The sequence below is a fragment of the Vidua chalybeata genome, chromosome 2 (genome assembly GCF_026979565.1).
Source record: "Vidua chalybeata isolate OUT-0048 chromosome 2, bVidCha1 merged haplotype, whole genome shotgun sequence".
NCBI classification, from domain to species: Eukaryota; Metazoa; Chordata; class Aves; order Passeriformes; family Viduidae; genus Vidua; species Vidua chalybeata.
In genome coordinates, this window is record NC_071531.1 from 64,026,976 (window position 1) to 64,300,598 (window position 273,623).

Sequence of the window (273,623 nt, forward strand, 5' to 3'; positions counted from 1 at the left end):
AGGCGAGAGTGTTGAGAAAAGCACATTGTTCTGCCACAAATCTATTTGCCCATTCCCACTGAAGTGAATAGCCCTTCATTCCAGGGGGAATTTGTGCTGTCACTTCAAATGTTATGCATATAAGTTAATTTCACACTGCTTCGGGACTTTGTTTTCAAACTACCAAAAGGGTTAAGAAATGAGAAGGAAACACTTGCCAAACTTCCCGGTCTAAACTAAGGGTAAGGGTTTTGTGGGTTTTTTGGGGTGGTTTTTTTTGGTGTGTTTTTTTGTTTGTTTTTGTTTGTTTGTTTGTTTGTTTGGTTTTTTGTTTTGTTTTGTTTTGTTTTGTTTTCATGGGGGGAAGGGCAGGTGGGTGGACAATGGCCAGAAAGAGAGGGAAATAGGGACTGGAAATAAAATACAGTCTTTTGTATTTCTACAGCTCAAAGATGTTTTTAAACAGGACTGCTGCCAACTGTGGAAAAGCATCTTTTTATGGAAAAAATATGCCAGTGACAATGGATTTACAAGAACTGAGCCAGTGTGTCCTATATGCATTTATTCCATATTATGCAAAATTAATTGTTTGGAGCATCATGCCTTCAGGAGTGTTCTAAGCATTGGGAAGCCAAATTTAGGCCTGATATCATGAAGTCAAATTTCCTTTTGTACCAGAAAGTCCCCAGGATGCCTGATTACAACAGTGTTGAATCTGGCACTGGAAGATGTTACCTACAGACTGGGCACAGTTCTGCTTAAATATGACAAATTGCATTTGCTTCCTCAGCCTGCATGTATCAATGTACATAATTTGGTACTAGACCTTCAAAACCTTTTTTTTTTTAAATAGACTTAATGATTTTTGTTGTTTTGGAATGAGAAGGAATAAAAACATAGCAGATGGCAATTTGAATATACTTGTCACAAACAGGATTTTAAGGTTGCACTCTCAATTACACTATGGCCCCATTATATTTCCTACGCATCCTAGGAATGCCTTAAACTTGGTGTAAATGTAATTATGAAATGTAATTTGTTTCGACTGCTAACTATAAAATGGGATTTATCTGTATAGGACTCATCTATACAGGGAAATGGAATAATTACACCAAATTAAAATATCTACCTGGGATGTTACATCAGCAAAACCATAGCAGTATAAATTATTCTGTTACAATTATGCTCATTAGTTTTCCCGGGTAAAAAGGCTCTTATCATAAATAAAAATGGGTCTCTAATGATTAATGCAGTATTATATTTATCCAGGTTTATTGGCATGGGGGAATACATTGGTTACCATGGAATCAAAAGGTAGAATCTAACAGCAGAGTAAAGGACCAGGCATCAAAAGTATCAGCAGAGTGAGAAACCCTCTTTTAAACAAAAAGGTTTGCCATATGAACATGACTGTGAACCTTTGGACAGCATCCTGTGTACCATCTGAGCGACTCCACATCCCTACTGCAAATTGGAATGAGTACAGTTTTGAACTAGCTGAGGAGTAGACTGATAAAATTACATTTCATAAAACTTGAAGTCCTTTCAGTTATGTTGGTTTTCACAGCAAAATGTTGAGGAATGTCCAACATCCATCATAGCCAGCAATTTGCTTGTAGTAATTCTTTGCCTGAATTCTGTTTTGTTTCACAGTTACAAATTAATGAGGCCAGTTAATTGGCAAGCAGTGTGGCTGAAGATGGAATGAACACTCTATTGTGAGCATCTGATAAACTTAGCCATACATATCTTTGAGAGAAATTGCTCTTCGTGTCCACTGTTGAAAGAAATTAGCATATATTTCGGGGAATATGTGGTACTTATGTGAAACCCGCTAGCCACAGATATTTCAGCAGCAAGTATTGTATTTATAGCTATTCAGTATTTTCCTTGAGGTTTTGCAAGGATAGTGCATCTGAAATGAAAAAGCACACCTAGACTGTAAAGAGGCAAGACTCTCAAGACACTTCTTTTAAGGTTCTGTATTTTGCTGTTGAAAATCAGATCTGGGGATACAACCATTGACACCACACCCACAAAACTCACAATCAGCACCGAGACGCAGCAAAAAAACCTGCATTTCTTAGAAAAGTCACCTTTAGTTTAGTGACCTGGTTACAGACTGCTCTAATTCTCAGACAGCCCTTAGCTGGACTCCTGGGACCTAGGGCAGAGGTATGAATTCCCTCTTCACCTCGGGCGGTCACTTTGCCTCGACAATACTCGGAGCATTGGTGTCCGCCCGTAGCTGGGGCACTATCGCTCCCTGCGGGGCAGCTCTGCCCTCGTCGGTGGCAGCGTTTCCCAGAGCAAAGCTATGTGCTGTGCCACAGCCAAGAAATCCCTGCAGGCATTAGCGTGACAGAAACGCTGCCTGCTGCCCCCGAACCCCTACCGGCCCCTCTGCGCGGGCTGCACAGGGCCGTATTTGGTATTCCTCGGTGAGCTCTGCACAGGGCTCGCTCTGCTCCTAGATGGTTTCAGACCTTCGGATCCTGCCATCTCGCGGGCTCGGCACCGCCTCGGAGCCGTGCGCTCCACGCTCCCCGAGTGCCGTCCAGACGCCGGCCCAAGCCGCGTCGGGAGGTGCCGCGGTAGCGGTGCCTTTGCCCAGCCCCTCACTGCCCGGCACACACTGCGCGCCCCGCACGGGGCTCTGCCAAGGGCAGCGCAAGCGACGCGAGGACAGCCCCGGGAAAGTTTATTGTTGGCAAAACCAGTGGGCACGGGCTGCGGCCAGCGGCCCCAGCGCGGGGTTCCAGCCCAACGGCCAGGCGCCCCCGCCGAGGAGGAACCGGCTCGGCTCCCCGCGGCCGTCCGGGAGCGGTCCCCGGCGGACATCCCGGCTCTCGGGAATGCCCTCGCCCGGCAGAGAGAGGGCTGCGGCCGGTCCCCTGCCGCTCCCCGTCCGGGACAAGCGCTGCTAGCCGATCCCCAGCCCGCGGGGCAGTGGCCGCCCAGGCCACCCCGGCCCGGCGGCGGGGAGCGGGGTCGGCAGGAGCCTGAGGGGCGGCGGCGAGAGCGGGGCGCGGGTGCAGAGTTCGGCCGAGCGGGCGCCCCCGATCGCGCTCAGGCGGTGGCGGGAGGGGCGGGGCGGGATGTACCAACAGTCCCCCGGGGGAGGACGCCGTAACGCCCCCTCCCACCAGCCTCCTGCACCCACGGGAACCCCCCCAATGCGCGGAGCGCGTCTGCGACTCCCACAGAGCGGGGCAGGAAAGGCGGGGGCGAGGCGACTGGCCCCGGGGTGGGGGAGAGGTGGTGGGGGTCGCGGTGGAGGCGCCTGGCACACGCGTCCCGCCTTCCCCCAGCCCCCCTCCCTGCGGCGGGTGGTGCGGCCCGCTCTGAGAGGGCGGGAGCGGCGCGCCCCGCCCCGCTCAGTGACACAGGCTCCGTGTGGGGAGGCGCGGGCAGCGGGACCGGGAGGGACTGACGGCGCGTCGTAGCGGCGGCGACTGCGAATCGAGCCCGGAGCATGGCAGGGGCTGGAGCCACTGCGGAGGCTGCTGCTGGTTTTCCTCCTTCGCCGCCTTCTTTCGCCCGCCGGGAACTTTTCTTAGCGGCTGGTGGTGGTGCCTCCCCCCGGTGGTGGCAGAGGCGGCGGCGGCTGTTGCGTTCGGCGGTGCCTCCCGGGCCGGGGCTGGGGCTCCTGGGGCTGGTTTTCTCTCGTTTCTGCTGCAGTAAGTGGAACTTTTACCCTTGGCGGACGGGTGAGGGGGTGGGTGGAGGAAGAGGAGGAGAGAAACCCGAGCCCCGGCAGCGCCGGGGGACGGCCGAGTTGAGGGAAACTTTGTGTGGCGCCCGGCGGCGGGGAGGGGTGGCGGGGGCCGCCGGCCGCCCTGCGCGGGGGGAACCGGGCGGGACGTGGCCGGGATGGTGGAGGAGGGAGGGATGCGAGGCGGGTCCGAACGGGAGCCCGCAACGCGGAGACCTATGGACTTTTTTCTCCGACAACATCTGCTGCGACTGCCGTTGGGAGAGCGGGTGTCCCGGGAGGCCAAGTTTCCCTGGTAGTCGGGCTGGGGTGGCCGCGATCCGGGTGGGGCAACAGGGGGAAGTTTATTCTTCGTGGCTGGGGCTTCCCCCGGCGGACGGCAGGTTATCTGCTGTAATTCCCGTCCTGAGCGGCAGAATTTCGCTTGTTTGCGGGAATTCACGGGCACTTCCCCCCCCCCCCCCCCCCCCTTCTCTTTTCCCAGCCTGTAGGAAGGACAGAAGGATCTTGGTGTTTTATCCGGGTGTGCCTGGGGGGAGGAATAGTACGCGCTTTGCCTCAGGCGGTGTGGGCTCGTGTCGTTGTTCCCTCTCAGTGAGAGCAAAACCCGTGCTGGTTTCGGTGTTGGGTCGCTCGCCGCTGCTGCTGAGGTGGGATCGTGTGCTTGCTCTACATCACCCGCATCCTGAGCAGCTGCTGCCAGGAGCACTGCGGTGCGGGGCCCCGCCGGGCTTGGCGTGACCGCCCGCAGGAAAATGCCATCACCTACCCCCCTTCCCGTTCATCTTCCTGTGAGGAACAAACAAGCGGCGTACCAGTTGGAAACTGAGCAGGAATTTATTTATTTATTCATATATGTTGTACTGCATGCGGTGTAGTGTGTATAGTGTAATTTTTTTTACAGCAGTGGAAGATGAGAGGAGACAAAAGTAAGCTTGGACAAGAGCAAATCGAAAGCCCTCATGCTGCTGTTGTATTCCCAATGCAGTAATGAATAGTTGGCAAGGATATTTTATTATAGGAGACGCTGTGTCCCTTCCTTCTTTAATGAAGGAAGAACAAGTTAAAGGAGGTAGTCTCTGGAGGTTCATGTGATTAAAAATACCCAGGAACGAGCAAGCCATGCCGCCGTAAAACACTTGTGTAGCATCTGAGAAATGCTTTCTCAGGGAGGGAGTTGAGGCGCTGTAGGATTGTGCTCGTGCATGTAATAGTCTCCCCCCTCTGGCAATGATATAGCTTTCAAAAAAGATGATTGTTACTAAGTTTGTAAATATTGAGAAGGCATCACGTTTCAAACTTAAAGGCTTGAAGACTTCGTTTTCATATGGTTGGCAAACTTTTTGCACTAGCACTTTTCTCCCCTCCCTTTGTTCAGGGTTATTTCTGCTGTTTTGCAATTAAAAAAAGTGAAGTTGCAGACTTGACATAACCTTGACAAGTTATTTTTACATCTAAATGTGACGTTAATAGTAACAATGAAGCTAAGAGCATCCGTGCCTAGTGTCATACAGCGACTCAACCATTTTAGGCTTGATGAGTGTAATTCGGGTTGTCAGTCTTCCCAGATTCTTTTTTTTTGCATAAGTGAGCTTGACTGATAACATTTCAGAACGTCTGCCAGAAGTAGCAATGTTGTGTTGAAATAATTTTGTTCTTTGAGCACAAAGTTTTGAAGTATAGTCTGTGGATAAAAAGGAAAACTTGAAAAACTGCTACAGACTTTTGGACTTGGAGGTAATCAGCAGGGGAAGTGATTTTTTTTGTCAGTATCTTAGATTTTAGTTTTCTTTTCACCTTCAAATTTCCCACAGTTGTTTTCATTGTTTCTGTAACTATAACATGTGACTGTGAAGGAAAAATATTATTACTGTGGCTCTTAAGAGTGCTTCTAAATATATTTTGAGCATGTTTGCATATTGATGGTGCCCAAAACTGCTTATTACTTTTGGTTGCCTTTTGTCTTGCTACTCAGCCAATTCTGATAATGCTAGCAAAAGGAAGATTTGTAAATGGTACCGCAAAAGATCCCAACCTTAGTAGAATAAAGTCGCTACAAAACCAAATCAATTTTTATCCAGTCATTTTAATTGACAGTTAGAAATGATGATTTATTTGAGCTATAATTCCTCAGAGAAATATTGCCAAAAACTTCTCAACACAACAAAAAACTGAAGCGGGAAAGAGAAAATGTATCAGGAATCTGAAATAACAGCAGCTTTTCTATTTTGGAGTAAATATAGACCTGCTTTAATAAATGCTGCTTCTTTTACGAAAGCAAGACTACTGGCTTCAGGATATATGTACAAGTACTTCTTCCGCTTCCCTGTCAAACAGTACACGATGCAACGAAGTGCGTACTAAAGTTACATGATCAAACCAGCGTAACCTTGAACTAGGGGACATGTATGGCATCCATAAGAATCATCATCATAACCTTTAATCTGTGAAGTAACTTATTTTGAATTGCAGCAAATGCTTTTCAGCTGTGCTGTAAAGGAGGACCTGTGTGCTACTAAATAACGAATTCCTCATAATTCCTGTGCCTCATTTGTTCACTGTGTGCACAGTGAAAAATTTTTCGAATTTTTTTTTTAATGTAAGCATGAATTAAAAATAAGCAGAACTGTAAAGTGAGGTGAATAGAAGGATGTTCAAGATGCATTTTTCAGGTATTTTGTTGAAGAAATATTTTTTTTTTCCAATTTAAATTTCTGGTTATGTTAAGCATCTCAGTAAGGCTAGACAAAGAAGTATACATATGTCTTCTAAGATCCCCATGAATTTTTTTTTTTTTTCTTACAGGAGCCTGGAATACAGAACTCCAGACTGGTAGTAGAGCTGGAAGGATTGGGTTATAAAGGTGTAGATGATATAAGAGTGCAGTGTACCATATACAAAAATAATAAATGAAAACAAAATCCCCAAGTAATTATTGATGAGAACAATCTGACTAGAAACATTTTTACTATTTTTTCAGGTGAACTCATGGCAAATTAGAATGTCAAGCAAAGCAGGTTACCAACTTAGAAGTGGGAAGGTGTAGTAGAGTGATCAGAAGGACGACAGAATGTGGTTTTTCCTCATTTTTATGTTAATAGTTTAGAAATCCATGTCTAAATATGTGTTTATTTTTTCAAAATGGTATGGAAATAAATGCCCATTTGAACAGGTGTTTGTTGAAGCAGTACAACAGCAGTGAAAGAAGGAATAGGAATGACGTAGAAGTATTTGAAAAGTTGGAATGAAATAATGGTGAACCATGTAGTAGGTTGGGCAGTGTATGAAGCTGCTGTGTAAGGAAACAGAGCAGCTGCACTGGTAAGAACAACAGACAGGAGAGTTTAAATCTGAATTGTTTGATAATTAACAAAATTTTTTTTTAAAGTTGCCAGAAGTTTGTCCAGTCTGTACTTGAGGATAACTCATTGGAATATTATACTTTTGAAAGAATTCTTAGCTGTTTCATTGTGGTAAGTTTGTAATTTTCAATGTTACTGTTACACTGTGGTGCTTTTGGTGTGCAAGAACTCCCATATATATGGAAATGAAGAAGTACAATGTTATTTGAGTTAGGGTCTGAACACTTTGAGTATCATAAAAGAATTGTGGTGGTTGTTTAGCCACTTGTGCTGCATGAAAATTGAACATTAACTTGATTTAAACAGTGCTTCTCTCTTGCCTTCTTAAACAATTTTATGTCATGGGATGTACATACTGTTTGATAGTGAAAAAAAGGTAGCTCTAGCAGGATTTACTTTTTGTGAGATTAGAGAGTTAAATATCCTGTTTAGAAATATGGTCAAATCTAGGTTGTTTTCTTTCTGATCCCTTTTATGTAGTATTGCTGACAGGCTTGATATTGAGAAACAAAGGAAACAAATTGTAGCAGGAGAAGCAAAAATATGTAAACCATATTGACCACCTGTACCAGTTGATTACCCTTCAGGTGCTGGTAGTAGAGATTTTAAGGCAGGCACAATCTGATGTAAATTGCATCTGATGTGAGAATGGAAAAGGAGTTGGGAGTGTGTTGCTTCAGAAAGCAGTGTGTGGGGCTAGTGAGTGGGGCATTTGTGGAGCTCAAAGGAAAAACAAGTTGGAAACTCTAGAATCAAAAGTCCAAATTTTAATCTGTAGAAACCAAATCCAGAGTGAATGAAATGAAGGTAAGAGAAAAATAAAACTTGGTACACAGAAGATAATCTTGCTAAGTGCCAGATACCTGCAGTGCTGTTGGTAAATGTCCTTTTTTAGTGCTGGTTATCTGTTGAAGAACAATAAACTTTGCATCTGGTGTTACACCAGCCTGTTGCTGTGGAGGTGGCCTGCCCTGCTGCTGTGTGACTGAATTCAGCTTTGTCCAAACAGCTCTTTATCAGAAAGTATGGCTGCAGACTGCTTGGATATGTGTGCAAAGTGAGAGTGCTGAAATGTGTGTGTTATCTGCTTGCTCTGGAGCCCCTGTACACTGCCTCTTAAAGGTGGCTCTGTGATGACAGATTACTTTGCTATTTGTGTTTGTACTTCTTGTTTCCAGCTTTGGATGAATGTGTTGTATTGGATGAGGATTATTAAACGTTGGTTGGTTGGGTTTTTTTACCCTGATGATGTCTGTTTTGATTGGTATGCGGATTGTTATGCAGAAGTTTCTGACAGGAATTTTCTAAGGCAACTGATAGCAAATCTGGTCACTCACTTCCAACTAAGTGAAAAGCAGGTATAGGTGCAATTATTTAATTATTATTACTTTGTTATGCCACATGTTCTTGGGTTTTGTGGTTGTTAAAGGTGGTGGTATAGATGGTCTTTAAAGGTGCCTTTAACCAAAACTCTTTTGTGTTTCTATGGTTTGTTTTTGGTGGCTTAGCCTGTCTAAAACAAGATTTTTAAGCAGTACTTATTTGGAGGGTAGTTGTATTCCATGCCTTAGAGTTCATAGGTGTCTGAAATGTAGTAATGTATTTTTATTGAGAGGATGGAGATGATGAATTTTTGATGAGGCATGAAATAGGTTGATCAAGCCTTCTTCTTAAAGGTAAAGGGATCATTAGTATTATTCTTTATTCCTGGTTATAAAGCAGAAGGATTGCCTAGAAAATAGTATAAACTATGGTGAGTATGGGGAGAAATCACAAGAAAAGCTACGGAAGAAAAGGTGGGACTAGCAGAATGTGGGAAAAATGCTAGGAAATATATGAGAAGCAAATAAACAGTGACTTGTGCAGTAAAGGCTGTGGTCAGGGGAAATAATTACTGTGTTTCTGTCTCTGTTGTGGGGAGAGATAATAAAGCCGTTGGGTGAAAGCTTGTCTTACTCTGCTGGATGTCCTGGGTGGTGAAGGTGTAAAACAGTGCGTTAAAAGGAGGTGGAGGTGTGTATGAGTGAGGCTCCTGAGGGGGCTCATGGACAATATTTGCATTAATTTGATTCTAGAAAAGCTGGCCCATGGTTGCTTACTACATAAGCTCATGATGAAGAGCTTTGAGGTGTAGCACAACTTCCAAGTCATGGTGAAAACACCAAACCCACTTTTTTGGTGTTATCCAATACATGAATGCTTCAGGAGTTATTTTTCAGGTAATTAACTTTCAGACTTTGGACTGTTTCAAATGTGAACCCAAAAATTGGTCTTTTTGTCCTTAAGTTAGCAATAGAAGAAAATTAGCAGCAGAAATGAAAAAACAATGTCTTAAAGCTTCTGTTGATGTCCTCTATCCTTTTACCTTGGTTTTTCCAAGTGCATGGGAAGGTAAAGGTAAGTAAAGTTTAGTGTGTTATCAAGAAGGTCACTTTTAATTTAGGTATTGAAAAGCAAACAAGCTTCCAGACAATCCTCTTTTATCATAGCTGCATACTTTTGTTCAGTATTTCTGCTGCTTTTCAGTTGTTTTTCAAGTACTGTGCAGGAGCAAAAGCAATTTTAATTTTTTAATCGTGTAAAATGTCATCCATCTTATTCTCAGTGTGAAGGCTAGTTGAGTGTAACTCTTAAGTTGACAGGGATACTAAGATTATCTGCAGCAGTAGACAGCTCTTGCCCATTTCCCTTCCCTGACCCCCTTCCCACATCAGATTTTCATTATCTGGCATTTAAGATAATGCTATACGTCTACAGGGATTCATTGTTTTCTCCTTTTCTATTAGTCAAGGCTTGTATAACATGATAGCTCCTAAACTAGTTCTGGGATTAGTTTGTACAGAGCAGAATGTTTTCTGAAAGTGGCTGTTGTTTTGAATACTTGGCAGGTGCTAGTGCTATCAGTGTAATGCAGTGGCATGTGCAAAATTTGGAGTCATTCAAATGGCAATCTCCTGCTAAAGGTGGATAAAGACTAGTCAAGCAGGTCTCCATAGCTGATATATATACAGATGAGTGGAAAAAACCAACTGAGCTAGCTTGATGAATTTATTGGTTACTTTTGGATTTGTTATTTTTATTAGGCCCTCAGTTAGAAGATTACAGATTAGTGTTGGATTTAACTTTTTCATACTCCTGTATTGTGTGGGCATTCTTTGCCCACTTCTGTTGCTTTTTTTTACTTGAAATACCACCCATGCTGCATGTGGTGTATTTGTATAAACTGAAAACTAAATATTGCTGGGACAAGCATAACCAAAATCAGCCTATTGGATGAAGAGGTGCTGGAAAAAGGATATGAAGAAGTTGACATGTTCAAGATGGGTAACTTAATTTCTTTTCAGTGTATATAATCTGGTAGAAAAATAGTAACTTTAGTCAAGTATAAATTAAATTACATCAAATACCAAGTAACTTCTTCATAGCAACAGATTAATTTAGGGAGCAAGACTTCTGACTCATAACTTGGGGTAATTTCTTTCCCCCAATTCTTTTAATTTCTCCAAAATTAACTGTTGACCATTGCCACAATGAACAACTAACTCTGCTAGGGTTGATTGCTAACAGTTGGAGAAGGGAGGTCAAGAGCTGTTAAGCTTAATATAATTTTTTGATATATTTGTAAAGATTGGTAATTGCATTATAAAAACCCACTTCTCAGCCCTTCACCAGTGCTGCTGTTCCTGTGTTTTAAACACTTCAATGCCCTTTTGATTTCAACAGCTAAACTTTCTTGTAACAGAGGTAATGTTATTATGACTTTATTAACGCACTGTACCATTTAAAAAGACACTGTAGTTCTAAAGTAATCAACTATGAGAAATTGATGGTTGTGACCATACTGTTAATCACTTTTTGGGAGATTTAAATGCATCCTATTGAAAGTTTCAATGGGTTACTGGTAGCTGGGGTAGCATAAAATAATCTGCCTCTGGTATCTAGCAAATGTAATATAGCCATTTATCCAGGATAGGGTGTATAGGAGGAAGCATACTAAGCTCTGTGTAGCTGTTTGAGTTATTCCAGGTAGTTCAGGCTTCTGCATGTGGTTTATATGGTCCGCTTCCAATCTTTAAGGTCCCTTCCAACCCAAACCATTCTGTGATTCTCTCTGTATAACACAACTGTAAAGTTCAACAGCTGCAAAAAAAAAAAGGTTTTTTACTGTAACTGGATTATTACAATTGATGTATCAGTGTTTCCATCTGAATATTTAATGATTTATGCTACCTCCTAATAAATCAGAATGTAATATTTTGTGGAGAAACAGATTTGTGTAGGCTTCGTGGAAAATATTTAAGTGATTTTGCAGTGTTCCACCTTACAGAAAGAGGTGAGGACTGTGTGACTCTATAGAACTGTCAGTGAAAGTTCTTTTTGTGATGAACTTCCAGAGCTAGTCTACAGCTGTGTATTCTGAGTCTCAAGAGACATGGCTTAGGTATAATAAGTTGATGTGCCTACAAATAGGTGTAAAACTGAAGTGAAGTGTGGAAGAGCAGTTATGGTGGTGTCTCCACAGTCTGAGACTGCTGTGACAAGAGGTCGTGAATTGATTGCTGTAAGTACATGGGACAAAACACTGGACAAAGGAAGAACAGGGAGTGTTATTAACCTTAAGGGGCTTTTAATAGGATTTCCTAATATTTCCTTGTAGCTAAACTGGTGAGATATGTTTTGGGAAGTGGATTATGAGATGGGTGAAAATTTGTGTGCTGCTGAACTCAGAAGGTTCTGATCAGCTGTATGGAGTCCATCTGGAGGCTTGTCACTGGTGGCACCAGTGCAGGGGCAGTTCGTCTGCATTCTGACCTCTCTTCCAGGTTTTAAGGCACTTAAAGCAAGTTTGTGGATACTGTGGATGACTGTGAGGGTCAATTCATCTGCTGGAGACTGGGGCTAATTGAGTGGGATGTCCACAGGTCAGAAATAACTGTTGGAAACCTTGTGAAATTTAAAAGCAAGTCTCTCTTGGGAGGGATGACATCATGCAGCAGCAGAGATGTCGTGCAGACTGGTGACAAGTACCTATACAGGAAAGATCATAAGGGTCCTTGTGGGGCAGTATGTGCCTTTGTGGTGCAAAAGGCAAAGAGCACACTGGGCATGCTCAGCCAGTTGAAAGAAGCAATCTGGACCTCTACTATTTGAAGCTTGTGAGACTACATCAAAAGTATGGTGCAGAGTTTTGTGCTCCCAAATATGAGGCAGGTGCTGAGGTGAAAGGCCACTAAGTTAAGGAGTCACCACATGATGTATGAAGAGGGCTGGAGAAGTGAGTTTGTTCAGCTTTGAGAAATGTCTGAAGTGGGGCATCCTAATTGCTGCTGGCACTGTTTAATAGGCAATGAGAGGGAAAGGATATGAGGCAGCAGACACAAGCTTCAACAAGGGAAATCACTATAATGTGTTAGCAATATGTTTTCCCACACAGAGAATGAAGCACTGAAATAGGTTGTAGAATCTGTCCCTGAAAATATTCAGAACCTGACTATGGTATGACCCCTGAGCAATATGATCTGACTTCAAAGTTGACCCTGCTTTCAGTTGGGGATGGGATTGGATAACCTCCAGAAGTCCCTTTCAGTCTAAATGAACCTCATAGTGTGCATGGGCAGGCATGAACTAGTATACTATAGTTGCTAGCCCTGGAAGGAAAGTAGAAGTTGGAAGTCTTCTATTTAGATTAAAATGTCAAAGTCAAGTCTGAAACAAGTTTTTCCTATAAATCAATTTGACTGCTAAAAACTTACTTTAAAATTGGATCCCATTGTTACTCCCTAATATAAGTTATGTCTGTTAGAGAATTTGTTAAATAAATGTCTGGCTATATCTTTTCTCTTACTTCAATAAGTAGCCTGTAAGACCAATCCCATACAGCACAGACCTGGGTGACAGTGTGAGACATACTAAAAATGTAGCTTAGCAATAAATTGAGCGGCTATTAAACAGCATTCCCTAGGCTTACTGTCATGATGCAGTTCCTGGACAAAAAGAGGTTAACTTTCTGGAATGACCTGCAGGGAGCTGGCCTTAAGAGCTAAAAAAAAAGCTGGCAGTGTCAGCAATGCAGGGGGCAGCAGGCATCCCATAACTTTGTAATGTAATTGGTAATTCATCAGATTTTTTTTATGGACAACTGAGATTTGCTGCTCTTGACAAAATAAGTTTGTTCTATATTTCATTGTATGACCACAGTTGTTCAATATTGGCAGATAACACTAAAACTTTACAGGTAATTGAAAATGTGAAGTTAATATTTAGCTGTCCTTCTGAAGTTGTTTAAGACTTTGCAGCATTACATAGTGCAAAGTACAGCCTCCCTTTTTACATAGTGCAAAGTACAACCTCCCTTCTCTTCCTGCAGACCTCAGTTCTCCCCAGAGTAGGAGATGTGTGGAAAGACAACATACAAAAAGTGAAGGAGTGGTTTGCTTGAGGCAGTCAGGGCTTTCCTGGGGATTGAAGGTCTTGTTCCTTCCTCTAGGAGGACGTCACACATGCATCAGTGTTCCTGGCCAGTTTTTAATGGCTTCCTGGTTTCAGTGTAGGAAGTACATTGCGGGGGGCACGGAATGCTGCATGTTTACAACTGTTACTGGATGCTTAGAATTTCAGGTACTAGTTACTAATTTCACAGAAAAGCCAAAAGAGAAGCTCCCCAGAACCCAAAATCCTGATAAGAGTGTTTATTTAAAGCAATTCAGAAACTTTGCTTGTACAGAAGTGTTTGGTAGTTATGTGGACCATTTACTCTCATACCGCTAAATGCAGAGGGCAGTCTCTGATTCTGCTGTGTCCCTTTCTCCAGTTAAAGTTGAAGCGATGTTCAGTTCTTTGTAACTTGAACTTTTACTTTATTGTTCCTATGTAAAAGTAATATTCTTTCTGTAGTAAAGACAAAGATGGTAATACAACAGTATTTTATTTGCCTTGTTTTTCCCAAAATGGCTGAAATGCCCCAGATTGTTGGTTTTGTGGCAATTTTTTTTTTGTTGTTTAAGTTATCCCAAGTCAGGAGGTTTGTGCTTAAAACTTCTTGTTTAGGTTAGGAGTTTCATAGACCTTGCTTTTCAGTATGGCACACCTTTAAATGTTGATAGTTTTGACTTGTCAAAATCAGCCAGCATTTCTGGTGGTGTCTGTCAGAGTTAATTGGGGTTTTTTGTTAATTTTTTAAACTGCATTGTGTTTATACTAGATGAACTAAGACAAAGGAAAACAACCTGTATACTTTGACTTCATTGGCTTCATTCATCTGAACTGAGCTGTTCAGAAATCCTCCTTTCCACCCCCACCTTTGAGTAGGTAAAATATGGTGTAGTTCTAGGACGTGTAGCATGAATGTGATCACATTTTTGTTAGACCTTATGTCTGAACATAAAGTCAAACAGTAATTGTGAATTTCAGAAATTGACAGATAATTGGCTCTCTGAGTTGACTAAGTTTGCCTTGATAATGAATGTAGAGGTCTGAGGAGTCTGAGAAGTGTGGTGTAGTATCGGAAGAGCAGAAAATATATACGTATGGAAAACTAAGTTACTGAGTAACAAAATAATTAAGTACCGATATTGCACTGCACAAGGCAGTAAATACAGACACAGAAATATGGTAATTCTTGATTTATATCTTCATTGCTTCTCTTAGAAGTCAACAGCTGGGTTGACTGTCATTTCAGCATGTGTGCTGTGGAGTCTTACAATTAATATGTAAATTCTGGCTGACCATTGCAGCTTTCCTGTGCTGTCTGGTGTAAATACTGTGAAATGCATGAAAGATCAGGTATTAATTAATTGGACTTCTCTACTCACTGAACTTTCCTTGAGGAACAAGGACTACTGAACCAGAGGCAGGGTCTGTCTAAGGAAGTGAGGTGGAGGGTTCTTTTACAAAAGCATTACTAGCTTATGAGGGGGGTTTTAAACGATATATGTTGAGATGGCCTTTGATTTTTCTCTAATCTGAAGAGAAGCAAAGATGCAAGGAGCAATCAACAAGTGTCCAAGGGGGATATGATGGAAATTGTTTTTATCCCTTCTATTGTGAAGGCAGCACAAATGAGCGCAGTTGCAGACTTAGCATCTTATTGGGATTGCAGCAATGTTGTGGAGTAGTTTGCATGACTGGAGTCATGCAATTAGCTCAATTTGTACCTTTCAGGAAAGGCAGGCTGGCAAGGTGAGGAAGAGTGTGTAGAATGCTTGGAGCTAGATTGGCATGGCTAAACAGAGAGCTGGAATTCAGGAAAAGGAGAGTTCATGAGCTTTGCAAGAAGGGGCAGGAGGATGTGATGTTTGCAGGTGAAATATTAGAAGAGCCAAAACCCAACTGTGGCTTAATCTGGTTACTACTGGAAAAGAAAGTAAAAAAATTATTTTTACAAATACATGAGCAACAAAAGGAGAGCTAAGGAAAATCTCCATCCTTTTTTGAGTGTGGGGTGAGACAATGACAAAGGGAGGTACATAATGAATTTTTTGCCTCAGTATTTAATGTTTAGACTAGTTATTCTCTGGGTACTCAGACCTCTGAGCTTGGAAGACAGGGATGGGGAACAGGATGAAGCCCCCATAATCCAAGGATAAATGGTCAGTGACTGCTGTGCCACTTAGACACACATAAATCTATGGGGCCAGATGGCATCCACCCAAGAATACTGAGAAAGCTGTCAGAAATGCTCACCTAGCCACTTTGAATAATTTACCAGCAGTTCTAGTTCACTGGAAATTAGCAAATGTGTCCAGCTACAAGAAGGACTGGAAGGAGGATTGAGGAGACTACAAGCCTGTCAGCTTGACCTCAGTGCCAGGGCTGGTTATGGGGCAAATCATACTGAGTGCCATCACTCAGCATGTGTAGATGTGGCACTTAGGGACTTTGTTTAGTGGTGAACTTGGCAGTTAGCTTAATGGTTGGAATCACTGATCTTAAAGGTCTTTTCCAGCCTAGACTGTTCTGTGATTTTTAAGTCTCACACCTGGTCTGAGATAACTCCATTCAACAGCACAGGCTGTGGTCCAAGGGACTGGAAGGCAGCTGGGCAGACACAGGTATAGAGAGACCTGGTGAACTACAAATTGAGCAGTATCAGCAGTTTGTCCTCACAGCAAGGAAAGGAGACCTCATCCTGGGCTCTGCTAAGCCTACCAGCAGATTGAAGGAAGGGATATCCTTTACCTCTCTTCATCACTGGAGCACTGTGTCCGGTTTGTGGCTCATGGTACTGGGGGGGACACTGAGCTACCAGAGCAAGCCCAGAAGTGGGTCACTGTGTTGACTGGAGCACAGGGTGTGCAAGCAGAGGCTGCACAAGCTGGGCCTGATCAGCCTGGAGAAGGGAAAGCTGTAGGAAAGGAGCCCTTATTTGCTGCCTGATGAGAATGTATCAAGAACACAGATCAACACTTTCTTCAGAGATGCCCCACAAAAGGGAATAGGATCAAATTGGAGTCTGGGAGATCCTGAGCCAATGTAAGGAAGTAAAACTTACCTGTGAGGGGGAAGGTGCCCAAAATATTTGAGGAATCAATGTCCTGTGGTGATATCCCAAACTTGACTGGATGAATCTTCAAGCAGCCTGATATAACTGGACCTACTTTGAACAGGACTGAGCAGGCTCTTGAGGTCCCTTGCCTCTTTACCTACACAAAATCATTATTCTCAACATCAATATTAGAGATTGTTTGACTTTGCCATTATGAAGAAATGTGCCTAGGAGTTCACTTGTGTTTGTGGTAATTGCTAGGTGAACTGGTTGGAAATGATCACTATAGCTTACATCTCTGTTTGAAGTGACCTTTTGAACTTTGGAGATATCACAGGATTTCTGTGGAAGTTTGGTTGGTTAGGTTTTTCTCTCCCCTCTACAGGCTGGTACTGCTGAATAGTGATTCCTGTGACTTGAGTCTGAAGGCTTCAGTCTGACAAATGAAGTCAGAGTGATTAAGTCAAGAATATCTTAACAATGCTTATCATTGAGACTCTGGGATAGACATTAGCTTTCTGGGTAATCTAGCAGGATGCTATTTATAGTTACCCTCATGGTTAGGATGGCAGCTTATGTAAATACCACTGTGCAGCAGAAAAGTGACTTGCTACTTCATAATGAAAGACAACAAACAGCAGTGACAAGAATCATATACTGAACACTTTGTATTGTATTTTTGGGTTCTGATTGAGTTGCCTTTTTTTTTTCCTGTTAGTTTGTGAAATGGCAAGTTTATTATATGATAGCATTGAAACAACAGCCATTTAACTAAAAGGGAAAGCTGGTTTTTGGACTGGGTTGGCATCAGGAGCACCAACCCATGTTTTTGTAAGTTTTGTGGCTAGGTGTAACAGAATATGCTGCTATGTCATTGGTAACTTCCACGTTTTGAAATGAAGCAGAAGTGATGGACAGTAACTCCTCAGACTTCTGTAATATTTAGTGCTCAATTCCTCTTCTCCTCAAAAAAAAAAAAAAAAAAAAAAGAAACTCCAAAAAAAGGTGGATATTGTAATAGCATTAAATTGCTTTTCAAAATAAGGAGTAGAGAGGTCTGAGGTCTGGAAGGAAGTGGCAGGGTACCACTGACCAGACCATTTAGCAGTCAGCATAGTCTGGGAAGTTTTTCTGGCAGAATTTGTGTGGTGGAAGCTATAGTTGTAGGTGGTGCTGGAGGATAGTAGAATCTTGTCTATTGCATTTCCTGGAGTATGAGGTGCCCTCATACTATAATTATGTATAACTGCTAGTTACTCATAGCAAATTGGAATAAAGATGACTTACAGAGTTTAGAAGTACCTTAAGAAACTGAGGGATTGAACAGTTAAGCAAGCTGAAGTGCAGATGGTTGTTCAGTGATGCCCATGATGCATCCTTTGTGGGGGAGAGTATTAAACTTTGTGTATGAATTATTATAAATATTAAATATTTGTATTCATTGCAAAGAAGGCCTTGAATATGTGATGGTCAGTTGTGTGAGCTTTGCCAGAGGTCTGGTTTGAAGGAGCTGCCTGTACGAGGTTTGAACTAGGCAGTGGACTGTTGGGAAGCATGTCCTCTGTCATGATGTTGTATTGGCATCCTCTTTGAAGTGCAGTTATGCCAGCTTCGAAATTTCTTAGCTCTGAAGGGTGTACTAGAATTGAAACCTTCTAAGAATAAACTGATGTCCAGAAAGTATTGATTTTTGTGTAATGTGTGACATTGTCTGTATCATGAGAGGCAGTTTATATGTAAAAGTTAGAAAAGCTGAAGCACTAGCTGACTAAAACTATGTGAATAGGTGTTCCTGTAGTATCTCCTGAATGGAATTTCTTTCAGCACCTTGAACTCACAGCCCTGCAAAAAATGAAGAGATTGAGCTTTTAAATTAAATTTTAAGCAAGCAACATTAGAGTTATGTCTAAGAATAAGGTTATAACTTGACTTATTATTGAACATGCTCAGAATGAGTTACTTTTCTCAAAGCTGAAGGCTGTCATTTCTCCCAAATCTTACTTGTTGCTGAGAATAAGACTTGTTTGTAAGGAGTGATTTGAGGATGCCACAGTGACTCAGCTGAGGACAACCTGAGGCTAACAGAGATTTCGTGGGGAGTTAAATATACAGCTTTGAAGAGTTAAAAGCTTTTAACAAAACACATGACAAAAGATTAATATCTGCTTGTGGATCATAATAAAAAAAATAAGTCATAGAGGAGACTGGTCACTTGCTGTGAGCTGGCTGTCCTTCTGATGAAGAGAGCAACCTTTACTGAAAAAAGTAACTGAAGGATACAAATAGAAGGAAATGAGAAATACATTCAATAAGAAAGTAGCTGTTTATTTTAACAACTTGCTATGTTCAAGTTAAACCGAATGCAAGCTGACCTGAGGGTGAAAAAAGTATCTGAAAGCGCTCTAAGTAATTATGTGTTGGCAGAAAGCACTGGTGCTCATATATGTAATTCAAGTTCTACTTACTGAGCATTAAAAATGAAATTATTCTGCCATTCTAGATACCGTCAGTGTTAAATTCTATTTTGTGTTTTCCCTATTTCGTTCATGTATAACTGGGTTGGTTTCTTGATTTGCAAAGCAAGTGGAGGATAGTATTAAACACAGTTGAAGAAACAACAGGTTTCTAGGAAGAGGACTGTGAATGAGACTTGTAAAAACAGTGTATTCTGAAGTCTTCTCACAGTAGCAAGGTCTGGGTGAGCCCAATGGTCATACTAGAGCAAGTGGTATAAGTGTATGGGATGGAATGTTGCAAATAAGTTCCTGGAATGAGAGCTTGTCATTAACTCCTTCAGTATGTGTGTCATATTGGCTAACAAGAATTTTAAGGAAGACTGGATTATTACTTTAGTAAAATTGTCTGTTAATCTTGTAATAAGAAGCCAATCCTTGATCAAATGCAGGATCAGCTTAGGTTAGTTTGGGAGTTTGGTTGTTTTTTTGGGGTTTTTTTTTTTTTTTTTTTTTTTTTTTTTTTTGGTGTTTGTTTTTTTTTTTTTTTTTTTTCATTACTAAATATCAAACCTTTCTAAAGGGTGTGGATGTTTGTCATTTTGGCCAGGGTGTTCATTTGAGGAATTCATGTTCTGTAGCATCAAAGGTTTTCTTTGTTTCAATGAGTTTGGTTCCTTGAGGTTTTTTTACTTCTGTTTTTGTTATTTTTTTTACTGCTTTACTGGTTTATCTTCTTCCTAATCTTCACAGGCATTCTCTTTTTACAGTGTAAGTACTTTTCAGACCTTATTGGGTTACCTTTTATGAGAATAATAATGAGTTCTTCCAGTCCTTTCATGTAGGTCATGTTTTCTGGGCCTTTGAGCACACTTTGCTTTCAGACTCTCTAGATGGTTAATACATGATGTGTGCTGTTCAAGCTGAACAACTCCAGATGGAGCCTCATTGATATTGGCTAGAGTATATAGTTCTATATTAGCATATTCTATAGTGTCACTTTCAATTCTTGATATGTAATCACCATGCACTTGCTGTAGCTTTCAGAACATAGTTTGCTCTCTAACCAGTTATTTAACATCCTTGATGTGTTACTTAGACCTGTTCCTGCTGGCAGCTAGTCTAAGTTGGACCTACTGCAGCTTGAAGGTATTTTTCTGCCTGACTGGGAAAGGTTTGTTAAGCATAGCTTCATTTGTTTCTCTGTATATCATGCATTAGTCATCAGCCCCATCAAGATTCAGATGTACAACTCTCCTTTTGACCTCCAGTTTTCTGTTAAATATTTTGGTTATGTGTTTAAACTAGATGCCACATAGGAGGACTTCAGCCTTTCCCACCAGATCAGTTTGTCAGAACTATTGACTCATCTTGTGTGTTTCAAAAGATTTCTAAGATTATCTGGAACTCTTTAACAAACTTTCCAGTAAGATGTTTGGGTTACATTAAGGACTGCTTGTTTCAATCTCTTCTGTGTATTTATACCTATTGTTCTGATACTTAGGGATTTGAATTTATTTAAATGAGGTTGTGAAACATTTTGTGGTGGTTAGGCAGTAGTGGTGTGTATATGGATATCTTTTGAACTACTTGTTTACTCTTATTACTAGTTTTTTGAGGGAGGGGGCTTGAAATGAGATGTCTTCCTCCAGTCCTGCTTTTGAGCCTGGCCCATTTATTGGAAAAAGTACCTCATTGTCCTGCTTATTTTGTTTTTAAAGGAGATGGGATTGGAAGATATGATGAAACTGAGTTGGAAATATTCATTACAGAAGAACTTTCAGCCACTTGTTGAACTTACTTATTAGTTCAACATGTTTTATAAACATCTGAAAGTTTAGTGTCAGGATAAATATGTATGTCTTAATTTGCTGTGTGTTAATATGTATAAAAGATTATAACGCAAGAACATGTTAAAATGGACATTGATGTTAATATGGTCTAAGTCAAAATTCCACATGAAGTTTTAAAGTTCATGGGACTTTGTAAACATTCTTAGTGAGTAGTTTGATTTAAAGTTTCAACCTTATAAAATTGGCTTTCTAAGAGTGTCCTTCCCAACTCTATTTGAATCATGAGCCTAACATTCCTTTTTAACTTCCTCTAGTGTGTTAGATTATCCTGCTGCTTGATACTAAAGGTCTGTACAGCATAGTGGGAAGCAGAGTATGTAGAGGCACAATTGCTGTCTTACATGGCATTAACCAGAACAGAAGCACTGGTTTGCATGTGAAAACGATATTCTGAAATAAGAATGGTGGGTAACAGCCAAGTCTGACTTCAAGGGCAGAGTTTTTCTAAAGCTCCAACTCCTGACTGTATGAGTTGGGCTCAAGCTAATGTTAAATTCTAACTACTTTTTCTTTGACTTTGTGTTGCACTGGAGTAAAGTGTCACTTTGAAATCTGTTTCTTTGCTATCTGTGTTGCAAATGTCAGTCTTGTAGATAATTGTTTATTGTGGAGCTCAAGAGGTTTGCATGCTTTGTCATCTTTGACTCCTTTGTGCTAGGATGACAGTTCTTTATCCAGTATTGCATTACCTGGCCTTTTAACAGGCAGTGTGAGTTCTCCCTCTGGGCTCTGGATGCTATCTTATGAATGGTAGCTGTAGCTCTCCCAACAATTATTTCTATTCCTTGCTCCCTCTATGTAGATACACATGTTGATTCAGCAACTAGAGGGAGATAACTGACAGTGTCTTCCATCAGCTGTGGGAAGGAAGGAGCAGAGTAAGACAAACCTCCTGGCTGAATGGTGTGATATCTTAGGAGCAGCCAGATGGTGGTTCATAGTGTTTCAGAATTCTGCAGAACATCCTGTGATAGCACTTAACTGAGAGTCCATCTGTCTGGAGCTTGATGTTAGTAAAACCCTTCAGCAACAGCTAACTTTTGAGACAACACTGAAATTGAGACTGACCTCTTCATGCAGTTCTCGTTGCCAAGTCTCTTTGAATTTTAGGTTGCTTGGAAAAGATACAACTTTGTGCAACTTTATAACTTTAAACTAGAAATTATATTCCCCTTTCTATGTTTTCTGTAAGAAGTCAGGCTATAGTCACCTAGAGGAGAGCTGCTTATGCCATAAACCAAGTCAAGACTGGAACTTTGTTTTGGGCCTTTTGCAGGCGTAGGAAGTTAACATTCAGAAGTTAACCATTTCCAGGTGGTGGATTTGCATGAGCTACATCATAATGTTTTTAGTTTACTGTTGGTATTAGGTAAAGTTATTTAAAAGATAGAATCCCTTGAACTTCAGTAAAATGAAAAAGCAACCTGAGAGAGCCTGAGAATTTCAGTAGTCTTGACTTCAGACTATTGAATTGCTATGCCTCATTTCACTGAAACTTTTTACATTCTGGTAGGCTTTTGTATACCTATTATACTGTGTGCTAAACACTGAACAAGGTTTTAAGTTTTGCTCTCTGAGATGGAAGTAATACATCCCTGGCTTTCTTCTTTAAAAAAATAAGGCAAGTTCTGTACAAAAAAAAAAAAAAAAAAAGGAACTTGAGCTGAGTCCTGTAAATGCAACGCTTATAGAAGCTAATCTTGTGCTGTTGTTGATCTCAGCTCACTTGCCCCCAAAAAACTGATTCATGGTCCACTTCAAGCAAGGATTGTGACAAAGCAGATCCTTAGATGAGAGTAACACTAGGTTATAATACTTTCTCTTTGATTTAAGTGCAGTTTTTTCCTAAGTACTTGCTTAGCACTTCTAATTCAAGCTAGTGCTGAGGCATTTTGTACTGCTTAATCTTGAATCTTTTCCATTCCTTGGTTCTGATCTTTTTTTGACACAGTAATTTGATCGTGCCCTGGTGCTCAAAAGATATACTGACTTCTTCCCAGTCATTTAGGCATATATTTTTATAAAGCCTCAAGTTGAGGTTTCAGCTTGTTTTCTGCAGTGTCTTAAAGTGATTTGTTTTTCCAGTTAAACATATCTGAAAATGCTACTAGATTGGTGGAGCTGTGCTCATTGCCTGTGTTGCATTGACACTTGTGATTGACTGAGTTAATTCAGAAGGTTAAATCAGGAAGAGAACAAGTGAATTTTTGTAGGTAGGGGTCTTTTAGGTACCTGATGATTGCTGATGCAGGAGGAGGAGGACTGCAAGAGTAAGCTTTCTGATGTCAGCTGAAATTAAACTGGCCAAACAATAATGCTTAGCCTGACTTTAAGAGCGTTCTATGGGAAGTTCTACTGACATAGCAACTTGCTGTCAGCAAAATGGGATGTTCTTGTTGTTTTGCTCCATTCTTGATTGGAACTCAGAAGAGTTCCCTGCCACTAGTTTGTGCTAAGGCCACGTATACCCATGAGCTGAATAACTTGCTGATAGAGGGGAAAAAAATCAGTTTTATTATCTTCTGTAGTTTGGCTTTGTCTTGTGGAAATAGTTGGCAGGTTGTGGGAAATTAGTGGCTAGAAAGGGTCAGTATGGACACACTGTCTTGCCAGAAGTGTGCTGTTAAGTGGTTAACAAAATGTATTGCTTTCATAATTAGACTTGCGCATGGCTGCTTCATATAGAAAATCTAAATCTGCTGTTTATTGCAACAAATAACAAACCTGTAAATGTGAAAAGTATTCTGTCATTCCATATCATTAATACTTTGTTGTGTTATGAAGGTTGTCATATAATTCCTCAGTATCTTTTTTTTCAGTTAGTGGTAGAAGTTTAATTCAGAATTGATATTGAAAAGATTATCATGGTCAGTATTTGATAGCCCCTAGTTCTATGGCTTTTAATGCTGCAAGTGAGCCTTAGGGATCTTTTTGGTTTGTTTACTCTTTAAACATTCTGTCAAGTTACATGAGTAGAGATGCTGCCTTGCTGTTTCAGGTGAGATTCTTGACTTTATTGCCAAGCATGGCATTAGATCACTGTGCTCAAAAATCAGTTAGTGTATAGGGACTTAGCTGAAATTGAATCATGTTAAAGTGCTTGAGATGGCAATCTCATCAAGCTGCATGTGAAACAGTACAGGAGAATTTTATGTATTCCAAGGGAGCAAAAAGGAAAGGGAAGGCAGATTTCTAAAAACTTGGGCAAATACAAGCAAAATGTAAGAAAACCTCATGATGCTGTGTTTACCTTGAGAAGTTATAAAACATCTTGATTACTAAGTAAATACAAAGTGTATCCAAAAGTTTTCTTGAGAATGACAGGCTTCAATATTGTGAACATGAGGCAGAGGTGGTCAGATTTCAAGAGGAGGAGGGCCAGGCTTCATTAAAACAGTAAATGTATGTCCTATGTTCCAGTACTTTTCATCAATTAAGGACCTGAATAGTGTGGTCTTGAAGTGTCTTGTTCTTCAGAACCTTGTGCATTATAAGCCTCTAATGTTTTTAGAGGCTAAATGTCTTATTTTGGGGGAGACATGTAGCTTGTTATTCAACTACAATCTGTGAGCAGAATGCTGACTCTTGAGTGGAAGTCTTTATGTCAAAGGAAATACTTATCTTAACCATCCTGAGCACTGGAGAGCCCTGAATATCTGCATAGTAATTAGCTTGCTAGTTTGAACTATTAGCTTGATTGCTCTGCAGCTACAGCTAGTTAAATAATAATTGGATGGAGATTAAAACAAGACATACTGTTCCAAATTAAATATGTGGCATTTCAGATTTAAGCTATTTCTAGCACTTTAAACACTTTGGAGCCTCTATATTGTTGTATGAGCTGTATGTAAGTTAAATGATTTGTGTAGTTGATTTTTTTTTTTTTTTTTTTTTTTTTTTTTTTTTTTTTTTTTTTTGTCTTTGGAGTCTGAACATGTGTCAGTAGGTGAGATAAATGTAAAAATGTAAAATTTGGAGTTGTGATATGTTAGCTCTACCTCCCTTGCTGGAGAAGGGGAAGGAAAAAGATCTCACTGATCAACATTCTATAGCTGCAAGTCTGTTTATGTCTAAATGTATATGGGTCCTACTCAGTTCAGTCTGTAAATCTTGAAAATAGCAGCAATGAAAAAGTTTGACTTCTGAAAATATTCCTGTAATTCATGTGAGAACACAATGTTCTCATGGCAGAAATGAGCTGTTAGAAGTATTCCTTGGTGGGAAAATAGTTGATTAAATGTACAATGGTCATCTTCATGTAGCTAAAGCCTCCAATTACTGGGAGCAGAGTTGTCAAAAAAAAAAAGGTAAAATGAAGCAAAAGAGCTCATGTGTTCAGGTAACTGGGATGTTTTTTCAGTTCAATTTGTTACCTTCCCCAGAAGTCTGAGCAGTTTTTGTGAGTTCACTTGTGGATTTTTTCTGTACTAAGTTGTTTGGGGTTATACAAAGCTAATCGCTATGATAAAGTTTGATATAGGTTAAGATTCAATAGATTTAACTGTTGCAAAAAGCTGATTCCTGAATGGAAGTGTGTTTTATTTTGCTTAAATTGCATTACAGAATATGTATATCCTGTACATTCTGAAATACATTTTGCAAATGCAACTTGTGAGCCTTATTTATAAGGTAGAAAGCAATAGTCAAATACTTTTTAAGGAACATTCCACCTTATGGTTTAAATGTCAAGTGGATGATGTCAAGCAATGGCAAGTGGAGATGAAGTTTGGGCAGAACTCTGTGCACGCCAGTTTGCAAATAGTTGCCCTCTTTCCAATGTCTGTCACAATAATGTGTTAGATAAGAGGCATGAGGAGAATAGACAGAATGTTCTTGCACTACTTGTCATGGCAGATATTCCCTATTTGAAACATGTAATGTTTTTTTGTTTTTTTGTTTTTTTTTTTTTTTGCTTTTGTTACTTTTTGTCCCCTTACCAGCCCCACTTTGCTATTGAGGTATCATCAATATTAATCAAGATTTCTAGCTTAGTTTGACTTATTTGTGTAGCTTAAGGTATTGATGTTAGTCAGTAGTTTTATACTGAAAAAGTCGATAGCTGAATCACTTTTTTGGGTGACTTCATTGACTCAGAAATGGTTTGAACAATGAAAAATCAATCAATGGGAAGTGGAAAGCTTTTAGAAATGGACATGTAGATAAAGGCTTTTAAGGACTTCTTTCCTGAACACATGGCTTGCCTGTTGTTTGAGCTTGGTGAGTGAAAAGGCAGCTCATGTCTCAAGTTAAATGACTTCTTCATGCTTGAGAATGCATGAGAATGGGGCTAATAAAATTTTTACTTGACTTTTGCTTCATCGGTGAACTTCCTCAGTAACAGCTTGAGTACTGACTTGGTATCTGAAGAGAGAATCAGAGCATTTGGAACAGCTCTGTTAAAATCTGAGCACAGGAAAAAGAAATACATTGTGGACTAAGACTTTGGTTCTTTATCAGGTTAGTTTGCTCTGAGAGAACTAATGAGTGAAGTTGCTGGAGCATCTTATTGGCAAAAGAAATTATGAACCCGTGGTATATTGAACTGCTTTGAACCTAGTGGATTTCCTTATTTTAAAGGAGGGTGGTGTAAAATGCTGAGCTCAGAATGTAGTTGCTACTGTGGAAGACATTTTAGCTATTAAACAGAAATACATTGAATCCTAAGCAAGCACTTGACTATGGCTACTCTTGCATATTTACTGTCTGAGACAAGATCTTGTGTGAAGACACCCCACTACACTGGAGCAGAAAGATTGCATCTGTATGATGGTAAAGGTCTTCATTAGGACGTAGGGTAGGAAAGTTCAAGTTGATGTCTTTGAGTGACTGTCACTGTAAATGTGGAGTGGTTTGTAGGATTTTGATAGGGGCTTTTCTGTTTTTTTTTTTTAATTGTTGCTTTGCTTTTGAAGTATTTACTGGTCTGTTAAGTGCTAGAAATTTCACTTATTTCTACTTATAAAAGATATGACTTAATAAAGATTGTTTAAGGAGAAACACATAAGTGCAGTAGTTGAATTTAAGTTTTTGCTTGATGCTCTATATTAGTAATCAGACTGATAAAAAGTACCATGTCTTGTTTTTTTGGTAAATCTGAATTCACTGAATGTTCATATCTAGTTAAATTCCCAAAGGACTGTTAGACCAGTTATACAATTGTCAGGTCATTTTTATATGAAGTTGTGTATTAGTGGTAGTATTTTCTGAAAAATTATTCATCTGTGCCTAGGTTTGATGTTTTTGCTTGAAATGTGTTTCTGTAGTATTTCCATACTGTTGTGAATCAGTTAATCAGAAAAAAAAGCAGGAATTCTCTTCTAAAAAGGTAAGCTAATTATGGAAGAAGCTTACTGTGAAAACCAAGCAATGTAACTTTCTTATGTAGCAACTAACAATTGCTTTGTTTTTAGGTGCCTTAGCTGGACCAGTTGTTGATCCACATGTGACAGCAGTTTGGGGGAAGAAGGTTGCACTGAAATGCATAATTGATGTAAACGAAACAATAACACAAGTTTCTTGGGAGAAGATATATGGTAAAAGTTCAGAGACTATTGCTGTTCATCACCCTGAATATGGAATATCTGTTCAAGGAGAATACCAAGGAAGAGTGGCATTTAAAAACTACTCACTTACTGATGCAACAATCATCTTAAAAAATGTAAGCTTTTCTGATGCAGGAGAATATGTTTGCAAGGCAGTTACATTCCCACTTGGAAATACACAGTCTTCAACAACCGTAACTGTATTAGGTAAGTCAGCTTCTTTTTGAAACGAAAATTCTGCAAAATTACTAATAAGTTGAATTTTACCATTTAACCCAAAGAAAATGCAAAGTATGTGCTTGCTGGTATTTCATTAGAGGACTGTAATTTTTACTAATGTCATAGAGGAGACTTCTTTTGGGTCTTGCTTCTTTAGAACTTATTTGACTCTCTAGTTATTAAAAAGAAATAACCAGTTCCTATTTAGGCATTATACTGAAAACAAACATTCAGTTTGTGTTAGTACAGGGTTTTAGAGCTTTGACAGACAATGCTGATACCAGGGACTTGTGTGTATGTGCTGGGAAGCTGCTGAACTTGGCTTTAGCTAGTGCCTTGGCTAAATTCCCTCAGTACTGGGTAGTCACTGGTCTTCAGAAGAAGCAGGTGTCTCTAAACCTTGTTGATAACTGGTTGTCTCAGTGAAATAGTCCATCATCTGTAATGAGGTTAGAGTTCCCAGTGAGGCTCGATGCCCATGCCTGGAAACATTCAGATGGGACTCTGCAGCAGCCTGCTGTAGTTGAAGACATCCCTGCTTATTGCAAGGGGATTGGACTGGATGACCTTCAACAAGTCCCTTCCAACACAATTCTATGATTTTATAAATGTGCTGCTGACATGATAATTTAATATAGCTGCTTGGGTCTGGTAATGCAAACTGTTCTTTGCACAGTGTAAATGTAAAGCAAAACTATCTAGATGACTGCTAGGAGTTGTGGGAAGAGCCAATTTAAGCTCTTGACTGTTTGTGGATAGTCATAATTTTGAAACTTTTATAGACTTGAGGGTTTGTTTACACTAATTTTGTCCCTATTGTTGAGGCTGATTATTGATGTCATAAGGAATTGGTGCTGAAGTGCAAATAACTCAGGTGTTACTGTAATGTAAAGTAAAATGATTAGCCTGCAACTTGAAAGCCTGTTATTAAGTTGCCCTCTTCTTACAATAGTATTCCTCTTGTACTAGTCTGTATCTCTTGCTAGGAGTAAAATGATATTTTCTGTAGCTGAGGTGGTCATCAATGACTATTTCTGTAAGCTGATGTGTTTTTTTAGGATTATCTCTTGGTCTTTGATACCAGCTTTTCATAGTAGTAGAATATTCAATGGGATTAATCAGATGGCTATAGCACAGTATGTAAACTGGTTTTCACCACAAGGTGGGGCAAAATAAGTGCATCAAAGCAACTGGCTTAATCCAATTTGAAACCGGTAACTTTACCAAAATTCTGTGTGATGCACATAGCATGTGGTCTTACAGTTCTCTTTTTCACCTGACTTCCATCTGTACTGTAAATTGCTTTGTGTGCAGTTATTGTAGCAGTCTCTTGACTTCAGGTTTCAGCTATTGTGCTTTACCAATAAGCAGTGGGAATTTCTTACTACCTCCCCTCACCTTTTCTAGTCAGTTTCTCTAAGATCGGGTTTTTTGCAGGTACACACATTAACATTACAATACATTAGTTATTGTGTCCTTTTTTCACTCATAATATCAGGTTTCTGGAGGAACTTAGAAAGCACATGTATGTCTCATGTGCTTATTATTCTACATTTGGAAAAGTGGAAAGACCACAACTTACTTCATTAGATATACCTTATGAAAAGTTGCACTTGAAATAGGCAAAGAAGTATTAGTCAAGCATACAATGGTTCTGATCATAGCTTTTTTCATCATTGATGTAGATGGTTGCCAATTGCTGTAAGTCTCTCAGGACTCTCTAAATAGCAAAACCCAGCTGTTATTTGCAAAGATGCTTTACCATTCTAGTTATCAGAAGCTTCGCTTTCGTGTATCACTAGGTCGCCAACCCCCTGTTGGACTTAAGTTCTTTTATCTTAGCTGTGTCTTTTCTGTCCTTTTAGAAACTTCTTGCTACACTGACTTGTAGGCTTAAACAGTCAAAATACTGGGGAAGTAATGATTTTCAGAATATGCTTGTAAATGAATAACTTGTGAACTTTGCTGGCCTGAGTTCAGCAATTCCAAGCTCGTCAGAATCTTAAGGCATGCAATTGCTGTAATTTAAATCTTGATGCAACTTAAAATCATCTTCAATGATACATTGACTGTATTCTTCCACTGATCTAAAAAACTCTCCCTTACATAAGGAAAAAGTTCCTGTCCTAAGGCTGAGGCTGTTTCCAGTTGAAACAGGATTGCCTTTTTTCCTAGTCCCTGTCTGTTCTTATTTAGCAGAGAATTAGTTTCCTTCCCCTGTGTAGTGGACATACTTAGTCATGTACTAGATGCTTGTACACTGTTAAGTGGAGACATTGAAGAGAAATGGAAGAAAGAAATAACTGCAAGATAAAATGCCCTTTGGTTTGCCACAGTGCACTGGTTACTTAAGACCATATTTAAAACCTCTCTTATGCGCCCCAAGTTTAACAGATGAGCCATGTTTGGTGACTTTGCCCACTCCCAGTTTGCTTTGTTTAGTGCTTCATGTTGTCTTAGGGAAATGCACTGTAAAAGATGAGTTTAAGACAGTGGAAATACAAAAATGCTTTTAGGGTCAAACAGATATATTGAACTTTCCTGAAACTTTGGTTTGTCAAACTTACCTTGTTAAACTTGTGCGAAAAATGGCAAATAATTTTTCTGTCAAGCTGTTGGTTTTCCCAAGATGCTGACCAAATGAGGTAAACTGGTATCTCTGGGCAGAAGAAAGGGCTTGTTGCTGAGTAGCTTGCAGAGCTGACATAATTTTTAGGTTACTAACTTGAGTGCTGCCCATGACTGTTTTAAATACTTGGTTTGATTTAAATCTGTCTTGTTAAGTTGGATTTCTCATCATGAGTATTGATAACGTAGGTCTTGTTCTTCTGCAGCCTAGCTCTTACCAATGCCAGAAGTGAGGAATGAGTTGTACGAGGAGCATCAAAGGCATAGGTCTGTCACCATGAATTAGATCCCAGACACTCTAATGCAGAAAGTCTTCCAATTAGGAATTAAAAGATTATGTATGTCAAGCAGTATAGATATTGGATACTACGGAATACTCTGGGCCAAGAAAAAATATCAAATAGATGGCAAATTAGTGAACTGACTGGCCTTAAACAAGCAAACCGCCCCTCCCCCCGCAACTACTAAAACAAGAAAACCTTACTAAGTTAATTATTAAGTATTAATTAGCAATCAGGATAAAGTACACAAAAAGATAAAGCTTCTGGTTTTGAGGTGAGAGAAAATAAAAACTTTAAATACTGTTTTGGAAAGAAGTGAATAAAGTACATGTCAGTTGTGATGGAGATGACAATTCCCAGTGTCATACCCATGTCAAGGAATTAGTGAATTTAATGTTAGGAGGAGATAATCCTCTTTGTGTTGTAATCATGCCAACATCATCCAGACCTCCTGTGCCCAGTGCGCACTGAAAAATAGTTTTAAAAACTAACAGAAGCAATTGAGAAGGCATATGAAGTACAGGAAAACCAAGAAGCAGCTTTTTGGCCTCAAAAGTTAATGCAGTAGGATTTAAGGCTCATGACTGGGTGCTATATTATGTTCTTTTTCTGTAAAAAAGTATAAGGACCAGAGCAGTGAGAGATTTCTGATATGTCCATGTTGAATGTAAGGTGAAGGTAGAATAAGCTGGGTTAAATTAGGTGGTGGTCATGAGTCAGTAAAAGGGCAAGCTCAGATGGGCAAACTAGTTAAGACCTTTTGAACAACTGCACATCTCTTTTCCATGCTTCAGCCATCCTGTCTTTAATATTCAAGTATAATTCACGCCATAATGTTGCTTGAGATGGAACTTACACACTGCAGAAGTAGGTCTTGCTTTTGGATCTTAGAGGGTTGGTAGCTTCCTTTTCCACACAAAGCATTGTCCTCACCATCTCTTTCATTTGTCCTGAATAGAGCACAGCGTTTCTACTGAGTGGGTGTAGCAGCTTCTCTAATGTTCTCCCAGCTGCCTCTTGTGTCCTCCACCACCACTGTGGGCAGAGAAAGTCAGTGAAAAGCACATTCATGTGGCGCACTGAATGCTCCTGGGATAAGAAGACTGTGTATAGAAATTACACTTTCAGAAAAAACAAAAAACTACCACCAAAAAAAATATTCCAAAGCACATTGCTTTCAATTTAGTCTCTTTTCCAAATTGAAAATGGTTTTGCACTATTTTGCGCTGTAAGAGATAAGATGCTGATGACCCCTTGTAATTAAGGATTCATTCACCAGATACTTCTTAATCCATGACTGAAACATCTAGAAAGGCCATAGAGTAAGTATCTGGGCTTCTGCTTGTTTTGTTTCAGTTGCTGAGACAGAGTAGTCCTGAATGATAAACTATAGAAATAAGTATCCTAACAGCAGTCGCTTTCTATTTTTCAGTATGTGGCTGTTTAGTTTTCTTGCAGTTGGTATGTAGTACAAGAATCACAATTTGTGGAAGATGTGACAGTAGAAGCCTAAACATCTCTGATGAATAAAAAAACATAAAGCATGGAAACATGTAGGACTGGGAATAAGTATATTTTGTGATGTTGAGTAGTTTTGAATAGTTCACCTTTGTGTCTAGTTGACAAGTGTAAAACCAAATATTACACAGTGAACTCAAACTGACAAATCTCTGGTATCATTTGAGAAAGTAGGTTTTTAAAATTAGTCTATCGTGCTTTCTAGTTACTTGAAGACTTTTTCTAAAAGTACAGTACTAAGTAGTCTGCTTTGGGTCTGGACATCTCTGCAACTTAGAGTTCTTGTTTACTTATGTATCCCTTCACCAAAGAGGTGAAGGAAAAATTACGCCGTTGCATACTTTTTTTTTTTTAAAGAAAAATCAAAAGAATAGAACATATCAAACTTTTATTTCCAGCTAAAATTATTGGAGTCTACAGTTTTGGCATGAAATGCTAATGATAGCTGCTAATTTAATTTATTTTACTGTTATGGAGATCTTGGGAGAGGAGGAATACAGCAAAAATTAGAATTTTCATGCATGTAAGATTCTAAATATAAATTTGGGTGTTTACTTCTGCATTTTAGTAATACTACAGACACTATTGAAGAAGTCTCTACCAGTGATTTGGGGAGAACAGGGCACTAGTGTTCATGTTAAATCAGGAAAACAAAATTGTAGGTCAAATAACAAAGCTGTGTAATGTCAAGTTCTCCATATGAGGTTTTAAAGGCTTTTTTTGCAGATGGAACAATGCCTCATATGTACATCAGTTCAGATATCCAAGCTTACTGCACAAAGCTCTAACTGTTGCAGAGCAGGGAATCAGATTTTGAAAGAACCTGTATTAGAAATGCTTCAGATCTAGAAGAGTGAGTGTGCAACTTGGCAGAAAAAACCTGCTATTGGCTTATTTTCGGTAGGGTTACTAAAAATCTCCATGAGCTAACTTTTCTCCTTCTGATACTGAAAGGCACAGAATTTGCTAGACTTGGCTCTGCTTTGTGATTAGTGAGGGCTGATCCACTGAGGTGGATTCTGAAGCATTATGGTGAGTAGCAATGATCTGCCTTCAGAGGACTCCAGTGGCCAGATTTGAGCAAAAGACCAGGATTGTGGAACAGGCTGGTGCACTATTGCAAATGTGTCCCTTACAGAATTGGTGACACAAATGGGCCATTCGAAAACAGACCAGCCACAGTTTGTATCTGAAGCACCAGGTAGTTTTTCTGACTTGGGCTGCAGCTGGTGGGTGGCTTGTACAGGGCCAAAACAGATTTGCTAAACCAGAAAGAAATTTTTTGGAAGCTATTTACTCTGTGGCCCTCACCAGTAGACTTGTCCATGAGGAGCTCAACTTCCTTTTAGAAAGAAGTATGTTCCCCAAGTTTTTAAAATTTTAGGGTGAGCAGTGGCTTTACAAGGAGGTCACATCCTTCCACATGCAGATTTCTTTAGTTTTAGACTTAGTATTGAGCTCCATATAGGCAAAATATATATAGGCAAAATTTTACTTCTATATAAAATAATGAATTTTATTTTGTTATTGAAATTTTATTTATATATATATTGCTTTGTATATTGAAAACTTAGATAAATTTTATATACAATTGTGTATTTCTGTGTACTTATAAGACCCTTTGTTCAGTGTGTGGTGTGTATATATAATAAAGATGCAGCATGGAAGTCATTTCTATAATAGTGATCAAGAAAAGCTTAAACTCTTAATGTTGGGTGTTAGAACACTGAAGTAGATTTCATTCTATACTGATAGTATAGATTAATTCTTGAATGATTGAAAATGCAACAGAATCTAAGCTTTTTGAAAAAAATACCTGCAGTGTCGTTTCAACCTAATACCTTAAGTTTACTGTTGTCAGACACTGCAACTGGCACGCTGCAATTGGTGTTTTGGGCCTAACCACTCTGGAATTCCCTGTTAGTGAATTAAATGTAGTGAATGAATAACACTGAACTTGAATGGGCAGACAAAGGGGGGCAGTGTCAGCAGGCCAAAGCCTTGTAGAGCTGTCATCTCTTGAGATATGCGTGCTCTTCTAGGATGTCTGATTAACATGAGCGTTTGCAAATGGATTAGATCTTGTTTCACTTTTAAGCAGTGACGCTTTCAAAGAAGTGGAGTTCTTGTTTAAATCTCCTTTTTTCCCCCTCCTTAGTTGAACCTGTTGTGAGCTTAACGAAAGGACCAAACACTCTAATAGATGGTGCAAATAGGACAGTAGCAGCCACTTGCACAGCAGCCACTGGAAAACCTGCTGCGCAAATTGACTGGGAAGGAGGCCTTGGTGAAATGGAATCCACTTCTACTTTGTTTCCAAATGAAACTGTGACAGTTGTAAGCCACTATGTGATTGTCCCTACACGATTTGCAAGAGGAAGACGCATAACTTGCGTGGTGAGGCACCCTGCCTTTGAAAAAGAGATGCGATACCCTTATGTGTTGGACATACAGTGTAAGTATTCTGTGAGGTAATTACTCCTGGTATGTATCTTGCAACTTCCCCCTTAATTAGTGTACACCTTCCACAGGAAGGAGATGAGCACTTTGTACTTCAGCAAAATGGAAACTGTATAGAAAAGCTGTGATAAGAGGCAGGCCAGCCAGGAGTAAAAGCCTAGGGTCTCTGTATTGAAAATAAAGTCATGAAGCTAGAATATATTTCTACTGTTTTGGATATTGAATCATGGGTAAACATGAGGATTGATCCATAAGCTGTTTATAGTGTCTTACAATTTCAGCAGTATTAAAAAGAATACTAATGAAGATTCACGTATGAGATGCTAAGTTGAAAATAGGTCTTGTGGTGGTCAGTAAGTTATTTTTAGATTGTTCACCAAGCTTTGTCAACTAGCGCAAGAAAACAAGAACATAATACATACATGCCTAGTGTTTGTTATTCAGCTTCAGATTGCTCATATAATTCAAACCTGCCCCAGGCTTCTTTAAATAATGTATGGCTTTTAAAAGCATATCAAATACAAATCAAGGTGATTTACAATGTTGCTTAATTAAAACCAGTTAAGATAAATAAGCTTTAAGCTTGTGGTCCCTCTTTGTTAGACAGTACATATATGAACAAAACCAACTATTTTCATGTTGTTCCTTTGGTGTCCTGTCTTGTCTGTGTGCTGCTTTAAAGCTCCTAAATCACAGAAGTCTGTCAATTCAAGTAGAACAAATGTAGTGGCTGGAAAAAGCAGACTTGGCTGTTTTGATTTTGGCTTGGTTTTGTTCTGTTTGGTAAAGAATCACTTATTTTGGCATAAAGTAGTGATTAATACTGCTTTATCTTATTTGATCTTGAAACAAAGTTCTAGATTGTAGGGCCATTGATATAGAAATAAAACTGAAGAGGATTTGTATTGTCTCAAACACTGAATAAAATAATTGTTTCCTATTGAAAATGAAGTGAGGGTGGAAGTTGGTCTTAATATTTTCATCTGAGATTTGTCTTAATGCATGATTCAGGATTTCTAACAAGGTTGTATTGTAAGGTACACAGCAGTAAGTGAGAAGCAGTGTGTGCTCTTCAGTCTTCCCTGACACTTAGTAACTTTTGCAACTGCTTCTCCATCTCAGCTCCAGAGCTTATCCCAAACCATACTGGTTTGTCTGTTCCTTGGGTTTGAAATACTTTTCCAAGGCCTCTTTGAAATAATCTTCTGGCTTTTTAGAGCCATAACATAATTGTTCATTTTGGTGCCAATGGATAATTTAATCTTTATAGTTGGCATCTGTGAACTTCTTGGTGATTTCTTAATTACCTGGTTTCTCCCAAGGTTGTTTCTGATCCTTTGCTGTATCTTTTTAATGAGAAGTAGTTCTAAGCTACCATTCCTCACTTCCCAAAAACATGAAACTGATTATTTTTTTCTTAAGTCCTCTAACTTCCTCAGGGTGCTGTGTGGTTGCTGAAAACACTGGGAAAGTTGCACCAATGAAAACAATTTGTTCACTGTTGCATATTAACGTTGTAGTTTGGAACTGTATCAGTATGTTCTCTGTATATTTTGGTGGTGGTCTTTAAATTAAAAACAAAAAGGCAACCAACAACTAAAACACACCAAAAAAAAATACAACCCAGGAAAAAAATACCTTTCTGTTCTATCGATCTTAAAAGTGATTCACTTTTAATGTAAAAATTGTGATTGTTCATAGGTTGTTCATCTTTTTTTGTCAGATTCCCCAGAAGTTTCAGTAACTGGCTATGATGGAAACTGGTTCATTGGAAGAGGAAATGTTCAGCTCAAATGTAATGCTGATGCAAATCCATTACCTATGGAATTTATGTGGACCAGGTAAATATTTATGTAAAGGGACTTGCCACATGATTCAAGTGGTATAATCACTTTGCTTGCAGTAAATGCATGTTTTGAAAAAAAAGAGTATATGACTTGTATTGGTCATATTGGTTTTATCTAGCTTTTTAAAAGGAGAATACAAGATGTGTGTTTGTATGAATACAGGTGAGTGGATATCTTGTAAATTTATCTGCCTAAACAGTTTGTCGTTACTCTCAGGGTAAAGTCTCTTTAGTTACTCAAGGTGGACTGAGCTCTGTGTGTTGCAGCATATAGAGCAAAGACCAATAACTCTAATAAGGATCCAACTATTATTTACATATGCCTCTAATGAAACATTTAAAAGCTTACATATCATCCACATTTCATAAATCTGTGGACTCCCATCCCAGGATTAGCTCAAAATCACCATGATGAGAAATTTCAGCACATAAAAATTCCTGTGTTTAAAAAAAAGCCCCTAACAGCAGTATACTTGCTTCTTCAGATACACTAGGTTCTCAGTTCTCTCATTTGAATTTGAAACATACGTAAGAACTAATCAATACTACCAATGTTCACAATTCTAGAAGAAATAAACCTATTTAAATACATTTAAAGCCATTCAAGCTTCAGAGATCACTGTTAGATTTCCTAAACTTAAAATGGAAGGGAAATCCATGTAAAAAAAGGGTAGCTTGAGCTTGGAAAAATAAGTACTGTGTTGAACTGGGTGCTGTTTGACTGGCATCAGATTACAATAGGTTGTAGAACTACCTTAGCAACCAATTTTATCTCTTGGAATCCTCGATGGCATTGTATTTACTGGGATAGTGATATTTTCATGGTTAGTAATATTTGTAAATGTTGCATGTATGAGAATTTTATGAGGATAGAACTTTCAAACCAATTGACTGTTTTTTAATGTTTCTTGATATAAATGCTTCTGGGTACTAAGAATTATGAAGTATGTGCCTGATGACTTTTATCAGCTTTATGTGGCTGGAGCAATTCTGGGCAATAATCACAGCAAAGGACTAGGAATGTTGTCTTGAACCACAATTTTTATAGATTGCATTTAGTGTTAACTATGAAATGTTTGTATCTTTTCCTTTGAGTACCTGTTTTAAAGTGATGGGTGCCTTTTTGTTCAATACTACTCTAAAAAATCATGCTTGCTAAATGCCTTCAAGATACTGTCATCTAGTGATCTAGTTTGAATATTGATTTAGGCTTGCTTGGCTGTTAATAGGTACTTAGATAAATCAAAATGGGCTTCAATGGCATGGAATTACACAGTTCTTTAATGGGTGGTTGGCAACTCTGTTAGAATAGTTCCAGGGCCTTTGCCCTTTCCCCTTTCTCTCTTTTTAACAGCTGTTTACACAGTTGTTACTGCAGTCTCAGGCAGAATTGTACAGGGAAATGATAGACTTAGAAAAGTCAGTTGATTAAAAAATTAATTTTTTTAACCAGTTGTTTCCCCAACTGTATCACCAAGTACCACATTGCATTTCGGTGCTGTAATTTAGACAGAAAAGTGATGGGAGATAAGAAAAGGCATCTCAGGAGAGGAGAAACAGCTTGAATTCTTGCTCAGAAGTCCTACTCAAAGTGTCCTCTAAATTAAGCATGTATGGACAAAAATATTTACTGGATGCAAATGAAAAGGCAGCTAATCCTGACAGCAAAAGTGCTTCTTAGTTAGACTGTTAGTTTTCAGAGCTTGGGTTGTCTTGTTCCTCCAAGTTCTTTTGAGATGCTGTTTTCTTAGCTGTAGTAGTGTGTAGTAATGATTTTAGACAACTTGCTAGTTCCAGCAGATCTGGCATTTAAAGGATTTGGCCCAGAAATTAAATACTAAGTAAATCTTCAGTGTACACTGAAAATATTGAAGGAAAGCCCACTAGAAGTGTCAGAGCACAGTGAAAAAATAATTCTATCGATTTTTGGCAATATTATTTTAAACTACTTCTGTTTAAACTAGTGGTTTAAATATATACATTTGGAATATAACTGTTCTTTTAGGTTGGATGGACAATGGCCTGAAGGATTGTTGGCTGTTAACAATACTCTGCAGTTCAGCAGCCCTTTGACTTATAACTACACTGGGACTTATATCTGTAAGGTGACGAATGCCCTTGGTCAGAAAAGTGATCAGAAGACTATCTATATATTAGGTAAGTCTTACTTCTTAGCAAAGACGGTATGTTAACTTGGAACATTTTTTTGTCAGTGATTGAATTAGCAAACTAAAGAGCCAGTTGTTGCATGAAATATATGAAAAATACATGCTTTTTCTGTGAAAAGCCGTTAAAAGTGTGGATTTAAAAGGTACAGCACAATTTGGGATTAAACTGACTCTTAAATAGCAACATATAGTGGAAATTCTTATGGTTAAGGTGCTTCTGAGATGATTCTTTTCTCTTGTTAGTTAAACTAATGTTTTTTTGCAGTATTAACCTGTGTTTGACAAGACATATTGACTACAATAACAGTACCTTGTCTGTAATAAATTGAGAAAACAGATGTTAGTGGAAGGAGAACAACTACATTTAGAAAAGCTAAAGATAGAGCAACTTTAAGGAAGTTAGGGTTATGTTCTGAATGTGTGCGTTTTACACCAGTTACTTGTGTCATTTTCTTGGGGTGCAGATACCCAGTAATCATCAAATTAAATACCTCATGCAGAATTCTTGCTGATCTACTTAGTACCATACAGTGAATTTCTGTGTCTGTGTAGCACTACTGCTGTTAGAACACACATCCTTGTATCATTAACACAATGTAATTAATGTTTTGCTGTGACACCTTTTTTTGTGAACGAGCACTATGACTTACAGTAAGCGTGAATACTTCTATACAAGTGTGGAAAAGCTGTTTGGATTTCCATAAGGGATTAAGTAAATTAGCTTGATCAATAAATGCTAGTATTATAGGTGTTTTTAAGGAAGATACTAGACATGAAAATTAAAACTTCATTCTGTTGTATTGTGTTGCTGCTTTTCAGTAAGTTCTTGGCATTAGTTATTTCATTAAGGAAATTAAGTGTCAAACCACATGTTGGCCTGTTAGAGAATACAGAGATAGTGGATACAAACATAGGTAACTTCTTTGTTAAAACTCCATATGAACACTTAAGAGTTAAAATGAGAATGATAATTTGAGACTAAAACTTTAAGTACAAGATGTTTGAAACCACATCAGTCAATTCACTTTTGACAGTTTTCTGCATCTTTAGAATGAATGATAATGTTGGAGTCAGTGATATAACTACACTGTGGAAAGCTAGTAAGTCCTAATTAACTGTCTAGTCAATGAGCTAGTTAACTGGAAACTTATAAATAGTTTGAGACAGTTGAATTACTTGTAAATAACTTAATAGTTAGAATTTTATATAATTTAAAAGACTTCAAGTGCTGCCAATTGTTATGAAAGTTATTTCTGTGAGAGTAACTTTTGGATGTTTTGATTCTAAGGCTGCTTCTATGGAGAAGACTTCATGGCTGCATAGCAGTGTCAAAATAATTACCAAAACTGGCACATTGTAAGAAATATCAATTAAAAAAATTAGAAAACCAACATTAAATAGGATGAAACATTTGACTAGAATATAATTTTCAAATACGCTTGCTCAGAAAATAACAATGCTGTTTCTAGCTCTGTTCTCAGTCCTATTCTAACTCTAAGGAGTGCGGGGAAATTTTTTCAAGTCCACTATTATTCAAGTTGTCAGATCTATAAATGTTATGTGCAGTAAATAGACCTCATGCTTTTTACCATGACTGTCATGCATGAAAATTAAAGGCTGTCATTCAAATTACATTTTCAACTTACAGACTAAAACAGGCCAACCAGGAAATCATAGATAATATTTCCTAAAACTAATCAAGTTTTTGAAGAACAGGCTAGTTGGGCAGTGGTGATGGTTTATGTTCTAGCCTAATGCAAATGTTACAGAGTTTAAACCAGCTCAATGCAGCGATAGTTAAGCTGCAGCAGTTGGCCTTTGCTGTGAACTGATGGACACTGTTTATATGTGTGCTGCTTTTCAGCTGTTCTCAGCAACATGGTTGTACTGTAGCAATTTAACTGCAATTAGCAAACCTTTGCTGTTTTCAGGGAGTAACAAAACTGAGCCTCACTTAGTGCAGAATCATAGAGGGTCATGGTTCTACCAGTTAGGTGCACCAGTAACAATAAAGGTTTTAGCTGACAGTAAATTTCAGTCTTTAAATGTTATGTTGATCATGCTGACAAAATGATTAAAAGCACTGTGTATAAACTTTTTGTATATGGGAGACTTGATAAAAACAGGAGAGGTGAAGCAATTATTAGTGTAACACCTGTATTGTTTTCAGAAACAATACTAAATATTCTAACTCTTAAGAATAACATTTCAGAGTGATTGATTCTTTAAATAACTGAAATGCCCTTAAATGATACAGGATGGGCAAGTGACTAATAATCAATCTACTTACCACCTGTAATATTTGACTTAACTCACCAGGTAATGGTAAACAGGGCAGTGATGTACTGTAGAGCAATAAGCTGAAATAATAAATTGGCTTATTTTTCTGTCTTTGCTCTTAGCCACTGTATAAAACTTGGCATAAAATGTGAACTGAAACTTGGAAGTTAACAGACAAAGCTGTATGATCACACCGTCTTTCAAATTTTAATTATGAAGCTGTCAGAAAAGATTTATGAAGTTAATGTTTCTGAACAGTCACCGTGCTCAGAGTTGTTAAGCTTTTTAACTGCTACGAAAAAAACCTATTAAGTTGAAATGTGTTGTAGGTTTGGAATATAAGCTGAGCAAAAAATGGTTTTGGTCCTGATATTCATTATTTAAAAAGTCAAAGCTGTATTTTTAATAAGTTCTGTTGTGCTCCTAAATTTTGTTAATATTCTTGAAGTGAAATACAGAAATGAAAGAGAAGTAGTTGACCGGAGCTAAATAGTAACTTCAGCTTCAGGAGATTCCACATCTTTATAGGAATAGAGAAATACTCAAATGGTTTTTGAAGCATGATACTTCTTTTTATATTGCATTTAAGGCACAGCTATCTTTGCTATTTTTATTAATTTGATGATCTAAAGTTAAACTTTTTCCATAGCTGTCTAGCAAAAGTAAGACATGCTCCTCATGGAGTTCAAGCATTGAAGTAAGTTTTCCAAAATGTGCTGTCAGTTTGATATATAAAGCACTTCCTTAAACGATATTGATTTACTGAGTTTTCTTGCACAAGGAATTGAATTTTGTTTTCTTGACTCTGTGTTCTTTGACCTTCATGCTGTTTACTGATGCTTTCTCCCCTTGCAAGGGAGAGGTGACCTGTGAGGCTTGCATTAAGGTTGGAACATACTTCTTCTGTCATGACAGCCTTTGGAAGAGATTACTTTTGTTAAAACTAGAGCCAGCCTTTGTTAGGCAGCAATCCTATAAAGGTGTTTTTTGTAAGCACAGGGGTCACCTTCTTGTAGAGTGGACATTGTGAGGATTAACATAGCAGAGACTGATCATTGGTTTTAAGTTTTGCTGCTTCATGTATAAACCTCTGTTCTGAGAGTGCCTTGTGAATACAGACACTCTTTTATTTTCTAAATTACATATGGGAAGGGATGTTGACAAATTGTTCTTTAGCAAAGGGCTTTTGCTCCCTGGTCTATCAGGCTTTGAGTTTTCAGTGGTCTTCCTGAATATTCTTCCATGCCAGAGGTTACATTAATAAGTTTCTCTTGTGTCCCAAAAAAAAAAAAAAAAAAAAAAAAAAACCAAAATCTTTTATTTGGTGCATGAAAATCCCAGCTAGAAACCTCAAAAGCACACTGAACTTTGAAAGTGGATGATTGATTGAAACTGTTGGTACCAATATTAGTATTATGCTGCCAGAATAGAGGTTGGGGAACACACACTGAAAACAATGCTAGGGAAAATGTTTAGCTCCCGTGTGGAACCTTTGTAGGCAAGACACTGTGGGGAGAGTGTTATGCAGTGTCCTCACTGATTACTTGACATTAGAGTAGCAGTGGTTGTAGAAAGGAAGAAAGAATGATAAATTTCCAAATTGTTTTCTCTCAGACACTGAGTCTTCTTCCATGGAAAACTGACTTTCCCTGCTGTCATAAAGGAGTTGCTACATAAGCTTTTCAGCAGTTGAAAGAAAGAGCTAATTTTTAAGACCTAGCTGCACAGAATTATTATTCAATCTTTAAGGATAATTTAGCAGCAACAGTAGTCAAGACACAAAAGTCAAGACACAGTAGTATGTATGTATCTGTGCAAACATACAAGTAGTACATACACTGGCAGATACTTGCCACTCAATAAAATGGCATGCGCAAAGAGACATCTTGTAATTTGTTCAAAGCCAACTCACCTTTGGATTAGAAGTAATTGATAGTAGGTCCTTGTCTTGTAGGAGGCAAAAAAGGGGACATCTTGAATAGTGTGGGATTGTTTTTTGCAAATAGAGAGAACTATTTTTGGCCACGCTGTTATGGGTTTTGGAGCCAGACAGACTTTGACTGTCTATACTAACAGACAACAACTCTCCAAGGAACCTTTCCCTCCAAAACTTTGTTTCTGTAATGCTTAAATGACAAATTTTAACCCAAGTAAATTGTAGCAGTATTGAATTATCTTACCTATTGTAGAGCTAGTCACTTTACCTCTCAAATACTTCATAGTGAGCTAAATCCAAAATGGTTTATTGTTTAAGAGGTTTGTGTTCTCTTGTTGATTTTTTTACAATGATAAGCTGATAATAACAATGCAGGATTTAAACCTAAGACTTTGACAATAGTGGTCTAGTTTTTAAGGATGATTCATCCATCTCTTTCTACTTTCATCTCTCTGACACTTGGCTTATTGTTGGCTTTGAATTGGCACCAGAAACAGAGGTGAGTTGCAGACATTGAAGGATGTGGTACTGCAGGAGGACTGAAGCAGGGAGATGTAGTGTTCGAAACGCAAAACATGTTATGTTAGTAGGGGTTAGTTGGCACTAAACTTAATGGTAGAAACTCCTCTGCCCAAGACAGGTTGTTGGTATTTTAAGAGCTGAGAGATCTATATCAAGAATAGCCATTTAAGGGAAAAACAAAAATATCTAGTTGACACTGTTGAAAGTTGGTACTGACTTTGATGGGAAACATCTGGAAAACAATTAAGAGTGTGAAAACTGAGCAGGGCACAGGAGCTGTGGTCCTTTAATTTGAGGTGGTATCAGACCTTCATTTGATGTCACGAGCAAATCTTCCTTTTATTGGCAGAAAACTGTGTCAAAGGCTTTGAAACCAGCTAGGAAAACTTGGCTTCTTTATGCATGGAAGAAGCCAATTACCTGCTATATTCATACCAGAAAATTGGGGTTTGCTTTCTTCAATTATGTCTCTTATTTTAATGGGGGTGGCAGCTATGTAAAAGTAGAAGAAATTTTGTTTGGGTCTTCCTTTGTCCTCATTATTACAAGGTACGTGTAATAAGGATTTGAAAAGGCCCCAGGACATAGTAAGAGACAAAAATTGAAATAAAGATGTATTTAAACTAAACCCAAGTATTTTCCAGAATTTCTGCTACTTTCACCTCCCTGGCCCAAGTGGATATTTTAATATGTTATGCTTTGTGCAATAACAGAAGCCTATGTCAGTGAAAGAAACAAGAGCTGTTAAACATTGGGTCCAAGGTAAAATGTTAAAGGAGGTCATCAGTAGGAAATTGTTGCTTTTGAATAAAGTGCCATATGAAACAAAATTTAAATGATGACTGTAATGTTTTGTGGAAGGTATTAAGAACTCAGACATGTATCAGTGATTACGTGAAATACTACAATTTAAGAACTTGCTGAAATGAAATAATATCATCCTTCATAGCCACAGATAAGAGTGGCATTTTCTTGATTTGGAGTTGGCATTTGAGTTGTGATTTGCAAGCAAAATGTTATGAGGTAAGCATAAAACTTTAACATTCCTCATCTTAAAGTTGTTCTCTATTTGGGAAAGTTGCTTGGTACAGGAAGTAAAAAAAAATAGTTTTTCATTTAGAAAGCTCTAGGTGACATCAGAAGTGAACTCACATATTCTTAGTTGTAATTGGCCTTATAAACAAGAAGGGACAGTTTTAATTTTGTCATTCTTCATCAATAAAAGGCACCAAAACAAATAAATCTTAGAGCTATCATAGTTATGTATTGCAGGAATATATATAAACAAATGCTCAATTGATCCTGTGTTTGCAATTGGTTTAATATGTTAATTAGTGCTTGTTGGTAATGCAGCTGGACAGCCTGACAACTGGTGGATGAATGGGAAATTTTGAAGGGAAAAACTCTTTGTAAAACACTGAATTTCTAATGTATTAATAAGATTGTAATTGCCACTGTGCTTATTTCACATATGCAATGGTAAAATCTGCCAGGATGCAAATACAACATCCTTGTGGATGTGGAGAGATAGGACTTAAGACCTCAGTATCAGAGGCAAAACAATTACAAAACCAAATAATTAAAGCCAAACAAGTATATATAGCCTGGAAGGATTTTGCTGGTACTGTTTGAAATTGTGTTTTAAGGTCATAAATCTTGTGTCTTAAGCAAATACCTTTTCAAGGAAGGGGGAATTGAACTTCATGACCTAGGGATGTGTGGGATGTAGAACCCTGGTAAACTTGGATTCTTTAATCTCTGTTTCTTTGTTAAATTACCAAACTCACTTTAAGTCAATTTTTACTAAAATCATAATCTGAATCCTCTTATTAATTTTGGTAGTGTATCTTTCTTGTTTAGTTTCCTGTCTTCTGTCAAATTAATTCCATTTATGCATAGTTCCTGAACGAACCATCACTTTTTACGTAGTTAAGGAATATAATTATGCCCTTTGAAAATCTGTGTAAAACTTTACTTATGTCATCCTTAAAATGTTGCATTCAGCAGCAAGGTATGTAGTAATCATGACAAATGTGAAAATTCTGTCTAATATGAGAAAATTGCATGTTTGTCTCTGAGTAGTAAGATTAAAAATCATATTTATGGCTATTTAATTGTGATTTGTCAAATAACAGAAAGCTTGACAGATTTAGTTCCATCTGGTTCTCTCTTTGTGGTGGTAAATTTAGGACGCTTCTAATGTGGCAGTAGTACTGCTTTCATGGATCTTGCTTATGGGCATTTAACTAAATAACATGATATAATGAGCTACTTGGCTGTCCATGCAGTATTCTCTCTGAAAGGTTCAAGCTATAATAACATGTTTAAAATTGCTTTTTTTGATTTTAAAATAGCTAGCTTGCAATGGGCAAGGCAAAAAGTAACCTCGTTTCAGCGTGGCATAGAAATAAGTGGAATTGTTTATAATATTGTGAATGACTGATATAATCTCAGTGTCATCAGCCTATCACTTGGAACCTTGCCTGCAATACAGATGCATACATCTCCAGTAGACCTAAAGAGCAAAGGAAAAAGCTGCATGCTGGGGAAGCTTGATATCTGGCAGTCTCTTGGTTACATGCATAACCTGACACGAAATCAGTTTATATTTTATATTGAGGAATGAATAAGGAAATTTCTTTGTGCATGAAGGATCAAATGGCATATAGAAGGAATGCATAGACATAATTTTTGGTTCAAATGTTTCAATTTTTTATTGTTTTCAAAACCTGAAGGCTCCTTGCTCAACATAAATATTACTTTGAGATTAATACATGTCATTTTTAACTATGCTTCTTTCACTAATCCTAAAGTGAGGCTGAGTAAGTTTTATTAATGAAACAAATGGTTTTGGAGAGAATAGCTTAAAAATCAGTAGTTCACGTGACTGAGCACACAACTCATAGTTTTTCATTCTTATATTCAGTGCCCTGAATTGTTTCTGAAGAGGGAATTTAATCTGGAATAATTGACTCTGTGGCATGATGAATTAATTTGATCCAGAATTCACTATGGCTGGATGGAAAGTTAGAAGACTGCTTGAGTTTTTCCTTCTTGGAGGAGATAAATAATGATGAACAGTCAACATCTGAGTGGAAAAATTCCATCTCCTTACTTTGAGGAGGGCAAACTGTGTACCTGAAGGTTATTTTTATTTTGTTCACTCTTTGTATTTTCTGTCCTGCTGCAGCTTAACTCAAAACCATGTGTAAGGAAGCTAGTTCAAAGCTTGTGAGTAATTTAAGACTTCTATAGTGCCATGAACTTGAGAATGAAAAACTATTCTTGTAGAACATACCCATCAACTTTGCTTTCTTATAAACCTTTAACTGATTTAGCTTGCATTGACATTCTGTGCCTTTTCTGTGTCTTGTCTACTTCTTTGCTCTTTCCATTAGATCCTCCTACTACTACCACTCGACTGCCCACGGTTCCCTGGCATCCTTCGACTGATGGCACTACAGGTTTAGCAACAGAACCTAGAATAATAAATTTCCCAACATCAACCTTGCCAACAAAGCAGGACGACACTTGGGGTATCGTCGTTGGTTGTGTGGTGGGTGGGGTTCTTTTGCTGTTACTTCTTGGTACTCTGGTTGGAGCTGTCTACTATAAGAGAAGAAAGACATTCCGCGGTGACTACTTTGCTAAGAGCTACATTCCACCATCAGATATGCAAAAAGAGTCCCAAATAGATGTTCTTCAGTCAGATGATATGGGTTCTTACCCTGGCAGTATAAAAAAAGAAACAAAGCACCCAATGAACTTAATATCTAAAGATTATTTAGAAGACCCTGGAAAACCTGAGTTGAACAATGTAGACAATACTAACAGGTACCAGGATCGTTATGAAAGACCAATGGATTACCATGAAGGTGGAACATTTGGAATGAGTTTTATGCATGGTGAATTTTATGAGGATGATGACTTTGTTTCTCACTTAGATGGTGCAGTAATATCTCGGAGGGAGTGGTATGTGTAGTAACCACTGAAAACTAAACATGTACCTGCAGTTTGCTTCATTGGTTGGTCACTTTCAGATTGTTTATACTTACACAAGAGAAGGAATAAACTTCTTGAAACTTTTTTTTTTTGACGGTTTTTATATTGTGACTTGACACAGTGGAAATGCTGAATCTGGGGAAAATGTATTTGAGCTGCTTTTTTTTCCCAATGCTGTACTACTGTTTAAGATTTGAATTTTAATGCAGAGTGCTTATATTGGTCTGTGTCAGAGTTAAAAAAAAAAGGCTAAATTAAAGTTGCCATTCAATATTGTTTAAGAATAAAAAGTGGCTGTCTTGGCTCTCTGATTTAAAAAATAAGTTTACCCAAGGCAATGCTCAAATATAATCTTTGGGGGCTTGGAATTAATCCAATCTAGGTACCATCCACAGTAAACTTAATGCTTCTATATAGCAAATACTTTACCAGTTAAAATGAGTTACAGCAGAATTAAAGCTTTATTTTCTAGGGTTTTTTCTTCATAAAAATGAATACCTCTTAGCATTTTAATGAGCCTTCTTGTAACTATATACTTAAAAGTTAAGTCATTGCACTGAAACTAACTTATGAACAACATTTTGAGGAGTAACTGTAAACAGGTCAAAGGCTTGTATTTGAATAAGATGAAAAGTTATTTTTTTATAGTCATTGATTTCTAAAGCTTACTCTAGGGTCTGTATATATACATACAGTGAGATGTTTTGTTAGGCCTGTAATTGGCAGGATGTCAAAAGTCATTAATGCATACAAGATGCTCTTTGCAAGTTCACAGGGTGCAATTTTTGAGACCTGTTCTGGAGGTTTTATGGGAATCTTACCATTGAATTTAAAAGCTGGTTAATTGGACATAACTAAGGAGAAAGCACCCATATAGATTCCAAAGCTGGAGGCTAATGTGAATGTGCTTATTTTCCCAGGTGCCAAAAAGCATTAGATTTTCTATGACCAGAAGTTAAAGCAGCGGTTTTACGCTGCTTCTGACTAAGTTAATACCTGCTTTGAAGAGGGTAACCAGAGTTTCAGATTATTAGTAGGGAAATGAACATTTGCACTGCTACTTCAGGTATTGAATATGCATTCTTCAGTGGTGCAACTAAAGAGTCTATGAAACAGGAATTCAGATGATCTGTGCAGTCTCTGTAACACAGTGGATTTGTTTTCCCTGCAAATAATCCATACTGATTTTAAAATGACATTGTATCCATTATACATAGGAAATCTTGTCTGACATGTGAAATAGTTCTACTTTATCTTGAGCATATTCACCAAACTAAATCTGCAAATTATGTGAGGAGGAATGAAACAACTTTAGATGAATTACAGAACAACAATAAATTCATAAGTAGAATACTAAATCTTTTGAAGTGCCATCTTTAAGTGTTTAACTTGAGGAAATTGAAGCTGATAAGGCTATTAGTATTTGAAACCTGAAAAGAGAGAAGTCTGCTACCTTTGATGTGAAATAGGCTGATAATTACAGCTGCTCCATGAGCATTGAGGCTGGAAGTTCTTTTCTATCCCCATGGTGTTTGGTAGCTTACAGCATTTAGAGCTTCCCAAAAATAGTTATATTGAGTGTTGTAGACAATACACTGTGATTGCATATGACTGCATGTCTTTAAAAAAGATTAAGACAACAGCTTTATTTGAAATCCAAATGGAAAAGCATCCCTAGACAACTTAAGTTTGGGTTTGGATTAATGGAGTACTGATACATGATTGACTGAAGTCTCAAAAACAATAGCAAGTTATATTGTGGTTATCTGTAGTTTGAGTGCAAGCACAAGAAAAGGAGTGAAATTTCTAGCAGAGGGTTCTGATCCAAATTATCTCTGGAATAAAGAGATTATACCTCTCTTCAAATAAAAACTTGATATATCATCTTTAAAAGATGGTTTTACTTGGAAATAAAGATAACCATAAACCAGTTTTCCACATGGGATATCTTGCTTTTGTCTCTGTGGATTTTTTGCTTTGATTTTTAATATATGTGTGTGTATATATATATATATATATATATATATATATGTATGTATATATAAAATTCCTATGGGTTGAGTAGTTGAAATGTTCTGGAGTTAAAGTTATTAATAGGGATAGGGCTTACACGCGTTGCAATGTTTTGTACAATATGTCTACTGTAAAAAGAATTGATTGTACGTACAAATGGCTGTTGTGTGAATAAACTTTTTCTTACATTCTGGAACATAGGTATTGTTCAAAAATGTTTCACAGGTATGTTTTTAAAAATTGGAGGTGGAAAAGCACAATAAATCCAGAAGCTGGATAGAATGAACTAAGGTGTTTAACTGTTTGAGATGGGCTGTTTAGTATTCCCCTAAGAGCATAAGCTTATAAAACAAGTGTCTTCAGAAACTTTTAAGAAGATTAAGAGAATGATAAATGGAGGTGTTATGGAGGTGTTTGCTGTCCAAAACATTTCTTTTCAAGCTCAGCTGATAAACTAATTAGGAATTGCATACTTCAAGATAGTCTTGGTTTTTTGTTCTATTGTCTTTGTTTGCTTTAACCATATTTCTTGGAGTTAATCAATTCCTATCTATTTCTGACCATCTGGTGGTTAAAATGCTTTGTAGGTGGCACCATACATGTTAGGTGCTCTCTGGCTTGTGCAGCTTGGCATGGTGGTCTGGGTTTATGATCATTCTGCTGGTTAGACTGATGTTTTGCCAAAGCAATTCAAAACCAAATAAGTGTGCCCTGTGGTAATTGCATTTAAGTTTCTGTGTGTCACTGTGCTGGGATATTACTATTTTTCCTGGTGTTGATAAGCAAATGGGTGTTTGTCATCTCACCCAAAACCAGACTCAGTGGGTGGACATTGATTGAAAGCATAATACTTTATGATGTCTTAACATTATAGCAGAATTTACTAGAAGAAAATGCACCATGAAGTAAGGATGAAGCAGTCAAGGAACTCTTCTGATATAATCACAAGACCAAAGCATCTTCAAGAATTCTGGACCTAAGATTGTATATTAGTTGAGATTTTTCTCACCTCAAGAAGAGGGCACCTAGTATAAACTAAACTTAAGCCAGTTAAAATGCGGTGGTTAGGTGACCCTTCCACTGATTCATGTGCCCGTTTTTCAGGAGAAGTTATGAATTATGCTTGTGTCGTAGTTTAAGCCCAGCTTGCAGCCAAGCACACACAACTGCTTGCTCTCCCCACCCCCATCTCCTCCCACCCCAGTGGAATGGGGAGGAGAATCAAAAATAAAACTTGTATGTTGAGATAAGGAACAGTTTAATAATTGAAAACAAAGTAAAATATAATAATAGTAATGGATAATGAAAGGGAGGGGGAAACAAACAAGTGATGCACAGTACTTCTTTCTGGGTAATTTCCCCAGTTTATATACTTGGCATGGCGTTGCCATGTTCCAAAGGGCACCCTTTGGCCACTTCAGGTGATCTTTCCCAAATATGCTCCCTCCCAGTTTTCTTTTGTGCAGCTCCTCACTGTCAGAGCTTGAGGGGGATAAGCACAACTTAGCAAAAACCAAAACATTGGTGGGTTATCAGCACTATTCTCATGCTGAATCCAAACCACTGTACAAGCTCCTGAGAAGAAGTTAACTCTATCCCAGCCAAAGCCAGGACAGTTTATGGTGTCCAGGCTGGTATCTGATGGACACCTGGAGCTTATGCCAGGAAAGCTATTATATAAACCAAAGGTGGTACATTGCATACATTTTTGAGGAGCTAAGTAACTTCTGCAAGTTGTTACTCTAGGACTTTATTCCTTAACATTAAGGAAGTCACAAAAAAAGAAGCTTATTTCAGTTTTTTTCGAGTTACTTAAATATACTTTGTGAGTGCAATCCCAGGGGAATATTCATGTCAGATTTTGATAAGCAGTGAGGGGACAAGAAGTGCAAGTGTTGTATTTTGGGATTCTTTTTTTTTTTAATTGAAGTATTTTGCTGAGCTTTCCAGCATACAGGCAGAACAACATTAGAAATCCGAGGAATTGATAAATCATATTGCATAGTTTCAGGGTTTTTATCTGTAAACATACAACTTTCCTTTGGTAAGAGATTAAATAGTGAATGGTTGTGTTGCATTTGTATAATAATAAAGTGGACTGCTTTAGGAACACATTTCAGGTATAGAACTGGGTTAATTTTCAGTTTCTTCACTGTTAAATTTTCTGTTTGAATACTCAGTGTAAATGAGAGCATTATTTAACATATGCTGCTAAATTTTGTAGGTAAGTGTTTAGTGCAGCTGACGTGAATTATTCCCATTGTGAAACTTTTTGTTGAGCCTGTTGGCACAAGTTTAAAGCACTGATGATTTTAAATTAAAGTATACTAGCAGCTTTTTCAGTTTTGAGACTTAAAAATTGATTTCTAATCATAGTAAAAGGAGTGGCCTTTAAAGACTGACATGTTAATTTAGTATGAGAGTTGTTCAGCATTGGATTTGACAATGCTAAGGTCAAAAGAAAAATGCTGTAAAAGGAAAAAAACCACAGCTTTTTCTCTCCTCTTATTAAAATTTATTTTGAAAATTACTTTCTTGTAGCTTGAAGTGTGAAGTCCTAAAGATGATAGGTGGTCTTAGGGTTTGCTAGTATTTAGTGTTTGTTTGCATATTCATTGCTCCTAGTAGTTAGTATATGGGGGTTTTTTACCCTGATTTTAAATGTTTGTTTTTCAATTTTTTCAAACTTAAGTGTCTTTAAAGAAGGATTGTCAATAAACCATAGTTGCCCAGGTTTTTGTATTAACACCTTGTTATCTTATTTAAGTGCAAGTCATATGTTTTGTAATGTCATCTGGCCTTGAAATTGAGAATGAAAGCATGCTGCTAGTACTTAATAAAAGTAGTCCATAAAATTTCTTAAAGCAAAACTTTTGATTTCATGTACTCTCTTAATTCCCCCAGTTTTTTAGTTGGGTAAGTTGAAGCAATACTGCAGACGTGCTAGTGCAAGGCAAAGCTTTCTGTTTGGCAGTGGAAGGAAGAAGCATTTCTCAGAACAACACTGAAGTAGCTTATCTGAATATTGAAAGTATATGAACTTCTTAAAGTTGTAATCTGTGCTATCACATTGCAGATGTGCCCTTTAAGCAGACATCTTCTGTTGCTGTAGCAGGGGCTGTGATTGGAGCAGTCCTTGCTCTTTTTATCATTACCATGTTTGTGACAGTGCTGCTGACCCCAAGGAAGAAAAGGCCAGCCTATCTTGACAAAGTGTGAGTATGTGTTGGACTTTTTTTTTAAATTCAGTTCAAAGCGATATGCAGGAAGCATTTGTTCTGTACAGAAATTTTAGCAGCTATTCAGCTTTTGTAATTTTAGGGCTCTATTTTCAGAGTACATAAATGTGAAATCACACATTTCTGAAAAAGAAATTAAGAAGGTAAGAATTACTTTGGAAGTAATATAACACTTTATCTCTTGAGAAGTTTGGGGTTTTTTGAAAGAAAACTACTCATGGATATAACTGGAGGGCAAAAAAGGGTTCCCTCTTGACTAGTGCCAGTGACTGCTAGTTTGTTGTAACTGCAAGTAAATTGGCCATGCTTTGCAAATGTGAAGGCCCCCTAAAATTAATCCTGAAATGTTTGTAAAATTAAGCAAGCTCCCACAGATACATGCTTAGAAATTGCTGATTTTTTGTGCTTTCTGGAATGTTGGTTGTTTCTTCAAGTCTTTGGCACAGACATGCAGTTTACTTTATTCAATGTGATCAAACAAAAAAGAAGGAAACAAAAACATCTGAAAATATGTTGTCAGTAAAAGTGGATGATGTCTATATTCTGTTTGGATAAAAAAGTGCATAAAAAAGTAACAGGGGCTTATAGAATATTTGTAAATATCGGTCTTCTTACACCCCACATACAGTTTCTTACATCCTATGTACAGTTGACAGTAAAACTTAATCAGAAATGTTGCTCATGTAGTTAAAGAGAACTAAAATATAATAACTAAGAGCCTTTAGAATAAAATAAGTTTTCTCATTTGCATTGAGCTAGCAAGATGAGTCAAGAGTCTTCTTTTGAGCAACTTTTAACATGGTTAGAAATGCTGTTTCATGTTTGTTTCTCTTAAATTCTGTATCTGAAGCTCATTTATATGAATGATCTTAAATATTTAAATTTATTTATAACCACTTGCTTTCACTGAGAAAGATAAAATAGAAAAAGTCTTGCATGTAAGAATTGCTAGTAAGGCTTTCTCAAAGGCTTTTTAAGGGAATGCCATAATTTAAACAGTTGTTCAAGCTGTATCTCATAACTTAGAAACTGTTAGATACCAGTAGTTTCTAATCCTCCTTAGCTGCAGTGTATGGGGGGGAAATTCAGTCTGCTTAATGCAGGATGCAATAAATAATAAATTCCGGGTAGTGCTTTTCTACAAAAAGTGTGTGACAGAATAATAGCCAGTGGTAGACATATTCCATTACAATATATCACATCTGAGTCATTGCTGACTGAAAGGTTTGTCCCCAGGTACTGAGTGTTGGGTGATTTGGCAGTTAATATCTGACCATTCAATTGGACTTAACAAACATGTTGTGTCATATTTCATTCCCTCTGTACTACAGGATTGATCTTCCACCCATGCACAAACCAGCCTCATTTGGGGAGAGAACATTGTCAGTGCCACAGAAAGAATCTATGCTTCAGGTGAGTAAGTGTTTATATGCATCTTAAATTGACTTAAGGAAAGTGTTAACTGCTTATGTTAACTTGGTCTGATTTTGCTTTCCTGGAAATATATGGAGCCTTTCAATGGTTTCACAACCAAGCTGTTTCCCTACATGTGTGATATCCGAATCTCTTATCTGTAATGTTAGTCATCCTTAGAGGTCAGGAAACTTGGAGACAGATCATCTTGTATTTCTAACTGCCTTTGACAGGCACAGCCTTCCTTTTGAATTAGAAAAACCTATAGTTGATGTTGGAACCCAAGGTGTCCCTCAGACACTCTTGGATGTTCCAGGTCTAGGTCAGAAGCATCTGAGACTCTGGCAGGCAGCCGGAAACCCTTGTGGTTTTGAATTTGACCTATAGAACAATTTACCAACCTTGCAGGAAGAACAAGAAATCACAAAAGTTTAGATATTATAATAGAAGTAGTCACAAAGTGAAAAGAAGGATTTTTGGGAGTGGTACAGGGGGGTTTTAGGCTTTGTACAGAGGGGTCTGAGTTTTGTACATGGGGGTCAGAAGTTCCAGGATGGAGGGATTTGGGTCTGCCCTGTCTTCCTTCTTTCTCCTTCCTATCCTCTATGTACTTAGTGATGTTAGCACTCACAGATTAGTTTAGAGTAGAAAATCACTGTTCAATATAAGTGATAAGCATTAGGGGGAAAACTATAAACATTTAATACGTAATGTGTGATATAAAAGATAGCATCAGCCCCTTGGGTGGGGGAGACAAAAAGAGACGCATAGGGAGAAGGAGTCAGAGAGAATGTCAGGGAGTGTGTGTGCCTTGAGATAACATGCAATGAATTACCTTGAGATCAGACGACTGAAGACTACTGAGTCTTTCTTTGAAGGCCTGGGTTGGAGGAGAGACTTTACCACCTCCCGGGGTCACCCCAATCTAGGGGTGAACCTCGTCACTTGGCGTCCCTGGGTGGGCTGTGGCAAGAAGCCAATCTACCGGATGACCTCCAACTTCCACCCAGGAAACAAACACGCTCCAAAGACTCCAAAGAAAGAAAGAGCGGAGAGCTCAAAACAAAACAACCTGACCTTCACCAAAATAAATCATCTTGAGAGCAGCCCAGAGAGAAGAAAAACCAGAAGCGTGCCCAGGTTTTCTCGCCTGTGATCTGCTGAACAGTAATCAGGATCATCTCCAGACCAACCTTGCACTGATTCAGCTTTTAGTAAGAACAGTCGAAATTAAGAACATGGTGGTGGGGGGATACTCCCAGGAGCAAATCCAAATTTTGTCAGCCTTACAAGCGGTAGCATCCACACATCCTGTGGAGATGGCTCCAAAAGAGCTAAAGGCCCTATTGTTATGAGTGCAATGTAATTACCCACACACAGAGACGCATCTCTTGTTTGAATCAAATTTCTGGCAAGAGATCAACAGGCATTTGCATTACCTAGCTACAAAAAGAGATAAGAATGCCACAAAACTTTTGCCTTTGGCGAGAATAATGCTAGAGTAATTTTCACAATGCGGCAAGGGGTCTGTCATTTTACACCAGACAGCTAAGGCTCCTGCAGGAGAACAATGAGGAGAATTGCCCAGCCAGCAACACAGGGCAGCTCTCTTCAACACAGATCCAGGGGAAGCAGAACTGCCTCCTGTGGAAAAGCAAGGGGACGATTTTCCACCACGTCAAGTTGAAATTCTGTGGTAAGAGAATATACATAGCTTTATAAAGCAGTCTTCATAAGAGGGAAAAATTGTTCTTGGTAAACTTAAAAAGTGACCTTATCAAAAGCTCCCTTGCCAGTAACAACTGCCATTCTTTTGAGTTATTAATGGTTGAGGGGTGGGAATAGATTGGAATTTGGGCTTTGACATGGCTAATCTACCAAAGTATGAGTTTGGTTCTCGTTGAAGATCAGTACATCACTTCTAAATATTTGCAATTGTAATTTCTAATTTTATCTTTTCTGCTTGCATTTACCAGCATCAAAAGACCCATACCAATTTCATGACAGTTGAATTTTTAGTGTGCTTTCTGGGGTAGCTTCTTGTCATCTAAAGTAATGCTGTCCAAGCAAGACAGCAATAGGCAAAAAACTTTATTACCAGCATTTAATGTTTTTGTGGGTGTAGTCTGATCTAACCAATTTGTAGAAGTCACACTGGAAAGCTGATTCTAGCAAATAAAACAGTTCAAGTCAGTGGGGAGCAAGGAAGGGTAGGGCTACATTCTTCCTTGCAGCATAATTTTGAGGTGGATTGGAGTGCTTGGGAAACTCCAGCTGAATTCAGGCTTCTCTTTCACTAGGCATTATAGAGGAGACCTTTTCTTGAGAAGCTGCTTAAGCTAATATAATTGATTATTACACTTCATATAATAGACCAGTCAGTTATAGATCCTGGCCGTGGCCCCTAAAGTGTCTTGTGTGTGTGTGTTTATATTAAATTAATCAGTCAGATTTTTTAGATTCCTGCTTACATTGAATAAAACTTCCATCACCTATCAGTATTTGTAAGAATTAGATTATAATTGTTTTTAATAAAATTTTTGTTCCATCCTCAGTACATACAATAAATAATGTGATTCTAACCACTGAAGTGCTGAATCATAACACTGAGCTAATTAAAACAATCATTTGTTTATAAGAAATATTATTTTTCCAATACTATGGTGTATCTTCCCAGCTTTAAGGACCTTTTAAAAGTCCTTTCTCATAGAGGGGAAAAAAATCTTCACCTACCTTTAAGAAGGATTTTGATGGGGTTCTTAATAACGTTGAAAATATTCTTGTAGATTTTCTTTGTGATTGATGGTTACTAAAGCTCACCAAATATCAGTTGCTGATAAAAGCTTGCCTTATGTCATAAACGTTACAATGGGTAATACTTGTGTATATTGTTGCTGAGTGAAGCAGGAAACTACTCTGAGATCCACTGCTCTAGTAGTAGTGGATCTAGTAGTAGCAGCCTGATGATTGTAACATTGTGAAGGTAGAAAACATTTAGTTGGCATAAAGAATAATAGGTTTTCATCTTCTTACCTTAAAGGTGGTATAGCACCAAAGATGACACAAAAGAACCAGTGCTTTTCTCTGCTTAGTGGACATCATAGCTATTTCTTCTGTTACTACAGTACTCAACAATTGCAGTTTTTGAGGAATCATTCTTCTGCTAATATTTCTGCCCAAAGGATTTGAAAAATATTCTCTTCCATATAGAATCAAAAGATATGGTTTATTGTGGTATTTGTGCATCTGCAGTGCTGTGAGATGGCAAAATGACAACGCTAGGAAATGCAATTATTTGTCCTTTACGGAGCAACTTATAAAGGAGGTAAACATAAGAGAAAGTGTACCTTATTGCTTTCCTCTTCAGAACTTTGCTGGCTTTGAATTTTTTCTAGGTTGTGCTTACTATGGCTTCTGTTAATAGATGCTAAAGAACTTAGACTGAAGCTGGCTGTAGTCCTGGAATGTTTAATTAAATGTTTTATGAAAATGTATTTTGTAAATAGAGAAAAAAATCGTAAAGAGACTGAATTGAATATCTGTTTCCCTCAAGTTGGATAAACAGAGTTTTAAGTTGTATTGGGAGGAGAAAGATTCCCCTTCAGGTTAGGTGTTGACTAGACTTTATATAAGAAATGGATGTTGGCACAGCACTGTTAGTGTACCTGTCTTTTTCTCTCTCTGGAACTCCAGAACTGAAAAGACCTGGAGCCAAAGGCTGTCTTCCTAGCTGATACTGCCTCTAATCAGTATGTACTCTGTTATGCTTTAACTAATTTTATGCATATCTGACTCAGCAGATGGTATTAAAATGAAGGGAAAATATCTGGACCTGTGATAGTACTGGATAGCCAGTGTCTTTCATGGATACTTCTTGAGACTTGGAAACTTTTGGTTTACTTAAAATATACGTTCTCATTTACATGCTAGTGTTAATAATGAGCTACCAGTATGTACAATTACTTTGTGAGTGAGTACTCATAATTTCTCTGTACTGGTATTTGACAATACCAATTCATGTATTCTTGTGAGTCACTTAAAAACTGAGAAAAACTGCCTCTTGTATGGCCCTAAAAGAGTGAGGCAAAAGTCCAAAACATAGGAATACTATGGAAAAAAATTACATTATAGCTTTATTTACTATGAAGACTGTAAGTTCATCTTTGTCATCTCTTTTGTCAACAGCACTGTTACTTTTGTCCAGGTGTTCTTTTAATAATCATTGTCATGGAAATGCTGTTCTATTGCTCAGAACTATCTATTACATGTAATGTGAAAGAGTGGTGAGCAGCCTGAAGGTTACACCTTTGGTGAGAGAGGAATCTCTGCTTGGCAATGTGGTTTTTGAGGCAAATCAGGAAGAAGTTGAGCAATGGAGGAATTCCAGTGGCTTAAAGAGGATTTTTTCTATTGCATAATATTTTAAAAAGGAGTGTAAGAGGGTGCACTAATTCTGGCAGTCCTTGGAATCATTAGAGTTAGCTTCACTGTTTCAAACAATATATTACTAAGAAGCAAAAATTTCTTTACTTTCCTCTAAACATACTTGTGATGGGCAGTCTTTGACAATGTGAAAGAACTGAAGTTATTATTACCTTGGCAGGTGCTTTTGAGGAAAGAGAAAAAACATGTTTTGCACAATGCAGTGCAGCATTCAGAGTTGTTGAAGGATTCAGAATTTAACAAGGCTCTTCTGTAGAAACAGGAGTAAGAGTGGATAAGGGAAATGCAGCCCAGTAGGTATGTCTGGCCATGAGAAGACTGACTTGAGACTTGCAGCTTGGAAAAATGCTTCACTATTTAGCCAAGCAAAGTTCTTTAACTGTAGTATTTGTATTACTGATCAAAACAGGAAAGAAAAAGATGAAGTTGTCTTAGCACCATTAAAAGCATCAAATACCATTTATCAAATGTTGATGTTTCTGAATTAAATTTGAAAACATCAGCCACTGAACTCTTAAACCTAGTATAATACTGATTCATTTATAGATTATGGCTCTCTTGCACTCTTCTAGTTCTTTTCTAATGCTTTTCATACAGGTGGGAATATCTCTTCCTTGATGAAAAAGGAAGCAGTATTGTTATCATTTGCCTTAAATCAAAGAAAGACCTGTTTCGACAAACAAGATTGAATGAATGAATGATGCACAAAATATGCATCAATAAAATCATCTGCATTGATAAAGGATCTTGCAATAGGAAAAAAAAATACCAGATAGGGCTTAGAATGAGGCACAAGCTTTTTTTGGTAGTGGATGCCTTTGTAATGGAATTTCTAAATAGGAAAGGATCAGAAAAGGTAAGATGAAATTTTTAGTAAGATAATTGGTTCTTAATAAAGAACTGTTTGAGAAAGAGAATTCTTAGAGTGAAACTGAGGTTTTATGAAACTCTGCAAAATGTAATGGTAAGAGTACAAAGTTCTGTTAGGAATCCAAGCACAGGACCCCAGATTGTTTCTATGCAGGAAGACACAGACTATGTAGCTCAGCACCAGTTTTGTTTGACAGAATCCAATTATTTTGGTTGTCACTTTGTCCATGACTGTAAAAGGTATAATTGCACTATCTAGCAAAAGTGTTGTCTTTTCATGCCATGTGAAATTATTTCCTTTGACTTAACAGTTTTAATTGGATAACCAACTGGAACTTGCTGTTCTGGTTTCCAGTGTCTCTAGATCATACCCACATCCACTGTTGGTAGAATTTCTCAAGCAAGCAGACTTTTTGTTGTTTTTTTGTTTTGTTTTTTGTTTAAAGAACATTAGCTTTTGGTGGAGATGAGACTATTGTGTTCCCCATGTGTGTTTTGCTTCCTTGTGTGGTGAATTCATGCTCTCAGTTCAGGTATGAAAGAGCAATGCTGCCTGCTAAGTGGTAAATTACTTTTTCTCAGAAATACAGACTGCTTTTTAGGACTTGAGAAGCAAAAGCATGGAGACTTTAAGGGCAGGAGGGGACACTTTGAAATGGAATTACAATACAAAAAGTTTGACCAACTAAAGTTGGAAAAATAGACCTGTGAAGATGGTGAAAAATAACTGTTGGAGGAGTGGAGAAGATTAGGAAATATTAGATGATTTTTAAAGTAATTTTACAATGCATTTGGGGGTTGTATTAAAACTTAACTCAAAATTGCTTCAAAAATTAAGCTAAACAGATGTGGAAAGGTAAGAAGTTAAGGGGAAGGAGAAGAAAGTAAGAACGAAATATTACTGAGGTTGGGTTCTCTTCAAAGTAATTTTTGAAGGTAAGAATATGGAATGTATGACTGCTGCAAATGTTGCCTACCTGTATGAATACTTGTTGTGGAGGGACTTCTGCACAAAGATCAGCAACCTAGCCTACTTTGTGTTGTTGCTACCACTGAGAGACTGTTGAGAAAGGAAGGAATTGCAAAACAAAAAATACATACAACTGTGCAAAGATGTTGCTTTAGCCTATTGTGGTCTTATACTAATTGTGGCATAGAGGAAGAACTTAACTAGGAGTGATGATACCACAGTACAAACTGTACCCTTAATCATAATTATTAGGTGGCATTACTTGGTGTGAGGCCATTACCTCAGACAGTTGGTGATTAACTGCATGTTTGGAAACAGCCCATTTCACAAATGATGTTTTTCTATCATAATGGTGAAGAAAAAAATAAATTTGAAAGAAGGGAGATTTCAATGCTTCTGCATGAAGTAACTTCTCATCCACCAACATTCCCGAGTCCTTCTCCTCAGGGCTGCTCTCAATTACTTCTCTGCCCAGCCTGTGTATGTGTTTATGATTGCCCTAACCCAGGTGCAGAACTTTTCTCTCGGCCTTATTGAACTTCAAAAGGTTCACACAGAGCCACCTCTCAAGCCTGCTGAGGGTAACTTGATCCCACTGTCATGTTGCCAAAAAGATGTTAAACAGTGCTGGTCCTGATATGGACCCCTGAGGACTGACAATTGTCACTGGTCATTGCTTGGATTTTGAGCCACTGATGAGCCATCTCTTTGAGTGTGACCATCCAGTCAGTTTTTTATCCACTGAGTGGTTCACCCATCAAATCCATGTCTCCTCAGTTTAGAGATAAGGATGTCATGTGAGACAGCATCAAATGCTTTGCACAAGTCCAGGTAGGTGACATCAGTTGCTCTTCCTATTTCCACCAACACCATGATGATGGTCACCAACCATCTCCTTATTTTCCATACGCTTTAGCATGGTTTCTGTTCCTTCATCTTGCTGGGCACTGAAGTGCGACTGACCTGTGGTTCCTCAGGTCATCTTCTGGTTTTAGACATGGGTGTCTTATTTCCCCTTTCCCAGTCAGTGGGAACCACAGTCCTGCCACTACTTCTAATACAGGATGGATAGTGGGTTAGTCACTTCCTGTGAAAGTGTCTTCAGAACTTGCAAATGTATCTCATCAGGTCCCATGAACTTGTTCACCTCCAGATTCCTTAGATGATCTTGAACCTCATCTCTTACAGTGGGCATTTTGCCTGGGGTGGAACTAATTTTCTTTGCAGTAGCTGGTATGGGGTCATGTTTGGGATTTGTGCTGAAAATAGTGTTGATAACTCAGGAAAGTTTTTTATTACTGGACAGCATTGGGACCTATTCTGCTTCTTGTACTGCCCTGCCAGCAGATGGACTTGGGATGTACACAGGAGATGGGGAGGGAGACAAGATATTGGGAGAGGGAACACAGCTGGGGCAGATGACCCTGACTGATCCTCATCTTTTTTCCACCAGCCATTGGATTGTAAGAAGGATTCTAAATGATAACCAGTTAAGACACTTCCTAAGGCAGAGTGTATTTTGGGATGACTGGTGTTTTTGTTTTTTTTTTGTATTAACCAAAACTGTTCTGCAGTTTTGAATCTTGAATTGTTTCCCCTGTAACTTTTCTTCTTTCAGAAAGAACATTTTGCTTTGCAGAGCCAGTACAGAGAGAGAGATGCTGGAAACTTGCAGCACATGGTAAATAATAAGATGGCTTGAATTCCTGATTGAAGCTTTGATTTCATCTCATTCCATAAAGTAAACTTATAATGTTGGTTTTCATGAACAAAAAAAATATCTGTCCATCCTGGTCAATAACTGTTGGATTGTGTGAGTTAAGTGAAAAGAGTACCATTTTAATATCCTATAGTATTTGGATGACTAATTTAAATACTTAAACACTCCAGCTTTCATTTCTTGGTGAGTAACATAAAGCAGAGGAGTATTGACAGATATTTTTGTAGTTGGTGATTTGCTTTTTAGATTTATTGAGCTTTAGAGTCCAACTTCATTTGAAGCAAACATTTGAGGTTAACTCTGTCTGTTGGTGGAATTTTTAAGTTCCTGTTTCTTTATTCATAGAGTTGTCCTGGAGATCATGTATCTTTGATTTTGCGTAAAGCTTTACCAAGAATAGGAATTGCAGTTTCTATACATGAACTGTGAAACTTATTACTTCTTGTGTGTGTTTAGAAAGCTGTGAATGGAAGGCAACTTACTTGTGAGGCTGAAGAGCCACAGGAGCAAGAGGGTCTTCAGCCTATGTATCCTGTTTATCAGCAAACTTACTACAAAAATTGGAGCAACAGATACCCACAAAACTCAGGACCTGGAAGAGCCTACATCAATCCAAGAGAGCATTATGTATGATTCTGTACCCAGATGTCTTTAACAAGGGTTTTATTACCTGTTGACTCCATGGCCCGCATGTCTTTTTGGCTTTCATGTGTGAAAAAAATGTATGGAGAATTTTGTATAGGTAAACCATATGGAATTTAAAACTTTCCTCTAGTATTTGGTATGTCTGTGTTTTTGTAGTAATATTGATCTGCCAAATGAGGAGAGCCACTTAGCTTTGTTAACCTTCACATATAACCTGTATTAATTGGTTGCCACATGCCAAAATGTAGTTAAGCTTTTTCACTGGCTATGTCTGGGAGCATTCTCTCTGGATATTTTTACAATAACTTTACCCATATAAAAGTGAATAAATATGAGCAAGACAACTGAATCCCTTGTGACATTAGCAGTCTCAGGCTGAGCCATCTTAGAAAACATGGGATATAATTTTGACTGGCCTTAGCTATTGATTTCTCAATCAGCTCTACCTCTCTCAGTCAAATGAACAACTAGACTACCTCTCAAATACTGACTGGCTGGTCCATAAACTACACTGTTTGTCTTCCCACCTTATTAAAAGTGAAGGAATTGCCTTACATCAAAAGCTTTTTCTTGTCTATTCATTCTGCCTGTTGCTGGCTTTGGTTTTACAGTTAGGTCTGCATGAAACTTAGTTGAAGGAGGTAGATGAGTAGGCAGACAGAACTTTCTGTAAGTGTCTTTTGTGAAGCTACATCTTACCCTTAAACTGCTATTTAGCTGTTTTCCCAAGTATGACTCCTATTTTAGATACTGCAGTTTATTTTCCTTGGTAATAGATACATTCCTTGTTTTTTTTCTGTTTCCAACAAAACTGCCTGTAATGTTTTCTTATGTCTTAGCAAGAAAAGAAAAGTCAACTTCAAATGCTTATCAGCACTGTCCTTTAATCTTAACCAGTAGTGTGAAGTAACTGGAGAATGTCCTGACATTACCAGTGCTAACAGTATCCCACATGAATCTTTTGTGTCTGTGGTAATGCTTAAAAAATGTGCTCAGGATCTTTCTAGAAAAATAAGTTTTCCTGTGAACTAAAAAAGTAAATATTTAGCAAGTAAAAAATATGTATATAATGTGTTAGTGCTGAAATGAGCTCATAGGACAATCTTAAAATATTTTAAGACAGTAGAAAAATGGGTTGTGTCTAAAATTTGCCAGAGAAACTTAAAAGACTTGACTGTTCTCTAAGTACGTATGCACATAAGTACAGAATGATGATTTTCGGTCAGATGACATGAAGGACAAAGTGTTAAGAATGCCTGGTGTCATGCTGAACTACCTGTTGTACAGATCTGAACATTACTTCTGGGATATTAGTGTATTTCTCTGCAGAGGTTTGGATTTTTTTATAGAGGCAAGAGTCAAGCTGTAGAAGCAGCAGAATTGAAAGCTAGCATAGGTGAGTGTGCTGCAGGCAGGGGGCCATTGTTAAACCTGTATTCAACCTCCATTCGTCTCCATCACAGTACAAGTTTATGAGATCCCTGTCCACAGTAGGGCCAGGTAAATTAAGTGCTTCTACTTTGTTACAGGTAGCAGCTAGAAGATTATGGCTTGGGTGCCTGTATTCTGGACCCTGTAGAAGTAGGTATTAGCTGTTCTCTTGCTAAGCAGCTTTCTGTTAAATGATGTGGTTGACATTAACAGCTGAAGGAGTGGCAAAAAGAAAGGTTGGACAGAACCTGCTTCTTGAGAGCTATCTTTGAAGCATTGGCACCTTGCTTTTCTCTTACGAACTGGGCACATTCATGTAAATTGAGCAACTGTTTTCAATTTTAAAGTTTCCTGCTGTATTTGAGACCTAAAAAAGGGCTTGTGTCCCCCCAAAACTGGTTTTCCATAATGTTAATTTAAGTAGCTACCTCTTTACATGAGCATTGCCTCGCCTATCCTTACATTACTGCAGCTCCAAAAAGCATCAGCTGTCAGAACATTGAAAGAAAACAGTGTCGCGGCCAAATGAATGACAGACCATGGAGATGAGCTATACTGCTTAAGGTAATTTGATCAATATTGCTGAGCAAAACTTGATACCAAAAATATTTGAATGGATATTATAGAATGGTTCAAAACTATTGCTGTGGCAGTGCTTCCTCTGCATTCATTAGTACACTATGGTGTTGAGCAGGTGATCATTTCAACCCCTTTTGCAAAAAAACAACCTCTTCTACTGCTTTTTATAATTATTTGCAGATACTTTCTTTTTTAATTTTTTTTGGGGGGGGGAAGTTAAAACTTTGGGAGAAAGAAGAATGCTATCAACAAAGCTATAATTGTTTTTTTTTAATTTGTAAAAATAGCTTAAAAATGTAATCTGACTGTACTGTCCAAGTTACATATCAACAAACTACAGAAAGCTTGATTTGCAAACTACCTATCAAGATGTAGTTTGCCCTAACGTCATTAGGGAAGTACATTATCACCTACAGGTTTACTACCTGTGAGAAATAGTTTCTTTGTAATCTGTTCAGGGACATTTAGTGTATTAGGTTTTTGAAATGTTACTTTTAGTTTTAAGCGTGGATGGATTTGGGGGGAAGGGATTTGGCATAGAATTCTCAGAAAAGAATAGAAAAAATGTCTGCTAATTAGGCTTTCTCACTGAAAGGATTGCATATATAGAAGTTTGATCTGCTTTTTTAAGATGTAGAAAATGTCCTTTTTTGTTTTTTGTACATTTTCAAATGCTTATATTTGTAATTTGATTGGAATAAAAATATTCAAAATATAAAATTTTCTTCTGTTGTTTAGATTTAAGATTGCTTAAAATGCAAAGACTTGTAAAATGCATCCACTTTTTTGGTGTTATGTTTCTTCTGTGGTTGTATATGCAGAACATGTTTTTTTTTCCTAACACTACCACTTTGGGATATTGTGGTGTTGCATGCTGAAATCCTTTCAACTTTCATCTTACATAACAGGAAGTATGTAGTACTGTGTGAAAATCCAGCACTGAGGTGAACTGAACACCCAGAATCACTGGTGAGGGAGGTAGGGAAGGAGGGAAAGATTAGTAATTCACCTCTCTAGCACTGGTAAATATAAATTGACTTCTGCCCAAGTATCTCTAAATTCTACAAGGTAATCTAATTATAAAAAGTATAAGATTTAATGTTTGGAGTATGTTCAAAATGATTGTGGATACAATACAAATAAAAATGAAGAAACTGTACTACTAAAAGTAAGGAAACACTTAACAAAATATTATTAAAGGACTCCCATTGTTCAGTCACAAATGATCTAATGTATTGTGTGTTGAGCTCAAGGAAAGCACAACAAAAATGAGTGATAGTTTATGAAGAGTGAAGGGAGGCTTTTCACCTTCTGACTTGTGTACTTTGCCTTCTTTCTGGCAATGTTACTGCTCTTTTGTCCTCTGAGGGATGCAAGTTCAGGTGCTATGTTGCTATATAGGTGATTAAAATTTATTGCAATAACTTTTTAATGCCACAGACCTGAAAGCACTCTATCTGAACCACTGTGTTGTGTGAAGGCTAAGTGAGTGCTGTACCAACATGTAGTTGCAGAGCGGGCAAAATTGTTTTGACTACTTGGGCCACTTCAGAGGTTGCTGACAAGAACAGGTAAAGCTCCAGGTGAAAAAAGAAATGTCTGTGTAGTTTCCTCCTTGACCACCCTGAGGGAGGTGGCCTGGGGTTTTTTGTCCACTGGTGGTACATGTCCAGAGTACTGGGAGACTGGGTTTGACTTTCTGACAGAAGGTAAACATGTCATATTTCTGCATTTATTAAAAGGTATGACATGATTCTTGGTGAATAGCTTAATGTCTTTAGCTGAATTATATTGCAAATGTGCAAAAAATACATTGTGAATCTTAGTAGCAATTATTCAAACAATGTGAGAAGCCCAAGTAGGATGTTAGGCATTTTAATCTGCACTGACAACCCCACAGTGAAATTTTTCTATACTTGTTTTATGATCCTAGTTTTGATTTTATGCTATATCTAAAACTAGATCCTTCAATTGTCACTGAAAATAAATTTATTTATTTAAAAGCCTACAAGTCAAACTGTGACTCTTCTATCCCTTTGTGGGCCTAGTAATCAAGACTGTAAATCAGAATTTATTTTGAGACTAAATTGGAAATCAAGCAGACTTCAGCTTCCTCATCAACTGAGATAAATTTGCATATCTGTGCAGGGCTACACACAGAATGCATAGAGTGTGCTAAATATATTAAAACATCATTTCAATTTGACTGAGTTTAGCCACAGATTTATTATATTCTAGTCTGAAATGTGCTAGGTTAAATTAGACTTATCTAACAGAAATTTATAGGAAATAACTTCTCTAATACTGATTGTCAGAGAAAGAAGTTTAAGATATGCTATAAAAGATTCCATTGTCTTTTTTTCCTTTTCTCAATGTTAGATTTTATTTGTTTATTACTGTTTTGCATCTATGAATTATTACTTCTAATAGTGTTGCCACACTAGATCCTGTTCCTAGGAAGGTGTGCCTGCACGTTCAGTTTCCCTGACACTTGATCTTGCCTGTCCTATTAAGAAGTCTTATCGTCCTTTGTATGACTTCAGATATTCTGTGCTTGAACAGCTCCATTCCTTGACAGGAAAATATTTTGGGCCAGGATTGTTTACCCAGTTCAGCTTATAACAAACTCCAGAAAATTACTCTTTCCCTGCTGATATGTGGCTGTGTGCAGTAGGAGGTTGTGTGCAGTGCAGCAGTGTACCCACAGAAGATGCCTCAGCCCTGCCAGTTGCCTCCCCGCTGGTCAGCAGAGCAGCAGACAATTGTCTAGGTGGGGTCTTTACTGTCACCATAGTGTTTTGTAGTCACAAGAAAAATAATTCAGAGATATACATAACTTTTCTGAACTGCTGTCATAATTTGGGAATAAGTGTTTTGAGGCACTGTTTGTGGCAAAAGCTTAATTCATTGTCAAGTAGAGCAGTTGGATTTCTGTCTTATGTTTGACTAACCTGGCTCTTTGAAGACCAGACTTCAGCCACTGATGTGATTGCTACTATTAAGCATAAAAACTGAAGGAGACTGACTTTAATCCCACAATTAACAAAGTTCTTTGCTTCTTTGACATGAATTGAGAGGTAAGAGAGAAATGGCTGTGGGCAAGTAAAATGTCTTTGTATTAGCTTTAAAATTCAGATTGATGGGTAGCATAAAATGTAGATTGGTGTATCCAGCTAGGCTAAGCAAATGGACAAAACGCTTAAGGTGTGGCCAGAGGAATGAACACACTTTCAGAGTGCAGTGCTTTAGTAATGCTTGTGACATTTCAGTGTGTTGCTTACTTTCATCTGGATCAATATCCTGTGGCCATATAAATACTGCTAATGACCCTGTATTAGTGGCAAAAAAAACAAATATTGAGCAAGGCAAAATGTCTTACCTGTTTGGATGTGTTTTAAATAAGTTTTAAATCTGACTACTAGAAGATTGGTTCTTAAAAATCCCACTAGCTTTAAAAAAAAAGTCAAGCCATCTGCTTTACACTTCCCGCTACCCTGAATTCTTCCTGGGTGGACTTCACACCTTAAGTCATGTGGCACAGATGTATCTACTGCATATAAAAAAATTGACTGGTCTCTAATTTTCTAGGATTGGTGTGGCCATTCCCAAGGTTTGTGTGGACAGAAATTCGGTTTTCCAGAATTTCTCAATGTGGGATTGTTACTTGATCAGCCAGCAAAGCCCCTGGTGTCCTCTGACTTTGTACACTAAATGGTATAAACCGCAATTTGCAAGTTCTCCTTCTTGCCTCTGTTCATTCATAATGTGTTTCATTCAGTCCCATTGAGGATTAGTAATGAAAGTATTCCACATTAAAAAGTTGTCAGGCATCTTAAAAATGCCTGCTTGTTTCTATTAATTTGGTAGGTTGTCTGTCTCCTATCTCTTCTCTCTACCTCTGCTCCTTCTGTGTCCTTAGGGTTTTTCTTTGTTCAGTCATCTCATATCTCTCTTTTTTCCAGCTAGGAGAGGTAGCAGTCTCTTCCCTAGCCTCTTCCATTCTTTTTCTATTATTGGCTAAATTATTTCTCACTAATACACGTAGTCAGGGCTTTATTAAAAAAAAAAAAAAAAAAAAAAAACCAAAAAAAAAAAAAAACCTAATGCCATTCTAAGATGGAGAGTTAGTTCTATTTTGTTCCATATTTGTTTCTTACCTTTCTGCTCTGGCTTCTTGGGATAGTGTTAGTTAATTTTCAACTCTACATGGAAATGGTTGAGATTCAGTGTCGCTGAATTCTTTTTCTCCTCTTTCATGTTCTGTAACAGCTTGAGGGATGTGGTGTGTCTGTGTTTAACTCCAAGAAATTTTCAAAGTGGAAAATGGGTAACTTGTTAACATCAGGTATTCTCGTTACAGCTGGACAAATTAGGATGATATGACATTGCAGATGGTTGAATCACCTGACTTTCAGGTGACACGTGATGTAGAATAAGCAAGAAAAATGGCAAACATGGAATGGAGCTTGGAGGAAACAGTTACTGCTTATACAGGAAGGTGACATTTAGACTACTTGCCTATTGCCTTCTTGAAACAGGATAGCTGGTGATAATAAAGCATAATATAGTATAATGATAACATAATAGTAGGGCTAGGAATCAGCAAACAAACAGGAAAATATTGTTCTCTATCAAACCAGCAACTCTGTTTTCTGAAACAATTTAAATGAACCAAAAGTAACCTCTGTCTAGAAGGCTCCTCAGTTTCGGATGTTTCCTAATAGCAGGAAGAATCTGGTTAATCTGGATGTTAATGCTACTTAGCTGATTGTTGCAGGTTATAGTAAGTTATCCCAAAGCCAGTTTGGAGACAAACTGAGAGATTTAGAATTGTCACTTTCAAACATGTTACTGTGAAATCACATCCAAGTTTCACCATCTGCTTAACATGGGATTTGTATACACAGCCACATAGCTGTGCCCTAGTCTGTCCAAAGATTCACCTAGCAAGCCAAACAGAATTTCTAGTGTCACTGATCATACTCAAGTGCATGATTTGCACAGCAAGTGTAATTGACCCCATGTGTATCTATGTGAAATGAAATGCCCAGTGGATACTTGTATCTAAAAGCATTGATTATACAGTAAGTAGTTTGAGTCACTGTATTGGGAAATAATTCAGTCTTTTTAATTGAAGAAAATCTAATTAACTAAGAAAATCTATTCTTTTAAAGAATGCTGAGGGAGGGGGGTGGAAGAAGCTGCTGTCAACCCCAGAATACAAAGTCTCAGCTGAAAGTAGGAAACAACTTCAACTACAACTGAATAGCCACAGGAAGTAGCGGCATTGGCTTCTCTTGTAATGGAAGCTTCAGCTTTCAGTAAGTTTTCCTCTTGAAAGAATACTGCAAGATAGAAGATGAATCAGAGCTTTGCAAGCCTTTGCTTGGAAAAGCCATCAGCTTTTTGTGTCTAAAGATAAAGCTGGGTATGCACGATGGAGATGCCTGAATGCTGCACATGCTCACAGCACCTTTGACTTTCCATCCCACTTGCCCTATCTGTGAGGCTGCCCGAGAACCACAGCAGAAGCGCTTCTGCTGCAATTCAGCTTCCCTTGACATCAGCAGTTGGATTTAACTCTGGACTGCTTTCTGCCTCCCCTTGCCCTGTCCCCTCTGCTGACACCTCTAGCAATATTTTGGGATTTTTTTTTTTTTTTTAATTCCTAATGTTCTAGAGGTAAAGGAGCTGATGTTGGTGAGCTTCTGAGGTGGTGACTTAGACAAACTATGGCAGACTATGGTATGATTATGTACCAGCAGGCTAAAGGATGCCCTGAAATGTTAGGAGCTGCTTTGGACCTACTCCCGCACCATTTAACAAGTACTGTCTGAAACAATCCTGACATGCATTAAAAAGAAGAGCTTCCCTAGGAAATCCCACAGAGTCATAGAGGTGGTAGTGCTTTTCTTCTGCTGTTAATGTTTGATTACAGCTCACAGCATAATGTTCATAGGCAGATGGCATCTTAATTTGATCACATACCATTCATGTCTTCCAGTTCCTGAGCAGACATTTGGTAAAGAGAGGAAAAAAACCCACTGAGGTGATATGCAAGTAAACTTGAATCTAAAATGAGCACGTTAAGGGCTATGCTTACGCAGTTTCTATGGGAGCTCACTGATAGTTTAGAAAAAAGTCAGACAAGCTGGGCATTTATCATTATGTGCCAAGCTATAGAGATGCCAAACCTTGCAAAAAAATGGAAAGAAAGTTTTTTAAATTACATTGAATTTCCCCTAACTCCAGCTGGCCAAGTTGCTGCTTATGGAAATAAAAATATTTCATTGATATCACACAGTAATACTTAAAAAAAAAAAAAAAAAGATTCAGGGAGATAAGCAGAAGAAAATTCTTGTGAGGTTCCTACACACAATATGTATTTGATGAGATGCATGTTGATTGATGCAGTTCAGGAAACCGTCTGTTCCCTGTCACAAACTCCATCTTGGCATTTCTTACAAGTTTAATTGTATCAATAATAGCACACTCCAACAGCAAATGTTTGCTGGCTTTATAACTGTGATTTTGGAATTCTCTAGGAAATCTAAGTATTTTTCATATTTCTTCTGAAGCCTATCTACTACTCCCTCTTACAAAGATAGGTTTGCTGCTCCTCTGCATTTAACTAAGCATTGCTTTGTTTACTTGGAGATGAACATTTAATTTTTAAATATAAGGTCACTGTTGCCCATGCTTGACAGACAGAACTAAACAGTTCTAAACGAGACCCCTCTATTTGGGGCTTTTGATTAACCTGTCCCCTTCCCATTGTGACTTGGAATCGGAAGTCTTTTACTGAGCTTTGTATTTTCTGTAAGTCTGTGCATTTAGCACATGTATTTGTTTTGAATTACAGTTAATTTAGACTTACACACCTGACATTTTTGAAGATTAAACTGAAAAGAAGGGGGGAAAAAACACACATCAAAAAAATTACCAAAATTGATAAAAATTACCAAACTGGATGCTGGTATATGCTACCACCCAAGTGCAAAAAGACCATTTTAAGGGCTGCCACTGAAGTCCCACTTGTTTACTGGAGCACTAAACAAATAAGACTGAAGGGAATACTGATTGTTGAGGACTACTGTGCATCTGGATAGCACTCACCCTATCTCAAGATAGCTTCTTTTGTATTAAGAGCTTGTCTCTCACCCTGATTAGCAACAGGAAATAATTAAAATATAATCAGGCTCTCTTCATTAGAAATGTTCTTGAATACTTTGAAAACTGTCAGATAACTGTCTTCAAAACTGAATGTTCCTATAAATAAAGTAGAAGAATAATGTTGTGTCTCTGATATTTTTTAATGCATCTTTGGCTCTAATACCAAGATAAGCATACACTGGTTTTGTAAATGCAGAAGACTAAAGCATTTTGTATATTTACACAGAGTCAGGCTAGCAGGGACAGCTCTTCCATAAGGCTGAAATTCCAGAAAGTTGCCATTTCAAGTCAGCTGGTGAGGGGATAAAGATGGAGTTCAACCTAGGTGTAAAATGTATTTAGCTCTGAGCCATTGGTGCATAACTACAGGTAAGCTGCTTGTCCTGCTGTTTGGATTTCCCCTGCCTTGGGCGAGTGCCCAAACAGAAGTCTTTTCTTAGCTAAAAAGTATCAAAGGTACCTTTTTGTATGTTTCCCTCTACGAATTGCTCTGCTGTTATTGAAATGCTTCTTGTTCAAAAAATATATTCAGTGAACACGTGGGGTTGCCTGTAATAGGTTTTATGTATCTTCAATTAAAACAATAAATGTCAGGACAAAGTGATTGTGCTTCCCCTTGGACCTGTACAGTTGTTTACCAAAGAAAGGTGGTAGTTACTGCCAGGTAGGTGGTCAGTGCTGCTGCCCTCATTAGGTCTGTTATTGCCTGGAGTAATTATTCTGCAGCTTAACATTTGTGAAGTCAGCTGGAAGATACAGAGGAATATAAAATGATGTGACCCTCATGATACAATGCTGCTGTGCCCCTTCAAGTGAATTTTCTCTTTTGAAACAAAGATTTTTCCTGTTTTTTCCTATTTGAGAGAGAACTGTATGTACAGTGACATTGCTTAGTCGAAACTGAAACACTTCTTTGTTTCCCAAATTGCAAACCTTGGAAAAAACAAAGATGGAAGTTCTAATTTGAGCTGATACCAAAATTTTTCAAGAGAACCTACACTTCCATTCAGCTTTTGTGAAATCTGAAGATGCATGGTTTTACTGTGAAGTGAAACCTAGTTGCATTCTGCAGTCTTCTGCAAATTCTGCGTATCAGATTACAAGGAAAAAAATATCCTGCAACACAAGTAAGTTTTAGGTTTATTTCTGTGCTGTATCAAGTTTGTGTTCTTCATCGGTATCCTCCATCACTCATGCCTTTGCCCTTAATAGCTGTCTCTCAGAAATTTATTCAGCTATAATACTTCCTAATAATTAAGGAGTTTTTTTCCAAATTTTTCCATGGTTTTTTTTCTGGTAAATGAAAGTTACAGTCTAGTCAGAGAATAGATCTCCCTTTAATTACATATCTGTTGGTAATGCCACTTCTCCCTGTTCGTGTGAGTGCACCTTGGGATAAAAGAGTGAACTGAGGAAGGAAAATCCTTCTCCATCAGGATGAGACACCTTCAGCAGCTGTAAAAGGTACTACAAGGGACTCTTTGTGCCCAGAAATGTGCTCCTTGGTGTGGTGTGGTCTGTCACAGGTATAGAAGCTGTGAGACAGCACAGTGGCTCTGTCTGAAGCTGATGGCTTAGCAGGTGATTTCGGTTAGTGTGTCACCAGTGTGAGCCACACTGAATGTGCCCTGTGCACACCACACATCCCTGCTGAATGCCAGGATGAGCTGTCAGCCCTGGCAGGCTGCTCCTGTCCCTTTGAAGCTGAACCATATGGAGTGTGAGTGCAATTAAGGCACTACTGCTTTTGCAGTTGCTTGCAGTTCCAAATGACTAAAGATGCCCTGAGTGCCTAAGGAATTGCTTAAAATATAATGATTATCATCTTAGTGAACACAGGAGAAACTGGTGGGATGCTTTTCTCAGATAGAATCATATATGGTGCCAGAATAGCCTCCTGATACTGAACTGATGGTGTGAACTTACAAATGAGGAGAAGGTTTTCTGAAAAGAAAGTGTCCTACTTTAGCTTCAACTGCACACTTGCTTCATTTTGGAAGTCTGGGATTTTTTTGTCACCCATAGTCACTACAAGAGACTTGCCAATTTCTGTCTTGTATTGGAAGGGCCAAGATAGACAGAGTACTCCACAAGGAGCTTCACAGAGAGTGGAATTGGCCTTTTCCTTTGGCCTGCTAACCAGGGCACGCTGCTGCAAGGTGGAGTTCACCAGTGCACCCAAATGTCTTCCTGCAGAGGCCAACACTTGCTCTGTGCTTTCCCAGTTCCTGCATTTCTTATTTTATGGATCAACCTGAGCTTCTGTAGCTGAGGAACTGAATCCTGCTGTACACCTGATTTGATACACATGTGCTGTGCGTAATACTTTTGATGGGTAGTGGTCACTGAACTTCAAAATTGATAAAAATGTTGACTCTCCTAAAAAGGGAAAATTTTCTTTGTGTGTTTGGTCACACTGTGGGTTTGTGGTTTACTTGTCACACTGCTGGCAGAATGGTTCACTCTTTGCTGCCACGGTAATGAATCAAAGGTTTTCAGCAACACAGCAGTTGTGGTAGGTGTAGGTGCACTACAAGCTTGGTCTCTTATAGTGCCTTTAATATCACTTAAATATCTCCAGAGAATTGCTCTGGAGATTGTATTTCAATGCAGTAAAAATATTGTATTTCAAAACAATAAAAATAAATCATTGTTTATAGATAGAAAAAGGAGCAATGGTGTCATTTATTGCCCTATTTCTTAATAATTCTGTTTTAAGGACAGAATCACTTAGCAAATTATCACGTAGCTTGGCTTATTGCAACACATAGCTTCATAACTGGGATAGCTTCTAGTAAATATATGTATTGAAGAGTATAACTGGTCTTTTACCTTTCTCACACGTCTTGGCTAATTAATTTGTAACTTAGACATTGTACCCAACTTTTCCCAGTGTTCAGGAAGCTTATTGTGCAGGCTTATTAAACTCCTTGTACAATAAAATCATCTTTCACAGTACTATCCCTGAATCTCCCTGATTATTGTGCTCAGATCTGGAAGGTGGAGGTACCTGAAAGGCAAAGCAGCCTGATCCAGTGAATTCTGCTGTCCTGTGATTTCCTTGCCTATTGGAAAAACTTGGATATTATCTGGTTTAAGTCACTGGTGGATTTTGCTCTCAGAGTCACTGCAACACCAAGATTCAGGGTTTATTGAAAAGGAAGTCCAAGAGTTATGAGTGGAAAAGGAATGGCTCACTATTTCTCAGAATAAAGACTGATGTACCTCTTGGAAAGCCTAGCTAAAAAAAAAAAAAAAAAAAAAAAAAAAAAAAAAAAAAAAAAAAACCACACCCAAATACCAATGTGGTATATGCACGGGCCAGGTCCCAGGAAACAACCCCTGAAAGCAGCATAATGGAGTTGGGGAACAAACTGCAAATTATTTGGCTTCATAAATAACTATGTCATGGGGGAGGAACCGTCCACTACAAGAGTGTAAAATTTTAAACTATTTTTTATTCTTTTTTTAACTGTTGATCCATTCTGCAGTTTCTGAAAACACAAGTTTTGACCAGCAAGGAAAGAGTAAAAGGTGCAGTTTGCTACTTTGGGTGAGTGGCTCAGTCTAAAGAGATGTGTTCATCCCAATTGTAATGCTAGCTGTGGAAGATGGCTGTTCCCAGACTTTACTAAGAGCGCCTGAAAGTGACAGTGCAAACAAGCTTCTGAATGATGTGATGAACAGGGAAAGAGGGACAAGGATTAGTTTTAAATTGCTAGTTAAACATCCAAGCAGGTTTATGTTGGAAACTCACTTAGGTAACTTTTACGAACCGTGGAGACAAAAGCTGTCTGAACTGACAGCAACAAATGAAACCATGGCTGCTGAATTGCCCAAGCTATAAAAGAAATCAGAGAGAACATGGGCTACTTGTTGCTTTGGGTGTAACAGATGTTGCACTATGTAGCTCTCCAGCCTTACAAAGTGCTTACTGTGACTTTGAAATTTTTTGTGTAGTTCCAGATATTTAATCTGTAGAAATCCTAAGTAAGTAGTAGCTGTGCTTCCCAGGGAGCAGAAATGCTTTCATCTCTTTGGTTTAGATGATGGGTAGATCAAAAGCCTAGAGAGTGAACTGCTTCCCTGTTGTTAAATGCTTGAGCTCTGAGACATTGGTGTCTGGGGGAGGTATGTGAGAAATGTCCCAGTAAATCTGCTGGTACATATGGAGTACTTAAGAACTTAAAACTAAGACTAGAAGGATCTCTCAGGCTGTGAAAGTAAGCTTCCCTACTTTCAATTCTAGTTACTTGTATATTCACTTTCACCGACTGGCATTGCTTCATTTGTAAATCTGTTGTTTTGTGGAAGGCTGTTTAAACATGTGATAGCTCTGCTGGCTGGGACATTCTGATTTCCATCTTACAGGTGTATTTGGTAAATCCATGCTATTTCCTCTTACAATGAATTGTCTTCAGTTTGAATTGTTCCTTCCTGGTCTTATGGCCTCTCTAGCCAGCAGCTGTATTTCTCCCTTGCCCTTCAAGGGGCTGGGTTAAGGAAGTTCAGTTCTCTGTTGGCAATGCCAGACTATTGCATGTAACCCCTTAAAAGACAAATAGTTTGTGAGCCTTTGGCTGGCCTGCTTTGTTGTGAGCACTTGTAACTTTAGTTTTAAAATCTCATACCAGATACCCCATCAAATCCATGCTTTAGTTAGTGTTATTTATTAAAATGCAGAAAAGGGTGGGGTTTTTTTTCCCCCATCCAGACACATGGGAAACAGTATGAGGTTCTTTAGCTGCATGGGGTTCCTTTGCCACATATGGTGGCATTGTAAGTGTTCCCAGTGGCTGACAGAGTAATTAACCTGGCTTTAAATATTTGAAATGTTATATTTGGAGGAGGAGGATACACAGTATGAACAATGAGGCATTAGGATGAAATTAATTCCATCAGAGTGGCCAGGAAGTCCTGCAGAGCAGAGCTGTAGTGCACTTGAAATCCTACCAATTAGTGCCCTGAGCTCTCTGGTCCTTGTTCATGTCGCTGCCTGGTAATCTGCTGGTTCAGTAGAGCACCTTAAATCAGGCATAGCTGGAGCTGTAATTGCCTGTTTGCCCCCATCCAACATTCTTCTGTGGCCTGCAGGGCACCTGCTACTCGGGCCTTACTCAGTGGTTTGTGCTACTTTTAAAGCCTGGATGGTTTTGTATTTGGAATAGATCAGAGTTCTTTCCATGTAGACACTTTGTTCACCAGCAGTGGGGATGGGAAGCTGGTGGTTCTATCAGCAATGGTGTCTTTGGAGGAGACTCCAAGAGAATGCAGCAGGATCTGAAACAATGCTGTTTAACTCACTTAGAAGGCCCTGCCGTTAACAGTGCATGGGGGGTCTAAATAACCTTCAAACCCCCAGCATCTTTCACAGTAGATGTACATCCAGTGAAGATCCAGGGGTTAGCCAGTGCTTCCAGGCACTTTGAGGTTCCTGTGGCTCCCCTTGGCAGGGGCAGGAGACAAGCCGCAAGGAGCACTCTTGAAATGGGAAGGTTTCTTCTGGTGGGGATCTGTGATTTTGTACAAATAATGGCATGTTTGCTATACAGGCAAGAGGATTTAACCACCCTCATTAAGCTACTTGGTGGGCAGAAAGCAAAGCTTTTATCCCTGATCCAGTTAATTTTTCAAAACAGAAAATCTTCAGTAGGGGATGTTCAGAGCCAGACTAGAACAGAGTAGCCATTATTAATCCTGAAGTTTAGCATACAATGGAGTTGTATGGAGAATTAAAATTTGGGATTGGCTTTTTTGATTCCATAGTATGTATTCTCATATTACTTATTAATTCTTCTGAGGTTTTGTGTCTTCTTACAAAATAGTAATAGGTCCCCAATTTATTGAAGTAATGAGGAGGTATTTGCAACTTTTGACTTTTTCAACATCAATAACTCTTTACAACCCAGGTAGAGTCGTGGTAATTCTGATTTTGCTATGTGAGTTTAATGCTTTGTGGCAGCTTTTGATGTCTGCTAAGCCTCTATTGTTATGCAACTCAGAGGAATTAAGTGCTGGAAAAGTTATTAGATGTCTTGGGTGTGTTTCACCAAATGTACAGACTGTCTTAGGATCTTCCAACATAGAAAACAGTCTAAAGTCTAGGTGCTATTTCTTGTTATTACTGCAAAGTATTAGATGCCGGGGGCATGGTCAAACCAAACAATGGGAACATTTTAAAGCAAGTCCTCCTGTAAAGGGGCAAGAAATAAATGGCCCTTCCCCAGTAGTTCAGCTGCTTAGATGAGGATGGAACCCGATATGTTCTGTCCCTTGCTGTTGGCTGGCTTTCTCACATGTCTGAAATAATGAGTCAACACTAATGAGCTGCAAGCCTCTAGCAGAGGGCCAGCGAGTCACTGGGCAGTGCTCAGGCTGCCAAGCACTGAAGCACAGCACAAGTTGGATAAGCAGCTCCCGTCTCGTAGGATTTGCAGCCTGAGCGCTCTTGCTGCTGGTGTAGCTGAAATTTGAGGGTTTGTGGGTTTCTTCTCTTTCTGAAACTAAACTTCACAAATCAATGTTGCCATGGAGAAGCGCCTCCTCATCATCAAGGGCAGATGATGAACTAATTAATTGCAGAAATCTGACTGCAATAGTGATAATACCCCTGGGATATAAAACAGTTAGCATTAAATTCAAATAGCCATTTTCAGGGAAGCAGTACTTCCTTCAACATAATGTAGTGCTGGTTAATCAACTATGATATGAAAATATAGGCACTGATGGATGCATAACCAAGAATGTGGATGTTCAGTTAGTTATGAGTGAATAGATACATCTGATTTATGCCTTCATTTCTACAGATACAGGTATAGGAAAATGAAGAAAATATTCTCTTATGCACATTTGGAGCACACACTGAAAATACATTTTTTTTCCTTTCTTTGACATTTTATTATTGATAAAAACATTATATTCTGATGCAAGGAACTTTCTGATTGCTGTGGGATTTCTACATAACTGTTCTCCCTCTCTTTTTTTCTTGCTTACCCATTTGGTTTTTGCCTAGGAAAGTCCTAAGCCTTGTCTCTGCTGTCTTAAGCTGCTTGCTGAAGAGCATTATTAAGGAGCAGAGTGTAACAGGTTTAAATAGAAGTGTTATTTTAAATCTTGCTAGCATGAAGTAATTGATCCATTTCATATAAAAGGCACATTAAGATGTCAAACAGCTGGAGAAAGAGGTAAAATATCAAGTTGCTTGCAATTCGATAAGGAATTTTTAGTTGCTATGGAAAGCAGGTTAAGCATGGGAGGGAACCTGCCTTTGCAATGGCTATGGGACGAGTAACGTGAAAGATGCCACAAACAGCATATGGGCTGGTGTGTCAGATGGGAGCTGGGGTGTCCTTTCAGTGTACTCTGCAGCTCAGAACATGCAGGCTCCTCAGTCACTGCAGAAAAGGGCAGAGAGCATTTCTTTACCTAATGTTCAGAAATGCCTCTGAAGTGAAGACTGAGGCTTTTTCAGAAGAATGCAGGGACGCATCCTTTCTGGATATAAATCTGAAGTGGCACATGTCATCTTTGTCCTGGTCTGGTTATATCCCTTGCACGTCTCCTTCTCAGTAAGCAAAGTCGATCTGTAAGTACAGTGGCAAATCTGGAAAACCAACATTGGGACCTTTTACTTAATAATAAAGAAAGTTTCAACTAATCAAAAGGTCCACAAGAAATCCTTCACAGTGCCATGGTATGTTGAGTAGGATGCTTGTAAGGCTCTTTAAAATGTTAGGTAAATTGAGAATTTGCCCAGAGTGTCTAAAGATGCATTTCTGCAGCTGCTTTAGTGTTTGAGCTTCACTTTCGGCTCTAAAGGCGGATTTGTCAATGCCTAATGAGGTCTGTCTGAGCTCCAGCTGTGTGCCTGGCCTGTCCCAGTTCTCTGGTGGCTCTAAGTAGGAAAGCAGTGCACTAATGAGGGGGCTTGGCTGTGTTTCTTGCTCCCCTTCTGCAATTAGGGGCTGCCTGGCCAGGCAAGGAGGGGAGCTGGGTGCTGTGGGTTGGTGTTGGCTAAAGGCACATGGAGAAGGGTGACCTTGGAATGCAGGGAGGAGGGTGTCCTCCTGACTAGCACATCTGTGCCTTGGTTAGACTATCGATTTTGGAGGAGTACGTTCAGCAGGGAGGGCAGGGCTGTTGTGTGGACACTGGGAGACTGCAGCTGTGAGCCCAGGAGGGAATGCATGAGGACTGGCTGACATCAGGTGGCAAACCTGTTCATGTGTCTGCAGCAGGAGGAGTTGGCTGTTGTTGCAGTAAAGCTACTGGGCTGGAATAACGAATGTTTTGAGCTGCTGAGGTAAATGGTGCTTTCTCAGGACCAACTGTTATACCAGTGTTTGGAAAACTAGTCCATTTGTAGTGAAGGAAGGCTAAGAGAGCTGGCATTTGCAGCACACCTCCCTACTTGGAGATAATCTTACTTCTAAAAAAATGCTTTTACATTAAAAAAAAAAGAACAGTAGATGCCTTTCTCATAGTTGTCTGCTCATTTTGCCCAGTTATTGCAGTAGGGCTGAAGGGAAGTGTATTTGCACAGGCTTCCTCTTCCTTATCCTCTGTAGCAATGAACTCGTACATTAATGTATCCCTTCCTGGAATAACTCTGAGAAGGGTAGTGCTTGTAAACGAATGGAAAAACTAGTAGCATTGAAACACTTTGAGGGTATTCTGGTCACAAACAACATTTGAATGCAGATGAGTAAATAACAGAACAAGAAATTTATGAGAGGCTGCTGCTTGTGGTTAAGGAACAGTGAAAAGTCAAATTAGCATAGAAATGGATATGCATAGATTAGAGGAATGAAGGAAACTAAAGTTGCACCTGTACTAAACTGAACTGGTAGGATAGAGTGTTTCTATTGACTGTGAAATAAATAAATAGGAGTTCCAGCCAAGGTCATGTTGGAAAGCACTTACCTAGAGGCTAATACAGCCTTTGTGCTGCCAGAACAGCTCTGTTGGATTCAAAGCTGGGAATTAGATGCCCGAGGTGAGCTGCCTATAGAGAATAGCGATAGAAATGCTGAATTCAAAAGTCATACAGTGCCACATGATAAAACAGTAACAAAGGCAGGTAACAGTCACTGCAGTTGTCTTGTCTGATTAGACTGAGGGGTTTGCATCATACTGAGTTCCAGAAGCTAAAACGAGTTCATCACTGTCTTGCTGCACACCAGAGTGATCTCCTGAAGACCTACTCTCTCCTATCCTGTGTCACACCATGCTTCAAAGCAGTCCAAGCAGCTAGCAGACTTATAAAAACCTTCTTCAGGAACTGAAAGTCCTCCAGAATGTTTAGATCTGGCCTTCCATCATATATGTTTTCCAAAGACTGTTCTCTGCACAGAGTACATTTGTACCAGCAGGTAAGGAAAGCTGAAGAGAGTCCTGGGCTACTTTGCATTAGCAGAAAGATATTCATTAGAGGAACAGGTGATGTCATTAAGATGTTAATGTACAGATGTAGTGGGGTTTCTTTTCCCTGTTAACAGGTGATTTCCTTTGGTTCTTGACTTAATTTTCATTGTCAAGTATCATCTTTAATTCACTTATAATCGACTTCTCCTCACCCCTTTTCATGAAAAGCAAAAAAAGCTTTTTTGATGGAGAAGATAAAGTTACTTAGGTAGAGTGTGAATAAGCTTGATTCTGAAGCACTGAGGTATTTGTCTCTGTGATCAGGTGATGGCTTTTCAGTTGTGATGTTCACCTAGGAGAATATCTGTCCTGTTTCAAAATTCTGCATATTTATGAGAAGATACCCCATTTCACTTGATTGTGTGATACAGAAGTTGCTATTTTTTTATTTTAAAAATGCTGGAGTTTCTTCTAATTTAGAATTTCTAACACATGAAGTGCCATTGCAATCTACTCCATGGTAATACTCAAGATGTAGATGTATTCTCCAGTGTTTTTATTTCATTTAAATTGCTTAGGCCAAAGGAACTGTGGAGTAAATGTTGCTGAGCAAGAACTTTGCCCATGGAGCTTTCTGGTTGCTCAGCTTACTTGCCTTGCTTCACCTACAGCAAAGACCAACCTCTGAGACACCTTTTTACTAAGCAGGTTCATCTCTCCCTGTACTAAGCAGCTCACCAATATTTGCTCATCCTCCTGCTTTGCCTGCTCCCTCACACTGCCTCTCCATGTTCTGACTTGCCACAACACAAAACAGTAGTTTAAACTCAACTGTGTAGCGACTGATTTTTGAAAGAGGCTGTACCAGTCTCCCAGCTGCTTCCTTGCACTAGGTGTTAAATCCATCATTCATCTTGTCTGCCTGTCAGGAAACTGACATCTGAGTTCACTCCAATCTAATCATGGGTAGTTTAGGGAGGTGTTATTTTTCTGGCTGGATCAAAAGTTTGCACTGCAGCCACCTGACTGTTCAATCCAGTCAGTGGAAAGCAGGGTGAATATTTAGGCACCAAGAGGCACATTTGGGTAGCCAGACCATCCCTTTGGCTGTAGCCTCCTGTTTGGATGGATTAGGCATGTTCAGTGTAAAAGTTTTAACCACTAAAATTTAACACCTTTTATTCACCTAAAACTGAAAAGATATAAAGAGTAAAATTTCAGTAGTGTAAATCCAGAGACTTTATTGCTGCTTCTTGATAAAGACCAGACACAAATTAATTAACCTGGTTGAAATTATTTGCCCTCATAATCTTTCTTCCAGGGTGACCAGTAATTACTGAAAAGAAGAAATAGAGGAGGATCTTGAGCACATTAATCTATGTGAACTGCTAGAAATTGAAAATACTCCATACTTTGAGAGGGCTAAAAGTGGAGGTGCTTCTCAAAGTAAACCAACTTCACTGATTGATAGTTCATGTTCATGTTGCTGCTCCCAAGGTAAGAATCTGGCCAGGATGTGCAATGCCTTGTATCAAGTGCAGTCAGAAGAGACTGCACAATGCACAGATAGGTGGAAATAGGAAGAGAAATTAATTTTCCATGTGCAGTTCTGAACCCTTTCAGATGTTCTGTTGCATTTTCTCATAGGGGTAGCAGAAAAGTTAAGCATGTGTCAGTGGCTGAGATTTATTCTCCATAAAAATATTAAAGCTCACTGGAAATTACAGTAAAGTTGTTTAGAGGCCAATGATGTCATGAGGTGATGTTCTCTGATGCCTGGTTTTTAGGTTTGAACATAAAGTTGTTACCTGTAAGTTTGATTTAAAATCTCCTTCCTTATCAAGGAAACAAATCTCTCAACTTGATTTGTTTAGGCTTGAATCTGTAACAGTTATTATCTCTCCTTAAGCTTAGCAGAATGATCTCTGAGCTCAAGGCAGCCTGGTGTGTGGCTCATGTTGTACAGGAAATGAGTGCTGCCCATGGCAGCAGTGCAGTATTTTAGAAATGTGAACATGCAACCAGGCACATTAAAGAGCCACTTTTGTCAGCAGCTCTAAAATACAAGTTAACCAATGCAGGCCTTGCACAAATCACTGGCAGATAGAAAATCTGTCCTCCAATAAGTTTTCTCCTGTGAACTTTTTCTTTCATAATAAATTAATCTTAGTGAATGGCACACTTGCAGTCTCTCCTACTGAATTATTTATTCACTTCCAGCGCTTAGCTGCTCATTTGAAATCCTGTGCTGTCATGTATGCATCATGGAAACTGTTCAGTCTGAGGAACTGCTCAGGCTGCCCACATCCAGTTTAGCTTTCCTTAGAAAGAGGATGTTTTGGAAGAGAAGGTCTTCCTTCTTCCCATCTCCTTTGGCACTCAGGAGAAAAACAAGAAAAAAATTTGATGTGGAGAACTGATGGATTTGGGCTCAGAATGGAAATAACAACTGTACAAGTGTTGGATCCTGCAAAAACCCGAGGAACAGAAAAATCTGTGTGTGTCACTGTTCTCATGGTGTAGTTGTGATGGCTGCATAGAAAAGCCAAGGAAGAAGCATCTGTGAAAGATAAAATCCAACACATGAAAACTCAGTTTGATGTCAGACTTGAAATTATGGCTTGGGATCTGGCTGATTTTTCTGGTAAATGAGTAGCAGGAAAACCTTTCAGGATAAAATTGATGCTGCTGAGAATTCTGCTGTCCAGTGTTCTGTCACTGTGAGCTTCTTCCAGCAGTTTTTGGACTGAGGTCTGAACCTACTTACTGGTTCTCTGCTTTTTTAGGACTTGAAATAGGTCCATTTAGTGTCATCCTGGGTGTTTTTTTGGCTCTTTTAAACCCTATATTAACAGCCCAAGTGTGCGTTCTAGAATCTGCCACTTGTGCAGACTAACATGATGTATTTTCCCTGCACATCAAGCATGTCCATTTTGTTTCCTTTCCCTAGATCAACATGTGGGAAAGAGGGACAAATTTTCCATAGTGTATAGATGTGTCCCAGAGACTGTTGAGTGTCTCAAATAAGATGTTCAGACTCTCACAGGAGTGATGCTGGTATGTGAGGCCCTCAAGAAGATGATCTCCTGAGTAATGTGTCATAATCTGTGCTCCTGTGTTTTGCAGCAGGGTAGGTCCAGGATTGATCTGCACCTTTTTTCATCACCCTGCTGTTGAGTTTTGTACCACCACCAAGGACTGGAGTAAAAACAGAGCTTAAATGACATTGTTTGAAGGATGGGGAGGGGAAGAAAAAAGCACCAAACTCTGTGTTCTAACTGGTTTTGTGCTATCAATTGAGCAGGAGTGATGATTGACAGTGATTAAATCTTGTGTGCTCAGGATAATGGCCTGGGGAGGCTGATCTGCAGACAGATAATGTTGTGAATTGTGCAGGTAGCCCTGGCTTGTCATAGTATCACAGGGTGCCAGGAATGCTTGTAGATTAAGTCAACATCATGTGAGCTGGCAAACAGCAAATTCTGTATGAGCGTGAGCTAAAATAATTAATAATCAATACTGTTGAAAAATTAGATTTCACAGAATTTCTACAGGATTTTTTTAAGGTTTCCTGCCTTGTTAGGGAAGGTGATGCCATCAATTAAACTTCACTGGCACTCTGAAGGTACTGCTGGTATGCTGGGCTTGCAAACAAAGATTTGTTTGTGAAGATGCTGGCTTAAACCCCATTTGAATTCTTCTGGAAAGACAGTAGGGTGATATATTTTTCTTTGCAATAAATTATTCCCCAGTAGAAATGGAAATTAATAAAAAGTATTCTGGCATGAAAGCATTCTAAAATAGATTTGCCTTGCCAAATTATAGGTGAAACATGACTTCAAACAGGGCTAGAAGCTGGAATATTTACTCTTGGATGCTACTCAGCAGCCAACAAGCAGTGTGTTGTCCTTAAAAGAAGGCAGGGCTCCTGGCTAGCCTGAGTGTGCCTGGCTCCAGAGTGTGCCCAAAGCTAGAGGCTGCTGCCTCTCCCCAAACACCACAGCTTCCACCAGTGTAAAATGTCACTCCAATCTCCTCACAGGCTCTGTTGGGCAGACCTTCCACAGGTAATAAAATCCAGAGATTGCATTAATCTCCATTGTGAAGCTGATCAAGAGAAAATTGCAGCACGGGGGAACTTGCCAAAAATTGCCCATCATGGAACACATACACGTAGTTGCCTGTGTGGTTGCAAAGTCTATTGGATCTGGACACTTAAAGACACTGCTTGGAAAACTCTTGCTCATTCTGGAATAGATTTTCCTGTAAAAACTTTATATTAATATTTTGGGAGAAAGGTAAGTTTTTCAGTTAGTGTAAATAACGATAAGGAAATCATAAAAGGTAATTGCAAAGCCCAGGCACGTGTTACAAGGGATGAATCATTGTGTCTGGCTTCTTAAAAGTTATTGTATTAATACTCAGTGTGTATTGACATAATGTCCAGGAAGTTTTCCAGCAGTGTTTTATCTCTAGCATTTTTAGACCAATAACACAAAATTAGAAATGGTAAAGCTTTTTCTCTAATGGCCACTGCTGATGGGCTCAAAAAGGATTCCAGTCAACAATTTTATTCAGAAGCCATTGTCTCTAGTTGTAAGATGCTGATTAGTTATAATATGCTGCCAACAATTGATGAGTCATGCCCATAGATCAAGAGGTTTGAACAACAAACCTAAATATAGCAGATACAAAAAAACTGGAGAGTCTGAAGTCTATAACCAAGGGCATTGCTAGCACAGCTTTTGGAATACATGGGGGAATATAATAAAAATTATTTGCAATACAAAAATGTCAGTAAAAACCTGTTGTTTCTTACAAGGATTGATCTGACAAATAACTCAGAAACTTCTAATTCAAACACTGGTCCCAGAGTGCTTATTGCACATGAAGTTTAATTTTTGCTGCAGATTATCTGATTGGATTCTTCAAAATCTGTTGTCACATTCCCCTTTCCCTTTTCTATTTCATTTCTTCCATTTGTAGAAGTGGGCATTGAAGGTCTCTTCCTGAGACTTTTCAACCTCAGAGCACCTATCATGAAATGTGGTGTAGAGCCCTGAGCAAGTTGTAGGAGGACTCGTTGAATTTGGTTTTGGCTTTGTTTAGGTGTTCAGGAGGACTGCATGTGGACAGCAGCTCTCTAGAAGAGCAGAGCCCAGGGATACAGATGGCTCAGCCCTTGTGGGGCACAGGGAGGTGATGGAGTCTGTGGATGGATCTGTCAAACACCACCCGAAAGCCTCTTGGGACAGAAGAATAAAGGAGTGGCAGCTGCAAAAATTCAAGTAAGAAGCCTGGAAGAAATAAAATCCAAATGTAATTTGGTTAAAAGAAGAGAAGCAGGTGTGCTGCTGGTCCATCTGCTAAATATAGAGGAGAGGGAGAGCCTAGAAAGACTTTAACTGGTGATAATGGCATATTTGTGGGTGTAAGAGGCTGGAACATGGAAACACATGACTTCTCTAACAAAACAAGTATTTACCAGCCTGTCCCAACATTAGAGGGATCTACATATGTAAAAGTGCTGCATCTATTCACTTTGCTTTATCTACTGATAAATTAAATGAAGGGCTTGTGTGGATCCAGGTGATGTCTTTGATGCCAGTGCAGGGAGAAAATATTTAGAATTTATATCTGAAACTGCCTTGGAAAGTAAAACTGTTTCCAAACAGTGGCCTCACATTTTTGCTTACATGGGTGTAAGGGAAATAAATGTGTGGCTGAGAAAAGGCTTTGCTGTGAGCATGTGTTAACTCAGATTATCTAGCAGGGGCCCAGGGTGTGTGCAACTTGTCTCAGAGGGCTCAAAGAAGCCTCTCTGCCCTAAGAAAATAAGCCAAAAAAAGTGTTTGATGGAGCAGCTATTCTTTTAGAAGAAAGGATTGCATCCCTTTCTGCTTCATTTAGAGAGTGGGACTTGCCTGAATGCCAGCCTCCATTTCTACTGCTGGAGAATGGTGTTTCTGTGCTTTTCTTCCCACAGCTGTAGCAGAACTTCAGTAGGATCCCAGATGAATGAAAAGGCTGAAGTAAGCCTGTCTCCAGAAAGAGTGTGCATGTGCACTGGCTGCTGCACTGGAGCCTGACTTGTGAGGCTGAGGAGCTCCGGAGGTTTGGAATGCCACAAACTGGCTGGTGCTCAGAGGCTGCTGCTCCTAAAGGCAGTGCTAATTCTCTGAAGAGCCTGTGGCCCAGGACAGATCATGGCTGATGTATTGAAAAATTGCTACATGTTACTGTAACCAGCAGGTGAAGCAGGTCCGTGGGCGCTAAGGCAATGGGAGGTTTCCTTGCTCAGCCCACTGGTTACCTGCCAAGTGGGTTGATGGTTTATTGTAGTTATTTCATGGCATGTTGATCAAACAACTGCATTACATGAGAGGGATGAGGAATGATGGCAAATTTTACAAAATCAGTTTAGATCATTCAGGAATTGCTTTGGACGTCATATGAAGTTAAAGTTTCAAAGAGCTTGGGTGTGGAAAGTGTGGTCATTTCAGCACTAGAGCTATACTGGAGGGAGAGGAAACATGCTCATTGCATATCCACAAGCCTCAGTAGGTCAGGAACACATTTGTTTGATGTAGATGATATTTAGCTTTGTAGACTGAAGAAATATGAGTAATGAAATATTTTCTTTGAATGGTATGTTGAACACACATGTTGCCTCATATAAAGAAAAAAGGAAGATGTTAAGACAATAAGACAAACATTAATCATAATTTTCTTTCTTGGGTCACTCTGAAGTAGCTGTCTTATTCATTGCTTCATCTCTGCTAGAGGCCAATGAATTGGAATTACAGTACTTTTATAGCTGCATCTGCTGAGACCACTTTGGAAATGTTAGTTCATTAGCAGGAAGCCACTCTAAAATGCTCCACCTTGTTTGTCTCCAGCTCAGCACAACCAGTGAGCAGAGAAAGGACAAATTTTTCTCTTGGATAAAGTGAAAAAAAGGATTGCTTTGAGTTTTGTGCACGTGGGTCATGGAGGATGGACTCAGGCCATCATGGCATGTGGTGAATTGCAAATTAGTTCCAAATAGTCCTGGAGGGTGACTGCTGTGAGTGTGTGGGAGGATCCACATTGCTCAGCTGGAAACTTAAGATCAAACTGTTGTTTGCATTTTCCAGCTGGGCTGTTTACACTAATAATGTCTTTTTTTAGTATTGCAACATGTGTGCTTCCCTCATTATTTTCCTCTGCCACCTCTGTGAATCAGGTATGACTTGTATAAAAATGAAAGGAGAAACAACTCGGAAAGTACTCAAAGGCTCTCAAAGTCCAAGAAGGGATGGAAGCAGATGCTCAAATGTGACTAATCCTGCTTTTTGTCCTTTGTCAGCAATGGATGTTTTCAGCCTGGTGCTGCTTCTGAGTCTGAAGCACAGGAAATAAACACAGTGTGGGCATAATGCCATACCAACCAAGGAAGATTTTTTGCTTAAATGCAGCCCTTTGAGGGTTCCCAGGTTGAGACTGTAGGTGGTTTCAATTACTTGAAATTTGCAATTGGCAATTTCAAGGCATTTTCTCAACTTCTGGATCCAGAATTCACATTAATGCATGTAAACCAGGCATGTGGACAGCCAGGTGTTCTCTGACTCCCTGGAAAGATTAGCTTCTACAGAAGACCATGGGAACAGTGTTTTACGAGAGGATCAGCCAGTTTTAGTTGAGTTGAAAATATTTCCAACTCCTGCCTGCCATTCTTTGGAGGAAAGTAAATTGTAACAAATATCTCAAGGACAATGAATGAATGCCAGTACTTGCTAGTCCAGATTTCTTGTGCCATTATCCCAATGTGACATTGGCACATCTTCTGGATATGGGTGTTCTCTGCAAGAAATGAGAACTCTCTCTCCTGCATTCATGTGAGTTCATGGGCTTAAATCACAGATCATGCTGGAAGGCAGTTCTGCAGACAAGGATCTGCAGCAGGGTGCTCCTCTGCCCAGCACTGGCAAAGCTGCATCTGGAGAGAGGTGTCCAGTGCTGGGCCAGTAGAAGAGAGACAGTGACATACTAGAGAGAGTTCAGATGAAAAAAGGCTGTGAAAGAGCTTTGACTTATCAGCCAGAAGAAAAAGCTTGGGTAGATCTCATCAATGTGCATAAGTATCTGATAGGGAGTGAAGAAGACAGCGGCAGACTATCCTCAATAATATTTAGCAGCAGGACAAGAAGAATTGGGCACAAATGAAACAGAAAATTCAGTCAGAAACCACTGTTTTACAGTGTGGGTGGTCCAGAGATGTTTTGGAGTCATGATTCTTGGAGATATTCAAAGCCTGACTGCATGCAGTCCTTTGCAATCCACTCCAGCTGACCCTGCCTGAGCAAGGGTTGAACTAAAGGATCTCAAGAGTCTCATTCCCACCTGAACAATTCTATGAAAACACAGTTGGATTGTGTGACATGGAAGCTTGAATGAGGACAGCTTTATTTAAGTATAAATTGGATTAAGGTGAGTAGGTTTAGCTCAAAGCAGAGCAACCATTCTGGTTTTGTATGTAACAGTAAATCTCACAGTCTTCAGTCTTCTACAAGCTGCTCTCTGTGTGGTGCCTGGCATAATGAGGATGTAGCACTGCAGACACTGCTGACATAGAAGGGTATGTTCTTCAGCGGCTTTCTTCTTTTCTTCTATGTCTCAGAAGAGAGCTGTAGGCAATTACTTGCTTTCACAAGTTGGACTTTTCTGGATTTCAACAAGTATTCCACTGTGCAGGCTCTTCAATATGTATTAAGACACTGTTTTGCCTGAAAATGTGGCTCTTTTTTTCTCTGCCAGAAGGTGGTAACATCTGCTTCTCTAAACTATGTTATACTTGAAAAAAAATCTATTTAATTTGGTTTACACTGTCAGAACTTGACTGACTTTTTCACAGCCTTGTAGATTAAGATCCACTATATTTAGTTGCTGTGAAAGCTGCTTAGTCTAGGCAAATGAGAAGAAAACCTGCGAGTACTTTGCAGACTTTAGATATTGCCCAGGTATTCAGGAGGGGAAAGTAGACCAGCAGCTTCCCCTCCCACCTACTTGGAGATGGACATTGAGGGGATGCAGGATAAGAGACATAGGCTTGTTTTGTGCCCTCCTAAAGCTGCAGTTTGTTTTCTCATGGTATATTTCAGCAGAATTGATGAAAATTTTGACTAAAATTTGGTGCCAAACTTGTGTAAAGTGAGGCCACTACAAGATGAAAACTTACATGGATGAAACCTCATCACAATGAGTACAAATTATAAACACATCAACAAACGTTAAAGATCTTGTATCCAGCAGAAAAGAAAAAGCATAACTGGCTGACTAACAGGTGCAATAGGTGCACAGACAGGAGAAGCATACATGTGACTGACCTGTACTGGGTATTTGTAGTCCAGCTACTGTGGACAAGATGCATGATTTCCACCTTTCCAGCTGCTCACATCATGATCTCCATCCCTGTCAGCCTGATCCATACTCGTAACAGTCAAAGCAAACCCAATGACCATATGGAGCAAAGGCTGCAAATTAAAGAACCTGGTGCATTTGCATCAATTTATAGCTGGATCTCTATGGTTGGATTTGGGGTGTTTCTTCCTAAATAATTTTAGTTACCTCCAAACATTTTCTTTGCCTATGAATGGATGTAATTGGTTGTACGGGACTGGAAGCAACTCAGGCAAATTCCCTCTACCTTTCAGTGGCTGCAGCTGTGCTGAGCTCCAGAACACCAAGACCTGAGTCATGATGCTTTGAGAAGACTGGGATATCTTGGTTATTATAGCCCTGTAACCTGCTTAATTCCTAAGGGCTGACTCTTGTTAGGCTCTTCCTGATTTTGTCTTAGCCATCCTAGTGCTTTAGGTCTTTTTTGTTTAGCAGCAACATTTCTTTATAATTTTTTAATGACAAGGAAGTTGTTAACTAATTTGTTGTGCTCTTGCTTAATTTTGTATAAGCATGTGAAATTAGCTTAATTTTGTATAGGCCATTATAAGAAGCAGTTATTCTAATTTAACATTTATTACCATAGCATAAATTAACATGGGATAATGTAGGTGTGTTAGGACAGTAGAGGCCACCAGAGAATCAGAGGATGTGGTGCAAAGGAGTAGAGACGTGGGGTGACATTGGAGGGGGCAAAGGATGATATTGGAAGCCCTAAGGCTATTGACAGCCCGACTATTCTCAGTTTAAAAACTGCCCAACCATGCTCAGTTAAAAAATTGTAGAGCTTGACAAAGCCAGTTTTAGTCATAATAAAGAGAAAAGGAAGAGGCGTTCAATTTATGGAGAGAATTTCTCAGCTATAGCAAATCTGGATGTTGCACATCAGTGAAGAAAGATTTAAGTTTAGAACTGTCCTAGAAAATGTATTAAATTACTCAAATGGGCGCCCTGAAGGGAGAAGAAAGAAGCCATTGATGGCATAATCCTCAGCAAAGAAGAGGAAAAAACCCCATCATGAACATCCTACCAAAGGACTGGGAATACTAACAAAGTGTTTCAACCCCGGTCCCCTGTCCTTCCCCATGAGCTGATCTCTGAGACTGATTTATGTCACACTTGAAAGCCAGAGGGGCAGGGTAAGGGAGAGCCGAGCAGAACATCAGGGAACACTCCTGTACAGCAATCTTTGACTGCACTACTGAGCTGTGCATTGTGTTGTTTAGATAATTGGGATTCCAAAGGTTAGTGTCATTGCAACTGCACTGTAATAACAGTTTATTGTATTTTAGTTAGGCTGTTAAGATTTTAATTAGTCTAACATAGAATTCCTGGCTTCCCAAATGAAGCATTTCCCCTTTTGCCCATAATAAGACTTTCAGTGTAATAACTTGTTGCATGGGTACTACAGGGATTGAAGAATGATGAGTGTGTTCACAGAGAACAAAGGACTGTACTGACACTGTGAAAAAAATCACAGAGAGAAGCAGACAAAGCCAGAATGATCCTCTTCCCAATGACTAATGATAGAATACTTGTACTGTATTACTTATGTTATTTTAGCAATCTCCTGAGAAACCCAGTGGGAGGTGTTCCTGGTGATGTATAAAAGAAGCCCCCCCAAAAAAAATAACAGCTGTCTGAAATAATTCCCCTGTGTTAGGTAAAGCAGGGATATGATGATGGGAAAAAAACTGTTCAGCTGAGATAGCTTGGTAGTTCATGCCAATTTCTGCTCTTAGTTTAGCTCACAGTTGATTGGCTTCATTTGCAGAGAGTGGAAGCACTGGATGTTCCTAGGTTAGTCTTGCTAAGTTGTTGGTTTTTTTCCAGATGGGCAATTTCAGCCATGTGGTGGAATTGGGAGTTGACATGAAGTTGACATCAACTAGAACCAGACACAAATTTAGGCAAAGCCAGCTGACTTATTAGGTGCAAAACTGTAATAAGGCAGTAAGAAGATGTGAAGGAGACTCAATCCAGCACCGTCCATGCGGATTCTGACCTCCTTGAGAAATATTCCAGCTCCAGAGCAGGCATCTTTCACATTAAAGCACTTAAGTAAATAGCTTCCAGTAGCCATGATATTTTAGTGTGATTTAGTGTGATTTAGGTCATACACCTGTGCCTTTACCTGATGCTGGTACCTGAAATTACTGAGTAAAAGATTATGTCAAATAATTTATAGCTACATATTGTGACTATTCCTAATCATCAAACAAAGCCTGATGTGTTTTTTGGATATAATAGAAGGCCTTAGACTTCTTGAAAAAAGATACTTTTATGCTTTAGAGCTTTACTGGCTTTTACTGAGACACCTAAGAGAAACTGAGAAATTGTTACTTAAGGCTATAGATGGTGAAATGTTGCTTGTTTACCCTGCAAATATTTGGAAATGAAATATTCCTTTTATTCTCAATATATCATCATTAATATGGGGAGTGTTTTATCCATAGGGTAGAAACCTTAAAAATAAAACACACTGCCCCCAAACAAAAACCCCAAAAACAGCAACCCCCAATCCACAACCATGGCAAAAGTAAATGACTGCAGACTAATGACAATGTGTTTGAGGCAAATGGAAAAGGTAAATCTGGGAGGGTAACTTGCATGCTTGGGTACTTTCTTGCTGTTTGTAGTAAAAAAATATGTTTCATATAATATCTCTAAAAAATCTTAGGATTTTTAAAAAATATTAAACTGAAAATAAGATTTTTTCCCCCTTTTGGTAATAAGGAGGAAGAAAGCTTTTTTCCACGTGTTTAATAATTTAAGTTTCTTTTGAAAGAAATTTAAGGGAAAAATTGCTAAATTATTTGATTTGTCCTAATTTGCATTTTCTGCATTACCACCAGGGAAAAATTGTCCATGTTTCCAGCAAGAGGAGCCATGTCAGCAGCGCAGTGGTGTTCGCAGCTCCAAGCTTTCACTGAACGGTGGCAGCACTGAGGGCACAGCAGACAGCTAGGAGCCCGCTGCCAGCTGGGGAGACAAATGAGCCCAGGAAATAGCACAGAAACTTTGCGTGGTGCTTCCACGACGTGGGAGGAGGAGGAACTGGGATGGTTCATGAGCTGTGCTGGCCTGGCAGGCTCAGCCTGGGGTGTCAGTGGTCACTCTTGAGCGGGGCAGTGGGCAGGGCATCAAGTGCCTGAGCTCTGCCCTTGCAAACGCACCGTGAGCATTTGCGGTGACCCTTGGTGGCTTGCCTTCAGGACGTGGGGCAGGCTGAGGGTAGGAGGGGCTTCAGGCAGTGTCCCTGGGCTTGTGCCAATGTATCCTCTGCAGCCAGGGGCCCTTAGCACACGGGGAGTGGAGATGGAGGAGGAAGGACTGGTGCAGCATCTCCAAGTTCTCAGCTGGGTGTGTTGCTCTGGGTGGCTAGTGGGTTGTCCTGGTTTAGGGCAATTTTGGGAGAAAAACCACTAAAGGGGTTTCCTCTAGAAAAACAAATTCAAGTGGCTCCTCTCCCAGCTGGTTTAGGAAAAATATTTCCTTGGAGAAAAGTGGAAATAACTTTCTTTAACAGGCAAAGCATTCATCAGCACAAAAAAAAAAAAAAAAAGAACAATATTAAACAATAAAACCCCTTGCTGCTCTGAAGAAAAGACAAACTCATGAAGTCCCCTTCATGGGATGCAGCTCAGCTCACCCAGTCTGTTATCAGTCCCTCCAGTGATGGAAATGCCACGGCCCAGGCCGTGGTGGGCCACAGATGTGAGCTGCCAGTGCTCTTCTGGGCTTTCAGTCCAGAGCAGGTTTAAACAGTTCCAAGAAAAAGAAAAAACTACAGCCCGGGGAATTTCTCAGCCTCAGTTAGCTAAAAAATAACTAAAAGCAAAGGAGAGCTCTGTCCTGCTGTCTGTTCGTGCTGCAGACAACATGGCCCAGGAGCAGGATGTGAGGGAGCAAGTGCAGTTTCTGATAACAAATTGCGTGCTTATTCTCTCCCCACTTCACTCTCGGAACAAGTCTTAAAGGTGGAAAACTTATTATCCAGCATAAAGAGAACAGATGACTGGGGATACAAGCATCACATAGCCGGCCCGGGACAGGGTACAGGGCTGAGCTCCTCCTGGCTGCAGTGACACCCTCTAAGCTTGAGGCAGGGCAGGGAGACCCCAGGAGCATCACTTCTCCCAGGGTGGGAGATGCCAGTGTCCCCAGGAAGGATGGGGGCAACCCCGTATGCTGAATGTGCAAAAGGAAGCAACTCTGGATCAAATACTCCATTGGCATGGCTGGGGCAATCAACAGTGGTCGGTACAAAACCTGGCAGAGACCCTTGAGCTGCAACAGAGCTCTGCATTGTGCAGCATCCTGCTTGCTGGAGAGACCTGAGCTCCACCATCACAGCAGAGACAGCACTTCAGGCTCTATTCTTGAAGCAGGAGGACTACTGGAATACAGGATTTTCCTCTTTGCTTACAAAGCAGGCACAAGGGAATTGATCTGATCTAGCAGCAGGAGCTGGTACTTTCTTGCGCAGAACACCCAAAATCTTTGTTCAGTGTGTGTGGAAGAGGGTCAGAGAGACCTGCTTCACTGAGTGGTAACAAAAAAAGGAAAATATTGATTTCCTTTTACCGTATACTGAACTCCACAACACATGCATTGTGGGTTTTATCTGTTTGTTTTTCCCCCTCATGCAGAGATGGACTCCCAGGTTGAAGCTGTGGCATAAGTACAGGCTGCTCTTCCCCTATGAAATGAGGTGTTAACCTCAAAGTCTGGGGTGAGGTGATTCACAGTGTCTCTTCCTCATGAACTATCTTTAATCTAGAAAAGAACTTTTGCCTTCCAGTGATGCAGCTGTTTCACTTTCCCAAGTTGACAGCACTGCTGATCAAGTGTGTTGTTTGGTGCCATAGGAACACAGTTTAAGAGAAAAGTGAGTTTATAAATTATTATTAATCCCTTGGCATCCACAGGTGCAGGTGGGTGGTAATTTGGTCTCCTTCACTGCATGAATTATTCACAGATTTGTTAGAATTTCCAGGTAGACATTACATGATTCTTCTGTACCCAGGTGAGATGATTGGAACAAACATAAAAAAGCATGAAACAAAAAAGCATGCCTCTGCTCCAGAATGAAAAGCCAATGCATGTTATCAAAATTATTTGGGGGGTTATATTTTAGAGCTTTGGGTCATGGTGATTTGTCTAATGAATTTGAGGAAAGGGAAGGTGTTTAACATGATGGAGAAATACTTATAAAAAAATAAAGGAAAATTTAATAGGAATTAATTAATTTAGTACTACGTGGAAGCTGGTCTGACATAGATATATATTCCTCCTGCAGACAGTTTGTTGGAGAGAGTCTATTTTAGAGGGAGGTGGTTAAGCATAACTTATGGCATTAAGTCTCCAGCCTTGGAGGTATGATTGATTTATTTGGAAATTATGAGTGATCATGTCCTAATGATGTTTTGAAAGCCATGAGATGAAGTGTATTCCACTTTGTGGATGACCCTTGGCTCTGAATTCCAAGAGATGACAGTTACTGGGCACATCAGTGAGGGGATAGAGGAGAAACTGGCACACTGTGCCACTGTAATCACTATGAAACTGTGTCATCTGTTTGATTTTAGCAGCAGACTCTCCAAGAGGAAACTGTAACTAGGGGGTGGGTGCGAACAGATAAACAGAAGTGCTTTGATTGTTCTTTATGGAAGTAGCTCTGATGTATTTATACCTCCTGGCCTTTTGCTGAGTTTCTAGATCATGTGAAGTAACTGGTTTGATCTGAGTCCATTTTTTGTGATTGATTTCTTCTGGTAGTTTGGTTATCTGCAGTCCAATTCCTGTGCCCCCACTAATACTGTTGTGTTGTAAGAGAATCCACTTAGCTTAGCAGCTCTGTGACTACTCCTCTTTCCCACCTCATTTTTTGAGGTAAAGATGCCAAGTAAGCAATAGTCATGATTCTTGCAGACTTCTGAGGATATGTTCGATCAGAAGTATCCTTGAAGACAGGGATTTCCTTTGAAAATTGTTGCTGAACAGAGATCAAACATATACCTTAGAACTCCATCCCAGTATCATGACAACCCATGGGAAAAACATTTGGGAAGTCTTCACTCTTGGAAGTCATCTCTTTCCAACACAAAGAGATAGCATTAATGAATCAGCTTGCCAAAATACTGAGAGTCCTTTTCAAGGGTGAGGCTAAGAGATTTTAAATTTAATTTATAGTGGAAGATCTGATTTCAGGTTATGCAGACCTTCTGTGTCTTCACTTGCACTAACTGCAATGAAGAGGCAATAGTCGATAGGGGAAGTATAGAAATATTATCTGTAAAGATGTTGGCTGGCAGATCTCCTCTTACTCTGCAACAAAAGTGCTATATCCAGAGCTGGACATCACACTTTCAGGAAGAGAAGAATCAATCGGGGGGAGCCTTGAGGAGGAAACTGAGAGGGCAAGGTCTAGAAAACTTGTGGTCACTCAAAAACACCTCAAAGAATAGACTGACAGGGCACACAAGACTAGTCTTCAAATGCATAAAAAGATATTGCAATGTATATGAAAGTTATTTCCTTAATGGACAGGATATTCTGCAGCACAGAAGGTTCAGAAGGGACTTTAGTAAAGCTTGCTAATGATAAAGACAGCAAAGCCTAAGCAAAAGTGGCATGCAGTGGCATGGCTGTGGAGTCTACATTAATGAATGTTAAAAATAAGCCAGCAAAGAGACTGTCTGGAATAGCTATAATTAATAGGTGTTGTTATCTCTGCCTTGCTGCCTTTATTCCCTTCTTAAAACATTATATGATATTTCTCTGTTACATAGAATGTATTTTTCTCTTAAAATGTTTTTAGTGGATTATGTGTATTAAATTACAGTCATTCATCAGTAAATTGCCCTTCCATGTTCTGTTATTAATGGTATTATGCAGCTCTAATGTGAAGGCCATAATGCATACTGGGAGCTTTATCAGGCCATGAAAGCCTGTAGGAAGTCCTCATTCTAACAAGCTACAGCTTGAATAATAACCAGGTGGAAAGCATGAGATGGAATATAGAAATTTTTGCAGAAGGCTAAGTTTTCCTTAAAAAGCTGTGACCTGAAAGATGTCTTTTGAGTCCAGATTTCAATATGCTCTTTGAGGAACTTCAAGTAAGGCTGGAGATGGCAAGTTTTACCAGGTTTCTTTATGGTTAGCAATGGATTAGAGCTTAAAAATCTTAGGAAATTTGTGTTCAGAAGTTATCTGTTGAGAGAGATGAGAGAAAGGAGAACAATGCAACACAGCCATATGGGCTTTGTTCTTACACATGGTTTGATTCTGTGGGGGACATCATTCTCCCAGCCTGTCAAAGCTCAGCAAATGGCAAAAAGTTCTGATGGAATGGATATTCCTTTTATGAGCAGACAATGCCCAAAGGAAAATTCTCCACAGAGAACAGACAGCAGACAAACAGAACTGCAGTTCTAAGCATTTCTGATATCTCTTAAGGATATAGGTCTCTTTTATAGTATCTTAATTATAAAAGCTTTGCTTTTAGGATTGCTCTTAATTGAATACACTTGTTTAATGTATTCCTGGTGTGGGTTTCCCAACTGCAGCTGTGTTCCCTGCAGGCTGAAAATAATTTAAGTTTTTTTTATTACATGCTTAACATTTTGTACACCAATGCATGTATCAACTGTTTGATTTGAATCCATCAAATGGAGATATCAAATGCACTTGGTGATCCTTGTGGGTCCCTTCTAACTAAATATTTTATGATTTCATCTTCCGTGTAGAAAGATTGCTAACAAGAATGCCCACTTAAAATCTGGGCTCACAGCTCCTGCTTTTAAATGCTCTTTCACTGCTTGAGATTCAAGCTCAGAAAGATGGGGGTGAAGACTGAGACCACATTTAACAGGAGGTATTTTCCTAATTTGCAAACCCTTGCAGTGGTGCTGAAACAGTCCTTACAGGAGAGTAAAGAAATGTAGTCTGCATTGGAGACAAACACTGCAGCTAGAATCAAATGCCCACGATGTCTTCCCTTGGCAGTGCTTCCTCTGCGCTGGCACAGGTGTCTGATGAACAAATGTCTCTGATCCTGGGGGGGGAAATTTCCATCCCATCTGGTACAGCTCCACAACCATAGCTGTCAAACAGGGCAAAGAGGTTGCTTAGCATGAATGACTTTGCCCATGGAGCTTTCTTGTTGCACAATTCACTTGTCATGCTGCACCTTCGGCAAAGACCAAACTCTGGAAGAGGTTTTTACGAAGTTGTCTGTGGAGGAAAGAAAAAGTGTGGTTTTGAGCAAATGCTATAAGATGGAGAGTCATGTCTTCTTGTTTTGATCCCACTGCCTGGCCAGTTTAGTGGCTGTATGCAGTTCACCAGAATACACTCCATCTCAGCAGGGGAAATAGAATAATACTACTTGTCAATACATTGCCGATAAAATAAGTGTCTCTCACGGTCAGTCATGATACTGAAGCCTTGGATGAAAGTCTTTTCTTTTTGCTTTAAACATGGTGAAGGGAACAGAAGATCGAAAAAATTAAGTTGTTTTGATTGCAGCAGAGTTGTCTGGTTTTATTGCTTTGATATTTTACACAAATTGACCAAAAGGGAAATGAAAATTGACTGCTGTTTTCTAATGGGCTCAGTAAATATGCAATAAGTTTTTTGAAGCTTAAGATTTTGGGTAATGAATGCACCTAGAAGTCTTGGAGTTTGTCATGTTTGTGTGATTTATCTTCTCTCCAACTCCACAATGAAATACAGTAAAAAAAAAATTAAAAATTGATAATTCAGTGCTGCTTCAGAAGCTTTTCCTTTAGCTCTGAACAGGGTACTAATTGCAGAGATTTGACAGCTCTTGGGTATTCATTACATGTACTTGCCCTTACTTTAGATATTTAATTTAGTTGCAAAAGAATTCTTTGTGAATTAGTAATTGCAATAATTGCCATTAATACCTGGCAAGGTAGTTGGCCTTTGACATTACACCAGGGGGAAAAAATGATAGTAAGATAGCTCTTGCCTGAAGACTTAGAAAGCTGGAGAACAACATTAGAAACAGGTTGGGGGCTGATGGGGGGTGTGATGAGGAACAGAATACCAGAAACAAGGCATCATGACAGGCATCTTGGGGTGTTTGCAGCTGGGATTTATGCAACAGGCTTATGCAATTTGGTTGTATTTCTTTACAGAAGAAGAAGAAGACAAGGTGTCAGATGGAAAAGAAATAATAGAGATGATGAGGAAGACGAAAGCAGGAGAGTGTGAAATGATGGACAGTTGGGACTATTTTGGAAGCAGAAAAAAGCCATGTGCTGAGAGCAATACCAGTGGTAGCTCATATGACAGGAGAGCAGAAAGTGTTTTTCCTTGGCTAGGCAGCCCTTCTCAGCTGGAATAAGTAATCTCCACTAAGATGTAATGATCCTACAGTGGAATGGAATGGGTGGGCTTCCCAAAGCAGTCAAACAGGAAGAATTACAAGACACTGAGACTTGGTAACTGTGAGACTTGGTAACGTGTAACTGTGGTAACTGTTACCCCATAACCTCCTCATATTTTGTCTTCCTTTTTTCCTGAGGCTAGCTCTTCCCCTGCTTCTCCCCTAATGCTGCCTAAAACACCAGTGCTATTGAGAAGCCAACTCCAGAACATGGCATACAGCTCTTCAGTATAGGGAGAGGTGTGTGCCAAAGGCTGATGCTGCTGTGCCCTGCAGGTTCTGCTGCACCTATGGTTGGGCACAATTGGGTGTGAGGGCACCTGAGCCAGAGGGACTGGAGATGTAGGCCAGGGTTCACTGGGGCTCTTGGGAGCTGCGTGCTCACGCCTGTGGCTCTGCCAGTCTCCAGCCTTCTCAGGCAAGAACTGACTGCCACAACCTTTGAGTCAGCAGGTGCAGCTTCTCTCTTGGGACATGTGTTTGCTGTGGTCTGGTTCTAACCAAGGATCAAGGTTGTTCCCCCTTCTTGCCCACCTTGCTTGTCTTGTGTGATGGTTAACAAAGCAGACAGAATACAGAGAAGAGGGTCATAAAGGACTGCAAATTAGGCCTTGTTTGTAGTTCAGCCCTTCCCTGTCCTCACTGGTGCTGTGTGAGTGCTGTGGCCACCAGAGGCTGGAGAGGTCATCCTGTATCTGGCAGCACCTGGCAGCAGGACACCCTGGCTCTGGCCTCAAAAATCATGTCCAGACTGATGCAGCCAATGGCTAATCAGGGCATAGTGATCCCTGGTCTAGCTAATGAACTGCTGAAAGTAATTTTTTTCGCTTCATTAGAAAGGAGAAGCATCTTTCCTCACTTCTTGGTGGAACTGGAAAAGTGTAGTATCTAATTTTTCTTCTGCCTGAAAGAATTTAAATCCTATTCTATTCTTTAAAACAAGGGGATGCATCTCATTCATAGAAGTTAAAACTTTTCTTATTCACTCAATGAGGAAAAAAATTAAGCTCTGCCTGCTCCAAACTGTCAAAGCATGCAAGAGCAGCATATAGATTGCGGGTACCATTAGAAAGCATTAGTGTCTAATTGCTTCAATGTGGACCACAAGGGAAGATGAAAGTTACCTATTCCTGTGTTATTTCAATCAAAATTAATAAATGTGTGTTCCTTTGTAGACAATTACAAAATGTTGGAGTATTTCTGTAGTAAATTCTTACTGGAGAATCTCAGACACAATTATTTCCTCACTGATACAAGGGGAATAAAAATCAATTTCCACACTCCTCCAGTTTTTAAAACTGGATTTTTTTTTTTAACTTGGGCTGCTAAAGCCTTTGTATATCTTTTTTCACTTGCAATATAGTCATTTGAATATGTGACCTCCAAGTTCTGTACAGAAGTTGTAGCTTGAAAGTAGCCATAGCAATCCAAGGGATGGCAAGACCAGGCTATGGATAGAGCAAGTGGAAATTATTAACTGACTTTTAAATCCAAAGTGGTGGCCTTTGTGTGACTGTTGAGGTTGTGAACAATGGAAAGTCAATGGCTTTGATTTTAAAAAGGATGCAATTCCTCAATAAAACACAGCAATGTGCCCCTCTTTGATGTTCTGGAACACAGCAAGTGTTTAATATGATTTTCTTCCACCTGAACAAATACTGCCAATTTGTTCTTAGTCACTTATAATTTTTTCCTACATATTTTTTCTTTCTTTGCTTCTACCTCACTCTACTATATGTCAAGCATTCCTTGATGAAAAGGGGTACTTATTGAAAAAAGAAATCTGATCAGGAACATAAGCCCTTAAAAATGAGACTTGATGCAGTGAGAGAAAGTTGTAGCAGATCAGAGCAATGGCCTGTGTAATTGCCAAGTCAATCAAGCCATGAAGCAGAAGGCAAAAGCTTTGATTTCTACTGTTCCCATTCACAAGTACATGCTCAGCTGTCACTGCCTACAGTTCCTACCCTTAAAATCTCTTGAGCTGCCTTTCTGCTGCTGATTCGTACTCACAGAAATAAATTTGCAGTAAGAGCATTAATGTATGTTTTGAAATCACACTCATTAAATTATTTTTCAGAAAAAGAAACAAGATTTAAAGGAGGAAAATTTTCTTTCCCAGACATCTGACAAGAGACACCTTGTGTGACTTTGTAGGCTTTGATATTTAATTATTAGAAGAGGTACATTTTGTTTTCTTTTCATTATTTTTTCCCACAGAGACATTCAATCTTATCAGTTGATTTCTCTAGGTTATCAAGGACATGTTTAGATAGAGGGCAGTTTTTGAAGCAAATCTGCATACAAAATGTTCTGCTGCTGTCTGATCTTTAACAGTCAAATAAACTTGGTGTACAGGATATATCTTCACCTTTAGATTAATTCCTTTTGCTTATTTTGATTTTTTTTTTAATTTCTTGTGAAAGGAAAACATGATAAGTTAGACAGTGTTCCAGAATTAGCTCAATGCAGCAGAAAAAGAATAATTGCTACTTGACTCCCGTGGTCTGTTTTATCCCCAGCTTAGTTTTTAAGGAGTGATGTAAAAAGCCTTTAACATTGGCACATTTTGTGGTAATAAATCATCTCCTGAGCAACCTCACAGAGTAGGCACAAAGACTTAATACATAAACTTAATTTCATATTAATGACTTTATAGCTTTTTGCCCCAGACAATAACCAGGGAAAGGTTAATATTACAAAACTCTTTGGTTCACTCTCAGAAAAAAAATAAAGGTTTTGGCAGTTAGCCTAGGACCTTGCTAAACAATCTGAGAGGAAAAAGATTACTTTCCTTCGCTGCCTTCTCAAGGCGTGGGGTGGAGTGAGTGCAGTTCAAATGAGCCTGGGAAGCAGGAGATGTCTCTTGTTTGGACCAGACTGGACTAAGGCAGGCAGCCTGCAGGAAGTGCTGCCTCCTGGACAGGGTTTTGCCCATTAGATGAAATCACACAGCAAAAGGTTGAGGTTGGAAGGCTCCTCTAGAGACCATTTAGCTTTTCTCCCCTGCTCAAGAGGTGTCAGCCAGAGCAGGTTGTCCAGGACTGGGACTCTAAGGACAGTGACTCCACAGCTTCTCTGGGCATCACATTCCAGTCCTTGACCACCCTCACTGTAAAGAGATTTTATTTTTTCTATTCAAGTATAATCTCCTGCATTTCAGTTTGTACTCATTGCCTCTTGTTGACAAATAATGACAAACTTCTTCCATGTTCTGACACATCTGCTGACATTAATTTTATTTTCTTTTTAGGTCCTAATTTTTCTCTTTTCTATTTACACTCCTACCCTTTTATTTGACTGTTGGGTTTATTGATTCAACTTGTTCTTTGAGGCTGCCATCATGTAACTTTAAAATTCCTTTGTTTTCCTGGGAATTTCTTCTCCTGTGAGGTAAAGGGTAACAGAAACTGTAAAATATACTTTTTCCATGTACAAGCAGCAGAACTAAAGGTCTGGACCCTGCAATGAGTTGGTAACATGGAAAAAATAGCAGCCTTGGTCCTACTTACCAAAGCTGCTTTTTTGCCAGTGTATTGCTGCTTTCCTTGTTTTGTTTTCTTTTCCTTTAGAATTTGTCTCACAGTTCCTCCTATGGTTTGATCTTTGTTGCATCCTGGATTTTGGGTTCAGATTTGGGGTTCTGGTCTTTGTTAGCTTACTGGTTCCATGTATCCTCGTGCATCCTTTGTGTTATCCCCCCCATGGAAGTTAGCCCCAGGCTGCCGGCCATTGGGCTTTCTCCCCTGACACTCCTGTGACCACTCCCCTGTCCAGTCCTTGGCAGTTCCGTGCTCGTCACCTCATTCTCACGGTCCCACTGGCCCTGAACCCCCATGTCTACCCCCATTGTGTCCCCATTGGCTGTTGTAGCAACGTCACCGCCATGGCATCTGTGTTCATTGGGCAGAGAGCTCCCGTCCTCCCCTGTCCCACCCCTATATCCCCCGTGGCACCCCAGCCTTGGGGCCAGATTTGTCAAAGAAAGGCTGGGAGTGGCTGCAGCTCCTCCATTGCGGCTCCTGCAACCAATAAAGCGTCCAGCCGTGATGCAGACGGGTTTGGACAATTCCCTGCCTCTTCATTTCCTTCCCTCACGCCGACGACAAAACGTGGCCAGCCCACCCCAGGGTGCAGCCACAGAAGCGCCCAGAAGTAGCAGCGGCATCGACCCTGACGAGGAGCCAAGGCGCCAAGCCGCGTTCTCGGGAGCCAGTCGGGGTGGGAAAAGCGACGTGCCGCTGGAAGCGGCAACCAACGTCGGGGCCACGGCCAGCAGAGTCGTAGCGGAGGCCGAGAGCCACCAGAGAGCACCCAGGAGCCACACGTAGAAAGCACTGCAGCCTCGAAGCCGCGCCACTGCCGAGACCAGCGAGCGCCGCTGCCAAGACGAGCGAGTGCGATCCATGAGGAAACCCACCACCACCGCAGAGTCGCGGTCTGTGGAAAAAATGCTCCGTGCAGGACTGAAAACGGGAAAAGAGCCCCCAAAGTAAGTCAGTGACATCTCCGCCACCCACGGGGAAAAACACCGTGTTTTCCGTGTGGGACTGGAAGCATAACCATTCGCGGCCATGGAAAGCCGAAGAACGGACACTTCCCAGGAAAGAAAACCCTGGTAGAAGCTTTTATTTGCGAAGATTTCGGTGTGGTGAGTACCTAGCAGCGGGAGGGTACCCGGGCTATACTCTTCATCACTTGGGTGGGCTTTGCCGCGCTTCCGAGGGTATGGAACATGCAGCGCGCAGCATGAGTGGCGGACACCAGGGTCTTTTGTGTTTTTTTTGTTTTTTTCCCCTTTTTTCTGCACCAGGGGTGAGATTGTGGGTAGAAATAGCATGGGGACTGTGCTATCCACCCAACAAAGGGAATTCTATACCCAAGTTAAGGGGATTTTATCGGTGAAGGGCCCCTACCCCAAAAGTTCGGTCAAACAGTTTCTACGATGGCTGTGTTTCTCCTTCCCACGCTTAACGGCGGAGGATGTCCACAAGGCAGAGTTTTGGGAGCGTGTAGGGGCCAGGCTAGCAGAGGGAATCGACAGAGATCCCTCCATAAAAAGCTGGTTCCCCAAGCTCCATTTATTAATATCGGAGGTTGTAAAAACAGAGTCCATGTGGAACGCAAACCGGGAAGGAAAAAAAGCCATCAAGAAAATCCGTTGCTTTCCCTGAAACCGCTTCCCCATCCTCCTCTCCTACCCCTTCTTCCCCTAACCCAGGTGGATGTGGGGGGGTACCCCATTGATATGAGATGCAGGGCAGCTCCACAAACATGGGCCGAGCTCCTGGGTCCCCCGAGCCGCCCCGGAATCCCCGCGTTAGCGAAACTAGCCACTTCACTGAGGAATTGACCCCAAACCCCTTTCCCAATCCCTTTTTCCCGGTCCCAGTTCCGGCGCTACCCCACACAGTTCAGTTTCCCTGAACCCTTTTCTTTGTTCCCCTGAGGAAGTCGCCGCCACGTGGTTTGGGTCTTTGTCTTCCCAAAATGGAGGGCAGCCACATGGCAGGGCTTTCCCTTCCCACAATCCCTTTGTCCCCGCCTTTGACCCTACCCCCTCCTGCTTCCCTGTGGGCGTGGGCACCGCCTACTCAAGGCATCGGGTTGCCACCCCACCCCCTGTTCCCCCTCAGGTGGGCGTTCCCTCCTTCTACATCCTGCTGCAAAATCAGCCCCCCCCTCCCCCGACAGGGAGGGTTCTCTCACCTCTGCACCATTGTCCCAGGGAGAAGATTCTCCCTGCCCTGTCTGCCCTGTCCCTTGCACCCCACCCCCACGTCCTCCTGCTCTTTGGATACCCAGAGGGGGGAGAGGGGGAGGGAGGGGAGGGGACGGGGCCCAGTCTACGAAGTTGAGCAGTTGCTCTGCACTCCAGCCTCCTACGCCAGGGGAGGGGAGAACCCTGATGGGCACCCCTTCCCTGTGAATCAGTGAAAGAGGTCTGCAAGACGTTTCGTGAATTCAGCAGAGCAAGCCCTTTCTTTAAGAGCATTCTAAAAGCAACTTTAACATCGAGAACCGTAGTGCCAGCAGACCTTAAGCGTCTGTTTAGCTGCCTGCTTCTCCCATCGGAATACAGCCTGTGGGAGAGGAGGTGGAAAAAACTGGCAGCAGACCTGCTTCCCAAAATCCGAGAAGGGCCTTACAGCCTGGATTTTGCAGAAGAGCCAATCACCCTAGACCATCTTGTGCGTGAGGGAGAATGGAGTGAAGGGCAACTACAGGCTTGGGGAATTCCAACAGCCGTGCTGGACATGTCCAGGGGTACAGCAGAGCGTGCATTCCTGGGCATGCCCACCAAGGATCCGGTGGTACCCTGTACTGCAATTAAAAAGTGTTGCAGAGCCTTTTCTAGATTTCGTAGACAGAGTCCAGGCAGCGGTTGAGAGATGGGTAGAGAGACCTGAAAACCGAGACGGACTGGTCCTAGAAGTGGTGCACATGAACGCTAATGCAATGTGCAAAAGAATCATCCTATCACTGCCGGCCTCACCACCACCGACCCTCGACCAGATCATCGAGGAGTGCACCCTGAAAGCGCACCTGATGGAGGAGGAGGCCCCAAAGAGACCAAGAGACAAGCTGGTCGCATCAGCTGCTGCTCCTCCAAGGAACCCAGCTCCAAGGCGATTTCCATCCACACGCCGGTGCTTCCACTGCCATCAGGAAGGACACTTTCAGGATCGCTGCCCACTTCTAAAGACTGCACCACCCAGGACTGTGGGAAGAGGGTGGGGGGATGGAAACCCCACCATTCCAAAAAACTAGGAAATGAACACGCACTTGCCTTGCGTGTTGATAAAAATGAGGCAAGTCGTGGTGCCGTGAGAGGAGCCATGATTCTCCATCTGCAAGCAGCTGCCTCTCAACCACTGACATCAGGGAGCCTTATCGGCTCTGACTCACTAGTCCTGTACACTTTCGTTCCCAGGACTGGCAGTTCTTCATAGCAGATGCAGAGCTTCTATCACACATCTGCTGCTGTGAAACCAGGAAGAAAGAAGACCTTCTGAACTGCAGGTACCTCGTTGCTGGGGACACAAAAAGCACCCCACTAAAGATAGAGGTTCCTCCGGTGATTTCCACCCTTAATCCGAGGCTCTTCTGTCTCGTGGCACACTGTGTCCACCCCTACCTCTTCCTACCAAAGGGCCAGGTTATTGCACAGGCAATTCCTATTCCTTGTGCTCTGTGCAATGACTTGGAACTCTCAGTCTTTTATGCTGGGAAGTTGGGAGAGGAAAAACCCCTCATGTGGTGTAAACTCAAGTGCGAGGGGTGTTCTACCTATCTTCAGGGGATGTTGGACACAGGGGCAGACGTGACCATCATCCCACCACACAAGCGGCCGTCACACTGGGAGCTGCAGAGCGTGGCCACGCCAGTCTTAGGACTAGGCGGGCCACAGCCTCCAAGACAATCCAAGAATATTGTCCAAATTAAGGGTCCGAATGGGCTGCTGGCCTCAGTACGTCCATTTGTGATCGATTGCAAATTCACATTATGGGGAAGAGACGCCATGGCTCAGTGGGGGGCCAAATTGGAATTTTCAGCCCCCCAGCATTTTTAGGTGCAGCCACTGAGGAGTGCCCCACTCAGAAATTAACATGGCTCACAGATAAGCCCGTCTGGGTGGAGCAGTGGCCGCTGAGTAAACAGAAACTACAGGCGCTCACAAAATTAGTGGAGGAAGAATTGGCAAAGGGTCACATAGTAGAAACTAACAGCCCCTGGAACTCACCAGTGTTTGTAATTGAAAAACCAGGGAAGGACAGGTGGCAGCTCCTCCATGATTTAAGAAAAATTAATGAAGCTGTAGAAGATATGGGCTCTCTCCAACCGGGTATGCCATCTCCATCGATGCTACCCCAAAATTATAATTTGGCTGTGATTGATATCAAGGATTGCTTCTTTCAAATCCTGTTACATCTGGATGATGCTCCCCGTTTTGCCTTCTCTGTACCTTCCAACAACAGAGAAGCCCCCATGAAGCGCTACCACTGGACAATACTACCTCAGGGGCTTAAATGTTCCCCCACTATATGCCAGTGGTATGTCCCCAGTGTGTGCCAAGTGGACATCCTGTATTTTCTATCACTACATGGATGACGTGCTGATTTGTGCCCCTGGCAGTGAGGTCCTGCAAGCAGCTCTGGAGGACACTGTTAGGGCCTTGTTGGTGGCCGGATTTGAGTTGCAAAAAGAGAAGGTACAGTTGCTGCCACCCTGGAAGTACCTGGGCCTGGAAATTAATAATCAAACAATCAGGCCTCAACAAATTCAGGTAAGTAACAACCCCAAGACGCTGAATGACATCCAGCGGTTGTGCGGATCATTGAATTGGATCAGGCCTTGGCTGGGACTCACCATGAGGGAACTATCCCCTCTTTTTGACTTATTAGCAGAAAGGGGGGGGGAATGAGGGTTTAAGTTCCCCAAGAATCCTGACCCAGGAGGCCAGAGCCACACTCGAGAAGGTCCAGACCACCATAGTGAACAGCCCTGTCAACCAGGGCTGCCTTTCTGCTTCATCATCCTAGGTGTGTTACCCCATTTATATGGTATGATATTCCAGTGGGACAAGGGCCAATGGGATCCCCTCTTGATAATAGAGTGGGTGTTCCTTGGCCACAGACAACCCAAAAGTATCACCAGGCCACAAGAGCTGATGGCACAGCTCATAATACAGGCCAGGGCTCGTCTGCAAGTACTAGCTGGCTGTGACTTCACATGTATCCACCTCCCCATTAAAACATCCACGGGGAAAATGACCAAGGAGACCTTCGAACATCTTTTAAGGCAAAATGAGAATTTGCAGTTTGCTCTAGACAGTTTCTCAGGCCAAATTCAAATTGGACATCCTGGCCATCATCTGTTCAACACAGAATTCAAATTGTTACCAAAAGAATTACAAAGTAAAAAGCCACTCAGAGCACTGACAGTGTTCACCGACGGGTCAGGGAAGTCCCACAAGTCAGCGGTGATTTGGAGGGACCCAGAGAGTCAGCTGTGGAAATCTGATGTTAAGGTAGTGGAAGGTTCCCCACAAGTAGCTGAGTTGATGCTGTCATGAGGGCTTTTGAAAAATTTAATCAACCTTTCAATCTGGTAACGGATTCTGCTTATGTAGCAGGAGCAGTGTCTAGTACAGAACATGCAGTCATCAAAGAGGTCCCAAATCAGGTGATCTTCGGGTTGCTCATAAAATTGGTACACCTGGTTTCTAACCGTGAGCATCCCTTTTATGTGGTGCATGTGAGATCACACACATGCTCTCCCAGGCTTTATTGCTGAGGGGAGCCGCAGAGCAGACGCCCTGGCAGCCCCAGTACAGCTAGGAGGCCAGCCGAACATAGTCGAGCAGGCCAGGCTGAGCCATCAGCAGTTCCATCAAAATGCCCCAGGTCTGGTACGCCAGTTCCATCTGCAGCATGACCAAGCAGGGAAATTGTGGCCTCATGCCCCAACTGTCAGGAGGCATCCTTACCAACACTGGGAGGAGGTGTGAATCCCAGAGGTCTCCGCAGTTGCGAGGTATGGCAGATGGATGTCACAAAAGAATTTGGGAAACTCAAGAATGTCCATGTAACCGTGGACACCTTCTCGGGAGCAGCCTTTGCCTCAGCCCATGTAGGGGAAAGGGCCTCAGACGTGAGAAAACACCTCATACACACCTTTGCCACCTTAGGGGTTCCAGCCACAATTAAGACTGATAATGGTCCAGCTTATACTTCCAGGGTGCTCAGTAACTTCTTGCAGGAATGGGGGGTCCAACATAAGACCGGGATTCCTCATTCCCCCACCAGCCAGGCCATAATAGAAAGAACACACCAGATGCTGAAGCAGGTCCTCCAGAAGCAGTGAGGGGATGTGCGAGTGCTGTCACCGCATGAGAGGCTCTGCAAGGCATTGTTTACCATCAATTTTCTAAACTGCTCTTTTGACAGACCAGAACCGCCAGCCCTGAGACATTTCAAACAACGTCAGGAGCTCCAATCAGAAGAGAGGCCTCCAGTGTTAGTGAGGGATCCGGACTCTAAAGAAATCCAGGGTCCATTCCCACTTCTCACCTGGGGTCGGGAATATGCCTGCATATCCACCCCTTCAGGAGTCAGGTTGATCCCTAAGAGCCATGTCAAAACTGTACATTCCAGGACAGTCTGTGAGTCAAAGTGATGCAGTGCCAGTGGATGCAACCAGTGATCCCACCAACCAAGGGGTTGCATCCAATCACAGGCGCCGCAGAGAGGAAAGGGACTCAACATCCCCCTAAATAGCATTCTCCATACAATTACCCCAGTCCAGTTATGTCCCCAATTCACATGTTTATAATAAAGTTGTTGCCCCAGTTCCCCTATCCCCAAACACCCAGGGAAAAACCATCTCCAGGCCCTCTCCACCTGCAAAGCAGCCACCGCAGTCACCGCAGCAGAAGAAGCTGAGAGAAGAGGCCACCACATGATGATCCAAGTCAAAGCAACTGTCTATTTTATATATTTTAAAGCGGGGAATTGTTGCATCCTGGATTTTGGGTTCAGATTTGGGGTTCTGGTCTTTGTTAGCTTACCGGTTCCATGTATCCTCGTGCATCCTCCGTGTTATCCCCCCCATGGAAATTAGCCCCAGGCTGCCGGCCATTGGGCTTTCTCCCCTGACACTCCTGTGACCATTCCCCTGTCCAATCCCCGGCATTCCCTGCTCGTCACCTCATTCTCGCGGTCCCACTGGCCCTGAACCCCCATGTCTACCCCCATTGTGTCCCCACTGGCTGTTGTAGCAACGTCACCACGACGGTGTCTGTGTTCATTGGGCGGAGAGCTCCCATCCTCCCCTGTCCCACCCCTATATCCCTCCGTGGCACCCCAGCCTTGGGGCCAGATCTGTCCACGTGAGGCTGGGAGCGGCTGCGGCTTCTCCATTGCGGCTCCTGCAAGCAATAAAGCATCCAGCCACGACGCGGACGGGTTTGGACAATTCCCTGCCTCTTAGTTTCCTTCCCTCGCGCCGATGACAAAGCACGGCCAGCCCACCCTGGGGGGGCGCAGCCGCAGAAGCGCCCAGAAGTAGTGGCAGCATTGACGCTGATGAGGAGCCAAGGCGCCAAGCCGCGTTCTCGGGAGCCAGTCGGGGCAGGAAAAGTGACGCGCTGCCGGAGATCTTTGCATATGACCATCCAATTCTTGGATGGTCATATTCTAAAATGGTCAATTCTAAAACCAACACTTTTGTTATTATTATTACTAACACTGCGGGGTGTACGTTTAAATCTTTTATATGTGACTGTGCATATTATCAGAAGATTAATAATGCATAGATTACCCTGAAGACTGTATATATTTGGGAACTTATTCTCAGGTTAAAAAGAAAACCAGTTTAAAAAAAATACCAGGTAAAACACTATTTTTACTTTTAAGCACTCTTGAAAAATAGCATCATCTTGCATCACTTGGAATGAAATTTTTAAAAATCAATCTTTTTTCAGATTTCATCAGAGTGATTCTGCAATGTTATACATATTTCTAGAAAAGCAGGAACAGACTTTAACCCTTATTGTAGAATTTACCTAATATTTAATAAATGTAAAAGTATATATTGATTTTTTTAAAAGGTAATTACCCTTGCAGAAACCAGAAGGATTGCTGCATTGACTTTGCATCCTTTAAAATCCTAATTACCAATGTGATCCACCACTCTATTTGAATTTGAAAAAAAAAATAACCACTTAGCTTGGAACTACATTTCCATTTCCTAGAAAAGCTCTTTTCTTTTGCAGGGAAAAAAAAAAGGCAATAACTTTTTAATTTTTATGGTTTAACTAATATTTCCCCATCTGTGCTTTGCTCCTGCGCTCTCCTTGTGGGGAAACTGAAGTCACAACCAGAATGCCTGGCAACAGAAACAATGGACTTGATATTTGTATTAGCACTGTAACACATGTGTTCTCTCTACCCTTTAGAAGATATTGCTTCTCAGTACTGATATTTGGCTTTTTCACCTGTGGGCTGCTGCTGATAGGTGAGGTTGGTGGGAGCCTCAGAAAGGACTTCACTGCAGCCCATGGAGCAGTCCCTGCCCAGCAGATGCCCCAGGACAGACAGGGAGATAGATGGACAGACAAAGGGGTCTTTTTCCAGCCCAGGGGCTGAGGCAGTGCTGGGTTGGCCTCCTTGCAGTGTTGGGGCAGAGTTAAGTGACACAGACCCCTCTTTCCAGTTCACTGCTGATTTGCAGAGATTGGGATGTAATCCCTTCCTTCTGCCTGTTTCCTTACACTTAAAACAAGAATACTGGAAAAGTGCTGGTGGCAGAGCTTTTCATCAGTACAACATTCACCTATAAAAGACAAAGGACCAAGGAAGTTTCAGTAGTACAGGGAGGATACATTAAACCAGAGATTAGTATTCCCCCTTAGTATGTGTAAGCGCCTAATCAAGTTAGTTATTTTCCTTCTGATTTAGAGTGAGTTTTCAAGGCAGTCAGCTTTCTGTAAAAAAAGCAGTTTAGAATGAACAGGTGGGCTGGCATGTCTGCACTTTGCCTTTTCATACCTGTTATCCCAAAATACCAGCTCCCTGTGTTAAAAGCCCCACAGGAGCTCAGTCTTCCCAAATTGCTGGGAACCTATTGCTGGGTTCAATTCCCAAACACACATGTTCATACAGCAACTGAATTACACAGACTGCAGATGTGGATGTTGCACTGTTTCTTATCTTCCTTCTTTACAGTATGTTTAAGGCCTGAACCCTGAACTGTGATGATAAAAATACCTCACCTTTGATACCAGGATGAGATGGAAATACCTGCTCCTGGCTAGCACTTAAATTGTGTTGCCTGTCCTTAGGGCAAATGCATCAGATAAGCCTGTTCTCTTGTTAAAGAGGTGTTGGAGAGTTTGCATACCTTCTCTTGCATTATTACAAGGAAGTAACAGGCTTAGTTACCCAGTGGCAAAACAAAAGTGGTGAGACAACGCTATACAGAGACCTTTTCGTAAGCCACAGGAACCAGACTGCACCCAAACAGATGCCCTGCCTCGGAGTGCAGATTGATTAGGGCTTCAGGAAGTTTATTTGTGGCATTTCTGTCCAAGAGCATTTTTGAAGGGTAGACTAGGTAAAAAGTAGCACAGGGAAGATGGAAAGAATGTGTCACCCTCTTTTCTTCCCACAATTATATTATTTAATTTTCAAATGCCATCTAAGACGACATTAGAGGTTGCAATGCCCAGGTATTTCTCTAGCAGGGGTTAACTCGTCCTGCCTGTATTCCTTCTCTCCTAACTACAGCACTATACTTTTCCACCACCTCTGCAGTACTCCCTGCCTGAAAATGGGACATCTTGAATGAGCACCGAGCATGGGGATGAGGGGAGGCAAAATTATTTCTATGCAGTGGGAGGTGGGGAAGTTACACTGTTCCTGTATTGTAAGGCTGGCTTGAAGTGCTCAGGCAACAACAGAAACAACAGCAGGGAGGAAACATGTTACATGAAAAGTGAGACAGGGCATTTCACAATGGCTGTGATTCAATGATAACCTTGACATGAAATGTTTGGGAACTGACTCATGGATTTACCACTCATATTACTGAACAAAAAAAAAACAAATAAAAAGAAAAAGAAGTAAAGACTTCTCTGTGAGGAGTTCTTGAAAGCATTGGTGTGCTGCTTTTCACCTTGGGAACGCTTCCTCTCCTCCCCTGTACACACCTATGCCAGCTGGTAATTGCCTGAGTTGGAGATGTGCCACAAGCTGGCACCTCGTGGACCTTCATCTAGTTCAGAGGTTATTCATCCCTAACTGAGTGTCCTAGAAATTACAGCAGACAGGGCAACAGAGCACTGCAGTAACAAAAGAGTCCCTTCCCAACTCAGAGCCTTGTGGAAGGAGGAGGCAGAGCCAATGAATCAGGGTGCTGTGAACATCTTTGGGGATTGACTGACAGCTGCAGCTCCCTTGTGATGGGGAGATCTCAATGCATGTCCTTAGCATGCAGCAAAAGGGCTCTCTTGTTTCCGACTGAGTCTTCTGAAACCTGACTGGAGAGGGGAGAAAGGGCATCATGCATCAGTCTCTTCTTCCCTGTCCCTTCTTTGGTGACTAATGCTGATGGAATCTCAATTGCATTGTGTGGGTTAAAACCATCAGCATGGAAACAGAGCAGCCTGTTTCAGCACCAACAAAACTAACCTATTTTTCTCAATTTGTTGGACTTTTTTAAAGACAAAGGTATAATCCTTCTAATTAGGGAAAAAAAAAAAGTCAAGTTAGCAACTAATCTAGGAAATCAACTATTTGTGTGGCCCAATTTCACATCCTTGTTGCAGGTGGTGCCAAGCTGTTTTAGTCCAACTTTGTTAGCACAAAGTATAATCTTAGCCATGCTAGTCTGGAGTTTGATTGCTGTCTTTAAGCCTCTTTTGTAATCTGCAAAATTCTGATGAAAAAGCCTATGACAGAAGCTTCCAAGAAATATAATTGCTTGCAGACAGCTAAACAAATCTCTGCCTGAAACAGGTAAATCTTGTGATAGTAAATAAATGTAAAACGGTGAATTGGAACTGTAGATTGGCTAATTCATCAGCTGAACAGTTTAATGAAATAGCTAATTTACAATTCTGTCCACAAAGCTTGGACTAAAACTATCATGGTAAATCTGCATCATGCATTGATAGCCTTGGTAAAATTAGATTCATTGTTTTGTGGGATTACATATCTGATGAACAAGAGAAATTCAGTTGATACAGTTCACATGCATTTCTCTGAGATATTTGGCTACAAATGCTATATGACATCTATTTTTTGGCTTTGGATAGAAACTCCAAAACAAAAATACCCTAGTTAGATCATACAAGGTGTTACCAAAAAATGGATAAATTCAGAACCAGTTTGCTTACTGGCATCCCTCAGCCTGTCAATGGGAGGTTGTTTGTGAGTTCAAAGTGATGATTTTTTCCTGATTTAGCATTGCTGGATGTTTCTGCCCTTTTACCAAAGATTTGAAATCTGAGGCAATATACAACTTGCAAGAGACAGGGTAGCAAACATTAAATATGAGGCTACTAATCAAGACTGTCTACTTGTGTGGCTTCAAATGGCAGAATATCCCTTCCCTTCAGTTCTGCAGCTTTGTGTCTGCTCAGGGATTGCATCGGAGCAAGAGGCCGGGGCTGTGGGAGGTGCTGCCCTGGCAGCGAGCTGTGGTGTGTGTGCTGTGCTGGGATCAGCTGGGTGTGCTTGCTCTGCCTGCCTCTTTGTCCTTGTTGGCCCTTCCACCTCCAACAATTCAGTCTTAGGGACTGAATGAAGATTTTGGTTCTCCCTTTCCCTCTTCACATTGAAAATTATTCTGGGAAGTTTAATTGTGTTTGCTCACTGAACTGTCACTATTGTTGGGGTATTTGCTGGGGGATGAAGACAACAGGTGATAGTTATAGATTTCAGTTCCAGGCAACCTTTGGGAATATCTTGGCATTGGTCTTTGAGTACTAACTTGGTTTCCAAAAAATGTGCCTGCTTTGTGGGATGAATTCCTTATGTATCTTGCTTGTGACACCCAAGACCTAAACTCCACCCCCTTAATCTCCAAAGTCCCTGCAACTTCCTAAACTGAAGGAAAACTCACATATTTCTGCAAATAGCAGACTTTGTAGGCAGCCCAGAGTTAGCAACAAAGATGATGCATCTTTGTTCAAAAAGGAATTATAAGTTTGGGGATTTTTCATTGCTGTCTTTCTTCCCTTCCAGGGATTAGAAATAAATATTTCATTAAATAGGCTGATGACTGATGATTGGAATGAGACCAGGCAAATCTAAGTCTGTTTCTTTTGAGAAGCAGATTTCAAGACACTAGAACACTTATTTGAAGCTAGTTGCAGCTGCACACCTTTCTACATCTTTATTTCAGTAGCTGATGTAGTTATTTTGGTGAATCACTTGCTAATTTTCTGCAGTACAATTGCTTGATAGAACATATTTTTAGAGACATGACCTCTCTGAAGCTTGTGACTGCAGCTTAGGATGTCTGTTCTTGTGATGTGTGAAATACATTCTAGTCCATTAAGGTCAAATGAATTTTCAGAGAGGCAGGGTCTGCAGCCAAAGAATTTATACTGATTATCTGCTTTTTGAGAACCATCTGCATGAATTTCTAACCTTCAAATAAGTCCCCACTTGGGAGATCACTGATGACACAGACACTTGTCTCGAAATTCATCCGCTCGATCTTTATTGAACTTGATGGGCAAACATTTAAATGATAATTGAAACACTAATTAAAATGCTGTGCCTGTACTCCTGGTTGAGTATTGAAAGGAAAGACTAAATTATTTAATGATAATTTGGGGAGTTACAGGTACAAATCTTTAGCAGACTTGTAAGAAAGAGGGTTTATTCAGAGCTTTGAACTCTGCTGCTGCTGCCGCCTACTGCTCCAAATATCCCACTTGATCCCCTGGCTTTACAAAGGCATCACTAGGATCCCACTCACCACAGTTTTCTAGCAAGTGCCAGGACATCATATTTACTCTGGTGAGCAACACTGAAGTGTGAGGCCTTGGTTTTGTTTTGCCCTTTCTAGTAATTTTCATCGTGCAGTCTTGACACTATTAATCCATGTCTGCATTTGTAAATTCACCTTCATAAAACATGATCTGGCTCGTGACTGCAATCAAGTTGTCTAATTCTATGTTTCAAATTATTCCCTATTACTCTGATATCCATTCCAAATAAATTAGTTGCTTCTTCCTACATTTTTCACCGTGCTCTTTATTGTTGTTCATGTACATCCCTACATTTCTGCTTTTTTTCCCTACTGACACACTTGTGGCAGCTGTTAAGGTGTGAGGATATTAGACCTAATCAAAATGTCTCAAGCTCTTTAGTAAGTCACATATGACTGTATTCACAAATTACTTTAGATGATTATTCTCCCAATGCAGTCACTTATCTCTGCTCCCCTGTCCAGGAACCAGAAAAGTGAAAATCAGGCTTGGCACTTCCACAGGGATCTCAGGGGTAGGTAAAAATTTCATCACTGCCAGTGATTTGTTCCCTGTGCAGAATAGATTTTTCAACAGGACCTGCAAAATACTTACAAGCTTGGTACAGCACCAGTTCTTCTTCCTCCTTTCCTATCCTTTCCATACCAACAGTGTGTAGCAGATCAATTTCCTTCGCTGGGGGGAGTCAGGAACTGCTATGGGAACAGATGCTGGGGAAGCAGATGGAGCAAGGGTTGATTTGGAGCAGTGACAACTCTGTAACCTTTTGGTGTCTGCCTGAGATTGCAACTTCCCCTGTATTCCATAGCAGAACATAAGTCCAGGCACAGGACAAAGTCCAGGTTTAGCACTGTGCTCAAGCAGTGGTAGGTGGCAGCTGGGCTTCTCAAGCACAGCGTGGTGGCCCTGAAAAGGCAGTTAATGCTCGAGTGGGGCTTTTTATGCATTAGGTTACAGCCTGTATTGCAGGCAGTACCTCAGGCTTTTTCAGGAGTTTGGTTTCGCAGGGCTTGTCAGCCCAGCAGTGCTGTGAGCTCTTGTTTCACACATGCTGAAACAGAGACTGTGAACTGATCGAAAGGTGCTTCTCTAGTAAGGGACATGAACTCCTACACTGATTTCTCAGCTTGAATGAGAAGTGTGTGTCCCAGGCCACCCAGAAGGTCTGGGGCAGAGCAAGATGTGACATATAGATACACAGTCTCCCAGCCCTGGACAACAAGCATCTCTCCCACACTTCCACAGGGGCAAAGACAGGATTTTTGTTCCTGTTTGTCTTTTGCTAGGGGGCAAGGGCATGCCTGGTGTTTGTGTTTGCACATTTTGTAGGAAAAAAAAAAAAAACAAACCACTATGGTTCTCCACTATGATTTATCTGTATTGTTTATAGTATAGTGGAGAACTTCAAAAGTCTAAGGATGTAAGTGTGGTAAGTATTTACCATATGTAAGTCTTCAGCAGCAAAATTAAATTTGTTCTTTCAGCCAGGTAAAATGCCATTATGATGTACTCAATTAAAAATAGGGATTTAAAACATTTAGTAAGGTTACTGGGAGTTCCTGTGTGTGTGTATCCCAGATATCCTGGGTAGTTTGTTCAGGATGCATTACAAAAGATTTATCATGTCAAACTACAGGGTTAAGACCAAACAAGTGCTTTTGGGATCAAATATTTATTCTTTCTGGTGACTGATAAGCAAGAAGATGGTGAAGATTGAGAGGTACTCTGCATTTTATTTAAAAACGTACTTCAGATCTGACCAAGTGATCACCAAAATAATTTATATTTTTTTCAACCTGATCTTTACCTTGAAATATGTTTTAGTTAATGGAATTTCCTCTTCTGAAGTTGAATGACTGTTAGCACAGAATCTGACTAAAAAGCTGCCTTTCTATGCATGATTTATTTACCAGGGAGTCAATGATAGCATATTAGAACATGCCAGAATGTGTTTGGTCCCATTGTGATGAGAAGTCTTAAGAGCAATGGCATAGATGTGATGGGACTGGAAATAAAAATGTATGTAATTGTGCATTTAGTGTACTTGTTCACAGAGCTCCTGTAGATTTTTTTTATTAAGTGACTGTCACTTGAGAAGCAGCAGAAGACCAAAAATAGATGACTTTGTACAGCACACCTTGGCACGCTGGATTACTCTTCAGTGTAAGATTTTACCCTGTGTCTCAGGACCACATGAATCATAGTGAAGGGAAACTGACAGCTTCCTAATGCTCTTTTTGCATGTGCCTTCATTCATCCAAAAGCCAAAATTAAGCTAAACCAAACAGCAATGAGATGCTTGCCTGAAATGCTTTTCTGTAGACCTAAGCTAGAGACTTTTCCTAAGGTGCTGTGTGTTGGGTAAATTGGAATAAAAATGCTGTCCAACTGATGGCTTGTGCTGGCAACACCTTTAATCTTATCAAACCTCAGGCTCTTCATGGTGCTAAGTGGAAGGTAATGCCAAGTGTGCCTGAGTGTGTTACCAGCTGTCGGGCTGAGCTTGAGAAGCATGATTAAGGCATTTCACTGCAGGAAGCTGGGTCATAGTGTGGGGTTGCTGTGACTTTCTGTGGTGGACATAGACCAGGCTCCTCTGAGGAGATGTGATCAGAACTGAGCTTTGCTTGACCACTACTGTGGTCAAGGTTCTGAATGTGACACTTGTCACTAGCCAACTCAGAAACATTTTCTAAGATGGAAGAGGAGTTTGGAGAGTTATTACAATATTAGCACAATATTACAATGTATGTCACTGTCAGACATTGTGCACTGCTGATTTACAGCTTTAAAAAAATCTTTATTGCTTTAGAAGGTTGATATCAGCTGATAAAGCTGATCTGTGTCATTCTGAGAAGCCCAGTCTCATCCTAAAAACTTGTGGAAGAACAGGGATGGGTCAGCAGTTGGCAGTTCAGAGAAAAAGTGTCACAACCTATGAATATGTTTTCTTACATCATGAGTGCTAGGAGACAAAGATGAAAATCAGCCTATAGGGATACAGGCAACAATTACAGAGAAAATGTTGCTTGTCAGAAAAGGGGAGGGAAACAACACCACGGTCTGAAACACCCTTGGGTGCTGCAACCAGCAGAAACCTCCTGAAATCACTCAGCCCCATTCAAACTGCTTTTAGTAAACAGGTAACTAAAATTCAAGCACTGCCTTTATAAAGCCTCTTGCTTTCAGAGAAGTGGCTCACTGTCTGACAGTTCACTGGGAGGTTCTTCTCCCAGGATTGCTTCCCTCCTCCGGGGAGCTGCCTGGAGAGCAGCTCGCACGCTGGCAGGCTGCACCAGCCAGGCGTTTCCTCCACCCGTGCCACCTGCTCTGCTGGAAGCCTTGCCGCGCTGAAGTCGCCAGCATCTTTGTGCCTGATCTGCAGGGCGGCTTCTCATGTCGGGCTCGGCTGCTCTCCCACGGCAGAACAGTTTGCCGAGCCCTTTGGCTCAGGAGCGCTCGGCAAGCTTCGGAACGCGCTCCGCTGGGCAGCGGCACCCACACCCAGGGCGCTGCTGTGCGCCCCATGCTGGGAGCTCCCCGCGGCCTGTGTGTGCTGACACTGCCCTCAGGCAGCGGGCAGCTGGAGTAATCGCCGCTGAAGGTTCAGCGGGAGAACACACCACAGCCAAATTCGAAGAGATTGAGATACCGGAGAGGGAGGTGGCTATTATGTTACAGCTCTCTTTAAAAAGCATTTTGAGACTTCTAAGGCATTGTGTTGTGCTTGTTGCTGGATTTAAGGCTGCTGATTGTCAGGCGGTGAAAGTCACTGTGCTTTCCTCTTTAAGGCAAGTTGCTGTTTCTATTACCAAGAGACCAGCAGTGCTGACTAACTCTTGGCATGTTAACCTGGGGAGCATGTTCTCTCCCAGGGAAAAGGTCTCCCTTAGGACCCGTATAGCTGGAGAGTTGTATATCATGTAGGTGTCAAGCCCAATCAGAGCTTCCCTGTCAGGATGTGCTAGGGCAGCTGCCTGCAATCTGTGTGACAGTGCACATCTCTGCCAATAAACTACTTTTACTCTCCCTTATGCCGTGTCTGCAGTCTGCAGGGCTGTTGGAATGCTGCCACGGAGAGAGAGCAACTGCACGCACAGAGGTGTCTGGGTGGCACCTCTTGTAATCTGTGTTCTGCACGGTGTATTGATTTGCTTTGTGGAGGGATCCCAGGGGCTGAACATGAACACCACGTACCAGAGCATGACATTTTAATCAGAGACATGTTTAACTACTGGGAGCAGCTTGGGTAATGTCTACTTAGGGAAAAAAAAAAAAAAAAAAAAAAAAAAAGAAAATTGCACCAAAGGGAAAAAAAATGCATATGCTGGTTAAGAGTTATGTGTAGTTAAATGCAGAATACAAATGAGTAGGTTGTGTCAGGGCCAAGAGCACTTTGAAGTAAAGCTGTAGTAAGTGCAAATCAGTGATACAAGTGAAGACACTGAAACAGGGTTTTTGCATGTGCATCTGCACAGAACATGGCAGCACAGTGCCATTCCTGTCTGCCAGCTATAAAATCACTTGGCTCAGAGGATAAAAAGGTGTTCTGCAGGAGATGAGGCTGGCAAGGAGCAAGAGAGATTTAAAAATTTTTTCATTTAAAAAATGGAGTTTCCTCTGTATTTGCAATGATAAAGAGTTGTGAGGAAAATCGAACTCTATTGGAGTTGGTGTGCCAGGTAGTTCCACCAACATAAGGGTTGAAAAATGACCACCTCAGAAACATCAGGGAAGGTTATCCTCCTCCTCAGCCCATAATATGCTGTGTAGTAGAGTTTACCCTTCTGTAGTAAAGTCTCAGGGTCCCTGAAGAGCTCTGTTAACCTTGAAATCTGTGTAGTAGGTTACTTTCTGCCAGCAAAGTAGAAAGCACCACTTATTCACAGGCATGAATGACACCAAATCTAGTCTAGAGGCAGACTTGAAAGGACATTCATCGGATGTTTGTGGGAATTTAACTGAGAGGAAGCTTCTGAAATACCAAAACAGAGAGAATAGTAAAATTATTCCCAAAGCGCTGCCTGCCTGCTAATTGCTGGCCATTTCCTTTTGTAAAAAGAAGCAAGAGAAAGAGTTCACACATGTAAAAGTGATTGCCGATTTCTGGGGAAAACTGTTCTCTTTCTTCTTTTGATTTTGGATGCTTAAAATGAGGAAAGCAACATATCAGACTAGAGAGAGAGGGAAAAAAGTCAGATACCTTGGTATCTGATGATCAAAGGTATGACCCCCCTCTGCGGTGCCCTGAGAATGGCAGCACTTGTTCCTGAGGAACTGCTCTTAGCTCAGAACAGGCAACGTCCCTTCACTCACTCCCTGTGCCGCCCCACAGATCAGGAGCTGCCTGCCTGCCTTGGGAGAGCAGGGTATTTCACTTTTCCCAATAGGAACAGGGCAGCTTAACCAGTTATCCTCTGCCAATGAAAAGAAGCAGAAAGATAAGTGTCAAAGAATGATTATTCCCTGGGTAGTGACAGGACTGACATGTATTTTCTTGTCAAGATCCAGTAAGCTACAGCTATTAAGTAGCAGGAATTTATGAAATTCGTGGCCAGCTTTCCTACTTAGCTTCCTTTCATCATTTGAAAAGTCTGTGATTTTGTTCTGACTCCTATACCTTAAATACAGAAACTAATAGAAGCTAAGAGGAAAATGGTTTGCTCTTTACATTCAGTTACCACTTTACTGTGTGCATTTTAACACTCAAAATGTACTGACTCTGGCTGGCATTTCCATCATGTTGGAGTGCCTCTATGCCCCTCATGTTTCTAATGAGGCACAAAGTGTAGATAACATAAATGACAGGAAATGGGCTCCAGTTTTTTCATTACCAAAATCATATATATTTTGAAGCTCTAGCCTAAGGTTACAGCACAGCAAAGCAGGCAAAGTCTCTTTCATCTGCAGTTTACTTGAAAACCAGGACCAAATTTCAGTCTCCCCGGGTAACAGAAAACAGCAGAGTCCCCAGTACAAAAGCAAATACCCATACACCATCCAGCCCTGTAGTCAATTTTCCAAGAATCCAGTGACACATTTCCTTGTAGAGGTAAAGCAGACGAGGGCAGGAGAGTCAGAGAGCCAACGAGACAAAAGAAAATGGATTAAAAGTTAAAATCAGTCAATACTGTGAAGACATTAGGTGAGGGTGTTCAGGACCTGATGTGAGAGACCTAAATTGGGACTCGCATAACATTTTCCCCCACCCCACCAGGCAAAGGGCTGCACTGACTTTGCCATCAGAAATGATGAACAGCATCAGCTTGTCTGAGTTCTTAATATACATCACACCTTTTGTATAAATTTTTACCAGAACTATGGGCAATTTTCTGAGATGAGAATTATTTTTTGTCACCTGTAAATTGCACTTTTGTGAGGAACCATACTGAGGAAAAGGAAGGTGAGATATCGGTGGTGTGAGTTGGTACACCGAGGCTGCACAGCTGACAAATGAGATTTCTGACAAGGAGAGGTGTAGAAAAAAAAAAAAAAAAAAATTTTGCAGGCTGTCATTGGGAAATCCTGGTTTTCAGACACAAATGGACAGTGGACAGTGACATGAAAATGCCAGTGTGAGTCAGTCTCTGAATTATGCTTTTAGGTATAAATAGTCCTTACCTGGGTCTTGGCAAAGGGTTAAGACAGGGTTTTAGCAAGTTCATGGTTGCTGCTTGCATTACAGGGCATGTTCAGGACCCATAATTCCAGCTGCAGTTTTCACAAGCAGTATGCATTGAAGCTGTTGTGTAAGTATACATAAATACATGTATACATGCTGAAGCCCCCTGAGAACCATTAAATTCATTTGGAGAGATGAATGGCAATCAAAAGAACTTCTTCATATTCCACCTGCAGAGTTGCACATGGGGAGGAAATAAAAACAAACAAAAATAAACACTGTCTAGAACTCCAGATTTCTCATTCCTTACTTCCATGTCCTTTGTATTTTACCAGAAGGTGTTATTGCAAATCTTCAGTGACAAAGGGTCTCTGCAGTATCAAGATTTTTTTTTTGCTCTTTCTGGTGCATGGCAGAGTTGCTGTATGATGATGGAGCAGAAGCTGCCCAAAGGCTTTTTGTATTGTGTGAACATGTGGTGTCCACACAATACAAAAAGCACATTGGTACATTAATTTGTTCCTTGACTTCCATTAATTTGTTCCTTGACACATTAATTTGTTCCTTGACTTCCATTAAGTCAACTCATGCTGTAATATGTAACTAAATTGAATTTGGGGAAGGCAAAACTCATAAGAGATTGGCTGCTACTGGGAGTGTGAATCAAACCTTTTCTGTAGCAAAGTTGCAAACATTATCAGAATGTGAATACACAGAGATATTGAACTTGTTTTCTTGGTTTTAGCTCTGATCTGATAGTGGGGAGTAGCTATTTGTTTCTGTACTTAAGCAATTGTCTGCAAACTAGCAACAAAAGGAACTATCCAAGATGCTTTTGACAACTTCCAGGCAGGACAGCACAATGAGCATAGCAGCCACAGATGTATGCTCTGATATCAAGCAGTGAGTGCTTTTTGAGATAGTGAGGTGGATTTTGTTCATATTTAAGCAATGCCTTGGACTATCATTTCTGAGACATTTTCATGTCTACCTTTGATCTGAAATGTGTTTGTTAAACTAATGAGTGGGTAGAGAAAATGAGTTACTATGGGAACAACATCTTTCTCTTAACTTCCTGGCCCAGCTGGTTGCTCTGGCAATCAAAGCACACCCACAAAATGGAGTGAGGCCACCAGAGACAAACGTGCATTTCAGTCTTAAAGGGAGCATTCAGGCTTGGGCTTGGGGTCCAAGCAGACCTCTGGGAGCTCCATCATGTGCTTAAAGCAAAGAGAGAGGAGGGGGAGCATGGGATCTGACTCTGATAAGGAAACAAACTTATCTGGTGGGAAGGAAACAAAGGCTCTTCTTCTGGGTTTCTTGGGGTGTAACTGATAAATTATAAGGACAGCTGTTAAAGCTTAAAGCTTTTAAATCTGTTCTGGTAGTCATTAGCAAGGTACTTCACCATTAAACAGTTCTGTGAGCTGCTTTTGCTTCCTATTTCTTTCTGTGGGCTTACAGAAGAAGCCATGAGTATGAAAAGCATGGGTGTGTCTACCCTGCCACCATGGGTGCATGACCTGGACAGCAGTGGTGGGTCATGACCTCTGTGGAGATGTTGGCTGGGAAGCAGCATTCTGTATCAGTATTAAATGTCCTCTGTTTGCACCTTCCTAAAAACATAACACATGGGGAGAGGGAAAAGCTGAATTTCTTATTACTGCTCATTAAGGGGAAAACTTTTCTCTGAGTGGGAAAGTCTTAATCTTCTCTTATTTGATTCCTGTGGTGGCCTATTGCCTGAACAAGGCAAAAAAAAAACACCTGTGGGTATCCTGCTTCCCTTCATCTCACTTCCTCTCGGCAGCATGTGAGCACTGGGTGAGTGCTCACCCCAACTTCAACAGCTACAGGTTAACAGGAAATAGCTCCTCTGGGCAGTTTCTTTGATACCTATATTCCTCACTGCGTAATGTGTGTCCTTTTTTTTTGCCTGCTTTCTCAGGAAAAGCACTGTACAATGTATGTGGTTAAATCAAATCAGGATCATTTTGATCTGTTTTTTTTTTTTTTTAATGAAAAGTAATTGAAGAACAATCAACAAAACATTCTGGATCAATATCAACTATGACATACAATACTAGACATGCAAACAATATCAAACGCCTATGACTTGCTGGATTTCTAACTGGGTTTTGACCACCACTCTCCTGTTCCACAGTTTCTCTCCACAGTCACAAATTTTTGTACTTTCTTAGTTTTTTCAAGTTGATTCCTGCCCTCAAGGTCTCTTAGCAGTCCCTTGCTTGCAGTGTAACCAGGCTGACAGTCAACCTAAGGCAGATTAATCATTGATAATTTCCTGCCAGTACTGTGAGCTTTTGGGTGATGCCTTCTCAGACAGCTGCAGGTCTTACACTGCCCTAAGTTATGTCAGCGTTGCTCTCCTCCTAGCTGCTGCTGTCCAGGAAACACTGTGGGTCTGTGTGGATCCCCCACACCTGCCCTCAGACTGCTTCCTGCCCTATTTGTGTAATTGAGGCCGCACTGCTCTGACTGTGGCCCTGGTGCTTGGATTCTTCTGATTTCTGTGTTGTTGTTGTGTCCCTACAATTAGAACTTCTTCTCTCTGGTGCTGTTTCTGAAATTTAATGTTCTGCTCATTGCTTGACTCATTTATTTGCTAACTTTGTGTGTATGTATCTTTACTGGAAACCTCAGGGACTTGCCCAACTTGGAGGTCACCTGCCCAAGAGCACCTAGCTGGGGAGGGCTAGGCTGCTTTTTCATGTGTATGTGGCAAGGGAAGCATCTCAATGTCTTTAGTGCCACAGGCACATCCCCAGGCCAGGTAGGGTCACACCATGCAAGGATTTGAACACAACTGAGGCTGTCTTTTCCCTGGTTTGCGCCCCAGTGATGAAAACAACAGCACCCTGAGCTCAGCATTGCAACACCTGCATTCCCAGGCTGCAGAAGTGCAACCACAGCATCTCCCTGCCTGCCTTTGGCAACTGTGCCTGTCCACCACTGGCATTTTCCCAAGCTCCTCTCCAGAGAGCTTTCTATGATGCAAAGAGGTCAATAATACAAATAATTAATGTCAAGTGTCTGTTAATAGATACTAGGTCTGAAAACACGGCACGTGTAAGCCCATATTAATTAATTGCATCCCATTCTGAAATTTGAACATTAAGCAAACTCGGATGGATAGTATGCTGATAATGATCAATGCTTACTTTTTCCTGGGAGGTGTTGAAGCAGAGAAGCAGAGCAGCTTTGACAGCTAAGTCCTAACTGAGTTGATTTATCTCTCCCTTCTTCTGAAATTAAATTTTTAAATATTTGGTATATAATGGTGTAATGCTTACTTTACAGAAAGTTGAGGTGCACAGTCCTAGTATTAAAAATTTCTTTAATGTATTTATTTTAAATACAAAAAGAAGAATTACATAGGAAAGCAGCAAATGAGAAATTAAGTTTTTATCTCAACACACAGACTGCTTTTTCATGTGACCTGATCCATGTTCTTGCCGTTTATATTTCATATTTAGTCCTTGCATCTGGAGCATTTAGCCCAATCCAAGTCCCTGCTCTCAGAAGCATTTTATCAAGGTGGAGGAGCAGGGGTCTCATCCTGGCACACACAGACCTTGAAGAGGGTAATAGCAAACAAGACAGGTCAGACCAATACCACCACCATGTCAAAAAGAGCCCATGTAAAGATCCTTCCCATACAGATATATTGATGTCTATATTGATTGGGGCGGGGGGAGCTGTTGGATTTTTTCTGTGCTATTTCTAAAGCAGATATCTGATAGTGTCAACTTTTCTACGTTACAAAACTTTTTTTGCCAAATGGGAGGGGAAAAGCTACAGAACTAAAATCAGAAGGTTTATAAAGGCCCTGATTTTTAATATACAAACATCACTAGAACGAGCGGGAGGGGATACATGGGGGAACAGAGTAACATATTTTTACCTTCAGAATAATACAGATCTTTACTCAGGTGTAGAAACATTTCAATATGAGGTATTTTTCTTTGCATTCTGAATATGACACAAGTCTAGGCTGCTGCCCACAGCAGTCCCCGTTTCTCTTTCCTGCCACTTCCCTGCTGGAAGATCTAGGTCCCAGTGAGAGTGCAGTGAACAGAATTCCTTTCCCAGGGCAGTTCTGAGGGCATGGAGCTGTCAGCGGCATGGAGGCTGCAGGGGACTGGGGTGGCTGAGGGCAGGGAGAGCCTGGAACACAACTCCAAGTGGTTAGGAGTCAAGGAGCCTGCCTGTTAGGTGCCACTGAGCTGAAATGACTCTGGTGCTGTGAAAATAAGAAAAGTTCTCCAAACCGAAAATTTAACTTTGGTCATGCTGGTTACAGCTAAGCAGCAGAACTTGTTGAGCACAACAATTTCTCAAAAATTGTTCTGTGGAGTCCCTTTGGATGATGAGAAACTGAGGAGTTGTTCTTCACCTTCTGGTGGAGTAGCTAGTGTTATCGAAACGTGGTGAATCGCAGTAATTCCTACAATTACTCATGACTGATTTATCACTTGATTGTAGGAATTTGGTTTAAATAGATTTTTTCCATCTCCCTTGCTCCCTAATTGGTTATTTTTTTTGAATGCTGAATCTTTGAGTTTCTCTCATAAAGTAAAGTCATTATAGCTGTGTGCTTTTAAATCATTCTGCTGTATAATTACTTTTGCTGCCACTGTCTTCTGGTTTACACTCCTTCTTTATTAGCAATTTTTATTGCCAGAAGCTTTAAACATTTAATAATCTGTCAAGGTGGTAATTTGTTTTCTTTTTTCTTATCTTTTCTTTTCTTTTCTTTTCTTTTCTTTTCTTTTCTTCTTCTTCTCTTTTTTTTTTTTTTTTACTGAAGATGTTTTCAGTGATATCTTCAAGCACCTGACCTGCCCAGATGCTTTATTGTTCACTTATCTCTGTCTGCTTGACCTCATGTTATTTTTAATTGCCCTTCTTCTGAATATCTGAAGTTACCCATTCATGATAGAGAGAATGTAAATAAGTCACATGCATCTGCATAAGGCAATAGGAAAATAGACTGTCCAGAAACAGTAGTGAGGCTGATGGCCAGAGATGGTGCATAGGCTGTCTGTTGGCACCAGCCAACCAGATAATTATTGGACTCTGATACAGCATTAATAGTAAATGCAGGTTGTAGTGGTTTCCATACTGTGGAAAGATCATGCCCCAGTTTCTTCTTTTTAATGCTTTTTGGAGTTTCCATTGAGGGTCTCTGCAGGAATACAGCCATCCTTCTTCCTGAGCTCCCAGAGGCTTTTCCTGTATGGCATATACCAGATCTGGAGTAGCTTGTCTTTCTCAAAAGCCAGGAAGTGCCAAACAGTTCATGGGTGGTACTTTATGACTGTAAGAGGCCCTTGGACTGCAATTCTGGCTGAACTGAGCAGGAGTCACTGAGCTGTGTCTCCCTGAGGAGCCTGAGGAGCCTGAGGAGTCCTATTCCTTGGCAACTGTGTGTCCATCAGCCTTCACTGTCACTGAGAGGCAGCGCTGCTGAGTGATGGCATTTTGCCACAGTGGCAGCAGTGTTCTCTGGGGTCACAGCCATGAGCTGCAGCACTGCCCAGTTCTCATACAATGCACTGCCAGGACACCCTGTGTCCCACTGGAACAAAGCACCGTTGGCTCTCCTGCAGCAGCTACTCTTTACCCAAAATATCCACTGGAGCTGGCAGCCTGACCCCCACAGCTGCCCCTGGGCCCCACCACAGGCATAGGACCTCCAGAGGTAGGGCAGCAATCTCTGTGCCCCTGAGGTGCTTGGAGATGGGACAGCAGCAGGAAGGGCTGGAAGAAGTGAGCAGCTCAGTGTAGATCACTGAAAGCAGGGACACGGTGGCCTCTCAGTAAAGGAAAGGACTGTGGTGGTGGAGAGAGTGTTCCATTCTCCCCGTCCTCATGGACAGGACAACATGAAGTGGGCTCCTCTGGGCTGGAAGAATAAAAATTCTTGGTGAGGAAAGAGGCTGAAGCTTGGGAGCAGAACACTTGGGGACCTGATGGCATTTCAGCTGCTGGTGGTTTCAAAGGAGTGGCTGAAACGTGAGCCTGTGGAATCTGACACACCTATGGGCTCCTCCCTTCCAGCAGGATAGGTCAGGTTGGCTCTTAATTCTCTTTCCCCTGTGCTCTCTGTCTGTGGAAGTGCAAGCCAGAGGGAATACAAATGCTGGGATTTGCACATACATCTCCCCTAAAAATCAAAACAAAAACACAGAGTAAAGGTTTTCATACACACAGAAAAGAATACAATCCAAAGACATCGATCATTTATGACTGAAAATAAGGAACAGTCAATAATTGCTTGTGGAAAATAATATCTTTACCTAGATTTTAAATGGCATCTTACAGATTTCTATTTTCTTTGCTTTATAGTTGTTTGTTGGAGAAAACATTACTTTACTTTTTTCCTAGCATTCCTTCAACCATTTTGGGATAAGCTTTTTCATTAATGGCAATGACTGTCTGCATTTCTTTTAGCAGCTTGTCTGTGCCTTATTTTATCTTGTCAGAGAAAACTAGCAGATAGATAGCAATTCTTAGCATTTTTCTTGTCTATATGATTATCCAGATGGGATTTTGACAATTTCGGTACAATAGCCTCCTCTCAGAAAGTCTTTGTACTAAAACAAACTCTGAAGTGCTAATTTCTTAACCTTCTAGAGTTCATTATTTGGACAGATAAAAATTGAGTTTAAAATTACCTAAGAGGTCATCTCGCCAAGGTATAATCCAGTTAAAAATTTCTCAAATTGAATTAAGTAGGCTGTATACCATGTATTGCTTAAAAAATGTTCTTAATGTAGTCATATTATAAGACTCTTGATATTTTTTTTTTTTTTCTGCTTTGACAGAGCTGTTTTTTTACAGCAAGTTCAGCGCTTCGTTTTGTAAAACTGTCACCATCTTGATGGCTTATCTCTTGTATAAAGCTTTGACCTCTGGACCAATCCTGTGTTTGGAGAAAACACAACTGCAAAATTGTCTACTCCTTTGCCACTTGTGAATAAGTTTCTCATATTACATTGACATGAAGAAGCTGAAGGCTGCTTTGGATTATCTTCTGAAGGACTACTGATGTTGTGGCCTTAATTAAAATGCATCCTTTTCACTTTCAAACCAGAAATTTTTGTAAGTTCTGCTTTCAAATATTCTTTTTGCCCTGAAAATTATAATTCTTAGTTCAGTTCTTTTTTAGCATGGAACAAAACCAAAGAAATAAATAATTGAATACATGAGGAAACAACATCAGCTATGACTCATATTTCTGGAAGGTGGGCGAAAGTCAGACAAATTGAATTCAAGAGCTGCTCTGTGGTGTTGGAGAAAAAGGAGGATCCAACTTTATCACTCCTTATCCATTTCCATCTCTGGCTTTCCTCTGCAAAATCTTTTGTTTTGTGGATTGAGAACTCTACAGCCATTGCCTTCTGTCCCTGGGCTGTTCAATGACCTCTCATGGGAGAACAGGAAAAGGTCTGATGCCTCAGCACCAATTAATTGCCAAAATATGTAGCAAAAGAGAAACAAAAGGAAAGTGGAGTCTGGATGTTTCTACAGGGACAGTGTTTTAAGTCTTTCTGTGGACCTTAAAATGAAATTTGAATGTCCACAAGCATGATGAGTATTTGAATTTTGACCTTCTCCGGTAATTTCAATAGTGATACTGGTTTTCTGATGGTCTTTGGCTCATCTACAAAAACTGCTCATCTGAGTGATTGAGGAGGAAGGGAATAGGTTGTTCAGGAGGGAGGGTGGCTATTAAAGAACATAAAAAATTTATTTTGGTTTTTGTATTAAGTGTTGAAAATACCATACAAAAAAGATTTTCTGGTATGCAGATCCTGGTCTTTTAAACATAACAATTATTTGGTTTGCAAAAAAAAAAAAAAATCAGTTGTCCTTTCTTTAGAAAAAGATATCTTGTGGCAAACTTGAATTTGACAGTATTTGTTCAATTCACTGTAATTACTAGAAATGCTTCATCTATTCAAAAGCTATTCATAACACCCTCAGGGACTGTTAAGCTTTAATATAAGCTGGTTTTATATGTAATTTTTCTCTCAGATGATTTCCTCTTTTGTTTTTTCAACTTGTCTAGGTTTTGTTATTACAGTGTTAATTTTTTCACTTGAAAAGTCAACAGCAAAGCAATGGTGTTTCAAATCTTTTATCTAAATTCCTAGGGTCCAGTTCTTATGTAGAGCTAAGTTATTTCTTGCTAAAATAATGTTGCAGGTTTGCTAGTAAACAAGATCATTCAATCAATAGTTCCTGTTTGATAGACTAAATAAATGATGTAGTGCTATGTGATAATCTCTGAGTTTTCCCACCACCTGACAGAAGGCTCATATCAGAGTGGGAGTGCAGAAATGAAGGAATTGACAGGCCCAGACAAATGAACAATTAAGCTGGTATAGTGAGGTCTGTGGCAAGGCAATGGAATAAGGTAGAATACGTGCCTGGAATATCAAAATCTTCCATGCTAATTTAAAGTGTGCCAGGAGAACTGCTGGACAGACACTGCATGAAAAGCATATTATATTTTTGTTTCAGGTGATTAGATGGCTTATCAGCAGCCTAAAACTTGGAAATATGGGGAAATGAGAACACTTTGGGAAAAGGAACCTATGTATATATATTTCTAAAGCAATAATCTGTTTTTTTTCAGCAAATATGTTTTGAAGCAACCTCTGGTCAAAGAGGAAGAGGCCTGAGGTGTTGCAAGGAGTGAAATGTGGGAGTTTTCAGCAGCAGGTCCCTTGTTCCCAGGTTGCAGCCTGGTCGGTGGTGCCAACAATTAGAAAAGTCACAGATTTCAAATGTCACTATTATCCAGCCACATCTGCAGTGTCACAAGTGGCAAAGTGACAACAGGAAGTGGTTATATTCAAGGTATCACTTGCTTCTGTCTTACATCTATAATGTAAAATGTTTGATTCTATTGGTTCTTATTTAAGTAATTTCCCACTTCAAAAAAAGAAAATGTGTTATCAACAAAGTGCACTGCCTTGCACCTTTAGCTGGGACAGAAGAGATGCATCAGCAAATGCTTGAGTAGATGTAAAAGCATTGCTAAAGAAATGGGCCCTTATGACGATCTGATTTCAATTTTGGGATAAGTAAACGTGTTTGCTTTGGCATTACTTTTTTTTTCATCTGGATGTATTTTTTCCCATAATTGCCAATAAACTGCAAATAGGATGATAGAAAAGAAACTGCATTGTGAGTCATAAATAGGATAATTGACTAAATAGTAGTTGTAGGATGTATGCTTCCAAGGTGTAAGCCAGAAAGCATATCTTGACTGTACAATTTTATTTCTATTTTCATAGTAGCAGCAGTTTAAAAAATCATTATGGCATGCATCTGAGCTAATCATGTTTGATTTGGATGTTACTGGGATGCAATAAACAGGAAGCCCCAGGGTGCCATTTACTAAATTTTCAAAGAGGAACCACAGTTTCTGCAGCAAAGCACCACTGATTTACATGGAGTTTCTTGTCACATGTTTTGGTAAAATGTATCAGCTTGTGCTTCTTAGTATCAACAAATAATACTTGACTTGCAAACAAGCTCCTTGGCAAGTACCCAGCCACAGGAGGCTTGGAGACTTAACTGTATAAAAAAGACTTTCATTTCACCAATTTCTGAACTGGCAATGTCCCTGCCACGGTTGTCTGCAGCCGCTTGCTGATCCCTGCTCTTGATTTTTGGATATTGAAGCTATTCAGCCTGTTAGCTTTTACCAAATTCCAAGCAATGAAAATGAAACATTTATTCTTTCAATTTCCATGTAAATGCCTTAAAGGGCTCTCAAGCTCATTTGTGCTCTCATGTTTGAAATAAATCTTTTCTACCATTTGACATTGGTATCTTTACCCTCACAATGTAGGCTTTTCAAAATGTTCACCTTCTAAAGAAAAGAGGCAGCTTACTTTTTATTTTTCCTGTGCAGCCTACTTGTTCCTAATGAGCTTAAATATAAGGAGCATAAACCCACCTGGAAATAAAATTATGCACTAGTTTCACTTAAAAAAAGTAATTACATTATAATCAAACTGTCACTTTATGAGATAGTGGGAGATGAAATACACTACATGCTGACAAAAGGAGAGGATGGCTTGCTTTTTTAACCATCATCCACGGCACAAAGCAGTGAAGAAAATCTGAATTGTGTACAGTGTAACCAAGCAAACACTTGGGGCCAGGCAGGTAAACCTCAGCAGCAGGACCAGGGAGATAGATGTGCTTTCTTATGGTGGGATGGGGGAGCCTTCAGCTTATGCAGCCCAATACATGTGCAGGCTACTACTGTCAACAGACTGACAGCCCAAGGGTGTTTGGATACACAGTGGGAAACACTGACCTGTCAGTGGGAAATGCACTCTATTCCTGTGTCATGTTTTGCACAGAACTTCAGTCTGTGCTGCTGTGGCAGCTCTTGCATTACCTTCCTCATTTGCTTCACCTGAGGCAGCTGTGCCCCACCAAGCAACCGGTGCTCAGCAGAGGCTGACTCCTGTTTCAGGTTAAACGTGTGATGGAATTGGGACAATCTGAGTGTGTGAGGAGTTGTCTTTGTTCACGTTTTGCTGTATCTTATGGCCCTCTCAACCTGCACTACTGTGACTGGAAATGCCTTGGTTTAGGTGAAATCCATGGTCCTGTGTAGCCCCTAGGCAGACAGCAGCATTCAGGAGTGATTTTCTTCAATCCTTCAGACCCTTGTCATATGAGCTGTTGTTGAATTAAGTCCTTTTCCCTTCTGCCTTAATTTCTTTGAGATCTGGATCTGTTCAGTTTTCTGTTCTCTGTCAGCAATGGATCCTTTCCATGGGCAGATCCTTGCTCTGACACCTGACAATGAGTTGGTGGCAAGTTGTAGGCATGAGAGTGGGACACGGGGAGAGGGAGAGGAGCTGGTGATGGGAGTCAGGATGCCAGCCTTGTCATTCCATCAGGAACCAGAGAGGGGACAGGTGGATGGCTGCACGTTTATCCTCCTGGATGGACCAAAGCTGGTGAAAGATTAGTGCCCAGGAGAGCTGCTCTTGCTGCCAGTAATGCATCTAATGTAAGAGAAATTTGTTCTCACATAGGGGCTTTTTTCTGGTAACTGAAAAAAAAAAAACTTCAGAAATATGAACAGATTGAAATTCGTGTTTTGTAGGCTATTTTTTTTTTCTGTTCTAGCAATAGAAATGGTGACATACTGAGAGGTCTGTGCTGTGTAAGTGGCACAGCTGAGAGCTTTATTCAGTGTCTTGCTTTTCATGCTATAGATACAGTGACAGAGCAGCACCACTTGCTGTGCTGGTCGAGCACAGGATTGCTTCCTATACACAGCAGATAAAATCCCCTTGGTGTATTCATGACACATCTATCTGGCAGGGTCCTGAGAGCCTCAGGAAAACAGAAGGTGGGGGAGCTCACTGGAGACTTCCTGATACTACACCTTGCTTTTTCAAATTTAAATCCCTAATTTGTTTAAGTACAATTAGTTTTTATTTCTTTTCTAAGAAAACTGGAAAGATTTCAGTTCCAAGAACAGGAACATTAAATAAAGCTTCATCAAAGAGGAATAATAATAAAACCTTGTCCAAATGCCTATGTAACTGTGTAGCCTCTGTTTTGACAGAACAGCTTTTGTCAGAAACAGCTTTTGACAGCAGCTCTCTGCAGATAAAAATAACTGTTTTAAAGCTACTGTTCTTAACTTCCAGCACCAAATCTCAGCACAGGCAACCCCACTCATGATCTGCCAAGAGTGATTTGGTGTATTGAATGCCTCATAGACTGAAATTTAGGATCCTCATTCCTCATTTTGCTGCTGTTTGTGGCAAGACACTTGGTTAAATTACCATAGTCTTCTTTTCATTAAATTCATGCTCTTATAGCCACCTTTATCATGCAAGACATGTAAGAGATCTTGAATTAGTAAAAAAACAAAACAAAACAAACAAACGCTAACAAGCCTCAAACCAAACAAACAGAATAATCAATATTCTCATGACAGAAGATACAGGTTAGGTTTTCTCTGTCTATGCAGATACTTCCATGAGGCCACTGTGGCCTGTTGGGCATACCAAGGCTGTTTGGAGCAGAAACTGCACTCATCCCAGTGCCTTGGGCAGTCTCAACTTTTCCCATTTCTGTTCTACTGGAACAGGATGAAGGCAGGGGTGCTGGCTCATCTCCATGCCCCTCTTGCTTTATGTAGCAAGGCTCACTGTTCACCCCAAATTCTCAGCAGAGCCAAAGGTGGAATTTGTGCTCCCTGGTGGAGCTGTTTACACTCTTGATCTGACTTAAAGTGTATGTGTGAAGTAAAACAAGAACAAGAGAAGGATTCTCCCAGTCTCACTTAATGTGTTTGATAAAGAAGGAAAACTCCTTTCTTTGCAACGCCTAATAAAAAGTTCAACTAAAGACATAGAGGCTTGAAAAAAAACCCTTTCTTTACATGACTGCAAACTTTCTTGGTCCTATTGGCCAGCATTTCACCAAGTTCTCTCTAATGTAAATCGTGTAAATTACACAGCACTTCAGTTCTGGCCTCAGAGGTAAGTGGAAAGACTGAACTCAATAACATTTAATGAAATTTGGTTGGTTGGTTTGTTTTTGGGGTTTTTTTTTGTTTTGTTTTGTTTGTTTGTTTGTTTGGTTTGGGTTTTTTGGGGGTTTTTTGTTTTAGTTTTGGTGTTTTTTTTGTTTTTTTGGTTTTTTTTGTTAGGATTAAATATATTTTTCCAATGGAGACATTGCACTGCATGCTGGACCTAAATTTCCTCATAGAAAGAGGCACTGTCCCAGAGTTTCGCATGTGTTTCCAACTCTATTCAGAATCCTGTGTTTACCCTGTCCTTATTGCCATGCAAACTTTAGTTCATTCTTTCTCCACAACCATATCTGACCAAGGTGTGAAAATCCAGAACTAATTGCAACGGCAAGGAATAAGTCTAAAATGGGAGACATAGACATAATGGCTATGTGGGTTTGTGGGGGTTTTTTTGGTTTAGATTTTCCTTTGCTTCAGTGCTATTAATTTATTTGATTAACCTCACTGTTCAGTCTTACCAAACTTCTTACAGTGGTGCATGACACCTGCTTGGTGCAAGCCTGATTTGCACTTGCATCTCCCAAGTGCAACCATTCCAAAAGGGGAAATAAGATAAATAGAAAGAGAAAATTCAGGAGTCAAAAGTAAAAGAGTTTATTCAGAAGCTTAGAATCCTAAGGGAGATTTTTATGTACAGAAAACGAATCTAGCAAGTCATAGTTGCTAAGACACATGGATGTCAAGGCTCAGGAGCAGTGACTACCTAGACCATTAATAACAGAAGTAAATTGCACTCAGATATGAAACTGCAAATACAGTCAGCGTTTATATCTTTCTAATGGTTTGCACATTAGCACCATAACCTTGAAATTATTCTTTCTTCCTTTAGTATTCCCTATTGCAAATAAAGTTGCTGCATTTGCTGAACCATCTTTCATGCCAATGCTCTGTGGTAGCCATGCTGCAAAGATGCTGATGAAAGAAGAGAATTCATTTTATGTGGAGCTGGTGTTCCACATGAGTCTTGCTCTTATCATGTCCAAAGGCTGGATTTTATGGAAGCTGCCAACAGACCTGGCTGAAAAAACAGAGTGATCTGAAAGATAGCCTTATCTTTCTCATGGTCTACCTAATTAGAAAGCTAATTGACTATCAGCTCAGTATGAGCTTTCTCCCTGCAGACACAATCTTTGCTCAGAAATTAAGTGGTGCTTTTGAAGCACCAATATATGTAGGCAGTGGTCAGGGACCAAGTCTGAGAACACAGAGCACCCATTTGAAGCTTCAGCAGGAGAATGAAAGCTTGGACTGATTCAGTTTTTATGTTTCCTAAAGGCAACTTGGAAACCAGAGCAGTTTATGGCTTTTCCATCAATAAAACAGATCTGAAAACCATTGACATGGAAATGAAATTTCAGGTTACAATAATGAGAAATATATCACGAGGACATGATAAGTACCCAGTAAAATGTATGAGCTTTTTAATGGGCCTCTGTAGGAAAGAAGCTGTCTTAGTCAAACCATTGTGTCCTTAGCTCTGTACCAGTGAAGGTTCAAGCAGCAGCCAGAGAAAGGCAAGTGAGGTCAGATGGTAGAGCTAACATTTTTTATGATAAAGAGTGACAGAAGACAACCTATAATGAAAGCACAGTGTTGCTGTTGTTGCACAATTTTCCAAATGAATAACTGTGGTGAAAACCACGCAAAGCCATGTCAGGCCACTTTCTGAAAATCTCCCCAGGTCAGCAGCCTGACGTCTGCAGTATTTCCCATGAGCAATGTACCTTTTCAGCCAGAGCTGCACCTACACGCAAAGTCTGTTTCAGAGCCACAAAAGGGGTTGGGTCAAGGGTGAGGTTGACCAAAACATCCATCTCTATTAAAATTGTTGCCTATACAGTAGGATCACGTATTTTTTCTCCTATCACACAGCAGTGCTGCAGCATCTCCCTCACTTTTGTTCAGGATGTGAACCCTCCATGACATACTCCACTTCAGGCAGGAGGCTGGACAGGAAACACCTGGGTTCCCCTCCAGCCTGAATTATCCTGTACCTCTGTGTCAGACCCCACAGGAGAAATGCTACCTTAAAGCCAGGCTGGCTTTGAATCTGGTACTTTTACTTGGTGTACCTTCAACATGACGCTTGTGTGGGATATCAATAGCTAGAATAACCAGTTCTGTCAGACTTGGTGGGTAGGATGAAGGGATCCTGTCCTGAAGGAAAATGCATGGGAAATAGCAACTGAGATTTCTATGTGGAAAGCTGAAGGATGGAGAGGTGAAGCTGGTTCACCAGGCTTACCAAGCCTGTAGGAGCTGAGAACAGAGTTGGGGTATTTGCAGTCTGAAAAGAACCTGTGTTTCTTCTTATATACACAGAAAACCAGATTTCTTTCAGGAATACAAGCTCCCTGGCTTGCTCGTGGCAAGACAAACTGTTTTCTGAAGCATGGAAGATACAACAATGATTTGCAGCTGAACTTATTAAAGACTGAGCTTGTTATTTGTTAGTTACCTTATTTAGTATATTTTAGAAGTACTGTTGTAATGTCTATGGAAGGACAGATGCATAACAGTCACTCTGATTTATGCAAATTAGAAGTGGGAAAATGGGCTTAGGTAATGGGGATGTCATAAATATCTCTGAGTGATGAAGTGGTAAATTATCAGAAAGGTCAGCAACGGGACACAGTGATTGCTCACGACCTCCTATTAATCGTAAGTCCCTTCAATAATACCTTTGCACTGTTCCTTTTGTACCTTTAAAAAATACACTGATAAGCAGACAGCAGGAAATGGTGTCTTGAGAGGATCACACCACGAGTTAAATTAACTTTACCAGAGGTGGATAACTCCAGTGGCAATTCTTCCCTGTGTGTTGGTGTTACAGTGTCAGATACAGTGTACATTCAAATGCATTTCTCCAAGGAGAAATGAGGTGATTGTTGTATCATATAACCAAATAACTATTTTTCAGCAAACTGCAGATTGGTTGCTGAGGGCACTTGTGCAGTGTGTGCATGTGAACCACCATAGCAAACCTGAGATCTTACCCCAGGTTCTGTATAAGGAGGAGGGACTCTGTGAACAGCCCCAGCAATAACTTAACGTTGTGGCTTCCTTTAATGGATTTTTGGGTTAGTCTTCTTGAGGTGCTGGTCTGAGATCATGCTCTGCCTCCCTCAGGAAAGCCTGTGGTGATGGCTGTGCTCCCTTCACTGTGTTCGGGTAAAGGTGATGGCTGTAAGGAGCCAGTTATTAAAGGAGTAGCTCTCACTTAAGGTGTCCCTGTAGGGAAGGAGTTCAGATGGGGAAAGTAAAGGGCAGAGATTCTGGCTGCATTTCACCAAAGGGAAGCTGGGTCAGCAGAGCCCATCAGGATGTGTGCTTACATGCATTCTTGTCTTGAGAATGCATCTGGTGTGTACGTGCAATAGATTTGATGCTCATAATGCTTATCACAGATCTCCAGTGATATCTGGCTAATGTCTTGGGGTGAGTAGGTATTTCTAATATTTATAGCACAGACTGCAGAACTAGGGGGGAAAAAACACAATGATTACACACATTTAGAAATAGAAATGGTATCTGATGTTTAATTACCAATTGCATTGTCAGTTTTTGCCACAATGTGTTAATTAGTAGAATGTTTAATTGGAAATTCTTATATGCAACAATACCTGTTAATTTCTTCTGAATTTTCTTTTATTGGCTTTTCCCAATTATTTTAAAGTAGAGAGTACTCAGAGAGCATCAAGTAAATAAAAAGAAAATTAAAACAGTGTGTGGATGGGCACATATACAAATAGTTTGGTATTTGAGAATGCATTTTTCAGACAAAATTGTTGAAGTGTTTAACCATAATTTCTGAATAACTTTGTTGTATTTGTGTTTTAGAGTTTATTTTGCTCAGTTAAAATTTATCATAATCGAAAGTTGTGTCTCAGATCTCACTGAGGCTCATCACATTAATTATTAACTTTGTCTCAATGAGAACAAAATCAATTCAGGAATCTTAAAAGTTTATTTTAGTGTTAAGAAAAGTAACAATGGTCAGCTTTACAGGGGTCATTTTGTTCCATGTCAGTTTTTAAACAGTTATTAAAATTAGGAAAGTGTGGATTGTCTTTGAAAGGGACTATTCTCTGGGTTTCTACTCAAGAAGCTGATCATGAAGATCTGGTGCTTAATGTTTAGCAGCTTATTCAATGTCAAGAATGATCAATTTCAGGCTATGGAGATTATTTTTAAGTTTAAATTAATAGGAAATTTTCTATTTGTGATTTTTCTCATTGCCTTGTTGGCCTTAGCTTGCTGAGGAATATGATTTATGAAATGTAGATGTTGATGATAGAGAGGTTGTGAAATAAAGGACCCTTCCAGGATGTCCCAGTTCAACAAACTCATTGCTTCACATTTTTCAGTTTTGTTTTATTAAAAAACTGTGCTTTTCACAATCTGTTGGATTCTGTCTGACTAATAGAAAACTCTCCTTAACATAAGACTTATAGCATATGTTTAGATGTTCTGTTCCAGTGGAGGAACCATCCAGAGGAGAGCACATGATCAATCCTATTGCACTTATGGATGTGGACAGAGTGCTTAAAAAAACAGACCAAAACAAAACCAATTTTGAAAACTTATTGCATTGAGGGGTGTGAGTATCCTTTGAGTAAAGGTAATGACTCAAATCTCTTGAACAGGATGGTTGTTTGTAGTCTGGATGGCAACAGGACTTTCCACTGGAGGTCCTTTGTATCAGCATTTTATCTTGCTATTGAGTATCTAAATTACACTGAGAGTACCGAGCTGCTCAAGCAATGGTAACTATTTCTGCACGAGCAGAAAACATTTCTACTATTTCCAAGAGTCTCACCTATGAAGGAATTGTTCAATTATGCAGCAGGAACTGCCTCGGGAGTCCCTGGGACAGCCAGATCCCCACCTCGAGTGCTCATCAGCACACCAAAGCACAGACATTGCTTTACCCATAGCAGGGATCTACCTGGGGGAATATAACATTTTCCAAAATTCCTTCCTGAATAGTTCCTGAGGCAGTTGTGCTGCTGTGATACAGACTAGGAGTTGGGTCAACACCATACCTCAGATCTACTTTTCTCTTACCAGTTTACTGATTTTTCTGTGCAGAAACTAACCTGTTCTGTTAACCTGAATCTGTTAAACCCAAGGAATTAAGGGCATAAAGACACAGGACATACAAGCAGGCACAGATTTGATGACAGCACAATCATAATTATAGAACAAACTTGAGTTTCTTTCTCATCAGTCACTAATAAATTAAATGCTATGGCTCTTGCCACACAATACACATAACAGTAATCTCCAAGGTGTATTTCCATTCTTGCTGGTGCCCCAGGAAATGGTAGATGCTTGCCTCCAAGCTCTCATATCAGGAGCTCCCTCATTTCTATCATCACTAGCTGAAATAAGTCATCTGTACCACCAAACTGAAGTTCAGTATATCTGCTTGCACAATATTGTTGCACAAAGCACTGTTCTCATACCCTTTGTAAATTGAAAAGAGAGCCCCTTCTTAAGCTGTGGGTTGAATTTCAAGATGAATTAAGTAATAGCAGCAACATATTCCAGTTATAAGCTTATAAACTTAATAGTAGCTACTTCATATTTCATGTCTTGTTACTTGTGACTATATTACTGTTTATAATAGGTTGGTGAGTAAAAATAAAATTAATAGTTTTTTTTCTGATAAGCAAACATCAGAAGAAATTATTGGAAATGTCTTGACAGTTAAAGCATCCAACTTAAGATGCTTTGTAAAATGTTAGTAATCATTCAGTACTTTTGAGTTGTACCTTAATGTGGCAAAGGAGTAAAAAGCCAAGCTAATGTTAAGTAGCCCTTGGCAAACATAAACAAATGTGTAGAAGCCATACAATTCAAATTGACATTTTATACAAACAAAGGCAACTCTACACTGTTCAATAATTGAAAAATCCCTGTGGCATGAACATTATAATGATGGGCAGCAAAAATGCTTCATCTTCCTTGCAGTGCATGCTATGGGTTTCATGGCTGGAGCTTGCTGAATTATTCATTGGAAACAGTTAATAGTTCTTACTGCGCCTATGGCTTCTTTTTGCATTCAGAAGTCAGGGATGCTATGGCTCAGTTAGAAGAGGATGTGATATGATACTCGCTGGGTCATCTCCAGTGCTCAGATGCATAACGTCAGGATGAGGGAATCAAAAAGTCCTTTCGTAAAATCACAACTGGAGCTTTTCAAAATTCTGTCTTCTACCTATTTTTATTTAGTGAGTAGTTTATCACACAATTAGGTGCCATTCTTTTCATCCTATGTGCTGCACACTTCCTACATGGTTTTATTGCTCCCTGGACATGTGCTGTATTTGGATATACATTCATGGATCTTCATGTGCACATTTAACCGTGTGAAAATACAAAAAGGACTGAACCCAAGGTGCGAAGTTTCATCATCATCATGCTTTCCCAGATATGCTCCTGACTGTGGTATTCTCATACCCTCTGAACAGAGAGAGACTTAGCTTTCTCAAGATTTCTCCTGAGAGAAGCTGTGAGAGAAGCAGAGAAAAGAGAATCAAAACAATTCTTATCTCATTCCCTGCTCCTGTGTTTGTGCCCATGTGGAATGTGTTCTGGAGATTGTTTACCCAAGGTGATTGCTTGATTGGATTCTGGTGATGGTGTTTGGATTCATTGACCAGTTGGGTCCACGTGTGTGTCAGAACTCTCAGGAGAGAGTCATGGGTTTTCTAGTTAGCTAGTTAGTGATAGTTCTTGTTAGTGTAATATAGTTATAATATAATATAGTATAACAGAGTAATTAATTAACCTTCTGAAATCATCGGGGTGAGAGCATCATTCTTCCCAGACATTGGGGATCCTACCACTGATACCTGACCAATTCAAGGCTTTCTTTGATAACCTGAAAGACAGACAAATAGTTCTTTCAAGTATATGTGAAACCTGGTCTCACATAACCAGTCTACCATGCCTGTTCCAACTAGTCATTGAGAGTTTTGTTCTATTAGATAGTATTGCTCAGGTCACCAGCTTTTAGAACCATAGCATCACTGAGGATGGAAAAGGCCTCTGCATTCCTCCAGTCCAGTGCTGTTCTGTTCACTGCTGAAGCATATCCCTGTGTGCCACATCCAGACATTTTTCTAAACGCTTGCAGGGATGGAGATTCCACTATATCCCTGGACAGCCTATTCCAATGTTCTCCATATTTTCAGTGAAGAAATTTCCCCCACTATCCAATCTAAACCTTTCCTACCACAACTTGAGGCCTTTTTCTACTGTTCTATCACTTCTTCTAGGAGAGGAGACCAACACCTTCCTTCCAGGTAGTTGTAGAGAGTGATAAAGTCACGCCTGAACCTCCTTTTCTCTAAGCTGAACAACCCCAGTTCTCTCAGATGCTGCTTATGCAGCCTGTGCTCCAGACCCTTTCCCAGCTCCATCGCCCTTCTCTGGACTCACTCCAGCACTTCAATGTCCTTCTTGTAGTGATGGACCCAGAACTGGACACAGCACACAAGGTGTGGCCTCACCAGTGCCAAATACAGGGGGACAATCACTGTCCTGGTCCTGCTGGCCAGACTACTGCTGATACAGGCCAGGTCCCCCCATTTGCCTTCTTGGAAACCTGGGCAGATGCTGGCTCACATTCAGCTGAATGTCAACCAGCATCCCCAGGTCTGTGCTTTGGAGCACAAGTTCCTTGTGTCAAGGAAAAATCTGTAGAAACTCCTTTTAAAAGTATTGCCAGTGTTCTGCTGGTCATCAGGCAGCTATCCCTGTCAGCTACCGCACAGTCAGTCTCCAAAGCAATGAATCATCTGAAAACCTAGTTCCTTGCGGCTGTCATCATCTTTGATGAGTATGACTACTTTGGAACCATCTCATATCTGAACAGCACATTCAGTCCGTCAGCATTGTTACAGGGAAATGGAGGAAGGCCCATATTTTTGGTTGTGATGCCAGCAAAGAGCTTAAATATGTCAATCACTTCCATTTTAATTTGTAAATAAATGGCCTACAAAAGCTGGATTCTTGTTTTGAGTAGAGTCTTATAAATTACAAGCAAGCTTGAGAGAGACAAGGTTACTCACTGCATTTTAATAATTTTTGTGTGTAACTACTTATCTTTTCCTAGAGAAACATTTCTAAAAAGGGCATAAAATCTTCTATGATCAAACTTCACCGAGCCCTCTCTGCAACATGTCTTTTTTAAATTGAAAATGCTTTTTTATTTTGACACATTATTGAAAACAGGATTTTTAGTACATGGTAGAATGTCTTGAGAACTGCATGCTAAACTAGAGCAGTCTGCAAGGTACCTGAATTTTCAAAGGGTTCCTCTGTTATTCTCACACAGTTTTTTGGATGTGGGGAGGGAGAACTCACCATTTCTCCCAGTTCTTTTTTTAGAATTTGGTAAGCCATTTGAGTCTTGTTCTGTGTTAAAATCAACAAGTTTGACAGTTAAGGAGGGAAAGGAAGGTCAACACTAACAAATCCACATGCTGTAATTTTCAATGACAACTGTAAAAATTATTTATATTCTCTAGGGGGGAAGGGGACCAAGTCCTAGAAAAAAAAAATTCCCAGTCCAAGGTATCTCTTTTTAAGCCCCAAACCTTCAAATACATTCTTCACTTATTGTCCTAAAATTTTCTGTGCTCAGTTTCTCAGTGCCCTATATTGTGTGCTATTATTTTCCTTGCGCCAAAAATCACAGATAGCTGCTCATGTACACATTGGTCAGTGAAGCTGGCAGGTACAAGATGCAAGAATTCAAATGAGAATATCAAACAAAGCATAAGAAAGGGAAGGAGATTTATGGCACTTGGAACGTGAAATAACTTTTTTTAAAATGTCATTAAATGTTAGCAAAAGATTCATGAGGAGTTTCAAATAAATTTTTGAATTGACCACGTAATTTAAAGCTAACCAAACTAATTGAAAAATACATCTTTTAGTTTAATCTGAGGAAGGGAAATATTTATGCAACAGAATGTTATTTTTTAATATATGAAAAAAAATTACCATATACTAGTTCAGGCTCAAGCTTCTTTTAATATTTAAAACCATTATAAATATAGAGTTTTCTTCACATTACTCAAAATTAGTTCTTTTTTTCCCACCCATTTATGGGTGAGATGGATGAACAGGGGAACTATTTTTTTCCAGACTTCAGTAGCTAACAAAAAAATGGCCTGGCCCAGCCTCAGTTCTGATACCTCTTGGACCAAATCCAACTGAACATAACTCTAGTCATGGTGGAACAAACCTATAGCTGCTCACTGGTGCTTGTGTCATCTTGTCACTGTGAGAGGAGCCAGTACAGCAGAGCTCAGTCCCTGAAAAATTGTCCTCTAGCATATTTTTGATTTCTTCATCTTGCCATTCCTGCAAGTTCCCTCTGTCATGAACACCGTGACCAAGGAGTGTGGGGTAGCTCCTTGCTTGGGCTGCTTTTAAAAGCTGCTTATCCCTGATGATCTCTTGTCCCTGGACTTTTCATCTTGGCATCGAGCTCTCAAACATCTGGGAACTTTCCCTGTCCTCAGAGCATCACTGGTGGCATGAAGGGAGAGAGTGGAACCAGTTCTTTGAAGTCAAACACCAGCAAAAACCCAATAGGAAACCCCATGAGAGAGATCTGGTATCCAAAAACAGTGGTGTGGTACCCTGCTGTTCAGGGGTACCCTGTATCAATCAGACCCCCATGTACCTCCTAAATATTTTGTTCAATGGCAAGAAATCAAAGGTAAATAAGCAAATAGCACAGTCCATATACATTTGTAAGTGCAGTCGCTGCAATTGCCTCATAGGGGACCACAAATCCAACTGCCACTGACATTTAAAAGAGCAGAAGCAGTAAGGTCCATTTGAAATAGCACTGTGTTCCAATACCAATGGCTCTATGTATGTCAGGCATGACATCTGAACACAATAAATCAATCCTCTACATTGCTAGAAGGAGAGGAGGTTTGGTCAGAAGGTGTCAAGAGATACCAGGCTGTGTCTAGATTTAGGTTTTGGGTTTTGCTTGTTTGTTTCAGGGGGGATGCTCTCATGTGTTTTGTCCCCAAGGAGCAGTAAGAGAGATGCTGCGTCTAGTGTTGCAAGCTGCTGTAAAGGCAAACGTTGGTGTTCAGTGCTTCAGACTATGCTTTTGAATAGTAAATTTAGTTGCTATGAAAAGGGGAGTCTCTCCCTTCACCACCACGTCCCTTTCCACAGGCAGTGTGGATATGCAGCAACACACAAGGCTTTCTTTACACTGCCCTTGCAGCACCTTTCAGCACTGGCTTTAGACACCAAAGGCATCAGTTCCCATTAGTGTCATTTATCAAGAAGCAGAGTACATTGAAAGGTGTAGATGCAGATTCCAATGTTAGAACACAATGAAGAAGATTGCCAAGTGTAAATGCTGGCCTGAGACATCTCCAAAAGAGTTCCAGTTGAAGCCAAGGAGTAAAATACAATAAATTGTCTTTTCTACCACAGAGTAAAATGTACTGAAACCTTCATGTGGTAAATCGAGGATCTGATGCAGTAAAATGCCACATTTTCAAAAAACAGGACTTCAAAAGTATCCAGTACAATCCAAACCTAAATTAAAGTGATGACCTTCCAGTGACTTAGATTTGGCTGTTATGAAATAAGTTTTTTTGGAGACGGGCACATCCCTCATAGAAAGGGACATGTTATTGAATTCTCCTTGTACAGGAAATTCTATTGATCCTTTCAAGCACTCCCAGAGAGATATCATGAACTGGAGCAGGCCCTCTGTGTGTACTCTGAACAGTCTTCAGAAGCAGTTTGTTCAGGGTTAGGATAAAGGCATGTTACTGCTTTTCTCCTGGTTTCTTGTAGGGTAAATGAATATTTCTTCACCTCAAATATTTCGCACTTCAAAGCTGTCAGTCTAATGAGCCCCGCCAGAATTTATACATCTCTTATGGAAAATATGATTTTGTTTAATTGCACCATGAGGAAAATGGGACAATAGAGGAAAGCAGAATGGTAAAATGATGCCTTCAAAGATATAAATATAGAACATAGCATTTCCAAAAAAAAAAAAAAGAGGGGGTGGGGGAAGTACATGCAAATTTTCCTGACAGTAGGATTAAAACACCTGATTTCATTTGTGTAAGAGGCAGTTGTGGTTTCCTGAGTGAGGCTTCAAATTTTTATTTAAACAAATGTTATTTTTAAAAAAAAATCTTACAGGAAATGTCTCAGAAAAAAATGATATTTCAATGTTTTTTCCATGATAGGGGGAAAGTTTAACTTCAGGAAAATGGTTGGAGCTGTAGCTTCCCTGCTGTGGGAGAAAGCAGGCTGTCTGAATTTACTTACTAGTCATATTTTTCACTTACAGATGAGTATTAATTCAAGTCTTAAAATCCTGACTTTTTGCCACAGTTTTTTTTTTTTTGTTTTGTTTTGGTTTTTTTTTTTGTTTTTTTTTTTGTTTTTTTTAATTAATGGTGCTTTATAAGGACCTTTTGGGCTTTAAAGCAGAAGGTGATGGGAATAAACAGGTTTTTCATAGATCCACGAATTTCACACATGTAAAGCATACCTGGAACAAGAAAATGAAGATAGCATGTTTTTTTTCTCCTAGAAATGCAAATAAAATGATTGTTTATCAATAATTACATAAAGCACTTCATGACTACATTATTAACAGTGGGAGATTAATGAATTTCAATTATGCAGACCAAGGATATTGTGCCATTCCTTATATAAATCAAACCTAGGCAGGGGCCTATAAGCTTTTGCTGCTTCACTGATTTTTATTGCCATACAAAATGATAACTGGAAACCATATAGAACAAGGCAAATTAAAAATCTATTGGGGGGAAAATGTAATTGGAAATGAACATCTTCCTGGAAGTTACATTAACGAATCAAGTGCCTCGTGAGATTTTATCTTCCATGCAAAATGTGATGATATTCCTGGGCATATATGGTTAAATTAATTTTCTATTATCAGCATAAAAATGTAGCTGGCCAAAACAGATTAGAACTGCATAATATGTTGGATCATATTTTATTTAGGAGAAGAGGAAAATATTTAATTTCAGCACAGAATGATATTGAGCAGAATAAATTATTGAGTTCAAACAAAGAGATCATGCTTCCTGGGTGTTTTTTCTTTTGTTGCATGAATGAAACAATCTGTAAATTCATGACAAGATGATGATTTTCTCAGTTGCAGAACAGTGACAATAAAATTATTTCTGTGTGGTCAAACAGAAACTTCTGAACCTGCTGCAGTCCAGTCTCACCCTTTGAATGATTATTCAGTTAGTTCAGGAATTATCATTCAGAAATTCAGGGTTTCAGCCAGTCAGCCTGTGCATTTTTAAGCTAAGGTGGGATGAGGTGAGCTGTGTCCTGCAGGATTTTTCTGTAAATGAGCTCATCTTCTAAACAATTCACCTGTAACCAATCTGGGCAAGTGCCATCTGGGCCATTGGCCCAGGGGTGCCAGGTTTGTCCCTCTGCTAAACACATCTGGCAACCCCTGAGGGCCCAAGACTGCCCTTGCACACAACCCCACATAATCCTGAAATGGAAGACCATGTTGTTGCAAGTTAGAAAAAATAGTAGGAGGAGGGTGGTAGTTTGGGGGTGTGTGTGGCTTTTTCTCCCTTATTCCATTGTTTTACTTCTCCTTGCTATCTGTTTCTTGAGGTTGATCAGGGGGGTTTTGGGGTGTTTTTTTTTTTTTTTTTTTCCCCAGACACAATGCTGTGGATAATTATTCAGCCTTCAGTTATTTTTTTTTATAAACTTTTGAAGAAGATATCTAGCACATGTCTTAGATTCATGTTTCAATAACAAAAGCACCTTCAAACACAACAGGCAAATATCTGCTGTAGAAGATTTATTTTGATGGCTACTTCTTGTTTCAGCCATATAGATATTATTTAATCCAATATTCAAACATTATTGAACTGGTGAATGTTTAACCCTAAGCTGAGATTTAATTGCTTTAAAAAAATGTTTTTAAATGAAATTTCTGGTTTTTGGTGTTAGGTATTTCACCTCACCACTTCAGTAGGCCAGATTTAATTTATACCTGTTTCTACTTAATCATGGAGAAGACAATACTTTGTCTGCTTTGGCCAGTTTGCCCTTATGTGGCCAGAACTGAGTTCTCTCATCCCAACATCAGTCTGCATTAAGTCCCTCAGAGGCTGATGGCACAGCTCCCAGGTGCCTGGCTTCCCACAGACCTGAATGAATATCTGAGCTGAGGGAGCCTGGGAGTTAATTCCTGCTCACATCCCCTCATGAGGACAGAAAATAGCCTCTTGAAACCACACTTAATAAGACAGATTTAGCCCGAAAGTGTATAGTATAACTCCTGTGTTACTGTTCATTGTGAAGGAGTTAATGTAGTGAGTATTTTGGGTGAGTGAAGCCTCCTGAAGAAATACACACCCCACTATAAACTTGATGAAAAAGAGAGGCATTTTCTCAAGATGTTGCAATGTCATCTCTGTGCAAGACCACCAAAGCAGTGATAAGAAGGATTCTGAGCCATGAAAGGGCCGAGCCTGTTGATATGAAGGGAGATGGATGTTAAATGTCTTAACAAAAAAAATTGTTCCTTCAGATTGTGGGATTTTGCTGAAGCCATAGAGGATATAGATATGCTTTGTTAGACTAGAATGTGCTTATTAAATAACAGAGCAATTTGGCCAAATAAAACAAGCTAAGAATAATGAAACAGTGGTTTGTCCACTGTAATTTCATTCTTATATGTTTTGTATATCATAATTAAAACTGTTTATAGTTTTTTATACTCCATACCAGAAGTCTCAGGTGCTGAGCTGTGTGCTTGGTTCTTGTGGTTTTTTTTATTGTTTTGTCATCTGGTTTTGTGAAAGATATTCCCTTTCCTTGCAGATCTCACTTATATCTACGGACCACTATATTTCTAAGAAACAGTAGTGCCTTCCTAATTCAGATACATCCTTTTTGGGCAACCAGATGCAACGAGAGACAGGAGAACAAACAGTAAACAATGGTAATTCACCTGATTTTACCAGTAACAGCAATATCTTAGAGTAAGTTTAGTAAGTTAAATCTGATCGAAATCATTGTCAAAATAATTTTTTCAGTTTGAGCTCTTCGTGACACAAAGCAGGTGTTTAAACAACCAACACTTATTTTAGCAGAATTCTAAACGTCAGTTTAAAATGCATGATTCCTATATTTGAGGGACAAGAAATAAGAAAACTCTTCAGGGCAGTAAGGATGTACTGTATAAAAGTAGACTTAATTTAAAAATTAAATCATGGACAAAATCCCCACTGTTCTCCCTCCACCCCCCAGCTTACACCCAAGTGGAAAGTGGAAGTGGCAGCTATTGTGGTAAAACACTCCTTGGTCCATCTATGTTGGAGTAAAAGAAAAATCATTAAATGGATAATAGAAAAACAATGCAATGAGATGCTCTGAGAATCCATCAATAAAAGGATGGCAAGCAATTGCTAAAGACAGCCTATTCTAAATGTAGCTTTATTGCCAGAGGATGGAAAATTGAGAGAGAATGTGTGAACAATTGAATTTATGGTAATGGCAATCAGCGTACTATGTCACCAAGGCAAAGCTCAGAGCAAACGTAAAAGACAAAATACACCAATGTCTCATGGAAACCCTGTGTTTCACCCATTATCTCTTGGTACTGGAAACTGTAATATTCTGATATTAAAACCTAATTAATTGCAAAGTGCTTTAGGAGGCAATGAGGATGATATTCTGCTCTGTGCCTGCTTTAAGGTGAATTGTTGGACTAAAAGCAATTGAAGGCACAAACTACGAGCAGCTTGTTCCTGTGTACTCAAAATAGCTTTGTTCCTTTACCTTCAGTGATACCTGGACAGTCTGATGCTCTTACCTTGGCAGTTTATGGGTAAATTACATTGAGATAATTTGAGTCAATTTGAATTTTCAGCCTGTTTGAAAATGCACTGTCACTATTGAACCAGCAGACATGACTGCTAAATGCCAGGCAGGAAGAAAACAATTCACTGGTGGGCTCAGAGGGAGCCTCCCAATAGCCAGATAAACAGGGAGGTGAAAACCAACTTCTGTTGCAGGTCACAGATACTTTCTCTGGACAAAGCCCCAGACAAAGACTGAATGAGCTAACCTTGTGGCTGGAAAACCACAGGCACCAGCAAACTTTAGCTTTGAGACAGACTGCACTCAGCAGTCAGGCCAGTGTTGAGGGAGGGATAGGGAAGGCTTTCCCGCAAGGCTTATTTTGATTTTTATGTGCAAAGAAATTGCTGGCACATTTCCAGAGGCTATTTATGTGTGAGTTTGGGTTTCTTTTACTCCATGTCCCCACCTCGTGGTGCCAACAGACTGTTTCAGGAGCTAGGTCTCCCCTGATGACTATGGGAGTTCCAGCTGTCCCTGCTTCTGCCCTGTCCACACTACTGCTCCCACATAACCAACTGTGCACAGTACTGCTGGCTAGACCAGGGAAATGCCCCAGCATTAAAGGAAGTCTGTGAATGTTTTTATTACTTTTTTTTTTTTTTTTTAATGTGTAGAGAACAAGCGCAATGTTTGGATGTACCCTGGATAGAGCAGTGGATATGGATGGGGTTACCTGACAGAGTTCCTAATCCTTGATGTGTTGAGATTCTAAAGATAGTTCTCTACAAAGCACTGAGGGGATGCAGCATTTGCTAGATTTACCTTCTGTAGATTTTAGGTTGAGAATAATGCTTGAAAACATAACAAATAGGGATAAAATATCCCAGGTCAGTACATGCCATTCAGGAGCACCTGCCCTCCGTAAATGGGCACAGACACTGTTGAGCCAAAGTTCAAAGTTTTTTGTCTAAGTCGTCTGCAAGGACTGAACCTGCAGATGAGTTTCCCATACTAAAAAGCCCTATATTAGACTAACAGAGTAAATCCATCTTTGTAAAATAATAATTAAAAATCTAATTTCTGGGGGTTATTCCGCAGATCTCAACAGCAAACACTAATGAAAGATGGAGAGTTTTGAAAATGGTAGAAGGTTGCTATGAGGTAACCAGAAGTGAGAAACTTGAGGTTTCAAAGTTGTATGGATCCAAGGAGAGCCCAAAGAACTTAATTGGAGAAATGAAAGTAAGAAGCAGTAGCCGGTCTCAGCCTAGGCTCATGGAGAGCTGAGCTTGGAGAATGGCACTAAGTGTGAACAAAAATCCAAGATGGCCTTGCTAAGGTGGTGAGAGAAATTACCACCAGGCAAAATAGCTGTAAAGCAAGCCTCTGTTTTAAAGGTAAAGATTTGAATGTTAGTGGCTTGGGCTGTGGCAGTGCCTTGTGTCTCTTTCTTGGAAAACATTTACTAAACATGTCACTAGCATATATTACAGTGTTGCTGTCATTAATGACTCTACCCTTCTTGAAGGAAAATATTTCTGATTTATGAATAAATTAGGTTTTTGTTGTTGTTTTTGTTTTACATGGTTTTGCCCGAAGCATAACAATTACTATATCTCTGAAAAGCCCATAAATGACAGAGGCACAGCAATGTGAGTTCTCTTGAAAGATTTAAGCCTGTCATTCTAAGTGTAGTTGTCTTGGCAGCAAGGATTTAAGTACCTTTGAGACATTTGCTTTTAATTGTAGAGGAATGGCTTCGCCAGCTGAAAAATGTTTAACCTTCAGAATAGCTTGTCTTACTCATTAGCATCTCATTGAGGCACTGATTACAAATATGAGGGCTGGGAGAGAGACCTGTAGGATGGCTGCCTTGCCTAGGGGGCAGGCAGAGTCTGGCCTCAGGGCACCTCAAAAAGAGTCTATTTGTTTGAGTAGCTAAAGGTCTGAGTATGGTAGCATAATGTTACAGGCAGCCTATACCTGTACCTTTAGCTGAGAGGGGGGAAAGGTCACAAGCCTAATAAAGCTGGGGAGCACCTATGGGGATGTTGCGGTCTGGGATGGTGTCTGGTCATGTCCCTTTTTAGAGCACACTGACTGTGTCAGCGTTGTTTCCCCCATCTTCACCTTGGGCATGCAGGAGTTGGATGCATCTGGTGCCTCAGATAAATACATCAGAGCCCATGGGGAGTGAGGAGGAGGCACTTTGGCTTCAGCCAGAGCAGCTCAAGATCTGTACCCTTTTTCTGTACCACCAGAGCTCTTATGATTAAAGGTATATTCCTGGAAATTATTTTTTATTTTAAATTCCATTTTCCAGATTATTTTCTATACTAAGAAAAAAAGATTGGCAGCCTGTCTACATTTTTTTTAATCACCAACAGAAATTAAAATTAATAAGAGCTTTATGACTGTGCAGCCTCTCTAATTATGAATGTTTCAAACCTTGCTTCTCAGGAAGCTGTTCTGGACTTTACAAGTGCTGCTGTGCAGCCTTGGCTGCTGCTTTCCCCCCAGGAGCCACCTCCCTCAGTCACCACCAGCACGGAGGTGATTTGATGAGCTCTACCAGGCTGCCCACATGAAATCACAGGCTGGTCATAACAAGTGCTCAGCAGGCTGTCCTTGCCCCTTCTGCCCCCACCAGTTCCCCAGCCAGGATTACTCAGCTGTCTTTTAGCACAGGTCTGATTCAGTATTGTATTTGTCATCCCCAGCTTTCTTGATTCACTGGCTGAAAAGCAGCAAACACAACACTGTACCTGGTGGGGTCCAACGCTGGAGAAATGCCTGTCTAAAGACTGGAGCTGGGCTTTCCTTTTATATAAATTGAGGAAGTTATTTAGAGGGAATCTCTTCTTACAGAGAATTCTGTTTCCTTGTCAATCGCTGACTTCTGCCAAGTGCTCAGCTTTCATTCCAGGTCTGTTCACCATCAGCCCTGTCTTCAATTTATTCCATGTAAGTTGAGATGCTATAATTGGACTTCTCCAAGTCTGCACAGCCTTGTCTTAAAGAACACCAATTGTCTTATCCAGGCTTTGATTACTTCTCTGACAGACTACAGACATCCTGTTTGTTTATTTATTAGGCAGCTTCTTATCTCAGTTGCAGACTTAGGAAACTCCATCATTTCAGTTGCACAGCTCCAGCAATTAAAAAAAGACCTGCTTTTCTGGTCTGCCTGGTGCTACCTTACCCTGTGTAAAGACTAGAAGAAGGAGGTGTAAGAAAGAAAGCATCACCACTGGGAGCAGTCAGCAGTATAAGGTAAGAACCCTGGTCATACACATCCTATGCTGAATCCTATCAAACTGGGGTATTGTGCAGAATGAAATGGTGCTAACACAAGGCCGGCAACCAAAATTATCAATAACATAGGGAAAAGGGAAAAGAAAAAAGGGAAAAATTAATTAATTAATTAATTAATTTTAAAAGTAGGTAAATTAGAATAAAATACTTTTTCTAGATATTTTTTTCTTAGCAGGACACATTGAAGAATAGCAGAATGCCCATTCCTGGGAAGTAAGTCTGGTTGGGTGGGGCTTTGGCCAACCTGGCCTAGTAAAAAATGTCCGTCCCCATGGCAGGGGGTTTGAGTAGATGATCTTTGAAGGTCTCTTTCAAACCAAACCAGCCTGTGATTCTATAAAAAGTGCTTATTGCCTTTTTCCATTGTCAACCCATACCAATCACATATTCGCTGGAAGATGAGCTTGGCCTGGAGTTGGAGAGATGTATCTGAATCTTCATCAAATGGTAACATACACCTAACAGGCTGCTAAAGTAAAAATATTCTAATTTTTCACCTGCAATGATACCAGAAGTAGAAAAATATTGAGGATTTAAAAATGCCATTTATCCCCTGGAGAAGGGAGCTTGACTTGAATACATTTGAAGGCACTGCATTTGAACACATCATGTTTTCCCATCGGTGAGCACACTTAACAGCACCAAGTATTTATCCAGATGGATGAATGTAAGAACCAGTTTTGCCCTCAAGCTGTCATTGCTCCTAGCCAGTCATACATGTCATTGGTGGGTCTTGCTGACATGTCATCTTCCTTGCTGAGAGCATCTGGGTGCCTTCAGGTGCTTGCCAGCCCTTCCTTCCCCTCACTGGGATGCTCCCAGTCCCTCTTCAGGCTGTGCCAAGTACATCAGCCACTGGAGAAGATCCATCTGCCAGCCTTTCACAGGGGAATTGTTTGGGGCTCTTTTTCTGGAGGTCAGCAGTACTGCCAGGATCTTGTATGGTTTCAACAGGCTACAGGGGCCTGACAAAAAGGTTAAACCAGACACTTGCCTGGCACAGATTTAATTGCCCAACAGAACAGTACAGGATACTGCCTGCCAGTGCTGCTGCTCATTTAGCTGCTCTTAAATGTTGTTCAGGCAATAAAGAGTTTGAATAAATTATTGCTGAGCAAGAAGCATGGATATAGTGCTGTGTCATAGAACAGGACATTTTTTAACTAATTTCAGTCTTTCTGGACCACAGTTCAGCTTCTTCCCTTTGAACTCTTGAAGGGGAATCCAATTTACACTCAGTGTTAAGTGCTCCATTTTCTGAGCCCTTCTGACAGAGCCATGAATGTCTTAATTTTTCATACAGAGAGCCTGATCCCATGAGGATCAAAAGAAAAAGGCATTTCTTAGGGCATGGCATGAATCAGTAAGGGAAACTGGCCTTTATGTGCAGGGTCTGAGACCCAAAAAGTGATTTTCATATGTAGCTTCCACCCTCTTGACAAGTTTCTGTAGTAAGATTAACTGTAGCTGGCATAATTTTAAGGCTAAATCCTGAAGAATTCTGGAACAAAGCAGGTAAAATTCTATTGTTAAAAATGCACCAGGCTGTTATGTGGAAGGGGATCTTGAGAATGATGATCCTAATGGCAGCAAAACTGCATCGGGACTAATGTGTCAGAGCAATTTCAGGGCAAGTTTTGTTCTTGCTTTCCAGCAGAAAAAAAAAATCCTGTGTTCTGGCAAGCTTCTTCAGGCCCAGAAAACTGGGCTCTTAAAATTCCCTGAGTGCTATGTAGGTATGGATTAAAGTACACAGGCACAACAGGTGGGATCGTGGATGCTGGGGGAGCTTTCTCACGTGAGAGTCGCGGGAGGCTCGAAAGGCGATGCCAGAGGTGCCCTAACCAGCCCTTCTCCCCAGACCAAAGCAGGAGCACAGCCTTGGCCTGCAAAGCAGTGGCTTTAAAAAGCCCCCCCAACACCAGCTGCCTAATTCAGAAGTCTCTCCAATAATGACATCTCTTTAATGTACTCAGGAAAGATAGGCAGGGCACAGAATCCTAAATGCCTGGAAACCAAGGAGACTGGGAAAAGCCCTGGCATTGCTGACCAGGGCAGGTGACTCTTTACACATGGCAGGGGCCAATGTGCTCCATGAGACTTGTTCCCATGGCCTGGCAGGCAGGGCAGTGGCCCTGCTTCTTAGCCTCCCTCTGGGTTTACTGCTTTGGGTTTGAAACTAATACAAGTTGTCATAAAAAATATGCACACTGACCATCTGTGTTAATAATTAACTTAATGAGGATCTAACCACCTCTAGCCCATCCCAGAGAAGTTAATTGAGGGGTTTGTGTTTATAATCTGCCTTGAGAGTCCTAATCTTCTCTTCCGACTCCGCCAAATCACTGAATGATTGATTGATTTTGGTCTCTTGGAGCAAAATAACAACCTCCTGAGACAGACTTTGGCAGTTTCCCAAAGAGAAAGTACACAGCATGGGGAACCAGGAAAAAACATACAGGCTTCTCTGTGGTGTTTAAATCTGGGTTGCTAAATACTACTTCCTCGAAAATGTGAAGCAGTAAATATCAAGCTTTTAGGTGCACTTCAGGTCCTATGGAAAAATCATTGCTGTCAGCAAGGAACTTGTGTTGTTTTGTACAGATGATGGATGGTGAAGTTTTTTCTGAGAATTGGTGTGGGGGATTAAATAAAACAAAACAGAAGGTCATCCCTGCCTGTTGTGGGGTGGTGGGTGAGGTCTTGAAGAGGTAACTCCCAAATCTGGGAATCTCCTCTCCAGAGGAACAGACTGGCTGCTGCAGTCTTGCTACACAGAGCAAGTCAGGGGCTGGCAAAACATGATTCTGGTGAGAAAAGGAAAAGTCAGCCATTGAGAAATACCGCTGAAAATGGCAACTGAACATGGAACATTGCAGGAAAACATGCTGGAGAACCCGTCAAGAGATCTAATTCTTCATGTTTTGCCAAAGTCAAACTAACTGCACTTAAGCTATTTTTGGTCAATATTTTTTCAAGGTAGTAATTCTAATAATAAGATAGCTAATATACTTGCTCTGCTCAATATTTTGTCCTTTTTGAAAGAGCTGATTACTTCCCTGGAAAAAAAATCGTAGTTCTTTTCTGTGGCCAACCAGTGTACCAATACCATAAAGCTGAGCATGTACCTTTTCTGTTCAGGAAAGGTTAAGCAATCCTCCGCAGCATCCCAAGGCATACACTTGTTGCACCCAGTGTTTTCAGATCTGGGCAGCATCCACACTGGTATGATAAAACTTGCCTTCTGGGAGAATGGACCACATTCATAGATTTCTTCTTTCCATTTTTGTTATCTATAGGTTGTTAAAGGCTTCTATTGTACAAGCCACGGAACCATATATGAATTTTCTTTGAACTTACATTTCTTTCATTATTCACTTCAATCTTTTCAGCTTCTTGGGAATGAGAGCCAGTGCAAAGCAGGAAGTCTGTCAGGGAAGTCCAGTACCTGAGGGTGTTATGAGATTACAGCCCCAGTCTAATAAGGATAGATTTGTTTTATTTCCAATTTAGCCACAAGCATTTCTGTTTGAACCAGATATTAAATCAGACTTCTAAAATTGTACCTGTACTGAGAGCAGCTGGTCAGCTGTACTGATCTCCAGGCTCAGTACTTGCTCTTGCATCTTGAAAAACCACAGCCAAGATGTGGCAGAAGCACCGTAAGCCAAATGTGTCTCTGGTGTATTCAGGTAAATAACTGAAATGAGCCTGAAGCAAACTGCAAATGCAAACTGCCTGAAGCCTCCTGCAAACAGATCTGTGGCTTCTAAACTTGTGTTTTTCATGCAGTTCTGTGGTGGGCTTTTTTATTCCTCATTGACATGCTCTTTAACATGCGAGTCAGTACAATTTTATAGGGAGAAGGGATGACCAGTAACGGCCACAGCTGCAATAGTTTGCATGATGTTTGGTGCTGCAGCTGAGCAGAGGAGAGGGGAGGAAAGAGTTCTATGGAGAGTCTGATTCACACAAGTCAACTTCATTCAGTTCTGTAATGAGTGATTTTTTTTTTCTTATTTGTAATTAAAATGTCAAATAGACTATTTGATTTGTGCTCAGTCACAGTGCAATTCTCCAGCTTACTGGCTTTCATAAGTCTTGCAAGATGCTGCCTTTTTTTTTTAATCCTACTACAGTAATAGACTGAAATTCATTTACTGAAATCATTGATTTTCCAAGGGGCAGAAGGTGGCTTCAGCCTTTTGGGAAAGAAGGCTTGGGTAACATGAGTGGCTTTCATTGTCTACAGAGTCGTGCTCTTCTTGGGACACAGTCTGGAAGCACCCAGGAGCTACCCATCAACTTGGTCAGTTAAACCCATTGAGCTACTATTTATTCATTTTGAAAATGGAGGCAATCATGCAAAATAGAAGTTAACTGCTCTGCTAGAGGTCTCAAATGATTTCATTGCCATTTGCAGCATTGCTAAGCTTAATCAGCTGTGGAGAAGTTAAAGCATAACCTCATTTCAGGCAGAGCAAGAGCAGCGTTCAAGTCAAGTGCCGCCTGTATGTCAGTGGGTCACAAGTGGTCTCCTGGGAATGGTTAGGTAACACATCAGTGACTGGGATGGAAATAGGATTGAGGACAGAGGGTCAGACTGGGAGGAGGGCTAGAGGTGATGACTACCAACTTACTCTTTGTTCACAACCAAAACTCCAGTTCAGGTAGCATTCAGGGATGATTTTCATTACTTGGTTGTCCTTTTTGTGTTTTATGCAAAACATGTGTGAGCAGTGGCTTTTTAAGTCCCCATTAGCTGAGATATGAAATTTCACTGAAAGAAGCAGCAGCAGTGGCTAGTATTGCTTTGGGAGGTGATGAGAATCAGCTAGAAACTGGACGTGTATTTTGCATGGACAGTGACCCTTACAAATCAACCTAAGAGTAGAAGTCTTTCCTAATTTTAGTGGTGGTTGAAACTTCAGTAATTCATATGGAATGTTGAAAGAAGGAGTTTATGTTAAAACCCATCTTAATTCTCCATCTTTTTCTTCAGCTACTTGGCCAAGGAGCGCTCTGGAAGTGCACGTTGCTGCTCTGAAAACTCCTTGAGGGCTCCTCAGGGCACATTCACGTCATGCCTTTGAGCACAGAGTGAACCAAAAGGATTCACATCTGCAGTAGCTACTTGTTACTCTGCTTATGGTGTGGAAAATAACATTATGCAGAAATACCCAAGAAGTTTCCTATTCTCCATTTTGCCTTCTAGCTGCTGCTGTGCTATGTTTATCCCACCTGACTGCAAGCTGCTAACTCTATTGAGATACCCTGGTTCAGGAATGCTTCATCCCACGCTGTGCTCATACAAGGAGCATTCAGCTCTGCAGAGCCTCCCGGAGATGACCCTTCTCTTCCCACGACAGGGTGAGGTGTCCTGCTATGTAAGGCTCCAGGCTAAAGCACCTCAAGAGTGCTAACAGGCTTCACAGAGATACACTTTCTTCTCTGCAGAGTCAGGCTCAACATGAGAAACAACCTCTCCTTTGCCTTTTGATTTGTACTTCACCAACTTTTCTAAAGAGACAGGAAATTACGGTTTAGTGGACAATTTAATAGATGATGGATGTGATGGGAGTAATACCTCATTTTCCTGTAGTTATTCTGACATGCTGATAATGTGAAAGGTATTTATAGGCTACAAAGATACAGCATGCAAACAAATTCATTGACATCTGATGCTTCCAAAACATTCTGTCCAAAAAAAAATCCAAGTTATGGTTCTCAGTGTCACTGTAAACTTAGCTTTTTATTGTTGTAAATTATTTTATTTCTTTTCTGATAAAGACAGCTCTGCTGCCCTCAAATTGTCACTGCTACTGCATCTAAAGTTAACTTTCACACCTTTAATCTTTCTATTTGTTCACACCTTTAATCTTTTCTATTTGATGTGTTTCCTCAGTGGTGAATTCTAACCAGTGTGCCATGTTGTGCCTTCGCCAGGTGGCTGTGTGCCTTCAAGAAGGTATTTTCATACAATAGTATGGATGAATTTAAATTAGTTGGGGTACACAACCCATTGGAGATAGTCTGCATGATAAAATGAGCTGTACAGCCCATCTAGGTTTACATCACTTCAGAAGTGAACATAAACTTTTCAGTTCTGACCAGGTGGTCTGTTGCTTGTCTTATTAACTCCCTCTGTCATGTACCACTCAAAATAAAGCCCCACAAGCTGTGTCTGAGAAAAATTCTTTCACAAGCAGACACTTCTTGCTGGAGTGATTCACAAAAGCTGGTCCAAGTTTCTCAAGCTGGTGCCAATGTGACCAGGGGATGACATGGCCCTTCTGGGAGGCTTCAGCAGAATCTTAACCATGTAGTCTCACATGAGCAGGTGTTTCCCAGCACTGGCAGTAGGTTATCCTTTCCAAACAAATGCCTTTTTCAAAGCTATGGGTGCCATTATATTTTGTTACACAGTTCTTAATCTACTTCGAAACATTTTCTTACAAAACCTGGAAGATGAGATGTAAAAGAAAAAAGCTTTTAGCTGATGTTGTTGGAAACAGTGGGGAATCACAGCTTGTGCTGTATCTAGAAAAGAAAAAGCACCAAAGAAAGCAGGGCTGGTCTCATGTGTGCCTTCCTTTTCATTTTAAAAGTAATGGCTGTGTAGAGTGTTTAATTTTGATGGAAATATCCACCTGGATTTCACACAGTGGTTTTTCATTAGTGGGTAATTGTTGGGTCAATGTACCTGTTATTTGTTTTGTTTTGCTCATTGGTTGCACTTTTTATACTCTGCTTTTTCAGCAACTTGCACTTTGCACAACAAAACACTCAACAGCTTACCCCAGTAGAACATCACTGGTCAGAAATTGCATTAAACGTGAGCAGAGGACCACAAGGACCTGTGTCTGGAATGGCAGAGAAGGTGCGGGAGCTCATTCTCTTCTATTTATCCCCAAACATTTGCTCTCTTTCTCTGAAACATGACCTGTAAGTTAAGCCTTCTAATTAGAAAAATTAATTAGAAAATTGAAGCAGGAAGGCACCTAGGGCTGAGCTGTTCTTGGTTTTCTCCCATACTCTGACCTGTTAGTGAGGTAATAAGGAACAAAAATTCACTCAGAACAATCAACACCTTTCAGATGGAGAAACTGCTGGTGAGAGGTGTGTGTGCCTTGCCATGCTGCCTCCAGACCCTGGCTGGAACTGGGGCTGCATTGTGTCATACACAGGGTGTAGGTGTGCACGTGCAGCTGTGAGGGAGGAGGAGTACAAGGAGGAAGCAGAGGAAGAAACCCTCTTCCCTCTTGTCCCCCACATGCAGAAGAGGCAGTGCTACGAGCAGGAGAGTGGCACCAGAGCTAAGAGTGGGAAGGGGTGACAGAGGGAGCAGGGGGTCACTGAAAAAGCCCAGTGGTGTCCCACTGCCAATTCAGTGCCCTGTCCCCTCCAAAGCTGCCCCCCAGCCCATGCCACCCACTCATCCAACCCGCCATGAGGTGCTGTGGTCAAAGGGGCCTGGTGGCTGTGGAGTCATTAGTGCAGGTTTCAAAGAAGTTCAAAACCAAAACACAGTGATAAAGTGGGAGTTTCTGTGCCAAGTTACTGAAAGGTTAGTTTAGTCTTTAATGGAATTCCTGCTTCAAAGTCTTCCTCTGTCTTCCACCGGGGACCTGTGCTTTCTTTAAGCAATGTTTAGAGGACACCAGTCTGCAAGGGTAATCATCCTCACCTCTGGCAGGAACGGCTCGTGCACTAGCATTTCTAAAAAGTCTCTCTTTGTGAATAATTTAATTTGTCTCTGGAGTTCAAGATTTCTTTTTCTGTGGGAATGACTGTAGCTGTGCTTCCTCTTTAGGTACAGCTTACTGTAATTGAGGCAGAAGAAATGTATTGCAGTGGAGGGTTTTGTGAGCATGACACGTAATAGGGTGATTGCCATGGAAAGAGTAGTTTGTAGCATTTAAAATACTTCCTCCAGTGGTGAACAGATGTGCAGAAAATAAAGGAATTCCCGCTGCCATCTTCTACTGCCACCAGAATGAAAAAAAATTAATGCTGCATGTGGTGTTCCTGTGCAGTGGGCACAGCCCTTCACTGCAGCACACTGTCAAGTACCCATCCTTGATAATCTTCAGAGCCCATCTGCTCCAGACACCACCTGGGACACAGGGAACTATCAACCAGGTCAAATGCTTGTCCAGCCTAAAAGAAAACACTGTGGTTCACACATCCACTGACAAGGTTTATCACTTGCTTGAGCACAGCTTTTCCTCTGAAACCTCCCAGCCTTGCAGCAATTTCTGGGTGTCTCTGGAATGGAAGAAAAAACCTGCACATTCCAGATCTGAGACAATCATCCCTGTAGCTTCTCCACCAAGGAAAAGCCAAATACAGGTGCATCCTCCCTCCAGCTGCCAATGAGGTCCACTGTCCCTGGATATGTTTCAGTACCTCCTCATAACCTGGTGTGTAAGGTCCAACTATGGCCTTTGCAAAACTGCCTGTAAGTAACTTTCCAGGAAAGGGGTAGTGGGGGAAGAAACTCTTATAATATGCTGTGAGCAGGACCTCAAGTCTGGCTCCAGGGAAGAGATGTCTCCCTGCTAGTAGGCGAGATAAGTGGCATGTCTCAGAATGGGTTTTGCCATCATTTGCAGAGGCAGGGCTATGCTGTTCACACACATGAATGTGGGCAGGAGGATGACTATTTCAGGACCTGGGCTTAAGGTAGGAACTGGGGCAAAACACAGCTCTGAATGGAACAAAATTTCATCATGCTGGGAGGTTTCTTTCTTGTCTGTCTTTAATGACCAAGCACAGCAACTGAGCTGGGTTCATTCAGCCAACACAATGAAACATGGCAGCAGTATATTTTTAGGATGTTATTTTAGGGGGAGAAACAAATTCAAAGGGCAAGATACAGTGATCTAGAAACTCAAACAAGCTGCTCAGGGATTTTTTTATCTCTTGAATATGCCACACAGCACTTGGGCTGTCTTGTCAATTTGTGATGTGTGTTTCAGATCAATAAAAAATCTCATTTAAGACAAAATACATTTTCTCATGGTACAAAGCTTAATGACCTGACCAGCAGGAGAAGCTAAGGTAACTGCAATCATAAATGAAAATCCAAATTTTAGACTGAAGTCAGATTATCTTGGACTCTAGTATCTGCAGGTAATTTCTGTATCGTTTGTGGTCTTTGCTCTGAAGTGGAAACCAGAACATATCCCTTTAGTATTTTTACTCCCTTCTGTGTCTGCCAATTACCATGGCTTGAATATTCTGTTCATCCTCAGCTTCAGGACTTCTTGATCATCCAGGACAGATCTTTCTCTGTCAGAGTTCTGAATGACAAGCAGAGATTTCACACCCAGGGAAAATTTCTATAGCAGTAACCTGGGCATCCAGTGCATTGCCTACAAGTGCTCTTAGTACATTTACTCAGGTGGAAGAGCAATGCAAACAAAAAGAAGACTGTGCAGCAGCATTTATTTGTCAAGATGTGTGGAACCCTGGCGTAGCCTGGCCTGCACTACCAGCTGAAGTCTATTTAAATGTGACATCAAAAGTTTGCATATGCACAAATTAGGGAAGTGATATAGATGTTGTTAACACCTGGCAGGTCACCAAATAAGAAAATGACCAGAATCTTTTTCACCTTTCACTGTGTACCTTGCATCCTGGAGGTATGGGGAGCTCCATGGTTAGCAAAAGTTGGCAGTCAGGAAAAGACATGTCAGGACTCAGCTCAGTCAAGGAGTCCCTCCTGAGGGAGAGCACTGCTGGTAGAGAGATGTGCCTGTTTAAGGGGTTGCGACACTTGCTTTCTCTTCCCTGAGGAATGGGCTGTAATAAGGTCTCTCACAAAGTCCATATGGTGGGTTGTCCTTGGGCCCCCAAGGATGGAGCTATCAGGGGCAACAAGCGTCCTGCCCGTCCGTACTGCCCAACATCCACACCGTGAAGAGCCAGCACATAACACATATCCACACTGTGTATGTGAGGTGTCCTGCTCTGCTCTTTGTCTTGGGGGAAAGAAGCGTGATAAGCAAGAGCTCAAACCTGTTTCTTTCTGTAAAGCTGCCAACAGCAGCGAATTTGCATGACATGCCTGCAATGAGATGCTTTGCTGGCAGGTCTGTGCCTAGCTCATGGAAATGCAGTGTGCTTCCACGACAGCTCGGAAGGATATACAGGTGACCTGCAATAAAGACAGGTGATAAGACTGCCAGGAATCAAGCCCCTCCACCTGAGAGTGCTGCCATTACCAAAACTGACATCTGAAGGACATTAACCACATTGTCACATGTGATATTGGAATTCATCACACTGCAGAAAATAATTCGAGTTCTTATTAGGAAGAAAAAGGAGGGGGGAAAAGTGAGTGTAGAAACGCTTATTTCAATCTGTATTAATTTCTGGAGATTGTTTATGATGTTTTGCTGTGTTTTTAAAAGATACTGAATGTAGAGTGTTTAGAAATAGTATATGTGAGTCTAGCACATGAAGAAAATTAACGAAGAAAGAAAATCAGCTTTTTTGTATGCTATCTACCTTATAGTACACAGAACATACAGAATCATCAGTGTTGGAGGAGACCTTCAAGAACAATTCCAACAGCTAACCTGGCACCACCATAATCACCCCTAAACTATATCCCCAAAAATTATATATTTAAACTTAGGTACCTGGCATATCTTTGAGAGTGTGTAAATTGGTAAACTGCTTACTCTGAGTTAATCTGAAAAGGCAAAGGAAAAAGAATTGGTTTTCAACATGGGCTAAAATGTAGGTAATGTTTTTATCTTAAAGGTTTCACAAGATATACTTATTTTATCACTCTGGCAGGAAACTGAGGTTTTCAGTTTAATGAAGCATTTCTTTGAAGTCATGCTGACTGACTGTGCTGCACATCTGCCTGTCTGCATGGGGCAGGCCACTTCAACTTCCTTTTCTGAGGGAGCATCAAGAGAGCTGCATATTCACCAGAACTTCATCAAGTGAAGACGAAAGCAAGATGGATTTTCTCTCTTTTGTTTGCTCTCAGTGCCCAGTGTCACAGGTAAGAGTGGGAGACAGGGGGGACACCTTGACTCAGTATATGATGGCAGGTGGTGAGGGGCAGGCTAGGATTAGTGGGTGTCACTAGGGTGACCTGTAGCTACTGGTGATGATTTTCTATTTCCTGACAACTTTCTAATAACCCTAGTTATAATGTGCAGCTAGTAAGGAGTAAATGGCTTGTGCTGAGCAGATTACTTAATTTAATATGCCTATTCTGCTGAAATAATCACTGGGATGAGCTCACTTGAAGTTAGGGCAATGTGTGCTTCTCTCAAATGGGCCAAAAGGAAAACTGCTTTCAATGGGAAAATAAAAAATACCTCTCTGTCTCTGTCTTACATACCTGTGTATGCAGAGAGAGGAAGAATTTAAACACTTCAAGTCAAGAGTAAATTGTACAGGTGCAACCCCTTGAACAGATTCTTCCCTTCCTCTTCTCCACCTAGCCCCATGTGCTAACAACTTGAGAAACAAGTTTGTCATTCAAGTAAAACACTTAGAAAAGCTGACTAAGGAGAGCTGCACCTTTGTCAGAGGGAATTTAAACCCAAAGCAGTCTGAGGAAAACCAAGAAAAGGTATGATGTTCACAAACCCCCACCTCCACCCCCTCAAAATTCTGACCATGATAAATTCAGGAATACTTATTACCAGCTAGGAACAACAATTTTGTAGGATACACAATTTTTCAGTTAAGAAGAGGAAAACTGCATGTATCTGACTAGCATGGAAGGATGCAAATCACAATCTGGCATAGGCTGTTCTTTTTTGCTACATCACTGAGGCAAACTGGTTCTTAAAATAAAAATAATTCATACATGTATTCATAGAAAATAGAAAATCTCAAGTGCAAAGAAAGGAATAAAAGCCTCAGAACATGCATATGTAAGAAAGAAATAGAAATTACAGAAAAATAGAATTGGAGGGTTTTTCCCCCTGAGGAGGAAATCCTCACTGAACTCACTCAAAGATGAAAGTAGAGGCCTCTATGCCGTTTGTGGAGATCAGACACCTAAAAGTCTGGGAGTTGCTCTAAGAAATTTCAGTTGGAGCATAGGTATGCACTAATGGACACTATTTAATTTTAAAAAATAAAGTTGGCTTAAAATGAGATTACTTATATTGAGATGTTAGCAAAAAGTTAAGAACACTTTTGCACAAAATGTTTTCAGTTGAAATAATCTAATGTGCTAGGCTATTAAGAAATATTGCAAATTAAAATGTTGTTTCTACATATATAACTTTTTCAACTTAATACAAATTACTTAAATGGTTCTTAATAGGCATTCTTTATATGATCCTTAGACCTAAGGCAACATCAGCATGAATATGAGAGAAAAAATGCTGCATGTCTTTTGCTTGATAGTCTGATTGCAATATTCCTAATTGCTTTTCCCTTAACTTTTACTGATGCAAAACTTGTGGTGAAATCAGAGAGCATTTCCTATAATAAGCTCCTTGGACTAACAAAAATAGTTTTAGTAATTTTTCTCACAGCACATGGCTGTGAGACTTGTCATTCAGGCTTATTTTTATTTACCCTCTTACATCATCACATCTTTTAGAATAAAAGATGAGCAGAACACGTGCAGCAATGAAACAGCAGAGATTGGCCATGGCCATTCAGTAGCTTTGTTCTCCACACATCTAGTCGCCAAGTGTCCATGTCACCCTTCAGTGTGCACCTACCAAATTGGAGCCATCTGTGTGGGGATGTGTCCCTCTGCCCTTGTGCTTTTTCCCTGTCAGGCCAGAGCTGAGGGTGCATAGGGTCCCTGCCTGGCTCCTTCCTGGCTGAGCTGGGAGAGTGTGGGCCACACTGCAGCCCCACTGAGGATGCCTGAGCTCTGGCAGGGCCCCCACCCCGGCTCAGGTGCCCCAGAACCGTGTACCACACAGCAGAGCAAATGTCAAAGCAAAGGAATTGGTACCTAGCCTTTTCAAGGAAAGAAGGTGAGCAATGGGCACTTGCAGCTGGCAGGACTGCAGGGCAAATTCCCAAAGCAAATATGCAGATATGTTATGATATATGGGGAGGATAATAAAATGGAACGTAAATGGGGGGCAACAAGTTTGTACTAAGGGCAACTGCACAACTCATTTTTTTTCTGTGGACCTGCACGTCCTTTTGGAAAAGGGACTTTTTGTCCCTCTATGGAAGTGATTGATTACTCATCTCACTGCAACAACCCCTTCCATAAATTCTTCATCTCCTTGATTTTGTCAGTGCCCTGCATTCAAAGGTTTGGGGACTGCCAGACTCTTACTCATAGGAGGGAGAAAGGGATATAAATCAATTCTACTACAACAGCAGCTAAACCAAGTGGTACTGGCTCCTGCTGAATGCCCCTTCATTTCATCAATCCATTACTCCTTTATATGGCACACTAAGCACTGCCACCTGCGTTATGAAATTAATAGAGGAAGAAAACACACACACTAGAGCAGCTCACTTTGACACTGAGACAGACACTGGTTTAGGACATGCAGGAGCTGTTTAATAACACAGAGAACGGCTTTCTCTGCTGAAGCCACAAAGGCAGTGGCCTGGGGGATGGTGCAGGGAATTAGCCAGTGGGGATAGCTCATTTATTCTTGCAAAAAAGAACTGGGGAATAACTATGTCCAGGTTCTGCTTTATTTATATTACTTGAAAGATTTTCATTTTCACAGAGGCCCTCAGAGCTCTCATTTCTCTTCAACAAGTGTGACAGGACCTCCCTGGCCTCCTCCAGACAAACATGCATTTGCGCTCCCAGTTGTCTCTTTGCAGTCTGTACTGGTGAAGATTTGCTGGGAAGCCTGTGGTTACAGTTGTAGAGTCTTCATAGTTGTGTGGCTAAGGCACCAAATCATGTCAAAGATTAATTAGGAAAAGCTGTGTTTAAACATTACTTGCACTGAAAATGATCCTCTTTGTTTTTAAGGCCAGACTGCAGATGTCGTTACCCAGACAGAAGTGGTCCATGCTCTGCCAGGTACTGACGTGACCCTGGCATGTGTGTTCCCAAAACTGCACAGCACCCACATCATACAGACACAGTGGTCCAAGACTGACGGCAGCCCCTCTACCAAAATAGCTGTATATCACCCCTCCTATGGCATCCATTACTTTGAGTTTTCTGAGGCTCCTTACAACTTTTCAGTGTCCTTCAGCACAAGGAGGTGCTGCGGTGTGGACGGCGCAGGATCCTTGTGTTCCACCAATCTAAATGCCATGTCTGAATGCAATTGGTGGGTGCTACATCTGGAAAATATTACTGTGTCCCTTACTGGGCAGTACGAATGCACTTTTGCTACTTACCCATATGGGACAAAGGCCAAAAAAATTCAACTTACTGTCAAGGCAGAAGGTAAGTGATTGTGAATGAGATTTGCTGTTTCCTAATGAGGTAGGGGAAAATATCAGGATAGATGAACACTTCTTCGTTGGTGATGGTGACTTGTTTGGGATTCACAGTAGTGCCACTGAATGTTGCTTTTACAGTTTCCTATTTACCGGGCACTCTTTAACTCTTTTATCCAACTGATGATTAGGAAACCTTAATTGTTTGGTGGAATAAAAAGTTCAATAGTAAAGTTAAAAAAAGGTAGTGAGGTGGGCAGTTTCTGCATTTTCATTTTGGAGAAACATTGTGGAAGAGACTGGATGCGCAGTTCAGGATATGGTGGGACTAAGGATGTTGGATCTCTTGTGCTGCTGCTGTGGGTGTGCAGCACTAGGAACCAGAAAGAGAAAACACCCCTGTCTGATTGAGGCTGAGGGCTGGCATCTGCAGAGCATGCTGGATGTTAGCTCCATGGAAGGATGAGTGTCCCCACTGATGCCTTGTGAAGGCTGACCTAGAACAGAGGCTAGACAGAGTTAAAAAATAAAGCAGGTATTTATTAAAAGGCCTCAACAAGGTGCCAAGATACTCCTTGGGCAGTGCAAGAGCCCAGCCAGAGCTGCACCCAAGATGATCCCAAAATGGTCACAAAATGGACAATTGGTCCCAAGGTCTCATATTTTTAGAAGTTTTGGTCCATTTGCATATTCAAGTTAATTGTCCAATTACAGCTTTAGGTTATGAAGTCCATCCTTCTTGCTTTCTCTCTTCAGTCCACCATTGTTTGTGCTCTTGGGCCCAAAACTAGTATCAATTGTCCTTGGTCCCAAGCTAGAAAAGGAATTGTTTTGTCTACCTACGCTGTGAAGAGAGCTTACCAAGCCTTAATATGAAGCTCAGAACTACACACTAAAGCAGCACAGAATCTGAAAAATAAAAAGCTAAAACTTAAGGCATCACCACCACCAAAAATACACTGGGGCAATGTGGGGAATTGCTTTGGAGAATCAGAGGAATGGAGATTTGGCTGCTTCTGTCAGGCAAAAGGAAGCTGGAAAGTAGCATGACTGCTCTTGGTAAGTAAGCCTCAGGGGAGAGTGTGAACTCCAGGGAGGATATTTAAATTATCCTGGTAAAGGAACAAATTTATTTAAATCAGATGAGAATGGATTTGACAACAAATTAAAAAACAGTGGCAATTGTCAGTGTAGCAACTTTGGGAACAGCTATTTAGTGTTAGCAGTGAGGGCAAAAGCCCAAACTGCTGTGAAGATGGAATTTGGCATGGGTGTTGAGCAAGCCTGTTGTTGTGCACATGGGGAACTGGATTTGATGACCTCAGAAACCTCTTTCTGACCCAGGTTTCTGCTAACAGCTCAAGAAGGATTAAAGTAAGTACAACAAACCTGGCACTCTTTCAGTTCAGAGCTGCAAGGCCAACGTCTCACTCTGCTTGTGCCCTGAGCCGTAGACACAACAGACAATCAAGAGTTAGAAGCAGGGTGGGTGCAGGTTATTTTAGGGGTATTTTGGTGTGCTCTCACTGCCGTTTTACCTACATCACAAGATGGTAGTAATCTGCAAGACTGGTAGTCCCCACACTGGACCCCTCCTGTAGCAAGAGGAGGTCCAGTGCAAGACTCAACTCAGGATTGTTTAACACTGACAGCCCCTGCATGGCAGTGGTTCCAAGCATTTTGGTGCTGTTATTCTGGAAACACATCTGGGGCAACCCTGCGGCACCTGCCTGCCCTGATGAACTTGTAGAGGCAAAGTGAGAGCCAGCACCTCTGCCCAGCTCACAGAGGATGGGTGTGTTTAAACACCACACGCTGAATAATTGTGCCAAAGCTGAAGCTGTCACTCTGCCCCGTTGTATGGGGATGTGTTGTGGTAGGCTACCCTTCTGGAATTTCCTGTGCTCCACTGGGCAGAGGGATCAAGGGGAGTGCAGTGAGGTACAAACCGTGCTGGTAGCCCTGTGAAACCCTCCCATGCTTCTGTTCTTCATGCAAAGTATCTCTATCTCTTCCTTAGTACAGTAATTGAACTAATCAGGCATTGCTTCTCTTCTCCTGCCCTTGGTTGATGCAGACAGGTTCAATGCTGTTATTGCTGTCTACAGTGTGGGCAGCTCTTGTTCATATCAGCATCATTGTGGCTTTTTTCAGTAACTACAAGATGTAGCAAGCTGTGTTACTGATGACTGCTTGCTAGAGAGAACTGAAATATTGAGTTCGCCACCTTTTGCAGGTTTGTGTCTTAAGGTAACTGAATCTTTTGCAATAAACCATTCTGACTCAAAAGAAGGCAAAAAAACCTTAATCCTATGAGTGAGTGGGATGGATAAAGGTGACAGTCAATGATGAGGTACAGTTTTCATTTACATCACAGTGAAGTGAATCCAGATGCACTCAACTTGTAAAAAGCTCACAGAGCAGCAGGCCTTCATAGGACAGACAGACAGATATGGGACTTTAGCCAACAGGCTGTTAATGGGGAGTCAGAGATGGGAGGGGGAAGCAAGCAGCTGGGACATGTGACTGTGAGAGTAGGCAGAAGCTGTTTCCAGACTGAACTCTGGGGTGAGTACTCATGTCCATGCTTGTTGTATCATGCACTTTTGCGTGGTGGTTTGTCCCAGCAAAATCTTCTGTACAGTTTTGTTCCTGGAGAAGCTATAGTTTCATTTGCTTTGTCCTTTCATTATCCTCTCTCCACTGCCCAATCCTGTTAGGGCTACTGTGCTCTGTGTCCTGCTGTGAGAGCTGGCTTCTCAGTTTCTTTATTCTCAGGGACAATGGAGGGAAGCTGTTTCTGCTGTTGGTTTTCCCGGGCACAGCTCAGGGCAATGCTTTTCTTCACATCTCTGTGGCATAGGCTGCATGCTGGCACCATTGCTTTGTGCTTGGGTGCCAGGTACAAAGGAAGTTTCAGTCACCAGAAAGTCCCTACTGACAAATAACATGGCAGTCTGGGACAGCTGGATATTCTCACTCCCCTCAAAATAAGGAATAAATGAAATACATACCTGTTCTATCTCAACATGCAAGCCAGAGCTACCAGGGGAGCAGAGCTGAGGAGCTTCCCTGTGTTGTGTGCTGGTGCCTTGCCTCCAAGGAGGAGGGAAGGCAGGTCTGAGGGCAAGGGAGGATGGCGGGATGTGTCACATCCCTGCCTGCCCTGTTGCCAAGGGTCAGAGGTCAGTGCTGACCATGGCACTCACAGCATCTCCCACCCATCACCACTGCTCTTCCTGCTTAAATACACACATGCACACTCACAGACCCAACATCTGGATCACAGCAGTGCACTGTTCACTGCACCACTCTGCCCAGCCTCCACAGCTGGATGGAGCCCCGGATTGAGAATGAGTAGGGTAGGAGATGGTGAAGTGGCTTTTGAAATGGATAAGAAAGGAAAGAGTGGCAAGTTTTGTGGTAGTGGGCAGGTTGGAGAATAACAAAAGGAGCACTTACACTGAAAAACAGGGTTAGTCTTAACCTAACTGACATGCTTAGTGAAAAGAAGGTCTGTAGATATCTTCAGAGAAAATGAAGTGGAGGTGCACAAAATTGATGTGAAGGTTTATTGCCACAGAGAAAAGAATTGTAAGATAAAATTTGAAGCTTCCAATTATTCTCAGCTCCAAAAAGAGACATCATGATCCTGCAGTTAAGAAAAGCTTTTTTAATAATTACCAAAAAGTTCGGGTAATGCTGTGAATTGAGTCATGAAACTGCAACTAGAATCAGATGCAGGGCTTTCACTTAAAAAATGTGTCTCGGGGTAATGGTTGAAAATTACAGTTCCCTTCTAAACCAAAAAGTACCTGTTCCTTGAATAGAAGACTACTCAGCATTGGTTTTCAAAGCACAATGAACATCATGTTTCTAATTTCCTTCTTGGGTTTTGTTGTTGTTCCAATGATAAAAGAGGAGAGGCACTACCTGAAGAAAGTGTGGTTAAAGCAGACTTTAGAAATTCCATGCCTTGAGGATGCGACCTCAGAAAATTTGTCCATTTATCCTTTGAAATGGCTAGTGGTAAGTATTTTTCATCTCAGATATAAAGTTCAGAAAGAACTACAGGGTATTTTTGCAAATTGAAATGAAAATGTTCTACTCTACTGTGTTCTGCCTGCAGAATCTACTAAAGAACTTACCAGTCATATTGGGCTGTGATAATAAAGGGGAAAAGTATAACCATAGGGTTGCAAAATATACACTGCAAATAATAACTGTTCAAGAAACAAACAGGAAAAACTCCATCTTAATTGCTTTGAATTTTTCAGGAGCACATACAGAGGTGGGTCTAGGAAAAATGGCTAATATAACAAAACTAAAATATTTATTGTATTGGATTTCCAGTGAGTTTTTCTGTAGTGAAGCTTTAGTATCTGAAAAATACATGGTTACTGTGTAGGACAGTGAGATATCAGGCTGCTTTGACATAGAAAAGAAACGTACTGGCTAATGGTTTTGGTTTTGTGAACCTCTGTGTCACAGATGCCACTGAAGACATGCAAACCCAGTAATGAAGCTAACCACATGAAAAACTGGTTTTAAGCAATTTTCTGTCAGATACAAAGCTTGCTGTATTTTTGTACTTTATCTCACTTTCTGGATAAATATTGCATGTTTTAATGCAACCTTTTAGCATTCATTTCAGTGTGTAGAGATAAGTATCAGTGAGCAGTGTCCTTGAGCTTTTCCTGTTCATTTATATATGTTGTCACTGAGAAGCTGTAACTGTTGAAGATTTCCTTAAAGGTGATTTTCAAATAGTTTAGGTTTTTTAACCTTCTGTCCTGGTTCATTATCTATTTAGATCTCCCTTATGCAGGTCATTCTTAATATTAACATTTTAAATATTTTTGTAGGGAACACTCTTACCTTTACTACATCAGTTTTGCTGGTTCACTCTACAAAGTAGCAGAGGAAAGGGGAAAAAAAATCCCCAAAAGTCAGCACAGTGATATATGTGGGTTACCATGCATCATACAGAGTAAAGCTTGCAAATATGTACTGAGGCACAGATGTCCAGGACATGCTAGCTGTACGTATAATCAAGGGTGGCTGCCACACAGACAATAAGAGAGATAAATTTTAGTTATTATTATCAGGGGTTTTTACTTAAAATTCTAAAAGAGCAAAGTTTTCATTGACATTTCAGTCACATCTAATATGTATGGGATGATCAGCATAACTTAAAGACTGTTACAGTGAGAAAGCACCTCTGTTGCTCTCTCTGCAGATTACAGAGATCAGGACTCACAAGACACTGCTATTTATTCCATATTTTATTGTCAAGATGATGACTGCTCTTAGTATTGAAGTTCTGAGAGAGAATATATTTGAAAAAAAAAACCCAGATCCACTTACTGCTGCACAATGTGCAAGGGAAACTTTTCATAGTGGGAATAGAGCTGGCTTACAAAAATATTTCTCTGTGTGTGTGTCTGGACTTCACAATTTTGTTGTTTTTTCTGTACACATGATGAAAATGGGAGGAAAGAGGACCTTGTGACCAAGGAGCCCTCCTGTCCTGCTGTGTACAGGAACAGCAGCATGCTGTATGGGCAAAGAGTCCTCCTGGGTTTGAACAACACTCTAAAGGTATTCCCCACCAAAATCACTGATGATGGCAGAGTCTTTTCCTGCCACATGCTGTACCACCCAAAGAGAGTCCAGAAGAGCAGCACCACTGTGAGAGTCTTTGGTAAGGGGCTTATGCCAACTGCCTGCTGCCTTGCACTTGGAAAGGTGACACTCCTGTCTGGTTCTGAAACCAATAACTTTTGACAGATACTGGGTTTTTTTTAATGTAAACATATTTACCTTGTCATTTTTTCCAGCTGCAATGACATAAAATGGTAGTAAATGGTAGTAAACCCTGGAGTTCTTAGAAGAATTTGAGTCCCTTCCTTCAATTTTTTGCAGGAAAAAATAGTAGATTCATTGCACATATATCAATCTCACATATATATCAATCTCACTGTCATGCAGATGGTAAGAATCTTACCCTGATGTGTGGGCTTATGTTGGGATTTTGTGGGTTACAGGGAAACACACTGGTCATCAAGATCCCTGTGTCCCAATGACCATGCTGTCTGTGGTTAGGAAATCATGGCCATAATTTAGTAAGCAGTTTGGGACTACAGCTGTAGTAAAATCACATCCTCAAAGGCATGTGACATTCAACTGCTGCCAAAATGAGGACATGAGGGTCTGGAAATGAGGGTCCTGGTAGGGGTCTCAAATTGGAGTGGCAGAGCCTGTGTACTGCAAACATGTGGGCTGGCATTTCATTTTGTAAGCCTTCCCATCTTTAGTTACTTGCCTTGTTCCCTTTCAAATGGCTTAGGAACTGCTCTACTGTCACTAAGGTACAACTGAATCAGAAAATTGCTACCCACTTGAAAACCAGACTTTATTTTGTCTTTAGAGATCAGTTGGTCTGGAAAACATATTTCCAAAGCTTTAAAAGTAAATGAGAATTAAACACTGGGCCTGTCAACAGTCCCTTGGCTGTGGCTGATTGTCCAAGGCAGCCCACAGCTTGAGGATGGCATGGCCACTCAAGGCTGATGCTCTGAAGGAAGGAAAGGTTCAACAGGGAGCAGATGAAAAAAAGCAAAATGTGTCTGGAGGCTGTTGGTCACTAATGTAAAAGAAATAAAAATAGAAGTTAATGATCTGAAACCTCCTCTTGCATTTGCATTATTCAGACACTTTTTAAAATCAACATTTCTCAAATAGCAACAGTGTTACCTGGGTAATCATTCAAGGATACTAATATACTTGAACTCTCTTCCATCACTGCTGATGTTCTCGCCTAGACTTGTGTGTCTCTTACTAAGTGGTTGCTTTATTTAGCTTTTTCTCTGAATTACTGCGAGATGTGTGCTTAGCTGTGCATGAACCCATATCAAAGTATCAGTACAGCAGGGTAGAGAGGCAAACTAGAGAAAGCAGCTGTGGCCCTTGGTGGTGAACAGTCTGCATTTCCCAGTAAGTGCTGGCTGGCTTTAGGCCAGGGTGCTGTGCCACCAGCCTCTCTCACAGGGGTCCCAAGGGCAGAACTGGGTGCAGCGGCTCCCTGAGAGCCCTGAGGTTTGCAGTGGGTGCTGAGGAAAGTCTCTCAGACCTCAGCCAAGTAAAGTCCACCACTCGGAGGAAATGCGCTTTTGTGCTCCTAGCCCTTTCATGTCTGAATTTTGCAGGTGAAATAGCTAATTTGCATCCTGTCTCACTCTTTCCTGTGACCATTTCCTGAAGTCATGCCACTTATGATTGCACCATCCCAGCCTTTCTTCATGTACTCTCTTGTGCTGCAGCAGAAGGAGAGACCAAGAGCAGAGAGCTTAGAGCCTGCCCTGAGCCAGCCCACATCCCTGCGCAGCACTGGCAAACACGTCCCAGGATAATCCAGCATTCTCTAGGTGACACCTGGGGACAAAGAGTCCTTTCAGATGGCAACACCTCTCTTGTTCCTTGTGCTGACCAAAGAATAAAGAAATGAATATTTGAGTTCTGGCAGTTTGGGACAGAACCTGAAGATAGTATATGCATACAAAATCAACAGCACCTTATTTTGGTTATATCTGTCATCCTGGCCATTAGCAAGGGCACAGCTAGGGCAAAAAAGGCCAGTGGAAACCTGGGGAAGTTTTCCCATCTTGGCAAGCCAGCATCTCCTCTGTCACCCAAACACTCGTGCAATTGAACTCCTCAGGCTGGGTGGCTTAAAAGCAGGGCAGGGAGGGCAGGCAGCTATTGCAGCACAGAGCTGAAAAGGACAGGAGGAGGAGAGGGTGCCTGTGGGAAACAGAGGGATCCTCATGCAGGATCCCTCTGAAAAATACTTCAGGCAAAGCTAAACACAGCAGAGACAGGCTGAGTCTGAAGGGTGCTAAATAGTGATCCCTCACATCTGCTTGAGGTGGCCCAAGTGGGGCTGAGGATTGGACTGGAGAGGATGGAGAAGGCATGAAAAGATCTCTCAAGGAAGTTTACTCTTGGTATGTTGGGTAAAAACAGACATTCAATCAAAATAGCTTTTTTCAAAAGGGTGCTTTTGGATTGAAATACTTTAAAAATATTTCTCTTCTAGAATAGAGTTCTTTTAGATACAAGTTGCTGTGAAAAGGTATGGCCTTTTCATGTCTAACTTTGCCAAATATTGATTTCTCCTTTCTATAAAAGTAAAAGCTCAGCAGCAGAAACTACTGAACTAAATATTGAATTTCTGCTAGATCCAAAACATTGGTAAATATCCTAGCAAGACAAATTAATGCCAAAGTGTTAACAGGGGCTGAGATGTTAATTGGAAAAGATCTATTAGACCTTTCAGAGCTCTGCGTGAGAGCTGCCTGCCAGAACAGCTACCAGCAAACACCTCTGAGAAAGCAGAGGGCAGCGCTTAATACAGGTGTGGCAAAGCATACCCATTCTCATCAAAAAGACATAAGGAAGAGCATGCACTAGACCAGACATCATTTAGCCTCCCAGCCAACTTCTGCAGCCATTAGAGGATACAGTTTGACAGATTTTTCTCTGTATCTGAAAAAGTCTGCCTGTCTTCTGCCAGCTCCACTACCATCTGTACAGTTTTGGCAAAGAAGAAAGAATGAAATCTTAGGGACAGTGATTTCCTGATAGGAAGAATCTATAACCCCTGCCCCACTCCACACTCCAAAAAAGCAGAAAGACCCAAAACCCAGAAGAGATTAAAAAAAACAGGAAATTCCACTCAAAAAAAGTCCCATTAGTCCAGAAAACCACAAGACCACGATAACTAAATGTAAGTCATGCCCGGGCAGAATCCATCAGTAACATCAGGCAGAAAAATGTAAATTAAAAATAAAGTCAGGAGAGTCTTGGTGGATTAGCTGCATAAAACAGGGAAATCTGGATAGTTCACCTCAGGGAGGAATGCAATTAACTGAGGTGGTCCTATATCAATTAACAGGGTAAGAAAAAGAGAAAATTATTATAATGGTAGAGATTAAAGTGAAGTTTAGGTTGGAAAGATAAAGAATTTTGAATCTCCTAAGTAATTCAGGGAGAGCACTTGTTTCCAGTCCAGTTTCAGGGCTCAGAAAGGGCCAGAAGCCCAATTCATCTGAGGCTTTTGAGATTTGTTATATATTAACACAGTTTCAATAGTCCTTACTTAACAAGCCAATATTGCTCAATATTGCTCCAAACCAGGCATCCCAATGGCTAATTTGGAAATGTAGTTTAGAGAGGTTTACAGTACTTGATAGCTTAAATTTATACAATCAGCTGTGCCCAGAATCAAAATGCTGCAAAACCAGAAGAAAACAGGTTTTTGTTTCATGTGGATGTGGTTATCAATGCCCTGCAGCTCTGTTGTGAGGGCAGGCTCTGGGCTTCCTGGCAAGGCAGGAAGCATCTGTGGGGGACTCTGTCACACATCTGTCCAGGCAACAGCAACTGGGTAGCTGGCATTCAAAATCAATCAACATTTGGGGGATGGCTAAAGCCTTTGGAGATACCTTTGGCAAGCACACAGAGGAACCAGAAACTGGGGTGTGTGTGATTTCATGGGGCCCGGGAAGGGTGACTCTGCTGCCAGAGCTGTGACTGCAGGATGGTTTCAGTTTGTTTCCCCAGCAAAGCCACCTAAGCCTAGCTGAGGTAGGCGGTGAAATGCATCCCGGATCCTGTGGCAAGAGCTGCTGATACAGTCTTGTAAACCACTTTCTTGACCTCAAATTGCAGCTGTAAACACTTTTATCTTGCTTGATGTGTGGCTGGAGGTAGGATTTAATTTCCACTCTTCTCATGAGACAAGGCTATTAGCATTATTAGAAGCTGTTACTGTGATCTGCAGTGTCCATTTCACTAATACATTTATGTTTGCTTTCCAGCTTACGCTGAGATCCTCATTAGCCTGGAGGAGGGCTCAGCCAGTGCCTCGCAGAAGGTGAGAAATTTTGGGACAAAAAGTGATGCCTGTGACTGCCACCATGCCACCCCAGCAGAGCCAGGCACGTGAGATGAATCAGGCATAGGAGGCATCCTCCAGACTGACTGAGCTCACAGGACAGCAGGCAAGGCATTGAGTTACCATGAGGTGCCCTTTCCTCTGAGCGACTGTCATCCCAACAGCAGTGAGCAAAAACCAGGGGTAGCTAAGAACTTCTCTGTTGTACAGGCCTCTGTTTCAGTTTTGGTAATGGCAAAACCTAAAAGCTTGCTGAATTGCACTGGCCATGCTTGACATAAAACATATTTATGGCTCATATGACTGACAAGTAAGCCTCTCTGGCTATTAGCTATGGTGCTTTGCTTCCTGTTCCATCTCTCCAAGTTAAAGCTTTTGATCTGCAAGTATCTCAAATCAATAAAGTTTTCCTTGGAAACAGAGCTTGTGGGCAGGCAGAACCTTGTACTACCCATAACCACCCACTTCACACAATCCATGGGTCAGTTGGTTCTGCAAACTGGTATAATTTTCCTGGTGACCTATTTCTGGGTGTGGTGTTGGACATTGCAGGCTTTTGTCTGCACTGTCCTGATGAATAGAGCAAGGGGTGCTGCTATCACAGGACTGGGCAATAGAAACCCCCCCAGGAGCCTCTGTCTGTTCTTCACCTCCAAACAAATGGAGACTTCTTTACTTCTATTTTCTGCCTTTTTTTTTTTTTTCAGGGCTTAAATCTAGTGAGGATATCAGATTTCTATTTCTTCATAGGAAGTATTGATAAAGTGTTATGACCTAAAAGTGCCTGAAAAAAAGGGAATGATGAAGAGGAAAATAGGAGAAAACAATTACACTACAACCTGAGGTGTTGTTTACCATGGCAGAGAAAGAGTTTCAGCTGGATAGTTTCAGTCTTCATACTGAATGATTGACTTCTGCTGGCTTCAATACATTAAGCTTGCTTTCAACTTAATGTGAGAACCACTTTCTTTGAATGAGGGAGCAAGAGAGCTTTGTGCTGCATGAGTAGCACATGCTCTTTTCTTCTGTTGAAAAGAAGGCGGCCATTTCTCTTGTAATAGTGTTTAGTACTTAGCAGTGTCATAACCTGCTAAATAAACATACTTGGAAATGTCCGGGCAGCGTGAGTATGAGGCCTCTCACCCTACTAGTGCCCAACCCTCTATCTAGCCTTGATTTTGAGGTCCTGCCCTTCTATTGTTTGCTGAGAAATTAAACAGAGCACAAACACAGATCTTTGGAAAAACTGGCATAGAACCAGGACTACTGCATCTAAAGTATCCAATTCCTTGTGATTTCTGGAAATGTCATACATATTGTGTCTGATACAAAGGTATCCAATTTTGTATATTCAACATTTCATTGGGCTAGGCAGTCTTTTTCATGGAAATTGTCTCTTTATCTGCCTAATGAAGAAAGGGTTTACATGGCAATCAGAAAGTGTCTCAATCTCGTCACACACACTGCGCCTGTTACCAGTTCCAGTGTTTTTTTGTTTTTTGTGACAAACACAAAATGAGTGTTTGTCACTGGGAACAGGACAGTGGGGGTCATTCTACATCTCTTCAGCCACAGCACAGGACTGGAGGGGGTTGGAGTTCTGACACCCAGGGCAACAGGACTGTCCCTGGGCTCTCATTCAACAGTGTCTACAATCAGAAAAGTGATGGGAGTGGGCAAGAAACACAATAAAGAGAAAGCAAGTGCTTCCTTCCGGAGCAGGATTGTGAGTAAGTAAGCACTTTCCATACAGGAGTTTGGAAGCTGGCAGCCAAGAGGGAAACGTCAGAGGCTCACCTAATATACATACATACATATATATCTGTGTATATATATATATATGTATGTATGTATATATATATGTAACCTAACAACTGCCTTGTGCTGCCCCACAGCCTAATGTGAGCTGTGTCATGAGGAAGGCATTTCCCAAGCCAAGCCTCCTGTGGTACATGGACAGAGCGAGCCTGACGGAGCAGCCTGGAGGTAAAGCAACCCATCCACAGAGAAACAGCACAGCTGCAGGAGTGGTTCCCAGGGAAAGCCATGACTCTTATCCACTTCTGCCACAGGGAACCTGTAGGTGTCTATGTGGCTGAAGAGGAGAGCACCAGGCCTCCTCAAAGGAAACAGCTGGCAAATGGCTGTGACCAGAGCCCCCTGCCAGGGATGGGAAATATGGCTTGGCATGACCACACCACTCTTGCCAAATCTTTGACAGTGTCTCAGCAAAGAAACCTGTGGCTATATGAGCCTGCTTTCCAGTACCAATATTTTGACACAGCTCTGACTTTTAGTTTGGAGTGTAACAAGAAGGTATTTTCTTTTTTTGTTTCTTTCCCAAGAAATTTCTGTGGTACAAGAAGACTTGCAAGACAGTGAAGGTTTCTATGAGTTGAGATCAACACTGATGCTGCAAGGGACCCATAAGACACATAAGACATTCTCATGTGTGTGTCTGTTTCCCTTCCTGGGAAATGAAACAAGGAATATTTCATCAGAAGAAATATTTGTTTCCTTTGGTAGGTTTTTCTTAGATAGGACATATCTAAAATGTTAAGAATACCAAACACATGTATTCTCTTGTTCTTTAAGATACTGAAGAAATGCCAACAGTATAGAAGATTTATTTTACAAGTTCATAACGCAGCTTGAACTCTCTGGCAGGTTTTTTGGCTCAAATCTCTGCTCAAGCCTCTGAATGAGCTAAGAAACTTCTGCACAAACAAAAGAACTTGTTTATTTAGGCAGAATCTTGCTGTACTTCCTGTACCCAAAAATACTCTAGCATAGCCACATGGCACCAGTGAGCTATTATAATTATGTGTTTCTCATGGAGCACTCTTGGCTCCCTGGGAAATCAAATCCTCACACTCAGGGCTATGTTATACACCTTCAGGAAAACATGTAAAAGGCTGCACCTCTGTGGACAGTGGAGAAACTCCCCTATAATCTGCACTGTAAGAATTAGGTACATGGTTAGGAAAGTGGGGAGAAATACTGTCCTGCTTTTTGGTGAAAGCAGGAGACTTGGCAGTACAGTTTTCAGCACCTCTGAGGATGCAGAATGACTGGTGAGAAGGGCAGACAGATTTCCTTTAGCACCCTCTTGTGCATGCCTCCTCTTCAGGTGCAAATGTATATTTATATCTTTTAAATTTTTTTTTATTATGTATTCTCCCTGCTGCACAGACAATACAGCTGAGCTGCTGACCCCTTAGCAGCATTTAGGGGCATGTCACCTACCATGGCAACTACTTGCAGCTTAGCTGGGTTCTCTTGTGGCTGTGTATATTCCTATTGATATGTTTTTCCACAAAGTAAGACTGCAGCAAAAGCCATAGCTTACTCCTCTGGAAACACAGCTTCAGAGGAGAGGGAGATAAATAATAATTTTTTCCCAAAAATGACTCATTTCCCCCAATTTGCAGTTTTCTAGAAAAGTATTCACATTGAAGAGCTGTCAGTTAAAGAAGTCTGTGTTCTTGCCTGCAGGCTATGCTAATGCTAAGATAGATCCACTCTGTATAAAAATGTTAAAGTATTTAGATGTGACAGAGAGTAAAGAATTACATTAATTCTCAGCCATCCCTTCTGCGAAGGTGCACAGTATAACACAAGCCCAAACTAAATTTTCAGCCTTAATAACTACTTTTAAGAACTTTAATCTTTCTCTTTTTTTTAATCTTTATTCTTTCTCTTTTTTTTCCTGTCACAGACAATAAGTCTAATGAAGCCTCAGCTGAAGTTTCTACTAGCACTGTTTCAGATGGTAGGATAAATTAGAGAATAAAATAACTTGGGTTGTGCTTGAGGTGTGTTTATAAAGTCCTAAAGATGTTGTAGCATTTACTACTCTAAATGGGTAGTAAGGAACCCCTCTCTGAAGCTTTGACTTCAGAGAAAATACTATAAACCAATATTTTTGTGATGTAATCTATTATAATTAAGACCAAGCACAATTAAACTCCAGCCTTGAGGGGCACTTAATGTTATTTCTGATGCTTCAGCTGGCATTTGAATATAGCTCTTTCAGTACTGAGCTAATAAGTAAAAATAACAGCCCTGCTAAATGGTTCTACCTTCTGCTTAAGCACAGAGCCAAGATCCTCAAGAGTTTTGCCATGTTAAAGAACTGATTTGTTTCTTAATTTGTCCCTGCTCTTCCCCTGCAAGTTTGTCTTATTATCAGCTTATTGCAGACAGATAAATGTTCACTCCACACTTCAGATGAAGCCCTTTGGAAACATCTCTCCTGGAGCAGTTTGCTTTGCTCTGCTCTGCATGGGAGGCAGCATGTAGCAGGGGGTTACATGAGTTTGTCAGAGAAATGCTGTAAGTAGATGGCGTGAAAAAAACGTCTGGGTTTTGTGAAAAAACTTCTGCAAGTGCAGGTTGTAGCAGGCCCTGGGGGCTCAGCCAATACCCCACTGGGCACCAGAAAACCATCCCAGACATCAGGGAGCCCTGAGAGCAGGAGCTTGAGAGCCTCTGCTGGCCTCTGCAAAGTGAACTCTAAAAGGAAGCCTAGCAGCTTGCACCTGGCCACCACCCTGCTTTGCCTTGCACACTCTGCAGGACTCTCTGGGAGCCAGACACATCTCAAAGAGCCTCACTGCTCTGGTTTCTAGACCTGCTGCATCTTTGGTAAGGAGTCCTTTATGTCAGCCAGCTACTGTGAAATCCCTGTTAGTGCCAGCAAGGCTAAGCTGAAATGCAAATGGAAGAGCAGCAGTCACAGGAGGTACAAGTGTCAGCACAGAAAAGCAGCTGGAGGGGGGATGGTCACCTGCCTATGCTAAGATCCAGTCTTCAGTCCCACCCAATGCCCTCCACACCTGCCTGACCAAACAGAGGTACTTTCTGGCTGCCTTCCCAGATATATTTTTCTAATGAAGTATGTGAGCTTTAATAGATCACTTCTTTCATGGACCTCTTTGGAAAGACATTATCCATCCTCCTGGCCTCCTCAGGAAGTACTTTGCCTCTCCTACTGGGAAAAAAAAAAAAAAAGAAAAAAAACCAGACATCTCAGGACATATATAGTGCTTGAGCAGGATGGTGTCTCTGCTAAGCTTGCCTGTGTGGTTAACAGTTTTTAATTAGAAGGAATAATTCCCCCTCCTCTTCTCTGAGGACTCAGTGACCACTTTTCAGTGCAGAGTGTCTCTGAAATTTCCTCTCAGAGTTGCAGCCTGAGAAGTGCCTCATGGATGAAACTGTGCAGGTGCCACCACCAGGTCATAAATGTTGTTTCAGCATTTGTGCTAATACGGTTCACCTCTTTGTATGGAATAAACCCACATGATTCATTTCTGGTTTTTAAGTTGAGGTGCCAGGATCTCCACAGATTTTTTCCCCAAAACCTTTGTTTCCCTAGGGATTTCTCAGCACAGTTACCTCAGGTATTTCATGTTTCCTTCTAGACTATTTGGCTGAGTTGTGCATGGAAAGATTATTTGGAATTTAGGTGTGATACACTTTCTTGCTCACGAACCTTTCAATCACCTACTTTCCTAAAGCAGAACAAAGACCTTTCTCATGCTGAATGTTTGCTTTGATTTGTTATAGACTTCGGTAATTCAACACTGACATCAGCTGTCATGACAGCCTCAGGTAAGGGGGAAAATACTCAATATATATAGGATCTCTACGTGACCACTGCCTAAATGTCACGCACACAGAGTCAGAGGCATGACAGGCAAAGGTCAGTATACTCTGGTGCTGACAGCACCAGTGTGCTGCTGCTTGGGAGCTTGTGAGCTGTGAGGTTACCCTAGCAGAGTTCTGACAGAAATTTTGCTAAAACTGCCATGTTAGGACAGCACATAAAATGGCATGCTGAATATCATATATCATTCTTACGTATTTTTATAAAATTGAATAATATGCCTATAAACTCTAAATAAGTTTGTCCCATTGTGACAGAGAGGTGCATGTGACAGAAAAGTTAAAGCCATCACTTTTCCTCAACTCAACAGCAGGGCATCATTCCCATTCATTAATTATGTAACTAACTCTGTTGTACCAGAGCATGGACTGGATAATTACATAGAACTACCTTCAGCAATTGAGAGAAAAACTCGCAAGAGCAGGTGATGTCCAGGTGATGTGGCTGTGGCCTGTTGTCATGGATGATTTCTTGCAAGGCCCTGGCTTAGCTGGGGAGCACCACATTCAAGTGCACACTCCACCCCTCAGCAGTCAAACCAAACCCTGTGTATAGAAGCACAAATAAACAATGCCTGCAGCCAGCCAGTAGGAAAGGGTCAGCATTGATAACATCAACTTGCCTTGCAACTGCCCACTGGAGTTGTGAAATGTGCTTTGAGCATTTAGCCTTAACTCCCACAGCAGGATTTCTGCTGCACAGTCTGCATTTACCTAACATCTACTGCAAGCTCTTTGATCTAGGTAGTTTTGTGATTTATTAACATCATTTTCTGAAGAACCTATCAACTAAATGTGATACCATGTGTCTTTAGAGAACCAGTCGACATCTGTGGCCTCTCTGGATTTCAGAAGTCAAGCAAATTTGACTCCTGCTTCCACAACACAAGGTAATCAAACTGTTTTCTCTATTGCTTCAACAATGTAGAAAAAAGACACATAAACACAATAACCATCTTACTTTTTTTGAAGCAAGAAATTTAATGTCCACTGAAGTTCTTTTCCTAGTGCTTTACACACTAGCCACTAACCACTGGTTACACTAACCACTGTCAGTGTAACCACAGTTCAGGAATAAATATATGAGAAAATACTGTCTTGATTTTATTTTTTTAATGTTCTAAGATACGTTCATTAATTTTGGCAACTGAACAGACATTGAGTGTTATTAGTGTTTACAAAGAAGTTAATTAGTGTTATTACAGTGTTTATGAAGAATACCTACTGTCTTTAGTTAAATATCATACCTAAATAGAACACTGGAGGAAGATACTAAACACAAGGGTTTGGCCTGCCCCCCCCCACAAAAGAGTGCCCTTTGGGAGCTGAATCACTCAACATAAAGCCCAGGGGCTTGCAGAGGCTTGTCTGAGATATGCCAAGGCAGGAACACAGATTGCAGCAGTGCTGAAATGAAAGTTTGCTGCTTCCCACACTGCCTTCCCCATCCCCAAAACAGAGACACTTGCCTGGCTGACAGCAGAACAGCAAAGTTCAGTCCAAGTGGACGGGAAGCCCTTTCATCTCAACAAAAAAAATCACAACTAAAGCTATAAATTTACAATGTGGAGAGAGGATTCTCCTCGCTGAATTATACCTTTTCCCTGGTTGAGGTGGTACAAGGTCAAACTTGTACTGTAAGACGGATCTGAGCCATTTTTCTTCTGCAAGTAGCCCGGGAAGCAATTGCCTTTTAACCAGTGGTCCCAACATGTGCCAGTCATGGTATGACAGCCCTGGGTTAGCAATTCTCCTCTCTGGCTCACTGCTGCTCTTCACACTGGTGCCACCATCAGCTTCTTGACCAAATCCTCTGGGTTGCAGTCAAGACAGGACACCAAGCCTAAGCCTTCTGTTTTAGTCTACTGGTTTGGTTCAGTTACTGTTATTTTGAAAGTCTTTAATGAAAATCTAAGAGACAGCTGAGAATGGATATGAGAGAAGAGTGCACATATATAGGCAAGAGGAGGAAGAGGGGAAGCAAAACCAAGGCTGCTAAAACCATAGCCTGGTTTTGCTTAGCTTCCACAACTGCTCCATCACTGAGCCAGAGATGCTTAGGCTTTGAGTGGTCAGTTACAGCTGCAGTTCACCTTTGCAGGTTTGTTCAGATGGCTTGATATTTTTCCAAAATGAGACAATTGTTAAGAAATATGGATTCTTTCTAGTAAATGTGAAATAGTTCTCTTGGGAAAATGAAGGTCTACGTGCTAGCCACCATCTGTCTGTGTTTGAATATCAGCTAAATACCTAGCTGAGCTCTAGAAATCTTAGCACTTAAAAAATGCTTTAAGGAAAATGTCAAATAAGTTGGTATTTGGCATCAGACATTGCAGATGTGACTCTTATACTCTAACTTTTTCAAAACTTCCTTTTGCTAGTTGGGAAAACAGTTCTGTTTCACTGGAGCTGGTGACATCCTGTCTAAATTCTGATTTAAGTATGTTTGTTCATTGCTCTACTGGTTTCAGGTCAAAACTAGCCAGTGCACTCAAGCTCCTGAGGTTTGCCTGAAACTAAGCTGAAATATAAAAATGTTTCAAATGTTTTGTCTAAGTTTATTTACCTATCTCAGTAACACTTCTCTTGAGTTTCTAGCTTGTGATAAGCTTTCAAACTAGACACAGCATTGTGTAGTGCCTGTTTGAGGGAAGGCAGGATCTCAAGTAGTGAGCTACACCTGTTTGACCTCATTAGTCAGAAAACAAGGAAGAAAGGGGGAGGGTGGGGAATGAAAAACAAGTGATATGGCTCCCTACAGCAATTTTTGCAAGCCTTTGTGCTTTTCAGCAGGAGCACTGACTTCTACCACAGAGGCAAAAAGCTATACCAGTGCCACAGCATCCAGTGAGACTTTGACAACAGCACATGAGTAGACAACACATCTCCTTTGCTTCACAGGACTGAAACAGAGGAGTTATGAAGCCAAAGTGCAAATGTGGCACCAGCTTAGTGAATGTTGGTTTGCAAACCTACAGTAAACTGGAGCATTTTGCAAAAACCACAGCAGCAGGTCCTCAGGTCCTCAATTTGTGATGTCTTTTCTCAGAGCTCTGTGGTGCTTATTTTCAGCTGCTAGTTGAGGGTCCCCACATTACCATGCAAAAATTATTACTAAGCATGGAAAAGTTGTGTCTGAGCAGAGGCCAAAGTCATGTGGAGTAACATGTACCAGATTTTCAATACTTCACAGAAGCGATTTCCCTGTTGAGTTCTGCTGAGTTAGAAGATAAAGGCTTGGGTTTTCAAGTTGTCAAGGATTTGCAGTGGCAAAAGAGGAATGAAAAAACATTTGAGTATCCTGGTTTCATTAGACATATTTATTTTAATAATATTACAGTTGAGATAGTTGCTAGGCAAATGTAGTGAGTGCTGAAGGTAGTTTATAGATGAAATAAATTGCTGGAGAAGCTAAATAAAATCACAGAGCAGCACTGAAATAACGAGATAATGTGAAGTAATAAAGGCTGGCTAATAGAACATTGAAAGACAGCCTCATTGAAGATCAATAAATCAATTAAAAAAACCCTAGGGGTGAACATTTTTTCACTAGTCTTTCCCTTTAGAAAATCTCTGCTCAGCAGTATAAAGCCCAAAGTGACTTCCTTTTTTAACATCTTGGTTTGTCTTTGTGCTTTTGGAACAGGCAGGACCTGTCAATGTGCTTTTGCATTTCTATGGGAGTTGTCTTTTGGCTGAGGCACAAATGTAGCAGCCACTTTCCATTTTGTGAATGTATTTTTGGTAGTGCACTGGTGCTTATCTACCCTTGTATAACCCACAACCATGCATTTATACCACAACCTTGTGACAGCTTCTAATGCTTCACAATTCTGCTCCTGCACAGCTTGCCGGCTGCAATTTTTGCTAAAAGCATGCTGAATTACTCTACTATTTACAGAGGATACCGTGCATTGCTCCACTCATCCCCACATCCCTGCCATTGCTTCCCTACACCTGTGCCTGCCTGAACACCAGCTAAGAGATAATGGCTTTGAAGGGTTCTCGGTCCAGCAGCTGTAATTGAGGGCAGTTTCAGAGTACACAGGCACCAGTGAGTCTGCTGAAGCATACACATCTATCCCTGTGCCCTCCAGGGCTCCTACAACAGTGATTACCATTATCATTGTGGTCCTGGGATGCTCTAACATAAACCATTATGTAAATAAGAATAAACAGTGCTCATCAATGTGCTGTATAGAGCACAGTGCTATTGGATCTCTAAGTGTATATCCTTTTTTTTTTTTTTGTATATAACTTTGTAAAATGCCATGCAATTTACAAATGTGAGATGTGTCATACCTATTCACATAAAATCAAATACCTAATAAGCAAGTAGAAAGAACTGAATTAATATTCAAAAATTTCAGTGAGTTTTTAGAGTGCTCTAAAACTGAACTGATTTTCGTATGTCTTTTTAATGCACACATACATACACACACATACATACACTTGAACTCTCAACTTCTGTCAAAGCCAGCAAGCATCTCACAATAAAGAGATTTTCTTGGTTCTGTCTGGTTAGGCATTTACATCATCTAAAGCTGGGTTTTTGTCTTGTTTTATAAATCAGCACTTATATCAGAGACTTTCAGGTTCCTCTGTTGTTTCATTTGTTGTGTGCATCAGAGAAAGTCAAAGAGTCCAACATAGTCACAGTAGAGCATAATGAAGTAGTCATGTACAGGCTTGTAAGATAATTGAAGGTCATTATTTCTTTTTGTACAAATTTGAATGAGTCCACCACTGAATCCCCACATCAGAAGTGCCATGGGAGCTCTGGAAATGCTGTGCCGTTGTCTAGTTTAGTATTTTAACTCTTATTTCAGAAGCTGTGAATGTGGAGATGGCTAGAAAAAAACAGAAATATATCCTTATGGAGCACTGATCTTAAGCATCAGTAGGAAGGGGGAAAACTGTCTATAAACAGATGATAGATGATTTTTGTGGTTCAGACAGTACTTGACAGAGGAGACTGAGGTTTTGCTCAGTCATTACAAAGGCAGAGTCTTTATGTTGCTGCTAAGCCACTTAATATCTTTAGGTTTCTCATTACCATCAAAGGGGTAAAAAGCTTATCATTCTCCCAGACAGCTGTGCTGCTCAAAGCTGGCTCAATGCTGGCTTGCTGGAACATCTTAACAGTCTCTCTCTTTCCTTCTTTCTTTTTCTTTCTTTCTTTCTCTCTTTCTTTCTCTCTTTCTCTCCTTCCCTTCCTCTTCTCCCTCCCCTTCCCTTTCCTTCTTATAATATTTAATTTGATAAAAGCATATTTTTTATCCAACAGCAGGTCATAGGCCAAAAATGTAGGCATCTTGCCAAGTGAATTTTTTCACCCTGATCCTGGAATTTGATTTCCTGTTTTCAGCTGGGTGAATAACAGAGGGTTCAAAAGACAACCTTCTTTTTTTAAAAAACCAAGTAAGTTACTAAAAGTGTTCTGTGCCCATATCTTTATAGGTAACCTGTCCTACAGCATGACAGACCAGACAATTTCAGTTACCAGAGGAAAAGATTTCTTTCCTAGAAGCAGCCTGCTAAACAGTACTGGTGAGACATTATCCTACAAATCCTCTTCTTTCAGCATGCCACTGTAGAAGCACGAAACCTGGAGCATCACGTCCATTTGACCAGGGGATTTCGAAAAAAGGGAAAAGAGATGAAAAGAGGAGTCATAGCTGCTGTATCCTCATATCACAGGTTGTCACAGACTTTGGCATTCCAGCCTTCTCCCTCCATCTGCAAGCAAAGTTCCAGTGTAGGCTTTCTTCCAGCAGCAAAATTTGGCCAGTGACACTCTTGTGCCCCAGGGCAATCTCGTGGCTCATGCAGCATGGTGGACTGGCCAGAGCACTGGTTGCCATGCTGGGTAAGACCCAGCCTGAGTGACACACCAGTGTTGCCAGCCTTGCACAGGGTGGTGATGCCAGCACAACAGGAGGTGACACTGAGGCATATCACCCATGGATCTCTCTGGCACCCAAGCCACTGCTGCACCCTCTGGCAGCTGGAGGGTGACTGTGCTCCTTCTCTCCTTCTTCTCCATACCCAGGACCTGAGGGCACCTCTGTCAGCACTGCCAAGGGTGCTGTGCAGAAGGGGGAAAGGGAAGGGAATCCCAGCACTGCAGGGGGAGAGACAGCTGGAATGGGACTGGGATGCTATGCTGCCGACAAGAGCTCACCTCAAAAGGCAGCTGAGCCCTTGGCCAGACGTTTTGGCAGGGTCTGGTGTCAGTGGTGTGAAAAACAAACCATTGGGAAGGAGGGCTGGGGTGGGCAGATGTGCCTGTCTGCACTGTGACATGCAGGTTCTCACAGAGCAGCTCACAGGGGAACAGAGAAAGCCAATGGGTTTTGGATTAAATGCTCTCTGGGCTATGCCTAAATAATTGTCAAGTGAACCAGTGGGTGGCTGAAATCAGCTCACAGTCAGAACAAAAGTGGGCTAAGTCCATAAATCAGAGCTGCAATGCTCGGAGTTTGGGATCCTCAGCCTGGTGATGAGGGGCTGCACTGACACCATGTCATGGGTTGACATGGAAGTGAATTTTTTTTCAGGAAGTTGAGTCAAACCAATCAGTGGTCAGGTTTGGATATTGGCACCTGGAGTGACCACTGAAAGTATGGACACGCTTCTGAGAACACAGGGGGTTAAAAGCAAGAACTCCCAGGGGAGCTGTCTCTTTGGTTCCGGTCGTCAGAGAGTGCAGACTCTCCCCTGCCCAGCCTCAGGCTGGGTGGGGGAGGGGAAGCCATGCAGCTTTGTCCAGGTAGGCTGAGGGGGCTGAGGGTCTGGAACCGAGCCAGCTCCTGCGGATGGAAGGGTGGAAAGAAGCAGAGATGCCTTTGTCCCCGCCCCAGAGGGAAAGAGACAAAGAGCCTGATGGCACCTGGAAATTTGCTGGCAGAGGAGAAGGAGAAAAGGGGGGGATGATGCCCAGTGTGGGAGTCGAGAGTGCTGGGCAGAGATTTCAGCTGTCCAGGGAGTCTGAACTTTTAACCCTTTCCAGGAAATGAGGGTTTTGTAAAATACCTCGATTTGTAGTGGAAGAGAGACAGTCCGGAACCTGAGATGTTAGAAGAAGAAATTTTTAGGTGGGAGGAGATGATGGAGTAGCTTTTGGCTGGACTTTTCTTGTTAGCCATAGACTGAACCAAATTCTCCTGCAATAGAGACTGCATTTTAGGGGGATGCAGTGGTGACCCAAGGAGACCTGCTTCGGCAACCACCAGCACAGGAATGGCAAGAACAGAGGAAAGCTGAGGAGGGAATGGTGATGCCCTCTGTCTTCAGGAAGAAGATGATCTCTGTTCCTGGACCCTTGGCCCCAGGGGAAAATGGGGGGGACTGTAGTCCCAAGATGAGAAGCTGAACTGTTGTATCTTTTGGTCCATGGCAAAGCATCCTTAAAGGAGCCCTATGGGCAGTCTGTCCATGCACGGTGGTGAAAGCACTGTGACATGGAAAGGAGAGTGTCACACTGGCAGATTTTCTCCGGGCAGTTGCCATGTATGACATAGAAACACAGGAGGTGGCAACTGTGTTTCCTGGGGGCGGGGAGGGGGGTCTATGGCGCAAGAGAGACTTCTCTCTCCCTTGATAGACTGAGTATTGATTATCTGAAGGGTAGTAATTTGATCAAGAATCCCAGGTGATATTTCATGGTGGTTGTTTTAGAAATTGGGAGGAGGAGGGGTGTTTTAGAGGGTCCTCATCCTGGATTTAGTGTGTGTGTCTTCTATAGTAGTAGTAGTAGTTTAATAAAGTTTTTTTTTTCCTTTGTTATTAATCTTAGGCCTGATCTGCTCTGTTCATGATAACATCTCACAGCATTTATTTAGGAAAGTGTATTTTCATAGGGGCGCTGGCATTGCACCAGTGTCAAACCATGACACACCAGCACTGGGCAAGGCAGGGAGCAGCAAGCCACAGGCAGCAAGCCCTGATTTCCCTCCTCTCTGAGGACATTGAGATGAGCTCTGTGTGTCCCTTCCAGGTGACAGGAGGAATACCAAAGCCAGTCACTTCCCCTGGCCAACAGTGGTAGCCGTCCTGCTCCTCTTCTGCAGCACTCTGGTAGCTTTCGGCATCAGGAAATGGTGTCAGTACCAGAAAGAGATGCAAGTACCAGTGAATGGATCCAGAGGGGCGGGAGGGCAGCACCAACTCTAACCCAGCTGTTCACCTTTTCATTTGAGACAACACATAGCACACAAGGCCTTTAAGTACATGGATCACTAATGCAATTTTTTCATACAACAGTATGTAAAGTAAATACTGTGGGTTGTCTTTAAAATAAAATTTAAGAAAAGAGCTGCAGTGCAGCTTCAGGGTGTAAGGGAAGAATAACAGTCAATTTTTGTCCCCAGAGCCCCCCATTTCTACTAGCCTCCCTGCTTTTACTCTCTCATTTTCTATGGTTACTTGAGGACATGTTTTAATGAAATTGTACTTCTAGGGCAGCTCTATTTGAGTTTTGAATAATATATGTGAAAGTAGGCTACCCGAAACCAATACCAGTCAAAGAAGCATTGAATATGTAATTATTACCAAAGTTTGATTCCCTACTAAAGCACTCCAAGATCTACTGGTGAAAGCAATATCTAAGAGACAATTATTTTAAATTTTACTAACATTACTAAAATACTCAAAAAATCATAATTAATCACCTATGATCTTAGAAAAACTTCTTGAAACACAACTGCAAATCCTGTATATCAAAAATAAAAACAGGATTGATTTTTTTAGCTAATTTGAGATGGGACGTTTATTTATCAATTGATCCAAAAAAAGTTACAAGTCTTTAAATATACTTTCAGAGAGCAGTGTGAGCTAAAGGCCTGTGCAAGGGTTTTGAATAGTTCATCAGGACCATGTTCTGTTCTTTTAAAACATGAATGAAATAAAACTGTGAAGTGGGAACTAAGAAAGCCAAATGAATAGCAGGAAGTGTGCTGGGGTTATAAAACAGACTCAAGGAAGTTGCAGTATGTAAGAGCTCATGTCAGGTGCTCTTATAATGACTTGGTGCCAATCCACCTCCTCCTGTGAACATTTTACAGTTGTCTTTTATGCTACTTTCATGTGATAGTGCATTTTCTCTCTTCTATTTCAGTATGAACAGACCTCCATCTTTCAAGCCACCGCCACCTCCAATAAAGTACACCTCCATGGTAGAGTCTGATGGGACTCCCCCATCCTGCCACGAACTGGAAAACCTGTAACACCACCTGCACCCCTTGTGTAGCACACAGAAGACTGATACGGTTAAAAGGCTCTGCCTTTAGAAAAATGGTTACAGGAGCTTGGTGTAATGACCCATATTAAAATTCAGAGCTCCTACATGTCATTGATTTTAGAAGCTGAGCACTCCTTGGGACACTCCTTTCATCCTGTGTATCTCTATGTGTGCACTATATTCATAGTGAGTGTCACTGTGAGATTACACTTGCTTAATTTGAATTGGATGATGAACTGGGAATTTGCTGTCTCATCCATGGTAGCAGATTAATACATGAGTCTGCCAGCCTGACTGAAGAGTGTTGAAGCTTGTCCATCTATTAAATGTATAGAGATGACAACTCTGCCATATGGACACCACAGTTACACAGGAAACAGTGTCTGAACACAAGATTTTGAGACCTACACAAGCTGTTCTTGCAATTATTTATTTTTACTGTGGACTAACATAACCCAATATATAATTTTCTATCACTGTGAAACCAAAAGAAAGAATCAGCACCATACACAGACAGAAAATTAGCTGCATCTCTTGGCATAGGTTTGCAGCACTGGATCATGGAGGGTGGTTGGTGAGATGAAAGATTATCAGCCTTGGTACAAGTTCATGCAAAGAAGTCCCACTTGTCATCGATTAAGTCACAAGAAAGTCAATTTTGATCCAGAGACTTAAGGACTGAAGAAAGCCTAAAGATAATGGAAAATTCTAGTCCTTTTGGAAGTGCTATGCCTTTGAAATAATACTTACTTTTAAGTCTGCTTTTCAGGAATTTTATTTACAGTATATGTGAAGGAGGAGAAAAAGAATGTAATCATTTTATTTTTCTTTGGTCTTAATGAGCTTCCATCATTTGCTATCTTCACATTTCCAAGACCTCAGCAGTAGTTTCCCAGGTGGCTTAAGCCTGTGAAAGAGATGATCCAGTTTTCCCCCTGTCCTGCCCAAGCTACAGATTTTCTCATATTGATAGTAATGAATAAATGATGGTGCAGAGGGTGGGCTCAGTTTGGCCCTCTGCACAGCTCTCAGCCAGGTCAGCAGCTGTGTGATCACCAGAGCAAGGCACCAGAGCTGCAGGAGGAGCACTGCTTTTGGCAGCAATTGTGGTACCTTCAGGCAGCCAAGAAACCATCCCTCTAAGCTCGTTTGGAAATGTATTGTTACCACAATGGTATTTCTGTAATTAATGCAAATCAGCTAAAATTCAGTCATGTCAGGCTTAAAATTGATATTCTGATTTAGAAATGGGATTTGTTTTATTTACTGCTAAACATTGGTCAATGAGTGTCAAGGTTCAGAGCACTGTGTTTCCTAGGACTTTAGATTAAATGTATGGCTTACTGGAAAGAATGATCTAACAGACCTTTTAAAGTATTTTGTTGTATTATTTATGTTATAGTACAAGCTGTTCTAAATCCATTATCTGTGCTGAACAGAAAACACTTTGTTTCCTACAAAATTATACCGACCTTCTATGCATGGAAAGGTCAATGTTAATTTGAGCATTTCTTGTCTGTGTTGTAGAAGCACAGCAGTTTAACTTTTGTCACATTATCCATTGCTGCAAAAAAAGGCAGATTGTTGCCCTTAAAAAAAACAAATTGGAAAAAACCTACAAACAAACAAACAAACAAAAACAAAAACAAACAAACCAAAAAAAAAAAAAAACACAAAAAAAAATCAAAAAAACCCAAAGAGATGGATAACAATATTCCAAGGGGTATGGAGAGATGGAGAACCAGGACGTTCCCCCTTATCATTAGACGAGGATGACTGACGAGCATACAGGCCGAAGAGGGCTATTTTATTATCTCGGGGATCAGAATACCCGAGATAATTCCCCACGGTTGTTCTGGCTGAAGATGCTCCCTCTGACCGTGAGCAGTGCTCATGGGTGTCACCGCTTCCTGTCACCGGTGAGCGCCGCTCCCCGACCGCCCATCCCCGAAGGCGGCTGCTGCAGTCCCCGCAAGCGGTGCTCCGCAGGGTAACGATGCCCGGGAGAGCCGTCCAGGCTGGGGCGCTCCCAGCCTCTCCCGAGGGTTTTCCTCTCAAATCCCTGCGCCGGGACACGAGAGCGGGCACGGCGGCCGCGCTCCCGCCGCTCACCAGCAGGTGGCGGCCCAGCACCGCGCCCGGCGGCGAGCGGGGCCGCTCCCGCCTCTCGTCCCGCCCCGTCCCTCCCCTCTCGTTCCTGCCACGTTCCTGCCCCGTCCCTTCCCCGGTCCCGCCCCGTCTGCGTCCCCGTCCCGTCCTCCCCTCTCGTCCCGCCCCATTACTGTCCTCGTTCCCGTCCCCCTTCCCGTCCCGTCCTGCCGGCAGCAACGCGGGAATGCAGCGGTGTCCCTCCCCACCCCGGGGCGGAGGGACTGGCATAACGAGGGTGCCTGCCCGCCTCTGGCGGCTTCAGAGAAGGAACAGGGAAAGGGACGGCCAACAGATTGGGACTCGAGGGAGGAAATGCCCTCCCGTGCTAGCCCCATCTTCCTGGTTTTCTGCAGGTAAATTTTATGTAGGATGGTTTATGTTTCTGTTTGCCTCTATCTGCTCCTCACCACGATAAGAATGGAACATACCGTTTACTCGAGATTTGTAATTTACTTCAAAATTGACCTCTGCTTAAAAAAAAAAAAAAAAAAAAAAACACCACAAAACTATTCAACTGCAGCAACTTCAGAACATCAGCTGCCCCATCGCTGGAAGTGTTCAAGGCCCAAGGCCAGGCTAGATGGGGCATTTGGCAACTTTGTCTAGTGGAAGATGTCCCTGCCCATAGCAGAGGGGTTGGAACTTCATGATAACTTCAGGATTTCTTTAAACCCAGACCATTCTACGATGCAGTGATTATTTTTGGCAGCTGCTGCCCCACTATGTAAGCTGGAATCATTGCCTTGGACTTGGGTTGTAGCAACTCTGGAATTATTTGGCCCGGATCAAGTTACCAGATGCTTGAAAGTGGCTATAGGATCATTAGGTAAAAACTTTTCTGTAAATGGAAAATGTTCAAAGCTTGCTGTGTGGATATAGTAAAGATTTTTTTAAGAGAGTCTTAAATGTTTGTTGTGGTTTAACCCCAGCTGGCAGATCACTTCCACCAGTAGGATGGAGAGAGAACTGGAAGAATAAAAGTGAGAAAAAGACAGTTTAATAGGAAAAGCAAAAACTTCACACTGTCAAAGAGAAGCAAGGAAAATATTCACTGCTTCCTATGGGCAGGCATGTGTTCAGTCAATTCCAGGAAAGCCAGACTCTATCAAATGTAATGGTGAATTGGGAAAGCAAAACACCATCGCTCTGAATGTCCCCCTCTTCCTTCTTCTTCCCCAACTTTATATTCCAAACATGACACCATATGGTGTGGGACATCACTGTGGTCACCTGGGGCCAGCTGTCCCATCTGTGTCACCTCACAACTCCTTGTGCAGCCCCAGCCCACTCAGTGGTGGGGTGAGAGGCATAAAAGGCTTTGACATTGTGTAAGCACTGCTCAGCAGTAATGGAAATATCTCCGCATTATCAACACTGTTTCTATTATAAATCGAAAACACTAGCTCATAAATCTTCATACCAGATACTATGAAGAGAAACCAAAACCACATTGCTAAATGCAAATCCTTGACACAATAAAGCCTGCAAAGCAGACCCAAGTCAGAATCTGAGGTCACGTAATAACATGTAATGTCATACTATGAAATTAGCTGGGCCTGCTGTATATGGTCTTTAATGTAACCTGCATTACACAGCCATAAAAGCAACATACTGGAAAGCTAAGCAGCTAGCTGGTTTTATGCACATGTGGTTTTCATCTGCTCCTGAGGAGATGGTAAATGCTGCAGGGTGAGGGGAAAAAGCAACAAAAGGAAGGAATTTTTTCTCAGAATTTGTTTGCAGTCGCTAATGTCCCTATGAAGTCAGTGGCAAGGCCTGGGGATTGCAGTAGAGTGAGTCACCCTTCCCAGCGCTCTGTGGTTTGTATTCCTGCCTGTTGCGTCCAGGTGGTGCTGGGCCCTGCTGACAGAGGCCCAGGAAAGGCCGCCAGCCCCAAGCCCATACGGTGTCTTCAGCAGACAGGTGTCCTCAGCCTGGCTTCTATCTCTCTAGCAGCAGAGAGCAGCTCTGCGCTTAGAGGATGCCCTGCTCCTGGCACACCTGACAGCCATCCCATGCCTTAATCCCCCAAATTACCTTTTGTCTCACTCTGAATCACACATTCTTTTTAAACAGTAGTACAGTGGTTTCACTTACAAGGCACCTTTTGATTCTGTAAATTAATTAAGCTTGGCTTGTTTATTTAAGAAGCACTCCCTATAGTTTGCATGGTGTGCTCCAGTAATTGGAATGCATGCAGAGGTGTGGCAGTGCCTGGGAGCAGGCTGTGGGAGAGCACAGGCTCCCTGGCCATCTCAGTGCCAGACTCATTAGATAACACTGGCTGATAATAGGTTTTGCCACTTGGGATTTCCTGGGATGGGCTGTTTCACTCATTGTAATACAGATGTACTGAGTTTTGTCTTTTCAAGAATGTTCTCCTCCTTGCAGCTGTGTTGAAAGCCTTGAGAAGTGCTCCAGCTTCGTTTCAGTGTCTGTGTTTGCTTGACAAAGCTGTGCACAGAAATTATACCTGCTAACCAGCACAGGGTATTGGTTACTTTGCATGGTCTTTGCTGGATTTAAAGCCATCACGTGTTAGAAGTGGCAAACATTAGAAAGATCTGTGTATGCTTTGACTCCAGAAGAAGCAGGATACAAAAGAGAAATTTGGTTTTATTTATTATGTTAGTAAGCAATTCTTCCTGACTCTGCAATTAACTTTTGAGCAATAAACCAATGGAAAGCTCCTGAAAAGCTATGTAGGGGGATAATGATTGCTTAATCCTGTTTAAGGAGAATTTAATAGAAATAATATAAAATCATATTATGTTTGAAATTATCATTTAAGGACAAGACAAAGCTCAGGGAAGTCCACAGTAAAGAGTATTTTATTTCAGGGAACATCTGATTATGTCTTTAAAATTCCTCTTCCATCTGTTTTCTAGTTTATGATGCTTCATCTTTTTCCTTTCAAAGTCTCCTGTACCAGTTTGCCCTGATAAAACTTTTAATCAGTGGAAAAATAGCGTATCTGTTTGCCCCTTGGTTCCTTTCCAAACAGGATGACTTCCAGATTGATTCTGGCATCCCGCACAGCCTGAAACACCCTCGTGTGGTGTTAAGGAAGAATTTAATAGCTTGCTATTGTCAAACATACGGTTTGCAGATGCCAGGGCTTGGGTTACAGCAAACAAAGGAGAGAGAGAAGCAGGCAATATATTGATAGAACTGACACTGAGGCTATGAGTGGTTGGCAGAAAAGGGAGGGGAAGTCAATATTACACAGGGTATATTTTGTATTATAGAAATCTAAGTATTTGCAATGGGCTTAGGAAGTGCAAAAACTGTGATAGTAACAGTGGTTTTCTGAGTTGATGTAAAATGGAAAATGAACACCACGGCTTGTGGTGCATTTGAAAGAAGTGGCAATTTAAATGTAGTAATGTCTGCAGAGCTTTGTGATTGAGCGGGTCTGATGGTTTGAGATGTTACATGATTCCATTGCAGTCAGGGTAAAAATGGTAATGAACAGCTTGGAAGAGTCTGAGTATACTTACATGAAATGTTGAGCAATTAGCTTCTCTCTCTGCAAATGAATCCTGCAGTTTTCTTCTCATCGGCAGCAAAGTGACCTTTCAAATACACAGAAGACACAGAAGCCATTCCAATAACTTATCTGATCTCTTGCCTGCTGACAAATTACATTGTAAAGATTTGGAATTTACATGGCACTGCAGACTTTGGGCTGAAAAGGATGATTTTTAAAACATTAACAGAAAGGTTACTAGTAGTAGAAATGCAGCTTGTTTAAGAATGGGACCTGCTATCAGGGTGTTCGATATGGTAAGGAGAAAGAGGCTAAGCTCCCTGTAGTGCCTGATATTATCAGCTTATTTTCAGTTCCTTTAAAGCTCTTTTAAAAGTTCATTGTTCTGGATTTATATTCTGTATAGGGCAGCCCACATATTAAAACTGAAATAAGCCACATCAGCGTGTTTGGAATTGGCTAACACCAAGAAAACTCTTGGTGCTTAAATAGCATCAGCCTGATCTGCACAGCTAATCTTTTTACTATGCATTTGAAACAGAAGGGTTAGGAGGATGGGAATGGGATTTGAGCTGCTGGATTGTCTGGGCTGCCTGTGGCATTGGCTTGTGCTCTGCACCCAGGCAAAAGGGACTAGCTCAGTTCTCAGTAAATCCACATAAGGCATAAATGTGACTATATAATCTGTGGGGGAAAATTGATAGTAAAGTTTTAGTCAGGCTATCCTCATTGCTGAATGTGATTCATATGGGAATGCTCCAACAACATGGAAAAATACAACCTACTAGTCTTGATACAGAATGAAAAAATATCAACAATATGATGTTTCCCTGTCTGCTTAGGCATTCATTTTTGCAGCCACTTAAACGCTTGCTTAAAGTGGAGCATTTGAATGGTCTCAAGTGACAAGACCCTATATTATTTGTGAGTTTAGTCTGTGGAAAATAAAATTGTATTATTAATGCCATTTGTTCCCTCTGGCTATCTCAATTAATGATCATGATTGCAAGGTTTGGTACTGATTACAGAAGAAAATTACAAAGTTTTGTGTAGATGGAAGGAGGTTGAGGTTTTGTGGAGGCAACAGGTAATTTAATACTCTTCTTTCTTAGAAAATGAAGGATTTTTTGGGCCACAAGAAAGTTTTGCTAGTGGTTACTGCTGGCAAGTGTCTGTGTACTACCTCTGATGTTCACAGCTGAAGTCTCACCCCACAATGCTGAATGGATGCATGTCCTCCTTCCCTTACCATTCTGATTGCCAGCTGGTGGTGTCCCACGCAGTCTAAATGTCCTATGCAGGTTGGAGATCTAGACACCATCTTAACCACAAGAGCCAGGGTGTGCTCATCCTGCACATCATAGCCCGGGGTGCTGAAACTACCTGTGCACAAGGGAGAAAGTCACTGCACTGTGGTAGCACAGAAGTACCCTGATGCTGTCACATTCTCCAGTACCATGAAAGAGTGATGGCAAATACTGAGAGGTTTTAGGGAGGCTGTGAAGAGAGAAGGTTTGAGATTCGTCCTGCTTCAGCTGTAGACCCCTCTTTTCTAGCTGATCTGATGGCAGAGGACTGCTAAGACCTGCTCTCATGGTAGATGTGATTAGATTCCTCCTCCCATGTCAGAGCACACCCTCCTGTTCCTCTTCAGACTCTGTTGTCTGTCAAACATACCCCATCTTTATGTCCTTTGAGAGATGGGAAATGCAGGATGGGGCCTGGCAAGGACACCCAGCAGTACTGTGTCAGTAGTCAGCCTTAACAGTTTTCGTTCTAGACTTCAGTGTTTACAGTTTCCCTGCCCAAAGGCACAAAGACGTCCCTGGGAACACCAACCTCTGTGAAGTGGCTACCCCTGAACTGCAAGGCTTTTTAATTCTGGAAAGCTACACTTGGCACAGCCGTGGTTGCCCACTGCATTCAAGGAGTTCACGAGTGCTCTTTTCCTGGACAGCCACAAGCTGCAAAGGTGGGAGCATGAGAGAGTGAACAATGTACAGTAGAACAGATATTCAGAGGAGATAAACTTGCAGGGGTAGGGACTGTTTGGAGCTCCACATAACATATAACATAACAAACATAACCACTCTCTTAGTTGAAGCTCTAAATTTATTTAGAAGAGAAAATGTTCACGACCTTTGAAGAGTGTACCTGCTGTCTCTTCCATCGGAGCAAGTGTGGTCTTAATGGGAAGGGGGAGCAGGGCTGCAGGACAATGGAATGCATGCAGAACCTACCCTCCATGTTCTTCCTTGAGTGTGAGCTCAGGAGTGCCTTGTGAGAATTTAAAATACAAATTACACTGTGTTTAAGCCTCTTCAGTATCAAAGATCTAAAAGCAAAACGTCTTTGTTGGCTTCCTTGAGAAGAAAAATGCTGTTTGGTCTGGAGGAGCCTAAGAGGGGACCTCGTCAATGTCTGTCAGTATCTGAAGGGAGGGTGTCAACAGGATGGAGCCTGATCGGTGGTGCCAAGCAACAGGACTAGAGGCCATGGGCAGAAACTGAGTCCCAGGAAGTTCTACCTGAACACGAGAAAGAACTTCCTGTGCAGTGACCGGGCACTAGAGCAGACTGCACGCACAGGGTGGTATACTGGAGGCATACCAGACCCGTCCGGACGCCATTCTGTGCCGTGTGCCCCGAGATGTCCCTGCTGGAGCAGGGCGGCGGGCGCAGGGCCCTGCAGCGCCCCGCAGCCGCCCCATCCCGCCGGGATTCCATGGATGCCGCAGTCCCGGCCCACCGACCCCCCTGGGGCGCGGGGCCGGGGCGGGACGCGGGGAGGCGGCCAATGGTGAGCCGCAGTGCCCCGTGATGTCACCCCGGTTACATAAGGGCGGCGGGTGCCGGTGCTGCCCTGGCGCTGCCGGCCCGGCAGCGCCCCCCGCCAGCCATGAGGGAGCGCTGCCGGAGCGGCGCCGTGGGGGTCGTGACCGACGGCAATGCTGACTGGATGGGCTCGCTACCGCCCGCGCTGCGCTCCCTGCCGCTTGCCAACCTCGCCATCCCGGGTAGGGCGGCGGGACGGGGCGTGCGGGGCCGGGGCTGCCCGGGCGGTGGTGGGTGACTCGCCTTGGCCACGGCGTCGCGTCCCCTTTAATAAAGTGCTGAGGCTGGGGCAAGTGCTGGGGCTGAGAGGAGCCTTGACCATCGCAGCAGAGAATGGCGCGCTTAATCTCCCTTAAATACCGCTGTGAGACGCTAACCACTGACCTGCTGCTTTCACTGCCAGTAGAAAAGGTAGCTGTGACCGCTGGCGGCCGTCCTGAGCGTTTGCAGGTGCTTTAAGGCTGAAATCGGGTAGGAAGAAAAGCTCGGCTGCGTTGACCCAACTGCGTTGGCTGCGTTGACCCAAACTGGAGGTTTATCAAATGCAAGGTCTGTTGAGATGGGGCTCTGAGCAATCTGCTCTCGTGAGGAGTATTCCTTTTCGTGTCAGGGGGCTTGGAACTATGGGATCTTCAGGATCCCTCCCACCCCAGACCATTATATGGCATGTCTTTTATAGCCTGGTTTACAGATAGATAAGCTTATAGAGGACAATAAAAACAGATGACCTGAAATTTACTAAGGCTGACTTTCTGTCTCTAAAGGGCAAAAAAATACTCTTCCTTGCAAATGACAATAGGGAAGATTTTAGGGGTGGTTACTGTAGCTCCTTCTGATGCTGGATGTTTTCATTTTAGTGCTTTAGCTTGTCACTGGCACTTTGGATATCTGTTGTAGCATACATACAGTCTCAAGTTGTGTCTGGGGAGGTACAGGATGGGCATTAGGAGGAGTTTCTTCACAGAAAGGTTGAGTAGACTTTGGATGGGGCTGCCCAGGGAGGTGATGGAGACACTATCTCTGGAGGTCTTTAAGGAAAGACTGGATGTAGCATTCAGTGCCACAGTCCAGCTGGCAAGGTGGTGTTAGGGCTTAGGTTGGACTCTTGTGATCTCAGCATTGTTTTCCAATCTGATTTATTCTGATTCTGTATAGCAGACATTCAGAGATACCTCCCTAGAAACAGAGTAACTTTTTGTGTCAGAACATAGCCTCTACATGCTCAAATGCCCTTGAAGCATGTAGAGAAAGGGCTGTGCACCTCCTATGCACTGACTGCTGTGTTACCTGAATCAGAACAGTTAAAATGCCAGGTTTCAATCAAAAATGGAGCCCTTTCCTATCCTGACAGTAGCAAAAAACGTTTTATGTGACCCTGTTCTATTGAACAGGGAAGCGAGACAGAATGGAAATTCAATGTTCATATTAATGCCAGCAGACTTTGAAACTCATGGCAAACAAAGGCTTCTCTGTTTTAATGAACTCATAAATCAACTTCTTGTTGTTGTAGCCACTTAAAGACTGTGAAACCATGCAGAATGTTATGATTTAGATTGCATTGGGGCAATGCGGCTGTCGCTCGCAAACACCGTGCAACCAATGTTGCAGCAGAGAAACCAAGTAAATGAGTGGTTGTTTCAGTAATGCCATGGTGCTTTTTGAATGGGCAATGCTTCTTTTTTTTTAAAGCTTGCAGTACGTGTTTATTTGTGATCAAGGTTGATATATCTTCCCACCACTTTCCTGTATATGCCTTATGCAACCTGCAAGCAGGCAAAAGTTATTTTGGGTAGAATTTTGTCATTTTTTATTACTATTATTTTAGTCCAATGATTATTTTGCTGAAGTGGGGTTTTGGTGTTGTGCTTGACAGAGCAACCTTTTTGAGAGCTGGGGGGCTGTTCCTAGCAGTGTGCAATACAGGTAGCAGTTGAGGAATCTTTGCAGATGCTAAACAGCAATGAAGACCAGTGTTACCTTCAGAAGAGAGATGAAAGGGTGAATGAGAAGTAGTTTTGTCTGTGCTTAACACCTGTGTGCGCATAGGACAGGAGTGGCCTGTTTTTGTCCATCTCAGGATACATTTGTTTTCTTCCCTGGAATGATGGACTCGATTGGTTTTGATTTGGGGAGTTTGTTTGTTCCCCCCCCTCCAGACTCCTTTGTACATAGGAACAGAGATAGAGCTCCAGGAGTGGAAGCCTTAAAACTTTTTTAACTTGAAATAAAATCACTCAACATAATGAAACAGTTGTTTTATACCTTTTGCACTTTGAAGAATTGCAGCATTTAAAGAATATATATTTTTTTAAGAAAAGAACAAAATGATAGTATCATGGGGCTATTTAAAGTGATTGAATTGAGTGTACACACGAAAGAAACTTCTTAGATTTAATTTATTATGTACTACTGTGAGTGGGTAACTCCCTTGTATATTGCCCAAGAGATCTTCATAGGGTTCTCTTGCTTCATTTGTTACAAACCTTTTGCTTTCAGAGCTGCTTGTTTTCAGTGGCTTTAGAAAAGGTAGCTGTGACTTCTGGGAATCCTTTTAAAGCTACATTATTCTATGATTCCATGAGCTATTAAATACTGGTGTGAAACACCTTACTTGATGGTAGAGAAGGTCATTCTTTCATCAGGCCTTAGAACCATCAGGTAGCAAGCAAATAAAGTTAAAGAATGTGTGTTCTTGAGGTATATGGGCTGTTTACATGATTATTTAACTCTGCTCAAAAGGAAGAGAGACTTTGAAAGAGTTAAGGCCCTTCTCCAAAGCTTGTGTGTGATCAGTTCCCACATTTGGGCTTTTCTGTTACTTCTGTTGGGAAAAACTCTAGCCAAAATGCTAAAGCAATATAGTCACATGCAAGGAAAAGAAATGAGGTTTCCTGTGCAATGTCATGAGAGAAGGGATCTTTTGCAATGAAAAATTGCCAAATATCAAGTAACTGTCATCAACTTCACAAGCATATAGTATAGTCAACAAAAATAATGACCTTCAACAAGTGGTGACCTTGTGTGAAAATCTAGAGTGTTTTCTCTTAATTATAGTCCAGTAATCCTTTTTGGATGTGGGTTTAAAAATGAACCCTTAAACATTTTGACTGTAGACGTGACCCTTGGCAGGGTATTATATAGTGCTTGTTTAATCTCAAGCTGATTTACATTAAATAATTTCATGAAATCACAACTGTGATACTTACTATTTTCCGTTGTCATCTTTTGATTTGTATCTGCTACTTTTCTTTCCATTTCTCCATGTAGAAATGGAACATAAAATTGTAGAATGTTCTCACTGATCAGCTTTCAAAGTAAATCAGCTATTTAAAGAATTAGCTGGAGAGCCTAGCTGTTCCTTGCTCGTACTTGCATCCTAATAGTTGATAGCACCATGGTATGTCCAGTTTGTACTGTTTCATTTGAACTCTGGAGAAATTTTTAGAAAGGCCAGTATCTTGCTTACCTTGGTGTTAGAGTCTGAAGTCTCTGCATCTGAAGGTATGGCACCATTTTCCAGTTTCATCAAACTCTTACATAAATACTTTTATTAGAACAGGTGAAACACTTTTTCTATCTCAGTCTCCTCTGTGTGAGGTCATGATAAGCTCGTGCCTTTTTGTTTGAGACAGCAAGGCAGTCTAGCAGATGATCACTGCCAGCTATCAGTGTTTGTTTGAGTGTTTCATTAGTCCAGCCTCTAAGGTGCTGGATGAATGTCATGAGGAGAAGAGCAGGCAGTTCTCTTTTCTTTTGGGTCTTGGTAATAATACATTTACTTAATCCTGTCTGGACTAGTCCAACTTTAAATATGTAAGAGCCACGATGTAACAGGTATACTTGGAGTTTTGGATCAGTCTGTATCCCTTGATTGGTTCCCAGTTCTGGTCAGGATAGCTAGCTGTTAGTTTTTCCATGCTGCTAATTTTCTTTCTTTGTCTTCCAGAGAAAACATAGGATGGCTAAGGTAGGGATCCACTGTTGCTTGTAGGAGCACCCAGAACAGTTATGGGTGCCCTTTAATAAATAAAGGTAATCAAAAGTCTCTTCTGTCCCCTGCCTTTACTTCTCTCCCCCTCCAAATACAAATGAGTGTGTTTCCCAAGTTAACCTGTGGGGAAGGGTTTTGTGGTGAAGAGGGAATTTTTTATTTTGAGAAGTGGTTCTTGTCAGAAAAGCTGCTTGCAACAGCTGCCCATGGAGTTGGGCAAGCCCATGGGGGGGTGCTGGACTGTGTGGATGTCCCAAGGGAACACAAAGGTTAACCTGATGTGTCATGGCGCTGCAGATGTGGACAGGAAAGAACAACAGGTGGAATGGCTGTATGTAGAATAAATGGGTCATTGTTTTCTTTCATATTGTTTGGCTGAAACAAAGGCTATTAATAAAAACTAAGCTTAGTTGGGGAAGAATTAATTTGAACCTGAACTAATCTGTTTGATAGGAGTCACTGAAGAGAGCTAAAAGATGGAAAATTTGGGAAAAGTAAAATGTTTTAATTTAGCACTTTGAAATGTGATACTAAAAAAAAAAAAATGTATACCAGTGGTTTTCAACTAGGGTGTAAGATTTCTTTTTTAAATTTTTGAAGTAAAGATATTTGTGTTATAGGTAAAACTTGGTATATCTAAGGCTGATATGAAACAGCAAGAAAGCTTTTGCCACCAGAAGTAAGTTTTTCAACCACTGGTACACCTAGAGCCAAATGTCACATTCAGCAGAGTGCTCTGCTGCTCTGGAGCGTGCAGGCTTGGCAAGTGGCCTTTCCAGGGAGAGGTGAGACAGCTCTCCAGCTGTGGCTTCTGGTGGTGTACATGGCCTCTTCAATCATCTTCTAGTTGTCCCAGCTGGTGTGTTCTTGCTTCCTCAGAAAGCAGGTGGATGGCTGGCCAGAATCTCAAATGCAGAGCATTTGAAATGTGGAGCCATTCCTGTCAGCATCAGGTTGGACAACAGCTGCGGAGTTTCCTGTGGGATGCTGGGTTGTAGGTAGCCAGAGCTGACAGAAAAAAAAATGGGGTTTACAGTTCCAGAAACATTTTTTTTTTTGAACAGTGAAAATAATATTGACCTGAATATGGCCAGAACCAAATTGGAGACTCGGAACAGTGTCTTCAAGTTGACTGTTCACTGATCCCCAAGGAGAGATGTGTCCTTGCTCTTCTGAAATAGTAAATCTTTGCTGCTCCAGACTATAGCATAGTCAAGCTGCCTAATTCCCCGCTATGACACACACACTCTTGCCTTTCTAGCCAACCTGTAAAATAATAACTTTCCATAGTTTGTTCATGGCAGTTCATGACTAGCCCAAAACTTGCCACAGTACAGTGTGCCACTGTTTCTGCCCTTCTCTGAGAAATTCATCCCAAGAGCCTCAGTAAGAAGCTTCCTGATTTTGATTTAAATTATCAAAGTACTATGAAATCATCATCCCTGGAAAACAAAGCTTTACAAATACAGCTGGTAGGCAGTCTTAACAAGGAGCAGCCCTGCTGACCAAGCCCATGGTTCAGCTTAAAGGAGGACAGAAGGCATGGAGAGGTGTTTCCTGTGTTGATAACCTGCTTTTAGTGACTAAGTTGGTGCAATAGTGTGACTGTCCTCATGTGCCTCGTTCATGAGGAACACCTGGAGGTGGTGGGGCCCTGAGCATCTTCTGTACAGGATGCTGTCTTCCCATCCACCAAATGGCCAACTCTGCTGTCCTGACAGTGGAACTATTCCCCAAAAGCCCCATGAGCTGCTTGACTTGGAGTTGGCTAAGCAGAGCCAAAATGGTTCTGAAAAGAAGCAGCAGCAAACACTGTCCGGTTGAGAGCTGGCCACTAGACTCTGACTGGATTGGGTGGTTTTTCCTCTTTGTCTGCCTGACCCTGAGATGAGCTGCTGAACTTGCTAATGCTGTGATTTTCTTGTTACTTGTTCATGGGCTGGTGTGGGCTGTGGCCGTGCATGCTGAGAGGTATGGTGGTGACTTTGAGGCTGCATCCTCCTCCCAAACAGTATTCCTTTGGAGTTCTCATTAAAAGGGTCATTGAATCATCTGAACCGGCCATCTGTTGGGTTGAAGCTCAAAGGGAAGAAATATAAGATTTATGTTCTGATTCACGAAGCTTTCTTTTCCTTCTCAATTTAGTTTGCATCTACCAATTAATCAGGTAGTAACCACTAGAAGAAAGTATCTGCATAAGTATAGTGATGTTGAGTATGATTTGTAAATGCAGAATTTTCTGGAAAGACAAGTTATTACCTTGTTAGGCTATTGTAACAGCAGCTCTCAAATATTTTTAGAGAGGCTAATAAACTATCTGGACTGTTACACTTGTGAGAACATTTGATGGAAGTTGTTCCACTGTTCTTAAGTAACCAAGTATTCTTTTTGCATGTCCCTCTGTGAGGAACCGGTCTGGCAGACACTGTGTCTGTGCAGAAGTTCCCCTGAAAAGCCAGTCATAGGGCTTGTCTTTTTAAAGAACTTCTATCATCTGTTTAGCCAAAACCAAATTACTCTTGAAATGCTGCAAAATTTTCTTCAGACAGTATATGAAGGTCCTAATTAATTTGTTTTTTTCCTGGAAAAAATTTCTTCTTGTTACTTATTAAAATCTGTACCCTCGAGGGGGACTTAAGCGTGTTTGGTAAAGTGTCTTCAACTTGACTGTTCACTGATCTCCCAAGGAGAGATGTAAATGGTAAATGAGTGCAGAACATGCCAAGGTTTTACTTCCAATGGAGAAAACTAGTCGTAATGGTGATATAAACGGTTGTTGCTCTCCTTCCATGTTGTGAAAGTCTGTTTGCCTGCTTTTCCAACAAAGATGCTAAAAGAAGGAAAAGTAAAAATTTCTCTATGGCTTTCTCAGAAGAGAATGAACCCTTAGTCCACTCAGTTCTGAGTGGTCACAAAAGAGGAGTTTAGGACTCTAAGCTGAAGGATTTTTTCCTTTTTGAGCATGTGGATCCAGTCAGGCTTTGAAATGGTAGAGATGTGCTGTGTCTTTCTTGCATTCCAATTGCAGGCAGCTGAGATTATTGATAAATGAGAAATCATTGCTAAATGACCTTAACCTTCAATGGCAATAACTCCAACCAGTGCCAAAAGGATTTCTTCTGGATGGAAAGAAAAGTAAACTATACTCTGTGACATTATGTCTGACAGTTGTAGGTTGTCTTTAAGCTCTTGCATTCCATTGCACCGCCTTAAAGGGGCATGGGGGAAATCAGGATAGTTCTTGGATAGAGAGAGGGAGTTGTCCTAAGAGGATTTGGTCTGTACTAGGATTTGTCTTACTTGATAGGACTGCATAAAAATATCTAAAGGATTCTTGTAAGTTTCTTAAAATATACTCATCTTTATAGTTTTAGATAATTGATTATCAATAGGATGTTTCTTATTTCTGCCTCATCTCCTTTTGCTGGACAAGTTAGTATGAACTATTTGATTTGCTTTTCATTAGTGATGAACTTTTAAGATGTTAATCTTCTAATAAGAAAATCTGGATTGTTAATGACCTGAATCCTGAGGACTTCTAGACTTTGAGAGGCACTTTTGCTTATCCTGTTTTTCCCTCAGTTTTGGCACACACAGAATATCTGGTTTAAAAGAACATCAGTGGGATAGCTTTGACTCGCTCGCTCGCATCCTGTGTTTTTGGAACTTGGTTACTGTTCTTCTGCCCATCTTGGCTGTGTAATGCCTGTTGTGCTGTATCATGTGCAGTGGTTTGTAATGTGTGGGGAATGTACTTTGTCTAGTAAGCAAAGCTTGTGCTAAGAAGTTTTAGCGTCACTACAGGTTAGGTGATTCTTTGGTCATAAATGACCCTGTAATGCTTTTAAGGGACGGGTATGTTTTTTTGACCTTGCTTTTTAACTTCATGTTCAGTTAAACATTTGTTTCTTGCAAATTTTGTCCTGTTAGTATTCTATTTGTGTCAAGATAGACAACTTATTCAGATCTGTTTAAGTTTACTCACAGCACACTTGTCTGCCCTTGTGCTTTCATTTATTGTTTCTTAGTTGACCACATGTTTTCAGAAAGTGTCTTGAGCTTCTGACTAGTCCACAGCCTTGGAACCAGGGAGGCTTGCAGTATGCTGAGACATGCTTGTATCCAAAAAAAAACCCATGAGTTTTTGTCTTGTTTTTGAGTGATTGGCAGTGCACAGGTAATGTTCTATGTTGGAAGATCTCTGCACTTTACATGCTGTACAATCATACTTTTAATGTTCCATGAAGGTAAATTTACAAGGGGTGGGTGATGTGATGCTAATGCCCGTCCTGCTGCAACTTTATTTGCAGGAAGTATTATGTGGAAACAAAAGATATTACCAAATGGTATAGAATCATAGAATATGCTGAGTTGGAAGGGACCCACAGGATCAAGTCTAACTGTTGGCCCTGCACAGGACACCTCCAAGAGTCACACCCTGTGCCTGACAGTATTGTCCAAACACTCCTTGAACTTTGACAGGCTTGGTGCTGTGACCTCTTCCCTATTCCAGTGTTCAGCCACCATATGGGTGAAGAACCTTTTCCCAAGATCCAGTGTAAGCCTCCCGACTCAGCTTTGTGCTGTTTCCCAAGTCCTGTCACTGGTCATGAGAGTGAACAGATATAGCTGGTATTTGTTGACATTGGAGGCTTGATAACATTTTGTTGATGAGTGTCATTTGTTTCAGCTCCACCATGGGTTACTTTGACTATCTGTGAGTAAGTAACATGACAAATGAACACACTGGGAAGTTAGATTTTACTGCAGATGTGATGATAGAAGGCTGCTGTCTAGCAATTAGCACAAGGGCTTCAACAAGAATTCATCCTGAACAGTGATATATAATCTATTTAACATATAAATTGAATTGAAAAGTGAGCTGTTTAACATAAAATTAACTTGAGGAATTAATATGAGCAGAAAAAAAATAGTTTAAAAGATATGAATTAATTTTAATCCACAGTTGCAATTACTGGGATAAAGTTAAAAGGTCTGTCCATTATTTTAAGTCTGGCATCTGGAAGATGCCTATATAATATTATTCTAACTATAACACAGCTTTTGATAGTTAAATATCTGGGCATTTGATGGCATGTGACTTCTTTCCTTGAAGCTGCCAGTCTTTGTCAGATGAAAGAAATGAAACTGAAATAAAGCTGCCAGCTGATTAGCAGTCCCCTAATTTTTGTCTTTGAATGTGCAATCTCTGTCATGGTTAAATTTAATGCTTGCTACTTCCTGCTGCACATCTTCACCCAGTTGGAAGCAATTGGCAAATCATCATCTCTTCATTGTATTTCCTGTGCCTGACTTGGTTTTGGGAAGGGCTGAGCACCAGTCTGATGCCGTGTCACTAGAGCAGCTCAGTAAGGTTTGCTGTCTGAACACTAATCCAGTTTTGTGTACAGTAATTCCATGTCTTGCACGTGCAGGAACGTGCTTTTGAGGCGATTCAGGCTGGTCTTCTAGCCTCTCCTTACCTAAAGGACAATGAAGATAAATTTTCTTGGCTCTTCTCTGCCTTTTGACTTCTCCGTGGATGAAACCTGGTTTTGTTAGTTGCTTTGTCCACAATCAGTAGGTTTAAGGAACAGCTTTACTGAATAGGGTGTTATTTATATTTAAGTTGTTAATTATCATGTGAATTTATTATACTGAATTGCTTCAGTAATTCTTGAGATTGCTTTTTTCCCAAGAAAAGTACTCAGCATAATTTGCAGCAATGCACATTATTTATTTGGTGGGGAACAACAGATGGTGAGGGATTTCTTACACATGGAAAAAAACTTTACAGTGTATGTTGCTATGAGAGTTTTGTGGTTCTTGCTCTGTCCAGGAACTGCCAGCCTTGCTGTTGTCACTGGGCAGTGTCCAAGTACCTTCACACATCCTTGTGTAAGACATGAATTGAGAATCTGCTTAGCAAGCTCTTACGCTGAGCTCCTGACAAAATGGGGTGGTCTGCTCCATTCTTGCCATGTAGGCTCTGCCCTTTGCCTTTGAAGTTTTACAGATTTGGGTTGGTTTAGGTTATGCTTTTTCAAAAAGAAATCATGCTGTATCACATGTATCAGCAACCAGTTTAGCTCCTGCCATAGCAACAAAATGGCAAGACTTTTTATGACTTTAGGGATAGAGCAAAGGAGAGCAGGGATTATTTTGACATCATGATGCAATCAGCTTAGCATGTACTTAGCATCACAGCTAAGCTATATTAAAAGGCAGTGCCTGAGCTGGTACTATATCACAGTGATCTTAAATTAAAGAAGGGCCTGGTGGATGATGTGGGTCTTTACCTTGCTGTTACCCCACAGACCCACAAGTATCCAGTGCTGTTGCTGCAGGGTTTCAGTTTGGGTTTTTTCCCCCCTCTTACCAGAGTCAAAACATTGTGGCTCCAGGTTTGGCCTAGTTATTGTTGACTGGCCTTTTTAAATGACCACTGAAGACCCAAATGAACTTGTGCTGTTTTTTGAGCCTCAGTATTGATCACAGAATGATCAACAGAATTGGTGATGCTTCTCTGCACTCTTTAGAAGGTGATATGCTACCAGTAGTGAAAAGGAGGATATGTTTTGCAAATGCTCCAACTCGTGTTCTATTTGATTATATCTAGGTATAGGTGTTGACTTTGATGTAGGAGGAATGCTCCATTTCCTAGGCTTTTAGCAGAGCCATGGAGCAGGACTTAAGATCTTCTTTAACTATAGAAGCGTGTCACACATAGTTCAGTTTCCTGTTAAGGAGTGCACTTTTTGAAGTAAGTGTTAAAAAAGTTGCAATGTGGTGACTTGTTCGAGTTTTTTGTGGATTTTTTTTTTCTTTTTTGATACTGCTTTCTAGTGCTAAGCTATAAATAGGATTTGGTTTGTGATAGTGCAGGGAGAAAATATGCTCTTTGTATCCTTAAAAGTGCCTTGAAAGTGTCAAACTGCAAAGGAAAGACTTTTGTAGCTGTAAAGTAAATTATCAGAATTAGGAAAATTAGTTGTTTTTTTGGTTCAGATTTACTTAGACAGCTCTGAGGTGACAACAATGTATTAGTGGCAAGATAAAATTCTCATTCCTTTATAAGTCAGATTTATCAGTCTGAGGAAGCATAGTGGTGTGAGTGACTCCTGTAGGTCTCCAGGATGCTGCACTGTCTTAGTTAATATGAAAATATTTCTTATGTCATTATTCTATGATGTTAAACAGTCTCCTACAGTGACCTAAACAGAAGAAAAAATAAAAATTGATAGAATTAAGAACTAGGAAAAAAGCAAACAAAAAACACAACCAAACGAACAATTTCTTTGTGCAGAGCTACTAATTCCAGGGCAGAGGCAAGCCCCTTGTGATTAAAGTCTACTTTCCAAATATTGTAGAAGCTTGAATGACTCATTCTGCTGTATAGGGAGGTAGATGAAACTCAAATATCTGTAAATTACTGTTTGAAGCATCACATGGCTTCTGAAATGTCTTCACTAGATGTTTGCTCCTAGATTTTGTTTGGGGTTGCATGATTGGAGATCGGGGAAAAAAATCTATGTGTTGCTCCACAACTGACAGCCACTTTGTGATGTAGTTTACTGAGACAGGTACTAAAAAGTTGCTTAAGATGGCATCTTTGGCACTTCTCACTTCTGTCTAGAAGACTGAACAGCAAGCCATAACAGAGACCCACTTGTACAAATGCTTTGAAGAATTCATGAAGAATTGGTCAGAATTAGTTTTAATGTTCATTTGTAAAGCTTGAAAACAAACCTTCACACTACCTGTTCACTGGTTTTGAACTAGTTAAAATCCATGGAAACAGAGTGCATTTAAGGTTATTGAGAAGTGATGTTTAGTTTGTGCACAGTCTGTTCTTTCATCTGGATTAAAAATGCCAAGATAATCCAATTAAGATCATAATCTTGTTTGGATCTCTGATCTTGCATCACAAAAAATGCATCGGTGTTCAAGTGAGCACTGGTACACAAATAAAAGGTTTGAATAAAGGAAGCTATGAATGCCTCAAATGTTATCTTGAGGTTGAGTATGACAGATTGGGATTTCAAAGAGTTGCAGACTGAGATAGAGGAGGAAATTCAAGAAAAGCATAGTCCTAGAAGCAGGGACAAGCATGTGGGAATGTAAAACACAGCATGGTGCTGTGTCACTGTAGCCTGGGGCAGCTGGAAAATGAGCTGCTTGGGTGAAGATGCTTTCTCTGCGCTTCAGCAAGTGGGTCCACAAGTAGCAGGTGGGGTTTGGCTTAATGGGCAAACTCTCTTCTCCTGTCCTGAAGACAGAGTAGAAAGAGCTGTTATAGTTTCTAATAATGTTTTTGCTGGCTAGAACTTCACAAGGAAGGTGAGCCTGGAGCAGCTACAGCTTCTTGGCTAGATTGCTGGTGCCTGGTGCAAATGATCACAAATCCTTGGTAAACACCAGTCTGTGGTGGATCAGCTTCTGCCAGTCTTTGCTTTATGCTGTTCTCGTACAGTGCAGACCAAGATACACTGCCTCTTCACTCTTTGTTCTGTTACTGACTTGGCTAAGGTAGGGATATTTCATTGACTCCGAAACTTTTTTTTGGAGCTTTGTTACTTCTTAGGTTTTTTCCTATTTACTACTGAATTTTCAATTGGAGTTTTTTCTAATAAGCAAAAATTTTATATTGGAGTTGGCAGTTTCTCTGCCAAGGTACCGATTGTGTTACAGGAGCTTTTTTGGATGTGCATTATTTTGGTAGGGACTGATGATTTTTGATTGTTGATGATTTTGATTGTTGGTACTTTTTTGATGAATTTTCTGTTCACCATGCCTTTGGTCACTCAGAAGCATGCCAGTAAAAGACATGTTCATGAATTTGTTTATCATGAGCTTGGTATCTATCCACACTGTAACTGGTGGTGTGTTGAATTGTTCCACCTCTAAGTCCAGTCGGTCATTGCCCACTGTTCAAACTACTGATCATTTATCTGCCATCTCGGGGCTAAAGTGAGGTGTGGTGATAAGGCATGTGCAGATCCCTCAGTCCATTACTTGAATAAAGAGACCTGTTCCAAGATGTTTGGTGTATAAGGTTACAGCTGGATATACCAAGTAGAACTAAAGTCTCAGATTTTTAAAATTAATCTGGAGTCTCATCCTAGATCAGTCATATACCAGGCTCTGGGAAAGCTTTGATTTGTAGTTTGTGAAGGAAGGAATGAAGGAAGGTTAGAAGGAGGTTTCCCTTTACCACAAATGTTTGTTTTGTGGTGTTCAGAGAACACTGAAATTGGGAGCTCATGCAAGAAAGCAGTTCAAACTGAGAACCTTATGCTTAACTCTTGTGATACTGTCAAGGAAAAGTAAGGTGTAAAGGACAATTTGAAAGATTCACACATGAGCATAATGATTCTGTACCCCTGTCACACATGTAGGACTTTGTTCAGTTTTCAGGGCACATGTGTTATGGGATAGTCACTTTTTCTAAAATTAATTTTTCTTGGCTTTTTTCCTAGGATCACATGATTCTTTCAGCTACTGGGTTGATGAGAAATCTCCTGTGGGACCAGACCAAGCAACAGCCATCAAACGTTTGGCCAGAATTTCCTTGGTTAGAAAGATCATGAAGAAATGGTCAGTGACTCAAAATTTGACTTTCAAAGAGCAGTTGGAAGGCGGGATCCGCTACTTTGATCTTCGTGTATCTTCCAAACCTGGGGAAATAGGACAAGAGATTTACTTCATACATGGCTTGTTTGGCATCAAAGTATGGGATGGCCTGAAGGAGATGAATAGTTTTCTTGAGCAGCATCCCAAGGAAGTAATCTTCTTGGATTTCAATCATTTCTATGCCATGGATGACAGCCATCACCACTTCTTGATTAACAGGATCCGCTCAGCATTTGAATCCAAACTTTGTTGTGTAGAATGTGTAGAATATGTGACGTTACTGTACATGTGGGAGAAGAAACACCAGGTAGGGAAAGGATGTTTAATGTTTTTCAAAATGTTAAGATTTTAAAGAAACAAGCCTGGTGTAGCTCCCACTCACAGATACTGGACCAAAGATGCTGCTGATGGTCAAGTTAAAGCCCACTAGGGCCTCCTCTACGTAGTGTGCATGTTTCCCTCCATTTGCTGTGTATCCCCTCATCCATGGTGTGGCCAGTCTGTCCTGCTCCCAAGTACATTTGTTAAATAATTAAACTATGGTGTCCTTGGAGCCTCATGCTCCTTACAAAGGGTTTTCTCTTGTGGAAGGGCACATAATGCAGACTTGTGTTGGTGAGGATTTGGTTAACTGTTGTCTTTCTGGCGAGTGTGAAGCATATAAGCTTTAGCATGACTAAGGTATGGACTGAATTTCTTACCTTCTTTGCAGCCATCCAGATCTGCAGAGGTGAGATAATGCCTCTTCTCCGTGGTAACTGCTCCCATAGGTACAGAAAAACTGAGAACAGGAATGGGTTTCAGCAGCAGCACATAATTCTGAAACTGGATATGAGGCTTTGAGGAATTGTTCTGAACTAGTGCTGTCAAGTGTTAAGCTTCAAGGTGAATCTTGTGTAAGTGTGGGTGTTTGTAAAAAATGTTGCCTCTTTGTGCTGTAGAAAAGCACCTTACAAGGTAAAAAATATTTACTTTGGATTTGACGGTTTTGCTGACAGCAGGACTGGCTTTGGTTTCTCATGCAGCAAGTGTGAGCACAATGCCAGTATGTCAGTCATGTGCCAATCAGCCCAGCGTGTTTTGCCCTCTTAGAAGGAGGTCTTCAGAAGATGGCAAGACTGCTAAAATCCTTAACTTCAAGTACAGATACAGTATTTTGTGGCATTAAGAAGTTGCAATGCTTTTAAGCTGAGCTCTTTAAATGACGGAGGCAACTTTGTCATTTTAAACCGATGACCCATAAAGCCTGAAGCAATCCTGTCCTCAAAGCTGAACAAAATTATCTCCATCTCCTTGGCAGTAATGCAACAAATACACTGACACTCATGACTCAAGAGCAACTTTTTTGCTTGGTCCTCTTCACTGCTATGCTAGCTGCAGCAGTACTATATGAACATAAACCAGTGCAGCAGCCTATTCAAATAAAAATACAGTAATTGTAATTTTTTTTTGTTTTGGTTTGTGTTTTTTTTTATTTTGGTTTGATTTTTTTTTCTCTTAGGTTCTCATATTTTACCATCACCCTTTGTATCAGGAATATCCCTTCCTGTGGCCAGGTAATAAAATGCCAGCACCATGGGCTAATACAACTAATGTACACAAACTGCTGCAGTTCCTGGAGACCACACTTGGGGAACGAAGTCGTTATGGGACTTTCCATGTATCTCAAGCAATTCTCACACCTCAAGTGAAAACGATTGCACGGCATCTAATTCGTGGTCTGAAGAACACACTTGTTCATAGGTAAGGATTTATCTTGATTGTCTTAGTTCTTTATTTAACATGTCTCATGTTGAAAGAGGCACTGAGCAAGGAAGAAACTAGGAAATGTTTGCTTAGGGTTGCTGAAAGGCTGCAGTTTTGCTCAGTACTGTTGTGCATGAGAGATATTTGCAATCATTAAAAATAAAGACTTAGTGCAAATAATAAAGCAACAGGCTATATATGTTTCCTGGTAATTGGAACTTTTTCTGAATGTGATATGATTTCATAAAATGTAGGATGGATGTGTGGCTTCAAACCAGTAATTCATTTCACACTGGCTGAAGTTGGATTTGGGGGGAGCAGGGGATGTTTAAAAAGCTTGTGCCACAGAGGAAAACTGGTAATTTCTGGACTTAGTGTTGCAATTGTCCATACAAATGTCTCAGTAATTTCAGTAATGGCCAGAGATGTATGACGTAGGGCAGTATTTTAAGGGGGCCGGGGGGAGGTTTTCCAAAAATAAGATTCACCATTTGACTTTTTTTAATACTACTGACCATTCTACAATTAATTTTCCTCTGAGTAAGGTCGCTGTAAGAGGGTTTTGCTTTGATTTGTTCAGAGTAACAGTGATTTTTAATAGCATTGACAGCATGACCAGAGTAGTTCCATATGATTTATTTTATAGAATTATCACCTCGTAGCCAGTTTGCTAAAAATTACCATAATTGTAAAAGTCCTCTTGGATATTAGGAAGAAATCTTTACTGTGAGAGTGGCAAGGCGCTGGTACAGGTTGCTTAGAGAAGTTGTGGATGCCCCATTCCCTGGAAGTGTTCAAGGCCACGTTGGGTTGGACTCTGAGCAACCTGGTCTAGTGGAAGGTGTCCCTGCAAACGGCAGGGGCTGTTGGAATGCGATGATATTTAAGGTCTTTTCCAACCCAGGCCATTCAGTGATGCTGTGAATAAGAAAACCGCAGGTTAGGTATAAATCTCGGCATTCTCAGTCCCATTGCAGCTTAGGGGCGCTAGTCTGGTCCCGCTGCTGTTGGGTTCGGTGTCGCGGCCGCGCTTGGCACCAGGTGGCGCTGGGGACCCGCGAGCGCCGGGCCCTGCGGGGCGTCCGCGCCAGGGCCGGGCGGAATTCCTGGGCCAAAACTACCGAAGGATCGTTACATTTCGTGGAATGGGCGAGCACCTCTACTTCGAGGGACTCCTGGCACAGATCTGTGTTCTAAGCCACTGTTAGCGGGAAGCCTGCCTTCACTTCATCCCTTTCCCTCATCCTTACCACTTGTTTGCAACTAGACCAAAAGTTGCAGATAGATGCTGCTGTTTGCATAAGCATGACTACTTGTGTGCATTTGCACAAGCTAGCTGATTTGCAAATCTGTCCTTGCAATTTTATGTAGATGCCTGCCTTCTTGTATGGGAATTTTGCCCTGGATTTGAATATTTAAATGTACTCAGCTGTTGCTAAAGGAGACTTACAACAAGTCACACTTAACTGACTGAAGTCTGGTGTGTCCCTTGGCAGTAATTATGCCTTCATTCATAGTTCTTGATAAGTTTTTTTAATTGTCCTGATGCAGTAGGAGTGAAGTGTTTTTAAGTTTTTTGGGTTTGCTTTGTTCTCTTCATCACCCTGTCAGCTAATTTGCTAGCCTACCATCTTCTCAAATAATGTATACATGTTACAGCACTAATCTAAATAATGTTAACATATTTAGCCATTTGTGTCTAACTGCTGAAAAGAGTGGTGTTTCTTGTTAGAGTGCAAGAAAGCTGGTGCAGACTCCTGACTTGCACTCTTGTCCAAGAAATACTTTTCTCCCCATAGCAGAATTTCCAACTCAATTTAACTCAGTTCCTGACACACCTCTCCTTTATCTAGTTATAGTGATATATAGCAGGATGTTCAATCCCTATGGAGCTGACAGCTTCATTCTAGGTTTGGTTTTCCTTGACTCCATTGCTCTGAGTGGGTCTGGAGGCTGGGGAGTGTTTGGGAGAAATGCAATGTGCTGCCTCCAACAACTTTTTTCCTGCCCATCCTGAGGCAGAGAAGGGGAAGGGAGCATCTTGGGCCATGTATAACCTTGCTTTGTGTTACACTGGTCTGCTATGAAATTGAGTGTTTGACTTAACATGTACTTGGGTGAAAACAAACCACAGTGGAGAAAAGTGTAGTGCCGTGCTAAATCCTGAAGCACAGACTACCCAGTGAATATAGAGGGGTTTTGTATGCCCTCTAGTTGGGATTGATGACTGACCAATATGTCTGTTTGATAGCTAATGACCACGTGCTGTGTTAAGCACTCATTAGCCAGTTGCGTTTAGGATGACAGCCCTGATCACAAATATGAGATAATATATTTTATAAACAGCGTGTTGTGTTTGAAATGAGTAGTGTATGTATAGAAAAGTGTCTCTTTTAAAGTGTTTAATTTTCTTTATTTCAATTTCTTTAGGAACCTGCCCATGATTTTGAATTGGGTGAAAGCACAGAAGCCTGGTGTTATGGGTGTTAACATAATTACATCAGACTTTGTGGAGCTGGTTGATTTTGCTGCTACAGTTATTGCATTGAACAACCTCCTTTTGGAAGAGGGCGAATTTGCAACTTAAATCCTGATTGCTGTGTTCCACATGTGCTCCTTAGTGGACATCTTTGAACTATGCTTAATGTTTTACTTGTCAAGTGAAACCTATTGTAATCTCTCTTTATGAAAAAAAGTTTCCTTTAGGAAATGTGGTTAAACATCATGTACAGCCAGGTCCCTTCTCCTGGAGTCTGTGGACCTGAGTGAGTGAGTGCTGTGTGCATGCTGCTATGTCCGCCTGTCTGTCTGTGTGTGCTATGTTTGTCTGAGCTGTGCACACAAATGCTGCTGCCAGGGGCTGGCCTCTGGAGCAGATGTACCCCATTGTGGCACACATCTCCCTGGTGACCACACTCCCAGTGCCCCCGTGTGTGCATCCTGCCCGCTTCCCATGGCCAGGGTTCACTCCAGGGATCACTGCTGATCCCATGGCAGTGTGATCAGGCTGGCCGGGTGGCATTGTTCTTGGGCCACCTCTGGCATACCTGGGCTAGGCTGGAGGCTGCTGCTCTGTTCATTATGCTGTTTTAGACACTACCTCTGACTTACTTGAAGAGACAATACTGCTGTTATTCAGGGGGAAGCTGTTAACACTGTGTTAACTATCCAAACTGTCCTTTAGGCCTGAGAGGTGAAGGCTTGGCACAGTTTTTATTCTGGACCTCTTTATTTTAGTTTATTACTTCAATAAATCAGTTGCAACCGTGCTTAAGTATATATCTTTCGGCATTAATTTGGAGAATATTTCAGTCTTCAGATTTTGAAGATTATAATTCAAGTCTAAATTCCTGTTTCCTGTTACATATAGGAAACATTCATTTTCCTGAATTCCTGGGACACTTAGGAAACTACAGCACTTGGGGTTTTTTAATCCATCGAATTTTCTTTGGGGAAAGTCTGTCACCCAGGCAGCCCTTCTCTGGAAGGAGGTGGGCCAAGTGGGGGTTTGTTTGATATTCAGAGAATTGGAGCTGACATGGACTGCTCAAAGCCCAAATATTGGATCACTGTGATTTGTAATGGGACAGTGAATTCTGCAGTCAGACCTGAAAACTGTGCTTTTAGATAGAGAGCCACACCTATTAAGGGAGCAATTTCTCCAGCCTTCACCTGCTTGTGACAGAGTAAGCAATAATCACAGAAGCACAGGTAGGTGTTAGTACTTCTTTCTTTAGTCACACTTACTTTTGTGCTGGTTCACAATGAAATGTGACCATGTATGTTTGAGCCAATGCAATAATATGTTTGTATGTATCAGCACTTAATTTACTAGCTGATAGATACTATGGTCTGATTTATCGTTGTTGTTGCTTTTTAAAAAAGCACAAAAGGGACTGATTAGCAGATACTTCTCTGCTCAATCATCTTCCCGAAGAAACTATTGGTGCACTAATTATTCCTGATTATGAATTTGTATTTATCTCTAAGCTTATTTATTATAGAATAGATTGTCTTTATACATATTTAATTCAAAGGAAAAATTCATCTCCAGATTTATTATTTCTTTTGTTGTTTTATTCTGTATCTGCCATCATGGTTTGACAGCTGTGAAAAATCCCAACCTTCTTAGTTTGCTTGTCACAACTCAGGAGAAATGTAAAGGTTTGCAAACCTTCCATGTGAACCTTGGCCAAGTTCAGAGTAGGCTGTAATCTGATTTATCTGTTGTTTGCATGGCGTTCATTAGAGTTCCTTGAATTTTTTAACTGAATCGTTTCTCAGAGGGAGTTGGGGGTGCAGGAAGTGCTTGTCATTCATTGTCTTTCTCCTTTCCACTTGTGTCTCAGTGATAGGGGACAAGTCATAAAAATCAGGCTTTGGGAACTATGTTGAAATTTCTAGTTTAATACTTCCTTTTAAAACTACAGCAGAAGGTTTTTATTTGGTTTGGTACTTCTTTTTTTTCCTTGTTAATGAAACCATCAGAACCTGTTTTGAACAGTTCTGTTCAGTCTGCAAGTTTTTTTTAAATACCTGGATTTTCCTTAGCTGAATTTTATGTTTACTTTACTACTGCTTTACTCATGGTCCCAACTGAAACTCCATGTGGATTTGGTTTTGTTGGTTTTCTTTTGCAAATTGTCTTGGTGCTCAGAGCTCAGTTGGGTGTTAACACCAAGGCTGTGAATGGCCTGTATGGGCCATTCATTTAAGAGCTGGATTCATGACCCTTACGGGTTCCTTCCAACCCAGAATATTCTGTGATTCTGTAACTTGGCTTGAATGCCAGCGAGGCAGAAATATTACTTTGCAAGGTTCCCCTGCAGAACCAGAAGATAAAGCAAGGTGAAGTGATTATGATGTTTATATTTGACCCTTAATATATTTTGTGCTGTACGTATATATATATATCTGCCTCAAAAGAGATTTATTTGGCTTAACCAATATTTGTATTGACTGTGCACAGTAATTGTTAGAAACAATGACTGTTATTAGTCCTTCTGCTGTATTTGAATAGAGATGGGATGGGCTCAGGGCTTTGGTTAGACATTTTTAAGTGCAAACTCAGAAGTTTCTCTAATGTATTGGCTGTTAGTTCTTGCCTCTTGAAACATGCTGGGTGTTAAGAGTGTTAGCAGAGAGAAAAGAAATGGAAAATAGATTTAGTATTGATGATGTAAGTATGTGAGGGGGAACATTTCTGGAAGTTTGGCCTGTCAGAAGAGACTTGTGTGTCATTTCAGAGCAGTGCTTGATGGTGTGCTTCCAGTGTGAGGAACCTGACAGTCTTAAATGGTGAGTTGGGCAATTGGCAGGTGACATTTGTCTATGACATGACATCTCCCTTCGCTACTCTGGCCAGCATTCATGCCGGTGTTTAGAACTGATCCTAGAGTTGTCCAAAACCATCCCAAGCAATATGAACTACCTTTCATCTATTCTGTTACACAGAGAAAAGCTATCCATATAATGGGCTTATCTTGCTTACTCAACACCAAAACATATCCAGACTTCCTCATGCTTTGCAAAATTGAGCTCATCTAGGCTTAGACTTTGGGCTGTGGACTCTATTTTCCAGCATTACAAAATTAAAAGGTGTGCTGGGCAGGAAGGGAGGATCAAGGAAGTAGGGCAGTAGTTTGCATCCAGTGCCCACATGGAAGGTGTGGCAGTGCTTAACCCAGTTCTGGGCAGCAGAGTGGAGCAGGTCAGGCAGGTGAGTGACAGCACTGCAGCTCACACTGAGGCACTTGGCCAAGTCTGGTTCCTGAACAGTCTGCCCCTGAGATCAGCAAATGACAGCCTGCAGGGTCAGCATGTGTGAGCTTGAGGAGAATAAAGATGGGTATGAGCACAGGAGAATGCAGGGGGTTCTTACTGTTGCTGTAGATGCAAATCTGGTGAATACAGTGGTTTTAGTCTTGCTTATATATCCCCAAAGCAGTAGAGTTCACTTTTAAACAGGCTGGGAAGAAAACTTCCCCAGGAGAATTGTTCTGACCTCTTGACCATTTGGTAGGTGCTGGGAGAGGAGAAGCCAGAAAACAAGCAGCTGTTTGAGGCAAAGTACTTAAACTGTGTATTCCTGAATAATTATGCATATGGTTTGTTATTAAAGATTCAGGTTAGTTTATACTGTTTTATGACTGTTATTTCTCTTCCTGGTGTGCAGTCTCTGAATGCCGAGCACACTGGTGGCATTTCTCTTCTCACACTATGGCTGCCATGTGCAATTTAAGGGCATATTTGAGGCACAGTCGACCTCTGTGTGTATCCCTGATGGGAAGTAGCCAGTGCTTGTTATGGAGCATCTGTGAGTTTTTAGCCTCTTACTGTGTCCTATAGGTGAAAACAAAAAGGAGTTAGTACTAGATTTTGCAGACTGACAGTCTGTTGGCTTTTACTTGGGGACAACTGTCATAATGTATTGAACTGCATAGGGAAATGGTGGAGTCACCGTCTCTGGAAGTGTTCAACAATGTGTGGATATGGCAGTTGAGGATATACTGTAGTAATGAAAATGGACTTGATGGTCTTGGAGGTCTTGTCCAAGCTTAACAATTTTGTGATTCAGAGTAGAAATGCTGATTGCTCATATTCTGTTAAAAAGCCTCTTTGGAGGAAAGAATAATAGGGAAATGGTGTCTTTGCTCCTAACACATGCTGGGTTTTGCTGTTGTTGCTACTGACTTAACTGAATGTTGGAGTTTAAAAGCACCTGAACTGTGAGGTTGAAAAACACTTTTGAGCAGGGATTTTGACTCAAACAGGAGTAGGGCTTCTCTCAACATGTTCGTCTCTTCTCATCTGACTAAACCTTTGGAAATAATTTCTTTGTGTACCTGTCTCAGGTGTCAGAGATCATTGATGCATCATTTAGCAGACCAAGATTTAGGACTTTGATAGAAATAGAGGGCATTGATATTTTGATTTAGAATTGGGTTGCCTATGGAAGTCTTACTGAGCATGTGTGACTTGAGGTTTACTTGAATATGCAGTATTTAATATGACATCCATATGCTGTTTTCATAAGACTTTCGTCTTGACTTGAACATATAGTTACCAAACCCTAATAAGCAAATTTTTTGGTCAGAGGACCACTGTTTGGAACAAAACTTCAGACAAATGTTCAATGCTTGTTAAAACACAGAGAAATTGTCTAATGTAGGGAACAGAACTGATTCAAAAATTTGTTTGAAGTATAGATCAGGTTTAAATTAAGTCCTTTTGGCAATGAAAAGTAAGAATTTTTTTTTTCCTTCTTTGACAAATTCTTGTTCCAGCTTTGGTTTTTAGCTCAGCAGATGGGTAGAAGAGCCAGAGCATATGGTAAAAAGCAAATCAATTTTATGCTAGGGACATGTACATAGGACTAGCTGTGGTAAGAGTATGATTATTTACTTAATGACACCTTTAATGGTAATCCTATCAGCTCTTTGGTTTAGGTTGTTAAATCAGTCTCTATTTTGCATTTAAAATAATCAGTCCTACTAATGCAATACATCTGTTCTGTTGACGTGTGTTTATTTCTGTATGCATATTTATTTTTCTAAAAGTCTTACCAAGTAAACTGTTAATTGTAGGGACTGGAATAGGAATGTCAACTATAGAACTGTATGCTGAATCTGCTTACATTTTGTATTCCTGAATATTTATGCATTGTGTGTTGTCCATTTAAATAGTACTCCTCTTACCGTTTGTTAGACCTGTCATACCATTTACTGCATTGAACTGCAATGTATTCTTAATTTTCAAAGGAATGTTGATCTGCACATCCTATATAAAGATAATTTAGATGGTTCTTTGATTTTTCTCAGTGTCAAATGTATTTTCTAGATTTTTTTTTATTATTATTATTGTTTATACTGTGGAAGGGTGCAGAGGGGGCCAGGTGAAGAGCTTACCAATTCTCAGTATTTTTGTGCAGTTTGTCTTCTTTTGGCAGTTTGTGCTTTACCCACCTGTGTGATTCAGTTTTGTGAAACCAAGATGCCTCATCTGAACTGCATATAAATTTGGGGTTTACATCTGTTTCTTCTGCTTTGTATCACTGGGGGGTTTAATCCTGAAAATAAAAAGTACAACTTGAGCTAATAATCTTTGCTGTGTGTTCTGTACTGCTGACATGCTGATTACGTTGTGAGTCAGCTAACATCAGAGAAGCTATTGATGCAGAATGGTGTCATGGAAGGTTGGTTTGGGATTTTTTTTGAGGTGCTAAATTTTGCTGTACTCGTGTCCCCTGAGTAGGCAGACCCAGACAACACCCTTATTTTTAGGATGTGCTGACAACTTCTCAGTGCAAGTAGTAGAGCAAAATAATTAGAAATTGGTGTGTGCTTGCACTTGTGTGTACACACAGCTAACATCTTTGCCTGATTGCACTGAGACATGCTAATGCTCATGCATGCTAATCCATGGATCCAGTTCTGTCCCGGAAGGCAAGTACCACTTCTGTGCAGCCTCTGCTGCTGTAGCACAGGTGCTGAAGCTCCATTGTAATACTTGATCAGGAATCAAAGCATTGATAATGATTCTTGGAGCCTGGGCTAATGTTGGATGCTTGTAACCCAGTGAGATCAGATACACCCTTCTTTCAGCATGCCTGTCTTAAAGATGTGGGAGTACTGGGAGTGGGGAGAAGAGAGAATGGATGGTCCTGATTCCCTCATCTTTTCAGACAGTGGTGACTGAGAGAAAGCTATCTGTAGATTTTTTTTTTTTTTTTAATCCCAAAGTTAGGGCTGGAAATTCTGAGCTAATCACTACCTGTTGTTTCAGATCTCAAAGTAGGTGTTTGCAAACCAGCCTTCATTAGCAGTGACTCACACAAAGCTAACCATTGGTGTCAGTAATGTCTGCAGTGTGCTGTAGGCAGTGAGTGTGCCACTAGTTTTTTCAGAATATACATATGCAGCATGAATCTAAAGTGACTGGCATAAGCTGCCAGGTGTATAAAAAGTTGATGGTTAAATAGCTTCCACCCCCCACCCCATATACTGTTTCCCCAGGCCAGGAAAATTATGCACCATAGAGGGGACTTCAGGTGCAAGAGTGAGCATGATTTCATCATATTGCTTCCCCAAAGGATTTAATGGAATTTTTTTTTTATTTTTTTTTTTTTTTTTACCCTGTGTGCCTTTAGCAATGCTGGACAAGGTCACATGTATATACATGGAATAAATTGTTATTTTGAAGCTTGCAATGGGACAGCAAAAACTAGAAGCATGTTCTGTGACAAATTTATGCACGCCCTTTATACCAAGTTTTGCTGTTGCCCCAAACCTGTGATTAGTTGTCCAAACAAAACCATTCCTGAATTGCATGTCTCTTACTATTCATCTCTTTGGGGATGCTGCTGAACCTGTATGCATTTTTTTTAGCTGTAGAGGATAAACTTCTCCATGCTGTCTGAAGGACAGCCAGTTTGGAACCTGGTTTATGCTGCCAGCAGTTCTCGTTCCACGTCCAGCTGGAAGGTGAGCAAAATGCTAGCAGGCTCTAGAGCTGAGTAATGGTAAAGTCACTGATTCTTCTCATCAGTTAGGTGACACACTTGCATTAGACTAGAAGAGCATTTGACCAAAAGCCTCTCTCCAATTTAAATGTACTAAATGGGGTCAGTTTGTCATGCTCTTGGGTAAGCAGATGCTGGAAAAAGAAACCAAGTGAATTTTGAACTACTGCTGGTTTGTGAACCCAGCTACTCTTCTTGGGGATCAGGGTTTGATCCACTCAGCTGATTGTGCCACTGCCTCAAGACAAGACAAAGTGGATTCTGCTGGAAAAGATGGTGAGTGTGACCAGGATCATTAACAGGTAACTTGCTGTATGGATAAGCTGTTAATACAATCACACTGAAAATCAACTTCCCCTCAGTTTAGGGATTTGTTTAAACTAAAAGCAAAATTTGCTTAGAGTAGAACATGGTTTGTTGTTTTTGTTCTTTCTTGTATATCTCTTATCTGCAGTAGAAATAAAAATACTTTGGGGGAAGTACTTTGGGATGGTGCAGAGTCTGCTCAAGGGAGAAGCTACTGTTGTACACATAACTGTGTACAGGTTTATATCTGCAAGTTCAACAAAAATTTGGCCTCATAGTCACTACAGTTCCTTTCAGCAGCCAGTGAGAATGCATATCCATGGCAGAACTGCTTACATGGCCAAATTTGTGGATTCAAGTTTCCAACATAATCTGTGGGCTGAAATTGCATAGGGCTGTAAGTTGGGTAGTGCTTCAGAGAGGTGAATGCTTCTCGTGTCTGCTTTGAGATGATTTTTTGTTCTCTATAGCTTAAAAGTAAAACAATCCCATTTGTTCTAAGATATGATTTCTTAGCCTGGCTTCTCACCTAAAATTGGTGCAAGGGTAATTTTCTGCTGCCTTATCTGTAGTGGGCCGTTTTTTGGTGGAAGAAAGGAAGCAACCGGCAGGACCTTAGGCACTAGAGCATCAAGGGAGCTTAGCTGGTAGCTGCATAAAGTGGGAAATGTATGATACAATGCCAGCACAGACTGTCCCTTTATGAGGCAGATGGATGAACCTTTAAAAGAGTTCTAGTGGCTCAGGAGATGCTGAACAATGTGTTGGTCTTCATGCAAAGACTTTCAGGTTTCAGTGAAATGGCATAAAAGCTTGGCTGGTGTGTGCAAAGCCCAGATGGTATCTCATGCTTGGGTTTGAAAGGGTATTTTCTGTTTGACCAGAGTTGCAGGTGCCATGGTTGTTTCATCTCTGTTATAATCGAGAAAGTTTTGATACAGTTTGTGCAGATGTTGTTTGGGTGACTCAGCAGAGGGACAGGTAAATGGCTGACCCAGCCATGTCCCCTCAGCTCCTCACTTTATACTGTGGGACAGCACCTTGTCACTTCAGGTATGTTTGCAACTCTAATACCAAATTCTTCTTGGACTGGACATTTGTGAATGCAAAATGCAGAAGAAATTGAGAGCTGTGTCACTTCTATCGTGTTGCTTCTTGCAAATAGTCTCTAAGAAAGGGAAAACAAAACACTGCCTAGGAGGTGTGTCTCCCTGCATCAAAGTCATCCTTTGGCAGATTGGGTGGAGAAGAACACATTGTTTATTTGGTGAGGTCTGTGTAAATGAGAATTAAAGGTGGCAAAAATATTTTTCTTTAATTTTTTTTTAATGAACATTCACTTTTCATTTTGTTCATAGTAACTGAGCAAAGGGTTGGGTTTTGGAATTCCTGGATTTTCTTCCAGCTTGAAATTGCAAAACCTAAAATCATGAATACAAGAAAGAAACAAAAACCATCCAGGGAGGCTGGAGCAGTGGAAAGGGAGGAGGAAAGGTATGCAGCAGTGATAGTGCTGTAACTTGGCCTTTGGAACAGAAAATAAAGCTCTTGGTTTGGAACACCTTTTTTTGAGACAGAACAAATTATTACACCAAGTTCACTCTTTGAAGCATATCCAGTACAAAGTTAATTTGATACATTAAATGCAGTTCCACATTTACAAATATGCTGAATTTTATTTAATTGCACCTTTTGGAAGGCTACACTGGCATAGCAGCAAATATAATGCGTGCCAGGCATTTCTCCTGAGAAAAATAACAGTTGCTAGTATTTCAGCCTAAATATCTCAAATGCCAACAGTTTTAGTTCTTTATTTCTGCTTTTCTTTAAGAATCATAACTTGAAGTCTGAAGCAAGGGAAGCAGCCAACTCATCCTGTGTGATAATGGGTAGTGCTGGAAAATGTGCTTTTGGTCATTGCCAAAACAAAAAATAAAGTGTGTACTGCAAAGAGAATCCCCTTCTGGCCCTCCATCAAATTGTCTTGAAAATTGCCCTCAGTAACAGGGTTGTCTAAGGATCAGTGACACATGCTGTCTCACCAGGCTGACTCCTTTGCTGCACACCACAACCCGTACTGGGAGTGATGAACTGGTATTTCTCAAGGCTGGTTTTTCCCCTGTCTGCTGGGTATGTTCACTGTGCAGGCATGCACAATGCTGGCAAAAACACTTGAAGCCAGACATATCCTTCCAGGCATTAAGATCCAGAATGAATCTGAAACTCAGTGTACATTTCCTGACATATATCCACAAAGGAAAAGCAAGGCTGCTGAAAGAAGATTTTACACTAGCAGAGTCTATGTAATTTGGAGGATCCTAGGAATTCCTGCCAAGTAATTGCTTGTTTGCACAGTACTAGTTCTGGAGAAAGTTATGGTGGTGCTAAATGGGGAGAGAGAACTGGGGTTGTTCAGCCTGGAAACGAGAAGGCTTGGAGTGACCTAATTGTGGCCTTCCAGTACTTGAAGGGAATCTACAAGAAACATGGAGAGGGACTTTCTACAAGAACATGTGGTGACAGGACAAGGGGGCTATGACTTGAAACTGCCAGTAGGTTTACATTAAACACTAGGAAGAAATTCTTTACTGTGAGGGTGGTGAGGCTCTGGCTCCCCAGAGAAGCTGTGGCTGCCCCATCCCTGGAAGTGTTCAAGGCCAGCTTCAATGAGGTTTTGAGCAACCTGCCTGTGGCAGGGGGACTTGTACTAAACATGCCTTAAGGTCACTTCTACATTATATGAAGATCACAGCCATTCTGTGATCTTCATATCACCTGGATTTTGTGCACAAAGGAGATTATCTGACTGTCATGTCCTGGAAAGATTTACTAAAAACTAAGCTACTAAAAAATTGGTTATTTATGGCAATTAAAAAGGTAATTACAATCTTGCATTTATTGCCAAGAACAAGAACTCTTAAGTAGCTTAATTTCCCTTCCACATGTTCCTTCCTGCTGTCTTGAGGTTAAGTTTGTCCCCTTTCCAAGGCTGAAGGATAATGTAGGCAGCATTAATAAATGTACCAAGGAACTTGCTTCTCAAGATCAGGATTATAGTGCAATTCTGTTTACCCAAAACTAAAATGAGAGACTTGGCCAGTGAATTTTTTCTCTGCTCTGTTACAACCCTGTAACTCTTGGAGCAGAAGAGGCTGTTAGAGCAAGGTTTTTAGCAGAGACTGAGGAAAACAGCTGAAAATCAAGCTTCCAGAGAGCACTGGAATACCCACTAAACCTGTGTGCTTTTGTAGATGGCTAACAAGAAATCAGCTTGAAATCCTTGGTTTTTTGCCCCACTCTCTGTGAGTGGTTGGTCAGGGCACTTTAGAAAAGATTAAAAGAAAAATCCTTCTCACTGTCCTTATACCGACTGAAATGCAGTATTTAGTAGACAGGTCTGTGCTGCTGTCCCCTCTGCTTCTTGAGGGCCTGGGCTGGCAGATGCCCAGGCTCACCAGTGTGTCCCAAGTGCCTGGCATGCGTTCTGTTGCTGTTGATGTGCAGTTGCCCCGTCCTGTTCCTGGGACCTTCCTTTGGGGACTGGTATGGCTTTAGGTGTTGTCACAAACCCTTTGTACCTGTGGAATGGATAGGCAGGATTTCTTTCATGGGTCTCAAGCCTTGTCAAAACTACAAAAGGTTTTGGAAGTGGCAAACTGAAAACCTGTGTCATTATGCTTGTTTAGAAGAAAACACTGACTGTCTTCTCATATGCTGCAAATGGCAGTGGTGATCATTATACCCGATGAGATGAGAGGTGTTACACTACATTCATTAAAGCCTGAGGAACACTCCTGCTCCAGTGCTGAGGACTGCAAATCCATAGCCTGACACAGGCACTAATCTGAGCAGACCGAAACCAAACTCCCATTTATAGACTTGAGAACACCCTCTGTGAAATGCTGGAGTGCTGTCTCACCTGGCTCTTCCTGTGACACACCTCCCTGGGGAATTCAGACCTCCAGGGTCAAACTTAGGCTCAAGCATGTGTTTTGAGATACCATCTCTAACATTTAAGGGCACCACACCTTATTCTTCTTTTCTTTAAGACTCCTGGATGTAGTAGGACAGGAGAAGGATGAGCAGACACTAGCTGTTGGCCTAGCTCAAGCTTAGACGTCTGTCTCATTTCTGTCTGTCAGAGTCAATCTGCTCTGTCCAGCAAGTCTCATCATTAATGCTTTCCTAACTCAAAGGTAGCTGGCACGTGTAACTATGTCCCGCAAGAGAATTTAACAAGGTATGGCTTTCTGGCTCCAAGCTGAGACAGTGTTTGGGCTGATTGGATTTTTTCCAGATCTGATTGGTCTAGGAATAGAGTCAAAAGCTGCTTTTTAGTTTCAAAACACTTAACCATCCTACTAAATTATTAGCATTGGCAAAATGCCACCAAGTGGGACAGAGTCCAGTTCTGGCAAGGTGGTAGAACTGCTCTCTTACTTAGGTGGTTTTCATTGAATAACAACCACAAAAGACTACCTAATACTCATCCAGATTTTTCCTTCTGATCTGATGGGAGCAGGATGTATAAATAGCACTGAGTCTGAGGGAAATGTGGGCTCTTCCCTCCCATGCCTTTCTCTTTAGTGTGTGCCAGGTTAAGGAAGAGGAGAATTCAGAAAATGCAAGGAATTCTCATTTCACTTTTCTCCTTGCTTGTTTTAAAGTGCCAGAGTGAGCGGTACCTTAACATGTCTTCCATTTATTGCCCTATTTGTGATTTTGATACATGGAGAGGGAACATCCTCCCCCAGGGGTATTTTGGACTCCTGTTATTGTATTTGCTGATGTTTGTAAAACTCCATTTGCTGTCCTGTCTGTTAGTTGCTCTGTTTCAACACTCCTTTAGCTGACCTATGCTCCAGAGAACTGTTAAACATTGCAGGCATGCTTGAGGAAGGAAACTAATCTTTCTTTCAACTTGGAGTAGAGCACTTAAACTCACTGGTGTGGCAGAAGGAGCAGTAGATGTGCTGTGGGTGGTGCTAAACTGGTTTGGAGAGAGTTAGGAACAGCATGAAAAGTGGAACAAAAAACTTTGTGATGGGATGGATAAATTGGCATCTATGTGCTGGCAGACTTTGTTGTGTGGGGGTGTTAGAGCTTTAAAAGCATTGTGGGCTATCGAAGGAGCACTTTGGAAAGTCTTTGAGGCCCGGGTATGCCTTTGCCTTGGAGAAGGCAAAGGAGAAAGTCACCAGAGATGGTTGATAAAGCTTTAGCTGCTGAGCTCACTAAACATTCTTCCAGTTCAATGGCCTATGCAGAATGATGTGTTTAGTCAATGTTTAATTCATAAGCAACAAACGGTGATTGTCATACTAGAAGGCACTTGTGGTGTTGACTGAAGCAATGGAGGCCAAGGATTAAAAAGGTCATCCAGGGAGATCACTTTGGCAGCCTCAAAGCTCTCACCTCTAGGTCAGGTCCCTTCTCAGCAGGAGAAAACAAGGAGAAGTTCATGCTGCCTTAAGGCCAAAAAAGGTTTTCCAATAAGAAAATAAACTAGCTGTTTAAAAAAAAAATTTTGCTGTAGAAAACAAAACAAAGGGAAATGTGAACTGTGGATAGCTGAGGGAAGGCAGGGGAAAGCAGGAAATGAAGAGGCATTTGCTCTTTCCCTGGTGATGGGAGACCAGGAGTGGAGCATGTAGCTAGTCAGCAGAGGCAGGCTGTGACTGACAGCAGGAGGAGAAATTCGCAGCAACTGTTGAGGAGGTTGAGGGCTGCTTGAATAGTTCAGACCTGGAGAAGAGATGAGAGGACTGCAAACAATGCCTTCACAGAGCAGGAGAAGACTTGGATGGGATGTCAGGCAGAAAACTCAAAAAACTTTCTTGTTAAATGAGTAAGAAATGAGAAGAGCCCTCTCAGCTGAGAGCCTCTAACCCCGTGTCACCTGCAGCCTTCTCCAAGATATGATTGTCAAGGCCTTGACTTTGGGCTCTGAGCAGCCACCAGGGCTGTTTATCTCCAAGCCTGTCCGGGTTTTGTCTGAAGCTGCTTTATCCAAGGATTCTGTTAACTCAAGCTTGAAGGAGGGGCTGGGGGAGTAGGCATGGGACATTCCTATCTCCTATGACACTAACTCAAAGCATGTGAAGTTTACAAGTCCTTATAAAGTTTGGCCCAGGCCAATGAGACTAGCTCGGCTGTTTCCTACATATAGCAGTTCACTTCTGTATCAGTGCTAGGAGGATTGGCATGATTTGCCCTTTATTGTTCTTTATTTTCCATGTTTTGTACATCAACATGCATAATAGCAATTATTTTGTGCTTTCCAACTCTGCTGGGTAAAGTACATGGGGATTTTGTGATACAGACAGACAAAGTGCTGTTCAAACCACTGCACTTTGCAGGTTGTGACTCAGTGTCAGGATTGCTTTGTCTTAAAGACAGATAGAGCTATAACCATTTTTTTGTTTTTGGTTTTTTTTTGTTAGGCTGTTACTGAGCCTGGACATGTGTAATGCAGACCAGAGTTCTGCTTCAGTTTTAGAAGATTAAGGCAAGATTGAGTAGATTTTCTTTGATCTACCAAGACCTCCACTGCTGATCTACTAAGAGAGGGCAAGATTGCAAGCTAATAATAGGGCTTACTTGTGGCCAGGACACACTACTTCTTCCAAGCTGGATATTGACTCCAGCACTTATTTACTGGGCACCAGGAATAAGTTTTCGCCCATGCAATTTCCAGCTTCAAGATGGGTTTAGTTCTAAATTACTGATCTGTGATGATTTCAGTCATGGCAATGATGAATTTTGCTGATGAGTTGATGGTTTTGTAAACATGTAGGGCAGCTCTGCAAAAGTCATTGTTTATGAGGTATTTGCTGCTTTTCCTTTTCAAATTTCATGCTGTTTATCTTGAGAATGAAGAATGAATGCTGTATAAAAGTTGCATGTCCTATGAGCCAGTACTACTTTGCTCAGTGTTAGCAGGGCTAAGCTGTTCCAGCAGTAAGGGTGCTCATTCCAAAGCAATTAGAGCAATTTCATAAATAAATACTGCTCAGCAGCTGATAAAATGCCTTTCAGATGTCTTCGTAAAATACATTCAGGTGACCAGTAAAGAACTACTTTCTTTAATCTTTGCAGTCAAATGTGAAAATACTTATTTTGATTCTTAACAGGTTATTAATTTAAAAATTGCTGTGAATTGAAAGTAGTTCATTTGTCTTGTTGAAATAGCCTGCAACTGAGTCACAGGGAAAAGAAATGTTGACAATCATGGATTCCCCACCCTATGTGCTTCGTCAGGGTCTCTGCCCTCTCTGAGCATAACCACACATAGAAATAATTTCACGCTTAGCTTACTGTGAGTATAAAATCTTCTAGGGAGGAGGAAGAACAAGTGTGAGGGTGGAAACCAAAAAAAAAAAACAGAATTTCCTCTGCTTATAAACTGGTGTACAAAATTGCAGTTCATCTGGGAAGCTCTGCAAACTGAAGCATGCCTGTTTTCTGCTCAGAACAAGCATGGCTTCAATCTGCAGCACTGATTCCCAAACTTCTTGGACCAGCTTTTACCCATATTGTCCCTTGTCATAGAGCTTTGAATTCCCAACCTCAGAACAGGGGTGTAGTCTCCAGGCCCCTTAGCAGGCCCACCAGCTATCTGTATTTCCAGCTGTGAGAACACGTGCCCTAGGGCACACTTTGGGTAAATGCATAGGATGTTGGCCATTATGTATGACAAGACCAAAGCTAAAGATCTTTTTCTAGAAGCATTCTTTCAGAAACTAAACAAAATAGTCTTTTAGATGTGGGTTTGCTTTTCTCTTTCATTACCCCTGTTTTCCTGATTTTCATTCTCTACTATATTTTATACCTCTTGGATAGTGTTACTTTCTGGGGATTGTTTCCTTTTGTTGAATCATAAAATAAATGGACCTTTAAAGGCTATCTAGTCAAAAACTCCTGGAATAAGCAGGGACATTCTCAACCAGGCCAGGTTGCTCAGACACCTGTCGAGCCTAACCTTGAATGGTTCCAAGAATGAGGTGTCCACCACCTTTCTGGGCAATCTGCTCCAGTGTTTAATCACAGTCATTATAAAAAACTTGCTCTTTATAGCTGATCTAAATCAGCCTTCTTCTCGTTTAAAACCATCATGCCTCATCCTATCACAACAGTCCCTGCTAAAAAGTTTGTTCTTATCTTTCTTATAACCAGAGAATCATCAAGGCTGGAAGAGACCTCTAAGATGATCAAGTCCAACCATTAACCCAGCACTGCTAAGAACCCCTTAAGTTCTGAAAGGCTGCTCTGAGGCTTCCCCAGAGCCTTCTTCTCCCAGGAAAAACAAACACAACTCTTTTGCTTATCCTCACAGGAGAGGTGCTCCATCCCTTAGATCACCTTCATGGCTTCTCTACACAAGAAGGCAGGTGGGGGGAAGGCAGGGCACTCACTGGAAACTCCAGCTGCAAGGATGGAGGAGGCCAAATGTGAAGGTTGTGTAGGGCTGAGTGCTGAGCCTAAGGAGGTAGAGAGTGGAGGTGGGCCTCAAGCAAAGACAGCTGAAGTTCAGCCTGGGCAGTGCATGAACCAAACTCTAAATCTGTTTGTTTTAACTGAGAAACTTAAGACCTGCGCTTGGACACTGTGGTCCAGGCCCTGGCCAAGCATGTGGGGCATTAGCCTGTGTGAGTATGAGGAAGAAATAATCAGCTTTGACAGTCCAAGTCCCAAGCCTGTCATATAAGCACACCCTGAACTTTAAACCTATGTGTAGGCCTTTTTCCAGTACATTTGAAAATGTGTCTATGCTCCAATCCTTCACCCTGATGAAGAAAACAGAATTTATAAAGATTTTAAGCATAAAGTTGCCTTTTGTTCTGTATTGTACTGGAACAGACAGATAGTAATCATACACAAAGATCTGTTTAATTTCATTTACTCCAATTAGCAGAAGTAGAACTAGCATTGGTTTTTTTTTTGGGGGGGGGTTTGTTTTGGTTTGTTGTTTTTTTGTTTGTTTGTTTGTTTGTTTGGTTTTTTTTTTTGGGTTTTTTTTTTGGTGTGTGTTTTTGTGTTGGTCTTATTCTGTTTTGATGTGGTTTTCCAGGGGCTGGTTGGATGTGATGTGGTAGCATGAGAATTGTCAGTCAAAGAACTGGCTTGGCAGTTTTCTGTGGATATCCAGGAGGTTGCTAATTGCATGTATCTGGTGAGGTTCCAGATCTGATCAACTATCAGAAGATATTCCTCCTGACTCTTGCCCAGATGCTTTCCTCCCCTTGCTACCTCTTCAAACTTTCTTCCAGAACAGCAGCTCATACTTATACTTGGTAAAGCCCATTTCTGCTGGAAACCTTGGCCAGCTCTGTAGAGTACCTCCAGCCTGATGTGATATCCAGGTAAGTCAAATCCACTTTTTATCTTCCTGCCTCCCAAGTCTAAATATAAAAATCTGTGTTTCCATGTGGTGTTTCTTTTATAATCCCAAGTTAAACTAAATAGAGAATCCTGTTGATTATGCTATGCAGTTGTATTTATGGCATGATTGTCTTCCTCAGCTAGACTCAGCTTTTTTAAAATATAAAACAACTTAACTGAGTATTTCCAGAATGAGGCGTCTAAAGCTTTCCAACACCTCTGGAGCCTTGAGTTCACAAAAAGTGTCCTGATCCTAGTTTGCTGTGAGTTAAAACCTAAACAAAATCTTAGGTCAACCTCACTTCCACCACTGATCTCCACTATATTAGAGGCAAAGATACAAATTTTACCTGGATTATTTACCTGGAAGAGCTTTAAAGAACCTACCTCAGTTTGGAATTCTTGTGGAAAAATTAAGTTTCTATAATTTTATGTTTAGTTTCAAGCTGGAGTCAGAGCCTTCATGGTATTTTCTGGCTTTGGTTTGGAAAGGGAGCTGCTTTGGCTATTGGCCAGCTGGTATGGGATAGCTTTCAGCCCTCCCTATGGAGCCCTGCTCTCTGCAGGTCAGCAGCTGAGCCACAGAGTCTGGCCACAGGCAGGAGAGTTGGGTCCTGGCCAACTTGGCTTGCTACAGCCCTGCTGGCCAAGAACTGAGCCTCTGGGAATCAGGAGAGGGCCTATAAGGAGCCTACCCCTGCCTCCCTTGAGAGGGTGCTGCTGCTTCATACCAGCAACAGTGTGGCAGGAAGGAGGTGTCTACATCATTCAGGACTGGATGGGAGGATTCTTATGTCTCTGTTTCCTAATCCCACACTAAGTGAAACAGGGTTGAAATCTGCAGCAAAATTAGCTCTGAGTCCTACAACTCTGAGTGATATTCAGATCGTTAAAAAAAAAAAATTAAAGTCCTGTCATGGTTCTTAAAATCCATGTGTTCTTACCTACTTCAAAGCTCTGGTGTTGGCATGACCAGCAGAAGTCCTATATGTGGTCCCATATGATGAGCAATGTGATTCACCTGCTGAGGAGGAACCTCCAAAGTCCTCTTCTGCTATAGATCAGAATCATAGAATGTCTCAGGCTGGAAGGGATCTTAAAGATAATTTAGTTTCAACACCTGTGCTATGGGCAGTGATACCACCCACTAGACCATGTTGCTCAGGACCCCATCCAAGGTGGCCTTGAACACTTCAGTAGATGGGACAGGCTTCCCTAGGCAGCCTGTTCCAGTGCCTCATCACTCTCACAGGAAACAATTTCTTCTTAATGTCTAATCTAAACCTTTCCTCTTTCACTTTAAACCATTGCCCCTTGTCTTGTCACTATCTGCCCTTATAAAAACTCCATCTCCCTCTTTTTTATAAGCCTCCATAACGTACTGGAAGGCTGCAGTGAGGTGTCCCTTGAGGCCTTCTCTTCTCCAGGCTAAACAGCCTGGAGAATGGGCTCTCTCAGCCTGTCTTTGTAGGAGAGGTGCTCCATCACTCTGACCATCTTCACGACCCTCCTCTGGATTTGCTCCAACAGGCTGATGCCTTTCCTGTGCTGGGGACCCCAGAGCTGGATGCTCCCACCCCAGGTGGGGTCTCAAACGGGGAGAATCCCCTCTCTTGAGATGCTGGCCAGGCTGCTTTGGATGCTTTTGGGCTGTGAGAGCACATTGCCAGGTCATGTCCAGTTTTTTGTCCATGAGAACCCCCAAGTCCTTCTCCACAGGGCTGCTCTCAATGATTGCTTCTTCCAGTCTGTGATTTTGTCTGGGATTGCCCAATACTCAATCACTTGAAACCTGGATGGTCCTGGTGAATCAATGTTGCTGTTTTGTTCTTTGCTGTGGGCCACAGTCTTGACCTCAGGTACAAAAGTGTGTGGTGAGATCTGCAGCTTTGGAAGTCTGAATGTGGTTACCCCAGCTAAACCTGACCTGTGTTCCTTGTGCCTTGAATGCAAAGGTAGATCTTTCTCATTTTTAAACTTGTTGGTTTTCCACTTTGGTATGTTTCTGTTTGAATTGTTTCCTGGGAATGAGAATGTTAAAAGCTGCTCTTTTACCTTTAACTTGGTAAAGTAGGCTGAGTGCTGCTAATATGACAATGCTTAAAGGGATTAGTTAGCACATTAACAGTTTCAGTTGCTAATCTCCTGTAGAACACAGACGTTTGGAAGGGAATAACTGCTTCTCCCTAGTGACTTTCAATTGCTTGTTCTGCATGGATACGGGTATTTCCTCAGTCTCTGTAGAAGGCTAGCAAGCAGTGTGCTGAGGTAACAAATGGTGTGATGCTTCCACAAAAATTGGTAGTTGGCTGAGGTGCTGAGTTAGCGTTAAAATCATCCTATGGAAGACCACTGGTCATAGTCAAAAATACAAAATGCTTCAGGGCATGACAATGTCTTCACTTCTCAGGAAAGCCAAGAGCAGCTTCTCAGTTACATACGGCCCATGATGCCTAATCACATCTCATGACTAAGTTAGAACAAAGAGCAAAAATTAGTTTCTTCTGAATTGCTGCTTTCACTTCCAGCTGGTTGAAAAATCTGTGCTTCCCACACCCCCTTGAATTTGGTCCATGCATGCATGAACTACATGGTGTTACTTTGCACTTGTTCTATGTAAAGCTACATACCTTCTGCAAACACATTTTTCAGCTGGGATGGTAGAAAACTGCTCACTTTTCCCCATGTCCCACATGCTTTTAGTTTCAAAGCACAATGATAATGGGGATTTTGAATCTCTGGGTTCCTGTGGAACAGGTGCCTGCTGCTCAGAGGTGGTAGGTCACGAAGCAGAGTGCTAGAGGGCAGGATACATTTGTGGTGGAAGATGGACAGAGGAAAATGAAGTCAAAGTTCCCTCCTTAAGGAAGTCTTTACATGGCGTTTACATGTAGACACCAATTATTCACCCTATCTCTTCTGCCTTAAATGTGTAATATTGTTTTTCCATTAGAGAAACAGACATGTCTGGCTACTCGTCCAGAAGGAAAGTAGTGAACTTCAGTGGGAAGCCAGAATTAAAATCCTCTTGAGATGTGCAGTGTGTTATGCAACCTCCTGGATTCCCTCTTATGTGCATTTCAGAAGAGTGTTTGCCTGTAATCCAGAGAATGTCCAATCAGTATCTCTCTATGAATTGCACCTTTTTTTTTTTTTTTGGGTGAAGGTTTAATGCTGTTTTCTCCAGTATTGTTTCCTGTTACTGGTCTCAGCTGTGGTCTCCTACTACTTCATCTCCTTAAAGCTCACTTGTGTTACAAAATACTTCATTGGAAATTAAATATTCAGGGAAAAGTGATAAAATTAAGGCCTTGCAGCACCTTCTGATGTTTAACAAAAGGTTAACAAATGCAAAAATGGCTCCTGAAAGCTGCAGGCAATTTCAGGCCAGGTTTGCATTTTTCAAATTCTTACTTTACCTTATTTGGCCATGCAAAATGGGATCCAGCAGTCCCCAGGGATTTGGCTGCACAGAGATTGGGCTTTGTTAAGAAGTATGTGTTTTCTCCTTGGGAGACACATAGCTAAATATGGGCTGTGTTAATAACAAATGAGTCTGTTTGCTGGCAGAGTTACAGATTCCCAATGTCCTCCAAGTTAAAAAGGCAGGCACACAGCAGCCCTCTAGAATCAAGTTTTTTGACTTTGACTGTGGCTGAATTGAAAGGTGGGGGAGTGGAGGGATGTGCTAACTGTCATGGACCTTGGGAAGTAGCTTGGGAACAAGACAGCTACAGTTGTCTAAATTAAACCAAACAGGTCAGCAAATCAGAGTTGAGTGATTTTTGTGAGCTGAGACTATATATCTTCTTTTCTTCTTTTTTTGCAATAGTTTTCTTTTTTTTAATAGTCTTTCTTGTGAACAATTAATCTGAAAAATTCAGGTAGATAAAACAAACTGGCCAAATAATATGCATAGTTTTAGGGAATAAATATTGACTTAGTATCTGATATTGGTCAAGTGATATGTTTGAGGTATGCCCTATAAAATGTACCTCTTGGGACAGGAGTGGTATCAGATCAAAAGCTCTGCTGACTGCAGGTTTTATTCACAAAGGTTCACCTCAGTGCTTTGTTAGGCATGATGCTTGGGCTGAGGTGAAGAGTGTAAGGTGGACAGCAATGGAGAAGTATTGGTTAAAGTATGTGCTGCATAAAGCAGTAACTATATAACCACTTTGGTAAAATCTAACAAAAGGTTAAAGAAATCTTGCTGGAACAGGGGGAGTCATAGGCAGTCAGGGAGCTATCAGGACCAAGGCAGACATTAGGAAAAAGGTGTAAGTAGTTAAAAAGCTCCTACTGCTTACTTACAGGGCACTGCTGATGGGACAATATGAACTAGATCCTCTTGCTAGAGCAATTTTTAGCTCTTCAGAAATTATTACAGGCCAAAATCCTTATAGATGATTCTCTGCTCACAAAACCAAAACCCAGACCAACCCAATATATGAAAAAAGGCCAAAAGCAAAAACCAGTGAAAGTTCAACTTTTCTATTAAGTGCAACTTGAAGCGAATCATGGAAGAAAGGCAGAGAGCGTAGGTCCCACTGAGACCTTGATTAAGAACACACTACATTTCAAGCTCAGTTGCTTCACAAGCTGAGGGGATGAAAACATAAATTATCTAAAATGCTCTTTGAAGATGTTGGGAACAGGACAGCCCTCTCTTGATATCTGGTCTTCATAAAGTAATTCTAAACCTGCTACAGTCTCCTCATGTGTTTATATATTACCACATGGATTGTTTTCACTAGAGCTGGTTGAAATTTTCTTGTAGCCTTGCAGAAAAGGATTTTACTGAAAAATAAAAATTTCACAGGGAAATGGAAAACTCTTCCTGGGACATTGCTTTGGACTGTTCTTGCTATCTCTGTTCAAAATATTTTCTGTGAAAAGAGAAGGATTTTAAAGTTAAGGAGTCTTGCTTTCTGACTTCCTGTGAATATTTGTACTTCGCGGTGGGATGGAGGGGAATATTGGTTCCCATAACTGTTGTGTGGATTAAAGACTTGGCAGACCTGTGAACATGTGAAGCATTACAAAACTTCTTTTATTTTTGATGTGAATGACATTCTCAGTTATCATGCAAATGGTTTTGAAAGCCAGAGAGCAAAGAGCTCCTAAAAAACCAAGTGTATTTGCATGTCCAAGGGAAACATAACTACCGACCACTGATTTTTTGTCTGTTTGTGTTTTGGTGCTCAGGTTTGTACCTGAATATTTGTCAGAGTGAATGACTTTGGTTGGAGTTGAAGGTGGTTCAGGATTATCTCAAGTTATGCTGCGGCATCTCAGGCTCCACACCTGGACTAGGGATATTGCCCTGGAAGTTTTACTGCAATTTTTCCTCATAGCTGGTGCTGGGTTTTTGCATCACTATTGAAGGATAGTGAGCTGATATTTGGAGAAGATGACTGTGTCTGCTGAGGACTAGTTTCACTTGGCTGTATGGTTGTTATAATTTGGAAATGTGTGACCAGTTCAGGAGGTCCTGAGGTAGCTGGAGAATGGGTGAATGAAGGACTGAGAGCTGAAGACAGTCAAAGTCCCTTGAAATGGTGGCTTGTTTTATTCCCTATGGCCTGTACCCAAGGCTAACAAATTTGACAATTTCTTCTTTATCCTTTCTATGGACAAGGTATAGGATTTTGATAAGCTCAATCTTCTCATGCCCTTGGAGACTGTCAAGGAACTAAGTACCTGTGCAAAAGTGGGGATGCAACAGGCTTGTGGCTTTTCACAAAAGCCAATCTATTCCTCTAGTTCAGGCAAGATGTGCTACAGGAATGAAACCACTCCTGCAGCCTCTGTGAGCTTCTTGGTAAGATTCAGTCAGGCAGATATCGGATTTCTGCAATACTGATGTTATCACTGTTTGCGTTGCCTCTGTTTTGATTCCGAGCACCTCCCACATTCTCAGAGATGGTTTTTGAGGCTTTCACTGACGTCTGCCTGTGCCCACATTCTGGGGTACGTTGGGACAAGGCTGGGATTCGTGCCTGAAATGCTTGGTGCATACCAACAAACGCACTCCCACTGCCTGTCTGTTTGGAGGAGGCACTGGCAGACCAAAGGGCTCTCGTGGCCTCTGATAAGCTAATTACTGGTGGCTTAAATGTTTATGGGGTGGAATGTTCCTCCCATTCAGCATCTGACCTGTGCTGAGAAGCTGCCTTTGACATCTTGTTTCATGGGTGAATGGTTTAAAGTGTCTGTGCAAAGCTGAAAGTTGTTTGAATGATGTGTTATCAGTGCTCCTTTATAACACCGAAGTTTCTTTGCTGTCTGATTTAAAATATGAATAAGCCCAATACACTGGAGCTGGGGATGTAAGCTCATCTGGCACAAGGGTTTCTCTGAAGCAGTCATGTAGCCTCTTCAAACCCAGTATTTTTTGTGTGTAATTGTGTTGTTGCTAATTACAAGGTAGTCATTGTTTATATCCTCATCTACCCTTCCGGCTTCCCCTTGGAAGAACGGGCACAGCTCCAATCTCCCTGAGGCAACTGGAGGCTATGGCTCATGGTGGTTGGTGGCACCAGCCAAAGCATGACATTTGCGAGGGGAATGTCTGAGTTGGGACCCGGCAGTTGCCCTCTAGATCATCCTAACCCAGAGCAGGACACAGAGGAACGGCCCCGCATGTGGAAGGGGAGGCTTCCAGGGTGAGCAGTAGCCTTAGGGAATGAGGTCTTGTGCAATGTACAAAACCTCCTTATTCTGCAGTAAAATAGAATATGAATGCCATCAGAACAGTAATTTGAGATAAATCTGTGGATAACTGATTTGAATTCTTTAATCAGGGAGTAGTTTTGATTTTAGTTTTCCTAAAAAAAATGAAATTGTTTTTAAGGAAATGAGAAGAAAGAAGGGAAGCATGCTTTTCCTTTGGAAACAATAATGAGGGATTTGGATTATCAAATAGCAGCTGTGTTGATGCAGACACAATAGCTGTCTGTCAAGAGCTTGCAGACAGCTTACAGATGAAATTGCTGTGCTTCAGTCTCCCAGCAAACACTGGTATCCACTGTGGAAGAAACTGATGATGCCATGGATGAGGCACTTCCTTAGTAGGTTTCTCCAGCTTTATAGCTTAACATGCTGGGAAGAATTTTGATGAAAAGATTTTCTGTAGAATAGAGAATGCAGTTTTATCAAAACTAAAATACCTTCTATGAAACTGTGGATTCTGAGAAAAAATCATTTGAAAAAAAAAAAGAGTGATTTGTTTCTTCTGTTTGGTGAAAGTGAAATGTGTATACTTAATCAACTGTGTTTTGGGAAAGCAGTGTGTTTCATTTGTTTTGTTGAACAGTATACTCAACCCCAACTGCATGGGGTATCTTAAGGTGGATTTGAAAGTGAAGAAAGAATGTTTGCCACAAAGTTTTGCTTGACTGAAATAAAAAATGTGAATCTAAAAGATGTTTATTGATCTTAGAATTGGGAATTTTACAGACTTTTTTGCTTGTTAAGACTGAATTACTCTTCAACATCACAATGATTTTCAAGTACAAAACCTGATTCTTGACTGGCTTATCCACCGTGAAGCTACCTAACTGCTAAACAGATTTCAGGACACTAGTGTTTTAATTATTTCATTTAGGCTGCTAACCTCTTCACTTGAAATAACACCTCCTCTCCCATCACAGTGTTTTGCCAGGAGGTCTTTGTACCACATGCAACAGGCAGAGAGGACAAAAGCACCCCAGCATCACATCTAAGCTTGACTTGCTTTAGATTCTTGGAAGAAAAAGCCTAAATGGTGCTGCTCTGGCAAGCTGTACAAGATCAAACTCCCCACCGGTGTTAGTGTGACTAGAACTACCTTTTAGCAGCATCCTGCAACAGAAGGGAACACAAAAATCATCATGTTTGTGGGCACCTCTTTGTATACTTGATATGCTCATTGTCCTCAGACACATAGAAAAGACAACATGGATGCAGGTCTTCAGTTGTGCTGCACTGGTCCTGGAGGATGCCACAGTCAGATGAAATAGTCATGAGAAGAAAAGATTCAAAGAATGTTTGTGATGGGGAAATGAAGTGTGAGACACAAAGCAGGAGGGGAAAGAAGTCCCTGACCAGCATACATTGCTTTAGAAGGAGTCAGTAGAAACTCCCTGGCAGCAGGACCCCTAGCTTCCAGCAGATTGAAAAATGATTATGGACTGAGAAAACACAGGGCCTGGGAAAGGGCATATTCTTCAGTAGGTTTGGGACAGTTATTTCCCTCTGTGTATTCCTGGCTTGCAAAAATACTTTAAACTGGCACCAGTCTGTAGCCAGTTGCAGCCAATGTTGCATATTTTTCATGTACCACATTTTGAAAATGTGACTCAGAACTGCCTTGATCTGAAATGTATGTTTAATTTTAAAACTGGGAGGAATGGCTTATAAGGCTTTGTGTAAAAGGAAATGTTTTAGGACATTTATTTTTAAACATGTTATAGCATTGCAAAGTAGTGTGAATCAAGTGCTGATTCTCATGTTGTACCTAGAAACAGGAAAGTCTGTATTGAAGAACCAACACTGAAATTTAAAAGGTTAAACTAGGAGCAAAAAGGGGGTTAATGCAAGTAAAAAAATAACATATTTTCTAAGGATGCAGAGCTGTTTAATCAGCCTGGTACTGTATCTGCATGTCTTTTTCTGCCTGAAAATTCTTTTTATCTATTGTCCAACTTTAGGTGTGATAGTGGGAGGAAGGTGTTCAAAGTGATTAATTTTTGTCAACAAAATGCAGTGAAAGGGTGGAGAAGATACTGCTGTTCCCCAGAGAGAACTTAGAGGTGATTACAGTCTTGCATAGAGCCCAGAGATTCCATGCAAAGGAGCACTTGTGGCAGGGAAAGCCACCTTGGGAGATTGCAGAGGTTCCACCTGTGTAGTGGGTTAGGCTCTACCCTTTTAGCATTTTTATGGAAATAGTTTTAGTAGGATAGTCATAGTGATGTGCTCAGCAAAGCCCTGTTTGTTGGAGAATGGAGGTGGTAGAGTAGATGTTACAGCAAGGATGATGGGCATGCAAGCCCAAAGGTATTACAAACCCAAAGTACTATAAACACAGAGCTGAGATTGCTCAGTTGTCTGAGCAATGAGCAGCATGGCATGGGGGCAAGAATTGTGCCTCTAGCAACAAATGTGAAGTCAAGATCTGCAAATTCCCACCCTGGGAATTGTTGTTTTAGAGTATGGAGTGGCTATTAAATTGCATAGATTAAAGGCTACCTCAGAGTTTAAAAGTTGTGTAAATATATAAAAAATTGAAAAAGATGATGCAAAGGAGTGTGTGACTTATAAGGCTGCATTTCACAGATGCAAAATGTACCACATTTTTGCAGGTTTTTCCTAGTACTGCTTTCCTGTTAGTGTTGGTGGAGCTGTTCACTGGATCTGCTAAGGAGAGGTGCAGTTTAAATGTCCTGCATAAGTTGATTCTCAAGCATTACATTGCAGGTCTCAGTTTCAGAGCACTGAATTCTTCTTGCCAGGGGGATTGGCCATGGCTGCTTTCAGGTGACATGTGTGACACCAGTGTGACGTGTGGAGTGCTGGGTGATGAGGCTGGTGTTGATATTGAGTCTTCCTTACAGCTGGTCCAAATCTTATCTTTGTGCTTAGAGGGAAGAAACCTGCTCCAAAGTATCCTATAGACTGTGTGAGGGCAGCATGTGACAGTGCTGAGACAATGCTCAACAAGACTGAACTTCAGGTATTCCACACTGTGGTAGACAATATTGAAATGGCATAAAGCCTATTCTTTAGCAAACAGAGCTCACCTATTCCTGATGATGGCCAAAATCAGAATATTGAGCAATGGCAGGATATCCTGCTGGAAGCAATGTTACAGCATAAATGGCAGTTTTGCTGCTGACTGTTCTCGCTGTGGAAATGCTGTGCTCTCTTTAAAGATTCTCAAATAGACCAAGTTACTACTGTATTGTGTATTTCTGACACTGTGGAAGTGATGTGCTCACCATATTATTTTATGGAGTAATATGTAATGGTGTTAAACATTTGGCTTTAGCAGAATCGTCAGATTTATGAAACACTGAAGTTTACACGTGAAAGAAAAAATCTCAGGGCAGTATGCAGTTTCTTAATCTTTAAAAAAAACAAAAGACCAAATTGCAATAGGTAGTTTTTAAATGTCTTTGAACCTGTAAGGTTCTAGAAGTTTTCATTATGACCAAGTGTCTCTAGATTTCCAGCTTTAAATGCCTTTTGCAGACAAAGATAATTGTTTTCTCATGTAAATCAATGAGAACCATGCTTACTTTGGTCCTCAAAGTGAAAGATCCACTGACTAGTGTTAATGAGAAATGATGCTAATAGAGACAACAAAGAATAGTTTCCGTAATGCCATGCTTGACTGTGGAAGAGCATAGTACAACTGTGAACAGTAAAACAGAAAATTGCTGCAAAAGAGTTTAACTTAGCAGTTCTGGAAATCTGGAGATTTTGAGTTTCTCTGAAACTCAGGTGACGGAATGTTTTACATGTGTCAAATAATACTTTTAGATCCAGACCTCTTAGAACTCTGGTTTTATTGTGCTATTATATTTCCCTTGGAAGTAAATGGGAAATAAAACCAAGCATGTGCAGACCACATTGATCATGGACACTATTAGCTGATGTTTTTCAGCTTGAGCTGCACTGTATTTTTGGTACTTTTATTCTTTTTATTCTTTTTATGCTCTTCTTGGATCCTGGCTTTGTTGAAACTGGCCAAGTTGTTGAAAATTAAGCCTTTACACTTGCGAATGCAATTCTTACACTCTGCCTTTTGCAGGGTGCAGCAAGCAAAAATGTTTTTGTTCCACCCAGCACAAACACCAGACACTGCCTGTTGTTGTACATGTGGGAAGGGGAGCAGGATCTTGTGTGCCAAGGAGCAGCGACTGCCTGCAAGGTGGGCTTGGTCATTGTGAGCACTGCAGGCATATTCTTTCTCTGCAGTTACTTGGGCTGGGCTGTGAGCCAAAATTCCTTGAACTGCAGGGAAAAAAAGAGTTTTGTATGATGCACTACAAGAAGCAAACCAAACCTCTGTGGTCCTCTTGAAGGCTGGATGGGGGTTTGAGCAACTTCGCCTAGTGAAAGGTGTCCCTGCTGATGGCAGAGGAGTTGGAACTAGATGATCTTTAAAAATTCCTTCCAATTCAAACCATTCTATAATCCCATAAAGAGCATTGTGGGACCTGTCTTTCAAGGCATTGGTGGAAATAGATGAGCAACAGCCAACCCCATTTGCTGCAGAGAGGCCTTGGGAAGACATATTAGGAGGCCGGCTTTTGGAAGTGAGGGCAAAAGGTGGCTGTGTCTTCTGAGAGGGAATGTGGGATACTTGTCACTTCCTCTTCTGCTTGGTAAATTCATGCTTGCTGAAGTTGTTTTAATCTGCAAGTTTTCTGTCAGAACTCTGCAGGAAAAAAGGCTTTGATTGTCCCTTTTCAACATAACATTAGTTTACCTCAATCTTTAAAAGAGCCCAATGTGAATGTGTCCTTTGTTAATCAAACATTCTATCTAAATGTTGGTATTGTCTTGCTTGATAAGTCTAGGGAACTATGATCTAATCAAACAACAGATCAGAGAAGTGCTCTTCAAATACTAGCTGGGATCATCATCCAAATGAAAATATTCATCAGAGAGGTTTGAAGTCAGTATTTTCCCTAAAGATTTGGATGATGAAACAGCGATTCAGGATTAAATATATTTGATAAAGTATTATTTGGGCTGGAAGTGGGGCTCAGGATTTCTAGGCAATGAGTTTCTGGTTCAAAATAACTGAAAGAAATTGAAAAAAATTATTTGAAAACACATTATGTAGGCCAGGGAAGACAAAGGTGAATTTCTTCACTGTAATAAGCAATAATTGGTCAGTTAGTCACAAGGTGGGAAACAAATTAATAGATTGAATTTCTGCAGAAAAAGATCTTAAAAGGTCAGTGAGATTATATGTATATGTATAGTATTTTTTTTTCTGGTACTATATTTATATTTATCAGTAATATATATTGTCAGTTATTCCACAAGGTTAAATTGACAGAGGTGATAATACATGCAAAGGGATCCTGCTCCCTCTAAAACCCAGCTGGAGAGGCTTGAAAGGAATAAGAAGAAAGACAGGGGCCCTACACAGGGAAGAGAAAGACATGGGTTGTGGAATTTAAGGAAAGTAAGGCTGAAAGACACCAAATGAGTTGTTTGCAAAGACAAAAGCAATGCTCTGTTCTGTGGTCCATGGTGGCCAGAATGGGCATAAAGATGGCTTTGCTGAAAGTAACAGTGGCTGGAATAGGCAAGTTGCAGATTCTCTGTTCAAGCCATGTAGGTGACATCTGTCAGGGGTGGTGTGTACTCAGCTGATTCTGCCTGGGAACATGACTGTGTGGTGTGAATTCAAAGTCCTGCTTGGTCTTGTGCTTCTGATCATGCTGGGAGGTGGTGGGGGAGGAAGGAACCCTTAACCTGTGGTTGGTCTAACTTTTTTGGCCAGTGTTTGCTTCTGCCTCTCTTCAACCTCATGCTTCTAATTCCTGAATTCAGACTCTGCTCTGCCTGCTTGTTGACATAAACTATGCAGCGAGTCCTTTCAGGCAGGAGCTGTGTTTACATGCCTATTTATCTGACATCAGTGGGGCTGCAGCATTGATTGGCACTCCAAGCATAAACAATAACCATTGTCAGAGTAGATTATTCAGAGCAGAGCAATCTGAAGTCATTTGGTTATGAAAAGCTCCCCAGAGCATTACTGCTTGCTGTGACCCAGAAATGTTGGCATGAAAATCGATTACATGGTAGGATTTATGTGGCAAACTTGTGGCTCTTCCTTGTGCAGACAGCACATGGTGTCATGGAGATGGCATCTATTGTGTGAAATGTATGTGCAGCCTTCCTAGAGGGAACAAACTCCAACCATGGGAAAGATGGCTGAAAGCGCCCATTTGTTTGGAAAGGGGGTGATGAAAAGAAAGTCTTTGAAGTTTCCAAAGTGAGATGATAAGAACAATAGTTGCTGGGGAGGGAGTGAGATATAGGGGCCAAAGATGCAGGGTATGAAGCCAAGTGACTCCCGCTGGACATGGTCTCTGAAGGAATGGCAGCTCTGTTGCTTGAGAGCTGATTACACAAAGCACTGAAGAATCCAGAGCTGTTTGAAAAGGGCCAAAAGCCCTTTTCTTTTTCCATTTCTCTGCCGTGCTGCTTTCTACCTCTGATGAATGTTCCTGCCATATTCTGCTTGCTTTTTGGTTGGGAGGGAGAAACTGGGAAAAGTTATTCCTATCACCTGTCCTGTTTCAGAGTGCTTTGCTGCTGAAGGCACAACATCTCTTGAATGGGGATTCAGGCCTTGGAAACTGCTGTTATATTCCCCACTAAAATTGTGGAAACTGCTGAAGTCCTCAGCTGTTTTGCCCTGTGGGTTTCTCAGAGCTGTAAAGGATAGTCAGCTGGGCAGGCAGACTGTAGGAGCACTATGAAAAAAAAATTCTTTATAAAATTTTGATTTCTCTAAAATGGCTTTAAAATGCAAAATTTGTGCCTTTTTGTGCCAACCAAAACCCCCCAAAATCAAAATACCCCAAAATGGCTAAAGGCCTTTATGGATACTATGCTAAATCTTAATCTGAAATGATGTATCTGCCCCAAGGACTAAAGCCGTCTGAAGATGATCAAAGCCATTCTTCCAGTGCATTCTAACCAGCAGAGCAAGGGAATTTCCTAGCAAATCAATATTGGTATGTGAAAGTGCAATATGTTGAATATCTAAAAGGTATGCTCAGCTCAGAGCAAGGAAACTTGTCTTCATTTCTGCTCTGGACAAGTCTGAGAAACACGGAGACAGAGGGCTAGAAAAGTAAAGCAGCAAGAAGATATGCATGTCCAGCATCCACATCTCCCTCTGGGGCAAATACCTGATTTTTGAGCCTACAGCAAACAAACCACTTACAGAGCTATGAACTTGTGTGATCGTTTCATATGCAGTGAGACACAGTTTCTTTCGTAATCCATATGGTGATGAGTTTAAACCATAAAGTGTGAAATGTGGTTACCCTTGTCCAGAGTTTGAATTAGGGGACTGCAAGGAAAGACTCATTGCTCTGGATTGCATGAAGAAGGAGAGAACAGGCACAGAGACTTGCTGCTTCTACATTTACTCTGTGAGGCAGGGCAGAAATATTCCTCTTCCATTTATTCCTTGAGATTCAAGTATGGTGAAATAGATAAGATTCCCTCAGTAGGGCTTTAATATAGATCTGCCATGCAGATGCAGTGCACTGACTTGGAGCCCTTTCTCCTACCCTGTCTTGAAAGGTTTTGTAATAAAAAAGCTTTGTTTTTGATCTAACCCTGGTACTTTTCATACTACAAGACTGAGAAATTCACTTTAGGGTTGCATAAGCTTTCTTTTGAATCTGTGCTGCCATTTGAGCTGTCAGCTTCATAGAGAAACCCCACTAAACTGTATGTAAATCTAGAAGGTGTAAATGAGAACAGCTGAAAACCAGTGGTGTTTTTATTGAAACACCTAGTGTAATTTTCTGTTGTTTCTTCACTTGCTTTGCTCTTGTAGACTGAATTTCCATAGTTTCTAACCAATTATGGTAACCTTCTAGAATAAGAAGAGTCACTGCCCTGCTCTGGAAGCAGTGTGTGAAATGCTTTGGTTTTAAGTGTGGTTTTTATCTTAGTGCACTGGCATCCCATGATTGCATTTAGAGAGACAAATCCCATCATAGCTCTGTGCTGTAATCTCCTGCTTGCAAGTACTTGACTCTGCAGTTGCTTGGACTTGGACATGTTATAATATTCATGAGATATTAATGGTATGTATCAAAGGAAAAGAATTCATTCTGCTAGCCAAGTCTGGAAGCTAGACTTAAGGAAATCCACACAGTACAAAAATCTCAGCTTTAGTTTGGTGGGCTGTTAATACATGATTGGTTTATCTGAGAACAGAATGGTGTTCTTCACCTGCCTATAAAATTTACACAGTAAATACATTAGAACAGTAAAGTAGTCTTTATGCTTATTCTCTCTTAGAGGCTTTCTACTGACCTTTGAAAACAAACTTATTTTCAACATTACAATATTCACTCCATGCAAGCTATTGTGTAGACTATTGGCAAGCTACCTACAAAGAAATTCCAGCCTGGTTGCCTGTTGCCTTTTTCTGTCATATTATTGATGTATTAATATCTTTCCAAGCGTAAGTCAGTGCACTCGGAGAATTTTCATTCAGGGCATTTTTTCCCCAGTCTCCCGTGTCCTTGAAGAAATTCTGGAGGGATGCTGGAGAGCTGTTGTCACACTGGATGAGTTTCACTGCTGAGCACAGGGATTTTCACTTGTGAGATGGAAAATCCCCCTCAGACCTGCCTCCTTGACCCAGTTCTGTGACTTTGCTGCTCAATAAGAAAAGATGTTGGGAGAAACAGAATGGCTTTGGGCTGGGAGCAAGAAAAGGTGGGGAGATCCCTGTGTTTGGCCTGCTGGGGATTTGGCTGGGGTTTGGGATGTCTTTTAGTGAGCCTCTCTATTCAGCAGCAACAGTGTTTCCCTTCATTCATGCCCTGTCCTAGGTTTGAACGGCCAGCATGTGGCCCAGGCTGTGGATCCCGTGCTAATTAGAATATAAAAGGTCCATTGTTTATTGCAAAATAAGCAAGTACAGATAGGAATGATATAGCATGAGTTATGAATCACATCTGACTCACATAAAGGTTACAAGTCCAATTCTACTTTCATCTCTATCAAGTGCTGTTCTTGCTATTGGTGCTAATACATGCAAAAACAGGAATTAGTACAAGAAAGCATTTAATGTGAGGTATTCATCTTGTCTTGCTTCAGACTAGGTATTTCTACTGTGTCATCACTTGTATTTAACAGTTGTCAAAACAGTTGAATATGGCAGAGGGGTTATTTCTCATGAGCAGACTTTGCAGCCTGCCTGACTTCAGATAATAAATCCCTTCATAGCATAAAATATTTTGCTATGGATAAACCAGTTATTAACTTTTGCCTTCCTCAAAGTTTTAATAATATGCTGCATACAGGAGATATCTGTGGTTTGGATAGGATAGAGATGAGAAGAAATATAGCAATTTATTTTTACATATTAGGCAATATGTCTGCATGATGGGGGATGTGATAGAATTAATTATGTAGCGCTGCAGTGACAGCTAAAAAATAGATCATACAAATATGGATGTATCTTTGACTGTTGCTAGTTCTAGCCACCACAAATAATAGTGACTATAAAGCTGGCCCTGCTTGGTTTGTCCATTATTTCCAAGTAGCTCTAATTTCTTCCAGATGTATGTGGCATTAGTTATTTTTGTATGGTGTGTATATATGGTTTGCTTCATTTTTTTCAGATTATTTGCTATTTGTACTGTGGGCTTGGTTTAGTAATCCTGATTATGCTATTTCTATTTCCTTACTACATGGCCAAAATGCACTGGCAGGAAAGCATTAAAGAAAGAAAGGAAATGCACTTAGACTTCCTAAAATCCATTATCTCGTTAATATTGATCGCTGTTTTAGGAGCCATGAACAGTTTTACAAATACTTGGTAATCTCCAAATATTTTCAAGCCTTTAATATTCTGGTCTGGTAAATGAACACAAATTAAGCTACAGGTTTGATTTCTTTTTAAAGCCATGCTTTATTTTAAGCTTTCTTTTCCCATGCTACTGTATTTGATGAAATTGCTGGTAGCCACAGGGGTTTGTGTTTGTCACAGGCTATCATTTTCCACAGGAAGCCAGGGGCCTTTGGGTTCCTGAGACTTGGAGCTCTTTTGCTGCATTGCTGTGCTTTGTCCCTGGGGTCTCTGCCGTGCACATGGCCACACTCACCACACCCTGCCTGCTTTTCTCTTTCGTTCTTGTGGCAGGAACTCGACTGTATTGGGCTTGCATGGCAAGGGTTTGGTAGCAGGGGAGCTACAGGTGGGGCTTCTCTGAGAAGCTGCCAGAAGCCTCCCCCATGTCTGATGGAACCAAAGCCACATGGCCCCAGGATGGACCTGCCATGGATCAAGGCTGAGCCCATTGATGCCTTGTGAAAGCTGACCTAGAACAGAGACTAGATGGAGCTAAAGAATAAAGTAGGTATTTATTAGGAAGCCTCAATAGATCCACCTCGGGCAGCACAAGAGCCCAGCCAGAGTTACACCCCAGGTGAATCCAAAATGGTCACAAAATGGACAACTGATCACAGGGTCTCACACTTCTATAAGTTCTGATCCGTTAGCATATTGGAGCTAATTGTCCAGTTACAGCTCCAGCCCACGAAGTCCCATCTTTCTTGTTTTTCTCTCTTCAGTCCACTGTTGCTTATGCTATTGGGCTTGAAATTTGGATTGTTTGTCCTTGGGTCCCCGGCTAGGGAAGGAATTGTTTTGCCTGCCTACTCTGTGAAGAGAGCTTACCATCTTTAAATATGAAGCTCAGAACTACACTCTAAAGCAGTACAGAATTGGAAAAATATAAAAGCTAGAACCTAAGGCATCACCATCAGTGGTAATAGTAATACCTCTGTTACAACATGTGTAAGAAAGGGAAAAAATTACTGTGCAGAAGCAAATTGCAGCCAGAGAAAAGCAGAGTGAGAACATGTGAGAGAAATATCTCTGCAGACACCATGGTCAGTGCAGAAGGAGGGGCAGGAGGTGCTCCAGGCACCAGAGCAGAGGTTTCCCTGCAGACCATGGTGAGGCAGGTTGTGCCCCTGCAGCCCATGGAGCTCCATGGTGGAGCAGATATTCCCCTGCAGCCCATGGAGCAGGCCATGCCAGAATGGGTGGATGCCCAAAGCAGGCTGTGACCCTGTGGCAAGCCTGTACCTTTTGCTGTATTTTCTCTCTCCTGCCCAGCTGAGGAGGGGAGTGATAGAGCAGCTTTAATGAGCACCTGGTGTCCATGCAAGATTCAACCCACCACATCAACTTAGTTCAAGAAGTACATTTTTTTGGCAGTGGCAGTCACTCTTATGGACCTTATGCCAACTGGCTGGTGCACAAAGCACAGAAAGCTCTTGACCTGTGCCTCCAGGCAGCTCTCATGGCTGGTATCAGCAAGTACCACCTTCCCACATAAATCCTTATCTCCTTCTGCCCTCCATCATCTCCTAATTGTTTGCTGACACATCTTCATTTAGAAGTATGGTTCTTAAAATTAGTTTACACCACTATTGAGGCTGGTAACATCAGCAGCTTTGGACTCTGTGCTTTGTGCATGAGCAGTAAGAGATGGTTGTTGGTTCAGGCAGAGCTTCTGTAACATCTGACATGCAGCTTGTCTAGAAAACCCTAATGAACCCTAATAACCCATTGTTCATCTACAGCTGGATGTAGAAATGAGGAGATGTCGTGGACCTACCTGGAGCCTCAGCTGTGAGCCTCTCATTTTTGGTACCAGACTTCCATTTTCTGCTTTTCTTGAATCCATGAAAGAAAGTTAAGAAGCAACTGACATCTGTCTTGTACATCACTTCACATGTGAGTAATGGATCTAATGATTACCAAAGGAGACCTTGAGTGGAACAGGCAATAGTGAGGCACAGGTTCAACACTTTGCAAAGATTTTGACTGTCTAGCTCCTTGGGATGTTAGTTTTATTTGTGTGGCTCGTAAATTTTAAGGTTAATTATTTTAAATACAAGCTAAGCAGGATACATAATTATGTAAGCCCCTTAGCATCCTTTGGAAATAAAAATCATCTCGCTGCTAGATCCCACGAACTTCAAGAGGAAAATAGAGCTTTATAATATCAGGCAATAAAATTAAACTTTACACTAGAAGAGACCTCTTTTGTTATTTCTACAATTTTGCACGCTGTCTTAGAAATGTCTGATGTATGCAAGCATAATAAACCTCCTGCAGTGTCTCAGCTGTAGGAAAATCGCTCTGTCTCTGAATGATCCATGCAAGTGGTTTTCTATACTTGAAGGGCAAATTGTATGATTAGGCAATTAATAGTAAAAATTTTGCTCTTCTCCAATGGAGTGCAGCAATATTCAGCTGAATGTATTGCTCATTTGTTCCTTCTAGTTTGTTTCTCTTTCTTATACAGTCAGCACTGGTTGAGTAATCATTTTTTCATATGAGAAAAGCGCTCTGATTGCAGAGTTGCCCCTTTCTGTAGTCCCATAGTGAAAACATCTCACATTCATTTCTCCTTTTGAACCTACCTATAGAGGAGTCATCAGTACAAGATACTGCAATTACCTCTTCTTGTTCAGAGAAGGCAATTAAGCATGTGATTCTTCATCTTGTGAAGGGATGTTTTCTCTTAATGGGCCTTTTGCAAACAAATTCTGATGAGCCATGGAGCACAGAGGTTCACATGCTGCAGTCTCATGCTAATACTGCTGCAGCCATAGGTGGTAAATAGGGCAAAGGGATATATGGGCAGTAGCAGTCTTTCAATAAGGGCATATGATGTTGCTGAGGGAGAAAATATTAGCCCTGAAGAAAAAAGTAATCTTCCATTCCTCACTGAGTCACTGATATCCAGAAGTTAATAATTCACTGTCTCAGTCTTTCCAGTATCATCACTTTTGATAATATGGGCCTGTCTGTAAGAAGCAGTAGAACTTGCCTAAACAGACTCAGCTTTTGGCAAGCCATTTCTTCTCCTTAGAAAGGATTATGTGTATTTGCTGACTTATTTGGCATAGGTACTTGGTTATTTTACTTTGTTAGATAGTATTTACAGATAGTTTTTAGAGACTATTTGGTTTGTGAGTTTAAACATTCTTTTCACTGGTGAAGGGAATAAATAATCTGGAGGAGGATGTTTAATCTGTCATCATTCTTCATTAATAGAGCAAAATCTAAAGAAAAGAGTGAGGATGGACCTTAGTATGGCTGCATTTGTTCTGGTCCTGTGAGGTATTGCCTGCTTAGGCTATTTAGCTTGGGTTTCTCTTGCAAGCAGAACATCTGCCCAGTGCCTCCCAGCCTCTAGGGATAGCTGCTTTTGGTCAATTAAAAAATATGTTTTAATCATGATTAAAGAGTCAGTCAGAAAACCAGTCTTTTCAATTTTATAAGAACTGGAGATACACCTGCATAAAGCCTGCAGACAACTTATGGTTTGAATCTATAGGAACATTCCTTAGGCTATTTCTGTTGATAGATGATTTTTGTATAGGAACTTCTTAACTTGTAGAAGATTGGTTTTCAGTTTTGAATATATACTTTTTTAGCCAGCTTTAAACTCTGACACTTCTAACACATTTATCTTCTTAGTATGAGTCTTCTCACTCCACCTCCTTTTCTCTGCACCTCTAGAAGATATTCCAACAGGTCTGACTATATCATTTGGACTCATGAATGATGTCAGTGAACATGGGCAGCTCTGGTATATGGGGGAAGTAGAAAGGGAGGTGGTTGAACACCCCTTTCACAGGAGTTTAGAGGAGAAGGATGGCCTGAAGCTGGGAGAAGGCAGCACATGTATGTGCACACCCATCGCTTTTCCTGGGTTCTCTATAGTCCCTCTGTCACTTTTAGGGACATGAACATGCAAGAGTTGGATGCGAGGACAGAAAGACAGAACAGACATGAGGGGTGGTGGGAGAGGCTGAGGCACGTTGTAACCCCCTGTGCACTTTGGATGCTGTCAAGGTCAGTGACTACACTCCTGAAGGTGAATGTCAGCTGCCAAAAAATCCAGGGCTTGGGTCAGATGTCTGCAGATGTTTTGTATCTCCCCAGTAAGTACCAAGGGCACTTGGTCCACTTTAATAGTGGGGCAAGGCTGAGAAAGCCTCCCTCAGGCTTGGTGCAGGAGCATTGCCTCAGAGAAGCACTTGGCCATTCCTTACACCTGAGATGGCCAGGGGCCATCAGTGGGTGCAGGGCTTTGTTTGCCCATGGCAGCCCCATGGGACTCACACATAGGGTTCAGGCCATTGCTGCCCCAAGCAACCTGTGCTAGCAAAGATCTACAGAAGCAATTATTTCATGTTGTCACTTCCTCCACGGAATTAAAATCCCCCTTGGATGAAAGTTATTCCATGGTATGGGAGGGGTATCTGGCAGTTCACAAAGGAAATAAAAAAGGTTCCTCCTGACACAACTCCTGAATACTGTATTGTCTCTTCTTCAAAGATGTATTAGTGTCACTGGTCCCTAATATATCCTGGGTAGAAAGATCAAAGATGAAAGGGGGGTGCCTAAGGATACTGGTCCTGTAATATAACCTTGACAGTGGAATTACCCTATCCTTCCCTTGGCAATGAAAATAGCTGTTTACCATTTACTTTGAGTATTGTGACTGAAAACTGCACGTGGATTATGTGTAATCCACAATGAAGTCACTGCTGCAGGCACAGGCTAAAATTGCATGGCGTAATTTTCTGAAGTGACAATTGGTGGTGTCTTCTTAAAATACACTGTAGGATCTGGGTTTTCAGAGGGAAAGTCTTCAATGCTGTCTGAAAAACAAAAACATCTGAGCAGTTCTGTGTGTTGCATATGGCAAATCAGAGATCTAAACTCACAGGTACTTTAGAAAATATGGACTAAAATAGAAGAAAATTTATTCTTCATTTTATTTCCAGGGTTAATTCTCCTGAGATCACCACTGACATAGATGCTGTCAGTCTTTCAATTCCATTCCTGTTGCTGTGGGTACCTAAGCAATGTGAGTTTTGTAAGACTTCAAATTCTTGGAGTGCAAAGTAAATCCCAGCCATTTTTATAAGGTTTCTTGTTCTGACTGAATGCAGGGAAAAACTGCAGCCTTTGGTTTAAAAGTTTGGTTACATGGTGATTTTTGGCAGTCTTTTTCACAGAACCAGTCACAGAACCATTTAGATGGGAAAAGACCTCTGAGAATGAGTCCAATCTTTGGCTGAGCCATGTGAACTAGATCATGGCACTAAATTTTTCTAGATTTTTCTTTCTTTCTTTTTTTTTTTCAAATCTAGATTTTCGTGTATATCACAAATCAAAACCTAAGTGAAGTGTAACAAGCCTTCAAAAATATTAGTTTTTCCAGATCTGACACTTGAACAAAAGATGTTCAAAGAAAAAGCCTTTGGCTTTCCACCAAAATGTCAATGACATTCGTGATGAATTATAATAAATTTTGTTAGTTGCCAAAAACTAAATTGGAAACAGAAAGCATTAGCAGCTATAGAAAATTATTCTGACTCGTTTCCATTACACTGGATGATAAGTTCTAAATTCCCTACTCCGACTGATGCAGATCCATAATAATTCTTCCAAAATCAATACCTAGCTCAAATGTACATATTTATGGGCAAGTGTATGGAATATTGCCAGGTAATTTCTGCAACTTTGATAAAGATCCCAGTTTTATCAAATGAATCACCTCAGATTAAACTTTTTAAATGTTTACATATATCTTAAAATGTATATTTATATTTTCATCATTTCAAACTGAAAGTACAGAGCATTCTGATTGTGGAAAATAAAGCCATGGTTTAATTGATACTGGTTACATCCTGTTAAAATATTTTTTGAAATTTAATAATAAGTGGAACTATATACTTAAGAAAAAGCTGTTTATTTAGAGTCACGCAGATGTATCATATACTGTGAATTAAATTTTAACAGCCTGGTTGTAGGAATTGAGCATTAGGAGTCATAACCAACAAGTAGGCAGACCTTAAAATGGCATTAGTGAAATTTCATTTTGGATTAATCTCTGAAAGGACGACCTCCTAGTTAAAAACAGAATACTGGATGGCTCCGCCCTTAGAATCCTTACAATGGTTACTAGAAAATGTGAGTTATTTGCTTCAAATACCCATAGTAATACTTTACCAAGCTTCCCAAGCCCAGCAGGATACACCTTGAACTCACCTGCTGAGATAAAAGCTAACATTTGAAATTCCCCTAAACCAGGTCACTCTGCAGGCCAAACTGCAGGTCCTGTGCCCCTCTGCGTTTCCCTGGGGCTGTCCTTCCCGGCAGAATCCCTGCTGGGTGCCTTGCCTTTTGGCACAGCTGCCTGGGTGCCATGTGACAATGCTCTTGTCCAAGTGATTCCGGCTTAGAGATAACAAAAATCACAGAGGCTGGCTCCTGGAAATACTGATGGAAAACTCTATCCTTCTGAAATGCAACAGTAACAGTTTCTGAATGAGCTAGGCAGTAAAAATGTCATTAATTTGTGTTCTAAAAAAAATTCAGTGGTTTGATGTTTTTTCCCAACAGAATGCATTTGGAGTCCACCAAAAGGAGCACACAAAGTGAACTTGTTGGCCCTTGTGCTCTCGTCTATTTGGCCTAAAATGGTTTAGCAAATTTGATCTGAATTTGTACTTTTGGTTTGAATAAATTTCTCACTATTTTGTACTAATACTTATTCTCTTGCCAGTACTGAATACGAAAAGAATTTTATTTATGCATCAAATTTCATTAAGCAGGAGTGTAGAGCCTGCTCTTGGATTAAATTATTAAATATAATGTATAATATAAGTGACAGAACTAGCAATATAGTATTTATTGTATACTAAACAAGAAAAAAACACTTCAGCCATTATTAATACAGTGAATAAAATCAGAAGGCAGAAGGAAAAGGGACAGAAGGCTAGGTTTTTAATTATTAGTTTAAGTTAATGATTCAACCCCCAAATACCTGTAGAATAGGTTATGGTGGGAGAAGAAACCAAGTGATGACAAATCAGTGGCTGATGTAGTTTTAAGACTTAAAATCTGTGGCTCCTGGCTCCCAAAACTCATCTTTAGAAGGAAAGAGTAGGGCCCTTCAGTGAAGCTGTGCTGGTTTCACTGGGTCCTACTGGTATGAGGCCTTCTGGAAATGTTTTCTGCTTTGGTGCCATTTGTGTGTCTATTGCTCTTAATTAGGTTTCCACACTACTTTGGTGTTTTGCAGAAATTTGAGAATAAAAAACAAGTACCTCATCTTTTGGTTTTTTTCCACTTGATTTTTTTAAATAGAAACCAAAAGAGCCTGCTTTCCAGTTTTAGTTACGGAAGAAACTGGACTTTTCTGAGGGACAAAACAGGAGAGTATGAGAAATGGCATGTTTTAGTACTTGTGTTGTTTACACTAGATGAAGATGACAGACATCACCTGTTTTCATTTAGAAGCATCTTTTAGTTAGAGCCACCCTTCTTTTAGCGTGGGCTTTACCCTTACGCAGCAATTAACTGAGTAAAATTAATTAATTTAAAAGGTATGTTTTGTGTTAAGGCCACAGAGGACAGTTTTTCATCTGGATCTTCAAAGAGTGTTTGACCTGAGCAATCTATCTCATTCTTCTCCTTTATATTCTATCCAGTGTTCATTCCATTTACCTCACTGCCTCATTCAGATACTGAAACGCATACTATTCTTGTTTACCTTGGGCTGTAATTTCTGTACCTCTGTGGGGCTTTTTCCCCACCCAGCCAGGAAACATAAGACACAGTGTGCTTATAAAGGCAGGAAAGTAGCTTTAAATATCCTGATGGAAGAGCTGTGAAGTTTATTTATTTTATTTTTTTTTAAAGCTATAATTTTCTTGAAGATTTTCCAAATTTGTGCCTTTGTGAAACGTTTATTTTAGAGTCCCTTTCTGAGTCTAGAAGTGAAGGTTTTTCTAACAACATAAGCAGGACTTCCTTTTCTTGTCTCATCCCCCTGCCTTCCTGGGGCCTTAAAAAGAGCATTTTTCCTGTAGAATAAATAACTTAACCAAAATAGATATATAAACCCACTGTAGAACTCAGTCTGTTTATAGCTGAAACCCAACTGTTATTTTGCAGCTGGTCTCTGTAGTTTATGTTGAAGCTCACAAAAAGTTGTCAGCTTCTCTGAGATCTTTGTATTACATGTTAGTTCCTTTAAAATGAGAAATCGGCCTTCTTCCTGACCTTTTAAAATGCTAAGTTCTACAAGCAATAGGTATAGGAAGACTCAATAATTTGTGAATACTTAAAATGTGTTCACCAGGTACACTTTCCTAATTGGCAGTTGCACCAGAGGCAGGAGCTGGTGTCAGGCTGGATGTAGCTCTGGCAGCCATCAAGGTGATGAAGCAGAGGAAGTGGCCAAAGTGACCAATGTGACTGTGTGCTAAAATAATACAGACAAAGAAAAAGCTCCACATAATTATCATTATTCCTGCTCTATTAAGATATGCTGCTTTGCTTTTTTGCATGTTTGAGGTGGGGGAAGAGAGGCAGAGACAAGATTTACAAAATAATCTGTGCAGGACCTTTTGTAGGTAAGTTCAGGACAGAGCTAGCATCTTAGTTTTGTAACAGACTGTAGTTTCTAAGCTAGAGGTCATGGTCATAAAAGGTTCATGATCCTGGAGGTGATGTTATGTGCCTAGAAGCATGAATAAGAAATGTATTTACAGAGCAAAAATTTTTGGAAGCAGCCCTCTCTTTTTGCCAGAGCTACTTTTAGGTTCCTGACCACAAGAAAGCAAAGAGTGGAGACAACTGGAAAATTATGTTGCTGTTCCAGTTCAGGTGGTGTTGTCAGAATATACAAGACCTAACAAGATTAGAGTAGTTTTGCCCTTTAATTTGAACAGATGCAAGTTGAAGTTACTAGTAGATCTACATCATCACTCTGGTTGAACCCTGAGTCATGGGATTATTTCATTCTGCTATACTCGTTTTTGATGAACCACTTTGCTCCTTTTTTTTTTTTTTGTTTTGTTTTGTGAGGGTGGGTTAAACAAATGCTAATTCCTTAGTGAAATATTTCTCCCCTGTTGGAACTTGAATGGGATATTACAGAGTGCAAGATCAGAAGCCACCCTTCACACAATAGCTGTGCCAGAAATGGTTCACCAGGAAAGCAGATTGCCAAGGGGTGGGTAACGTGAATGAGAGGGACAAGGGGGGGGGCTTTTTGAGGGGTCCTTATATTTTGATGTTTCTTGTCTTGTGATATTAGTCTAATTTTTTTTTTGCACTGAATCAAGCTGGATGTCACATATTTCTTTAATCCAAGTTGTTAAAATTCCCGGCTCTTGCTCAAGCATGCTGTCATTTCTGCTTTTCATTAAGGTTATTTGACTATTTCATACCATGCAAAAAGAGGTTATTCACATCACAGCTTTCCTGGTTGTGAGGAGCAGGTGGGGCTTCTAGCAGTATCTACCTGACTGCCAGAGCAAGTCCAGGACCAGGTCATGACTCTGGATTTTTACAGGAACCCACATATGCAGGTGCCTACAAGGCCAAACAGGTAGGAGTGCAGAAGCACAGCACCCATCTCACCCCATGGAGGAGGAGACTCAAGGCACTGTCAAAGTGTGAGTCATCTGTGCAACTCCAGAGTGCAGCTGCTACAGCATCATAGGAAAGCACTAAACTGGAGTTTAAAAACTAGGGGAACGGACAAAGTCAATGTAGAAAGAAACTGTAAGTTAGTTGAAGGGTGCATTATATTTAAAACAGAGTTTAAAGTATGAAGAAAAATACCATTCTTGCCCAGCACTAATTTTCCCTTTGCATCTCCCCTGCATTTTAAATCTATTTTGCTTTCTCTCCTAGAGATCCAATTCTCCCCAAAGCAGACTATGTAGTTATAGTCTGCTATAAGACTGCACTACTCTTGGAAAAATCTGCATACTTTTGTGCTTACATTCCCCTGCTTTTGCATTTGAGCTGAGCCCCTGACAACTGAAAATATTTAAAGAAGAAAAACTAAACCCTAATGAATATGAAAGGTATCTGCACAAAAACACAAACCTTATTTTTTCTGTCTCAATTGAAATACATTCAAAGCCTTGTATAGTCTATAAAAGCAAACAAGGCTACTCATTCCCTCTGTGCTGTTTTGCACCAGTTTTGAAGGTCTTTGAAACTGTTTTTGTGTCCTTATACTTTACTAATTAGGATATTTCTATCCTAATAAAGATCCCTAAGGAAAATTTCTGTCTGTGTCTAAGCTCAGCAGCTACGTGGTCACATCTCTCTGTATCATTTTTACTGTGAACTTTCCAGTCCTTCTCCTTTGCTTGGAATAAAATCAAGTATTCTGTTAATGGCTAGAAGCCTGCAGCAGGAGTGCCATACCGCAGTTCATCTGACCCTGTGGATGCAATAGGTGAAATGCTATCTGTCTTCTGGAACGGTGATGAGTATCTGTAAAGTCACTTTCCTATAACAGAGACTTAGTTCAAGAGCAGGAAAAGCATTGGTCTCCATGACTTCTCAAGACCTGTTTTTGCCACATAAAGTCAACTGGCTGTAAGCTGTGGACCCAGCTTGGCTTCAAAGTGTGCCTGGCTCTTCATTCACAAACTAAATGCTCTAGAGAGCTGCCAAACTGGGGAGATTATTTTGTCTCATTTTCTGGCAAGCTGCGACTGCGTGTACCACTTCATTTACATGCTAATTGAGGCCAATCCTCCAAATAGGCTCCGTACAATGTCAGTGTGACTTGGCTCTGACTGTATCGTTATTCTGCCTTCAGCAGCCTCAGTGTGTGTGCTCTGAGATGGACAGGGTTTAATATGTCTTCATCAATGAAGTTCTGGGTCTTGACTCCGGCTTTTGGAGAGTGACAGCTAAACTTGAGGAGTCATTCACACTGAGGATTACCAGTGAAGGTGAGCTCATGCCACTTCTTGACTGGGACTCTACACTTTTCAGGTCTGAGGAGATGTTGATATTTCTTAGGTCAGCTGGTGTAATAAGAGGTTGCAGAGGACGCAGCTAATTATGGGGACGTGTTGACAAGCCAGCTAAGTTGAACAGCCGGTTTTGTTGTCTCTTCTTGAGCATTGCAAAAGCTCACTCTCTCCCAGACTGCCCATTATAGAAGCATAGTAAGTATCCATGCTCTGTCAGCCATTCCTTGAGGAGTGTAGTATTGTTACGGAAAGAGCAGATACAAATACGTGCATTCAAGGCTACTTTAAAAATACATACATTAAGGGTTCCATTTGACTGTTTTGGATGTTATGAATTCCAAAAGTCAAGCATGGATTATTCAGTAAGTGGACATATGGCTCATGGTGAATATTATAGAATGAATATCACTGAGTGTGTCTCAACTTAGTTTGGGAAATGTACATACCTTTTCAGAGAGGAATATTAGTACCTCATGCTTTAAGACAGAGATGTGACACGTACTTTGCCATCAACCCTGGAGATCAGGGGTTCACTCTAAGTTCTGAAATTTCTATGTGATATGATTTCCACACTTTTTAAAACTTTCTTTTAGAAACATATAGAAGTGTGTTTTTAGAATCTCATTAAAAGAGAACTGAGTGCTTGAAAATTAGAAAATTCACAGCTGTCAGTCACCTGTATGATTCCTCTGTGGGTCTACCCTGCAGCACATGCCATTTTGGACAATAGCAGAATGGGAACATGGAGTCGCAACATGTCTAACATTTAAAAACTGAGGGCTTGGGCTGCATTTCCAAGTGCTGGTCTAGGTGTCCAAAATGGGGCTATTAGCCATAGCCTACTGGAGAGAGCAAACAGCCCAGGAAAGGGGCTGTTGACAAGAGCAAAAATGTGCCAAAAATTCCTGTGCTCTCCCAAGCTGATTGCATGCTCACAACTTTGGAATAAGGAATTATTTGAAATCAAGACTCATGGCCTGGGCTCAGGCACTTGTGTTGTCACTTTATATATTGGGGGATTTGCTGCTCTCTACAGAGTTGTGTCAGTGCCCATCTCTCATCCAGGAAGGAGAATCAGTTCAGCATGAGCCTTCCTCCCCTTCCTGAGGCAACTCAAACTTACACCCCCTGTGCAGGATAATTGCATGACTGCTCTGCCTGGTGATGAGGCAATTTCCTGGGATGGAGCAGTAATGGGATCGGGTGCTTCCCAGAACTATCTAAGTGTTTTTGCAATCTGCTTGTCATTCATCAGGTAAAACTTCTATGGGATTTCCAAAGCCTGCCCATGCATTCACATTTCTTTGTTCCTATGAACAGCTTGTTTGCAACATCATGTTGCCTCCAGGTTATGACCTGTTGGTTGACAAAAATAGGTGCCAGGTGAGGCTCCTGCCAGGGCATGACTGCCAGGCTGAAGAATTCCAAGGAGGTGGCTCATTTATTTCCATGACACTGTGCTCCTTTGTGTGGTCTGTGGAGCGGGTCTTGGCAAGCAGCATTTGAAGCAAGTCTCTGTTTAAAGTGGAAAAGCTCCAAAGCTGATAAATTTCCTCTGTCAAATGGGTCAGAGAAAGGACATTCCTGCTCTAGGCCAGTCTGGTGTCATTAGGTAAACGAGGCTTGGAAACAGCCTTGGAAACAGCAACATAGAGCTGAGCATTCGGAAGCTGTGCTAAAGGGGATGACTGCAAAGGGCAGGATCAGGGTGGAGGATCTGCAGCACCGCAGGAAGGAGAGCTTGCTGCTGCACTCAGAGCACCATCCTGTGCTTTGTGAAGCTCTGCAAGGGGCAGCAGTCTTTGTTCCATCAGGTGTCAGCTTTTGTCCGGGAAGTGAAGGCAGTAAAGAAACCTGGACAAGTTGGGGAGAGACAAGTTGATACAATTTGGCTTCTAGGAGACTCGTATCTGAAGAACCATCCAAAAGTCTGAAAATACCCTATGAACAGTGGAATCTTAAAGGTTTCTGCCCAAACTTCATTGCTACCAGTGCTGCAGTTCTGTTACCGCTGGAGTACAATGCTTGCTCCTCAGCAGTATTGGAAGTTTGAAATTTGTTTATTCAATGCTGGAGTGAAAAGAGAACTGTTTGAAATGTTCTTTTTTACACATATATTTTTCTTGTTAACTCAGTTGCACTAATGTTTACTTTTGGATGCTAACAGGATGTTTTAGTTAATGAATATTTGTTTTGTGGTATCAGGCACTGACTTGATACAGAATCCCACTTAAAAGTCCTGCCCAAGTTGGACCAGAGGTTTTTACTCCAAACCCACTAAGATAAAGGAGGAACTTGAATGTGGGTGTCCCAATGTCAAGAGCTTTCCAGAGAATGAAGCCAGCTTCTACTCACTGCCATAAAAGACAGTTTTGACTGAAAGGTAAAAATTTCTTTATTCTGGCTATGCTAGAATGCTATGTATCTTACCACATTAAGGCTATCTGACAATAAGGTTAATTTTGAAATGAGTAGAGTTATGTTTCACAAAGTTATGAATCTACAGTTAAGGCAAAATCCAGATCTTTTAGGAAAGAGAACAGCCTGATGGCATACTTAACTGGAAAATAGATTTAGCTGGGGATAGGAAAATTATTTATAGAGAAAGAGGTAGAGTGGAACAGGTCATTTCCTGTAGTACTCAGAGTCTAGTTTTGCCAAAAAAAGGGCTCCACTGCATTTAAATACAGGGTTTCGTTACTGTAGGAATGTAGAGGAAGGTGGCCTGCAGCTCTAGAAGTTCCCTGGTAAGAGATCTGTGTATCTGAGCAAACTTGTAATCCATGGTTAGTGTCCTGCTGAGTAGTTCTGAGGGACATAAACACAGTGGCTTGCCTGGGTACTAAAAATGTGTATCTTGTGATGCTGGCAGTTGCTGAAGGTAGTGGGTGTAACAACCACTGTTCATTTAAATCAGCTGCAGAGTGCAATTAGGCTTTAGGGAATAGATAGCTGAAACAATAGGAGCCACCACCCCAAAAATGAGGGTATGTACAAAGCTGTTTAAGAAAGTGTTGTGTAGCTGGAGGGTTTGACAGCAGGCTGAATTAACATGCAGGTGGCTGAATACTGTTCATGTGGAAGAGAACCAGAAAGACAAGAGGGCAGCATGCAGAGAAGGCATGAAGTCACAGCCAGATAAATACTTTCTCTCGGACTGAGTAAAGCTGAGTTTTCAGAAGTCAGGCATCTGGAGCTTCAGGAAAGCAAGGTGTTATCTGCTCTGAAGTTCAACTGCAAGAGATAAGTTATGCAAAAGTATCGACTGTCACCACAGGCCTCTAGTTGGGTAATAATTAGCATTGATTCTATGATTGTAGAAGGTTGATCAATTGCTTTATTATATCATCTTATACTATAATATATTATACTTTTTAAGCATCTTAGTAACTTTTACAGCCAGTCCGATACAGCTTTGACCTAACTGGTCAATCAATCTAAACACCATCCAGTGTCCAATTAAGAAATCACTTTTTGGTAAACAAATCTCCATGACACATTCTACATGTGTACAACAGCAGGTGCAACAAATGGAGGTAAGAATTGTTTCTCATTCTTTTCTCTGATCTTCTCACAGCCTTCCCTGGGAAAATGCCTGGGAAAGTCTGTGCCTGCTCTCTGTGGCCACAGAGCTGCCGCCACAATTGACCAGACAGAATGTGGCAATGCTTTGATAGATCTCCTCACTATTGTAGTGGCAAAGAAGCAGGTATCTCAGCTTTTAACTGTAGTTGAGCAAGTGAACCTTTTATTTGGTATGCAACCTCAGATTCCAGTGTGGAAAATATAAATTAGCATCAATTAGAAGGAAAAGGCCAGGTCAAAATAAAACACAAACCAGACCCACCTAGCCTAAATCAATTCTACTGGAGCCCTCCACCTAGCAATATGTACTTGTTACAGAGTTGAATTTTGGTAAGTGAGAGTTGCACTTGGAGGTTTGCTTTTTTTTCTTTACTGTACAGTCAGCATGGTCACAATTCAGTTTTACTCTTTGATTACTAGAGTGTCCAGCACGGTCTCTCCCTTGAACGAGCTTTCCTTGGTTATTCACCTACCTCACTGCCTAGAAGGTTTTTTACAAAATGTTTGTTCTGTTGACTAGCTTTAGCATGTGAATGGGTTGTCTGCTGTGATAGAAAGGTTGTCCCTTTTGTCTTTATTTGAAAAAATAAGGCTTTTGACAGTCTATTTATATGCCTGACCTTAAGAGATTTCTAACATTATAAGTTTGTGAGACAAAGTTCAAGACTCTCTGAACTGTGCTGTTCACAGATAGTTCCTCTGGTTTGAATATGTCTGCAAGCAATTTCCCCTGCAACCCAGTCTGACTTTTATTAAAGCACTGTCTGCATCTGCCTTTCATTAGTCCCATGAATGATCACTAAGTGTAGGTTTAGAGTCTTCTTACACTGACATTGAAGAAAATGAAAAGCAAATGGGTTCAAGGTAAGACCGAAGCAAGGCTGCACATGATTCTGCTGCATTCTTCTGAACCCCAGCTAGCTCTCTGGTGATGCACTGGCAGGAGTACTGGCTTTTCTGAACTTTCCACAATGCATTACCCACAGTTCAACATCTAGACATTCTTTCATGTGCATTAAAGAAGTTTTTAGTCAATTTTCAAAGTGAGAATACAACAAAGGCAATTATTTATTTCTCTTAAAATAGTGAGCAGTGTGAGGTATCATGCACTGTACATGGAATAAGCCACCATGGTCATCCAATCCAATGCCTCACAAGCACAAGAGTTAGACCTAGAAGGTCTACAAATCACCCATTCTGCATACACCACAAGCCACTAAACCCTCCCCAGTGTTCTGTAACAGCTTGAAGTTGTACAGGACAACCATTCAAAGTCACAGATTGCTGTTTGCCACAGTCGGGCCATTGCAATCACAGCAATCCAGCAGCATTTATCACCTACCACAAGAGGATAGCAAAGAAATCTAAGGCATTTTCAATATCCTAAGCACCAAACACCCTGAAGACCTCTAAATGAAAATGCACTAAGCAATATATCCTACCCCACTCCTTAGCCCTACTTTTGCATGCTGCTGGTATGACACATGCTTAGTATAGGACTTTTACCTTGCTCTTGAGCATGCATGTACATAAACATAATTCCAAAAACTACTTTTCTGTCTTCACAGCACAGTTATGATGTGTCTTCTTGCCTCTCCAGAGCCAGAGAAGAAAGGTGGCACCTCTTCCAAAGCCTGTCAGGAAGTCACCCAAGGCTCAGAAGTCTTGGCACATGGTCCAGTCCAGAGGCTAAAGGCTTTTTGGTATCTCTGATCACTGGAATAAATAAAAAGCTGTAATCTGTTTTTTAGGGAAATAAACTTTTGGGTCTCAACTGTCAGCAGACACATCTTCTGGGACTTCTGCTGCTCAAATGCAGAGCTTTTTTCCCTTCTCTTGTCCTGCTTTTATTGACTTTTATTTCCATGAATAATTAGGTGTAAATTGCCAGGAATATTTCTTCTCTTATGCAGAACCACCTTCTGCAATTTCAGGAACAGCTGTGTGTGTTTAATATCGCCATATCTGAATGCCTCTACTAGAGTCATTGTGCCCTGCTCTCTGTATAAGTGCAGAAGAAATGCAGAATACTCTCACTTGCTTTTTCTCCCTCTCTCAGAGCAAAACATCAAATACAATAACCAAAACATATGTGCTACGCAGGACCCTACAGAAAGTATGTATGTACATATGTTTTCAAAATGATGTTTGGTTTGAATTTTGAGATTTAATCCAGTTTAGGTCTTCACTTACCCAAAACAGTGGCATCAACCTCAATTAAAAAAAAAATGGAAATAGCAGCTCTGTTAGTGACCAGAAAATTGATTCTATAAAGCTTGTTCCAAATGAAATTATTCAGGGAAAAAAAATTAATCTGAGAGCAGGACTCTTCTGGTAGCAGGTAGATGAGAGCTTTGCTTCACATGGAGGATAGGCTTGAACTATAGGCATCCAAAGAGATCCACAATGTGACATTTGTTTCTCACAGGAAAATCCTTTCCCTAGGGTACAGACAGGAAATCCAAAATGAGAGGAGGTAAATACCAAAGGACCACTGAGGAAAGGGGAGGAGAAAGAACAAAAAGCACAGTGTTCACTTGTTGTGTCCACTAAAGAAAGGCTCAGGAAAGAAAACTACATGAGAAATAAGTGCTTATTTTGTATTAAATTAAGTGGTGTGATTGCAGGATGAACCACTTCTGTGCTGCAAAGTTGTAGTTCAGATCACTGCACAGCCCAATGAAGTCTTTATTTACTGTGTTCTTTCAAAATCCTCAAAAATAATTTCTCAAAAATGATTTTTCCTCAAAAATCATTTAATGTCCTTGGGGAAAATAAATAAATCAAAATGCACCCTATTCAAATAAAGCATGAGATAGACCCTTAAGTTTGTTCACAGCATTTGTTTTTCTGAGTGCTGCCCACTGTGAACCAGCTTTTTGTGAAGCTCTTGACCATTTTGTGTTAGAAATTTTGGTGCAAACTCAATGATCCAGTAGTCGGTGAGGATTACAGCAGCACACATGTATTTAACTCGGGGACTTTTTGCTGACCCTACTGTGTCTAGGTTCACACAGCCTGTCAAGCTGCTTCCCTCTGAGTACAGGATGCTCTGTTTCAGATGTAAGGAGGGCTGAGAGGCACGGGAGCTGGCCCACTGTGCCTTCCTTGCAGTCACTTCTTGAACCCAGTGATGGGAGCTTTGTTTCGGATCGATGCTGTAGCATCAGCCTCCCCCAGAGTTCAGCGCACAAACGCCGGGCAGCAATGGGTGAGGAACGAGAGCTCAGCACCAAAGCACAAGGAACAGAGCAAGGATAATTCACCTTGGAAGGAAGGGCAATGCATGGCTCTTCTGTGTGGAGCTGCTGAGATGCTCCGTGACAGGGATCCTGTGAAACAGGGGCTCTGAAAAGGATATTCTTCACGCTGGAATTGCTGACTTGAGGTTTTCGTCAGCTGGATCTTTGGGCTTCTTGCCAGCCCAGAGAAAGCTAACAAAGGCCATTTCTGCTGTTGCATTTGATCAGGAAAGTAGAAAAGAAGGAAGAAAATAAATGAGGGACTGTAGTACTTTTAAAAGAGAAACATTTTTTTCAGATAAGTAAAAATGTAAAGTTTTGAAACTGAAGCTACAATCCAACTGTGGTAAAATCTTAGAATAAAACTGAGATGGAATTGTTTGAACTGGATTTGTTAATCAAAGGCAAATTTATTTTAAAGTATTATTTTCACTTACTCAACATTTTTTCACTCAGTTTCCTCCATGTTCTTTGGGGGGTTCATACTGTCTTAGTGTTTATCAGGATTGCAATATTTCTGTGCTTTCCAATAAAGAAATAGGATACTCATATATCCCTATTTTTCAAATTTCCATTTCAGTTTCTTAGCCATTTAAAAGCTGTCCAACTGAGATCAAAGATTTCATGGTGCTCATAGCCCCTGGTCATAGCATATTTAACAAAAAGTTGAGCTCTCAGATAACCTTTCCCAAACAAATTCCAGTACAGCTACATTTTGACATTCCTTTCCTGAGCTTTGACCAGACACAAGTGACACCATTTCATTGCCAAATTCCATCCAACTTCTACAGAAAAAAAAAAAGAGAGGTGAAAACAACATTTTTAATAGGGAAGTATAACTAACTGTTCCTGTCCTTTCTCTGTATAAACTGTTATCAAGACTTTGAAGTTCTGCCAGCTTGTTTCCATTACAAGGAAAACCTGATACCAGCTGGAATTTTTGGAGTACAGAGAGGGCAATGGCAATAGTCCTGTTGACTTAAAAAACTATGCATAATGTCCTGGGGTTTAGGAACACAAAATAAAGAAACTGGAAACAATTTTCTTTTTAGAGGTCTCTGCCTTTTCAACACCCTAAGCAGCTTCATCTGTTAAAACTTCTTTCTAATGTGATATCCACAGGAACTTTTCTCATTTTCTCATTTTCCAGACTTTCATTCCTCGTCTCTCCTGCCCATCAGTACTTCAGACTATCAAATGTTCCAGCCCTGTGCTTATCTGTCCCTCGAGAAGTCTCACTGCTCACATAGCATAACTTCATGGTTTGGGTGTTAGCTTCTGGGATTTCTCAGGCATCCCTGCTCCTGAGAGTCCTCCAGTTTGCTTAATGCAGGCCTGGGACTGATGAAAAGGGTGACTTAACACTTTCAGCCTAACAGCTGGCTGCAGCTAGGGACATAAAACCAGCTGCCATGTTCTGTTGATTGCATGCATCAGTGGACAGATAAAGCTTTATAATCAATATAATCTGTGGTAAGGGTCCTTCCCTGTATACACACACAATCTATAGCCCTGCTTCATCTGCAAAACAGCATTCAGTTTCAGCATGTGTACTGTATTAAGCTTTCTTTGCATCAATGTAAAAAAAATCTTCTGCAATATGTCATGATTTGAGCCATATGTTGTGTAAGAAACAGGTGGAGCAACAAGCTCCAGAAAGAAGAAAACAGCCATTATTTTAAATAGTCAAGATAAAGGATTACATTTGTGGCCATCGCTCTCCAAACAATTATTAACAGAATAGTCAAGCCTGAGAGGTGTGCTGCTAACAGTTCTGTGCTGTATGTTGTCTACAGCCAGGACTGCTACATGACAGTTTTCTTTCACTTATGAGTGTTCACAACCTACAGGTTTTGTTATGATTTTTTCATCTCCATCAAGGAGATTTATTTAAATGTCTCTATTGTGTGATTCTCAAACTCACTAATGCCCTTTTCAAAGTGGTCTCTGGAGCACTTCCCAAGTAAATATTTGTTGAAATGCTTATTAGCAAGACAATTCTCCTTGGATATTTTCTCTTTCCATGAATATTCATATTAGAAATGTTAACAGAAATAAGAGACAATTTGCAAAATTTGTTGGTATTTCTAAAGTAGTGAAAAAGGATGTTTTAATTGGGGCATTTACAAATGCAAGCCTCCTTTTTATTTTGCCTTTTGCTTGACATCTGTTTTTATAACCAAAAAACCCCATATGCAGTTGTATGCTCCTATGGCAAGTAAAATCCAAAGCAGTCATCCAGCTGTTAAAATTAGTGTTAGATCTGAATTTTCTATGGATTTCCCACTGCATGGCAGGAAATCAGCTTTCATTGCAGCTTCCCCCTCCTCCCCATCCAGCCTCCTATTAGATTAATACCAGAAACATGAAGTAACGTTTAACAGAAAGTTGTTGCTTTTAGCTCTGGGAAAGCTTGGCAGCCTCTCCAGAAATGAAGGGGGAGGGGAAACCTGAAGCCTCCATTAACTAAAGATTAGTTTGGAGGCATAGATAAACATTTTTCTCCCATTAAAATTCTGAAGTGTAAAAAAATACACTAATGACAAATGTTTCTAAGTCTAATGAGGATCTGCTATCATTCCTCCTCTCTTTTTATGCATTAATCACCTGGCTCCTATGGGCTACTTTTGTATCCCCATTTCATGTTGCTTAGTAATTTATGTCCTGTTAGCAAAGTGTATCACTGAAATAGTGCGTTTCACTTTTTGTTTAGAATGGGTTTCTAGTTTACAGGATGCTCTGAGAAGTTTGCAACCAAAAAGAAGGTTGTTGCTCACCAACACTGAGATTCTTCCCCTTGAGCGCTTTAAGGTTTCAGTAGCACAAAGAAGAAAAAAAAAAAAAAAAAAAAAAAGGAACATGTAAACAAGGCATTATGACAAAGAAGCCAGACTATCCCCAGCTTCCTATCTCAGATTTTACAGTGGTCTTTAAACTAGAGTACAAAATCAGAATTTATTAAAACAATGTGCTAAATATTGTCATATGTT

At 40.9% G+C, this 273,623-nt stretch overlaps 3 protein-coding genes across 8 annotated transcripts; all 3 read left to right on the plus strand.

The window, feature by feature from the left end:
* The first annotated feature begins 3,347 nt into the window (after window positions 1-3,347).
* NECTIN3 (nectin cell adhesion molecule 3) lies at window positions 3,348-130,237 on the plus strand. Of its 5 annotated transcripts, none has more exons than XM_053935081.1 (9): window positions 3,348-3,659; window positions 27,257-27,595; window positions 34,193-34,489; window positions 36,218-36,335; window positions 38,346-38,497; window positions 52,338-52,476; window positions 53,832-53,913; window positions 61,815-61,877; window positions 62,373-65,278. In XM_053935081.1, exons 1-9 carry the CDS (start codon window positions 3,455-3,457, stop codon window positions 62,547-62,549), a joined length of 1,572 nt encoding a protein of 523 aa, XP_053791056.1. In that variant the 5' UTR covers window positions 3,348-3,454; the 3' UTR covers window positions 62,550-65,278. The 5 variants fall into 5 exon arrangements, with proteins under 5 accessions (XP_053791056.1, XP_053791057.1, XP_053791059.1 ...); XM_053935082.1 differs by having other exon boundaries at window positions 61,836-61,877; XM_053935084.1 differs by having other exon boundaries at window positions 3,349-3,659; window positions 62,377-62,415.
* Window positions 130,238-164,024: 33,787 nt separating this feature from the next.
* CD96 (CD96 molecule) lies at window positions 164,025-193,271 on the plus strand. Its single transcript, XM_053934748.1, has 14 exons — window positions 164,025-164,089; window positions 164,880-164,935; window positions 167,864-168,289; window positions 172,202-172,310; window positions 173,763-173,986; window positions 178,164-178,219; window positions 180,136-180,226; window positions 180,586-180,762; window positions 181,959-182,012; window positions 183,812-183,856; window positions 184,726-184,800; window positions 189,371-189,460; window positions 191,910-192,033; window positions 193,029-193,271. Exons 1-14 carry the CDS (start codon window positions 164,025-164,027, stop codon window positions 193,135-193,137), a joined length of 1,701 nt encoding a protein of 566 aa, XP_053790723.1. The 3' UTR covers window positions 193,138-193,271.
* Window positions 193,272-200,931: 7,660 nt separating this feature from the next.
* On the plus strand, window positions 200,932-220,212 carry PLCXD2 (phosphatidylinositol specific phospholipase C X domain containing 2). Of its 2 annotated transcripts, XM_053935101.1 has the most exons (5): window positions 200,932-201,808; window positions 215,097-215,557; window positions 215,963-215,980; window positions 216,752-216,993; window positions 219,427-220,212. In XM_053935101.1, the coding sequence occupies exons 1-5, from the start codon at window positions 201,691-201,693 to the stop codon at window positions 219,581-219,583; spliced, it is 996 nt and encodes a 331-aa protein (XP_053791076.1). In that variant the 5' UTR covers window positions 200,932-201,690; the 3' UTR covers window positions 219,584-220,212. The 2 variants fall into 2 exon arrangements, with proteins under 2 accessions (XP_053791076.1, XP_053791077.1); XM_053935102.1 differs by lacking the exon at window positions 215,963-215,980.
* The last annotated feature ends 53,411 nt before the right edge of the window (window positions 220,213-273,623 follow it).

Bases quoted from the DNA above. Each gene is read 5' to 3' on its own strand.
- CD96 (XM_053934748.1), top strand. From the start codon at position 164,025: ATGGAAATGCAGTGTGCTTCCACGACAGCTCGGAAGGATATACAGGTG. The intron at 178,220-180,135 runs GTGAGAAATTTT...GCTGCCCCACAG, and splicing joins CAGCCAGTGCCTCGCAGAAG to CCTAATGTGAGCTGTGTCAT. The intron at 192,034-193,028 runs GCAAGTACCAGT...CTTCTATTTCAG, and splicing joins TGTCAGTACCAGAAAGAGAT to TATGAACAGACCTCCATCTT.
- PLCXD2 (XM_053935101.1), top strand. From the start codon at position 201,691: ATGAGGGAGCGCTGCCGGAGCGGCGCCGTGGGGGTCGTGACCGACGGC. The intron at 201,809-215,096 runs GTAGGGCGGCGG...CTTTTTTCCTAG, and splicing joins TGCCAACCTCGCCATCCCGG to GATCACATGATTCTTTCAGC. The intron at 216,994-219,426 runs GTAAGGATTTAT...CAATTTCTTTAG, and splicing joins AAGAACACACTTGTTCATAG to GAACCTGCCCATGATTTTGA.
- NECTIN3 (XM_053935080.1), top strand. From the start codon at position 3,455: ATGGCAGGGGCTGGAGCCACTGCGGAGGCTGCTGCTGGTTTTCCTCCT. The intron at 3,660-27,256 runs GTAAGTGGAACT...CTTTGTTTTTAG, and splicing joins TTTCTCTCGTTTCTGCTGCA to GTGCCTTAGCTGGACCAGTT. The intron at 34,490-36,217 runs GTAAGTATTCTG...TTTTTTTGTCAG, and splicing joins TTATGTGTTGGACATACAGT to ATTCCCCAGAAGTTTCAGTA.